We start from the raw sequence: 213846 nt of genomic DNA on the forward strand, positions 1-213846 counted from the left end.
GTAACGAGGTACATCTACACCACCGCCCGTTCCTGGGATCAAACTAGTAAATCGGAGAGCTGGATGACTACAGTACACTTCAGAATTGGGGAAGACTCTTGGCACTTGAATCACAGGTGCAGGTCCGTGCTGGATGACCAATCATATGCAGCTCGGTTGGACGTTTTGAGGAGACGAGGAGGGTGGAGATAAAGGGTCACACTGATGAGGGGGATTGGAAACAGTATCAAAAATGTCCCAAATCCTCTCAGATACAAACATGAATGTACTCTGTGCTGTTACTGCGAAGCCAGCACCAACCTAATACTGATTCACTGAACACTAGAGAAAGTTTGTCGTTGGAATCCGCTTCTTCTCAGACCACAGATTTGTTATTTAGACCAACCCAGTCCAAGCACGTTTTATTTTCAGACGCTAGACTTTAGGCAGGAGGAGAATGAGGTTCCACATGGACAATTGCAACCACATTTCCTGACAGTATAGTGCTGAATGCAATAAAAAGTCTTCATGATGCTTTAGAGCAGTGAGCATGTTTGTCTCTAGTTCCGAAGAAAGACATGGATTAATGTAAAGCACAAGGCTGGTAATAGCTTTTTTTTTTATTTTTAATTAATTAAATTAATTAATAATATTTTTTTTACTACTGTCAACAAATCCCATGAAAAGACCCAAACCATCAATAAATGTATCCTACTAACAAGTGTTGTGTGTGTAGCCTTATAGGTTATTCCTTGCCACTGAAGCAGTAATAACCTTAGCTTAAAGACAGAGAATCAAACCATTCTGTAAAATACTAATTTTAAGATACTAATTAAGGTACTTTTAAGAGAAATTACTCTAGTGTTACGACATTATCTAACAAATATAAAAAATATCAGAAAATTAAAAGTCTCTTTCAATACATCCAGGGAGAAGGGTGACATATTCCCACAAAAGAATAATTGTAAAATCAGGGGAAAACCTGCTGCTTTAATACTAAGAACAACATCAAGTGCATATTAATCCACCACTGAAAATAGTCCCCAATAAATTCACTATTTACTCTTGTTCATATTGCTTCAAAACTCAAGGGACCAGTTGTTTTAGTAAATTACTTAGCCTTTAATAAAATGCTGTTTTTGATACTCAGTTTTTCTTTAGTAGGAACCAATGGGCATGAGGCTGAGGCAACAGAGAATTGGAAAGGTTTGGTCTTTTCATTGGATTTGTGGACAATAACAAAAAAAAATCTAGAATAATGCCAGTCGTATTCTTCTTATTAAGGAATATCCACATTTAGATACAGGTAAATATACTCAATACATGTTACTTTCTTTCCATTCTCAAAGGTGTTTCTTAATCATGTGTCATTTTTCACTTTCTATACATTCTTTCTCTCAGCCTGTTGTGTCTACTTCTTACCAGCCACAACTCTATAATACTCAACTTATTAGAAAAATGTGTCCTTGAGTCAGTGTTTCTCAGCTCAGTGGCCTTTGAAACTTCAGCCAACTTTGCAGAAGCTAACCGAAACAGGGTTTTAGAAATACTGAGGTCAGGAGTCCAAATTCCCCTCCAGTGAAACTCAATCAATCTAAGAAATCTTTGACCAGCCACAAACTCTTCACAACATTTCTTTAAAGTTACGTTTAAAAGTTGTAAATTGCATTTCCTAACATAATGGTCTAGAAGCTGTTGGATAATACTAAATCCCTTTAAAACAGTTACTTTTAAGATATTAATTTAAATTAAAAAAAAATCAGCCTTAAAAACCTGACATGTCGTAATATGTGTTTTTATAATAGAATGTTAATTTATCCTCTGGACACCCCAAATTCCCAGAAATATTACCAAGCGGGCGCCTGGGTAGCTCACCTGGTGGAGCGTGCGCCCATATACAGAGGTTTACTCCTTGACGCAGCGGCAGTGAGTTCGACTCCGACCTGTGGCCCTTTACTGCATGTCATTCTCTCTCTCTCTCTCTCCCTTTTCATATCTTCAGCTGTCCTATAAATAAAGGCCTAAAATGCCCAAAAAATAATCTTTAAAAATAAAATATTATCAAAGCCATGACCTCAGCATCCCCAGTGGTAGCTATGTCCCTGAACAAAAACCATGGTACTACTAAATAGAGATGCACATGTTTTATATTAAAATAAGGAGTAAGGCCTGTGTGCTTTTGTCTTTACTGTTGTGCTCTGATGCTATGTGTCTTCTGTCTTGGAACAAGGATTAAACATGCATTAACCACTGACTAACATGCTCAGGAAAATTGGCTGCAATTCATCCAGAGTTTCTCGACAGTTTGGCCTCTCGTGGCGCCTCTGGCCCCCACCAACTCTGGTGAGGCTTTCACAGGCACCATGAAGGAAATCCTCCCAAAAAGTGCAACTAAGTACCTTGGGCTGTTACTGATAAAGGCAACATTTGTGTGGTAATGAACTCCTGGACATAAAGAAAACTGGGGGTAAAAACACACATGCTTGTTGTAGAAAACACTCATGAAAAGGTAGTTGGCACAGTCCATTTGGTCACTGAAAACTTTGTGGCTCCTCTGACAATGTTGTATGTAAATCCTGCACTCCTTGTGGCCTCCACTGGCATTGCATGGAATAATCTGTCAAACACTGAGAAAGCTGAAGCCTTCCAGACAAGCATCCAAAATGTTCGGTTCAGAGTTAGGAAAGGAGTGACACGTTAGAAAACTGAAGTATTGATAGAACCAGTGTTGTTTCAGAGTGTGTGAGTGTGTGTGTGTGTGTGTGTGTGTGTGTGTGTGTGTGTGTGTGTGTGTGTGTGTGTGTGTTTTAATTAGGGGTGCACCGATCCGATATTAAGATCGGATATCGGTCCCGATATTGACGATCCAGTTTTTTTCCCCTCTGTTGCACGTGTGTCGCATGCTGGAAGAGTTGAGTGTACAAATAAATAAGAATTAAATACATTACATCTATGTTATTTTGTCTTAGTTAGGAAAGTCTGGTGCCTTTAGTCTCTTCCACATGGTGGAAGGAAGGTATAAGGTGGAAGGTACAGTGTATTATTAATTCAACAATGGTATCGGATCGGTATCGGGTATTGACAGATACACAAAGCCCAGGCATCGGTACCGGGACTGAAAAAGTCGGATCGGTGCATCCCTAGTTTTAATGCACGCACACAACCTCTATAGGACTGGGGAGACTCAAGAATGTGTTCACAGTGTGATCAAACTCACAAGCATGCAGACAAATCCACATGTCTGTACGGACACCGTGGGCATTCCATGTGAAGGTAAATGTAAACAGATCGAGGCCGAGCTCCGGAGCCAGGCCGCTCTGGAGCTCGGCCACTCCGGAGCCAGGCCGCTCCAGAAGCACTTCTGGCACACTCCCAGGGCCTTCATCTGGGCAGGGAGGAGACCTGGACTCCCTGGACCTGCTCTGGATAGGTGAAGGCCTGGAAACACTCTCTGAGGGATGAGAGGAAGAGCTGAGTGTCCTGTAGTCAGACACTCTCCCTCTGCATCCTCCCATTCCTCCTTCTTCTCTTCCTCTATAGTCACTTGTTGTCCATCAGAGACTGGACTTTGTGCACCAGCTCACGCGCTATCTTCAAGATATGTTGGACATCATGACGCTCAGCCATCTCTGTGGATCAGACACACTATGAGAGAGGCAACTACAGAAATATTAAATACAGTTTACACATCACCTCAATTCAATTGAATTTTATTTAGAGTGTCAAATTATAACAGAGGTTATCTCAGGAAACTCAACAGATTAGGTCTAGACCACACTCTGCACACTATAATTTACAACTTCATGAACAACCACATCTTCAATATGGCCGCAGGCTTAACAGCCCAACTTCGAGTGTGGTTGTTTAGAACAGGTATAAACACTTTTGCCTTTAGACGGGGTCGGACGACACTTTGTATGAACTAGTTTGGTTGAAGCATACAGGTGCCTTTAGAATGATAGATGTTCAGATGTACACTCTGATGGGACTGAAGTCTGACTCATGACAGGATAGTGAGGAAATAAGTAATCCACAAACTGTAAATACAGCACACACTATACTGTGTGTGTGTGTGTGTGTGTGTGTGTGTGTATGTCTCTTACCATTGAAGAACTTAATGATGTCAGTGAAGTCCATGTTGTTGTCCACGATGATCTCACGGTAGACTGTGACCAGGGCCAAGGCCAGAAAGAGGACAAAGTGCTGCGAGGAAATCCTGGGAGCCACCCAGATCACCTCCCACACTGCAAACACATCCTCGTACAGGAGCTCTGCACACACACACACACACACACACACGCACACACACACACGCAAAACACATTTTCATCGTCAGCATATTTGACTCAATGTCTTGCCCCTTGCCATGTTCCCGTGGTCCTGATAAAAGGGTTTAGACGTTTTAGACAATGGTCATTTTTATCACCGAGATACCTGACTTTAAGGAATTCTTGCTTTTATCAGTAATAGTTTTTGAAATAGTTTAAGTTCTTTTTTTTTAAACTATTTATTACAACTCTGTTATTGTTGTTTTAGCTTTATTGTATTATTCTCCCTTTTTTATTCGTTGTGTAAGGAAGACTAGCAAAGCAAGCTTTTTATTGCATGGTGGGAGTTGTCTTTACTGTGCATTTGACAATAAACCTCTTGAATGGCTTGCATTTTGAATCAGAAAGATTAGATATGGTGCAGCTGAGAGGAAGAGAAATGAGAGGAAGAGACATGTCACAAAGGTGTTGAATCTGTAACATCATGAGGACATTGTTACCATGGTATAACCTCTGTTGAATGGTAGACTTCACGAGGATGTACATATATATACAGTATGTAGCAATTGACTCACTTCCTGAAATGGTAGTAATTACACGTCTTGCATTTATTCTACTCATGTTTGTAAGAGGTTTCCACCCGTTTACGCTGCAGATGGTTTTGCTGCTAAGCACTTCTTTTCTGCTGCTCAGTGGTAGAAGTTCTCAGGTCTTGTACTCAAGTACAAATAGCAATACAGCAGTGCAGAAATACTCTGTTACAAGTAAAAGTCCTGCATTTAAGAAAAAGTACAAAAGTATTAGAATCTAAATATACTTAAACTACCAAAAGTCATTATGCAGAATGGCCCATTTGAGCATAATAGATATTATATAATCATTTTATAATTATTGGTGCATTTATGTGTAAGGATCATTTTAATGTTGCAGCTGGTAAATGTGGGTCTAATTTTAACAAATGTACAAAGTATATACTGCCAGGTTGCTTAATCTATTATAACACATCATTATTCTCATTTAAATTTTATTTCGTATTACTTAATCTGAATCTGCAAAGTAACTAGTAACTACAGCTGTCAAATACATGTAGTGGAGTAAAAGTATAGTATAAGTAGCTCAAAATAGAAATACTCAAGTTAAGTACAAATACCTAAAACATGATACTTAAGTACAGTACTTCAGTAATGTTACTTTCTACCACTGCTCCTGCCAGTCATGAACTGAAGCTGAGAGCATGCCAGATGTTGTGACCCCCACTGTGCCGATGCCTCACCAACCACTAGGAGTGTGTGATCATGAGTCTTTCGGCCCCCCAGTGGTCAAAATGACTTAATGCAGCTTTAAAGCACACCAATCAATGAGTTGGGGATTACAGGTCAGTCATTGAGAGTAAAAAATATGCTGTTCACCTCTCTTGAAGTCCAGCAGGAACCAGCGGTAACAGAAGTAGAAGTGAGTGTAATCTCCATTCTGCTGCATCAGCTCAAACAGCTCAGAGTCCAGGATCTGACATCAGAGTAAGAGCAGAGGTAACGTCAATGGGTTTTAGTCACAGAGTAAAATGTGTAAAATATGGACAAAATCTCTGTGACGTCACCCATAGGTTTCTGAAGAGCTAAAATGCTATAGAGACCAACACTGTTTTTTGTACCAGGCTGTAAACATGTTTAATTCCGCTGTAAAATTGGGAATTTTGACATGGGGGTCTATGGGGATTGACTCCCTTTTAAAGCCAGCCTGAAGTGGGCATTTCCGGATTGGCTCCATTTTTTAGCACCAGAGATTGCCACTGAGTTTTAGTATAGGTGACACACTCTCTTATACACTCTCTCTCTCTCACACACACACACACACACACACACACACACACACACACACACACACACACACACACAGTAAGAGTTATTCGTCACCTGGATCAGTGACCTCATGTTGGCGAAGTGTGTGTCCATGGCTCCGCCATTAGGGAAGTTCTGACTCATCCTCTTCATTAGCTGAGTGAAACAGCTGTACGCCAGGCACTCTGACACAGACACACACACACACAAAGGAAGAACATAGGGTCATGTAACCAGGACAGCACTTAAATGCGCCCATCACATTCACAAATTTAAATGATAAATGAGTCTATTTGCTGCGACAAGGTTTGGGTAAAACAACCTTACAAAACAGATAGTTTCATGTCTACCATCACCAGACTGTTCAATTTAACTGAGCTGATCTACATACATTCTGTGTATGTAGATCCCCAGCGTGCAAGTGTTTATTTATTATTTCTATTATTAAATAAGGCAAATCGTAAGCATCAATTCTGTAACGGCAACTGGGGCTATTTTTCATTTGTGCTATTTCTAATTACAATCAGGAGATTTAAAGTATAAGATGAGTCTTTCTTCTCACCATCATCCAGGATGACCATGAGCGGCGCGAGCAGATCACACATGCCCTGAACATAGCCCATCTCTAAATGCTCCCACACATAGCTGCAGGCAAGAAGGAGACACCAAGACAAACGAGAGCAAACAAATCACATTCAACTCACCAGCTGTGATGTACATGTGCGTGTTTTACAGTGACTGGATGGAACTCTGTACATTTACTCGTCTTGTACTTAAGTGCAAATTTTAAGATACTTTTATTTGATAGTGTCCATTTTCTTCCACTTACTGTAATACATCTACTCCAGTACATTTCAAAGAAAAATGTCAGGTGAGTCGGGTGATATTTCTCTTTGGGTTTGTTACTACAAGCGACCTTTGAGATTACACAGTTATTTGATTTCATATAAAAAAAATATTGTATAGCAGCTTTAATTTGAAGGATCTAAATACTTCTTCTACATACCTGCACATGATGTTGCGTAGTTTCTCCAGGTTGGCTGTGGTGAAGTAATAATAGTTGCGGTCGCAGCGCTGCACATCTTTGTCTATCCTGTGGAGGTTGAGGGCGACTGTGTCCAACAGCTCGATCTGCACAAAGGAAACATTGTTGTTAACATTAGTAGGTGACTAAGTGTAAATTCAAGTTTTTTGGTTAGTCTTTTAAGCCTTTAAGTCATGATTTTGCCATTTGTTGCACAATTGCTCAGTCAGAGTTAATAATATATAACCAGATATATCCATATACTATACATACCGTATATGAGGAGAGTGAAGGTGATATCGCCTCCGCAGCTGCTCCATTGGTCACCAGTTTGTCCAGCTGACAGCACAGCCTGTCCTCAGTCAGAGAGTCCTGACGCCGCCCCAGCACACCCGAAGTCCTGCCCTCCTCCCCGCCCCCCCCTTCCTCCTCCGTGCTCTGACCGTCGTCTATGCTGGACAGGATCTGGGAATGAGCAGAGGTCACTGAGTAGTTTCTGGAGGAAGGGAGACCCGAGTCAGGGGAGTCAAACTCCACCAGAGGTCGATCCTCTGGGGGGAGGGCTGCAGGGGGAACCAGGGTGGTCATGGTGGGGGTACTGTCCTCTCCACTGGGGGTCTCCTGGCTCCCTGCATCCGGCTCATCCACCGACATAAACACCTGAAGAAGAATGGAACTTTATAAGTAATAGAGGCCAGCGAAGGGCAATGGTGCAGGGTGTGGGATCATAAGTCATATCATATGGATCATTATGATTTCATCACTGAAATCATGACTTTTGATTTCTCAGTCAGTGGTTCTGTCTTCTGCAAATGTTACTGGCCAACCGGACGAGACAGATGGCCGCCCGCCTATATAAACAGATTCTGTTTGAGGTTTCTTTCCTCGCACCGTCTTCCCAAATGCTTGCTCATGGGGGAATGTTGGGTCTCTGTAAACTGTAGAGTTATCTAGACCTGCTCTATATGAAAAGTCTCCTGAGATAACTTCTGTTATGGTAAGATTGTGAAGTTGTAATAATGTAGTATGGGTTATAGGCTAGTTGGTTGTTTGGTTGTTACGGCTATGTGAAATGTAAGGCACAGTGTGTAATGAAGACATGTATCAAGCAAAGATGCAGTTTTTAGAACAATGAAATATGCAAATGTTTAGAAATGCAATAGTATACAATTTATATCATGCATGCCTGAAAAAATGTTAATTACAGCATTGGGATCAGTTGATTATATTAGGCTGAGCGCCAGTCACAATCAGGACACTATACTGTAACAAATACTCTCTATATTGCTGAGTTTAACAAAGAATCCGATGTTCACCTCATTGCTGAGTGTGGAGTCTCTGTGAACGAGTCGCAGGACATGACTGTCAATGCTGCTGCCTGAGGAGAGCTTGGCAAAGATGGCCGACTGCATCTCCTTTTCCCTCTGCTTGACAATCACCTCACAGGCCTTCCACTCCCGCATCACTTGCTGGTAGCGCTCGCTGATCTTTGCATCGATCTTCACAGAAAAAAAAGACAATCACACACTGCAAAGAGACAAATTAAAACGGTGTGTGTGTGTGTGTGTGTGTGTGTGTGTGTGTGTGTGTGTGTGTGTGTGTGTGTGTGTGTGTGTGTGTGCGTGTGTGTTTGTGCAGTACCTGGCTCATGTCCTTTTTGCCCATGCCAAACTTGTAGTGCCCCAGCAGGAAAGGCCAGACCTCCTTCCTTATGTCATGCTGCACTCCACCATAATAAACCAGCCTTAGCAGCTCCAGCTCCTTATAGTTCTACACACACACACACACACACACACACACACACACACACAAAGGATAATAGGAATATAAACCAAAAGAAGAAGTTTGATGACAGGAAGAAGAAGCCTGGTGTGAGTGATGAGACGAACAAGAGGAGCCGGAAGTGCATCAATAATGAAAGGAGAGAAAGAGTGATTGCGACCCATTCAGAGGAAGACATAGATAAGTGCAGAAGATAAAGGACACAGATATGAATAGAGTGTAAATTAGTACTGATGACTTTGTTGGAGTTGATGAATGATTACAGTGGCTGCTTTAATAGCTACGATGGTATCATACTACACTCTGTAATGAAACTTCATTCCTCTGAAACTCATTAAATTTCCATTAGAGTGAAGGAGAGTGGAGAGGGGTGGAGACTGCAGGAGCAGTACATGATCCCTGACTTACAATTAATACACTCAACTACTGTAAAGGAGGATACAGTATATGTGAGGGGAGGACAGAATAATAGGAACACATTTAATTACGGTAAGAGGGAACTGAAGCTCAATTAGAGAGTTATAAAAAGTTATATTAAGTTTAACCACAATTATCAGTGTGGGGTTTAAAGACAATAAGCACATTCATATTCGCTCTCAGCCTCAAGCCTGGTTTTTACTGAAAACAATGTACATCTTTCAAAACAACAAATACAGTTTCATTTTCTAAAAAAAAGGCTCAGTGTCATGGTTAGCGAGGATGGTGGACCCAAATGCAGAGAGCAGGCGAAGGAGTAATGAGCACGAGGATTTATTAAACACAAAAACAGGAGCAAACCAAAGGCGGTCCAAAAATGGAGCAGGCAGAAAACAACAGAACAGGCTACAACGTGCTGACAGGACCAAAACCAGACACAAACAATGATCCGACCAGAGACAAGGGAAAACAGAGAGGCTAAATACACAAGGTAACGAGGGAACGAGAGGCAGGTGACACAACAGGTGGAACAAATCAAAAAAGGCGGGAAACAAACAAAGACAGGAAGAAAGCTAGACAAGACAAGGGAGACAAGATAGACTACAAAATAAAACAGGAAACAAGCACAATAGAGAACAGAAACCGACTACAAAAATAAGACACACCACAAAATACCAAAACCCTGACACTCAGTAATTTCCTAAAACAGCTGGACACTGTAGTTTTTAGCAAACGTCACTCAAACATTTCTTGGGGACTACTTTCAGTAGCGGATTACATATTTGGTGCTCTAGTATTTGGGGCAGCAAGACAGTGTGTATGTGGGATTGAGTGAAAATAAACTACAGTGTGTGTATTTATGGTAAGGAAGGAACATGTCACCCAATAAACAGCGCGGCTCATTGATGTTTATAATAGTTTTTGGACAACAATGGAGCTCTATGGCACAGAGGAATAAGATATTTACAATACTTTCAGTGTTGGTTTTGGTCATTTTATGGGATTTGTTGACAAAAAGAAAAATGTGGATATCACCAGACTTCTACTTTTCTTTTAATTCTTTAACTGTGGCAGGGGCTGTTGTTACAAAATGACAAACTATGCCAGCAAAGAGGAACAGAGTCACAAGTCAAAAACAACAGTGACAGGCAGTCAAGAGTTTACTGCATCATTGCTGTACGCCACTGTACACTAAAATGAACACTGTACATTTTACACAATTGACATGTGTAACAGGGGTGGCATTCAGAAACCCTTTGTAACCATAGCAACACATTCTGATGAAATTCAACATAGTATTACTGTGGTTCCCAACCTAAGGGGTGGTGATTCTTACATTGGTTTGCAAGAAAAGTCTGAGGAGTTGCAAAATGATTAACAGTAGAGGGATGTAGAAGAAGCATATATCTGCTACACAAAGTTAGCACTGGCACTTTGTTGATCTGAAATTATACATTTACTTTGGGGTTACAAGCCAAAAAGCTGCGTTTGTAGATAGATGATGCTGTACTACAGCACACCCACTGAGTTATTAGGTCTAATGGCTGCTGAATATGGTTTCATTGGGGTTAAAAAAAACAAGAGGTCATGTTTCATCACAGGGTGCATGATTCCTCATGATGCTGCCATATTTCAAGATGATGAAAAGGTGTCTGGCTCAACATTTACAAGCAGGACAGAAATATTTGCTCCTCATAATTCTCTCAAGGAACGTTACTCACAGGTTGTGTCAGCTTACAGTATCTTAATTTACAAAATATTACCGTGACTAAGACTTGCACAGCCCCTACACAGCACAAAATGACCATGATTTATCAATGGGGCTTAATCAATACCAATGACTCAATGATGACTTGGCAATCTGCTGTGATTTCTGGCTTTTAAATTCACTGGCCTGCAAGTGAAGGGTTGGAGGGGTATAGGGGAGCGTCAGATGGTCCAAGAAGAATATTAAGATTCTAGTTACGTTGTTGTAATTCTTGCTGCTTGCTGACAGAGGTCGATCACGTTGCTATATTTAATTTGTCTTTCAGCCTCACTGATTGCTCTGTACCCACCTTGCAGTCTTTCTGGTACTTGCTCCACACCTCCTTGCTGAGGCCCCCGGACGCCTCGCAGGGTCTGTCTGGAGGGACGATGTTGTGGTTGACCAGAGCTGACAGGTGAGTCCGCACAGTGGACAGGTGTCGACAGTAGGCCAGCCCTGATGGACAGGTGAGACACAGACAGACACACACAGCTGAGACCAAGCATCAACAAAGTCAAGTCAGTATGGAGATACACAAATTAGAATAGTAAGCCAATAAAGTACAAACCAAAATATCAAGTATAATGGGTAAAGGCAAAATGTGCATGCTTGTTTCCCTGATAGATGAAAATGACAAAGTAAACCAGTGCTTGTACCAACTATTAAGGTAATACATGTCTACTCATAATTACTTTATAATGTAAATGTCTTTCAAAATAACTAAAGTTGTATTTTGTATTGGTTTGTATTGTTATATTGAGGTGAATAAACTTACTGACTATTGGTAATACAATAAAGTCTTCAGACCGATGCTGTTATTAAAAACAGGTCTCCTTTAAAGAACAATATTTTAATAACGCAACAACACTATAAATGCATTATTTTACCCAGCAGTTTATTACAGCCTATATTACATGTTTGACTCATTCAGAGGGCTCATTCATTACAGTTTGCAAACTTACTACTTTATCATGCAGCAGTGGCTGCTACAATAAGCCATACACTATTTTCAAAATTACTTAAATTGATTTTAAAACCAATTGTGCTCTCAACTGGAAGCCAGCAATGCAGGCTGCAGGTGGAACAATAACCTCAAGCAAACCCATTGGGAATCGCTGTCATCTAGAAGAATACAATTCATCTCAATCAATCAAGCATGATCAAAAACAGCTATAATGTATAAAATAAATGTATGGATACTGTGCAGAGGTGACATGATGTACTTACATCCATAAAAGGCTCTGGAGACTATTTGCCTCTTCATGTTCTGGCAGAGCATCTTAAGAGGAATACTAGTGAAAAGAAAAGAAATCCACCATAATTATCAAGCCCCTGTTTGATTTGTAAAGGCTTATTCTTTAAATATTTGCCTTTAATGAAGAAACCTTCACCATGGCTAAAAGCTGAGGCAAGAACAAAGCGGAGACTTACAGTAGGTGCCTTAATGTGTTTTTCGAATGGACAGATACTAGACGCTGCCTCCGCAAAATCTCCTTAGAATTCCATTTCACAAAGTCAATAATTATTGCCACATTGCAGCAACACTCACAATAGTCTCCACAGCTATGGGGATTTCACATATTCTAATGTGTGTCTTGGTGGACTCTATCAATATAAAAATTAACAGCCTATCACAGTCAGCTTTTTTGCTTGTTTCTTGCTCATCCCTCATCACATCCACTATCCCCTTTGACCGAAGATTGATTTTCTGGCTCCATGCAGTGGCCAAGATGGTGGCAAGTGTTAAACCTAAGGTTTTAAAATGTCCTCAGCAAAGATTCAGTGCATCATAAAATCTAATTTAGCTCACAAGTCAGTTTAAATTTGCAACAACTCCGTAATTAGCAGTTCAGTTCATGGTAGGGATTACACATACTGAATCAGTACAGTTAGCTTTCCAAAATACCTTTATGTGCTCTTGGTGTTATTTATGACACTTCTTTTTATACGGTATTGAATGTAGATCAAAAGAAAGACTCATTGCAGCACAATAACAGGTTAAGTAAATGTATCTGGGAAGTTACGTGTGAATGTCTAGTGGGTCGTGTATGCAGGTACAGCCGGCCGGGTAGTCGAACGACACGTTGCTGCCAGCTGTGGAGCAAGACTGGCACTGCGATTCCAGAGTGGGTACTCCGGCCTGTTGCCACGACGACGGGCTGCCTCCGAAACCCTGCATCTCCATCATCTCCCCGTGGTCTAAACCAGAGAGAATGAAAGTGAGAAGACAGAGAAGTCTCAGTGTTCTAAGACAAAATGGATGCTGATGTTTTCATGTACTAGACTCTTTGTTATTTAAAAGTGTCAGTGCCTTTAGATCCACTATGTTCTATGCCTTACATATTATGACACAGGCCCCTCAGCTCAACCATATAAATACATCTTTCCATGTATTGTTCTTTGTTATTCATGACATCAAGAGATGAGAAGATGCATGAAAGTTTTACACTCATGTTACATGTGAGAGCTGGAAAAACAAGCGTATAGAGGAAACCAAAAGTGGAGGGGGACAGTTTAAGGAAGCAGGACCGGTGCTGTGGGAGAGACAGGCAGAGAGGATGCAGGGAAGCCATGCTGGTTGAGTTCATTCAGAGGGGAGCCAGAGGAGACAGCAGAGCTCAGGGACGCTCCAGACAAACAGGAGAGAGGAGGAAGTAGCAGAGGAAGTGAAGGAGCTGGTAGGAGAGGAGAAGACAGGGACGAGGCTGACCCTCAGGCCATGCAGGATGCATAAAGCCAGAACAAGACAAGAGACACCAAAAGAAATCTCATAAACAACAAAAACAAATGGACACCAGTAAAAGGGCACACAAAAGGGAAGAAAAAAAAAAATCATAAAAACTTCAACATTAAATAAATGCTCTTCACCTTAATTCTTCAGGTTGGAGCTGATGACCTGTCATAAATATGAAGCTGCGCTTTGGTCGTTCAATAACCCCAAAAAACAAATAATATTAAGAACGAAAAAAACGAACAGAAAAAATGCTGGAGCGAGACCGACATTTGGCTCTCCCCTCTTTACTTTAGGACTAGACGTCATCAACAACTGTTTTTGAACTCAGTAATGCAACCCCGCTCACACAAGGACTCCACGTCTCTACTACTGCGGAACCCCACAGGACCGTAATGAGAGGGGTGGAGGAGGGGGCGAGGGGACGGGGAGGGGGGTGGCGGGGTTAGTGAAGAATTACAGTGAACAGCATTGCAGCAAACAACTGCACAAACAACTGAGGAAGACAGAAGAGAGAGAGAGAAATCAAACAAACAGAGGAGACTGTGAGAGGATTTTCCATCACAAATACGTAGAAACACATAGTCGTACTTTAAAAAAAACAATGAAATGGGTGCATTTCCCCATGCAAAAATTGTTGCATGTTGCAAGTGAAAAATACAAGGACAAAAAGAAGGAAACAGACTTAAGTCAAATTAAAGGTGTGCAAAAAAAAACTAAGCAAATTATCAAAGCGATTCTTAGCCACGACAGTGTAAACCCAAGAGTGTTGAGGCATGCTTCCAGAGCTATACCCTCTCAAAACTCTAAGGCAGTCAGCGCTGCAAATCCCAGAATGCAAAGCAGCCGGAAAGGCCTTGACCTAGACAAGGAGACCTGGGGAAGTTTGAATCCGTGTTGTCTGTAATGAAACCAGGTGACAGACATGTGCAGTCACTGTGTTTGGCAGCATCTCTATAAAACAAGACTATTCATTTGACAGTGTGTGGTTCACAGGCTTGCTTAAGGATCCCTGCCAAGCCAGTGGATGTAACTGTGTCACTGAGCCGTGGGAAGAAAGAGAAGTGACAGAGAGAGACAGAGTGACATTTAGGAGAAAGGGTGTAAGGGCAGTGTGTCAGCAGCTGCTGTGGCATTATTCTGCATTGCCAGACCTAATGTGGCATTAACTGGATGTCTGATAATATCTAAAGACAGGATGTTATTGTGCCAGATTACGTTGTCCAGGAACTTTAGCCAAATTAAGCCAACAAAAAAAGCTGAAAATGTATTATATTGTTGAGTAAATGCTATGGAATGGTGGGATTTGGCTACCAGTGGCTGAGACTGTGTTTTTTGTTTGGCGCCTTGAGATGATCCAAAATCATCTGGTTGTTTACTGACAGGCTTTGTAACTGTCGCATCACAATGGTGTGCTCATTCCCTTAGACTGCCTCTCTTTTTGCGTGTGCTCCTCCTTTTCCTGTTCTCCTCCATCTGATACTCGGGACTTGCAGCTTCACTTACAATTCACTATGCAAGCATCGCACAAGATCTACATTATAGTTGATGTCACTGGAGTTACACATGCAGCACTAGAGACTGTGCTGACAGCTCAGTGCTACTTTCAATTTGACATTAGGGTTTGATGATTGATTTGATTTGATTTGATTTGATTTGATTGATTTGATGATGACAATATGAGCCTTTGATAATGCTGTACCTAAATTACATAGGCCTACTTGTTCTACACATTCATTTGTGTCTGAAGAGAGAGCGACAGAGAGGAGCAGGAAGACGCGCACACAAACACGGTGGTGTGCCGTTCATCTGCATGTAGCCTAATGTGCCCGTGCAATACGATTGAAATGGGTGGCGGCAGCAGCAACAACAACAACAACAACAACAACATCCACTGTGTACTGAGGAAATTAATCAGCTGATTGATGGGCGATAGCGGAGGTAAAGTCTGTGTTGGCCAATACAGTTTGAAAGGGCAATGACCAATGGGGAAACATCAACACTGACGTCATCTCACTCATTACGACCAATTGTAAAAATTCATCACTCAGTGACAGAGTGACTCAGTGACTCAGCGACAGAATTTCTAAATTCTCTGGCTGGTCCTAGCGTTTTAGTCAAAAAAATGTAGCAGATTTTTAATCTAATGGTACAAGTACAAGTTAGAGGCTGCCAATCGTATTAGCTATTGTTGGACTCTTTTGTATCCATTGGCCTACTATTGTCTCAGATTGAATGTGTTAATAATTTGTAAATGGTTATTTCATTGCCATCATTAGCATTTCTTTATAGCTCTTTCAATATGGCTAATATATGAAGTGCATAATTATGTCATCAAAAGCACCTCAAAGCAACTTTGCTTTTCAATTTGGTGTTGATCAGCCTGAACGTCCCCATGTACTTGTTAACACAGGCAACCCCAGCCTACTCCACACTGTTGGGCTCGGCCTCAGGAAGCGCACACACAGGCAGACGAAGCCGGGGGAGGTGAGGTCGGGAGGGGCGAGGGAGAAGGGCCTGAGGGGGCATGATGGGTGGGATGCAGGGAGGGACGTCTGAAGCCGGGGTGAGGTCTCAGGAGTGGGGGGCGGTGGGGTCGGGTGGGTGTGTTAAGGTGATAAAAACCTTTCATGACATTAGGGTCTGTGAGGTTCCGCGAGCAGATCATTGAGATCATAGCATGGAGCCTATCTTCCTCTTCCTCGTCGTCGTCCAGCGACGGAGCGCGGCTGCCCGTGGTGTGGTGGTAGTTTATAGTGACTGCTTGCACCAGTGGGACAACAGAGAACACAGTTAGAACAGTGCCACCCTACAGGCCTCGGGAAGAGCATTGTGGGAAAGACACCACACTACACTACTTTGTAAGCACATCATGGTAAAATAATCTTTAAACAGATATAAAGTACTTATTTTACAAAAGGCAAAAGCAATCACAGAGATGAGCGTTTAACATAAAAGGAAGATTACATTTTTGTTGTGTGCACCTGTGTGACTGACAACTGACTGTGCAAAAGTGTTACTTACTGGCGTCGTAGCTGTATCCAGGGTAGACGATGCGAAACACGTAGTCAGCAGCTGTAGGCTCCTCACCGTTCCTGTCCTGGTCGATGAGCCTGGCAGTACTGCTCCTCTTCTTCAGTTTAGGGAACACTTTTCCCTGCAGAACACAAACACATGTAATTAAGTTAACAAAAGGCCACAAAGCTTCCACTGTGTTTAACAAGCCAGATCAATTTGGAAATAACATCAAAAAGGCAACACTGCCTTGGATAAAAGTCAGTTTTATTTGGTATTTTCCTAGGCGAGTTGTTGCGGTTGAAAGATTGCTAGTTTGAATGTTTAGATTTTTTTCTTGGGGGGCGGGGGGGATTAAAAGTGCACTCAGTGAATTTTGACATCTTACCTGCAGTCAGTAGTCAGTAGACTGTAAAAAATAATGGACGTAGCATCAGTGATGTCACCCACTGGTTTGTCGACTACCGTTCTGATGCCGAGATTTTGGCATTTGGCCTTCGCTACCTTGTTTTTTTTGGAGCCAGAAGTTACCATATTTTGGAAAAAAGGCGGAGGTTGGGATGATGACCCGGCTAAGCCAGTGTTGTCTGGCGCTGCGCCTAGCTAAACGCTAAAGACTTCTATACAATCAGACTTCTTTTTGGAGCCAGTGAAGTCGCTCCCTGCTGGAAGTTAGATAGAATGCAGGTTTAAGCCACTTCAGCATTGGCTTTACTTTTTAGGCACAGAAGTTGCTGCTTCGACTGATCAGGCATTAATATAAATCTAACCTTATGTTTAGGTGTGAATACAACTCTAACGAGGTGACACACCTTGCCTTTCTGGGACCAGAGGGGGGGCTCCAGCTGACCCCGCGGTAAAAGGCCTGTTTCCAGACAGGCGAGGAAGGCCAGGAGGTGACCACCAGGGGGGAAGTGGAGAGGCGGCCGCTGGATTCCATCCTGACTAACCAGAACCAGTGTACCACCACAATCAGCTGGAATATGATGAACAAACATTAAACAAGGATGAGATAGGAAAATAATAAGAAAACCAGCATTGCCCATTAACAGCCAATTTACACTTTATCAAGACAAGCAATCAATATTTTGACATGACAACTTATGAAAACACTGTGCCTTCATGGCAATGCTTTTAATATAAGGTGATTGATGCAGTGTGATCTGACTGTGTGTGCAAAGATGACTAAATGTGGAGGTATTGAGGTAAAGTAGCAGTATACTCACGGCGTTGGTGACAGTGGATACAGACTATCTGGCGCAGCGGGACAGTCAGTGCATAGTCCCAGTAGATACTGGCAGAGAGGGTAAGACAAGGTGTAAAATGAAACTTCAGAGGCAGTTGCTCATTTCAAATCACTGCAAGTGTCAGTAAATGCACAATTCTTTCCAGACCGTCCTCACCCAGAAAATGACGGTATAGGCAGATTGTGCAAGCAGCTTATAACGATCCATATTTACGTTTGATGTTGGGCGACGACCTCAAGTGGCCGTAGTAATTATCGTGTGAGCAAATGAGGAAAATAGGTGACAAAGTATATGAGCGCCAAACTCTGCGTCACGAGGCAGGTTGGGGGGTGCATGGGTCAAACAAATAAATGTTGTACTCAGGAGACTGGACTTCGTGTCCCGTGTGAAACCAAAAGTCGAAAGGTCAGTTTTTTTTAAATTAACCAATTTTTACGGATGTAAGTCTGTGAGGTAGTTATGTACTCATTTTAGTAGTTTTACATGACTCTATTTAAGCCAATCCCTGATGTTTTCCTAACCCTAAGCATTTTAGTTGCCTAAATCTAACTAGTTCCATTTCACACGGTTAACTACGTGTTTAAAACGGCGGCCGTTACCTTAAATAGAACGGTCACGTGACTAAAACTGCCAGCGCAAACACATGTTGCGCTCATGTGTTTAAAACTCATTGTGTGGCCATGTCACGGTGTTAAATAGAACCACCATCAGGATCAGCACCGGCCACTTTATAAAAAGAAGACTTTGCCTGACATTTGCACTATTTAGAATTTATTACTGTATTGTACATATAACTAATCTTTTTTTAATTGTATATATAACTTATCTTTCTTCATCTTATTTGTACATATTTCTTATCTTTTTATTTTATACCTGTTGTACGTGTCCTTATTGCACCGTGGGTCGGAGAGAAACGTATTTTCAATTGCTCTGTATGTCTGGCACACATTGCAGAATTGACAACGAAGTTGACTTGACTAGACAATTTAAATATAATCTATACGTATATAGTAGGTGGGTTTTGGCCACCTCTTCTCCAGGTCACAGTCTCCCAGCGTGCCGTTGATGAGCTTGTTGGGTGTCCACTTGAGGGTGAGGTTATCGCCAGCCTGGTGGAGTGAGAAGTAGCCCCGCAACACCTCCATGTCCTTCTTCTACCGTGGGAGAAGGAAGAGGAAGCAGAAAGGAAATAATGTTAGAAGAAGCACAAGACAGAGAGCAGAACATTAAGGCTGCATCCTCGATTAAACCATTTTTATCTAAACAACAGTTTAACCACCTGAAAATTTGCTTTCAAATCTTAGTTCAACATTTTGGAAACTATGTTCATTAGCTTTCTTTTACAAAAACTATGAGATGATGCTTTTCATTCTCTGAAATGAGATTGATTTCAATCTTCTCCTAAAAGTAAAATAAGCACATTTCCCAACATTTTGAACTACTTCTAAAAGTACATATTTCTCTTAAACATTTTCATTATTTGTGGCTGAATAAACAACATTCAAAATTTAAGTTAGAAACATATTTACTAAGCTATACATTTATGAGAATTTAACACTCAAAAACTCATCTGCTTCATCAGGAATGTTTGATCGGATTGAAATAACAATGGTGTCTTCATGGCAGCACAAGCAAATAACCCTCAGATCAGGACATTAAAAACAAGCCTCAGGGCATCTGAGTGTGGTCTACTATACTCTAATATAGATTTATCATATTCAAACAGGATACGTTCTGAGATGCGGTTAAATATTGTGCATGCATTCTATATGTTACATTGTATATAATCAGAAACTATCTTATGATATGAGAAGCAGAGAGTACAATCATATACAGAACCATTTACAGTAGCATGCGCAGCGTGCAGTGAGTACTGGATTAATCTGTATGTGCACTCAGCCACAAGTGTTAGCGTGGCTCTGTCAAAGGCTGAGCTTTGTGGGAGGCAAATATGTGCTCATTATACATTACCAAGGCCAAACATGGTGAAGCTACTTGGCAGTGCAGAGCACATTACAGGCAGGAGAAAGACAGCTTTCATTTGAAAGATCACACATACAAAACGCAGTGTGTCTGTGTGTGTTCAGCACAATAATGGATGAAAATAACCATGATTTGCAATTCATCTGTACACCAGGTGAGTGGGTTCAAAGTGCTGTACTGTATGTACGTAGGCTTCCAAGATGGATTTCTGCCTTTATCCCAGAGCAACAGTAGCTTCAGGGCCTCCACAGCAGCACATCAACATCTGAATAGAATTTACATCAGAAAAAGTTATGCCACAAATTTACATAAAGTCAAGATGGACAGCTAGGAGCTAGGAGCTAGAAGCGCAGAGTGTAGCTGTAACCCACATTTAATCAGTGCGTGAATTTACAGATCCCTGTAAGCGATGTCACAGCGACAGTACATACACGTCTTATATGATCATACAGTTTAACTGCAGGATGTCACTGCTTTGATAGTTATCTTCTGATGGGTAAATGGCTGCTGAGTAACTTAACAGATTGGCTCAATAACACAACCGTCACATACAGTTAAAACTAAATAAACCTGCTACTTCACTGGTTTGAATTGTGCACACTGCTGGATTGACTCTGGTGTGCTGGATGTTACTTTACTGCTTGCACTTACTTTGGTAATATTGTGCTTTTACATTTTTAAGGTCTTGAAAAACATGATGGAACATTCAAAAATAAATACAAAATGTTGAATATTAAGTCAGAAAGTTGTGCAAGAATTTCTCTTCCTCATAAACATACATTAAAGAGTCGGTTCACCTAAATAATAAAAAAAAAAACATATACAAAATATGTTTTTTTTTGTTATTTAGGTGAACCGACTCTTTACTTTCTACCCATGCAGATAGTTTTAACTTAATTTGTCCAGATTTTGAGATATGTCTGTCAAATGTCAACCTATCTACAGACCCTTTGGCACAAATGTCAAATGCAGCACAGATATTCCAGGTGTATGCGTCAGGTGCTAGTTCGGTAGGATTACTGGGGAAATCCGGTTTGAAGTTTAGTTCTAGTAGATAGTCATAGACAGAATATTAAAAGGTACTGTATATAAAAGCTGGTCAAAAAGTGACAATGTGCAGTCGTACCGGTTGCACCAGGACGTTGTTTTTGCCGTAGAGAAGGTGTGTTCTGGAGTTTTGGTGAAGAGACTCCACATACTCCCTTGCTGATGCAGCAAACCTGTCATCTGACATGCTGCCACTGGACTGCCTCTTGCGGATCTAGAAGAGATAATATTTTTAACAACAAACTTGTCCAACTAATAACTTTTACAACAACTCCCATCCCACACAACCCCAGTGATCACGTCTTCCCACCACCATACACAAACACATCCTTAGGACTTAAGCAGCCGATCTAAAGCAGCCTCCACACTCACCCCCAGAGCAGGCCGGCGGCCGGCCGATGTGTCCTGGCCCCGGTGGGCCCCGTGGATACGGTGGCGCTGAACTAGCTCGTTGGCTGAAGGGTCAGTCCAGAAATGATCTGACGTCTTCAGTTTGGTGTATTCCAGAGCACAGGGCCCAACTGAGAACACAGCACACACACATGCACACATTAACAGATCCAATTAGCAGAAACTTTAATTTAAACCTTTTGAAAGTTTACTTCAGTGCTTAGCTGAGGTGAATTTATACTTAAGGTATTTCAAAAGGTAGAAGATCTCAGTCTTTTATAATGTAATGGAAATTCTGCCTTGATATAAGACTTGTAAACTTATAATGTATTTACACACAACCCCAGATAAAACCAGATCTGAGCAGAGAATTGTGTTGTTTGATAGCAAAGTAAGTTTACTAACTGGATCTTATCTGACTGACCAGGATCTACAGTAGTAGTGTTTTTGTCATTTCTGCTGTCCAAAATGACTGAATTGTAGTGTCTAAAACATGTTAAATTACCATGCAGTTTGCAGCCTATTGTTTATTATTATTGCTATTAAAGTATAAGCCTGCCATCATTTTTTTTTGTTTCTATTGTCAACTAATCCAATGAAAAGACGAAAACCAACTATACTCTCAATACTTTCTGACTTCCCGACACTGTCTGTGGCCCTCAGCCCCGAGCCCACTTGTTCCAACTGAGGACTTTAATCTTTACAAACAGCTCACAAATACATACATCCATTTAAAAATAGGCTCAGAAATTTCCTAAAACAGCCGGACAGTTTTTACCAAACGTTACTCAAACAGGAGAAAAAAGTGCATTTGCTGTGGGGACTATTTTCATCCATGGATTAATCCACATTTAGTGCACTACAGTGAGTATTTGGAGCAGCAGGATGGTCCATATGGGATGGAGTCAAAAATAAACAACAGTGTGGCTCAATGATGTGTTTTTAATAGTTTATGGGCAACAATGGAGCTCTACGGCCCAGAGGAATAAGATATATAAGGTTTGATACATAGACAACACTTGCTAGTAGATCAATTCATTGTTGGCTTGGGTCTTTTCATGAGATTTATTGACAATACAAAAATATATAAAATATCACCAGGCATATCCTTTAAGTTACAGGAAGTGCAAGTCAGTGGGAAAATAAATGTGACTGTAAAAAAAAGTTTAAAAAAATCACCAATAATCCTATATGTAATTCCAGTTTAAGTGCAGCTGGTGTTGTAATGTGCATGTCTGTCCCAACTGTTCCTCTGCTCTGCACACCTGTTGCGGATTCCCTCATCAGCCCTTGTTAGCTGTTATCTGCCTCCTCTGCACTTCGTTACCTCTTTAGTCAGTGTGGATATAGTGTTTATTTTGTCACACTGTTCGTGTTGTCTTCTGGTTTAGTCAGCTAAGCTCTTTGTTGTCTTTTCCTGGCTCACTGCATGTGTGTTTATGTTTCTCTGCTTAGTAAACGCTGCCTCAGCCTCCTGCCTGCTGCCAGCCTCCAGAGCTCCTGCTGCCACACTGTCAGTGGAGGTGGCTCGGACACGTCTGCTCTTACAAACAGCTCTTAGAAGGGTTGAATTTATGGTTTTTCATTTTTTTCAATTTGAAATACTTTCTAATTCTTAATCTATCTTGATTTTACATGAATACAGAAATCTTTGTTCTATGTGGTTTTGTACTTTATGTTACTGGCCTCTGGGACATTTTGCAACTAAAGCACAGTGTGATATACTCACCCAGTAGGACTGCCAAGATGGGCCCGAAGACTAAGTCATGCATCAGAGCTTCCCTCTCATAGTATTTACTGCAGGGATAAACACACAGAAAGAAATTAATCAAAGGAAAACATCAAATCTTCAGTAGGGACGTGACTTGGGAACCAGAGGGTGGCCGGTTCATGTCCAGCGGGCTGGTAGCTAGACAGGCGCGCTTGTGCAAGGCACCAAACGCCTAACTGCCCTTAATGCGGCAGCCCCATCACTCTGACATCTGTGTGGTCATGTGTGTGCGTGTGTGTATTTCCAGCCTATGTGCGTGTATGTGTGTGAAAATCTTTCCCCCCCCAAATATCTGCACATACTTAATTTCCCAGAAAGCCTTTCAATAATCTCCAAAGAAAAGGGCAGCATTAGCTTCTTTCCATAGCTTAAAACAAATATAATTTAGCTCTGGATGATAGATGTTTAGTATCATAATCAGCATCCCTTGCTCAAAACTAATTAGTGCATTGCATCCTGGGACCTGTGTCAAAGATTAGTTTGACCGAGTAGATCACCATGGCGCACGGCTGCACTCTGAGTAAAAAATTAGATTTAAAACAAACAGAAGAGATTGTATTTTACCCATTGACTGTAAAATTAATGGACAGAGCATCCGGTTCGGACCACACTAACAGCCTAAATAATTACTATTACAGCTGCAAATTATTAGCGCTAAGTTCATTTTAATTCCCGACAGGACTCCTGAGTGCAGTGCAGATGTTTTGCACTTTTATTCTATCACTGCAACTCTGGATGTAGCAACTTTGAGATTAATAATTATTTTAGACTGAATAAGGTTATAATAAGACATTTAAAGTAAACTACTCCCTATAGTTTACTATAGTTGTCCTTTCTGCTGTGGCACATATTATTTTTAACTGTTCATCAAAGCATCAAAATGTCACTACAGACAGCAACCGAGTTATCTGTGGATAATCCATTTATTTCTCATACTCCCACTAGACTAATGAACATCTTGAGCATTAACTCTAACATCTTGAATATAACCACATTAAAAAACGTGTAGTTTCACATCATCCAGCGGATCCTTGACACGTTTCGTGTCATTAGGTGGATCACCGTTGCTCAGGGCTCTGTGCACTGGTGCCACGAAGTGAAGCCAAACGCCGCTCATCTAAACACACTGCCCACACAAAGATGACACTCAACTGGTTTAAAATCAGCAAAGTATTACTTAAACTTCCGTAATCTGCTGCTACAGTAACCGAATTTCCTGCGGGTATCATCATTTCATCTCATACCATTTTCTTTCACTTATGCTTCTGATAATGTTGCATGTGACTGCCATGTAACTAAGAAGTCTTCCTCTTTCATTTGAATGCACATATAGCAGGATAGGAAAACCCAGAGTCAAAAGACTCAAAAGAAAAGAAGTTGATAATCATGATATTATTCGGATCACTAATGCTAGGCTCAGTGAAGCCATGTAACCCCATGAGAGCCAGACTTAGTTCAACTTGCTTCACAATTCAGGCTGCAGGTCTATTGAGGTTGCTGTTTGTTGAGAAATGTGCTGCTGTGTGACTGTTGAACACCTGCTCTTTGTTTCTGAGGGACTGACAGAGAACTTGACATTTACCATGGATGCTTCATCACGTTAGATGAACTACACTGCAATTGTCTGAACCTGATGTCTGAAACCACAACATCAAACAACATTACTCAAGTTTATAGGTGGATTTTTTTCTCCTTAATAAGTGTGAATCACATTGTCATATGTCTGTGAAGCTCATCATTGCACTTCGTGTTTGCGGCTTTGATCAGTGAAGTGCATCATTCCACTCTGGCTGACGCACTGAGTGTGGACAGCGTGTTGAAGCACACAGCGGAGAACACAGGAGAAGAATGAACACTAAATAGGTAATTCAAGGGACTGTTCATCATTCAGCTACGGCAAAGCCTGGAGCGGGGTGCTCTGAGTCACTGCTGGGAGCGAAGAATAAAACAAATCACCTGGAGTTGTCCACAATGTACTGAACTATCTTGTCCAGAACTTTCTCGAAGAGAGCCGTTCGGACCCAGATGTGTTTGATGGCCTGGGCAGAGAGAGGCTGAGGGGGGCGGCTGGTTGTGGAGGAGCCCTGTCTCCTCAGAGGTTCATGGCCCACACTCTGGCTTCTCCTGCAGGGCACAAAGCACACATCAATACTATTGACAACCACTACTACACAGAATAGTTCATGTCTGTATTGTGCAGAAAACAAATGATGTATCGATATTGTTAATAGTGTCCTATCAGCTTAGTGAAAACTTCATTAACTGTTAATGTCTCATGTAAGATGTCAATCATGGTCTAACATACGCAAACAAGAAAGGAATTAAGAGTATGATAAGAGTAATAGTCTACCTAAAACATACAACAACGTATAGCTGCAAATTTGAGACTTTTTTTTTTCAATTAACATATGTACAACTTACAAGTAAGCAATGCGAAGGTTAATAAATGAAAAGAAATTGGGTCTTTGACCATCAGGAGGCAGTATTTAACAGCCCAATGACTTGTTAGATGGTGTAGTTTATTACAACTCATTATCATTTATAACAGTTGATCACTGTTTGGTTTCCAATAAATCTGTACCATGTCAGACAGGAGGTGCCATCTTATGTTAGAAATCAGCTTTCTGAAGTATTTCATGAATATGGAGGCAGATGCATGATGTCAACCTATAGAGAGGAGCATCTTCATCTGAGACGGAGTTTGATCTCTAGAACTTCTACAGCAATCAGACAAAACCATTCACACACACCCACTTTAACAAGCTAATGAATGTGTGCGGGTGTCTGTGCTGACGAGGACTCGGCTGCCACAGTCACGATGCTAGTGTTTGTGTGTGTGTGTGTGTGTGTGTGTGTGTGTGTGTGCTAAGTCACGATTTTCGCAGTCCCCTACCATTTTGAAGAAGTGTGTCTCTGTCTGTCTGTGTGTGTGTGTGTGTGTGTGTGTGTGTGTGTGTGTGTGTGTGTGTGTGTGTGTGTGTGTGTGTGTGTGTGTGCAGTGACAGTACTCCAAGGGATGGGGGGAGCATCAGGATGATGTCAGAGATAAGACAGAATGCAAAAGAGACATGGTCTTCCTTTTCTAAATAAAAGCTGCAGTGTGTTGCAGTGTTCTTTTGACATGAAACATGAGCATTTCTTCCTGTATACTTCATTTATAACTTCTATTCAAGTTTCACCTCGAGGTATATGTTGCTTTTGTTGTTACTTAAATAATTGTTGTTACGTTAGCTGATGCTACTAAAGACAAATGCTGTCAATAGTTATAGAGATTATAAAATTGCTGCCTGCAATGGCAAGCCAAAAAGGGCTTTTTATTATTATAGCTGCTGGTTTTTAGCTGACTGAGCACAACAAATACATTCATTTCTCCTAAATGAAAATGAGGTTTGGAGATAAAAAGGTTGATCTTACACAGGAAGAACCTTCATGGTCAGTCTTAATTGATGCTGCTTCTCTGGATGAGTATTTTGATTTTGATTGACCTTTGATATCATATTTTTAAGTTAAATGTGCATATAACATTACACCGTTGTGCATACATCATTTACAAACTAACACAATAAACTATTATGCATTCCATGATGATCTATTTCCTCTAAGCATCTGTTTACATAAGTGTATAATCTCTTTGTAATTATAGAAGGCTTGATCAAATGTGTAAATCTCCTCTATGGAAACATCCCTCCCTACAGTGTTCTGTCTCTCCTTCTCAATACTGCGCTCTGTCATTTGTCATTACAAAAATGTGAAATGTCAACAAATGTCATAGCTAACTTAATTGATTACAATGATTACAACCCAATTGCATTTTGAGCTGACAAATGAAAATGAATGTGAAAAGGAATATGTCAGGGTGATTTATTAGGCCTCTGGAGTTGTACAATGTAAATTTCAGATTTGACATCTTTTACATCTTTTTTTTTACATCTGTTCCAATGGAGGAACTACCTGACATTTCCTGTGAGGAAGTAACAGCAAAGAACTAGTTCATACGAAGTGCTGTCCAAACACAGAAAAAGGCCTTTAGGTGGGGAAAATGAATCGTACAAAATGGTGCTAATGGGAAAATACTTGAACAGTCTTTACTCAAAGACATTCAAGGCATAGCACTTAGTTGTACACCCTAAACTGACAGAATTAGTTAATTAGTGCGAAGAGTAAAAAAGAGAGACAGAGAGGGAAGTTCAACCGTGCTTACATTTACACCTTCACACACCTGACTAATCGCTGTGTGAAGTGAATATGCAAACATTGTCGGATGTAGCCCCCCTAATTGCAAAAGTCAGAAACGTGTAGTGGGAGGGGTTTTAGACGCGGTGTGACATTGATTGGATAAGCTTGTCGTATACTTAGTCTCCCATTGCCAGACCATGGTCAGGCTGCACCCCTTATCTATTCTGGGATAGGGAAAAAAAAACTCTCCACCTGGACGGTGCTAATCCCTATATGCAGCAACGGTGCCCTTTCAAAAAGATAGCGAAAGGGGAGGGACATGTTAGGCTTTCTCCCAGTTGTGATTATGTGATTATGTTTTAGTCACTAAAGTAATTGCAGAGATCTTGGAACACAACAAAATTGCATTGATCAACATTAAAGGACACGCCCCCATCACCATCAATGGGACTAAGGTGGAGAGAGTCAGCAGCTTCAGGTTCCTCTGGGTTTCACATCAGCGAGGACCTGACCTAGACTCACCACACTGACACCATTACAAAGACTGCAGGACAGCGGTTCTTCTTCCTTCGCAGGCTGAGGAGGTTCAACATGGACTCCAGGCAACTTCTACTATAGGTTGTACCACTGAGAGAATGCAGACTGCATCACCGCCTGGTTCGGCAGCTGAACCTCCCTCAACCGTAAGGCTTCAACAGAGAGTGGTGAAAACCAGGACGCAACTACCATCTATGGAGGACCTCGATTATAAATTTTCAATATCTGTTTTACAGTTCTATTATTACTGAGTTCTCACTCAAATTCTTTAATGTGTAATTTTGTCACCAGCAGACGACTTCCAACTTTGACTGAAGAAATATCAGATAATGAAGAGGGTACAGCTTAATACTTTGTAGATTGCAACTAACAATTATTTTCATCCTCGACTATTATGTTCTTGATTAACCAGATAATCGTTTTGTCAATAAAATGACAAAAAAAGCTATAAGTAATTTCCAACAGCACAAGGCGATGTATTCAAATTGCTTGTTTTATTCAAACCTATTATTATAAGAAAAGTGACAAATCCTCATATATGCGAAGCTGGCATAAATTTTTTTAGTTTCAGCTCAACAAAAAAATGTCATTTCAGTAATCAATTCCTACAAAAATGTATTGATTCTAACGATTCCAACACATAAAACTATATTATCAAACCTCTAGACAGAGTAGTCTATATGATAACTGTAATAAAACCTCACACAGCAAACATTGGTCAACCGGCAGTAAACATGCTGGCAGATTAGCTTACTAGCATTAGTGCTGTCTCGGCTACTCCAGTCAGTCACAAACCCCAGCCTTGCAAGCTGTAGCCATCCGATGAGTCTCCCATATAATGTGTTGGGTGTTAATAACAGTTTGGGTGATTTTACCATTTCCCTAACCACTTGATCACCTGGCCCTTCATGTTTCTTGCCCCACTGGAAATGAATGATTTTGACACATATATAGAACCGATGGCCAAAACTATGAAAATAGGACCCCAGATCTAATAAAGTAGAATTATCCTTTAAAGTGTATGAGAGCTGTTGCCACAGCAGGTCTGCTGCTAGCACTGCAGGATAGGAAATGTATGCAGATGATATGCTTGTTTTGCTCTTTACCCAGTGTGTCAGGAAGAGAAGGACGGAAGGAAGTGGCGTGTTGGTAATTCGTCAATGTGCTGTCTTGGTAAGAAAAAGATTTAAAAAGTTAGAGAATGAAGGTTGTAAAGGATTCACAAGAGACAAGGAGACATGTCCACTGACAGCCAAACCCACACACACATATTCCAGTCCTGCTCTGCTGTAATTACCATTCACTTCACTGCAAACACTCTTTATTCCACTGATGATGTCTGGTCTCCCTGTCTCTTGTTTCCCATCATGCTCTCTGCCTCTTTCGCCGCCAGTTGCGCAAACCACGTTGCCATAGTAACCAGGGTAAATGAGAGATGGAGCCCTGAGGTGGGATGACAGGGAGAGGGGGCAGGGTGGGAGCATGTGTGTGTGTGTGTGTGTGTGCTTGTGTGTGTGTGTGTGTGTGTGTGTGTATGTGTGTGTGTGTGTGTGTGTGTGTGTGTGTGTCTTATGAGTGTGCATGAATGCATGTATGCATTCTGGTGGAAGGGTGTGACTTGTACAAACCAGATCCCTAATAAAGGCCATATGGGATGTGAAGATGAACGAGAGACGGTGGCTGATATGAAGACGGAGAGCTGAGTGCCCAACATACCCAAACACGTTTAACTCCTGATTTACATCCTATAACGCAGCCATGTTGCATTGACATCTCGCTACACATTCTGTCTGTGTTTTATTTTTCGTGCATCAGTGGTGTGTATATGTGTGTGTACTTGTTGCCCAACGCTTTCTCTCCTCCCCTTGGAAACCTCTTTCTGCAGCCCTGGAGAGACATGTTGTAGCCATGTGGCTCAGGCTAATGGACAATTAATGGGCTTGCAAACAGCTCGGCTAGTATCTAAGTGCCTGCAGATAAAGGAGTTTATCATTCTCTGTGTGTGTACATACACACAGAAAAACATATGCAAACACGTAAGCAAGTATACGCGCGCACACGCACACACACACACACACACACACACACACACACACACAAACACACACACACACACAGGCCTGAGGCTTATCACAGTGTGCACACAGATTGTTCAGCTTTAGTAAACACTCAACTGACCAGAGATTGTGTCTGACGGTGATGACGGAGTGTATCTGTAGCTGTGTGTTTTACATAGAGATAATGATCTGGTGTACAAGGAATGACAGAAAGTTGATAATGCCTAAATAAATCTATGTATATACATTCTGAAAATAGGCAGGAAATAATTGTTAAGGTAAAAGCAGTGTGCAACAGGTGGTCTCAGGTTGGTTTTGCCACCTGAAAATCTCCAAAATATATATTTTTAAATTCTTAAAAATTAAGCTAATTATTTTCTATCCATACTAGTCTATATTCATGACGTTCCACTTCTGGGATTGCTCTGGTGCTGCAGGAAATTCCGCTGGATGCATGTCTTTTCGCCGATGTCCTTTTCCTTCCTAAAACAACTTTTGAACTACACATGTTCCACCAACAAGTTCCTTCCCGAGGCTATCTTGCAGAGGCTCTGTGCGGAGCTTAGCGCTGCCCATGACGATTGTGATTAGTTTAAAGAAATGCCAATAAACCAGAACACGTTTTTCTCCCATCTCGGAATGCTGTGTGGACTAGCCAGACCCTCCTCCGCAGTGCTGTGGAGGAAGTCTGGCAATGCGAGACTAATTTATACTGAAAGGTGTATTGCATGTTGATAGCACAGGTGGTGAACAGGTGACTAATGTATATCTCACTGGTGCTGCATGGATAAAATACTAGAGCAGCCCTCATAAAATGAAACAACCAAATAAAATGAAAAAGAACAAACTCTACGCAGGCCTTTAGTCAGGAGATAATGTCAAAAAAAGCCCAGGTGTTGCTAATGACATTAATAATGACTTTCTTTCTTTATTTAGATCCCCATTAGCTACTACATTAAGCAGCAGCTATTCTTCCTGGGGTCTTAACAATTTTTACCAAAATATTAACATCAACGCTGTACAGCATTGAAGACAAATACAGAAGTGCACACATCTTCTAAATCATCCAACTAACAAACATACACACAACACAACATAACACATATACACTAAACATAAAAACATAACCATATAACAATATAAGCTCTTCTATGTACAAAATATTACCACTCTCTGGGTGTAATATAAAATAAAAATCACATTTCAATTGCCATAGCTCATTATACAGTCATTATTAATAACATAATTACAGTTACTCCAAAGTAAATAAATACAGTCTTAGTCTTTTGGAAAAACTAACATTGTGCCTTTCTGAAACCAAAAATAACGGGAGCGAGTTCCATGCCACCATTGCTCTATAACACGATGTTCTTTGAAGTTGATTTGTTCGACAGACAGGTAACAAGAAACGCCCTTCACTTGATTGGCGAGTGGAATGAGTATGAACGTCACTGAAGAAAGTCAATCTTTTATAAATAATTTCTGGTGCTTTTGTAATAATTATATTTTTTAAGAATTGAATAAGAGAATAATTAATTCTGCTTCTTACATGAAGCCATGTTAACTGATTGTGCATGTCCCTAATACTTGTTCTAAAAGAACAGTTTAGTACAAGCCGAGAAACTTTATTTTGTGCAATCTGTAGTCTGTTTAAATTATTCTCTGTAGTTGCAGCCCAAATGATGGAACAATAGTCCAGATGACACAAAACTATTGATTCCACCAAAATTTTCCGTATGCGAATCGGTATGCATTTCCTACAATGGCGAACTACAGCCATACTCCTACCAATTTTATTCAATATTAATTTTATCTGAGCGTTCCATGTCAACCTGCTGTCCACAATCACGCCGAGCAATTTTACCTCAGCCACTTGTTCAATGATCAAACCACCAACTGACAAGTTCAGAGCAGGGGAATCTTTTAAAAGATGATTAGATCCCAACATCATACATTTACTCTTCGCAACATTAATAATTAACTTATTTTCTCTGTTCCAATTTTCAATTAATTTTAATTCATTATTTAATACAGTATTGATTCTGGTAGAGTCATGATCAGACACAGAAATAGTCAAATCATCTGCATAAAGGGCAATAGTGGCACGCCCCAAAATAAAAGACAGATCATTAATGAAAATAGAAAATAACAATGGTCCAAGACAACTCCCTTGAGGCACCCCACAACGGAGAACCTTTGTCTCAGAATAACTACCATTAAACAGTACATTAAACTCCCTATTAGTTAGATAGCTATAGATCCATTGGATAGCACACTTTGGAAATCCATAACAACTTAATTTTTTCAGTAATAGATCATAATCAATTAAATCAAATGCTGCACTCAGATCTAACATTACAGTACCATTACATGTAGACTGCATTACATGTAGGTTTATTAGTTTCAAGGCCCTGGTTAAGGGCATTTTGCTTCAGTGGCATGGCTCCCTGGGACACTGTAAAATGAGTGGCGCTATCATTAATGTTATTAATTACACTGGTTCTTCATCTACTATGGCAAATCAAAATGTCTGCTGTGGAAAAAGGTCTATACTCTTTCACAAAGATTATTGGATTGAGGGTGGTCCTGTTATTGTGTCCATATCTTATAAAAACTGCCTCTATTCATTGCAGCTGATGTTAATTAGTTTATGTTCTGGTGCATAATTTAAGCTACACTATGAGTCTTATTATCCTCATCACAAAGTGGGCTGTAATGGAGAAGAGTGTCGCTTCCTCTCTAATTAGGATGGCAGATTCACTCAATTTGCACAAATTCAATTCTACATGTGGTGTCAGGTGTGGTCCCTGGTGGGAACACTCCAATCAGAAAAAGATTAATTGAAACTTAAAGGTGAACTCAAAACATCTCTTAAACAGCATTTACTGGCAAGATGAATTGGGTTTCGTTCGTTTTTTCAAACACTTGTTTGGAAAACTCGTTGGAAAGAACTGTGTGACCAACCTGGTGAGATCGGCCTGCTGCTGGAGTTGCTCTTGCACCTTACGGCAAACCTCGCCAGCAGTATCGTAGACTTTGCCGACTTTGGTGAAGAGGGCAGCGATCTTGTCGCTGCGGAGAAAACCAGCTGCCCGTCTCTTCAGCAGGTGACTCAGGCAGGCCTCGATAGCAGCTGGAGAGAGAGGAGAAGAGTTGGGATTGGTAAAATTGACAAGAGAGGAGAGCAGGGGAAAGATGAGAGATTATTAGCAAAAAGATGGAGGACAATAGAAATAATTGGTAAAATAAGTGTGAAACATTCACTGTGCTTATAAGCAAAGAAAGGAAGAGATGGGCATCTTCAATTTAAGCCCAGGCTTCGCAGGCTTCTGCATTTTTGGGTCCACGGAGCGTGTGCACTACAGCCCGAGACACTTCCTCGGCGGGGTTGACTGACTTCCTGCACAGCTGAATGACTTGAACTAACCAAGCAGTTCCTTTAGTAGTGAGTAGTTCAGAGATGTTCCTGGGAGCAAGCAATTTTCATGGCTTGTTGACAGAGGTTTACACTCAAACCACTCCAAATTATTTCAATTGAGTTAACCACTTTCACTTTGATAGGCCTATGACTGATTCTTGTATGATGATGCTTGTAGAATGTATCTTTTTTCAGTTAAATACCTATCAGTAACCATCAGGAGCATTTCATCTGCAGTGTCAAACGTTTGATGCACAGCGAGGAAATTTTACGCATGGCACACACAGGGTACCTTTAATTATCTAAATCCTCTGACACATGGTATCTCATGGTAATTGATATACTGTGCTTTTGTAGGAGCTGTTCCACATAAATTCAAGTAAGATGACTTGTACAGTGAAAGACTTTTTTTTTTTTTTTTTTTTTTAACTTCAAGTGAACCTCAAAAGAGGATTGGTGCGTTTTCAGATCGTGCCTTGGAGGCCACCTAGACCAGATCCAGAACTAGAATGAGCTCAGTCTGCTTGTTAGATTATAAGACACGTTTTGTGCAAAGCTGACATTACGGCCTACAATTGGGACTAAATGAAAGCTTGTGAAGTATCCAAAATTGAAAATGTTTATCCTCTGTTGAGCATGAATGGGAAATATGCCCATGAGATTTTACATGCAGATTTTTCTCAAAATAGAAATGTCTACAGCCAATGTCATGGCAATCTGTGCAGGTCATTGTTGAGCTACAATATCTTCCTCTGAACGAAATGTTTGGAAGGTGATGGATGTGCAAATTAGTAGGTAGACAATGAGACAATGTATGCAGTATGAAATGTGCAATTTATGTGCAAATGGACTGAGCACAAGAATATAAAGAGAACAATTACTGTATATGATCTTACAGCATACAATGTCCTCTGTATCTGCACAAATGTCAACATGTTGCTGCGACTCATATCTTCATTCCACCTTGAGGCATTCTCAGACTTTTACTAATGGACTTGTGTGTGGATATAATGCTATTAGTGAACACTTTCCTCTGTATCTCTTATTCTAGGGGAGAAATGACGGCTGCCTATTAAATTAGAAGCAACACAGTCACCTGAAATGTGATTTGCTGAAGTGAGGGACAATTTCTGGCCGCCTACAAGCTTTAAATATTTAGAAGGTTGGAGGTAGTAACCTATCCCTGAGCATGCCCTTTACACTGCGGGTACTTGTTGTTCGTTCATTACCGGTAAAGATAAGATCATATAGTAAACTGTAATATCTCTGTGGGGGGGAATTGGCTCTCGGCTGCAGAAAAGTTTTGATATAAATCTGCAAGAATAATGGGTGGGTTGAAAAAGTAGACTGCCTGACGATTTCTGTACAGCAACAGTGAGTGTAACTGTGAGACTAAAAAGTAACATGGAAATCTGCATTTAATAAGTGATAATGTGAGAAGGAACCATATACCAGTCTTTTGGGTCAAGTCCTTCAGTCTAATGTCTTTGAGACACGGATTGCAAATCGAAAAAGTATTTCAGGTCTGTCAATGCTAGTAGCTTTAATCACCAAATACTTCTTTTCAAATAGAAAATATGATGCAGAAAGGTATCCACTTCAGCCATCCCCTAATGGACTTTATGCCGTATATTTGTTAGAATCAGCACCGATCCTGGTTTGAATGTGGCTACTATCCTCTGCTATGCATCTCTCCTTGTCTGTATACAAGATTAACGTTCAATTGTGCACTGTCTAAATAAAAATACATTACATTACATTACATCAGCTCAGCAAAAGCTGTAATGATCAGGCAGCGTGGTTAGCGACTGCTTTACTAGGACTCTTAACTGGAAATCAAGCAGAACTGGCATCTCTCGTCAATATAACTAAGCAGCTGCTGCTGAACTAAACTGCTTTTGTTTGGCTGCTTATGTTTGTCATTTTTGTCATGTTATTAACATGACAAAGATTATTTTGATTGGTTGCTACTAGGGATGGGCTATATGGAGAAAATCAAATATCACAATATTCTTGACCAAATACCTCAATGTCGATATTGCGGTAATTTTGTTGGGTTGACATTTGGTGTTTTCATAAAATATTTTCACAATGACATTTTTGATAAATAATCATCAGTAATGTTGATTTAATGACTAAGTGGGTAAAGGCAAATAATAGAACAGCTAGAACAGTCTGGTAAGTTCAAAAAAATGACATCGCTTTACTGTAATGTAGCCTTTAAATTCAGGAAAAGACAACACTATATCACGATATCTAGTGTCATAAATCAACCAGCCCTAGTTGCTACATAGGCTTATGTTTTGTAAATCCCAAGCCCTTCTTTTTAAATGGTAATTGAAACTGGGCAGAGCATTAACGCCACCTATTGTCCCCCGCAAAAATAAGATCTGGCTTGTTTTCCCATATCTGACTACAGTGGTACTTCTAGAAAAACACACATGTATAACTTATATTTGTATAGTTCAGAGTTTGCAGTTTCAAGTTTGAAAATAAGTTGGTAGGTGGTGCCTGGATAGTTCAACTAGTAGAGCATGCACCCAAACTCTGACCTGCGGCCCTTTGCTGCATGTCATTCCCCCTCTCTCTCCCCTTTTACATCTTCAGCTGTCCTATATAATAAAGGCCTAAAATGCCCCCAAAAAATCTTTAAAAATTAAAAAGAAAATACGTTGGTGGTCCCGTAGCTTCCGCTCTGTAGCAAAGATAGGCCGAAACCCTAACCCTAACCCTGTAGCAAAAATGGCAACCGTTGTTGCTGGTGAATATTGTCCAGCGTTTTATATTCCATTTTTTGACTGTTATGAGTGCACCATCCAGGTACTCGTAGTGCACTGCATCTAGCTATACTTTGTCAGTGTGAATGAACTATGCACTAAACATAGCAAATGTAAGTACAGAAGTGTGCAAATTGAGACATAGCTCTGCCTTATACACAGATTGAAATTGACTATGCAACAGCACAAATGCACTTTTGTATACCAACAGGACGCTATTATATGAGATGTAGCAGAAAGACTGAACTGGGATGGACTGGCCCAGAGAAATACATAGACTCATATGCAGAAAATGAGAGAGAAACGGAGAGTCTCTGTCTAGCTGTGGCCCATCCATTAGCCGTCTCCCTCCCTCTGTAATTGCTGCATTAATGCTCAGCCATAATAAGCTTTTTAGGGCTGATGGTAAAAGCAACATCGTAATATGATTATTCAAATAAACGCAAACAGAGAATCTATCTCGTACTCATTTCGATGTATGTGGTTGGTGGTTTAATACGTTTTAATAATGTGCTGACTTTATTGGTAAACAAAAATTACATAAAGGGTTTCTGAAAAAGTACTGCATTCATGCAAATGGGTCTCTATGTAAACCTACAACAGCCACAGAGAATAGCTTCATTAGTTTTAGATATAAAAAGTCCATCTGCAGTATGAATTCATATCAGCTCTGAGCTTTTGCGGCTGTCTGCACATGTTTTTCCTCCACGAGGTGAATGGAGTGGATATTACAGTGGAATATAATGACCAACAACAATATAATTCTCTCTGATGCTGGGAAAACTAGTGCTTTATGAGTGTAATAGTCTGCTTTTATTGCTACTCTCAGAGCCATAGAAGGAGTGCTTAGAGGCTTTGAGGTTTTTGCTCAAAAAGCTCTTTGTACAGTACATTCACAGCAGCTTTATTCTGGAAGATTAACATGTTAACTTAAGGAAAATTAATGTTGGTATCCAAAGGGATAGCAGGGATTAGTTGCTGTAAAGTTTGAGCTGAAGTGTTGGTTTATGAGGAGCGTGTAATAGTCTTGTTGTGAACATTAATGCACGGTTGTTTCTGTGGAAACACAAAAATCGAGCAGAAGATGTGAGCGGCTCTCCCACGGGAGAGACCGCACCCGGCTCCACTCATTCTGCTGCTTTCTCTCACGACCAGCCTGCTAATTCACGTTTGGGTGTCTGTGGTTCATATTAATGATCAAATCCTTTCTATCATACATGCAGAAGTAAAGGCTTTCATTCTGACAAGAGCAGAGGGACAGTTAATCCCAGCACTGTTACAACACACTCACATTACAGAATGTTTTGTGCACATTTCTGTTGTATGTTTTTGTATAATTTGGATGATTGTGCTTCAAAAGCATTTCTGCTGACAACGAAAATATGTGGCAGGTGCCTCTGGAGCTGTCTCCACTGAGATCATTAGCAGATCTAATGAAGACAAAGCTAATTAAGCAGCACTGCACTTCTCCCTTCCTGTCTGTATCTGTTTGTCTCTGTCTGTCTCTGTCTGTCTGACAAATTCTATCTCAGGTTTCCTGTGTGTCTGCTGCTGCTGTCTCAGAGTGTCACCTCTCTCAACATGCCTCAAGTCTACGACAAAGTCTCAGTCTTCTGTCTAATGCATCACTACAGATAGCCTTCCTGTATGTCAGGCCCTTCAACACTCCGGTCTGACTCAAGATGTATGGCAAACGAAAGGTTAGGCCTTCAAAATCCCCCAAAAATCTCTCCCGAAAGTACCCAGTCAAATGGGAAAAACTGGCTACACTTACTGTACATGCAGGGGAACGAAGAAGACTAGAGAAGCATTGTGAATTTAACCTCATACACATGCTGGCACCCACCACAAAGACAAAGAGGCTCCAAAGAAATGTAACCTATAACCGATCAATAGAGCTTGTTTTAATTCCTACAGAAAATGGAACCACAGAGTTGTATGGCGTTCAATTACGTAGCAATTATTTTTAATTGTTGCATAGGACAGTGAGACAACATATATACAAAATTTTGCAATTTAGCATTGAGCATGTGTGAGAGCCTGAATCTTAACCACTGGGCTACCAGGCAACCCAAAAAAATGGGTGTTTTTTTATTTTGGTGTGAACTGTCCCTTTAAGGTGTTGTCTTGAGCAGTATTTTTAAGTCTAGATGGAAGGGATGTTAATGTCGTTATCAATCATGCCCATAGTTCTGTGTTACAGCCATTTCACCTTTGTAAAAACATTAAAGCACAAAGTAAAGCCAATGCAAGTGTTAAGGAAAAACTCAGGAGCGGCACAACTCATTTGAATGAATGTTCAGGAGACTTTGATGGCTTACACAGGAGCATTTCATTTTTAACACTCAATTGAGGAGACTATTAAGCAGGCAGTACAGTTTAACCACGATGTGTTATTGTGTAGTTCCTGTCTTCCTGAAGATGTATTTAAACTCATACTGGAAGCGTTGCGTTTAGCTGAACCTTTTAGGTAAACAAAGATATTGCAGGCGCCTAAACACGGATGCTAAAGCTTAGTTCAGCCTATCTCTCTCTCTCTGGGAAGTATGCTAAAGTGTGGCAGGCCCACCGACCTCCAAAAGGAGACAGTCCTAAAGCAAAACATTCCCTTATCATACAGCTGTCTACACTCCTTGAATCTGCAGAGAGACAAACCTAATTATACATGAACAGGTTTGGTTATTAGAGACTGGCCGAATATTCTCGTCCCCTGACCGGTGGCCTATGAATGACCTTATGTTGTCTAAGCTTTCCCTTAGTCCAGGGGTCTTCAACGTTTTTAAACCAAGGACCCCTTAACTAAAAGAGAGACGGAGCACGAACCCCTACTACATATATTGTACAAAATAAAGTTGCATATTAAACTGGGTCTACAATAACGTGTGGGCAGCCTAAAGCCTTTATACATACCTTTTTAGTACATGGAATACTAAGCTATTAAAATAATAATTGTTGCCATGATTTTATAAATCATGTTTTAATATTAAACATACATGTGGCACAGTGAATCCTTAGGGCTAACTGTAGCTGGCTACCTAAGTGACTACCTTACCTGTAGGCCAGTTAGCCTATCAATAAATTTTTTTTTAACACTAATAGGCTGATTTATGTTTGCTAATAATATGTTGGATTCATGTTAAGACGTTTTCATTTTTGGAAAAACTTAAAAAAATAAATGAATTGGCCAATAATAGGGGTCTTTGAATTATTAAGTAATGAGCTGTTATTTTGTTCATAAAAAAAGCCTTGTATCGAGTATTAACTATTTCACACTAGTTTCACTGTGTGAGCAGACAACAGGCTCGGATACATCATCTGATAGCAACAAAAGACATGACCGGGAATCTCTCTATTCATCATAACATCTCTGGGTAATATAAAGCTGCATGTATGTGCGAGCTGTGATTGATGACTTTAATAAACCTTGGTAACTTCAGGCCCTACACGTTGACAGACACACAGGGTGGTTGTGTACCGTTTGTGTGACATAATTGTGCATTACTGTTTCAATGTAACTGGTGGTGGATTGTCTCATGGTGGATTTGTAGCTCTCATACCCTCATGCCTTAAAGGAAAATTCCTGGGTGGTGAAAACAGTAGCAATGCAGCTCATACTTCTGGAGTATGTTCTTAGTTGTAAATCTTTCTTGTTCTGGTGGATGACTGGCCAATTGTAGACAGCATGAGATCACATTATTGTATGTATTTCCAGTACAGATAAGAAGACATCCATAATCGGACTTAGCTTTTAATAGCCCGTAACATAATGTACTGAACACACCCCTACACACACCTCTGAGTAAAGACCTCAGAGCTATAGAAGCTTTGCAAAGAAGGCGATCTTTTCAGGCCTTGAAGGAGAAACTCTTGGAAGTGATTAGTGCACCGAGTCTCCTCTCTGAACTGCAAAATCTCTTTGGGTTGTGAAATGGTATGATTTAGGCATAAAGCCTCTAAAACTGGATAGCTTTCAATTGCAGAGAGAGATTTCAGGTGGCCCCTCAGCCCCTGCAGCTAGATAATCTTACACCAGCTAATATAACCACGATATCAATATATTTCTCAATGTTCAACATGACAAACCATATATAATTAACATGATAGTGTAGTTAAATCATTTAAAATGTATTTCGTCTACTTTTTGGAGGGGCAGTCTCATAATTAGCCCTGGCATAAGGTCTTTGGTTAAGTAATTTCAAATATAGATTCATCACATCCTTTTTTCTGATATAAATCTACTCTGGACTATTTCTATTCCCTTCCGAGGACTATACCTGTCTAACTTTATGAGTCATGCTGCTACTCCTGAAATAGGTGCAGAAAAAGAAAAAGAGTGATAGTGGGAGACACTGGTGGAACGACGACAAGAGAGTCCTGAGACAGATGTAGGAGGTTGCAAGGGAGAAAATAACATGATGGAGAGATGAAAAACGGCAGAGAGTAATATTGATTTTAGCAGAGAGGATGGAAAACGCTCACTCTTTCCTACCACTTTCTCCTCGAGCTGCCCAACTCCCACAAGGGAATCACAAAGTATACTGCTAAACAAGGGACAAAGGCAGTGTTTATGCAGCATTTCTTCAGCAAGTGTTTGCAGCAGCTAAAGGATTTCAAATATAATTGCCTGATGTCTGTTATTGTTTAGCTCAAAGCAACACTATTACTTTGAAATAAAAGGACATAACCTATTCTTCCTCTTCCGAATAAAAAGTTGAATTCACAAGGATCTAAAACACGGTCGATTCAATACACGCAGAGATCAGGCGCTCCGTATAGAAGCCTTTCAATCCCGTATATGATGCCAAATGGAATAATGAATCCTCCCTACAATGTACTATGAAAAAAATCTGACTAGGTTAAAATTAAAGCTGCTCTAGGCAACTTTTTTTCTTTTTCTTTTTTTTTTTTACATCTGTGGCTCCATACTCCAGTGAGAGGAAAAAGAAAAAGAGAGGAAAAAGAAAAATCGCCATAGTGAGCAAGCTCATATGTATCAGCTTTGAGTTCTATTTCATTTAATCTCTTCATCACTGATCACACCATAAATCCATTTAGACAAATGGGGAACAGTTTGGCATTTCAATTATGGAAGTTGGGTTGCTCTTTGCTGTTGCAGCTCCGTCTTTGTGACTTCTTTCATAAATACCCATAGCAGATGTAATTACCAGTCTTGCCTGAGTCATAAAATGTGTCAGTGATTCTTCTCAATAGCAGCTTTAAAAAGGGGGACAGTTTCCAGTAGCCAGTGGCTGCTATTTATCAGCAAGAATCCTTCTGGTGGAAAGCTGGTGTGTCATTTATTTCTCCTGTATCGAGTTAAAGAAAGACTCACTGTACACATCAAGGAGTGACGTTTAGAAATGTCAAACACTGATATTTGCTTTTTGAAGATGAGTAGCAGGGATGCAAGTTTTAAACAATTTCTTTAATTGACAGTCGGCCGCCTTAACAATCGATTAATCATTAATAACTTATAGAATACGCTGGATTTTCCACTGACTTACCTATAGTTATTGAATAATAAATAACACAAAATAATGACTTTATTTCAAATTCCAGAGCTCCTTCCTGCTTACCTGATCTACATGATGGACTGTTGTGTTCACTGTAGCTAACATTAGCTCAGTTGGACGGATGTCCCGGGAACAAACAATACTGTTTGACTTTGACTCTGACTCTCTGACTTTATGTGTCCATTTAGGCTACTGCCACCGCTAAGACACATTTATACTCAGAGCAGGGGAGTGTTGCTGATACAGTTAATCCCTTTTGTGTTGATCTAGTTGGAGGCATGTGTAATTAGAGTCCTGCTGTCTGACACTCAGCTTTTAGGCTGCGTTCACCGAGCAGCTGTTCCTGTTCAAGATGCTAGTTTAGTGTAAGAGCCTCAGATCGCTAAAACCGCACCGACACCAAACAACTCTGTGGAATTTTCACAACTTTCTGCTTCAGAGTTTGTTACCAGGACTGCCTCAGTGAGCAAAGCGAGGCACGCTGCAACTCTTTTCTTGCTCGGAGGGAATAGAGGTGCTTTTCATTTAATGTTTGTGCCCCCCTTTGGGCGGTCACGAAACACAACTGTAACTCAATCTCATTAAAAAAGTAAGAGTCTCCACCTAGTGGCACAACCGCATACTACAACAAATCTACACATTTTCTGGCACGTCCCTCGTCTTCTTTATCAGTTAATATATTTTGAATAGGCTAAATTATATAGGTTGTTCTCATTAAACCATTTGTATATATAGCTACGAAAAGGAATGCACTGTCATTTGTATGTATTCCACATATTTATTACTGTATGTCCCATATTGACTGCCGATGTATAAGATTGCGAAGATCTGCATAGAGAGGAGGTCAGGGTGGATGTAGGCCTATGGATCATAAAACACAGGGGAGTTTATGTCCCGGAAAAAGTTAAAGGGAAAACGCAAGACTTTCACCCAGGAAACAGATGTCTGTGTCTCCTTAAAAAAACACAAAACACAAGACTTAGTCTATATCCACGACTTTGCACTTCCGGGACGGCTCCGTTGCCGGTGGCAAATTCCGCTGGATGTCCCTCTTTTCGGCTGGATGTCAGTTACCTTACGCTTTCTTTGTGTTGGAATTTTAAACTCCTGGTGGATCTATGAGGACTATGGTTGACTGCTCCTCAGATCTCTGCAGGGTAAATCCAGACAGCTAGCTAGACTATCTGTCCAATCTGAGTTTTCTGTTGCACGACTAAAACAACTTTTGAACGTACACATGTTCCACCAAAACAAGTTCAAGTTCAGGTTTATAGAAATGCCAATAAACCAGAGCATGATTTTCTCCCATCCCGGAATGCTCTGTGGACTAGCCAGACCCTCCTCTGAAGCACTGTGGAGGAAGGTCTGGCAAAGCGAGACTTATTTTAACTAGTCGTTTTGGTGCCTAAAGTTAACTTGAGGTCGCCGCATGACAGTCAACTTTTGTCAACTAAACTTACCTGTAACGACCGCTAAACTCAACTGTCATGTGACTGGTCGGCTGAACTTTAGTCACGACAACGGTCGGCTGTCGCTGTAATTTCGTAAAATGTCGTACAAGTTGTTGTGGATAGGTTTTTGTACGATATCATAGGAAGCTGTTCATGAGAATGCGTTGAATATTAATTGCGATTAACCGATAATCGAATAATCATTAACATCCATAGTGTTGAGAGTGTTGACAGTGTTGGGTACGTAGCACTATGGATGGAGTGTGTGTTTTGGCTAACCTGTGAGGAGGATCAGGGTCTTCTGAATCCTCTCGTGTAGATTTTGTGTGAATTGACTCACTCTCTCGAGGTTTTTGCCTCTCACGCCTTTTCCTGCTCTCTTGCGTGGGATGGCAGGATGTTGGATGAGAAAGAGGAAGGAGGGAGCAGAGACGGTCAAGGGGTCAGCCAGGTTGGCATGGCGACCGATCTGCATCTGCTTTCGGTTGCCATTGGAAATAAACTGTTGCGACAGCTGCTGTGTGCAGAGCTTCAGCCCTAGCAGGACCAATGTACCTTTGCCTTTCTGCAGCTTGCTGAGCTGCAACCTTGGCTGTTTGAGTCGGAGCTGCGGCGAAAGCTTTTCAGAGCGAGAGATGCAGCGTCTGCTATGACTAAGACTGCAGTCCTCGAGCCCAAGTCGAATGATACAGCGGATATAGGAGGGATTACTGGATTCAGGGCAGGGCTTAGTAAAATGTAATTATACCCGAGGTGAGTCGGAAAGGAAAAAAGGTGCAGGGAACGCAGGCAAAGAGAAAAGTCGAGCAGGATGTAAAATGGAGGAAAAGGAAGGCAGACACGTACAGAGACACCTGTGCTGATGCCTGAGATAAAAGTTCAGAGCCGGTGTAGTCGCTACATTCATTTATAACAAGTCAGATACACAAAGAAATACACTTAGCTGATAAAATAATCTCACAAATTCAGTCATTCACTCTGTCCATTTTCTTGTGTTCATCTGTTTTTAATGGATATCCACCGTTTCCACAGGAGAGATGAGCACTCATCTCATCCCCAGGCCTTTAATCTCTCAGACACACATAAACACACACGACACACACTCTAGTATGTGTGTGTGTTTCAACATTATCGCCTCGTGATTCACACCTTATCTTTGCACCTCTTCCTCCACTCTCTCACGCTTCCTCTGTTCACCTTGTGACTTCCAACACCTCCTCTCTCTGTCCGCACATTCACTTTTTCTGTTGTCACACAGTGCTTTTCGATTATTACTGATTGTTAGAGATTACAGTTAAAGTCCAGGCTGTGAAGCGATGAACAATGTGCGTGGTGTTTAGATTCTATAAGTGGTTTCAGATGCAAGATAAAGAAACCATACAGCATTCATTAATGCTGCACTAGACAAGAGTTGATGCTGTTTTCTAAAAAGGCCCTTTTATACCCCTTTTCCACCAAAATGAGCGTGTATATGCAGGTTTTTAGACCCAGGTCTGTACACTGACTTTGCTTTGTAAAATCAATATTGTTACATATTAGATGTGAGTTTTCAAACCATACTGTTATAGATTGTAAGCACTCGACAACTGGGTGGAAAATGAGGAAATAGCCCTACCAGATACATATATACATATAAATACATATATATCGGAAAACCTATTGCATTAGATTCTGTAAAATCCTTAATATACTAACTGAAGATAAGTGGACCAAGGACAGAACCCTGTGACCTTTCTGTTTTACTCACTATTCTCCATCAAGTCTGCAGTAAATATTAGCAAGTTGTTGGAGTTCTAAATCCAGATCTAGATCCATTGCGGGGTCTTCTGAGTGATCTGCTGTAAAGAGCCAAAAAGACAAAGCATCAGGGCCCATTCAGACCAAAATAGGCAATCCGGTGATTTGCCGCAGGGTTGTGCGGCGGTGTGGGAGTGTCAGTGAAACAGAACATTTGTGTGACGTCCTGTTGTGTTCTTTAACCCCCCAATGTAGCACAAGTAGACTTAATATTTCACAGTTACTGTTTTCCGTCAGATTGTTTATAGATCTCGACGTTTCCGACCGCACTTGAAGGCAGCTTCATTTCACGGAGAAAGAGAGAAAGAAAAGAGACGAGCGAGACAGATTGACTGCGCTTTGTTGTTTGTGTGATGTTCAGTGTTTGTGTTACATGATTGGCCACCGCAGTGTGACGTGGGGTTACATTTCTCCAAAAATTGAGTCAGTCTCAACTCTTCGCTGCAGGCCCCCTGCGTTTTTTTTGCGTGTCCCCCCTGCGACACCCCCCGCCACAGCCTAAAAGCAGTACTCCCATTCAAAATGAATGGAAAGATCTGCGTTTTTGCCGCAACGTCTGACGGCCGACGCAGGCTGTGTGAATGCCCACTCATGCTGGAGGAAGACAAACACTGGCCAAGAGAGATGTTTCAAGACCTGGCAATCCAAAAGTTGTTCTTATTACTCACTGTTCTATAAAGCATTAGTATATGATTTATTAACCCTACATAAAGCCATTACTTTACAACTTAGAAATTCTTTGCAAAGGATGCTTATTAGAAAGCAGTACCTCAGAGTTTAATGTAAAAATTAGCTCATCAACCATTTATGGAGGATCATCACATATGAAACACAGTTACACTGTGATGATCTATGAATTTATGTCATTAAGCGTGACTAAGAGTAAAAGTAAAAATACATATCCTCTGAAGCTGCTGTAATCTACCAGCTGTCACATGATTCTCCACCTGACATCCAGCATGAATAGCTTCCAGTGGTGCCACAGCAGCAGCAGCAGCCTGGAATTTTTCAAAGCAGTCCTCCTCTTAACTGGCATCGTGTCACATTACAGAGAATCAATGCTTTCACTGCGGGAGGAGTGGAGCACTAATCATGGTGATTGTCAGAGAGAGTTTGGGGCTGATTAAGCACTGGGGTTGTAACGACAGAGGCTGCTGTGTCTGTTTGCATGTGTCTTCACACCGGGGAGTACAGTGTAATAAAAACACCCAACAATACATGAATATCAAGTTTCTGCTGAGGATACTTGATATTCAGCTGTAGCTGTAGCTGTAGCTGTAGCTGTAGCTGTAGCTGTAGCTGTTGCTGTTGCTGTTGCTGCGCTGCATCCTGAGTGTTTGTGATATGTGAGATCTGATGGTTGGGACGTCACAGTGTGCTTCATGGAAGCAGCTGTGTACAGTGGTGTCTTTGCTCAGGTTTGTTGTGCTTTTCCCAATTACAGATGCAGTATTTCTAAGAAATAACCAAACAATCTCAGCTTTGTAAGTAGGATTAAGAATTTGGCTATAAAATGTCTAGCTACTACGTAACATACTTAAAGAGATTTTAACTTTAAATTTTTAAAATCAACATTTTCCTTTGATTGTCTGTAAAACAAAAACAAAAAGACACCCCCCCCCACACCCCCTTTCCAAACACAAATCAGCTGACAACAACATGATGCCAGGCTGAATGAATAAAGTGAAACAAGATTCAATTTAGTCTGATTATCATGCTAGTAATTGTGTCAACTGGATAAGAAATAATAAATAAAAATCTATGAAAAATCACATTGTCTTGTACACTGAACTCCACCATACATGAGTGAAATCACATCTCTGCTCCAACAGTCAGAACATATTAAACCGAATCCCTCCCACTCGCTTTTGTTTTCACTGTGTCACTAATCATAAATATAGTGCTAAACTACTGTAGTGAAGCTCAGTGAAAACAGTTCAGTGAAAATAGAGACACTGCTTTGTGGCCGAGGAGAAAGTTACACTGTGAAGTCTTGTACGCCATACACCACTGTTGACACTGACAACTAGGGGTGGGGGGAAAATACAGCATAGTATCGCAATACTGTATCGATACACAGACGCCAAGTATCAATCCATTATTATATATATATTGGTCAGTTTGTCTGCTTGACAATCCCATTTTGCAGCAATAAAATTGAAGTGAGATGAGCAAACAGAGAAATGTATCTTTTTAGATAAAACAGATATTGACATCATTTGAAATTGGGAAAAAATTGAATTTGGAAACAAAGGTAGTAAATTGCGATGTATAGCAGAATATTTTGCAATATGGTTAAAATCGTGATGATATCGTATTGTGGGGCCTCTGGTGATTCCCACCCCTACTGACAACCGCCACAAACCTAATATGAGCTCCTGACGGCAGGTGTGCACTGTATCTGATGTAGTAGGTAGGTACAAGTAGTTTCTGAATGGCAGCCCTGCCATAAATGCCAGCTTTGTAAAGCTGATGAAGTCTAGTTTGTTAAGCATCTGTCAATCGGTGCCAACCAGCAATGCTCTTTTCCCAAGCAGTATGTCTCAGTTTGACATATGCTGTCAGGATTTCTGAAACTGTGACTCAACCACTCATAATTCACCAATTACACTCTGTGTAGAAGTCTGTTAGATGACTCATGTTACTTTTAAAACCACACATACACACGGTGACTGCTAGACCTCTTTCAAAGCTTAAACACTTTAATCTCAATTCGTTGTAATTGTTTTTTTTTAGCTACTTCAACGTTCTAATCCTTTCTCATGTGGTGTTTCCATTACTGTGTCCACCCACTGCGGAAGGTAGAGAGTCCATGTTGTCTGCGTGGGAGTGAGAGAGGTTGCAACCGGCTGCCAGCAGCGAAGAAAGAATAGAGAGAGGGGTGGAGGGATTAAAACCAGCGAGGGAGAGGTGAGAGAGAGTATCGGTTCTCACAACCCCTCTCTCTCTCTGGGCCTCCTCCCTGATGCCTGCTGTATCTTAACAGGTGGTCAGGACTCCTGGTGCCAGTCTGCCTAGCATCATGGTTCTGAATAAAGTCTCAGCTGCTGAGAGCCGGATGCACAGCAACAAGAAGGAAATGTGACAAGAAGGAACACGAGAAATATGCAGTTTAAGTACAGATTCAGGGCTTTATCAGTTAAGTTAAATGGTTTAAAAAAAAGGCAGTCACATGCGCTCACGTTTTAGGGGAATTGCCTTTCACCCACGGAATTAGGTGTTCTACTTAAAATATGTCATCTGAGCTCTGTTCCAGGAAATGCTGTCAGTGCTCGATTGGTGCTTTGCTGTGCAGAGAGCGTGACTGAACGCTGGCGAGATGAAAGGAGACCGACTGGAACAGACTATTTTCTTTACAGCACAGAGGACAATGAACACCTTGCCACTCCATTAAAACAATATCGGATGCTAGTCATCGTCCTGCATACACGAACACACTCCTGTTGGTGTTGTGTTTGACAACGTTTTGAAAACATGCTAAAACACTGAATTGTCCTTTAATGGTTAGTTTGTCACCCCAAACCTAGTATGCCTCCTTACGTATTCCACAAACTGACGATTGTGTGTGATCACAGGCTTTAGTGTGTGTGTGTGTGTGTGTGTGTGTGTGTGTGTGTGTTTGTGTCCAACAGTCTGTGGCAGTGAGATAAAGTTCTCCTTTACATGAGCTGCAGTGCGCAGCCATTGATTTCCATTGGCAACAGGTTGTTTCAGCCCCTAAAGTCCCATCAGTGAAAGGAGATAAACCTCAGCATTGTTTTTTTTAACATTAGTTCTCTTATATATTTGATGAGCATGGGTGATGGGTGGACTGACTGAATCAATATTTAATCACCCTGTGTGCGGTGCTGACCTCAGACCAGAGAAAGTGGACATTAGAGGAAAAAAGCATGATGGGGGAGGATGAGTTTGTGGTATGACGAAACACTGTTGTTTGTCTGGAATTAGAATATTAGAAAAGGAGCCATTTCTGCTGTTCTGAGACTTGAACCATTAGGAAAATATCTTGCCATCTTGTTCCTGAATTTGTTGGCCGTAGTTGGTGATTTCCAACTTCAGAGAAACAAAATAATCCTCTTGGCTCTGCAAACCTTCTACAAGAATTTGCAAGAGTGAAATCAAGAAAAACACTCCAACACAGACGGCTGTTTTAGTGTCGGAAACACAGTTGATTGTTTCTGGTGCCAGAACAAAGTCCTTTAACGTTATTACACTACAACACGTAGCCTGATTAAATCTGCTTTAAAGCCCACAGATGAATAAAATGCAGGCACACACTGACACTGTGAGAAGTGTTCTTCATTAAGACTGTAATCAATATGAGCCTCACAGTCACCCATAGCACAAAGCTAACAACAAACTAGTTAAAATCTAAAGGCATAAATGCTAATGTCCCCTTGTTAGTTCAAGTCTATTTTCCAATATATCTTGAGGCTGTTTCAATAAAGAGTGAAGGTCAGTTTTCCTTTCAGTAGAATTAAGCACTGCACCACTGCTGCTATACACAATACTCTTTTCTATTACAAGTGGAGGCCAAATTAAAAAGACTATGGGAAATATCAACGTACAATAAAAGGGAAAAATGTGTTCTGGGACCCTTGAACACATCATGGTTTCAAACTCCCTCACAGGTTTTGGAGATTTAGTGCCTTGCTCAAGAACATTGACATATCGACAGGAACATCTAACTATAAATCCAGGAATCTCTATGCACGTCTCTGTGTGTGTGTGTGTCTCCCAGATGCAGAGTACAGCAGCGGGGGAGGGAGTTGCTACATCCCTAGACGGCTGACTACCAACAGAGAGCCTGCAAGCCTCTGTACAGCAGCGGGGGCGGGTTCAAAAAAAGTGACTAGCGACAAATCTAGTGACTTTCTGTAGAAGAGAGATATCAGTATTGTCCGGAGAGAGCAGCCGCCACAGTCACCTCTCTCGGTCACTTGTGTTCAGTGAGCAGCAGCGAGCCTACGGGGCGCCTCATGTAGTGTAGTGTATCGTGTAGTACTGCAGATAGGGGCTGTGCATTGTGCAGGAGGAAAAGTAAGAAAGACATCTATCGCTTCTAACTTTCTCTCTGTGGGACCATTTTATAAGTTAATACAGCCAACTCACAGCCAGTGTTGGTCAAGTTACTTGGAAATAGTAATTAGTTACTGATTACTGATTACTTCTCCAAGAAAGTAATCCAGTTACTTTACTGATTACTTATTTTCAAAAGTAATTAATATTTTCACCTGTTTAGCAGGAGAGGGGCCCTCGGAGGTTTGCCCGGTGGAATTGGATGTAGCCGCAGCGGTCATGCTCAGATTTGAGGTGGAAGTTTTCGCTGTAGATAAAAGTTTTCTTCCCACACAGAGTGTACAGCGGACGCTGATGTTTTTGTCACCTTTAACCGAGTCAAACTCAAAGTAATTTCGGTACTTCCAAGCATTAAACGCTGCATGGTCCTGCTCTCTCCCGCGCTCCATGTTGTCTCTTCTTCAACACTACACATGTCGGTGTTTACCACTGACGTCGCGGCAACAAAATCACAGTTAAGTAACGCAGTAATGCAGCCTGCTTACGGGGAAGTAACAGTAATCTAATTACTGTTTTTGCAATTGTAATCCCTTACTTTACTCGTTACTTGAAAAAAGTAATCGGATTACAGTAACGCGTTACTTCTAACGCGTTACTGCCCATCAGTGCTCACAGCACAGCTGTTGTCTTTAAAGGTGCTCTAAGCGATGTTGGGTGATGTCACTTCTTGTTGACGTTCGAAGTACTGTCAAACAAAACGGAGGCTAGCTCAACCCTCCCTCCTCCTCCTCCTCCTCCCGTTCCCTCGCCCTCCCTTCCGCGCACTAACCCCCCAACCCCCACCCCCAAATCCTTCTTGTCGGTTATTGGCTGGAACACAGTTTGTTATGTTTCGTGGTGCAGGTTGGCGCAGCTTTTGTTGCCGTTTGTAGAGCCTGAGCTGTCTACAGAGACCGCGTTTTTTTACAGTGTGTTCAGGGGACAGGCAGCTAGTGGATAGTGAGGAGATGTTTGCTGTATGTGACAAAAAAATGCTTAGAGCACTTTTAACTTATGTGTTTGGTGATTTTGTCAGATGATGTCTGATGATTATAAAATCATGATTTCAGCAGTGCAAAAAAAAAACAAAAAAACTTGCACCCAAGCAATGGGCCCCTTCCGAATAGGCACACGCTCCAAACGGGCACTGCACTAGTATGATTAATAACAGACCTGTACTGTATGTAAGAAATCACCAGCCAAGGTAAACAGATGTCAGTGGTGTGGAGACACTTTGGCTACAACATGAAACAAACTGTGATTTACAGTATATCATAAATTAGACAACAACCTGTGCCAACAAACACAGGAAAATTTACAAACTTAATTAATCACCTTAAGCATTGCCATCTAAAAGCACCCACTTATAGTCTCAAATGCAATACATACAATACAGCAATTACAAAACCCATCCCCTGGACACACCCAGTAACAAACTGTAATGTAACTATTGGAAATGAGGGATTCAAGCTGATGAAAGTACAGCAAATAACTCAGAATCTCTGCACTGTGATACCATCATTATCGCTGTATCGTTATAGTAACGTATCATAAATTACTCTGCGATTCCCACTCCTAATTAGCTGTCATCGCAGAGTAGAGTCTGTGCAAGCCTGTGGGGCCAGACAACTAATGTGAAGAGGAAGCAAACCAGGAAGGGACTTTTTTTTTTGGCGTATACGCTGGGTGAGTAACTTTCATTTGGATGACTGGCCGCTATCTCAAAACATGGTATCCAAGGTTTGGAACTCACCCATACACCCACTCAAACTTAATTTGATTTCAAAGTCAGTATCAGTTTGTTGCTGTGAAACTACTCTGTTAGGAGACATACAAGGACTGTTTGTTAATCAACTACTCACTGCCATCGTATCTATTAGATAAGAGCTTTGTTTGTTTTAAAAACTTACCATTAAATATGTGAATGTAATTTCAATTATTCAAATATTCAGATCCCACTTCAAAATGACAGAGCCCAATTACACAAAGCAATGTCTCACAGGCAGAAAGAAGGCATCTGCCATTTTCACACACTGGGAACGTTATGTATTTGCTCTGCTTAATCATGGCTCTAAATATCAAATCATTAATGCTGTAAGTAAATGATGCTTGAGTCATTATGCTTTTATCTGCAACCAAGCAAAGCTGCTACATTTTCTGACAACATAGATTTTTCTTTAAAAAAGCAGACAAATGTTTGGGCTTCAGATAATAACGCTTCTGATTTATACTGAAAATGATTACAAACTTAATTACCGCCTTTAAATGTTACAGTTGGCCTTTATACCCTCTGCTTCATAATCTCTCTATGGTATGGCTATGTTTGATAAATACCGGTACTGTGGTGTTTAGTTTCAGTAAGAACATGTAAAAGTGAACAAAAGCCACCACAAGACACACTCCCACAAGAGCTTTTTCCCAGCCACCGTCAGACTGTTCGCAAACGACATTAAGTGGACATTCACACCAAGAAAAGTGATCCGGTGATTTGCCGCAAAGTGGTGCGGCGGGGGCGGGGGGGGGAGTGTCAATGAAATGGCCCATTTGTGTGACGTCCTGTTGTGTTCTTAAACCCTCCCAACAAAGCACAAGTAGACTTTATATTTCACAATTACTGTTTTCCGTCAGATCGTTTACAGATCTAGACATTTCCGGCCGCACTTGGAGACAGCTTATTTCACAGAGGGAGAGAGAGAGACAGAAAAGCGACGAGCGAGACATAGTGAGTGCTTTGTTGTTGCAGGAAATATTCAGCTATTACACAAACTCCTGGGCAGTTCAGAGCGATTTTTTACCCTCATAGTGTGTTAAAACTCTCTTGTGGCAGCAATAAAGGCAGTGATGTTTCCTGTTTACTGTACAGGATTCTCACACCGCCTCAAACCATAGCTCAAAACAGAAACGGTTTAAAACCGAGACACCCCAACTCAGAGTAGTTTCCTGTATCTGTGTCATGTGGGCTCCGCTACTGCTTCGCCTCTTTAGGGGACTAGCAGCAGGTCCGAGTGTATTGATTCCAATGGGAGTTCAAGTGAACGTGAACACAGGTTTTGAGCGATCCTTTCGCCCCATAGTCACCAAAATATATATTGGTGACATTTCTCACAAGCCACATATCTCTAGAACATTCTGACACTAAAATGGCATTTTTCACACGGACACAAAAAATATGTTTGTTTGACCTGTTTCTGTCTCAGAACCAAACTGGTATGAGCTCTGGCAACACAGAGAAGCTAACGTCGGCGTTCGTGAACGCCCTAATAAAACGAATCTCCGTGATGCTAAAATATGTCTTTTAGCTGTGTAACTATCTAAGGTTAGTAAAAGAACATATTAATAAATAATTCAAATATAACTTTTCATCCATCCACATGACATTCACTACATGTTAAAACAAGGCCACACCCTTTTAGGAGACAGGAAGTGTGTACAATTTCATACCATTGGCGCTGCTTGAAATGCTCTATCTTTAGTATTAAGGATATTTGCTCAAAGTCTGATCGGGGGTTACATGATTGGCCTAGAGAGATGGAGCATGCACTGTCAGCGTGCTGGTCATGCGTAGGGTCTGTGCGGTCACAAATTTTGGACGGCACACACAAGGGTCCGCACGGACATGGCGGATGATGACATTTACGTCACGGCGACCAAAGCGCACACTTCACAGCACTCACACACCTTACAGACTGTGTTTCTGTATTTAACTACCTCACCCCCTCTCACACTCCAGGACTACCTTTACCTGTGTCATGCAGTCTTTCCACAGTCCATTGTTTTGTGCGATAATTAATTGTGTGTGTTTATAGAGTGTGAATGTTTTGTATATATGGTGTATTTTTTATTCTGCTCCTTTAATTGCCTTTTTTGCCTTTTTTATAATAAAGTTAACTCTGAGAGATACGTACAATGATCCCAATGTATCTGTGCTGTCCTGACCTGTACCTGTGCAAATGGCAAAAAATCTCTTTAACTTGAAAAGGATGCATTGCGTGCGTCAAAGCAGCAGTGTGGCTCTGACCTTTTCTTCGTGGATTCTTGACAGCAATAAGAGTGTATGACAGACAGCAGGTCAGTCCAACCTGCAGTGGAAAAAATGGTAGGAGTTCCTAAGAGCATGTGGCAAAAACATTGGTGGGGAAAAAATGATCTACTGGTATTATCCTTTGAGGCTATGAAATTCAACATTTACAGCTAATGTTTTGCAGTGCAGTGAGTTATATCACAGCCCCATCGGGCCATTTGCCAGCGCCATAGCGGATGGAACGTCTCCTCGAATGAACATCAAAAAGACCACAAGCAGAGACAAGATTCAAGCTTCCTATATGCAACTGTGAGTGTGAATATGTGTCTAAATGTGTCCATACCTCTGAGAGTTGTATTTTCTGTCCCAAGTTACAAATATTTATCTGAGAGTTGCCATGGAGACCGGCTCTAATCAGTGGAACACCTGACGCTCCACTACAGTCTCTCGTGGCTTCCGATTCCTGTCATTCTCAATTAACTCGGAGGGAGAGTGTAAAGGAGAGACACACAGAGAGAAAGCACCAAATAGACGCAGATAGTGAATGGAAAACATTTCAATGTCTAATCTGCATTCCCTTATGTGAAATGCAGAAATACAGAAACATTAATCATCTTGAGGCCATTTGCTTCTAGCATTTGCATTACAATTTCCTTGGTAGGTGGTCTAAAATTCAGGACTAAAACATTGGCTGAGAAAACCAACTGAAAAGCTTTGGCAGTGCAACAGTTGCTAAACCACGCTAGTTAGTTATTACTTGGATTTCAAGATTCAAGAACTTTATTGCCATTACGTAAGCACAACAGAATTGCAATTGTGTCCGCCTCAAATGGTGCATTATATTAACGACTTATATTTACAAAGAATAAAATAAGGCATGGATGAGATAAGATTGATAAATATCAGCGATAAAAAGTACAGAATCTAAGCAATGTAAGTACAAAACATAAGCAAAATGAGGTAAATTACAATAACGCTAAAATACAACTAACAAATGTGCAAAACATCAGCAGCAGCAGCAAAAAAATGCCAGTAAAGGAGCAAAATGAAGTATTGTGTATAGGGGTGTTGAATGACATCTGTCATGTTTCTATAGCTTATATTGCAAGGGTTGTCTGTATGACTGAATAAACCAGATGAGAAACCAAAAACCAGAGCTAGAAAAGCCTCATGGGTCATTTAGATCAGAGGTTCTCAAACTGTGAGGTGATAAAAGTACTTTAACAGTGTGTTTACACATACAGATACAGCAGTAGTAGGCTGTCAATGGCCTCTCATGAAGGCCAGTGGTGCTTCAATTACAGTAAAAGTTTGCAGTCGTTCTGACCAATGGAAACAGAAGAAGCAGGTGGTCTAACGTGCTAAAATGAATCCACGTTGTGAGCTCAACAGGGTCATGCATGATGATTGAGACAGAAGGTGTGTATTTAGTTTGGAACAGAGTGGGCACATGGGTGGACAGCAGAGAACTGGATTATTCTTCAGGAGTGCTTTGAGAAGTTATCATTGCTATTTTTATGCATTTTTTCCCCACTGTAAAAACCTTGCCTCTGTTTTCTGTAGGAGAAAACTAAAACAAAAACGCTTACAGCCACCTTTCAAGTCTACAGGGAGTGAGTGATAGCTATTGGGTAAAGTAATAATGTGAGACTAATGAGGCTGTAACTGTGTAATTTATCTTCTCAGGCATTGGTTGCTGCATTTCAGTTCATGCTTTTGTTCTCACATTTATCCATTAATATATTTGCTGCTATGGAAATGCCCCATGTTTGGGTTTTCAAGCCTACAATCATAAAGCTACACTGACAGGGTGAAACACACAGTTTAATCTACACTCTGTGTGTTTGTTTGTGTGTGTGTGTGTGTGTGTGTGTGTGTGTGTGTGTGTGTGTGTGTGTGTGTGTGTGTGTGTGAATGCACACATTACTCAATATGCTGCACTGTGGTTCGAGTCACGCTAAAAGCATTGTGTGGAGCGCCACTTCTCTAGTCACGACTCTGCTGTGGCTCTGATGTGCTGTCCAGGGCTGCCAACTTTTCAATTTAGTTTGGAGTGAGATTGGGTATCTGTGAAGTCAGTGCATTTAATGAGTAGGTGTTCTGTGCCCACCCTCAACACACCGCAGGGGTCCTCAACTCTCAGGAATTTTGTTTATAAAGATCAGCAGCCAAATTCAAAATGTTTAAGCGATTATAGATGAAAAGCCATGTCAATAAGCACGGTCAATGACGACTATGTATGGTTGATCAGCATACTGCCAACCTCCACACATTATAGCCCAAATGACGCTGATTAATCACCCTGAATTTACTTAAAAAGTCCTGAGAAGAGACAGGATAAGGAAGCCATCGCTCACACACAGACCTGATCTCCTTTCCACTTCCGCCTGCTAAATGGGCATCTGGCAAAATTGTCAATCAGCAAAGTTTTTTTTATTTCAAACATGAATTAGTTTGGTAATATGTATCAGTGTATTTCATCACATTGATTTATTTGTGGCGTTCAATCTGGAGTTTGCGATCATGAACGATCATGAACGCCTCTGCACGAATTTGTCCAAAACTTATGCATTCAAGTTAACTCTGATAAGTTAGTCTATGTTCTTAACACAACGTTGTCAAGACCCAACTCTTTAAATAAGTTATTAGCATGCTTGTAAGGAGCCTAGCTTGTAAGTATAGCTATAAGTTAACATACAGCTTATATACGGTATTATTTAATATGCCTCCTTTTGCGTGCATAAGAAAATTGAGAAAAATTGTGAATGCAACAAATTCTATTCAATCATCCATACGTGCCACTTAAATCTGTTCATACAAGTGTCTCTTGCAAGAGGCCCATTGTCCTTGATATGTATATCATACCATTAGCTAACAGTCATTATCTGCCAGTTCAACCATCACAACAACAGATCACAGTTTTGTATTACTTTTCTCAAGCTATGCATTCCAGTGTACATCATGCAGGCTCATTTATGATACAGTTTGGAAAACACAAAGATACTTCATGAAAAGAGGGCGAAAGTAATGTGTAAAGACAGTTTAGGTGATTTTCATTTCCCATTATATTTTAGAACTTAGTGTTAAGCATGTCTGTAAAAAGAACCCATTCTAATACACATGGTGCTTTCCCTGTTGGTAAACTATTGTATGCGTGACAGGACTATTTGTCCTCCACTGGAGTTGTTAAAGTATAATAATTATATCTCTGGTGCAACATTTGGAAATTAACTTTACGATCTGAAACACCCACCAACATTAATGCTGTGATTGTGTCTACAACTGATTGGTCTGGAAAAGAATAAACTTGTACTATAGGCTTTTGAAATACTTGTAACAGATGATGTGTGAGTGTGAGTATGCTCACCTCACAGTATAATTTAATGATGAGGAATATAAAATGAAAATGATGTTGTTTGAGCCACATATTTAGGCTTGAGATGTAACATCTACAGTATGAGTTCTATCATCCAATGCTAATTACTGTTACTGATAATCTGATTATCATTCTGATTAACAGCATTTTAATTACTTTCACGCTGAATAGGATAAGTTGTTACAGATAATGGATGGGTGGATGTACACTTTGACTTTTTCATAATACATATCCAATTAAATCTATCTGAAACCTAAGTGGGATGACGTGGACAACCTTGTTATATGCCCCTTCATTCTTTCCATTGGTTAAATATATCTCTTACTTCTCTATTACTGTCTTCCGCTATCTCTTTCCTATTTTTTCTTTCTATTTCTGTCTGTTCATCTGTCTGTAGTGCGTGGAGCCCCAGATGTCCATTCGGTGGCAGGTCATTACATGACCACGAGTTTCCTAATGAGCCCATTAGCTGCTTCAGGCCATCCCTTCCTCTTACTCACCAATCTTTCCTTTACTTCTGCTCTACTCCTCCACACTTTCCCAGTTAATCAAATCACATCCTTCTTCTAACCCCAAATCACTGAGATCAATTATCCCCCTTTCTTCATTTCACTTTCTGTCTCTTATTTCTGCTATGTAGAAATGTAACAGCTACGGTGGACTTTGATCTGCCATTTGTGCTGTTTAAAAGCCATTTTCTTTTTCATTTCTCACACATTGTATTTGTAAAAAAAAAAAAAAAACATTTTCAGAAGGTTCAGTAGGTAACTTTTTTATAAAAAATAACCTTTTGTCACATTTGCTGAAACTGTCACCATCACCTGACAGTGAGGCAGGTTATTTGGGAAAAAAATCATGTTCCTGGCAGCCACTGCTCGTGAACTCTGATCAAACTGTAAAAAAAAGGCAGCACTGATCAAATATGAATCAAGATTATGTCAGTGCATTGCCTATTTCTCACATGAAATGTTTCAGAAACATATTTTAGTGTACTGTTAAGTTGTAAAATGAGAAGGTTTGAAGGTTTGTGCATGTGGTGGAGATGTGTGAACATTCTGAGTTTAATTATTTATTTATTTTAAATTTGCAGAGAATCTGCCGAAAATTCTGCGTGTGGCCCTGCTGATTGGTTGTTTTTCCTCTGCTATTAGGAGCACCAGAAGGAGGCAGAGGATGTAATTTTTCTGATGATCCGATTTATGTAGTAAGACAGAGATCTTCAACAGGGGGTCCGGGACCCTTAGGGGGTCCTCAGAGTTACTGCAGGGGGGCCACCAAAATATTGTTACGTTTTTGAAAGTTTCCAAGAAAATTCAAATGTGTTAACATGAATCCAACATATTATTAGCAAACATGAATCAGCCTATTTGTGAAAAAAACTATTGATGATAAGCATACTGGCCTATAGGTAAGGTAGTCACTAAGGTAGCCATCCACAGATACATTTGATCCTGAGGATTCACTGTGCAACATGTATGTTTAACATTAAAACATGATTTATAAAATCATGCCAGCAATTTTTTTTAATAATAGCATAATATTCTATGCAAAAAAGGTATGTATTAAGACTTTAGGCCGCCCTACATGTTATTGTAAGCGCAGTTTAATATGCAACTTAATTTTTATAAAATTTAATCCAATTTTTGAGATGTAGTAGGGGGTCCCTGCTCCGTCTCTCTTTCAGTTAAGGGGTCCTTGGCTTAAAACGCGTTGAAGACCCCTGTAGTAAGAGATAGTGACAGTTCGAGCAAATATGACAAAAAAGTAATTTATGAACTGAAGTTTTAAAGCCAAAATTTGGATCAACAGAAAATGTTTGTTTACAGATGTTGTAGTCTATATTCTTGATGTTGCACTTCAAGGGATTGCTCCAGTGCCGCAGGAAATTCCGCTGGATGCATGTATTTTCACCGATGTCCGTTACCTTCCGCTTTCTTTGTGTTGGAATTTTAAACTCTGGTCGATTTTTGAGAACTATGGTTAACTGCTCCTCAGATCTCTGCATGATAAATTGAGACAGCTAGCTAGACTATCTGTCCAATGTCCATGCGGAGCTTAGCGCCACCCATGACGATTGTGATTGGTTTAAAGAAATGCCAATTAAGGTGCTGTAGGTAGGATTGCGAAGATCCAGGACTTTGAACATCAACAACTTCTCAGTCCCTCCCCCCTTTCTGCTAAAGCCCATAACGGTCTCCTAAACCCCTCCCCCCACAAGGGAGACTGAATGTGTGTGCATGAGCATTGATTGACATGCAGTTAGACACCCCCCCTGGCCCTGATTGGTGCATCTGAACAGGGAGTGGTGGATTTTTGCAAATCGTACTACAGGCTGTAGGTGGTGCCAGAGGAGTCAGATTTTTTTTTTAAATGACCTGTTTCATGTAGTTCTCCTCGAACATAGAGTCAGTTTCAGCAAATATGACAGAAAGTTAGTTTTATAAGTCTTACCTACTGCACCTTTAACCAGAGCAAGTTTTTTTTCCCATCCCGGAATGCTGTGTGGAGTAGCCACACCCTCCTCCACTCTGCAGCGTGTGGATGGTCTGGCAAACCCAAACTACAGATGTTGTTACACGCCAGTAAGCAGGAACAAAAGTGAGCCTGCCTCGATCATCCCCCAGTGCTGGAAGAAGTATTCAGATTTTACTTAGCAATACCAGTGTAGGAATAGCCGACTCTGTTACAAGTAAAAATCCTGCATTCAAAATGTTACTTAAGTAAAAGTACAAAAGTATTAGCATCAAAATGTAATTAAAGTAAAAGTACTCATGACGTAGAATAGCCCATTTTAGAATAAAGTATGCTATATTATTGGATTATAATTATAGATAGATTAATGTACGTATCACCTTGATGTTGCAGTTGATAAAGGTGGGGCTTATTTTAATCCCTTTATATACTGCTGTGTAGCTTAATCTGTAACAATATATGTTTCTTATTCACGGTGTAACGTTTTCTGATTTCTGAAGCTGGAGGCTGGTAAAGGGGTTGATTTATTAACACCAGACTTCCTCATCAGCCTAATGCTATGACCTAATGACAAATGAATAGGCTTTGGCATCATCTATAATTACCTATTAGTCTTTTAATTACAGACGGTGCAGTTAATTGAAGACTATGTATATTTTAAGGGCAGCGTTTCTACGCAGAAAAGTGTGGGTATGAGTGGAAATTACATGTAGATCGCTATTGTATTTCTACCAGAATATTTCAGTGTTTCTGTTTTCAGCCTGGGAAGTTTGATATTAAGGGAAAAAAGCCAGTCATGGTGATGGCAGCTCTTTAAAGGCAGTATTTTTGGGTGCTCTATTAATAGCACACGCCGGTGTTCATTTCAGCTGTGTATCTTTTTAGACACCATTTTATGCACCAAGATTTTCTTTTGTCTAGGTTTTATCACACTCACATAAGCAAGATAACATGTATGATACCATAACAAATGATGTCTGAAAAATCACACATAACACAACTTGACTACCCCATCCACGAGGCTAATGAGGGTGAGTTATGTGATCAATTGAAATGTTGTGGAGAAGTTTAGGACTCCTACACATAGATACAGTTATACAACAGCTAACTGCAACTACACAGAGAGATTGGCCAACAAACATCCTGCAGGTTTCTATCTATAACTGCAGTAAATACCCGGGGTGCCACCAGCTCCCACTAAAAATGTACTGGCCACCCCAGCCAACCTTTTTTAAGTTTATATGTTGCCATTAAATAATCAACAGCATCTTCTTAAACTTAAAGTGACTATATGCAACTTTTTAATTTTTCTGAAGCTCTGTCATTTTTCATACAATGGTCTTAAATGACCTGTAACAGCAAACGAGACTAATAGTGAATAGAACACCATTTTTATATAGTTTTAATTCATGCCTCTGCCCGGGTTGGATTTTTCCTGCGCAGGTAGACGACGCTACAGTAACACATTCTGATTTCTTTGTTATACTGAAAAAGCCTGTGTTACTATCCAGCCTTTTGATGCTCTATGGTGTTTTTTGCCTCCAACGGCGCCTTCCAGGCAGCTAACCCTAACCTTAACCCTAAACATAACCATTGCTGCGCTGCCTGGGAGGAGACGTTGGGGGCAAAAAACACCAAAGACCCCTTTTGACCCAGGTAAAAGGAAGCAGGAGATTTCTTTATATAGGCCTAATTGTATTTTAATGTTATTTTAGAAGTTATCTGTTGTAGTTATGGCTCATACTGGGCCATCACAGAAAAGAAGGAAATTAAACAAAGAACAACTAAAAGCTAAGCTAGCTAGGGGTGATAACATGAGTCAACTTCGGGAGGGCTATCAACAGATGGAGCCAATTAAGGGATTGTAAATGATTCAATGTGTGTGAATTACAAACATGATCAGGACCTATACATGCTAAACACACTAATGGAGAGATGTCAGAGTGAGGGGGCTGCTCCTTGGAGGAGCGCCCCGAGCAGTTGGGGGTTTGGTGCCTTGCTCAAGAGCACCTTGGCAGTGCCCAGGAGGTGAACTGGCATCTCTCCAGCTACCAGTCCACACTCCATACTTCACTCCGTACGGGGACTTGACCCAGCAACCCTCCGGTTCCTAACCCAACTCCCTATGGACTGAGCTACTGCCACCCCCCCTACCTGTGTACTCTACAATTAATTGTCTCAGAAATAATTGCGATTAACAATACAACTGTCTCTTGCAGTCCCATTTAAAAATGTTTATTCATTTATTACTTTTCCAAACAAAATAATTTAAATGAATTCCAGGATATGTATTTTGGTTACATCACTGTTATGTGACCCAGATAATGTGGCAACACAGCCTATGAAGTAAACCACGCCTCTTTATTATCATTAAAACATTGTATTTTTTTCTTAAATGAACATAAAATTGACAATAGTACAGTATTACATAGTTTTCCCGACCTTAGATTATGTAAGCAATTAATTGCGGCTAAACAAATTAACTGCAATTATGTCAAAAGATTGCGATTAGACAATTATATAATAATGGTTACAGGCCTAGTCGGCAGTGACTCATTCCTGCGCTGACATCATTGGATATTAGCATCTGGCTTTTTACCTTACACCTTTCCCAAGAGTCGCCCAGCTCATGAGGCTGATGATTAGCCTGCATTACAGTGATGTCATGGCTGGGTAAGCCTGCAGGACTGACGTGAAAGAGCCCCTACGTGTTCTGATCACATTTAGTCACATTTACATCTGGTTGGTCAACTACATACTGTATGTGGTATTTAGAAGCCTTGATCAAAATCCAGAATAGGATAAGATTAGATAAAACTACATATGATGAACGGCACATACAAATTTAATTTTATTAGAGTTATTAGAGTCTAGAGGTAGAGTCTGTTGAGTTAGAGATTAACGGACGATTGTATCCAAAATCTGTTACGCACAGCAGCTCATGTGTGTGTCCTTCTCTTGGTTGATTCAAAATCTTCCAGTTTTCTGAAAGAAGTTCTATCTTCAGCCCTTTATCTTAATGGTTGTGGTGCATGATTTATGTCTCACCTGATATCTCTACCTTGATTAAATCTGGCATAACCAGCATACGGCACAAGTACTCAAGTAAAGGTGTTTTTGTGAACATCATACTGGTTGGTTAAAAGGCAGGATTTCACACGGTTAACAGCTTTATACACCAATATTAGTATAGAAGCATAGTCAGTGACATCCTGTGGACAAACTAGTAAAATAGATCACACCTTGTGTCTCAGATCACTGGTCAACTGCAAACACCTGTAAGGACATCACTGGCTGGAAATAATTACGGAATAATTAGGAAGACAATAATTGTCACTTTCAATCAAACATTTTGAAACATATGCTTGTTTGGTGTCTTACTAACAGTCAGATGAGAATTATTAAGGCTGGAAGCAGGAGAGCCATGCACCCAAATGATCTCACTGCATAAAGTTGAAATATTTTGAAACAGCTCACCAGCATATAGAATGGTGCCATGTCTATAGATTGCAATGATAGAAGTATAGAAGTACTGCTCTACATCTAAAAAATGTACTGCAGATGCAACTGTAGTGTGTATGACATGTGTTTAACTGAAATTAAAACTTTGATTGAACTTTGAAATTGATTTAGGCCAATAAGTATGGTGGCCTTGAGATGCAAAACAACTGTTGTTTTAATGTTGTGTTCTTTTTTTTCTAAATGTTGTTTTGATTTTCATGTCATGTTGATCAGGTGAATTTTCCATCTGCAAGCAAATGACCTGAAGCATAAGATGATGACACTCTATGAGCTCTCTCTCTCTCTCTCTCTCTCTCTCTCTCTCACATTCTCACATTCTCACATTCACACACTTTGCACAAAGCACACAATAAAGGTTCAAGAGGGCTGCATTGCAATTTCCTTGAGGGGGTCATGTGGGCGTCCTGCAGGATTTGTACAATGGCTCACAGCTTTTTGTCTCATTAAAGTAACCGAATACAAACATCAGAGAGGAAACTATAGCTACAGTATAGCTCTATGTAATTAGAAAACAGCTTCACAGTCTGGGGGTGTGGATCCTGGTGGAATCACTTGACTGAGTAGAGATTTGTGATACTGATTTTTGATATGTTAATGTTTTGTGTTAATATTTGAGAATGTCGGCTGATTCTGATGACCTCAGACACTAAAGACTCCCGGGGCCAAAAGCAAAAATGTATTTTAGCCAACAAAATGCTCAGCCAGAAAAACCAATATCAGTGTGGCACCGTCCACAGCAGTACAATGCTTTGCTCCGTGTTGGTACTTCGGTCTGCTTATCCAAACTGGGGATGTGCCGACCGCCATCTACTGTAGGTAATACACTGATTATGGATAAGTACCTCATACAGCCCCACTTTAAAATATCCAAACTATCCCTTTAAGGAAGCACTGAGCAGAGGATTCATGTCTGTATGGCAGAGCTTCCTCACATATCTGTGAGTCTGCAGACTGGAAACCATTTTTTGGGATCTCCTACTCTTGTAAATTGAAAGCTTTTGGTAATATGAATTGGTTTTCCTTTACTTAGCACTTTCCCTACATGAAGCACAGTATACATACTGTACGTTATGAATGCACATTAACAGTTACTCCAGGCTGCTCCACCACGGTCTTATTTGTTTACCAAAGTCAGTGTTTCTTACAGGGTTTGATAGTGGAGGCGCCCCGCCTCATCTAAATACATTGATAATGAGATGAGATGCCTCAGGATCAGTCTCATGTTGGGAATAGCTCTAATTAAAACTAACACAGTTTCATTCCACACTGCCCTGTTACCAGGTCTAGTACTTTGACGGGGACGGCTGTGATTCTGTCTGTTCTAGAGAGAGACGATTGATCTACTGATGATGATAGATAATGAACTCTGCTCTCACAGCAGTCACTCTTTTATTGCATCGAATCACAGTGGCCCACAGGGTTCAATTCAATTTACATGGTCCTGTCTGTACACGAGGAAGGAAAGAACTGGCTGTTATAATCTTTGAATTTCAGCATATCTTTAGGAAAATGAACTAGTCCCAGTAGTTCTCACATCTTTCCACCTGTACAATGTGTGCTGTAATATCTCAACCTTGAAGTGGAAGCGTTAAGGGATCAGCCAGGATTAGTACGTGGGGACATCATGTAGCTTATAACTGATTTACCCTCGAACCTTTGCAGACTGTGAAATAATTTCACACAGGAAAATTAAATTGACTGAAATTACAGATGGCCCTGATCAAACTATATAAGGCCACTAATAAAATTCATCACTGGATGATGTAGCAAAGTGAAACTTTCAGAAAATGAATTCACAACCTTTTCCATAAATTCAAATACTTACACATACACATCAGGTCTAGAAGCAAATACAAAATGGCTGTAACACCTCAGTCTGATCAGAAAAAAAGCCTCTGAACCTCTGTATAAATGTTGGCATTTTAGTATCTTAGTGTATATATGCCTCCCACACAGACTATGTTAATACTTGTGAATACTTGTACCAAACCCACAATTCCATACCACACCATATCATATCATACCATAGCATACCATCGTACACAGAATCTCAAATCAAATTTTACTTTATCATCCAAAAGAGGAAATTCAGGAGCATAAAGGAGTGGAAACAAAAGGAACAGTACAGAAAATACACAGAATATACATACGGTAAAGCGATCTACCTCTCCATACTGTCCCATACCATACCGTAAAGTACCAAAACATAACATACCATACTATAGTATACCACACTATACTATATTATACTATACAATACCGTACCATACTGTACATACAAAATATACTATACTACACAAAAACTGTACCATAGAATTCCTCACTGTAGCAGTTTAAAAAAAAAAAAAAAAAAAACATTCCTCCTGGCAGTATTTAAAATTCACCTACTAACCAAATATTGCAGAGTATGTCCATATCTGGTTGATTAGACCTGTTTTGATTGAAGAATAGCACCGCTAATGAAGCTCTGCTAACTTGTGGACAAACGTGTTGCATTTCCTATTACTTTTTCATAATAAAAGCAAATCACACAAAAGAAAAAAACCTATTGCATAGTACAAGAATCTTAGGCAGGTCTCAATCTGTGAAAAATAATCCTTTCTTTAAATACCTCGGGAAAACGCCCTCCGACAAAGTGTTGTAACTGCAGTTATGGGACAGAGCAGTTAGTTGATTTGTGTATAATTTGGGTACAATCTGGTTCTCTGCGTAAAGCTTTTAATGTGAAGCAGCAGCAGGGAATGTTTGGTTTGTCACAGTATATGATATCATGATATTCAGCTGAGCTGAGAATAACCATAGATAAAATAACCAGATGGGAATATGTATTTTTGGCAACTTTCAAATTAAAAGCAACGTACTTCATCGCCAAACCTGTTAATCCAAACTGATAGTTAACTAATGTATATTGTCTCACAGTTTATATCAGCAAGTCACCCAACACAACTAACAAGATGCAGGGAGGGCTTCTTTCCAATGCCATCAACTGATGGTGGTGCAAATAAAAAAAATGTTAGACCAAAAAAAAAAAAAACATTGGAGTAACCAGGACCTATGAATTCTGGATGATGTGTTATTTAGGCATTAAAATGGCAGAGTAGGGATTTCCGGCACAACTTTACCTACTTCTAAGGTGCATTGAGAAGGGAAAAAGTCTGGCTTGTAGCCTTCCTGCTGATGACCCTGGTGAATTCTACAAGCCAAAACGCTTTGGTCTAACAATAACGTTGTTCTGTATACTACAAGTGTTTCTGGAGTTTCACCTCATCAGACATTACCATGGCAGTGTAGATGGAGGGATGCTGGCACAATGATCTGTGGGAGTGTCAGTGTCAGTGGATTTGGGGTAACTGCGGGACACAAGGCAGGTAGGGGCAAAAGGATGGGGGGTCTGTGTTTGGGTTTGAATACATCGTTTTAATACGTTGTCATTGTTCATGATAAAATGTGATGTAAAGTTTTTCTTTAATTAGCTTTTTGAATACACACAAGGCAGACTGTGTTACTCATGCAATATGGCCCAACCAATGGGCTGCATGCATACATGCATGTGTACAGAAATGCATGAAAGATTATAATCAAGATATCACTAAAAACTTGTTTATGTCTCAGCATCACATTTCTGAATACCACATAGCACTCATATGCCACATATTTACAAGTAATAAAAAAGTATCTATTTGAGATATCTAGTGTATTTGAGTTTTCCTGCAGCTATGTGTCTGAACCCCATAAAACAGACAAAACGCTTCTACTGTGTCATCGGTCATTTGGGGGTGCTGATCTGAGGCTTCAGCCAGTCAGCTGTATGACCAGCGTGGAAGCTGTGACTCACACACACACCCCTGCGGGCTTAACCATCCGGTCAGGAGGGGCAACCCCTCTATCTTTCTTTGGCCAACACACACACACACACACACACACACACACGTCCAGGGCTTAGAAAACCTGGGTTTTGTACAGCCTGTCTCTAAAATTGGTTTCCATTAGCTCCACTGTGATTATTAACTTTCCATTGATGCAGCAGCATAGTCAGAGGCACAGTGACGTCAAGCAGTGTCCTTGACGGAGAAGCAAAACCCAGTCACCTGCTGAGGAGTTCAACAGGTGTGTGTGTGTGTGTGTGTGTGTGTGTGTGTGTGTGTGTGTGTGTGTGTGTGTGTGTGTGTGTGCGCAAGACAGAGAGCGGAAGAGAAGGAGACAATGTGTGTGTGTGTGTGTGTGTGTGTGTCGAGATAAAAAGAGAAGAGCGTACTTACTGCACAGAGCAATGATGTGGCTGCTGTCTTCGTGGACAAATTTCTTAGTCACTGCTTCCTCCATAATCTGCTTCACCTGCACACAAAAGCAGAAAAGAGCCACAGTTTGTACGTGAAATAGTTGTCATCGTCGTCATTACATTAGCTGCCATTATTCCCTGTACAGAAAATGCTGTAGTCATCATCATTATCACAGTCAAGGTGATCTGCATCAGTCATACATCGGCCATAAGAAGATAAAAGGTGTCACAGAAAATCTGAAAACACAACTCATGAACTCTACATGATCACTACAGTAATAATCCGCACTTTTGCTCTTTACTTTGACACCAAATCCTCCGCCATCGTCTTGTCGGTCTCGTCTCGGTGATGAGTGAAAAGCAAAACGACGGTGGGGGCAGCATGTAATGTAATCGGAGTATGCCCAGACACCGTGTAACACCTGTAACACCGACTAGCGCAGCAAGCCTATCAGATAGCATTTGTTATTACTGTCAATAACCACAGCCGACAAAGCTACCAAATTATTTGTACTTGGTTATCTCCAACTACCCGATTACAAAAACATAACTCATATGTGCTCATATTATGCTTTTTAGCGTTTTCCCTTTCCTTTATTGTGTTATATATCTTTTTTGTGCATGTAATAGGCTTCCAAAGTGAAAAAGCCCAAAGTCCACCCCAAAGGGACTTACCATCTCCAACAGAAAACACTGTTCACAAACTGCTCCAAACAGCTCTATTGTAGTCCAGCCTTTACTTCAGCGACAAACGTGCATCACTTTGTAACACATGTTATAATGCTCGCCTAGCTGCTAGCATGGCACGCCCTCATACTCTGCTTCTGACTGGCTAGTAGTCCTTACCTAGGTACTGCGCATGTGTGACTCCCAACAAAGATGGAACAGAAGTGTGATGTCTCACTCTGTAGCTAAAACAGAGAGCTCAACACACAGGGTGAAAAGAGGAGCTGCAGCAATGTGCAGTACAACAAAAATATGGTGTTTATTTTGAAAATTAAACCATGTAAACCTATCCTGGTACAACCTCTAAATACAATTATGAACCTGAAAATGAGCATAATATGAGCACTTTAAAGAATTATGCAGTCTCCTCTTAACAGTGGGACAGCTACTAATACAGCTCTGGCAGTCTCGCCCAAACATTCGCACCACTGACTTCCAATTAATACCATGTCATCCCGGAAACATTCAAATGAGTCTTTTCTGCTGCTATCTATCGTGTCTCTGGGGAGGACAGCCTGAGTGAGTTCAACAACACTGAGTCAGTCTGGTGTTCGCTTGTCTAAGTTTGCTCTCTCCGTAGAATTAATTGTCGTCAGTAATTAATCCAGGACCTGTCTGACACCTCTGCCTTGTTTGGGTCTAATTGATAAACAGGAAGAATTTAATTGCTTGGTTGTGTGATAATAAAGCTCTAACTACGGTATCACTTGGTTCAAACTTTTCCCCTGTATTATGGAGGTGTGGGAGGTCATGTCTGAGGGATGGAGCTTCATCATCCTCACCACCAGGTTGAGATTCTGCCTTCATCAAGTCCACAATTCCTTTTTTTCCTTTTTTTTTTTTGAGGCCTGGGCCAAATCATCCATTTTGTACAGCTGGCGAAAGCACTGACAAATATAGACAACCATTTTGTCATAAAGAACGCTGGTGTTCACCTTGGTTTTCAGTGTTGAGCTTTTCTGTTTGCAAGTTGCTCACTGATTTCCTCCACTGCTGTTGTGACTGCAATCAATAAGTCTTCAAAGCTTAATGCCAACATTTGTAACCAAATAGTTTCAGGAGCTAGTCAACCACAGAAACTCACGCAGGAACTAAAATCACATTCCTGTTTGCATTTCCATCACATCTTACACAGCTGTGAACATGAAGGATGCAGTGATCCAGTTTTTTCTCCTTTTTTTGTCCATGGCATTGCTTTCCTTGACCTGGGACGCTACATGTTTTTTGGACATGTCTACCAGCCCTGCCTAACTATTTTGCATATTAAGAACAGATCACAATGCGGGCAGAATTTAGATACCGAGGACGCTCAGTAATGTCGGGTGTAAATGTATGTATGCCAGCTTTGACGACAGAAGCCCTGCTATGGTGTCCTTGAGCAAGACTGAATCCCTACCATCTCCATGTGGCTGTTATAATGCATATCTGGCCCTGACCTCTCATCTACCTTCAGAGGAGGGAATTTTACCTCATAGTGGGCTATTATAAAAGGCAATTGGATTTAAGTGGCTTGCTCTTTGTTATGCCTCCCTTTTTTGTATTCTGATTATTTATACAATGTCACACAACTAGCAACACTAAGTCTGTAGTATCTTAGTCTCGCATTGCCAGACCTTCCTCCATAGCGCTGCGGAGGAGGGTCTGGCTAGTCCACACAGCATTCCGGGATAGGAGAAAAAAACGTGCTTTGGTTTATTGGCATTTCTTTAAACCAAGCCTCACAATTCTTTCAATAGTAAAATCAAGGAGTAAGTAAAATCAAGGTGTTCAACTTGTTTAAAAAAACAAAAACATTTAAGTCAATACAATCAAGGTGGCTATGGTGAAAGTTATGTAGGGTATGCAAATCTAAACAGAAATAATCTAAATGTAAAACTACCACACACCAACCAATGTTAAATGCTTAATCTTAATTGCTCTAGTATTTCAATTTAATATCAATATGCAAAGAGACCTGGCCCCCCAACTACTACAAAGGTTTAATTAATGGAAGATGTACATATAACTATATAAATAAGTCATGATCCCATGCTAAACATCTGCTGGACAATCACCATCAGGTCAGAGTGAACTCTCTGGAGAACTGCTGCCTTTTAATGCCCTCATACAGAGCCTCTGACTGACCACATCGTCTGCTGAGATGTGCAAATAGATCCATATATTTACCTACAGCTATAGCTCTACCCAATGAATCAGAGTAAAGTGATAAACAGCGGTCGGTCAGAGTGGTCGATACCTTCACTTGGGTGTGAGTGACTGAAATGGAATCGATTGTGTTTGGTAATGAACCAGTTTTATTAGTGCTGGCTGTCAGGGATTACATTTGATTTCAAGTTTGGTATGCTCCTCAATACATGATTAAGTATATTAGGATGTATTATCATTAGAATCCATTTATTATAAGCTGTACACCGAAAGCAGCAGATACAGAAAGTCAAGTACTTCCTGGGGATTTATGCTATATTCATCTGAATGTGTTGGTACAAGGCATAATAAAGTACTACTGTAGTTTTAAACATTTAAACATTTTTAGGAGGTAGACCTCCTAAACACTAAACTTAGTGGACGGAATCTAAATTCCCATTGTTTCGAAGGGCTATTACATACTAAATGGAACCAAATGTTTCACTGAGAGATCATATCAGTTAAAGTTAGGGGCTAAATGCTTGTGACAGCATTAACCTATAGTGGATTGTTAGGTTTAGGCACGATTGGGTGGTTGGGTAGTTAAAGTTAAAATAAGGACCTAGACAAACAGTCACAAAGATTTCTGCTATCTTAGTATGTAATGGCTTTCATTTCATCATATTTGTCTCAGTAATCTCTCCCAGGTAAGAGAGCAACCCTGTCTTTTACATGATTAAATCTGCTTCAGCAAATTCATTTTTTAAAATGAAACATCTGAACATTTTGAACATTATGCCGTCCAGATTACATTTAATATCAACATACTAAAGTGTTTTATAGTGATGTATTGGCAGAGTCGCAAAATGTTCATACTAAACATGTATGCAAAACCTTCAGTGACAATGTATTTCCCTTTTTTGCTTGTATAATTAACATTGTTATTGCTATGTTTAGCGACTCAATGCATCTGCACTTGGTTAAGGAACTACAGTAGACTTTGTTATTTACCTCTATGGCTGCCGCCACTGAGGTTTGTAGGATTATTGAAGGATCCAGAGGACTGATCATTCAGGCACCGGAAAACAACATGGTGACAGCCACACACATACACACACTTGCATTTATTTACTTTTCCTTATAGAGGACTTTAATTAACAGCTGCAGCAAACCAAGCATCAAGTTCCAGAGATGACACTAAAATAACAAGATGTAGTTGGTCAAACAGCTAAGTGGAGCTGGCTAATGTTGAGAAACTTCTAAGAATCCTGAAGCTAATGGTTTCTGGGAGGAACAGAGGGAAGAGCTCATTAGCCAACTGGCAGTTACATAAGGACACATTTGCTTTTCCCTTCATCTCATGTTCATGACTGGGGGCAAACAACAGACCATCAACAGGGTGTTCTCTGTGGCCACAAAGGTGGACCGTTTTCCTAACAATAATAAGATGTACAATCTCCCTGGGAAAGAAAATACTGAAAATTGGAAATACGGGAAATGTGCAACAGACTGTTCACTAATTCAGACCGTTTGTCATTCGTCTAGGCCACTATTTAGGATTATGGGAGGGGATTACAATCAGGCCTGAGGTGAGTAATTCAATCTGAGCAACTTTAGAGAAAAGGGCTAGCCTGGGAAAACCCTGACGAACTTTCGGCAATTTTGAGATTTGCTCTGCAAGTCAGTCTGGCCAATTCAAGCCCATTTCCAATTTTTCCAAATCGAGGCACCAATCACAACCGTTGAGGCGGGCTTTACACGTTGACGATAGCACAGCGACGGCAAGCAGCTTTTTGTTTTGGTGTCGCTGCTACGTCACCCGGATCGTTGGTCTGATTGGTTGAAGGACTATCCAATTGCACCCAGAGGCATTTGAGTGGCGTCCGTTGGTGACGCCCCTTTGGAAATGGGCTGTGAATGAATGTTCCCCAGACCCACTCTCAGTTACAACTGAGAAGGGTCTGGTGTCAACCAGGCTAGAAAAGGGCACTAGCCTGTTTGGTTTGTGAAAAATGAAATCTTGCATTTCGAACTAATGCATTGCTTATATCTTTATTTTGTAGTTCCCCCTTTCAAGTACTTAAAAATACACTTTAACCCTCCTGTTTTCCTCGGGTCTAATTTGACCCATTTTCAAAAAGTTTCTATATCAGAAATTTGAGTTTCTTTCAAACAAATTGTCAAAAAAAATAACGTGGATGGTTCTGTACAACATTCTTCACGAGTAAAATAAATGATCAATTCACTAAATTTATTTAATTTGGGTGTTTTACTAAATTTTATGGCATTTGAAGAAAAAAATTGATAAAAGAACGTTGAAAAAAGTGACAAAAATGTCGGAAAAAACAACAAAAACATCCCAAAAAATAATGTATGTATAATGTCATTACGGACATTATGGAAAGGATTTTTAAGGAGGTCAACCTTTCTGTTAAAGAGTAAGATCCTTTTTTAAAACATAAGAACAGCCGCGAAATTACATTCGCTAAACCCACCAGACTGTCAGACTTTACTGACATCGTAAAATACACTTCATTCAAAATCGACAGAAACAAAATAAAACAATGAAAAGCCATTTTGGGTCGTCTTTCCACTTTTCCAACCATCACAACTCTAGTTTTGATTGAAATAAACACACAGTTTTCCGATTTACATGTGAAAATATGTTGGCTCTATACACACTAAAAGTCTTGCTTTTTTAAATGGAGTCTGGTGGGTTTAGCGCTAGCGACTTCAGAGCTGTTTCTGGTTAAACAGAAAGGTCTCAAAGAGGTTTTAAAGGTCTATCTCTGAAGGGATCCTTTCTATAGACGGGTTTCCTGTTTACAAACATTACAGGGTGCGTGCGCATACCAGGGGCAGAAAGCCAGACTGGTGAGCTAGTCCACTACTGCAACAACCTTAAGCTTTCCTTATTGTTTGTATATAGCTAACTGCTGACTCAATAAAACGTGATTTTAGTTGGATCTGTTTGTCTGTCTTTAATTTTGCAGTGTTACTGTGATATATATGTATGGCTATAATTATCATTTTAGGCTAATGTAATAGCCAATGTTAGCAGCAGGGTTACCCCTGAGTGTAGCTACCCCTATGGTTTGTTTATGCGTTAAAATAATGGCCAGGATTTCCGGGAAAAGGTACGATATGTGTGTCTCCATTTCAAAACATTACTGCAGGTTGACTTTAGGTTTTTAGCAGCAGAGGTTGATTGTGGGCGAGAGGGCAACAACACTGTCGTGGTTAGCTCGCTGAAACTCTACCGCAGCTGTCTCGGCAACGTTAGCTAATGTCCGCTAGCATATAGGCTAACTATAGCCAGTTAGCTTTGTGTGTAACGTAATAAAAACCCACCCATCTCGTAGGAGCGAAGCTTAATATTTTATTCAATAACATTATGGTACAAAAGGAGCACTAACGCCACAGGTATTATGTTGACAACGTGGACGCATATATAAGAAACTACGAAGGCAGTTGTAATATTTACCTACCTAGCAGGCTAGGCCAACGCTGTTGCGCTAACGTTAGCAAAACATCGGCGTAGCTTTAGCTAGCAGTCTAAACTTATCTCGAGTACTTTAACTATCTACGGTCCGGACTCAAGTACTACAGCCCTGACAGGTAGATATCACTTAGCTGAACAACTGAACAAGCTGCAACTTTTCTGATTGATACAGTGGGAGCCTGACTCTTACATATGACCCCAATCTGCCCTTCTTATGGCTTTAAGCCATAACCTCCGCCGGTTTTTTGGCAAAACCATGCTTCCCCCTAGGTATGTTAAATATCAGGCACCCATCACTGGCTCTGTTTGTACAATTTACCAGGCAACAACTCCTTGGCATTTTGACTTACGCTATGCTGCTAATACTACTAGCTACACGAAACACGTCTTCTTTCTGCCCCCCGGTTGCGTGCGCAAGCTAGGGATGGGCGTATCGATCCTGTGGTATCGATAGATCGATATACTCACGCTACTCATTTGGCATTGATTTCCTTAAAAGAATATCGATATAAACTAAAAAATAATAATTGGGGGTGTATGCATCACTTTCAGCTGTTTTAGATTACCTACTTAAATTACTATGTGCCGGGACACCCCTGTACCTGGCGGCGTATTGAGCTGGCCCATGTCACGTGACAGGAGACGAGCGAATGAGCGTCAACGTGCGACACAGCCGACAGTGACACAGCCAAGGGCCTGAAAATGTGTATGTTTTTGTTCATATTTAATTTATTTCATTCATATTTATGTTATTTATTTTAATTTTATTATGTATTGACCATAATACATTTTGTATAAATGGTCTGTATTTGTCTTGTGATTTGTCTTAAATATAATAATATTTTTACTGACAAAAATTGACAATAAGAAATTAACGGTATCGATATCGATATCGATGAAAATGCAAGAAAAAGTATCGGTATCGTATCGAATCCTAAAAGTGTGGTATCGCCCATCCCTAGCGCAAGCAGTGATGACGTTGCCGAGAAATCCATGTTGTCAGACACTTAGAATATTAATCTGAGCCTGTCAGTGGCAAAACAAGCACTTTTGTGAAGTTAACTACAAGCTAGACAATTGCCCTATTAACTTAGATTGTAGCTTGTTTTGCCGCTGCCGACTGCAGCGATCTTGCCTAATAGTCTTTAGGGTATTGTGTACCTGTCTCTGTGTGCTGAGGTGCCTTCCCTTCCTCTTAGTCTGAGGAACTGCAATATAATATGTTTCCACCCTAATCAGCTATAGTTAGGCCACAGCAGAGACACAGTCATTAATGAGGTAATTATTCATGCCCGAGTAGAGTTAGTGGATGAGGAGGGCTGCGACCAGCTGCAGTTTTCACACAAAAAGTGGATTTTCTAACATTTACAGATTACATACTGCAACCCTGCAATCATTTCCTCTCCTTAAACGGGGGCTGTAATAGAAATACTGAAAAAAACAGCAACACAGCTCTCAAAGACTCTTGTCAGATTACAACACACACAGAGGGAGTGTGACTTCATTCTCTGCTCAGAACGCCATTACTCCACTTTGTCTTTACATTAAAAAAAAACATTTGAGTGCATATATTAATGTTCTGAATGTGGAGTACAGCTTCTTTAAAAGTGCCATATCCTGCGTCAAATCAATTTATCCACTTTTCCGTTGGAGGAAAATAAAGCAAAAATTAAAGCTATAGTGCGTATCGGTCTCCCCCATGAGGAATGACTTATATATATATATATATATATATATACATACACACACACACACACACACACGTCATAGGTAATGACAACAATACTGTTGGGGCATCCACACGACAAGCCTTCTGTGATCGCACTTCATCCCCACCCCTCCTTCACACAGTTGCTATGTAGCCAAGGAGGATTAAAAAAAACATGATGAACTCTTCAGAAGAGGTCATTATCTTTACTCGAGTTTCTGTGCGAGAAAGTCGCCGGACGACACCATGTTCTAAACATAGCCGTGCTGAAAAATACACAGAGAGTTTTGTGAAGCTGATAGTCTTAATTAGCTTTGTATCAACTCATTTGGCAATGACTTGAATGTAACGGACGTTCATTAATATAAAAAAAGCTATGCACTAAAGCTTTAACATTTAACCTCAGAGTACAAAATATCAAGTGGATATCAATGCAGTTTAGAAAGATGGCTCTTGGTGCAGAAGTCATAAAATAAAATGGTGGCAGGAAGAAATGATTCTGTCCTGGAGGAGGTGTCAGGCTGAGGGAGAAGTTATCCAACACTCTGCTGCAAAACGACAGATTATTTCTTCAGGGAAGAGGCAACTTAATGCGGTTTAGCTGCGAGTTGCAATATGGCAACCAAGGCAGCTCACTGTAGTAAACAAAGGAAATAGTATTAGAAGCCTATGGCAGCGACTTCCAACACCCTGGTCAGAGTATTGATGTTGACTGGACCAGAATAGATTTACTGAGCTTCAAGTCTACTTTCTATTTCTCAGACCAGCTGTAAAATGGTTGCCTCAGATGTCCAGATATGTGCAGAGAATAACTTAAATTAAAACGCCTTACACAACAAACAAAGCGACATATTTTCCGCTCAATACTCACTAATGGGAAGAATATTATTACATTTGCATTAACACAGTCTACAGTAACAGTTTACTGATCCATTCCTCTGCTTAAAAAAACAACTATACAAGCCAATATGCTTCAAACTACTTGCTTGTTGTATTGTCTCTACAATTTTTGTAACTTTTCAAAACCAACAATCTGACAATCATGGCCACTTTACGCATCAATTGGCCAGGTGTGCCAAGGTGTGAAAAGGATGCAAAGTTTGAACTTTTCTCTCAAGTGTACAATCAAGTGCAACATCATGTGCCTTCACGAAGGCCATGGACAAATTATGAGCTATTGGGCCCCTGGGTCATTTGTAGTCATTTTATTTCTCTTAATGGTCATTTTGTGTCTCTTTGTGGTCGTTTTGTATCTCTTTGTAACTGTTTTCTGTCTCTTCGTGGTTGTTTTGCACCTCTCTGTAGTCATTTTGCTTCTATTTGTAATCGTTTTCTGACTCTTTGTGTTTGTTTTGCGCTTCTTTGTGGTCATTTGATTGACTATCCAATAAGAAAGCAGCAACAACTGAAGCATGTAGCTTTCCAGCTATGAGTATTCATTTAGAACGCTTCATCTGAACTATGCCTTTGAAAAACAATATGATTGAATGAATGAATTATTTTGCTATTCATTTAAAGGCTGTGCACGGAGAGTTGTGACACAAAGCAAGGGCAGTAAATACAACTTTCACTTCATCTTCACAGTCACCTTTTTTTCTACTGCCATTCAAAACAAATGGGATAGTGATTTTCAGGCACTATGAGCATGGCCTTGCATCACATTCAATTATATCCTGTCAGTTTTACATTCGGCAGTTTTGACACCACTCCCCTTGGTCCCTCCAGTCTCTCAATAATCTGTCATTATCACATCTGTCATAGAGCTTTGGGCATATGACGTATACACCTCTAAATATCACACTACTAGGTGCTTTCTTTTACACACTCTTGAATATGACAACTCAATTGTAGTACATTCAAGTCAAGAGGACTGAGGTGCAGCAATTCACATTGCTAAAGAACTTTGAAATAAAGATAATATTGGAAAAAAAGAGGTATGACTGACACAGAACATCATAAAACTGACAAAGGCCCGAGACTACTTTCATATCTTTAAAACCGCATTAAGCAACTCTTCTACTGGATGGAGAATGTGCTCTCCAATTTTACTTTTAAATGTTATTTGTTACTGCCTGCTGGATAATTCTTTTTGGGAAAATAAGTTGATTCTAGGGTTTTTTAATTTGTAGGACTGGGACAGTGTTATCCCTTGCAGGTTTTTTCAGAAAACACTTATTACAGTATTTCTTAGGAGATACTTCCACACGCATACAGAGTGAGATACGGGTTTCTGAATGTGTCCTGCCTTCAGTCTCTGGGTGAGCTGTTCAAAATCTGCACGGCTTTCTACGTCACTAGCCGAAATGAGGGTGCTAGGGGGCTAACCGTTAGCATGCTAGCGCTAGCTCGTTCTCTATGGCAAAACACTGCTACAACACACACAAACCGAAGTTGGAGAAACAGCTAGCTAGCAATTGTGAGCTTAGGACCACATGAGTAGCCCTCAGGCCTGTTCTAAAAATGAAAATTGAATATTGATATTATTTGTTTCCCACCTTGTTAAGTCATTGTTGATAATTATTGATAATGAGAAATCATAAACGTGATCAGTGTCTTCACATAGATGACTATCAATCATTAATAATCATATATAACTATGGGCAAACTAAGCAAATTAGTTATTTCAGAAGAGTGTATCAAACTGGTAGCCCTTCGTATGACTCAGTACCCATGAAGTAGCTCTCAGCATCAAAAAGGTTTGTGAGCCCTGCTCTAAATAGAGAACCCTATCTGCACAAAAACAAAAGGTACCTGATGGTAGCAGGTACAGAAAAGCACTTTTTGTTTCTGTACAAAAGACCACCTGACAGGGATGCCTCACTGCTGTGATATTAATCGCCAACTGATGCAATTTAACTTCTAAGGGAGCTGCTAAATCTTTCAGTTGCCAAGCAATACTGAGATAGCGGAGCGCTGCTTAAAGAGACAGGGAGCTTTAAACCAGGAGCAAGCGGGCTTTGTACAAACCAGTCTCTCTCAGCCCAGTTTGCTATGCTTTAAAAAGGCAGAAGGCATTGACCAGCATGCTTGGCCAATCACACCATTGATTCTTAGACTGGATACACACAGAGATTACAATAACTGTCTGCTATTGGCAAAATATTGCAATTTTGGACAACAAACTACATTTGCCAAAAACAACAGATCAACATGGTTTCTGAAGCAACAGCAATCCGTTCATGTTGGGGCTAATTGATCTTAGCCTAAAACCAAATTAGCTTCATTGGTTCTGGCCGTATCTGATGTAGTCATACGTCTGTCTCCAAAAAATACAATCTGAGCTCAACCAAGGCCGTTCTGAATAGAAAAAAAGGCAAAGTATGCTTGGATAAACACTGGCAATAACTGATAAGACTGGAAACATCAAACTCTGATGCTATCAGGTATCTAAATCTTTGGAACAATCGAGGTTGAGAAAACATGTTAAACTAATGGTAAAATTGTATCACACGATGGCAACCAACATGTAATGAGAATTTCCACGGGTACTTCAATAACCTTAAAGGGGCTTTACTCGAAATACGTAGAAAAACAGCCGGCTGGGATTGCCTCCTCACAACTTTCACAGACCGTATCCCAATACCTAAAATATATACATTTTGTCACGGCCACATGCATTAACATGCATGCAAAGCCGGAGGGTCAATCAAAACGAAGAACAAATAAGATTGGATTACAACACATAAAGAAGGAGTGTGGCTTTATTCTCTACTTAGAAGGATGCCATTTCCCCACTATATCTTTACATAAATAGAAAATAGTTGTTTTGCTGCAATTTAAGTTCTGAATACAGAGTACTCAGTTAAAGTGAAATACACAACTGCGGAGACCCTACAAAAACATCCAACTAACACACAAGTACTTTTCTTTAAATGTTAACAATCAGGAAACATTTATGCTACCGGAGGATAAACTCAAATGACCTGAGGTGTGTTTGAAGATGCAGCTCAAAGAGTCAGCCTCGAATGGCCTAGTGACCCAAGAATGCAATGTTCCTCCTTATTTCCCTGACGCTCTGAGTTTAGGAGACACAGATCTCCGCCGCCTGCAGACATCCTGAGAACTAAAGCTATTTTCGGCCTAACAGACGTTGTGATGATTCATTTGTTTAAGTCCCAAACCCGTGGGTGATTGTGGGATGATTGGAGGAGGACAGAAAAGTGTTTAGCCAAGATATGCAAACTGAATCCTCACAGTGAAGTAAGTTTTCTGCAGTTTTTTTTTGTAAATGAATATAGTGTTGGCTCTAAACATGACAGAAATGAATGAAAAACGTATTTAGGTGACTTTGAATCTCAGATTTGGAACGTCCTACAGACAGTCTTCTGTTAACTGCAGCTCTGAGGCAATAAATAGCTCTGGTATAAACCCTTGTCTTCTCTAACAAGTAAAATGGCTGTAATACTCAAGTCCAGTCTCAGTCTTAAGACATGTTTTATAATATCTCAGACTTGGGGAGGCTGTGAGGACTTTGGGCCAGCTGTGGCTCAGGAGGTAGAGCCGTCGCCTTTAATCACAAGTTTGGCGGTTCAATCTCCGGCTCCTCTTGCCTGTATGTCGACGTGCCTTTGAGCAAGACACTGAACTCCAAGTTGCCATGCAGGCCAGCGCCTTGCACAGCAGCACAGTGTATGAATGTGTGTGTGAATGAGAGGCAAAAGGTATAAAGGCGTTATGAGGTCCATCTACCATTGTCTCAGTAATGTGGGTCATAACATGGGACTTGTTTCAGTCCCATGTGTGTTTTGACTTGGACTTGTCTCGGTCCCGTTGGACTCGGCAAATTTTCTTATTTCCTGTTGCTTTTGCGTTTGAACTTTTTCGTAAATTTAAAAGACTACTGAGTAATTTAAGTTATACCATAGTCAACTCTGACTACGAAAAACAGTAAAACAACAGTACAGTATGACAAATAATGAATAGGCACTGATCATTGTTTTTGTTCCTGGCCTTGACTCAGACTCAACCCGCATTTGGACTCCGTCTTGACTTGGACTTGTCATTGACTCGACTTAAAGGGATATTTTGCCAATTTTAATCTAGCTCTGTGTCATCTTTGTCTGGGCAGTCTGTTTAGATGACCGTTTTTTGGCTTCCCTCCGTGAAATAGATTTCAGCGGACCTTCGTTACGCATCATCCGGCAGATCTTGGCAGACCTCTGCTGCTCTGCTCAGCTGGGAGCTTTGTGAGCTGCGGCCACGGAGGAAAGCCACACACCATTCCATCTGCACACACTGCCCAAGGTGCCATGACACAGAGCTGGATTAAGATCAGCGACTACAACTTTGTCAGCTATACAATCAGAGGGTTTGTATGTACTTTGGTCTATTTTGCCTACCTTTGAAGGTAGGCAAAATAGTAAAGACCAAAGTACATACAAAATCTGATTTTTACATTTTACTTTTGTAATCAGCTACAGTGGTTTCAGTTCACTAAACCACAAAATGTAAATGTGATGCTTTGTATATTATTGTAATGTTGAATGTCTTTTGTTGGGTTTTTTTTGCAGACCACAGGAAGAATAGTTGGTACTACGGTAACAACTAATGAGGATCCTAAATAAAATTAAGATTAAATAAAATCTTTTTTCAGTTTGACTGTCAGATAGATTTTGGCCTTGATATTTTTAGCTTGACCTTTCCTCGCCATTATAATGATGGAAACTACATATTCACTCTCACTCAGACTGAGGTATAGGCAGCGAGCCACACCTTGTCATTCAGTCTTTGAGTTACACTGACATTTCAGTGCAGGATAATCTTTCTAGTTGTAGCTTTCAGTGAGGGCAGCAGGCAGCATTCAATAGGAGTGGGTAGAGAGGTTAAAGGGTTAATGATTTATTCCTCACTGGAGAGATGTAAGGCATTCATCACCAGGAACAAAAAGCCTGAAGCACTGTTTGAGCTGTGGATGTTAGTGCTGCTGGTAGAGACAGACAGCAATACAACCTGTGCTAAAAAAATGCCTTCAGACAGAGGCTTTAACCAAGGATTTCCGAACAAAGGGTAATCAATGCTTGTACTTAAAAAAAAAAAAAAAAAAAAATTGTTGTATAATAAATCTGATTGGATATTGTGTAAATGTCCCAACATGCATAGGAAATAAATAAAACATGTGGGTGAGATATGGTCATTTTAAATGTTTGTAATGGATATTGTAGGAATATTATAAAGGCATTATAGCAATACATTACCTGATGAGGCAGGCAATGTTTTATATAAAATACCTAACACTCAATTTAGGTTATACTCATTGGAAAGCTCTGAAAATGAGATATGATTTCAATCCATGCAAAAATGTAGGAATACATTTTTAGGAATATCAGAATCAGAAGATATTACTGTAACGTTAGTCATTATAGGGAAATAATAGCAAAATACTAAACATTTCAGAAACAGAGATGTTAAGGGTACTAAAACGGAAAGCTGCTAGTTTAGCTACACTGTCCATTTATTAAGCATCAGTTTGGTAAACTTGCGCTTTAACTGAATAGAATTCAGTCTAACACAGTCGACTGAAATACGTCCGCGCAAAACAAGCTAAGTATTAATGCAACACTTCCAAGAATCCTGTCAGGATTTTGAAGTGAATAATTACATAAAATAATACAGTACACATACACATGTAAATGTAAAGCTCGGCGGGCCGTCAAAGGGCACCTACCTCGCGTTTAACGTTCCATAATAATTTCTCTTTGTAGTCTTCCTCCGTGGAGCCCTCCATGTCTGTCCGTCTGTCCGTCCGCGGTGTGCACGACACAGGTCTGTCTCCCTGACACTGTCCGTCCGCTCTCCCCAGCCCTTCAGACCCGCTTTCCTTTTTATTCCTTGTTTCCTTCTCCCTTCGCTCAGCTGGACTCTGACGCAGCCGAGCAGCTTCACGGCGACGTCAGAGGATCCGCCTTCCTCACCGTACTGATCAATGGAGGAGGGGGGAAAAAAAACATAATAATCACTGGAGCTCCCAGAGGCTCACAGCATCCAGCCCCGCCCCAACCTGCAGCCTCTCAGCATCCAACACACCAACCTGTAGAGCCCCAAGTTATTTTTAGCATCTTCTTTTCCCCATCCTGGGCAGGAAAGTTACAGCAGGAAAGCTGTTCTCCTATGAAAGGTGTGAAATGTTAATTGCAAATGGTTTTGGTTTGATGCTTGTAAATAATTCCCTCACTTCAAGTTTGCGACAGCTATCTGCTCCTCTACGCAAAGATTTGGGTCTCCAGTGGAGGAAACATGCAATGCATTAATGAGCTCATTAGAATGCGGCTTATTTAATGACTTCATTTAAAAGCCTGGCACAATAGAACACACACACACACACACACACACACACACACACACACACACACACACTTCTGAGTGCTGATGCCTTGGCCTGCTGCAAAATAAATGACGTCACAGCAACATGATAAAGAATGGCCTCCTCTGTTGGAGTCTGTCATTAAACCTCCTGCTTGTGCCTCCATGTGGGCTGAGGGTGCACCTGCAACCATCAGAAGCCATGTTATCTGAAAGCTTCCACTAACAACTCTGCATTATGCCTTGTGTTTCTGTTCCATGTTAAAGGGCAAGAAAACAGAGTTTTCAATCAGCTTCTCACTACGAACACATCATTTTCTGCCGAAGTTTGAACACTTTGTTATTTCATGAGATTTTCGTTCTGCACCGTTTCGTCTGAACTCTTCTTCACACTGGTTTGAAGGGCTCCACTGGAAAAAGATGTCTCATACTCCCATGCATCAATCAGGTCATGGCAAAATCTAAATCAAAATGTAATGACAGGAGGGGGGGGGGGGTTTGCTCATGTTGCCAGAACACTGTTAGTCAAATGTTAGTGTCTCATTGCCAGACCCCCCTCCGCAGTGCTGCAGAGGGGGGTCTGGCGAATCCACAAAGCATTCCTGGATGGGAGAAAAACGTGACCTGGTTAATTGGCATTTCTTTAAACCAATCACAATCGTCATGGGCAAAATAGCCTCTGGAAGGAACCCGTTTTGGTGAAACGTGTACATTCAAAAGTTGTTTTAGTCGTGCAACAGAAAACTCAGATTGGACAGATAGTCTAGCTAGCTGTCTGGATTTACCCTGCAGAGATCTGAGGAGCAGTTAACCATAGTCCTCATAAATCCACCAGAGTTTAAAAGGCAAACACAAAGAAAGCGGACGGTAGCGGATATCTGACCGTAATGAAAGATGTCTGGCGGCTGACTGACTTCCGGCGGCACCTGAACAATCCCGAAAGTGGAAGGTCTTGGATTAGACTAGTCAAATGTTAACAAACCACACCAACATAGTTCTGATGAAGCAGCAAGTCTGTGACTGGTAAACTCTCAACAGAAGAGTGAGGAGCAGCTACAGTGAGCTGTAAGATAAAGAGCTGCAGGACACAGGCTGCACCCCTCCAACTCCCCAGCAAGATAACCAACTCCTTTTACTATGTCCCGCTGTTGTGTGGAAAGCTACTTGCTTGGTGTGTAGCATGAAGTCAAACTGCTCATTGCATGATGGAAAAAGGCAGATTATTGCCTGACTCCTTTTATAAAACTACAGTATGTCAGTTGGCCTGACTCCTCTGTAAACACATACACGTTGCTCTTCTGTTGATTTCTGGAAAAGTAGCTGCCCAACATCCGTCTCCAGAATTCTGGCACCTGTAAATTGAACCGTGCTTGTAGTTACTACCTTTAACCAAGAGTGTCACTGTCAGCAAATCAACCAGGACTGAAATCTTAAGGATTACAATTACAACATGGGACGAGTCAGTCGTCCATGTTACCGGTTCTTTGAAGTGAGCAATAGCCAGGCTATTTAAGTGTACGTTCAACTGTAGATTTTTCTAATTATACCTGCCTACTAAAAACATAACAAAGACAACAAGTAGTTGAATAACAAGAATTTTTATCTTCACAGCTGGAAAAAGGCATTATGGTAAACTGCATTAAAACATGTTAAGGCACACTAATTCTGGAAAAATCTAAAACACATTCATCTTTGGAAAACAACAGGCTGTTGTAAATGTGTATATTAAAAATACAATCTATAAATATTAAACATGCTCTGCTGCTGATTCAGAGTCTAAGTGCTATGATTGGTACAATATTTCTACTAAGAAATAGTGCATATCTGTGATATTCCTCCACTACTAATCTACATTTAGTAAAAAAAAAAAAAAGAAAAAACCCTACAGTTCTCTAGTTTGTTTTAAAGTAGTTGCTCAGAATCCTCTGGTAATAATTCATAAATTATGATGGACAGAGCAGACAACAACGCAACTATCTAGAGTAAAAAGTCAGATGCAATTACATCAAGGCCACAGTTTGGACTTCTTTTAGTGGTAAAGAAGATAATAAAACTATTCAAAAGAGAAACGTATTAACAGATTTCATGTTTGAATGTTCATCATCAACGTGAAAAGCTGAAATCTGTCCAGCGGTCTGTGGTTTGAGTCTCACTGTCCCAGTGGCCGGTCGTCGTACGTGCTGTACCTCTTGACGTGGATTCGACGGACACGCTCGCGAAGCTCAGCTCCTCCGGGCCCCTCCTCTTCCTCACTGTGAGATCCGCAGTTGCTGTAGCTCCGACGCGTGGCCTCCAGCAAGGAGTTGTCAGGCAGCGGCATTGTCTCGTAAAGCAAGGTGTTCAGAGTCTCCTCGTAGATGCGAGCTTCAGGAAACTCCACCTGAAGTAGGAAGAGACAGACCCCAAATATTTCTATACAGTGAATACATGTATTTAACATAACAGGTCCAAATTTGGAGTTTTCCAGGCTTCATGCATGCCTGCAGGCCAAGCAAAAATAACTGGTGGCACAGAAGAATTGCAGTGCACGTGCTAGTGGACATAAATAAGACAGAAAAGCCAAATTCACATTGTCTGTTAGTACTGATTTGGTACAAATGACTGCACACAACCAAGTATCCAGCTTACAAAAGAGACCTTCAGGCTCTTTTCGGTTGCTAAGAGTAATTTTTGTGCCTCCGGCGTAGGCCTGCACGATTCAGGGAAAAATATGAATCACGATTTTTTTTAGCTTAGAATTGATATCACGATTCTCTGCCACGATTTTTTTCCTCACGAAGTGTAATGTTTATTGCACACATGAACCATGACAAAACAAAACAAATTGGCAGTACCAAACAGATTTTTTTGGCACCTGTAGCACATTGCGCATCACCACAAGCCTGTAAACATAGAGGCTTCAATGAATAAAGAAAATAAAGTACATACTGGCCATTTACGTACAGTAGGCTACCAAAAATAGTGACATATAACACATTAAACTAAATATGGCCCTGATACAGGCTCTATCTGAACTCCTTGAACATGTCTTTACATAATTAAAGTTAGTACATAATTAGTCTCTAGAGAAATGGAGTTTGTCAATTGCCAATTTAAGCACAGTATCAAAAACAGAATTATTTCTTAGCACACTCTTTAACTGCTTGCCTTTTATAGAATTAACATTCAACTGGCCATTCAAGTCACTGAAAAATAATCTTTAAAAAATCGAAGTCATTTAAAAATTAAATCGCGAACAGGGGTGAATTGAGATCGCGATTTTATAACGATTTATCGTACAGGCCTACTCCGGTGTGCAATTTCTCTTAAGTGTTGTGTGTCACATCTTGGTACTTGGTACACAGCTTACCATCTCCCCCTGACATGGGATGAAATGTAACACTATTGTTTCTGCAGAGTTATTTCTTTCCGTTAAAATATAGTGTTTATTGCTAAGTGATCTACTTAGTCATGTACGTGTTTATGTAGATGTTAAACAGATATCAAAAGATGATGTGGTCCGGTATGTTGCCCCTACCAGTTTAGATTCTTGGCATCCATCTTCATGTTTGACAACTTTAATTTCAGGAACTGTCCTATTAGCTGCACTATTGACTGCAATAACAGCTGCAATCAGTCTTTTAACTTTTTTGAATTCTGCTGCTGTTCTCTACAAGAGCAATATGTGTATACATATCATGTGTATGGTTAATTGTGGGATTGTAGTGCATGGGATATGAGGCTCCTCCATGTGAGCACATTTTCAAGTTGATTGCGATCTAGAAAAGAACAATGTTTGTGCAGTTCTATAACTTTGATTAATTTTTTGGCATATGCCATTTTTCGTATGTGCATGTAAACCTTTGGTATAGTATCAAGAAGTCCTGCCCTCAATTACGTGGAGCCATAAATACTTTTTTTTCCTCCTTTTAATATTTTCAAAAACAGCAGTAAGTCGGGATCCAGACCAAAAAAACAGCCCTGCGTTAAACAGCACACACAGGGAGCTGTGTTGCCGATACAATAAAATGGAAGTCCAGGAAGTCCAGTTGGAGTAACAGATTTATGCTTTTAAAGCCTTATCAGACGCCAAAACACTGCACAATGGGTTAATAAAGGATTTTATAACTCAGGAAAGTTATCATGGCGGCAAATATTCTATCTTTCGTCTAGATGATTGTGAGGTAAACAGTATAAATACAGCATTTATGCTACAAAGTAATCTATAAGGAATATATAATATGTGCTTGCATGTATTTAAATTGGCCAATGTGCGTTGCAACAAAAGTTGAGTCTTGTTCAACTTTTTCGCCAGATTACCCTTGCTGGAGTCTCTGCCGGGCACCCAAGCCAGACTCGTTTTTTTCATGCAGAGCACAAGTCGGTCTGAACAAGGCCTAACCCATCCTCACCTTGGTCTGCTTCTTCTCCGTGGCGTAGACGATGGAGGTGCAGCAGACCTCCGCCAGCTTGCGACCTTGACCGTAAAAAGACCAGCAGCAGATCTCATCTCCGATCACGTCTTTGATAAAGAGGACGCGGCCGTTGAAGCTGAGAGACAGCCTATCGAACAACTCAATGTTCTTCAACAGGTTGTCGTCCGAGTTACTGTCGAGACAAAAGCAAACTGGTGAAGGAGAAGGAGTGCTTCATCATTTACTTCGCTCTGTGTCCTGTGGCTTATTAGACTTTATTAGCAGGAAAAACAAATGAAACAAATCAGTGATCCTGGTAATGATGGAAGCAGTGGGACCTCTGGAGGAAGGCTTTCTTACCTGGTGTAAGAGTACTTGTTATTGCTTCTGTTGTACACCAGCTTCACCACAGGCTAACAGAGGGGGGAAAACAAATTAAACATCTGGATTTTATTGGTTTAATATCAAAATGTACCAACTGTTAAATCACTTTGAGTAGGCACCACCAATTTGGCAGTGCATGTTTGAATGAATATTTAAGTGCATTCACATGAAAAAATACAAATGTTTTCTTTATCTTTGAATAGCTACTAAATGAGATTAAAGGATATGGCTTTATCTGTTAATTATCAACAGCGAATCCCATGAAGAGACCAATCACAAGAGCATTTTGCTTGTTTTTCTGGCACTGGGGCAGGACCAAACTTGGGGAGAGGCTGTTAAAAAAATCTAAATTATTTCCAGCTTCTCTACAGTAATTCCAGATTCATAATAATGATCAGAACTGCAGCACGGTCTGATTTACCTTGGTAGAGGACTGGATGAGCCTCTCCTCTTCCTTACTGGAGGTGACCACAGGTATAACACACAGGGGTTGCTCTTTACTGTCCTGTCAATCACAAACCAACATACACTGGGAGTTAGAACATCATGGGTAGTTATTGTGTATTTGATACTCATAGTGTCTTTAGGCCAGGTATAACGTTTTGAAATGGGTAAAAGTAACATTTCAAATGAGACCATAAACATATTTAGAACATGGCCAAATGTTACTAACAAAAAGAGCATTAATCAGGTAGGTTTAAACCAGTCAAATACACAGAGAAACGAGGCAGAGTACCATGTATTGTAACACCCCTTGGTGCGGCTTGGTTCACCAATCTACCTATGCCTTTGCAAGAAAGGTAGGTATTTCATTTTGAGACAGAAACTGTCAAACTTAGCCTGCATAGGCTGTTGTCCTGTTCATTGAACAATGAAACAGCAAACTCATAAACGCACAGAAAAATAAGTGAGCTTCTTAATGAGCAACGTGACGTTACATTTAAGTTAGTAAATTACATGTACGGTCACTTTATTAGACTACCTAATGACTCTGGTCGCGTTTTACAGTGTTTATTGCAAAAGAAGTTGTTTTTGCACAGACAGACAGACAGACAGACAGACAGACAATCTAGTAATTCTGTCCACTTGATCCCCCCAAAAATCTCTGCCCCCCCCCCTCTCAATTTACAAGGCTACACATTTGGCAACTTAGTGTATGCACCATAGATGGATATATGCTTTTACAATCCCACATTTTATGCAGCCTTCCCGGCAGCATCCACTGGTGATTCACAGTTGTTAAGAGAAGCATACCCAAAAATAAGAATATAGAATACCCAATTTCAATACCTAAGGAGTAAATCTCATCAGCGTCAGTGAGCCAATAAGCATGCAGCATGCTTCTACCAAGATCTAATGTTTGTGATTGGCTGTCTAACGTTACACGTCGTAGAGACACGCAGGAAAAACTCTACTCTACGCACAGAGACGGGACTCACGTAGTAGGAGCTGAAAAATAAATAAAAAGATTTGTGCCGTAATGTGTAATGTTGTAATTTCCTTTTGTTTTATACATTTGGTATTGCAAAAAGTATTGTTTAGGAACCGGTATCGAAGTCACAGTATTGGTATCAACTAGGGCTGCACGATTATGGCCAAAATGATAATCATGATTATTTTGATCAATATTGAGATCACGATTAATTATCACGATTATTTGTTGATTTTAACCAAAACAAATTTTATTGTCACATAGGCTAATTATAACTGCTTCCACATCCATATTGTGCTACATTCCTCCTTTGTTGAAGGATACTATGAAGGAGTATGCCATTTCAGCTGTTGTGCAACCGCTTTCCACACATATATAGATATAGGCAACATTTTTTGAACAATACCCAGCCCTAAAGAGAAGTGACTTGGCAGCTGCTCATTTTGTTGTGTTGTTCTTTTAGCACAAGACATGCATAACATGTTAGTTGGTGTTAGTAGTGTGTTGATACAACCTGTGCTACACAAGAATATTGGAAACACCCTTTGTTCTGCATGCTGCTTACACAGAGTATGCAATGGACCTCAGGAGGCAGGTTGTGTGCCGTTCATTCATAAACTACTGGACATGATGATGAATGAATGACAGCAGGTGAGCTTAGAACTCAATGACTTGCTGCCTTGAAGTCTGTTCCCCTGGAAACCAAAGGATGTGTAAACCTTAGAAGCCCGGCAGACATTCTCGCAGACATTCTCGTGAACATCTGTCAGTATGATGCATAGGCACTGACACTTGTCTTCCACAGATGGTGCAGCAAACTAGCCTAGAGGCATAAACATACACTGCTGTCCACAGCCAATCAAATCTGTGCACCTGAAAAGGCTCTGTTGTGGAGCTTAATAGAACTCAGTTATGACAGTTACGGTCAAAAACTGAGAACCATAAACTTTAACTGAAGGAATTTTTTGATATTGCGAAAGGAAGTAAATAGCAAGTAGGGGAGAACAATATGGATAAAATCCTCTACCAGGGTATTTGGTATTGTATATCCTGATACCTTTATATATTGTGATAAGGTACTTTTTTTTTTTAAAGTAAACTAAGAAACCATTTATAGATCATTTAAGCCATACTAGCACGTTCACAGCAGTGCTTTGAGCGAAATGCTAACATCAGCATGCTAACATCCTTATGAGGACAATGCTAATTTGCAGGTGTTTACCATGGTCAGTCACCATCTTACTTTAGCAGGTTAGCATGCTAACATTTGCTAATTGGCACTACAACAGAGTTGAGGCTGATGGGAATAGAATTTTTATGGAATTTAAGTTGTATGAATTTTTTTTGTGTGATGTTGACATTTAAACAAAGTTGTGTGACAAACTTCTTAACCAGCCTAAAATAGAACAAATTAAAGAGAGACAAGGAAAAACTGATTTAATGAAGTTACATACATTGAAGAAAGCAACCCACTGACTGTGAAACCATGTGTCTCAAACAATGGTTCCTCAAATGTAGAAGAAAAATGAGCAAAAGCATCCAATTCTTGATTTAAAGCTATAATGCGTAGTTTCTGCCCCATGAGGAATTCTAAGTAATGACAACAACACTGTCGGCGCGTCCACATGATACAAGCCTTCCGTGATCGCGCACAAGCCCCCACCACCACCCCTCCTCGATGCAGTTGCTAGCAGGTAAGGAGGACAGGAGGATTAAAAAAACATGGACTCTTCAGAAGAGGTAATTATCTTCACTCGAGCTTCTGCATGGGAAAGTCACCGGACGCCACAATCTTCTGAACACAGCCATACTGAGAAATACAGACGCAGTTGTGCGGAGCTGATAGTCTTAATTAGCTTTTGTAGCAATGGCTTGAATGTAACAGACGTTAATTAATATCAAAAAGTTACGCACTAAAGCTTTAAATCTTGAGTTAAGTTTCTGGGACTATTTTTTCTTTTGCAGTCTAAACAGCATTCTGTAAAATATTAAAAGGCCAATTTATAGACTTAATTTTAAATTAGTTGAGTGAATTTCACCACTTTTTAATTTACATTCGAGCCATCATCAATGATCGTTCAATTTTATCCTGAGCACTTTGTAAAGTCTGTTTTAGCATTAGCACCATATGAATGAATAATTGATCATCCTTCTGACATTTAATAAGCATAGTGATTGAGAATTTAACGCAATGATGGTTTGCAGAAACGTATTGAATTAGTGCTACAGATATTAAAAATAGCCCCAGCGGTGCGTGACAGATCTAATGAGTGGTGGAGTATCGACGTGCAAATGGATGTTTAAGGCCGTTTCTCCATTTATGGCGAATAGTGGGAGTGGAATGAGGCTCATGCACGTGCGGCCATTTCCAGAATGATTGAGATTTATGAAACAGAATCAGCTGACGTGCAGCTTTACAAATCTGATAAAAAATAACGCGTACGCATATTTCTGTCTTTGTGGGTACACACAGCTTTAGTCGTGAATCTACACAGAGTTTAATGTATCTGGTCCCAGATGTTAAGACAGACAAGAATAAAAAATAATGTATAATGTGTAATAATTGTAAACGCAGTACTGTAGGTCATTTAACTTGAAATTTTACATTGAGTATCCAGAGATGCTCACTGACTAGGCTCAGTGCATTTTGTATAATGTTGAGAAAAAAATGACTAACCAGAACCAGAACTCTTCTGCTGATACACAAACTGTCCAGAGGCTTGATAACAATACATCCGCATTCTCTGTACTTCAAATATCAGTCAGTGTGAGTGTGACTGACCTGCAGGGTGTTTTGACAAAGCTCCACTAGGCCCTGAACAAGGTAATATTTTGCCTCAGCCATCAGCTCCTGGACAGCCTGACGCCCTTTGGGTAAGGTGACTGTGCTGTCACGTAGGTAGCACAGGATGCTGCCAAAGTGTTTCCCACTACGGTCAATCAGGATCCAACCTGAACAGAAACAACAGACCATGTTGAGAATATGTACATCTAAGCCACAGATGCACAATACTGTGACACGAAACAGAGTTTGCAGTTTTTCATTCAAACTAAACAATGCGTGATCAACATAACAGCAAATCCAACATCTTAAAAAAGGCAATGACACTAATTATGTGAGACTTTTTCTGGTGTTCTTTCAGTAGAATTAGTTCAATAATTCTTGGCTAGACCTGTTGTGATCATGATGAGCAACAAGTGTGGTTTACAATAGCAGTCGATAAAATATTTATGATCCATTTTCCCAAAATATGCCACAAATGTGTCGGTGAAGTCATGTTTTACGTAAAAGCATACATACAAATCAGCCATTATACTCTGAACAGTCGCTGTTAGAGGTTGTGTTGAATTTGAACCGCCAATGTCATGAAAACAGCACATTAAAATGGCAATACTAGTTTTCACATATGTGTTGTGGAAAGGTAACAGCATAGAATAGATTTTTTTTCACTGTGGACAACACCTTGATCTGCAGTTCAGAGATGACTTACCTTCTTTATCAGTGAACACTTCCTTCTTTCCACTGAACATAGCTTTCAGCATGGAGTTCTGCTTGGTCAGCACTTGCAGTGTGGTGTAAAACAGGGTCCCGCCAACATTGATGCGGACATACTTGTTGCCGAGGCCCACCGCTCCTCGATAACTGCAGGTCTTGGTCTTGGGACAGGTCAGAGGAGGGACTGAGGAGGTTGAGAGAGACTGGGTGTGATGCTGGGGCAGGCAGCTGTCCCCGGACATGTCCCTTTGGAGGAAGATGACCACCCTGCAGACGGAGGTCCTATGGTCCCCCGCCGTGGTGACAGCTACTGATGAGGCCGCCACAACCTCTCACTGCTCCAGATCATTCCTGGCAAAACACAGAGCCCTTAACTGGAGCCAAATATTTTCTATGAAGCTACCCAGGAAAAGACAATGTTGACAAAGAGTGTTAAAGCAGGACACCCAGTGGCTGAAAGCATGTATCACAATACAGAGTGGAAGCCACCTATAACACTGTTATATTTTCCTCAGTTCCCATTCCCATTAAATGGAATGTGACTCAGCAGGAAACTAGAGGAGTAGGGAGAGGGGCACATATCAACAACAATCAACTACATTTACAATAGCAGGCAGCTCACTTATCTTGAAATTAAATATAATTAGTAGCTGATATTCAATCTCTTTCAGATATTGGTAGTGGTCCCCCTTAGTGGAGCTTGCTCAGTTTAACAGGATACTGTTAAGTGTGGTGCGTTATGCACCACATTAAAACCTTGGATGGTTTTATTAACTGAGGTATAGCAGTGCTAGCAAATGAACATTGTGGATTTAAATTCAAATAGCTTCCTGCTTACGTTAACTGGTTAAAGTTATTTGCTAGCTTGTGTTAAACTCTAACAGTTACTAAATCTAAAACTTACACCAAAGTCTCCACAGATCCAGCCTATCACGGCTAAGTTAGCACACCACACACACACACACACACACACACACACACACAAAAACTTAATGTTACTTGGTAAACAGCTAGCTTAGTTAACAAACTATTAGGCTAGTTAAAAACTATACACCTCCTCCAGTTCAAATCCATTTTGCCGGTGAGAACAAATGCTGAATGTCTGTGTACATTATAATTCTTGCAAATTGAGAACTACTATTAACACTAAAAGTAATAACTCAATTAAGCGGGAAGCCAATGATGTGATATTATACTATGAAAATAAAACCCAGACAGTGCAGTTGATTGTTAACTTATTCTACTGGGAAGATTTCACATCCACAAAGCTAAGTTCTCAAAGTCTCAGCTGGCATTTGACCCTTTCAGAATTGAATTCAAGAAATGTTTTAAGTCTATCGAAATTGTAAACAAGAAAAGGGTTCATACAGTTGATATGCTATTTGACTTTTTTATGGTTTTACCTGCCTTTCAGTTAAGTGTTATTTATTTTTACTTCAGTTGTTTTTATTCATTTCATTATTATTTGTTCTTGATTTTTTACTACATCACGCATGTATCACCAAATTGACAGTGACGACAGGGCTGTCTTTTAAAGTATGAGAACCGTTTTATAATTTATGTTTTTGTCACGTTGTATGTTAGTTTACACAACAAAGAAAAAACTTTGTTAGTATGTCTTCGGTGTGTCAACCGGTGGTCTTAATATACATCCATGTAGTCAACAGCAAGCAGAGGGTTAGCTCGGCTGTCCTGTTCGGTCGTGTAGCGAAATGTTATAGACTGAACTCCCTTCAAAATTGTGCCCGTAGTAATACTTAGCTACTTGTTCGTCGGCAAAGGCCCTAACGTGGTATTACGCTACTTTAGTAATGTACATTCAAAACAGGTAATGTTATAGTATTCTTGTCAATGCTTTATTGGAACAAAATATTGTAGCGTTAACTTTAATGCTATATTCGCTTTGCGTCACTCCAATACTTCCTACGTGGGTGTGTTTTGCTAATGTTAGCTAGCTAATGTTGAACAGGGTGGGCGAATTTCCAATGCGATTGCGGGACAACCAGACAAACTAGCCAATCCTAAAAGTTACAAATGTATTGAAATCTGGGTTAATTTTTTAATTGAACCCACACCGAATTAGTTATAACGTAAAATGGCATTCGGGAAAGGTTTCAAATTCTCCAGATGTGTAACGTTATGTTCTACTAGCTAAAGTGCCAGATTTTTCAATGGTGTGCGTGACGTTATGTCCGCAGCTAACGACACCCAGCAGTGAACAACACGTAACGAGGCATCAGTTTACGAACGTTTACTTACCGACCTCTCAGTGCTGCTGTCCTTATGTATTGTTTGATAACCGCACACCGTCTGGCTAATTAAGCAGGCCTTTATCGCCGTGAGACGAAAATTCACAACAGTAACAAGATTTGAGTTGTAAAAAAACTGTAAAGTTAAACTCTCTCCTCTTCTTTCTTCTTCCTCGAAAGAGTTCACGGCAGGCTGTGCGTTGTGATATATAACGCTGCCCTCCACAGTCGGTAACATGACATGACGAGCATAGACTGTAAATATGAACAGTCTATGATTGCGAGCCGTTTTTATTCTGACCTATCCGGTCAGCAGCTATTATTATGGCTACGATCATAGTATTTCCATCCCCTGCATTTACTGTAGTTATGGTGTATTTATGTAGATTACATTCATATTTAATGTTGACATGGATTACTTTATAAAAAAATTAAAAAAAATACTAGACTATTTCTTTATACTTGCAAGGTCTGACACATAATGTACGAATGAATTAGTTAACTAGGCAAAGAAGTTATCTCTCATGCTTTAGTTAATTGAGTCTATACAGACTGAACATTTCAGCAGCTTGAATATTAAAGGTGCAGTAGGTAAGACTTATAAAACTAACTTTCTGTTATATTTGCTGAAACTGATGAAGCAGGTCATTTATTAAAAAATAAATAAAATCTGGCTCCTCTGGTACCACCTACAGCCTGTAGTGCGATTTGCAAAAATCCACCGCTCCCTGTTCAGATGCACCAATCAGGGCCAGGGGGGGTGTCTAACTGCATGTCAATCAATGCTCATGCACACACATTCAGTCTCCCTTGTGGGGGGAGGGGCTTAGGAGAACATTTTGGGCTTTAGCAGAAAGGGGGGAGGGACTGAGAAGTTGTTGATGTTCAAATTGTTTGGCTAAGTCCTGGATCTTCCCAATCCTACCTACAGCACCTTTAAACAACATCTGACTTTATCAGTTTTATACAGTCGTTTTGTTTTTAAACAGTCATTATAGTGCCTTCAACAGTGGCACTGTCTGGTTCCCAAACCTTTTCACGTCAAGGACCCCTAAATTGATACAAGTTATACCATGGACCCCCATTTCATAAGATATCATCCCAGGGAGCCCTATCTCATAGGATATTTGCTTTTAGATGTTTATTACAGAAAGTATATGAGACCCATGACCCAAACGGTCATTCATTTTGTCATTGGATTACTTATGGATGTAATTATACTGAAAATAAATGATTCCCCTTTTTGCTAAGGACCCTGTGGACCCCTGAGGGTCCCGAAAACCACGGGTCTGCATCACGGTAAGAAATCTCATTTCGTTTTACTTTCAAAGCATGGGTGAGAAAGCACAGGTCAAGTACTGTTAACGTTCTTAAGGGTTAAACATTGTATAGGGCTAACATTAGCCACTAGCCACTAGAGGTTGTAAAGAAAGTTAAATATCTGGGACATGTGATAAGAGATGACCTTTGTGATGATGATGATGTGCAGCGTCAGTGTGGAAAACTGTATGGGCAGGCAAATATGCTGGCACGTAAATTCCACATGTGCACTCCTGATGTTAAAATCTCACTCTTCAAAACCTATTGCACTCCACTGTATACTGCCCACCTGTGGTGTAATTTTAGTGAGTCGAAAATGAAAAAACTTCAAGTGGCTTATAATGATGCTCTGAAAATGTGCTTAAAATTCCTAGGTGGAGTAGTGCCAGTGAAATGTTTATGTCTAACAATGTGCCCACTTTTAATGCTGTTTTAAGAAATTTTATGTATAGATTCATGTGTAGACTGACAGGGTCTAAGAATATGATCATTGTGCCCATAGTTGATGTTTCTAAGAGTGACACAAGGTACACATCTTGCTTTTGGAAACATTGGACTCGAAGCCTGTATGTGTATATGTTCTTAATAATGATGCCTCACCGGCACCATTCTTAAATGTACTGTATTGTTTTTATATATATATCTGTATTGTGCTGTTTCTATGGACCTGTGTCTTGAATAAAGTTGATTAAATTAGGTCATAAAGCATGGAGGATATAGGCCTACCGCAGGTTAGGTGTGTGTGTGTGTGTGGGGGGGGGAGGTGGGGGTAATAGGGTATTTATTTGTTTGAAATATGTTTATTTATTTATTCTAAAGGGAATTAGATTGTAAGTCTACTGTCTGATCCACCCTTTCGGAGCAGAAGGTGGCGGTAATGCACCAATGAGCTGGATGCCAACCGCCGTATAATATACGAAGAAGATTTGGTTTCCTTGGCAGCGGGAGGAGGAGCTTTCTGCCTTGGGTTTGTTTGCTTGCTGTGCCACATCGCACAACACAGAGCCATCTGTGTGAACGGTGATAGCGGTTTAAACAGGTAAACTTTATTGTTTTCTGTCCCAAACATTGTATGATACGGTTCAATATAACGTTATCTAAGGAACTTAATTCGTTTTAACGAGGATAGTGCGTGTGCTTTAAGTCGTTGTCCAATTAGCTTTTGTGAGCAGGCTTAACGTTAGCTAACGTTAAGTAGCTGAATTAAGTTAGCCAATGTAACTTAATTTTAGGTTAGGTTTAGGTTAGACATTTCTACAGGGAAAACACCCAAAAGTATGTAAACCGTTATAGCTATTTCCACCTTTTGAAAGAGACTAAACTCATTTAATATTTTACATAATGCATGCAACAACAAAAAAAGCGCTGTTTCGTCCATTGCCAAATCTTTCATTGAAGGTCATAGTTCAACCACATGTTTGTTTTGCATCAACAAGAAGATCAGAGACTGTCTGCGACATACGGTAGATATTATCACTGTGCGATAGTCGGATAGCAAGCCGCTTGTCAGCATTATGTTATCAAGCTATAAAGCCTGTTGTATTCAGTGGAAATATACACTGCAGTTCAAAAGTTTGGACTCACCAGCCACAGAAGCTTGGTCGGGTACAATCAGCTGACTGAGACTACAACTCCATCTTTTTGAATGGTCTTTCATACTTTTAGGTTGTAGAAAGACATCTTTAGAAAAAAACTTGTATAACGTTTTTTTTTTTTTTTTTTAAGGAATGGTACATGGAGAACGAAACGCTGTACAATGGTTAAACCAGACCGACAATTGAAAGGCTAGAAGGGACGAAGATACCTCTGAGCAACAGTAAAGTAATTAGGGCTACACGATGTGAGGAAAATATGCGATAACGTTGTTGAATATCGCCATAAACGAGATTAATTGTGATTAAAAAAAACAACGATAAAGTGTACTCGGTTCTGCATTTCTACTGCTTCCAGTATTCTGCTAACATACAATAATTTGCTTGTTGTATTTAAAACAAATGAAAGAAAATCATTCCCAACGTTCTTTATTGAACAAATTGAACAGTGAATCGGATATAAAAGGCACCACCAAAAAATATATTGTGCAGCCCTAGTAAGAATAGAATAAATAGCATTGGTAGAAGAAACTGGAAGCTTAGCATTACAATGTGTGCACATTTAAATGGAAACATGTTCAGGTTTCAGTGTCAAGTGCGTAATAATGCAGCCTATAACAAGCTGGAACTAACAGGTGTGTTGCTTTAGCAGAGCTCTTCTTCAGACTTCCCAATAGAAATCTGAGGTTAGTCTAGGGTTAGCACTATTGGAACTGGATCAGGGAATAACAGCTGAACATACTAGATACTAGACTGACAAATCACAGTTTAAACATATTCAGTCTAACCACTGAGTAGTCTGCAGACGGCCTAAAGAAAAACAGCACCCCAAAATATTCAGAGCCCATTTGCACCGTTGTGGTTCACTAATGATCAAGGGTCACTTGCGCTTTTCTGGACTGGAAAACCAAATTGAAGGGTATTTGGGGAAAAAAATTGTTCCAACAGTATTCTCCAATGTTATACAACACTGTGGGGACATCGACTGAGTTTTAGTCATTCAATTCTTCTTTTGGGGTCAAAACTATTTCAAATGTATATAAAACATTTGGTGTCTGAATAGAGATTTATCTCTGTTAAAATAGCTATTATTGGGCGCCTGGATAGCTCAGTTGGTAGATCGGGCGCCCATATATAGAGGTTTACTCCTCGGACACAGCGGGCCTGGGTTCGACTCCGACCTGCGGCCCTTTGCTGCATGTCATTCTCCCGCTCTCTCCCCTTTAATGTCTTCAGCTGTCCTGTCAAAAATAAAGGCTGAAAAAAAAAAATATATAGCTATTATTTAAGGAAAGAAGAAAAACACCAACCTTTTGAACGACAATGTTTCTTGTTAAAGAGGGCTTCTCACTGGATAGCCTATACTTCAATTGTGTTTGCTTTCTCTGTTGTCCTGTTCTCCATCCCTCATTCTTTATGTCTCCTTTGGGACAGGCCCTGTGGCCATGGCTAAAGACCCGTTAGCCGAGGCAGGCTTTTATTTTGATGAACTCAACAAGCTACGGGTACTGGAGCCCGATGTCAGCCAGAAAACCTCAGAGCTCAAGGAAGAGTGTAAAGAATTTGTGGACAGTAAGCACTGAATATTTTGTCAAGTTCACTAAGCTGAGCCTGCGTATCCCCACCAACATCAACAGATCCTACAGGATGTACAAATGTGTTATCCTTTGCAGAAATTGGCCAGTTCCAGAAGATAGTGGGAGGTCTAATTGAGCTGGTGGATGAATTGGCGAAAGAAGCGGAGACAGAAAAGATGAAGGTAAGCTTAGCATTTAAAGCTGCTATTGCAGTAGATGTTGTAGTCCTCGTATGCAAAAGCTTTGCCAAAGTATGAACTTTTGATTGATCGTGAAAGCAACACATTATTATTATTATTATTATTATTATTATTAATCCTGTGTTCTTCTCCTTGAGGCAATTGGAGCCAGAAACCTGCTGAAGTCAGTGGCAAAGCAAAGAGAGGCTCAACAGCAGCAGCTTCAGGCTCTCATAGCCGAGAAGAAGATGCAACTTGAGAGGTAACCAGTGCGTGGGTGGATGCCATAACCTGGCAAACACAGTGCTGGTTTGTGCGGGATAGGTCATGGCTTCCTATCTTTTTTTAATTTTAAAGATTATTTTTTGGGGCTTTTTCCTTTATTACATAGAGACAGTGGATAGGCATGAAAGGGGGAGAGAGATGGGGGATGACACGCAGCAAAGGGCAGTGGGTCGGATTCGAACCCATCAATTTATGAGGACTATGGTTAACTGCTCCTCAGATCTCTGCAGGGTGAATCCAGACAGCTAGCTAGACTATCTGTCCAATCTGAGTGAAACAACCTTTGAACGTACACGTTCCACCAAAACAAGTTCCTTCCTGAGGCTATTTTGCAGCGGCGCTGACATTGATTGAGACAATAGACCTTTTTCACGGCAGACATGTTGACATGTCATAGTAGGAAAAGCACAGGTGTATTCAAAACCATCAATGATGGCTGCATTCCACTTAGGAGAGGCCCTGGTGTTGTGCATGCGGACTCACTGAAATAGCTTACTGGGACACTTGATGGAATTGAGCCATTGTTAAGATTATCAATTTCAGCTGTGCTTTTCCTACTATGACAAGTCTGCTGTGAAAAAGGTCCATTGTGATTGGTTTAAAGAAATGCCAATAAACCTGATCACGTTTTTCTCCCATCCAGATATGCTGTGTGAACTAGCCAGACCTTCCTCCGCAGCGCTGTGGAGGAAGGTCTGGCAATGCGAGACTGATCTATTTTAATTCAGCACACAAAAAAAAAAAAAAAAAAAAAAAGAGTACATTTCTCTTATGCCTGGATAAGTTTAAAGCTGTCTAAAGGTCAATTAAAAGAAGAAAAAATACATCAGCAGTCACATCAGTGTTTACTGTATCATATCTACTGTACTTGGCATTTCTAACATTTCATGTGTCATGCAATGGACTGTTATTTTTGCCTTATTGCATTTATTGGTGTACATTTAGGTTTCTGTTATGTTTCCTTCTTTCAGATATCGTATTGAGTATGAAGCCTTGTCCAAGGTGGAGTCAGAGCAGAACGAGTTTATCGACCAGTTCATTCTGCAGAAGTGAGGATGTGACTGAGACAGCAAAAAAAAAAAAAGTACGACATCTGTACGACCATTTCCAGAGTGCCTGTCCTGTTTTCTCTGAGCGATGCCCACTTCAGAGAAATACTTTGCTGCAACCGTTTTCCCGAAGCAATCCCAAAGCTCCAACATCATCCTAAAAAATATCCACCTCCTTTCTCCACCTTATTTCTGGTGTGTGTGTGTGTGTGTGTGTGTGTGTGTGTGTGTGTGTGTGTGTGTGTGTGTGTGTGTGTGTGTGTGTGTGTGTCAACAGCCGGCTGTTTACTGTAGTTGTTTTCCACCCTGGTCAGCAGGTGGGAGGATTTACAGTGCTGGAAGCTTGAATATATTTGAAATGTTAAGTCCTGTTCACACCAAATGTCTCAACATCAATATCTCAGACCAACATCAAAGCAGATGGAGCTATTTATACAAGTGAATGTTATTTATACTATTTATACTGAAAAAATTGACTCTGTATATCTAGTTTTATTACATTTTGTATCAATTTAAATACTGCATGTGCATGCATCTGTATATACATTTATAAGATAGAAGTTGATCCTGATTCGATCATCTGTGTTATGTTTGCTTATATTTCATTCTTCTGGTACAACCAGTCAGTGGGCACAGCACGTGAGGAATACATAGTCCTCTTTTTCTTCTTTCTGTATGTTATGTGTGTCATTGTCTTTTAATGTATGAATTAAAATGACAAATGGTTATACTTGAATAAATCCTGTATTGTATTGCACAATAAAGCGGGTCATTATTTTTTGCTGTCAAGATGTTAGAGAGGTGGATGAGCACATGTTTAACATTGTGCTATTATGTTCTGTTTCAATAAAATGATTTGATATCCATATATTTTGACACCGTTGGGTGGTCCTCGTGCACACAAGTAAAGGGTTCGCAGAGTTGAGAATAGCTAAACAAGCCTTATTGCGCAATTTTGGTCCGCAGTTTACAAACTTGCGTTGCAGTACCATTTAATTTTTCAAACTTTCAATCGTATCACATTAACTTCTTTAGCAGATGGAGTTTCTTTCTTCATGTTCTGTGTTGAATCATTCGGTTACTTTCCCCTTTCAATCTCAACATTTTACCACTTTAAAATGATATCTGCACTTCACTCATTGGCTGCAATTACCTTGAGCACACAAGCCACATAAAGCATTCCAATGTGAATATACTGGATGTAATGGGGCAGGGATTGTTTTATCAAATCTGATAATCAAAAGGGCTGGGGGTATTATTATTATTATTAATAGTATATTTGGAACCTTTACCCTCTCTAGACAATACTTTGAAACCAGTTTTAAAAGAGAAATGCCGGTGCTGTTAGCATAAAGACTGCAAATGGGAAAACATCACTTCACCCTCTATAGACCATCTTGTTGCTTTTAAGTGTGGTGATCTCAAAAAGTGAAGGCTAGCCTCTTTAAGTCACTTTGAACAGGACTATCGGTTCATGTATTTGAACACCCTGCTATTTTGCAAGTTCTCCCACTTAGAAATCATGGAGGGGTCTGAAATTGTCATCGTAGGTGCATGTCCACTGTGAGAGACATAATCTAAAAAAAAGAATCCAGAAATCACAATATATGATTTTTTAACTATTTATTTGTATGATACAGCTGCAAATAAGTATTTGAACACCTGTCTATCAGCTAGAATTCTGACCCTCAAAGACCTGTTAGTCTGCCTTTAAAATGTCCACCTCCACTCCATTTATTATCCTAAATTAGATGTACCTGTTTGAGGTCGTTAGCTGCATTAAGACACCTGTCCACCCCATACAATCAGTAAGAATCCAACTACTAACATGGCTAAGACCAAAGAGCTGTCCAAAGACACTAGAGACAAAATTGTACACCTCCACAAGGCTGGAAAGGGCTACGGGGAAATTGCCAAGCAGCTTGGTGAAAAAAGGTCCACTGTTGGAGCAATCATTAGAAAATGGAAGAAGCTAAACATGACTGTCAGTCTCCCTCGGACTGGGGCTCCATGCAAGATCTCACCTCGTGGGGTCTCAATGATCCTAAGAAAGGTGAGAAATCAGCCCAGAACTACACGGGAGGAGCTGGTCAATGACCTGAAAAGAGCTGGGACCACCGTTTCCAAGGTTACTGTTGGTAATACACTAAGACGTCATGGTTTGAAATCATGCATGGCACAGAAGGTTCCCCTGCTTAAACCAGCACATGTCAAGGCCTGTCTTAAGTTTGCCAATGACCATTTGGATGATCCAGAGGAGTCATGGGAGAAAGTCATGTGGTCAGATGAGACCAAAATAGAACTTTTTGGTCATAATTCCACTAACCGTGTTTGGAGGAAGAAGAATGATGAGTACCATCCCAAGAACACCATCCCTACTGTGAAGCATGGGGGTGGTAGCATCATGCTTTGGGGGTGTTTTTCTGCACATGGGACAGGGCGACTGCACTGTATTAAGGAGAGGATGACCGGGGCCATGTATTGCGAGATTTTGGGGAACAACCTCCTTCCCTCAGTTAGAGCATTGAAGATGGGTCGAGGCTGGGTCTTCCAACATGACAATGACCCGAAGCACACAGCCAGGATAACCAAGGAGTGGCTCTGTAAGAAGCATATCAAGGTTCTGGCGTGGCCTAGCCAGTCTCGGCACCTAAACCCAATAGAGAATCTTTGGAGGGAGCTCAAACTCCGTGTTTCTCAGCGACAGCCCAGAAACCTGACTGATCTAGAGAAGATCTGTGTGGAGGAGTGGGCCAAAATCCCTCCTGCAGTGTGTGCAAACCTGGTGAAAAACTACAGGAAACGTTTGACCTCTGTAATTGCAAACAAAGGCTACTGTACCAAATATTAACATTGATTTTCTCAGGTGTTCAAATACTTATTTGTAGCTGTATCATACAAATATAGTTAAAAAAAATCATACATTGTGATTTCTGGATTTTTGTTTTTAGATTATGTCTCTCACAGTGGACATGCACCTACGATGACAATTTCAGACCCCTCCATGATTTCTAAGTGGGAGAACTTGCAAAATAGCAGGGTGTTCAAATACTTATTTTCCTCACTGTGTGTGTGTGTGTATACACACACTGTTAAGACAACAAAGACAAATAAATATTGAGAATAATTTATTGAATTCAGTATCTTTGATTCTACCCTCTCCCTTGAGCCCCACATCCGTCATGTCATTAAAACCTCCTTTCACCTCCGCAACATCGCCAAAATCAGACCCTCTCTCACACCCCCCGCTGCTGAAAGACTCATTCACACCTTCATCTCCTCCCGACTGGACTACTGCAACTCACTTCTCCTCGGCATCAGCTCTACCAACATCAACTGACTCCAACTGGTCCAGAACTCAGCCGCCCGACTCATCACCCGCTCCAAATCCTGGCACCACATCACTCCAGTCCTAAAACAACTACACTGGCTTCCTATCTCCCACTGGATCACCTACAAAATCCTGGTCCTCAGCTACAAAGCCCTCCACCATCTGGCCCCCTCATACCTCACTGACCTCCTCTCCCCGTACCAACCATCACAGTCCCTCAGATCCACCTCAGCTGGTCTCCTCTGTATCCAAAAGTCCAACCTCTGCAGTTTTGGGGACAGAGCCTTCTCCAGGGCAGCTCCCAGGCTCTGGAACTCCCTCTCCCAAGAGATCTGCACCTCTGAGTCCCTCTCCATCTTCCAGTCCTGCCTCAAGACCCATCTCTTCACCTCTGCCTATCCGTAGCCCCCCGCCCCCCTCCCCTTTTCATCTGTGCCTGAATCTTGTTTTGTTTTGTTCTGTTTTTGTAATCTACCTCCCCTGTAAAGCGACTTTGAGTCTTTGAAAAGCGCTATATAAATTCAATTTATTATTATATAGTCAACTCATTTCAATCTAAGAACAGTATTTACACTTTTTATAGATAGTGAATATTATATTCAATTGAGCAGTCATTTCATACAGTATAGTCCTAACAGTCGATGACTCGTGAGGTCTTCCTCTCATCACGTTGCTTCATCATGGCTGTTCACATCCCCACAATGACGAGGCTAAATAACCCAATGAGCACTCAAAACTCAGACATAGAAACTGTACATCCACCACTACGATTCATGTCAGGTGCAGCTCTGCAAAATGCTACACCCGAGGGCATATCCATGGATTATGAACTTCACTTCTTCTTGGTATACTGTAAATCAAAAAGAGAATTAAGAATTAGTGTGAATTTATTTGCACATCAACTTGGAATTAAAAGGGCCTTCGTCCTTACTTTATCAAGAATCCAGTCTGCATCTGCAATAGCTCTTTGGATTATCATTTGTATCCTCTCTTGGTCGTCTTCATCGGAGTGACTGATGTAACCCTGGAAACCAAAAGCAAAGGATCAGGATAATGAATTGTTCATGTTTTTTTTAATGTTCACAATGGGGAATCATTTGGTAGAAAGTGCTTAATCTTTAGGCTAAAACCACACTTAGGTTTCACGATGACACATAAATGCCATAGGATTTATTGTTCTTGGTTATTTAGATCATAAATATATCAACAATATCTAGAAAAACAAAACAATGATAGTTTGGTAGAGTACGGAGGAAAGGCTAAAGTGGAATAGTGTGAAACCATCTGCATGAGAGCGGATCGCATCCCGTGCATGTGCATTCTTATCCTCGTGCATGAGACAAACAAATCCATGACCTTCCACTTCCGGGACTGCTCCGTTGCCGCTGGAAATTCCGGTGTATGTCCTTCTATTCGGCCGGATGTCCGTCACCTTCCGCTTTCTTTGTGTTGGAATTTTAAATCCCGGTTGATCTATGAGGACTATGGTTAACTGCTCCTCAGATCTCTGCAGGGTAAATCCAGACAGCTAGCTAGACTATCTGTCCAATCTGAGTTTTCTGTTGCACGACTGAAACAATCTTTGAACGAGAGCCATTGACAGCAGCCACAACTCTGGATCTTAGATCAATGTCTTGGTCAGGGACAATGGCAGTATGTCAACAACATTCACATGTTTTGGTGTGGACAGAAACCAGACGACTGAAGGTAGGCTACGTGAGTACAGGAAACATGCAAACTGCACAAAAAAGGCCTCATCAGATTCAAACCGAGGATCTTTTTACTGCGACAGACTGTAGGACTGTTTGAGATCTCACACTCTTAAAACTATCTTTTTTTTTTACTATTTCTAATTCTTGTCCACAAATTGTCCTTGTTCGTGGGCAGCTCTGCCATTTGAAAATTAAGTACTGCTTAATGTCTGGGCCCCAATACAAAAGCTTCAGATGGCTTACCAGGGTGTTCCATTTCATATATCTTCATTATTTCTTATGATTGTCCTTGACTTTAACTGTTTTGCCAAAAAAAAAAAAAGTATAACGCTGAATCGGGCACTGTGAGTAATAGCGTATATGTAACACATATAATATATATATATATATATATATATTATATATTATATATATATATATATATATATATATATATATATATATATATATATATATATATATATATATATCTCAACAGCAGCTCAGTCACTTGTTGTATACAAGTTGTTTGTCAGTAAAAATGTATATAAATACAATGTCCAAGATAATTTGAAAAACATTTAGCTTGTCAATAGTCGACCTCACCTGTCTTATGGCATGTCGATAATGCTTTTGCATTGCTGGGGTTGGTAACTGCCTGCAACATCTGAGGAGATGTCGATAGAGCTGCACTGGTGTCAACTCAGCTCCAACTAAAGGCAGCATGCCTTCCTCCTTTGGTTAAACTGCTGTTGGTAAAAATACAAATCAAATGTTATTCGGGTTAGTGACAATATTTATTTAGTAACCATAGAAAAATAAGTAGTGGTTTCCAATTCCATCCAAAGCATATGAATCACTGAAGAGATCCTTTTTTAGTGTGTTACATATACGCTATTACTCACAGTGCCCGATTCAGCTTTATACTTTTTTTTTTTTTGGCAAAACAGTTAAAGTCAAGGACAATCATAAGAAATAATGAAGATATATGAAATGGAACACCCTGGTAAGCCATCTGAAGCTTTTGTATTGGGGCCCAGACATTAAGCAGATTTTAAAGATATATTATAAATACACACACATTATCTAGATTAAAACAAAAATCAAGTGCATGCCTTCAACAGTAACATTTTCAACATAGAGAAAAACCTAAGAGCTAACTACCCTTAAATACTAAATGGTCCCAATATATTTATTATTCCATCAGTCTAACGCTGGATTTAGAAGTCCTCAGCCGTTTAGGCCATTCAAGATTGAACACATTAGTAGTAACCAGTAACTGCTGCCAGCAGTTTAGGCCACTGAACATATTTTTGTAGTAACTGCTGTCCTAAGCTCTTTTTGAAAGGTTTGTTTGAGTGGCATGTGTTTGTTTGTCTTGACATTATTTATACGGACAACTTGACAGACAAAGTTTGTAAAATTTGTAGCTAGCTAATCCAATTTGGTGATCATGTTGGCTTACGTGCAGTTTAGTGTGCAGTTTAGAGTGTCCCAAATGATGAGGGTCTTATTTGAGACAGGTTAAGGTTAGGGTTAAGGTTAGGGTAGAACAGGTGGTTTAGCAGGTTCATAATTAATTAAGGACAGTGTATGGGGAATGTGGGACACTAAACTGCACGTATACCGATGATGTTTAATTTCATCATTTAATTTCCAAGTGTTTTAAATATGCCGTAATCTTAATATGCTTTAAATTTTATACGCTGTGACGATTCATTTATTTATCCTTAGGTGACCAATAAGCTGCTAGCTAGGTACATGTAATGCTTTCTTTGACTAGCTAGACAGAGCTGGATGGAGGTAACGTTAAACATTCCGTAGAAAGAAAGCTAAATTAGCTAGCTAGCTAAGTTAGTTGACAGAAAGATGTAGCTTCCATAACACAGTGGCTACACTATCACTGCCAAACAAACTATAAGGTTAAGCTTACTGTGTCTCTGTCAACTTTAGGGAAGGCTGTCAGCAGGCGCTCAGCATCGTAAAAACCTCCTTGGAGTCATTACAAAACTAGCCCAGTAAGCACATAGACTGTATATAAGAAGCGTAAACGACACGAATGTGCCGCAAATTTGGGTTTTCCAAGGACGGCGAAGTCATGACCCACCTTACTCTGCCTCTGATTGGCTAAGTGCTCGTTGCCTGCGTTGGTGGGATTGGTTAGGTTTAGGCACGATGAGTGAGATTGGTTAGAGTTAAGGTGAAAATGTCAGGGTAAGCCAATCAGAGGTAGAGTAAGGCAGAATAGGGCGGGGTATGCCTTCGCAATCTTAGGAAACACAAAGTCGCTTCTTCTTCTTGTGTAGCACGGATCCTACATTGAATCACTGACTGTCGCCCTCTATTGCGTAGGCTATATATCTAAACTTAGCACAAAATATAAGAAAATTTGTGTTTTGGTAGATTATTTCTCTGTGGTAACAATACTTTTTGGCAATAAATCTTATACCGTTGGAAAGCCTGTTTAGTTCCCTTTCAAATGGTGCCCCATTTGTAAGGAACATGCATTTGTGGGATGAGCAGCAGCGCTGAGTATGTGGGTTGCGCCCATGAAAAATTTGCCAAATCTTCTCTGCCAATGCCAAACAGCTTATTATGCCATTGACTCGTTTGGTGTTTTGTGGATTGGATGATTGAAGTTTGAAGAAACAGACATATTGGCAATTTAACATTTTATTTATATTAATTATTTATTTAACAGGAGCCTCAGTAGCGTGTGGAAGAACCATACACAGCCACAACAGCCTGGCACCTCCTCCTCATGCTGGTCACCAGCCTGGTCACACACTGCTGTGGGGTGGCATCCCATTCTTCAACCAGCATTTGTCGCAAGTCAGCCAACGTGGTTGTATTGGTCACTCTGGCATGAACAGCACGCCCAAGCTGATCCCACAAGTGGTCAATGGGGTTGAGGTCAGGACTGCTGGCAGGCCATTCCATCCTCTCCACTCCCACATTCTGGAGGTAGTCTCTGATAAACCCCGCCCTGTGGGGGCGAACGTTGTCATCTTGGAGGATAGAGTTGGGTCCCAGACTGTGGAAATATGGGATTGCCATTGGTTGCAGAATCTCATCTCTATATCTCTCTGCATTGATATTGCCTCCAATGATGACAAGCCTCGTTTTTCCAGTGAGAAAGATGCCGCCCCACACCATCACACTGCCTCCACCAAAAGGTGTTACTCTATCGGTGCAGCAATCAGCATAGTGTTCTCCGCGTCTTCTCCACACTCCAGCATTAGGAGGAGGTGCACAAAATAACACCCCAAATCCAAGAAAAAAGTGATTTTTTCATAATATGGGCACTTTAAAGCTATAGCGCGTAGTTTCTGTCGCCCCCAATAGGAATTCTAAGTAATGACGCTGTCCACATGACGCAAACCTTCGGTAATCTCACACTACCCCCACTCGGCCCCAAGTTGCTGTTGCCAAACATGACTGACTCTTCAGAAGAGGTAATTATCTTGTAATTTTTATGTCCTCTTTGTCTCCAAAGCTGTAACGTAAAACGCATCACTCGAGCTTCTGCTTGTGCAAATCGCCGGACGGGACCATATTCTAAACATAGCCATACTGATAAATACAGGGAGAGTTTTGTGGAGCTGATCGTCTTAATTAGTTTTGTATCAACTCATCTGCCAATGGCTTGAATGTAACAGACTTTCATTAATATAAAATAGTTGCAACAGTATATATCTACTGGCAAGTGTAGATTGTGTGTTTTTTGAGTTAACTAATCAAGGCTTTTCTTTGATTTGCAGATTATAGAGTGAAGTGTGGCCACCCATTCGACCCCCAGGCTGTTCTGATAAGAATGAAATGTCAGAGCATCTTATGAAAGCTACAGTTCATGTCTTTTCTGTCAGTCCATGTCTGCGTGTGTACTCCAGGGACCTTTACAATAAAACGTAAAGAACTCCAGGCCAGCCTGACTTCAGCCAACCTCAATGATTGTTTCAGGATGAAGGCTTTCCATAAAGCTAACTTAGAGCTATTGCAAGCTTATTTTAGGATGATCCTAGCCTAGAAATCTAGACGCACCCTAGCTGCAGCAAATGTAACATCTTGATGTGGGTCTGGCTTGTCAGGCTAGGATGATCCCTTACCGTAGTCTCACTGCCCCCCTTGTGGCCATTAAAATAAAAGTAGGAGGAGACGATATAGCGTATTCACTGCACATTAACAAACTGAGATATTTAATTGAACTAGTTAGATCAGTGTTTATTGGAATGTCATATCAGACACTTTACATAGCTGTACATTACAGTTAAGCTGAAATATCTCCAATATATGTTTCAAAAAAGAACATTTCCCGAAACAACAACATTAAAAAAACAACAGAAAGATTCTCAATACATTGTAAATAAAATGTGAGCATACTTCCAGTTACAATAATTTTTCTTTGGGTGTTCTCAAAATGCTCAGTATTTTTGTAATGTGCAGTCCAGATGCATACTTTTCTATATATATACGTGTGTACACACACACACACACACACACACACACACACACACAAACACACACACACACACACACACACATATATATATATGTATATATATATATATATATATATATATACTCAGCAAAAAAAGAAACGTCCTCTCACTTTCAACTGCTTTTATTTTCAGCCAGCTTAACATGCGTAAAACTTTGTATGAACATAAAAAAATTCAACTACTAAGAACTAAACTGAACAACCTTTCACAGACATGTGACTAACAGAAATGGAAAAATGTGTCCCTGAACAAAGGATGGTCAAAATCAAAAGTTGCAGAACGTTACAGGGAAGACATCCTCCTCCCTCATGTGGTACCCTTCCTGCAGGCTCATCCTGACATGACCCTGCAGCATGATAATGCCACCAGCCATACCGCTCGTTCTGTGCGCGATTTCCTGCAGGACAGGAATGTTAGTGTTCTGCCATGGCCAGCGAAGAGCCTGGATCTCAATCCCATTGAGCACGTCTGGGACCTGTTGGATCGAAGGGTAAAGGCGAGGAACTTGCAGGTGCCTTGGTGGAAGAGTGGGGTAACATCTCACAGCAAGAACTGGCAAACCTGGTGCAGTCCATGAGGAGGAGATGCACTGCAGTACTTAAAGGAGAATTCCAGTCAATTTCAACCTGTAGCTCTGTTGTTTGGAAATTTGGAGTGCTGTCACTAGCAAGAAAAAATAAAACAATCCGTGCTGCCTACACCGTGTTATCCCCCTGCTAGCGTTAGCACCCAACAGGCTTAAACAGAGCAAGTTTTAAACGTGTGTTTAGCCTCTAAACATGCTCGAAATGTCATTACAAGTGCCTACCCATGTGCAGTGATTCCTTCCGAGGGAACACAGCAAAAACAGGAAATAAACAGAGGTATGTGCACTGGCTGGATTAACACAACTTTAATGCCTTTCTGTCACATGTACTGCAGTCAGTTTTGCTGTGTTCCCTCGGAAGGAATCACTGCACATGGGTAGGCACTTGTAATGACATTTCGAGCATGTTTAGAGGCTTAAAACACGTTTAAAACTTGCCCTGTTTAAGCCTGTTGGGTGCTAACGCTAGCAGGGGGATAACACGGTGTAGGCTGCACCGATTGCTTTCGTTTTTTTTGCTACTGACAGCACTCCAAATTTCCAAACAGAGCTACGTGTTGAAATTGACCAGAATTCTCCTTTAATGCAGCTGGTGGCCACACTAGATACTGACTGTGACTTTTGATTTTGACCATCCTTTGTTCAGGGACACATTTTTCTATTTCTGTTAGTCACATGTCTGTGAAACGTTCAGTTTAGTTCTTAGTAGTTGAATTTGTTTATGTTCATACAAAGTTTTACGCATGTTAAGCTGGCTGAAAATAAAAGCAGTTGAAAGTGAGAGGACGTTTCTTTGTTTGCTGAGTTTATATATATATATATATATATATATATATATATATATATATATATATATATATATGTAATTCAAATATAACATAAAACTTCAGATAGCACCAAACACGATTGCATGAGCATGTTGTGTCCTTGTGACATTACTGGATGTAGTGTGGACACAAAAAAATAAGGATACAGCAATTACGTAATCTATTTAGCTTATATACATCTATATAATCACATTTGCATATAATACAGTACTAAAGATAATACAGCATAGTATAAAATGATTAAGGCTGAACAATTCTGATTATAACTGAGATTTTAAAGATTTCAGATTATATTACGGAAGTACAAAAAATACCAAATCTCGATAGACAATCATGATAAAGCTTAATTTACAACTATCCACATGTTAAAAAACAATCTAGCTCAAACGTTGATTTTATTTTCATACACAGGAAGTAAATGTTTCGGGACTCCAAATTGTCACCCAAGTTCCATCATATGACAACTACCTCAAACAAACTGCTTTTCCCCCAGTGTTCATTCTTTCAGGCACAATACATCACACTTATTCTCCAGTGCAACCATTTATCTGTTTTTTTCTTCTTCTGACTAACAAAACAATGTAAACACTGTTTGTATTTGCTTTTCTCAAGGGGGAAGTTTTGTGGACCAAAGTCACAGCACACAGTGTAGAATAAACATGATTGCCCGCTCCATAGTACTACTATATCACATCCGCCTCGTTCTCAAAACATTTCTGTCTTGCAGGAATATGAAACGTACAATACATGCTGCTGAATGTGGCTCAGTCTCTTTGCCCTTCTCACTGCTGATCTGGCTTTGTGCACAGGAATTAAGTCCTGATGTCTGAGGTAAAACAGGTGTATGTAGATTTATAAGAGGATCTCTTCACTGCTCTGCATCATCAGTCACTGCACAGTTGTTGGCAGTAGAACAGATCAGAATTTATGTTCTGTCCTTTAAGCAGCAATGCGTACAATGAAACGAAACAAATTCCCACATGAGAGGTTGTTTTCTGTGCACAGAAAAGAGACCAGAGGTCTGGGATGACATTAGGGAGGGCCTTGAGATTTCGAAGGGGAGCCAAGCGAAACCTATCGCTCGGACTTTACCTTGTAGCGGAGGACAAGGTAGGTGGCCAGCCGTAGAATGATGAAGAAAATGCCCAGGACAATGAAATCTATGTAGAGCTTTGCGTCTTCCACATCCAATAACTGCAGAACCTCTTCGGGCTTTTGGAACTTACACACCTTTCCTGGACACTCCAGCTCTGAACGGTTCATCCCGTAGATGGACAGGATCACCCCTTCGAAGCCATACCTGTGGGAGAGATACAAACACTGAGACAAATTCATAATTGCAAATAGCCAAGTAAATCATCTCCCGAAACTAGGGCTGGGTATCGTTCAAAGATTTTCGATACCGGTACCGATACCAATACTGTGACTTTGATACCGGTTCCTGAACGATACTTTTTTCGATTCCAATTTTATAAAACAAAAAGATATTACATGTTACGGCACAAATCTTTTCATTTATTTTTCAGCTCGTCTATGTGAGCCCCGTCTCTGTGTAATGTAAAGTTTTTCCTGCGTGCCTCTACGACGACGTGTAACGCTAAACAGCCAATCACAGACATTATTATATATATTATATATATAAATTAGATCTTGGTAGATGCATGCTGCATGCTTTTTGGCTCATTGACCCTGATGAGATTTACTTCTTGAGGTATTGAAATTGGGTATTGAATGACGAGGCTTTTTTTGATACTCGATACTTTAGAGGCAATAAAAAGTATTGATTTTGGTACCCAGCCCAACCCGATACTGAGTCGAAATAGCTCAAAAGTTAAACAAGGCACAGTTCAGCTCTACTAATAGCTCTTTTACTACTACAATCGTCATAGCAGTGCACAACGTGTACGTTTTAAATGGAACAAACAACATACTGATGGTTTTGGTAATCCTATAGAGCCTTGTCGGTAAAGAGGTTAAAAATGCAACTTTGTCCTGTGTGTGGTGCTGAAGAGAAGTCACCCCAAAGTATTGAGTCCATGAGGTCAGTACAATTAGCCATTAGCTTTTGACAGAGATTTTATGGGCCACAATGTTTGTGAAGGGGAACATTTTGAAATGATAGTGGTTTCGGACGTGTTACAAAACTACTTAGAAATCAACCTCAGACAGTTGGAGCACTTACACGGTTGTTAACTGACAAGCTGTAAACATGATCCAAACTGCTTAATTGAGATTCAAAGTGAAAGACAGCCTTGCATAGCAATTTAGAGGTGTTGATCATGTTAATGATCAATTAACAGGCACCTCTGCATGAACAGGTGGCATTCATCAGGCTGAAACGAGCGATTTACAAAAGATTTGGGCAGTTAAGATAGTTTGGTGACTTAGAACTCTCGTAACTAAGATAAGAATATGAAAATGTTGCATGAGGCCCAATATTTATTTTGGTATAAAATGTGATTGAGTTTGCCGTAGCCACCCCTTGAACAATGAAGGATATTTTCTCAATTTGGAAAGACAGATCAAAGTGTGAACTGTTTCTAAAACTGAGAACTGCCAGTCTGCAATACTCCCTTGTTACATACAAGAACTGCTATAGTAAGTATGGTTAGATCAAAGTTCGTCCAGTAAGTTAGTCAAAGCACAGTTTAAGTAATAGTTTTGATGCTCATTTTCATTTTCTCCAAATAAACTAAGAATACTTTGTTCTAGGCTGACCTGGGAGTGAGGCTGAGTTATTTCTAGTGATGTTACTGCGTTCACAGACCTAAAATAATGACTTGGTGAGAATAGAAATTATGGCCAAATCTATGGAGATAAGACCCAGGTTGTAATAAATAGAAATTCTACATGATGTTTTGCTGTGGGCAGACTAAACGGCCAACATTGGAATTCCTAATCCCCCATGCTAACAAAAAATAGTGATTCTGGTACACACCTGACATAAGACACATAGGAACTCCACTGCAGATACTTGGGGATTGTGTCGAAGTTCACAAAGAACCCAGAGAAAAGCAGCACTGGGATAGCTGTGACAGGTCCGACAAATGTGGCTACCTAGGTATAAGGATGCAGAGGACATATTCTGTCTTATATTTATAACATGAGCAAAGAAATCCTATATTTAACAATGCAGACATGCAGTACCTGTAGTGAGCTGGAGGCAGCCCCAACCAGAAGGCCGAGGGACTGGGCTACCAGGGCGGTAGAGGTGGACAAGGCTATGAAGAGTAGGTAGCGGCTGGCCTCAGGAGGCTGCTCCGTCATCCAGTACACGATGCTGCAGTACATGATGGGGCAGATCACCTAAAATAACACCATTGTTTACTTTTATTTAGTGAAGGAACAATTTACCCCAAAATTAATCTTTTGTTTATCTAATGTACCTGTTGATACTGTACTGAAGCTGGCCACAGCTAAACACGCACAAGTTGTGTTAATGGCCTGCTTCTGATAAATTCCATTAAAGGAAAGATGTGAAATTTTTATTTTCTTCAAAATTAAAATCTGCTAATACAGTATGTATGGTGTACAAGGACAAACAAAACATGCCTTATTTTCATGTAACTAGGATTCAGAGAGCCAGATCACACATATATGATGTTGGTTAACACAGTGAAACTACTATCGGTTAACTATCCACTAACGATGGATAACATGGTCTTCTTCTTATGATCGTTGGGGGTTAACTGTTCCGTTAAGGTATGCAACAATAGGGTTTTTTAAGAAGTATAGACTACCATACAGTACACACAATCCAACTTGTTTGCCTGCGCATAGAAACATGATGCAACGCAATATTATATTAGTATATTTACAGAAAAAATATGTGTTTAGTTTTTTATGGAGCCAGCCTCTGAATAATGTAGGAATCTTTCCCTCTTTGTAAAGAAGAAAAAAAAGTGAACTACTTGAACTAACTGTCAGTCAACAGTGGTCAAAACCCTGCAGAAATGCTGGCCGAGTGTAATCCACTGCAACAACCAGGTAGTACCTTCAGCTAACACTGGAGTGCAGTGGGGCACTATGTAGGGTTTTCTTTTCCTGTGTGTAACAACAAGTTTGTCAGCACTCAGGTCCTCTGTGAGCCAACCCATCGCTCCAACCCCGACAGTGCCAGCTCACCTGGAATGGGATATCAGCCATGGTCTTGGCCAGGTAGTAGGCTTTCAGGCTGTACCAGTAGTTCAGATGTTCCCTCAGGAACACATTCATCTCCAGAGGAACTAACAAAACCATTCACATATTATGTCAATATCAATTCACAACATATAGGATTTTGAAATGGGGCCTTGTTGATTGGCACAACATAGAATTGGGTTTTAAATATGTTATATAATTCCCTCCCCTCCATCAGACTCACAGGTTAACACGGTTGGCATGAGCGCTCCAAACATGAGAAAGAGCATCGAGAAGAAGAGGAACCCAGTGTTGTTGAAGACCTTGCTGGCATCATTGCCGATGTTCAGATAGAGCAAGCCTATTAACACACCTATGGCGATGTGGGATATCAGTCTGAGGTGGGTCAAAACCTGAGAACAGAACAAAAGCATGAAAAAATAAACATGCAGTCTCAGACTTGGATGATTAACTGCCTGATTGTTTTAGGTAACGTCTCTTAATAACTTGTAACTTAATCTTATAGATAGGACAGGACTTTTTCCATGTGTTTGGAACCAGTGCACAGCTATAATATTTATACAATATTTCTGAACAAATGTTGTCACCCACCTGGTCTCGACATATAGTTATGAAGGTTCTCTTGAAGAGAATACATAACTGTGTTAGTGTGCTTGTGGCAAAAGTATGTCTCTCTATGTGTCCGGCATCCTGGGGGAAATAGAAGCAGATCATCTCATAACATTGAAAAAGGTGTCTATAATTATAGACAACATCACAAAAGTGCAGCACAACACAAACTTCTGCTGTCAGGGCTGGATTAACTGACTGTTGGGCAAAAATGTTGCTGCAGAAACCATGTGATAATTTGATGACAAGGAATATTTTTGGCAAATAATGCTAATTGGCTTTTTTTGCATTCTTTTTTTGTTAGATGACATGTTTGATACCACTCTCATGCCTGTACTGTTAATATGAAGCTACAACCAGGAAATGGTCAGTTAAGACTGAAAACAGTTCGAAGGTAACAAGATCCACCTACCATCTTCCTATGCAGCCCACGTGTTTTCCCCGTTCTGTATTCCCATTGAAAATGTTATTACTTAATCAATGTTATTTAACATAGAAATGCAGGGCTCTCCTGAAAGATGCAACAAGCGTATGAGTTTATGTTATGCTACGGAGAAGAAGCTGGTCAGAGTCACGAATCCTTTCCGGTACCACATTCAAAATGCTTTAGTTTTGAATTGCTGAACAAAAATGGTCATTATGCCTTTCCCAAATGTACTATTTTTAAAAGAATATGTATTGCGAGCATAATATCAACTGAATATGAAAAGGTATTAAAACTTGACTATGACACAGGGTCCCCTCCAATGAAGTGATAATCACAGCACAAATCTTTTCAGTTTATATTGTGTTCTTGTGGTGCATAACGCCAAACAAATGTGCAATGAATCAATTTACCAAAAAAGTATTTGCCACACAGTGAACTGCTAAGGCCCTAGGACAGTTTCCTGCTTTGCCCAGTTGGTAATCCAGCCTTGACCGCAGTACGGCAACACATCATCTACTACACACCATTGGGCACTTTGTTGCACAGACTGACTGGCCATTGTTATCACATTGGTTCTTCTTCTCCTCTAATGCACACATTCCACCTTGGACTGCCTCAAACAGCACAGGGTTTAAGTCTCCATACTCTCCTGATGCAACTTCAATGACTGAAGCAAAGGCAAAGGCAGAGAGAGAGATACAGATAATGAAGGAATTAGAAATGTTTCAGATCATTTTCAGCAAATAGTGTAGCAAATATATGAATAAATGTGAAGTGGACATACTGAAGTCTGCAGGGTTGTGGTAGGTTGGGCAATAAAGGCCCAGAGTCTTCAGATAGGGGATGAGGTATGGGACTGTGCCTTTGTAGATACACTGTCCCTGACTCAGAATGTAAAGCTGTGGAGGAACAAAATGATTCAAGGTTGACAAGTAAATTGACAAGTAAATTACTTTTCAAAACGTTTCCAACTGACAGAGGCCGTTTTTATTTAACAGCCGGTGCCTGTGTACAATGTTACAGTATTGGCATGCACCACAGCTTCTCATAACATAAATAGAAACTGGAATGTCCAGCCACCCATTCATTTACTCATATTGACAGACTTGTACCTTGTCAAACATCTCAAACAGTTTGGCACTAGGTTGGTGGATGGTGCAGATGATGGTCCGTCCTCCCAGCGCCAGAGAGCGCATTAGTGAGACCACCTGGTAGCATGACGCACTGTCTAAGCCACTGAGCAGAGAGAGAGAGAGAGACATGCAGGAAGGACAACATTAATGAGCAACTGGGAAGTAATCTGAGGCGAAGACATAAACGAGTAGTAGTTCTTATTGGGGTTTCCATGAGAGAAACTTAAGAATTATGTTGAGATGTTTTATTCATTCTGCTCTGCAAGAGCTCATTTGTCAGAGCTAGGATCTCAGAGCGCCTAGTCTAAATCCTTGACGTTCCACTTCCGGGATTGCTCCGTTGCCAACGGAAATTCCGCCGGATTTCATGAATTTAGGCCGGATATCCGTTGCCTTGGGCTTCCTTTGTGTTGGCATTTTAAACTCTGGTGGATTTATGAGGACTATGGTTAACTGCTCCTCAGATCTCTGCAGGGTAAATCCAGACAGCTAGCTAGACTATCTGTCCAATCTGAGTTTTCTGTTGCACGACTAAAACAACTTTTGAACGTACACGTTCCACCAAAACAAGTTCCTTCCCGAGGCTATTTTGCAGCGGCACCGTGGCTCTGTGGCTCACCGGAATGTTATGTGGCCTAGCCAGACCCTCCTCCGCAGCGCTGTGGAGGAAGGTCTGGCAAAATGAGACTACAGAGCGCCCAACCGCTCATACTTGCCAGATGGTATCACTGAGTATAATTGTTAGGGTTTTAAAAGTCAGTCAAACACCATATTTCCAACTGTCACAAGACTGCGGTCAGATGAGCTCGTTGGATTAACTAAAACAGCCTTTGGGTCGCCTACATTTTTGGCTGCAAAAGAAATTCAAATTTTCAGTCCCAATGTTCACATTGACAATTTCTCCATTAACCTTAATATTGTCAGTAGAAACGAGAAAAAAACAACCAAAATGAGTTTTATTTTGTATTCCGAACACTCTGTTTACTTTGAACACAACAGAAGTAGTCAATTGACTTGATTTGGTGATGGTCAACCTGTACTGTACATAGCATTTTCAATAACACACGTGTTTGATGGAAGCACATTTCAAACGAGTAAAATGTCATATGTTCGAAATTGTTTTTAAGTCTACATTTAACCATCACCAGCACATCCGCATATGTCCATCTCACCTGGTGGGCTCATCAAAGAACATGACTGGAGGATTGTTGACCAGTTCCAGGGCGATGGCCAGCCGTTTACACTGACCACCGGACAGCGAGCTGGTACGAGTGTGAGCACAGCCAAGGAGCCCTAATGCAGTCAGAATCTGATTCACCTGGACAGAGAAAGTCAGAGAGAGAGAAGGAGATTTACAACCTGCCAGTTTCACCAGGTCAGTTTGCAAAAACAAAACCTTTTATTTAATTTTTTTTTTTTTACATTTGTTCCCAAAAACTATGGCTTAAAAGCGATGTAGACATAAACAAAACATAAGGATGCCATTACGTCAGTTTTTATGATTGTGTTTCATTCAAAAATAAGTAATAGTATAGTAAGTATAGACTGCAAAGTGAATTTTGGAAGCTAGAAATATTTAATGCTTGATGACATAATCACTGAGTCATTGATAGTGAACAAGATAATACATCCACACAAATACATTATGGTCATTTGGAGCTACATAACAGAAAGAGTCAGAAAACAAATATTTATTATATTTTATCAGAGAGTTTTTCTCTGAAAACAGGTGCCTGTGACTAATAAAGATGTCCATAGTAATGACAGGGGCAGTCAATGTATGCATTTATGTTGTTGTAACTGGTGAAAAGCTTTTTATGCATGTCAGAATGTAAAGCCAACATGTCTTATCTGCTCTTGATTGATAGATTTATTTTGGAAATCAAAATACTTTTTACACCTGAGTGCTACTGCACGTCATGCTACCTACATACTGTATATGTACCTGAAAGGTTGGTCTTAATCCAAATTGAGTACATATGTATGCATGTCCACAGAGTGTTAAAAGAAAGTGGGCATTTCTCCATATTAACAGTGATTGGTAAAGGTTATATATAAATTATGTATGTTTAAGGTCAGTATTCAAGTGGAAGTGTTAACGTTATTACCTTTTTTCTGTGTATGTAGTAGATGTTATTTATTTAGCTCACCAGTTCTTTCTTCACATCCATAGTTTCATTCAGCTTTAAGTTGGCTGAAACCTGCAGCAAAGAGGAAAAAATGTTTCCTAATTATATAATGCAGTGGCAGTCTCAGGTGAGAAGCCAATCACTGCAGCACGGTGGCACAATAGCTCAGGGGCGTAGCACAAAATACTGGGCCCTGTGGAAAGGCATTCTTTATGGGCCCCTACCCACATCCACAGCTATTCATTCTAGCATCTTTTTGGGCCCTCCTCACGTGAGGGCCCTGAGTACTCAGTCCCCTTTCCACCCGAGTCCGACACCCCTGCAATAGCTTTCACTCATTTCCTTACAGGTTCAGACAGAATACAAAAATAAAATAATATCATCATTACCATAAAGCTTCAAAATAATAACCCACTCTGAGGATGAGTTTAAATGTTCCTGGCTGGAACAGCTTACCATCATGGCCTCTCGTGCAGTGAGGTGTGGCAGCAGCATGTCTTCCTGCATGATGTAGCAGGACATTTTCCTGAATTTCCTCAGGTCCCTGGGTTTCCCATTTACCAGGATTTGACCCTTCATTCCTGTTTCCCTGGGCGGCAGGACGGACAAACACACATACTGGACAGTTCAAAAAAGGAATAGACTGAACACATGATACACAAATCTATGCCATAAATTGCCTGTGATGAAAACTGTCATGATTGTGAGTTTCTGTTGTTAGTGTTTCCTGTTTTATTTTAAAGTCTCTATTTTTCTGCCTTGTCATGTCTTGTTTTACTTCCTGCTTTGTGTTTCCCGCCTTTGTGATTGTCTGCCCAGCCCTGATGTGTTACACCTGTTCCTTTCCCTTGTGTCACCTGTTCCTTGTTTAACCTTGTTACCTTGTGTATTTAGTCTCTGTTTCCTTGGTGTTTGGTCGGATCATTGTTCTGTATTGTGGAGTTCTGTCGTGCCGTGGTTTCGCATGTCTGTTGTGTTTTGTTGTTGGTGTTCCAGTTTGTTCTGTGTTTCCTGGTCTTTTGTAACCTCAGTGTTTTTTGGAAACATATTTGGCCTGTTGCTTCAGGACACTTTTTGTTGTACCTTTTGCTTAAATTAAATCTTTGAATGCTACTCTGCTCTGTCTTCACTGCATTTGGGTCCATGCTTCACCTGCTCCCTGACAAAAACTAATTTCTCCTAATTGTGCTGCTTTTGTCCACAAATGGCTTTTCTAGACAAGATATATATCGATATACGATCTAATATCGAGGCTGTGATATTGACAACGCTTTTACTTTAACTGGAGAGAAGAAGGGAATTTTGGCACTCTCACCTGTATCCAGCCAGAATGTTCATCAAGGTGGACTTTCCGGCTCCGGAGGGCCCCATGATTCCTATCAGCTCCCGACTGCAGAACTTTCCAGACAGGCACTTCAGCAAGGCTTTGAAACCTGCCAACAACAAACAGGGCATTTATGGCAATGGAAACATACACTTTGGAAATAATAAGATTCAAAATGATTAACACAAACAATTAGAATTATCTTTATTTATATCGCACTGTCAACCATTAATGGGCTTGAACAGTAAAAGGAAAGGCAGCATAATGATAATGTTAACATTATCTTTTCAGTACAAAAGTATCAAATGTAGTAGCAACTTCCTCTCGGTGAAACAGGAAAAGAACCAGTCCCTGACCCACCGCTTTAGTCTGTGAGTGTGGAGAGTGGAGACTCACACTGTACAGTATCAAATGCTGCACTTCAGTCTAACAGCATTAACACTGAGCACTCACCTGCGTCAGCTTTCAACAAGACATTGTTTACAACCTTTGAGAGGAGCAGTATCTGTACTATGCTGCAGAAAATACAACGGAAACAATTAGATTTTTGCTGTTGGAACTAGAAATCCAGGGGTTGTTCATGAACAACAGTCCTCCCTGTCCTAACTGTCAAAAATAAAGAGTTTTTAAAATAGGCCAAACAGGTGGTCATATCAAATAGATGTTTTTTAAGGCTAGAAGGGATACATTACGGTGTTTTGGCGTGACAAGTGGCGACAACAGTTAAGTTTAGGCACCAAAACGACGAGTTAGATTTAGGAAAAAGACCATGGTTTGGATTAAAACACTCTTGTTGAATGAACACGCGTTTCCTTGGTGAAAGTATTAAAATTATATTATTATTTTAGATTAGATCTTGCGAGTGTTGTTGTGTTCAAATCTGGTTTTCAAAAAAGAAATATATTTAACATGGATGAATGGGACTGAAGCAGCTGTCATATCCTGTCCTGCTCCTATGTTTTTCATTGTCATTTATTCTTTTATTACTCATCGTTTCCTGTTTTATTTTGAAATACTCACCTCTCCTTTGGTTTCAGATAATTCACTTCCTGCCCCTGTGTGTTCCTGCCATAGACTGTATATAGAATGGACCAACAGATCCCGTTGCTCTGGACGGAGACCAGTGAAGGCTGTTAGAAGCACTTTTCCGGTGAGCGTCGAGCGTTACTGTGCAGCCTCCAACTGAGAGAGACGACGTAAATGTGCCGTGAGCAACCTGTCTGAAAGTTGTAAGTCTTCTGGTAGCTGTGCCAAGAGAAATCTCAATCATTCCCAATCTTGCAGAGACGGAGAGCGTAGGTATATGTAAGGAGATAACATAGGCACAAGCTAATTATTGCAAACTAAAATGCTAGTTAACATCAGTAATTAAATTTAAACAGCTAATATAAGTCCAAACTGCCTGCGAGCTTCTCCTGTACTATACGGTAATTCCTCTACTATGCGACAGTAAGTCGCGTGGTTATGACACAATCGTTAGCCTATTTTTACAAAAACGTCTGCAACGGAACCATAACGTGAGATACAAGGTAATGGAGCCTTTTATACATTGTCGCGTTTCTTTAGAAATAAACAATGGACAAATAAAGTCTTTAAACGCTTCAGATGTAAAGTTATTCACTGTCAAAGTGACGTCAAAATGAATGGCAGTCAATGGAATGCTAACGGGGGGTGAGTGCTTATTAGCATCAAAATGGCACCATAGGAGGTTGTGAGGAGAAGCTTACCCCCTTGGTTCCCGCCTGTGTGATTGTCTGCCCCGGCCTGATAAGTTTCACCTGTCCCTCATTATCCTCTCTCCCTAGTGTATTTAGTCAGTTTGTTTCCCTCTCTCGGTGCCAGTTCGTCTTTGTACCCAGTGTCAAGTGTTCCAGCATTTTTATCTCTGCTTGTTTACCTGACCTCATCTTCTCCCTACCATATTTGTCTTCCTTTACCTCTGACTGATTACCTGTGTGCCAAACTTTTTTGTCAAGTAAAGTGAGTTGTGCTATTGATTTCTATTGCCTGTGGTTTCTCCAGCATGGTGCCAACACATAAGGTTTAAGCAAGAAAATGCACGGTTGTCAGTGAATGTTCAGTCTGTACAACTAACAACTCTCAGTGACTCTCACACGTCATCACGGCATAAATGAGGGACCACTACAATGTACAAAGTGAGGATCACATAAACAACAGAGGAAGGATAACATTCAGGCTGCGTTTCATGAGTTCCACTTCCCCTCGTTCACTTGCCCTCAGCACTTTGATTTTACCTATCGGCATATGCCGCATGGAGGCCACTTGGAGAGCAGAGTGATAGTGGACAGGGCAGGAGTGGGGGATTAAATAGAACACACCTGCCCTTGTTCACTTTCAGCGCAAACTATACGGATCGACCGCCAGTTATAGGTTTATCGCTACTGCTTCAAGTGTGTTTTATTTTCCATTAATTATGGCATTCTAACCCCGTTTTTATGTTATGTCTGTTCATGTCATGCACTTTTCCTTATTGTAAAGCACAACAAGTGCATAGCTGCAATGCATTGTGGGTGATATCCACCTCTGGAGTGACCATCGTTGTTCACTCACCCAAAGTCACGTTGAACCACCAATGAAACGCAGCCTCAGTTGTGCCAGCTCACCGTGCCTACAATTTCAGCGTCCCGGCATTGGGCGTTATATTGGGTGTACCCTAGTCTCGCTTTGCCAGACCCTCCACCCTGGCTAGTCCATACAGCATTCCGGGATGGGAGGAAAATGTGCTCTGGTTTACTGGCATTTCTTTAAACCAATCACAGACCGGGGAAAGCTGTGGTGCCACTGCAAAATAGCCTCGGGAAGGAACTTGTTTTGGTGGAACGTGTGTACCTTCAAAAGTTGTTTTAGTCGCGCAACAGAAAACTCTGATTGGAAAGATAGTCTAGCTAGCTGTCTGGATTTACCCTGCAGAGATCTGAGAAAAGGTTAACCATAGTCCTCATAAATCCACCAGAGTTTAAAATGCCAACACAAAGGAAGCCCAAGGCTACGGATATCCGGCCTAAATTCATGAAATCCGGCGGAATTTCCATCGGCAACGGAGCAATCCAGGAAGTGGAACGTCAAGGATATAGACTAGGTGTACCCTGACTCTTGCTCATTGCATACTGGGATAGGCTCCCGTCACCCTGAACAGGATATTAGATGTTCAATCACATTGTCACATGTTGGTTAAGTATAATTAACATTGAAGTCTGTTTGGTATGTCTTTAAACATTTAATTTTTAATCATTACAGTTGCTGCTCCTTTCAGTTTTTCCTCAAGGAATAAGATGTGTACTTCTAGCTAACAAGTGACACTGTGGTTTTTGTAAAACAGAAAGAGAATGCATTGGAGCCTGATAATATGAAAGTTGTACAGATTGTTGTTCTTATTTTATTCCATTAATGCTTTTGTACATAACAAATAATATCTCTATACATATACACATTCTCATGTCTATATCTAGTTAGCTGCAAGCCATACACCTTCTGCTGCCATCGCTCAGCTATGTTTTGGTGCTGTGATTTGTGTGAGAGAGAAGTTATATATAATATTTGTCACATTTCCAAGATATTACTTTGCTGCTGGGAGTGTTCAAACATGCCTTTATTGCACCTCAGAATATGTTTTGTATTTCCCAAAAGTGGGGCAGTTGAGTAATTTTAGATGATTGCTTTGTCTTAAAATAGATGCTATGCCAAATTTAGAAAATGCTATAATTTGGGCCAGATAACAACAGATGTCTTTTATTATTAACACGTATTATGTATTACCAAATACATAAGAGGTATGGAGAATGCATAAAATATAGTATAATGGCAAAACATATTGTCTGACTTACTTTCTCAGCTACTGCTGGTATATATTCAACAAATTGGATATATTAATTGATGATGGCTATCAGAACCCTTCAAAACCACAGACAGTACTATTGGAAAAAAACACTGAGAAACTAATTTACCAAGTGCTGTGACACGTTCTGTACTGTGGCTGTGCACACAGTCAAAGAGGTTTTTAGAGAGCAGTACTGTGGAACTATGAAAAAACAAGTTAAAGCATATAAAATAAAAAAAAGACTCAGCAATCACAAGTGAATATATTTGTTATTTATCTACAGTAAGTGTTTACTTGCAGTTTCTTTAAAGGTTGAAAGGAATTTAGATTAATGGATGCTGGCACACCCTTCTTTTCACCCTCCTCTCCTCTCCTCTCCTCTCTTATCCTCTCCTCTCCTCTCCATTCCTCTCCTCTCCTCTCCTCTCCTCTCCTCTCCTCTCCTCTCCTCTCCTCTCCTCTCCTCTCCATTCCTCTCCTCTCCTCTCCTCTCCTCTCCTCTCCTCTCCTCTCCTCTCCTCTCCATTCCTCTCCTCTCCTCTATCCTTTGGCTCACCAGATCCGCTACATTATTGATGACCTAAACTGTCTCAGACAATGCAGCACTTACTGGAAAACTTGGCTCAGACCTTAAACCCATCCTAGCTCACTTCATGTCACTTCACCTTCCCTGTTTCTTCTCTCCTCTCCTCTCCCCTCAGCTACATTATTGATGACCTAAACTGTCTCAGACAATGCAGCACTTACTGGAAACCTCAGAGGATGTACTCAAACACATGCACACAGTATTCACTAACATCAGACTCATGGATAGAGACCGGCTCGTTTACAGCATTCAACGGTCTCCACTCAGGTCTCCAAACACTCTCCCTTTTGGGAGAAGTGGGAAACATTACACTTCTCTCGTTATGACTGCTTTGAGTGAATGGTTTTACAAGAAAGGTGTTATACAGGTGAATATTACTGACTTAGTTTTACAATCACCAAAACACCAAAAGAGGGAATATTTTTTGGAAGAATGCTGTTCAGCCTTTTAGTTAAGTTTCACAGACTTGGAGAATTTGAGAAAGCTTGGTGCATGCTCGATCTTGTATCTACATTAAGTCATCTTCTTCGTCTTGGTAACAATTAGATGGTACCTAGTCTGGATCGGCGACAATTCATTTACCGGATAGTTCCAGTGTCCCTCACCTTGCGCTTTCTTTGTGTTTACGTTAAACTCCGGTTGCATCCAGGAATAACAACCGGAACCTCTGAGCAAGCAAGCTAACGTTACAAGGTGAAAATGGAAAGATGTGAAGACAATTTGGATTGTACATCAAGGCTGCTTGATTCTTTTGAAATATAATTGTAAAGATTTACAAGGAATATGTTTACAGCATATTTACTATCTAACTGGGACGTTTTGGGTCCTATTGGCGGGTATTCGCCATGGACAAAATACACACGGCGATTACAGCAGATTACACTTAACCATGTATCCAGCTAATTTATATAGCTCATGTTACTGTATTGTGTGAGCAGTTAACTTCATTTAATATTGTATGTGGCGTTTTCTTTTGGGTGCAAATGTTCCTTCCCGATTTTTGCAGAGCCACCGTTGCTGCGTCCGGAGCTTAGTGCTGCCCAAGATAATTGCGATTGGTGTAAAGAAATGCAAACAACCCCTGACCGTTTTTTCTCCAATCCAGGAGTGTATGTGTGGAAGGGCCAGACCTTCCTCCGCAGTGCTGTGGAGATAGGTCTGGCAATGCAAGACTAGATGGTACCTGGTGCATTCGTACAGCCTAGATCTTTACTCCTTTACAAACTGAAGAATGGATAGATGTGTGTTACCTCTTCTCCTCCAGCACGGCCCCTCCTGGATGGTGTAGGAAAGGTCGTTGAACTCCAGGTCCACGGCTGAGCGCTTGGGTAGGTGGGAGAAACGCTGTGCTTCAGTGATCTGGTTCTCAACCTTCTTCAGGTGGGTCAACATGGATGCTTCTTGCTGCTGCTGAGGCTGGCTGCCTCCATTACACATGATGGCCTCCTCCATGTGGACACTCACAGACTCAGGTTCCAACGCCTTATTGTCCATACCAGCTCTCTGTCTGTGGGTGGAGGGGTAGGGAAGAGGGAGAAGAAAGAAAAAGACGAAAGGTAGTAGAGGTAATAAAGGCAAAATCATAAAAATTACATAGCTCAGTCATGCTTCATTATATGCTGACATGTCTAATTTTACACCTGCAACCTGTGGTGGAATGTAACTACGTACATTTATTCAAGTACTGTACCTAAGTACAAATTTGAGGTATTTGTACTTTACTTGAGTCTTTTCTTTTCATGCCACTTTCTACTTCTACTCCACTATACATTTCAGAGAGAAACTTTGTACTTTTTACTCCACTACAATAATCTGACCGCTTACAAATTCAGATTTTTGAACAAAAAACACAGTTTATAAAATACGATGTTTTATTATAAATTAAACTACCCAACAATATATCAGCCTATAATTACATCTGAAATGATTAGCCCATTAAACACAGTTGATTGACAGAACTCTTTTGATTGTTTCTGGTTTCTAAAATGTGAGGATCTTTCCGCATTGAGTACTTTTACTTTTAATACTTTAAGTACATTTCCTGATGATACTTCATTTTTCGGTCCCCCTACAGGTTGTCTCATTGGAACTACAGCCGCGCAAGCTGTACTGTAGCATTTGTACAGAGAGTATGGCCACTCTCCATTGACAAGTGTTAACTTCCTTGAAGGCGGGTACTCTGTTGAAGTTTAAAACTATTGGATCTGCCCAGAGCCACTCTGGATCTGCCATAACCAATCGCTAACATTTGGTCGTGACTTATGTCATGCGCATGTGCAACAAGAGGGGAGACCAACAACTATCGGCTTATATTTAGCATTAGCATCGCTAGCGTTAGCCTTAGCCAACTCCTTCACCACTAACGGAGCGAGCTGAAAAATCTAACTTTTCCCGAACCCCGTGGGGAGGAGGGCCACAACATCATGGCCACCAACACAACTCAGCAAAGATTGTTCTTACTCGGGCTTTAACTTCTGGATATTCGGCAGTGTGTCTGAATAGAAAACCTATTGCTAGGTTAGCACAGACAGCTCAATATCACTTATGATGAAGACATCTGTAGTCAGGCCTCTTGTAGGGCTGAGCAAATCAACCATGTCTCATATGAAATAACAATTCCAGCTGCCTGGATTACACTCACTGGCAAGGTTTTTTCTTCTTCATTATAGGCATAGTGTGATGCTCTTATACTGCAGTGAAAAACATACAGAAGAGGTAGCAGCGGGTGTTTGGGCGTACAAGAACTTAAACAGCACAGAGACTAGTTTTGGCATTGTGTCTCCTACTTCAAGTCACCTTCAAGTCTTTCCTTTTAACCAAGAGCTTTGAGTTATCTAAACATGACCATAAAAACATGACTCATACCCTTAAATTACCAGGAGAGGATATTGAAATCAAACATTTTGCAAGTTTTGCATCTGCAGTTAATATCGTTCATATGTTCAAACTACATTTTGCACTGTAATAAAGGAAAATTATTGGTGGAAAATCACCAATCAATCAATTTGATGATTCAAATTGTTCAGTTTGGTTCATTTCAATGAAGCTCTGATGGAAGTTCTACAGTGTTCTGCCTTTATTCCTATTCCTGTTTTGCTATTTCTTCCTGTTCTATTCTTCTCTGTCACTTTATGTTGTCACTATTCTTCCATTTCCAGCCAATCATTTTTCAGTCCTTGGATTTTTCCCTTTAAATATTACATAATAGCAATACAGTATCGACTATCGATTATAAAATCTTAACATTTTTATGATTATAAAATGTTGAAAATAATAGTTGCACTGTTTACAAGGTTCAAACATACGTCAGGAGCCATCAATCTGCAACAGTTAGCACATAATGATTGTTTCTGTGGCTTTCTTGATCTTTCAGAAAGTTTTATCCCAGAATAAGGTACCACACATACCAGTTGAGCTGATAAGTATCATTTTCAGGGGATTTAAAAAGCAAAAAGCTACCAATGTAGTCAACGACACTGTGGATCAGTACAGTCAGTTCAGCTTGATGTTCATGGTGTTACACTTTTACTGGTGATCGTTCTTTATTAGTCCAGCTTCAGTGGAAATGTATATATGTTTCCTGGGAAAAGATAGCTTAGGTATGATCAACGTCAGACAAAATCCATTTCCATTGTCCTTTCAGGACTCTAAGCAGCAGAAATATGCAATCTCCCCTGTGATCGCGAGGTGATTACCAATCATCGAAATGGAGATACGTCTAATCTAATTTGTTCAGCGTAGACCACTGTAAAAACGGTTCTCAACTCTGAGGTGGTACAGTAATTTGTCCTTTTCGAGACAGAAGTCTTGTTTAATTACTCATGGGGTTCTTAATCCCCTTGGGGATTAAAATCAACTTTCTTTTCTACCCTTGATCTGCTCAGAGCAGGAGGGGCCTGGGAAAAAAATCTGCAGACTCAGGTACACTACCAAGCACCAAGCCAAGCTAATGTATGGGAATTGACTGCTCCTTCTCTTGCCCTCCAGATCACACCTCCACGCAGGCACATTTCACTGACAGCAAGGAGAGAGAAGCCAAAGAAAAGGCTTTTCTGGGTGTCAAATGGTCCTGATAAGAAGGAGGCAGGGAAACGGAGAGACATGTTATGCATGCCAACATGTCACGAGTCAACCTGGATGGGACTGCGCTGTTCTAGATGAGAGGTAAGGTCCAAAGAGGGGAGCGAGGAGAGGCAGAGAACTCAGTGACCTGGGATCTTATAAGCTACAGATTATCTACAGTACCACACTTGTATCTGAGTCCACGACTTGATGCCCCAAATACAGCTGGATTAAAGGCCCATTAGAATCAAATAAAGCGGCCCATTCCACGCAGCTAAATGGAGACATCAAGGGGATGATAAGGAATCATGCCAATTTCTGGTTTAACTGAAATGAACTCAGAACAGAAGTCTAATCTACAGTTAGTGCGCCATATGTCTCTCTGAAAACAAGACTAAAAACCACTGGTTTACAGCAAACATGCACCATCATTTAGGCTTTCCACACTTGCAACTCTTGAGCCCTGGTCTAATGCTAACCTTATGTTACAGAAAGCCCAAGGCTATTATCACCTCAGTCCAGCAGGTGATTACCTTAGCATAGCATAAGACTGGAAGCAAAGGAAAACAGCTAGCCTGGCTGACACCAGATTTAAAAAAAAATATGCCTACCTGCCCCTTTCTGGTGCTTAATCCATATAAAAACGGAAAATTGAAAACATGAGTTACATGCTGGTATTAATTCTTAGCTGGGAACAGAGATTTCCTTGAGTCTCCATTTTGTTTTCATGGTGACAAGACTGGCAAAAAAAGCGAACAACAAGTGTTTCTCCCAAAATGTCATGCTATTCCCTCAAGACTACCGTCACACTATGCCAGCTTAATCTAAAAATGCACATTTTTCTCAATGTATTGGCCACCCGTCCACACTAAGCCATCAAGTCATGTCAATGATCTGTATCTTTGCAATCACAAAATAGTGATTTGATTGATGTTTTAGTTCAGCAGTTCAGGAATTCTGTCACTGTCCAGGCCCTGGACATTTTTAAAAATGATGGTCCATCACCATTTTTACGAGGCTGAGAGGGAATATGATGAATATTTCATAGTTTGGCCATGACCTTTATTTACAGAGGTGATTTTAACCTTCTGTTTTTTGGGGATGTAAAATGTCATGGAAAGTGCTGCTCTGCATGAGCTTACACCCACTGGGGATATCCCATATACTACGTGGTAAGTGTGAAATGTCTAATAATCTAGGATCTGATTGTCTGTTATAACACTGTAAACTGTGGGAAAACTGGAGTCTTAGCATGGGGCTAAGAATTAGGTGAAGTTAGGTTTCTTCATCAGTACCCGAGGGTGAATTTGTTGTGCAGACAGGGTACAACAGTCCAAGTAAAAAACAACAACAAACAACAACATCAACATATTGAAAGGCCTAGCATGGCATTGTCTGGAACCTCTCAGTTCATTTTCAATTTCCAAGGGGTGTTATCAACGGCCTTTGGACACAATTGGATAGACATACAACCAATCAGAGCAACGAAACTTAACCTACAACCAATCAGAGCAACGAAACTTAACCTACAACCAATCAGAGCAACGAAACGTGGGACATAGCGCTGAGCAACACATGCAAGTTGGGGGAGTGCTTGGTCCGTTTTCAATTGGGAAAAAAATGGCCGGGTCACAAACCCTTTTTTAAATTACAGCTAAACAGTACAAACAAAAATGTGTTTCTGAAAACATTTGAGGCGAGAAATATGCAATACAGTAAGAGAATCTTGATTCATATTTGATCAGCCCTGCCTAGTAGTTTGACAGCTTGATCTAGGTGATACTACTGAGGTGATGAACAACCATAATTTTTGTCTTTTGATAATATTTGGATTCCATCTTTAACGGCATCTCTTCTTTGTGGGAAAACTCATTTGTTAAAAAAATCTGCAATTCAGTAATGACTCTTCCACAAAGAGTGTTTAAACCTTTTGTATTGTGGTCTGGTATAAAATGTGTATTCGTTCAGTAAGAACGGCTATGTGTGTCCTATAAAAGTGGCAAATAAGTTGTGTTTAACAATGCTACTTGAGACTCACAACCTCACAACTGTACATAAATGAGAACATGTACTTTCTGCGTAGGTTGAAGGTAGAGGTAGTGAGTACCTCTAAATATGCCGAAAGATGACTCACAGACTGCTGTGAGTCTTGTCTAAGTACTGTGTGCACTGCAAGAGGTAGCACTGTGTTGTCAACTGAACGCTAACTTTAAGATAAGAGGAAGACGTGGTTGCTGCAGCCTCTTCAACCCTCAGATACTGTCTGATTGTTCTGCCAGTGAACAGCAGCCTCCGAGTAATACTGGCTGTTCTTACATAACATGAGAGGGCTGAACATAAGGATATTAAGACTCTGGAAAGTTGGTTAACAGTGCTGGTCTCTCATGACTTTATAAGAATGAGAGCTAATTCACTGAAGAGGCTTTGACAGAAAAAAAACCTACAAGCTCACGTACATTCCTAGCAAGAGCTACAGCACAGAGGCAAACTATCGTAGCTGAACAGTTAATGAGTCATACATTTATACATAAACAGACTATATTATTGGCATATGTCAGCAGGTAAATGACAATTTAACTACAGATATGCCAAAAATATGTTTTAAAAGTGATTGTTAAAAAAGAAGCTAATTTAAGGGAGCCTTATCAAAAATGTTTATACATGGTAAGGGTTGTGTAAAGACTCTCAAACTAACTATTTTAATATTTTTGACTATTTTAAATGTTTCAAGAGCAAATTTTCTGCAATGAGAGTGATGACACGGCAAATAAAAGCTAATATGAAATGTAAAGTATTGTTTTCTTTCACTTAAGGGCCATGGAATGTTAATTGTATGAGTCTGACTATAAATTTAGTGCAGTGTATGAATGAACTATAATATAGCCTAGACAAAGATACTGAATCAGAGTTTCTTGTTTTACAAGTCAAAGTCATTTGGTGGACGGTAACTCTCGGTCAGTCAATCATTTATATTAGCCAAAATAAGACAAATTAAAAGATTTGTCAACAGTTTTTTTATAGGTAAACACGATTTCACAAACTTACTCTTACTCTTTAAAGTAATATTATAGACTGATATATAACCAGGGTTGGGTTGCAATGGATTACATGTAATCAGGATTACTTAATCAGATTACAGAAAATAAGTAACTATAATCAGCCCAGTTACATTTGAAAGGAAGGTGCTGTACTCGAAATACTGAAACAAAAGTGGTCTGGGGTTGTCTCCACATGGCTCTCAAAGAAACAGAACAGAAGAAGCTCAGATTACAACACACACAGAGGAGTGTAACTTCATTCTCTGCTCAGGACGCCATTACGCCACTATATCTTTACATAGCAAATATTTGTTTGCCGCTATATTAATGTTCTGAATGAGTACAGCCCCTTTAAAATGTATGAAACTTTACAGTACACCTGATGTTTATGGCAGCATGTTTTTGTAAGGGTAATTTGATTTGACCAATTCTAAATGCTGAATATGTTCTACTGTATATCAAAGTAAGTTACTCCTCTCAGGTTGCTAGTTTTGTTAAAAGTGACGTAACTTATATTTGTTTTTTTAATGATGATTTATGGATAATGGAGTTTTTATTCCTTTTGATTCACATTGAATATGGAAGATGGACATTTTGAGAAAGTGCTCCTCTTGTGTTATAAGAACAAAGTGCACGTGAAAAACAGCAGCAACAAAAACTTACAAAAAAAGAAACAGCATCCCACATGATGTAGAATACGCACAATGCAACTGCAGTTTGTGCCAATATGTTTTTGTAAGGGTCATTTGATTTGACCAACTGTAAATGCTGAATATGAAAATGTTTTGAGATGTTGAAAGAAAAAAAATATATATTTGTTAAACTCTTTTGTGTCCACTTTTTAGTAGCCTATAAAGTGCAATGTTTTATTTTGAAGTAATCTTAAAGTAAGCCCTGTAGGTATTCATTTTTTGTAATCCAATGGATTACTTTACTAATTACAAAAATTGCCATGTAACTGTATTAAGTGGCCTAACTGACTACATTTCAAAAATAATCTGACCCAACCCTTTTAACTATTCTACTGCAAAGCACACACGATGTTAAAATAAATGTCAGGTGTATTCTAATCGACTTTTACCCATGTTGATGCTCTTTACTTGACTTTAATACATTCCTGTAACAATTAGCATAGCTAGGCTAGCTACTTGTTCTGCTTTAAAAGCTTGTTAAAAGGACTGCGCAAACACACGTAACATTCCGATTAGATACATTTGTATGAGTGAGTAGGAGAACAACCTGGACGGTGACACATCCACTACAGGGAAAGATGAGTCATATAAGATAAGTATTACTTCTCTGAATATAATAAAACAAAGAGAGGAGCTGAATGAAGGGCTTACATTGACGGCTGTAGAATAAAGTAGCCTACCGTTGTCCTCCGCAGTGTCTGTCAGGCTGTTGTTATCCTCCTCGGCTGCTGCATCCAGTATATATCAAACAGTGTCGGTTCCGGTCTGCCGCATCTACAGCATCGCTCCACGCCGGAGCAGAGAGGGCGGATCGGGGCAGGAGGGGGTGGGGGGGCCGAGCAGGATGGATGGAGGAGGCTGAACTACTGTACAGACCCTACTGTACTGTCAGTGCCGGGTCACATGGAGGGGAGAATGACTCCTCTGTTTCGTAGAAATGCGTATTTTTGCTTTTATAATCTTCATCATTGGTGACAGGTGTAAGCTTATGTTCATATATATGTTCAATATTATCTTAAATTAGGTAATGTAAAGGTACCCTGTTATACAGTAAATGGACCAAGATGCAGTGTGTCAGGCTATTATTAGCCTATTAGTAGTCGTAGTAGTAATTATAGGCTCAATATAGGCTATTGAAATTTTGATTTAAATGTTTTCACCAATTTTGAATATTCACCGGTGAATATTCAAAATTGGTGAAAACATTTAAATCTGTGAAATGGCAGTTTTAATATCTCAGTGGAAATGTATTCTTGACGTTATAGGAGTAGTTTCACAATAAATAAATAAATAAATCTGATTTCTAGTTGCACTCGCCTCATTTTTCCAGAGCTTTCAATCCCGTCGCACGTTCTTCATCAGCAGATGGAGTTTGCTCGGTTTAAGTAGGCTATGCTCCGTTTGCTACGTTGATTTGTGCAAATTCCATCCACTGACAAAGATCATGCGATGTGGTTGAAGGCTCTGGAAAAAGTCCTGGAGTCATTTATTTACTTTTTTTTTTTGTTAGCATACAAAGACTTCAAAGACATCAAAACTGTTCACTATCTGGTGTTATCGATCCACAAATGCCTCAACAATTAAAAGAAATGAAAATGTCCCAATATTCATTGTAGTTATCTTTAAACACAATACCACCTATTGCCTTCTTGGAACTTGAATGGCATATTCAGTAGACCTATGTATGTTATGTTTGTTTGATGTACAGGCTGATCTGACACATCCTGTGGAAGCAGGAGGCACTGTTAAATTCCTCAGAGTCTTTGCGGATGTGACAAACATGGCAACAAGACGTGACTCGTCAACAAGGACTGCATATCTCAGAGACTGAATCTATGGCTAAACATGTACCGGACATGTTCAGACTTGAAAAAAATACCCACACCACACAATGTGCACATAGACCAAATATTCTCTCTGTTAGTCTCCCTCTCTTGTCTTTTCAACAACAGACAAAGCCAGAAATATTGGTGTAATTATGGACTCAGACTAGAGCTGGGCAATATATCAATGTTATATCGATATCGTGATATGAGACTAGATGTCGTCTTAGATTTTGGATATCGTAATATCGTGATATGACATAAGTGTTGACTTTTACTGGTTTTAAAGGCTGCATTACAGTAAAGTGATGTACTTTTCTGAACTGACCAGACTGTTGTAACTGTTCTATTATTTGCTTTTATTAATTCATGAGTAATATAATAGTATATAATACTAATAGTATAACAGTCACAGGGGATATTTTTCTGCATTGAGTACTTTTACGTCTTTTTTTACTTACTTTTTTCTTTGTGATTTTACCCACATACTTTTACCAAAGTAACATTTCAGTGCAGGACTTTTACTTCAAAGTATGTTTACAGTGTGGTATTAGTACTTTTACTCAAGTACAGTACTTTTACTCAAGTACAGTAAAGGATCTGAATACTGGTCAAGCCTACAATGTGACCACCAAACATTGTTTGGGGTTACTGTATTCTTACCAAAATCTACCACCTACAGTAGTGTGTAGGATATATTGGTTCCTTTGCTTCGGGTGGATATAACCTGGACTTGCAGGCTACAGTAAATTGCAAAATGTGTTAAACCTCTGTTGTTTCTGTGCACATTAAAGTTGTTAGCTACAGGTCTGTGTTGTGTATACTGTTGGTTTTTTTTGGACATTGTAACTGACACTTTTGTAATCAGGTTTAGGCAACAGATGGAGAAGACCTGATAACACACTGGATACATGATCAGTTACATTATTATGAAACTTCTTGCTGCATTACATCTCTCTCAAATGATCTCATTTTTCAACAGTCACTGAAAGCAACACCCAACTCTTTCAGCAGTAAGTGGGTGGAGTGTTTTTGTTTTTTTCAAAGAATGAGTTCCTAGTCTACGGTGAAAAATCTCCCTATTGTTCTGCCTGGAGAATAAAAGTCATTCTAATGTGGCCTGGAGGAAGTGGGCAGGCATGACCTAGTCCAGAAGGTAAGAAAGACCCAATCGGTCTGTAATTTATCCTTTTAAACAAACAGTTTGAGGAGGAAAACGGCACCTGGCTGCTGTCACATGCACATTCTCTGTCATACTCGAAACCAGGCTTGGATAAACAATCTCATCTTTGCTCAGCTGAGCTGATGCTGTCTTTTTGGAGGTGGGATGCTCTCAGTTACTACTCCCGTACTAATGACTGAGAGCCTCCAGAGTACAACCACACCACCAGAAATAATTGTACTGCTTGACAATGATCATGGTCCTGCAGTTTGCAATTTGGGTACTCTTAGAGTACTTTGAGTCCATCAGTGTTGAGTGCATTAGTAATATAAGCGGGAGGTCGTCATAGTTTGTGACATCTGAATGCTTCATTATTACAAATTCAGTTAATATTTGGTCGGTTTTCAGAGTCTATCAATATATTGTTCAGGTAAAATACGCTTCGCTTTTTGTCAGGCATTACTTGACGCAACCTAACATAGTTTCAGGAGCAGGGCCACACCTCAAACACGCCTCTTCCGGTATTCCTACAAATACCCACCTAACCCTCTCATCTCATTCGCTCCCACATTCTGCACCCCTCGCTCCCACCCTCTTTCTGTTCCTCTCCTTTCTCCTCTTCTTAAAGGCCCTGACCCACCAACCCGATAATCGGCCGTCGGACAGTCTGGCGAGGTCGGTGACTCGAGTCTGTTTGGTGTGTTCCGTGCCGTCATCCGTCGGAGGGGCCGTCGGGCAGTCGGACTCAATGACCAATCTGATTGGTGGAGTGCTAACCCGGAAATGGCGAGCCGGATGAGTGACGAACCCCTCTCAAAATCTGACGAAAATCTTTTAAACTGACCTTTGTCGATCTGAAATGAAGACAGATTCAGCAACTGCATGGCCTAGTTCTCGCTTAAAATGTTTTCAGAAACACGTTTCAGTGAACTATTTTTGTAAAATGTGAGATAGTATTTTGAACAAGCCTCCATTATCGGTCAGCTGGAGAAGCCAGACCCATGTGACGCATTTGTCATTTCCGGTTTTAATTTTTTGTATTACGTCTCCCGCACACACAGAACGTACGCTCAAGTCGGCGTCGATTTGGTGTGTTCCGAGGCACTTTTTGGACCTCGGGGAGCTGACTGATCAGTCCGACTGCCTTTTCTGCCAACGGTCAGCCATCGGGTGGGTGTGTCAGGGCCTTTAGGTCCTAAGGGGGTCCGTTGTGCCCGGGTGCGACGGCGGACCGAAGCCTCCCCACAACGCAGTCAATGTCAAATCAACCGATGACTACAAGCGACTTTAAGTCTCACATTCCAATCATCTTTCATTATTAAATTGTTCAAATTGTGTCTGCTTGATTGTCTGGTCCTTGCTAGTGAATATCCAATATAATATAAAAAGTAACGCACACCAAGGGTTGTAGTGAGGTGCTGATCCCTGGAGGTAGACTTGAAAATAAGAAAAAGTGTTGCACTCTCTGGCTCCATATGCATATCTCTGTTTATTCTTTTCGGCGCTCAGGCCTTCGTCAAACCAACAATGGTCGGTTGTTGATTTCAAGAAGGCCTGAGTCCCGAAACGTCGTCAGAATAAATAGAGATATGCATATGGACCCAGAGTGTGCGACACTTTTTTCTTATTTTCAAGTCTACCTCCAGGGATCAGCACCTCACTACAACCAATTATTATTATATGTGATAAATAAATAAACGGAGCCGTCTGGTTCTTATTCCAACATTATAACAACCGTAATAAATCACGATGGGATGTGGTGGAAGAGTATCTTAACACATGATGTAGTATAACTGAAGGTCATTGTTCATTGCACTGTTTACCAAATGTAGCAGTGCAAACATTATTTCATAACATAACCTCAAGTTGACATTTGAATTGGCCCAATAGAAAACGTTATCAGCTTTTTCAAACCAAGATAATCAAAGTTATCTCTGCTCCAGTATGTAAAGCGTGATGACTGGAATAAATCCCAGTCACTGTGGGAGTCCGGTGAAATTACAGTCAGCTAAGTCTCAGCCATGATAATGATGAGGATGGCCGCTCTGCTCTCTGCAGCCCTGCTGCTGCTGCTTCCTGGGGCTCTGACTCAAAGTAAGCTTCAGAATAATTCATACTTCATACACTTTATATCAAATGATTTTCTTTATTACTAGATCTCAAAAATCATATAATTTTCTCTGCTGTTTTTTTCCTCATCGATCATGCAGCGAGCGAACTAGTTCCCATTGATGTGTTGGTGGAGAACAGCTTGCTAGGCACCGCTCCTGTGACGTTCAGCACTCGTGTGGCTTACAGAGGGATCCTGCTGGGTGCACTGAAGAGACTCATGGACTCCAATGCAAACTTTAAGTAAGATCATCACATCAGTAACCTGATGAACTCATTCAAAACTTTATTTGTAAAAGAAAAAATTAGCAGGAGCACTTCTGGTATCCTTTTTAACCACCGGTGCTCATGGAAGGGAATGAGGTACATGGAAAGGAGGAAGAATTATGTCTAATAAAGTCATAAAAAACCATGTTCAGGCACTCAAGGTTTGGTTACAAAAAGTGATAAAAGGCCACCCTGAGGAAGGCTCAAACCGATATGCATTGGTGTATTTTTAATGTGCTTTTTAAAGGCCCTTTATCACTTTTTGTAACCAACTTTGAGTGCCTGTACATGTTTTTTTTATGACTTTATTAGTCATAATTCTTCCTCCTTTCTGTGTTATTTATTTGCGAGTAGATAAACCTGCTGATTGGTACTTTGAAAAAGTAATTCATAATCATCTCACAAAATACATTTCAATGTTGTTTTTTTCACATAATAGGCATTTTTACAGTGGGACCCCTCTTTCTCAAAACCCTCGAACAAATCAAACAGGAAGTGCTGAAATACATTTACACATATTTCTTTGTATTATTTTGTGAAATTAATAAGACAGCTAAGCTAAACTGTAACCAAACACTGAGCCAGTACGATGGATAACATTTATTTTTCTGTAAAATCTTTAAAACTACAACACTGATACACAGAGGGAACACATGATATTATATCCACACTCACAACCACCATCATCATCATTGTACTCATGTCTTTGTATGTTGTTTGAATGTGTTTCTTTTTTAGCTTGCACTCTTGACTGCTTATCAAGTTTCCCATTTGGGATAATAAAGTGACTGAACATTAATGGGTGTCAAGAGACAGCAGACCTTTATTTTTTCAGCCAGAGAGGGCAGTGAAACACTGCTTTTCACATTAGGTTACTCTTTAATGTGACACCGACACTGGCTCAATGGGAACTCTGAATCACAGCTGGTTGACGCTGAGTGGAGGATTTAGAATTTTTAATACTTAGCACACTCATTATATAATTATGGGCGCATTGGGCGGATATCATCCCAGATGCTGTCTATACAGTCTATACAGTCTTTATTGAAATAAGAAGTGCCGAGACTCACATCAGAAGAATAATACACTTTTACGAAACAAAGATAACTATTTTAAAAAATAGAAATTCTGCTGCAAATATCGCCAATTTCAAAAGTTTATCTGCTGGACACTGTCTCCCACTGATTGTATGCATGTGGATTGAAACTATAAAATTATTTCAAATTGGAAGAAGTTTATTAACAAAAGGTACAGTTGTTGCAGATAAGATTGTGTACCAAACACTAATCTTTGACTTAGCTTATCTCAAACACTACATCACTCACATAACTCATAACTATTGGTGCACAATGTAGACCAAAACTCAGATTGTAAGTCTGATGAAAAACATAGAAAGACCTTTGTGTCATTAGAAAACTAAGAACACAAGATTGTCCAACAGTGACTTGAAGGTCACATATGAACAGATGCAGTATATACTGATTAGCCTTGTTTGGTGCACAATATAACCCCAAATAACACCAGTACCAGTAACCCTGTGTTAATGCATGGACACACATACAATTACACTTATTGCATATATATGAATCTTTTGCTCCTGTGCATGCTGGGACACTTTCTAACACACCTACCCCATGTAAGTATAATCATATGATCAGCCAGTCATATAAATACTAGTCTATATCACTTCTGGGATTGCTCCGGTGCCGCAGGAAATTCCGCCAGATTCATGTCTTTTCGCCGATGTCCGTTTCCTTCCGCTTTCTTTGTGTTGGAATTTTAAACTCTGGTGCATTTATGAGGACTATGGATAACTGCTCCTCAGATCTCTGCAGGGTAAATTGAGACAGCTCAGAAGATCTTAGCGCCACCCATGACGATTGTGATTGGTTTAAAGAAATGCCAATAAACCAGAGCACGTTTATCTCCCATTCCAGAATGCTGTGTGGACTAGCCAGACCCTCCTCCGCAGCGCTGTGGAGGAGGGTCTGGCAAAGCGAGACTATATAAATACTGATCATGGTTTCATCTCTTTACTCTGTTGCCTTTATTTAAAAATTAGAGCGCACATTGTTCAAGATAACTTCACCTAAGATTAACAAATCAATTATTCTTCTGTTTGGCCCTGCAGGTTCACCTACACAGAGGATCCAAACTATGGCCCGTACCTGGAGAGTGTGAACGGAGTGGCTGGAAATGATAAAGACCATACATACTGGGAGCTGCTGGTTAAGACTCCAGATGGCAAAATCATAAGACCTGACGTTGGTAAGTCCACTATGCAAATGTATGTTGATCAGCCTTTCTTATAGTCATTTTACTGTATATCACATTATGGATGTTTTTGTGCAGGTATTGGATGCTACATTCCCAGTGCAAACGAGCAAATCATCCTGAAATTTACTAAGTGGTGAAGATTCAGCAGCCACAGCACATCAACATTAGATCAGAGCCGGTGTTGTTTGACAATGTATTTCATAAGTGAACAAACACACAACATGCATCTGTGTTTAATGTTGAGTGATAATATCATCTGAATAAAAGATATTCTTCCGTGTGTGGATTTTAAAGGGTTTCAAAGGTTAATTAACATTAGGGATAAACAGCTGACATTATGTTTGTGTTTTGAATATACACTATGATATCCAATGTGTTTCAGCAGTCTTGTGTGCAGTGTCCTGACAGGAGGCCAATCGGCGTTTTAAAAGTCACTTTTTAATGCTGTGAGCACCAGAAATTAAATTCTAGTGAAATGTCTCAAAACCTTAGATTAGATTGTTAGATTGTAATAAGAGACAAAATGTTTGTTTTGTAATCTGGGTAAACTGACTCCACCGACTCTTTACTGTGTTCACTGAGTGTGTGCAGATTTTGGCAGGTTGTTCATATTCGAATCACAAATCCATTAGAGCAAGAGTGAGACAAAGAGAATTACATATTATCTGAAGATCTTAAAAGGCCCCTCCACTGTTTAAATGTTTAAGCCAATGTAGTAGGTTGAAAAGGCTGTATGTTTAGTTTTTGTTTAAACAGACAACCCCCCAATTTTTGTTTAATATTTGAACCATTGTAGCTAATCCTTACAGACTTATTGAAGCTATTACGCTTCCACGTCAGTAGATGGCGCTATGGCGCTGCTGTGGATCCATTAGGGAGACCGTAGCTCTTAGCTCTGCTCATGCGCAGCTCAGAAATAAACAAGTTTTGCCGTGAGCAACACGTGCTCTCTGTTGATTCAAAGGTACTGAAAAACTCACTTTTTCATATGGTATTGTATATTGTATCCTCATACTGCTTGTATCAGCAGATTATCTAAATGTTATAGAAATCGTTGTGTGATGTTGTGAGCTGATTTTGAGGTGTTTGTTTTAGGAGTAGAAAGCGTAACTTTGAAGGTAGTTGTTCCGACCAGTGTCGGCAGGCTGAGTAGTTCGTATGAACTTCGGTTTTACAATGTAGTTTTTCATAGTAGTTTGTAAGTGTAAGTTACTGATATTAGCGTCCTGTAACATAAGAAAATATGTTCTATCTTTTGTTCAGAGTATTAGCCAGCCATCAGTGAGGAAATGGTGATGAGAAATACTGTTTCAAGCTAGTTTTACATTCCCGGTCATTCAGTAACATGGCGACGCCATCTTGTCAAGTGCTAATATTAAGTGCACGTGTATGAGAGAACATAATGTGTAAGAATGTTGTATGTATGGGTGTGTATTATGCTACGGTTAAATTTGTGTTAGCAGGATAGCATTGGTTATATGTCAAAGACTGTAGGTGTCCGAGTCCAGTGAATGTGAAGTGAATGTATGGGAACTGTATGCAATTGTTTCAGAAATAAACAAGTTTTGCCGTGAGCAACACGCTAACGTGCTCTCTGTTGATTCACAGTTTTCCTTAAGCTGCGCAGTGCTTCCTAGCCTGTGTAGCCATTGCTGCCGGTCCAGATTCCCCCTAGGTCTGGTGCCGGTAACACCAACAACTACGATCTAAGCAGCCTACACCTTCCATTAGTACCATATAGTATTCATTTACCAAAGCATACAGCCATATTTTAGCTTTTATAATATTGTCCTACAATGTATCGCTGTACAGTCTCAAGAGGGACTCCTTTAAAGACAAAATGGGCCACTTGGTTTGGCTGGTTGTAAAGTTACTTTGCTAAATACAGTGCTAAATATCAAGTTTCTACCTCCCCTGCATCATTGCAAGTGCTGTCAATCATGACTTAAAGTGCTCATGTTATGCTCATTTCCAGGTTCATAATTGTATTTAGAGGTTGTACCAGAATAGGTTTACGTGGTTTAATTTTCAGAAAACACCATATTTTTGTTGTACTGCACATTTCTGCAGCTCCTCTTTTCACCCTGTGTGTTGAGCTCTCTGTTTTAGCTACAGAGTGAGACATCTCACTTCTGTTCCATCTTTGTTGGGAGTCGCACATGCGCAGTACCTAGGTAAGGACTGCTAGCCAGTCAGAAGCAGAGTATGAGGGCGTGCCATGTTAGCAGCTAGGTGAGCATTATAACGTGTGTTACAAAGTGACACAAAATGAGGCGTGTTTGTCTCTGAAGTAAAGGCTGGACTACAATAGAGCTGTTTGGAGCAGTTTGTGAACAGTGTTTTCTGTTGGAGATGGTAAGTCCCTTTGAGGTGGACTCTTGGCTTTTTGACTTTGTAAACCTATAACATGCACAAAAAAGATATATAACAAAATGAAGGAAAGAGAAATAGCCAAAAAGCATAATATGAGCACTTTAAACCATTTCCCTTTCCAAGGATATATAACTCCACCCTTCAGGCCTGTGACTCTCTTTTCCCTCCAAACCAAACCACACCAGGCAGAACAAAGAGTGTATTGATGTGAGTTGAATGGACATTTTCACCTGTATTGTCATCATCATCATGAATGTTTTGCCTAATTTGTTATTATTAACTGTTTAACGCTATTCAGATCCGCAACATTTTCTTTAAATATTCATTTGTTTAGATGAAATCATCCATCCACCATCCACAAACCCACAACCAAGGGTAAACCATTTATCTGCATTGACGACAATAAAATGTTGGACCGGCACCACTGGATCCTGGATTTAAATGTGCAAACCACATCAGATGTTTAGTGAGCCAACGCCATCAACACAAAAGAGTTTGTTTTTTCTTACACAGATTTGATGCTGTAAAAGAGATTTTTATTTTTGTTTCTTGATTCATACAGACATTACATTCAGATTCACACAAAGCAGGTGTATAACAGTAGTATGTTATCCTAATCCCTCTTTAAAGAAGGAATGAGAAAGTATCTGGTTAACAAGCAGAACAATTTAAGGTGAAGGTAGGGATTCCATTGGGAAAATAAAGTCAGCTCTTTGCTGGTCAGTACTATTAACAGTACTGGTTTTCTTACTGTATTTAACACACTGTTTACATTAGCGGCCATTTATTACACCTTTATTTCTCGCTAAATAAGAAACACAAATTAATTTTTAGTTGAATCATAATCTGTGAAATACATAATCATACAGTTGAATCTGGCTTTGATCCCATGGTGATTTCCAGCAGCTGCTCGTCCTTTAGTACTTGGCATAGTTCAGGATGATTAGGTCATTCGGATTTGGGATGTAACATCCAATACCTGCAAACAAAATCAAGATGCAACAAGATTATACATTTTCATTAAGAACAAGATACTGTGGATGTTGACTGCATAAAGACAAAGGTGTTCTCTTGGTTGACTCACCAACATCAGGTCTGAATGTTTGGTTGTTCGCAGGCTTGACTAGCAGCTCCCAGTAGGTGCGTTTCTGTTGACTTCCAGCCAAACCGTTTACACTCTGTAGGAACGGGCCATAGTTTGGATCCTGTGTGTAGGTGAACCTGCAAGGACAACAGGAGATGGGATATTTGTGATTCATATAGGTGACTTTTACTTTAATGTTCCTTGTGGCTTTACTCAGACATGATAGCACATTTATAGAAAGAGCTTGGGGGTGGCAGCAGAGAGAGAGAACAGCGCGGAGTTAAACATGTTATGGTAGCAAGGAAGAAGAGGTTGCAACACTGATTTGAAAACCTTTTTTTACCGTTGAAGTCTTAGTTAATGACCAATGCCCCCCTCTTCTAACAGTGAGTCCACTGATAAACGTTCCCATCAAGTTCATAATTGGACATGATTTGATGGTGAATTCTGCAGCATTTGATTTTTGGATTCATAATAATTTATTTATTTTACAAAGATACTAAAAGACACTGCAATTCTATGATGGATTAAAAAAGCTTGCTTCTAAACAAAAAAAAGTAAGTCTCTACACTGTATTGATCTGGAGATATTAAATAAGATATATAAAGTGTTGTGAATGACGTGTTTTTCTGTCTGTGACAGCGCCGACCTAATAGGGTTAATGCGAACAGCTGATGTGATATTACCTAAAGCCTTTGTTTGACTTCTGCAGTCTCGTCAGTCCACCCAGCAAGATTCCTCTGTAAACCACAGAAGTGCTGTAGGTCTTATTGGGACTGTTGTTTACAGAGTTTTCCACCACAACACGGATGGGATATAGAGTGGGATCTGAAAAAAAGGAAGTCAAAGTTGGTTAAGAAAATACAATAACGAGGATAAACAATATCCTATAACTGCAATAATACAATTGAATTATTATCAATGGCCACAGCTGAGGAGATTTTTTTTTTAAATAATTTTCAGTAATAATAAAAACATTTGAAAAAAAATTCTGAAGCTATTCTGAGGCTTACCTGCAGATGGAACCCCAGGAAGAAGAAGCAGCAGCAGCAAGGCCACAGAGAGGAGAGCGGGAGTCATCATTCTGACTGCTGAACACCAGACTGAACCTGAACAGTTGTCTATAAAGACAAAGACATTATTAAAAAAAAAAAATCATCCTTAAAAAAATGCTGAAAAGATTTTTCACAAAAACAGTTAAATGTCACTTTAGCTTTGCACAAGTTTTGACAAGATTGTTTTTTTATAACCAGTTTTCAACTCAATAATTCCATTCATCTCTCAGTACAGAGCTCTAATCCTTCTGATGGAAGGCTCCTGTCTTTGAGACTTTTACACTGCTACCGCTTCAAAATGAAAATAATATGAAAATGTGTGAACTTAGGCTGCATGCAATAGTCAAAGTCATATACAGGCCGACTGTACCACCTCATGTAAAACGGTCAAAACTATTAGAAAGTCAAATCAGTAAATCAGCCAACACCATTTGAAATGATAATTAAAAAGGTGGTTACAGGATCTTATATCTCACTAACCTCTAACAGACCTGTAAGGGGAGATATGATGGGAAATCCTACCTGTTGTAATAGTAGTAGTAGTAGTAGTAGTAGCAGTAGCTCCTGGTCCTCGTTCTGTTGGAAGGACTCTTGCTCACTAACTTTTATAGCTCTCCTCCACATGTCATATCATTGTAAAACAACCAAACATCACACGTCAGGCTGAGATCCAGCTGTGTCACATTCCATTTAAAAGTTCCAACAGTCACAGGACAAAATGTTCAATCATGAACAATGAACAATAAACACAATAAGCTAAATTAACACACCATCCCCAAAAGAAGGAATGTCACTCTTAAACTAAAACATGTTGGTTAGGCCTCATGGATACACACAATGGGGCTGTTGCTCTGTCACTTAGCATTTGACTAGCTTAGCTGCAGTTTATATTATATATTATATTATTTACATTATTTTTCTGCACCTGCCTCCACCTGTCTACCACTATCTCCTGCTATACTCTTTCTACTCCTACCTCTGTCTGCCTAACAACCTTCACCTCTTCACACACACACACACACACACACACACACACACACACACACAAAGAAATGCACACAAACACATAAAACCTCTAAATTACATTTTAAAAAGTGCACAATACCAGCATCTGACAAGCACACCTCAGTGACTCACCCACTGCCACAACCAATGACGCAATGACAACCATTCAAGGATCACGCTGTCCAAATTGCTTTCTAAACTCCTCAAAACCCCACAAAGTCCCTATTTGCAAAATGAGAGAAAGAGTTGACAATCTAGTCTCATTTGGATGAATGAGTGTGCTGAATAGTGTAAGATAAATGTCTGTAGCCTTTGATATAAAACACGATTGGGATAGTAGATACTTTATCCCAAGTTAATCTGGGTGTATCACACGTTGCCACCGCTGACTGTATCTCCACTCTACTTTTGAGCTCAGACTGTATGTTTCCCTTATATGTTTGAAAGTCTAACAGTTGCCAAATAGACAACTTCAGATTAAGAATGACATACAAGAACATTTTGTAAAGTTTTTGAACACAGTGACCCACCTTATCACCTACCCTAGTCCTCGCTTTAAGCTTCCTGGAATTGTCACTTGTCAGTATACAGAATATAAGAGGTTGTGTTTACTTGCAGTGAAGGCTCTCTAAAGGCTCTTTTCAGTCTTGCTCTTTTTAAACACCGTCAATGTGTTTTAATGCAGATTAATTGACTATTTAGTTGTTTTCATGTACATCTTTTCTGATTATATTGACAGACAACTGAACAAGAATGACATTTGATTGTGGCTTATTAATACTGTGTTGACCAGCAGTCATTAGCAAGCTGCTGAGCTGCAGATAAAACCATTATTTCATGGTCATCTTCAGACAAAATAAACAAAAACACAATATTATGACAGCAGCTGTGTTGTGAGATTGGCTATGTTGACATTTGAAATGACAGTGGAGATGGTTGTGGACTTCAGAAAGAACCCAGCCTCACCTGCCCCCATCACCCTCTGTGGCTCCACAATTGACACTGTGGAGTCTTTCCGCTTCCTGGGAACTACCATCTCCCAGGACCTCAAGTGGGAGCTGAACATCAGCTCCCTTGTCAAGAAAGCTCAACAGAGGATGTACTTCCTGCGGCAGCTGAAGAAATTCAACCTGCCAAAGACAATGATGGTGCACTTTTACACAGCCATCATTGAGTCCATCCTCACATCCTCCATCACCATCTGGTACGCTGCTGCCACTGCCAAGGACAAGGGCAGGCTGCAGCGTGTCATTCGGTCAGCTGAGAAGGTGATTGGCTGCAATCTGCTGCCGCTCCAGGACCTATACGCCACCAGGACTCTGAAGCGTGCTGGTAAGATTGTGGCTGACCCCTCCCACCCCGGACACAAGCTCTTTGAGCCACTCCCCTCTGGCAGGAGGATGAGGTCCATTAGGACCAAAACCTCACGCCACATAAACAGTTTTTTCCCCTCCGCCACTAGCCTTCTAAACAAGGCCCGGAATCCATCCTGACTCTCTCCACACCCCACCTCTGGCTCCTCATGCCACTGTACCTACTCTGCTGTAGCGTCCCTTTTCACTACTGTTTAACTTATTTTACTATTTATTTAAATTTATTTTATCGTTATTAATACGTACTGTGTGTATATGTTTATACTTATATTGTTTATATCTTTTTATCCTTCTTATATTTGTATGTGTGACATGCTCCAACAACACCATGACAAATTCCTCGTATGTGCAACGTACTTGGCAATAAAGCCCTTTCTGATTCTGATTCTGATTCTGATGAGTGATGACAGAGAAGGTCAAAAGCAATAAAAGGTTGAAATATTCAGCTACATACAGATAATAAGTATATGTTACCATCTAAATGAGCTGTTGTATTTACTTGCAAAACACGAAAAATGTCAGCAAAACAAGTCTAAACTGTACTTTAAATGTGGCTGATAAAGAAACGTCAGAACCTCCTGCCCTGTTTGTAGCCTCTGAGGATGCCAACTCTCCACAATGGCTAGGAAACACCAACTATCAACTACACAAAGGCTCAGTTTATTCATGTTGTACAACTTCCGATAGAGCATGCCTATATACACTCAAGGTTTTCCCCCAAACCAGGGTGTGTTCCGCTCAAGGAATTAGAAATATTTTGCCACTTGCTTCCTTGTCTTACATCAACCATACAACACGACAACAATGCTACCAGAGTCAGGTCAGGTAAGGCAAATTACTGCTGAAATGTTTATTAGTGCAATATCAAATATTTATAAATGTGACTTGAAATTTTTCTATCCTCTGTTTTCAACAGGTAAACAATGTACTCCAATCCCCTTTAAACTGAACATTAAAGTGGCTATGAGGAACATTCAGTTTGTGTTGATTCTTGCGGCCCCTTTGGGCAAAAGCAGTTGTGTTTTTACCACACCTGCTGTCATAAAGGTCTTTTCAGTGTGCCAGCTGGTGCTGTATTACCCACTGTATTGCTGAGTTAGCGTCACCGGGTAAAATGAGAGATGAAAATCATTTGGTGACTTGGCAGGAACCGTGCAAAGGCATTAATAAAAACTATATGAAAAAGGCTTTCTTTTCACAGTTAGTCTTGTTTGCTGTTAGTGGTCATTTATGATCATCAGATGGAAAATTGAACATTTCAAGAAACATTTAAAAGGTCCCCATAGTTACTTTAAGAACACTGTGGAGACAAAGCCTGTTATACATTTCTCTGATAAGACAAAGGCTGGTCAGACCCTCCTTCAGACAATGACAGCGTATCAGCTAACCAATGGGTTTAAGCAATAATATTTATTTATTTTAAGATATATCAAATCAATCGACACGGTTTAAAGACTGTGTTTAAAGACATGATTGTCTTAGAGTCACGCCGTATGAAGAACTTCAGGTTTGTTCATTATCATCCTGTGTTTTAGTCTCTTATTATTATGTAGAGCAGGGGTCACCAACCTTTTAGAAACTGAGAGCTACTTCATGGGTACTGAGTCATACGAAGGGCTACCAGTTTGATACACTCTTCTGAAATGACAAATTTGCTCAGTTTGCCTTTAGTTATATATGATTATTAATGATTTGTGATAGTCATCTATGTGAAGACACTGATCACGTTAATGATTTCTCATTATCAATAATTATCAACAATGACTTAACAAGGTGGGAAACAGATATCAATATTCAATTTTCATTTTTAGAACAGGCCTGAACAGGCTACTCATGTGGTCCTTGGGGACTACCTGGTGCCCGCGGGCACCGTGTTGGTGACCCCTGATGCAGAGACTGTTTATAACTTAATAACTGAATTACAACAAAGTTGCAACCGAGTGAATTATACGTTAATGGATACTTCTCTAGTCTGTCGATGGTTTCAGCTCCCAGCAGTAAACATATAGCTGAAAAGACACATGCCTGGCTGTCAGCAACATTTCTGCAGCTTTTGTGAGACTGAGTTGTCTCTGCAGTTTTGAAACCCATGCAGTCCCCTGCAGTGGAAATGAAGAAGACTAGTTCTGGGAAACAATTCTCTACAATGGTTGTGGAGAAGTCCAACCTATTACAGTTTTTCTCAATTGTTTACACACAATTACTGGTACTTGAGACACAATGAGCACAACATGTAACTCATGCACCAAGCCCCTTAACCAATTCTGCTAAACTACAAGCACAATTCCTGCTTTACACTCAAATTGCAGTTCTAAAACACACTTTTTTCAAAACACTACACACAATTTCTCTGCATTTGGCACAATTTTCATGCAGAAAATCTCTTGTTTTCACAAGAAAACACACTGACATTCAAATATGAACACCCATCACACATTTTTACAATTAGCAATCAGAGCTTTAGCATAAAAGGGCAACAGGTGAGCTCTTCTGTTTCGGAGCAATGGATGCCAACATTGGAAACAGAGGCAGAGCCAGAGGAGTGAGAGTAAGAGGAGAAGGACGGGGAGGACGGGGAGGACGGGGAGGACAAGGACGAGGACGAGGAAGGGGAAGGGGAAGGCCAGGGACCGTAATCTCTGATGAGATCCGAGCCACTTTGGTTGATCATGTGGTCAACCATGGTCTAACAATGAGGGAAGCTGGGCAAAGAGTACAGCCAAATTTGAGCAGGTACACTGTAGCATCCATCATCCAGACTTTCCGAAATGAGAATAGGTAAGAAATACTCTCACTAGAAAATTGCAGTACTACATATCAATACAGTACTCAGTGAGTACAGTAGTACAGTATTGCCTGTGGACTGTTCTGTAGGACTGTAAAAATAAAGTATGTTTCAAGTATTTGGGAAATGTATTCCTACTTTCTATTTACAGTATTTTACTATTTGTTTGGCAGAACTGAAAGATTACCAACACAAGGTGGTCGGGAACGTCTTCTGTCTCCTGAACAGGAAACTGAAATAATCAACATGGTCCTAGAAAATAACGCCATAACATTACGGCAAATACAAAGAAAAATACTAGAAAACAATGAGATGTTTCAAAACATTGATAGGGTAAGCTTATCAACACTGGACCGTGTCTTGCGCAGAAATAATCTGAGGATGAAGCATGTCTGCAGGGTGCCATTTGAACGCAATTCAGAAAGAGTCAAAGAATTGCGACATAACTATGTGCAAGTGAGTCCTATACAATCCCACAATTGATGCATTTTTCAACACTGTATAAATTATACATATTTCAGTATTGTAATCATAATGATTGTGCTCCACAATAGTGACCACTCATGTCTATTTCTGATCTTGTTGTGTGTTTCAGAGAGTCCTCGAGCTAGAGGTGGCTGCAGTGGAGCACCAGTTCATCTTCATTGATGAGGTTGGATTCAACCTCACAAAAAGACGAAAGAGGGGAAGGAATATCATCGGCCAGCGTGCCATTGTTGAAGTCCCTGGCCAGCGCGGAGGGAACATCACAATGTGTGCAGCGATTACCCACCAAGGCGTCATCCTTCACCATGCTACCCTTGGCCCCTACAACACTGCCCATCTGATCACATTCCTGGACACCCTACACAACACACTCATTCCACCAGATCAGGTAGATGGCCCAGAGCAGCTCAGGTACGTTGTTATTTGGGACAATGTAAGTTTCCACAGGGCTGCTCTGGTTCATAACTGGTTCACTGCCCACCCACGCTTTTTAGTTGTTTATCTCCCTCCATATTCTCCATTCCTCAATCTTATTGAGGAATTTTTTTTCTGCCTGGAGATGGAAAGTGTATGGCAGAAATCTGTTCTTCTGTTGTTTTGTATGTAGACCACTGTATGTGCAACTTTGTGTTGGTTTGGAATGGGATGTACACGGTGTACATTGTTTTTGTGGGAAAAATAAAATATATTTGTTACCGTGTATTTGTGTTTTCTGAGTATAAGAACAATATTCTCAAATATTTAACAACACACTTATGTACTGTCTGTAGTAAGTGTAACACTGAACCAAAAAAAAGGCCTAAGTCATTATGATGAATGGAGAAGTGTTTTACATTGAGCACATCAGTGTTCAACTGGTTCTTATAAATGTCTGTTCATATGATGGTTTGTGTGTGTCATTTGAAAACAAAATACCATTTTGAGAAGAAATAACATTGTTTAGAATGTAAAGTTTCATTTTGCAGGAGAATTGAGGGGTTTTGCCCATTGTGTGTGTTTTTTGATTTGTGTGTAGAGTTCTGAGAACATGCTTTCAGAAAATGTGTGTAAACAATTGAGAAAAACTGTAGTAAGTTAAAAGCAAAACAGATTGAAGGATGTAGCCTTGCTTTGGAGGCAGAAATAATCTGAGCAACATCTCAGTAGGCAGCGTATAACCAAAGAACCAATTATACATTATACAACCTATACTGATGCAGGTGTACGGCCAAAGAGAAAGCCGATGAAGCCCTTGGCTCTTGCAACTATCTACATACCATACTAGATTATCTGGGTAAACTAGTAAACCTACAGTAGCTCAAACTCAACGTAATTGGTTTATACTGCACAGTCATGAAGTTTTGGAACCCTGATGGATTTTTTGTTATACTGGCTTGATACTCCAGCACATTGATTGTTGGTGTTTTAATTTACACCAGATGAATAGTGTAGAAATGATATCCCTTTTCATATAGTCTCCCCATTTTGAAGCTACAATAATCAATATCAATCATCAATAGCTGGTTTACCTCATCCTAGGTACTGCCCTTCTTTGTATTGTACTTATTTTTTATTTATTTTATTTGTCCCTTTCTCTTTTCTTTTTTTTTCTTAATTTGCTTTCTATCTTTCTAATGTAATATGATGATGTGTTGACCTGCCAAGGGACTACAGATGAAAATTAACCTTTTTGCTAACTCTGGCACATTTACATTTTGAGTGTAAACAAAAAATGTCAATTGATGTGCATTGTCCCTTTTAAATAAACAAATAAATACATTTGTTATATAAACAATGGATAGACGACTATGTGTAAGGTGGAAGGTGACGCACGTAGTGACACAGAGAACTAACTTGACTCTGCATTTCCCCTCAACGCTACAGTATATGCAGCGTTTTAGCATCTTTAAGCTCATTGTTTGGGTTTTATGGCCCAGACCTTTACAGTTTTGGTTGAGTCTCACATTTCTCATCAGTGTTGTTTTCAACTTCAGCAGGCAGCTGAGAAGTTAAAATAATCTGAAGAAAAGCATTAATATTTGGTGGCAAAGCAGAATTACTTCTTCAACCTTGCATTTATTATTTCATTTGAATTACATGTGCTGTACAGAGTGTCACCAACATCATTTCTATTGGAAATACAGTTCCTTCCAATAATAGTTTCCCTTTAGCTTACATTTGCTCAGCTTAATTCATACTCTGACCCTGGAGTACTGCCTCTGACAAATATCTGTGATAAAAAACTAGTTTACAAAGTGCATTTTCTAAAAGAAATTCTGTCTTGCATTTATGTCTTTGTGTTTCAAAAGATTAGCGTTATTAGAACTTGAAAAACAATTTTTCATCAAATTGAAATAATTGATTTGAACATTATAGATCCAAAATCAAACACTCAAACACACGTTTCCCAAAATGCCACACTGTGGCAGCAATAAACTGCATATATGGAGGCACAGCCTTCTCAAAAGGAAAAACTAGAAAACCCATCCTAAAATTAAGGCTTAGCTCCATTTGTAAATACAAAAAACTGTTGATAAAATATTAACTGTTTCTATCTCACTTATACAACCAATGTTAATTTCCATGTCTCTACTTGCCTTTGTAAGCTGTTTAAGTCAATGCATGAAGGGCCATGTGCTTAGCTGTTAATTAACAACAATTAACAATACCAACAAATAACAACAAACACCAAGGCATCTTTTTTTTTAATTAATAATTATGAAATATATAATGATACACTTGAATCTGGTCCAATTTTGATGTCCAGTTATCTTGTTTTTCAGTACTTGGTGTAGTTCAGGATGATTTCCTCGTTTGCACTGGGAATGTAACATCCAATGCCTGAAAGCAAGATCCACATTGTATTATAAGTCGATTCACAAGAGAGATGTTTGACTATGTATTAATGACAGATGACAGACAGATTAACGACTTCTTGGTTGACTTACCAACATCAAGTCTGATGATTTGGCCATTGGGTTTCTTGCCCAGGAGCTCCCAGTAGGTATGTTTCTCTGGATTTCCAGCCAAACCGTTCACACTCTGTAGGAACGGTCCATAGTTTGGATCCTCTGTGTAGGTGAACCTGCAGGACCAAACAGAAGATGGCTTGTCGAAAGACTTATAGATATGGGCTATTATTACCAGAACAGTGTCGTTCCCTTCTCATACTAAGTCATTCAATTATATTTGCATAGCAATTTTCAACACTAAGTTAAAAGGTGCTTTATGAAAAAACCAGCAGGCAAAAAAAATACAGAAGCACAGAAACACACATGCATGCACACACACACACACACACACACACACACACACACACACACACACACACACACACCACCTACTGATCTGAGGCTGCTCAAAAGACTCATATGGGTTTAACTGCAATTAATAAGACCTTAACGTTGTTGTTTTGTATTAGCAAAAGAACATACCGTTACCAAGTATAATTATGTGACATTGTATGATTATTATATCATTCTCTTGTATATCATCTGGTGTTTCCTGTGTTTCCCTGGAAGTTAGAGCAGCTAGAGGGGTTAAAGGTTGTATGATGCCATTGACTGGCGACCAAATGTAACGGACCGTTACAAAAAACTAATTTCTCTGAACATTGTTGGAAACATTTGGGATAAAGTACACAACTCAACAAGATATATAGCATAGGTTAAGTGATTTTTAGATTTTTATATGAGGAAATGTTACATGTTAAACCTTTAAAGAGAAGAATCAGTTGATGCAATGATCTCACATAAAGTCTTTGTCACAGTCCTGCAGTCTCCTCAATCCACCCAGTAAGATTCCTCTCTCAAGCACGTATGTGCTGTATGTCTTCGGATCGCAGGGCGTTACTGAGTTTGTCACCACGACACTGAAGGGGATATGAGTTTCCTCTGAAAAACAGAAAAGGAAAACTATTACACTCCTTTATTTGGGCCAGGATTTTTAGCATTCAGTAATAACATTGAAAGACATTGTTCTGAAATTTAAGCTTGCCTGCATCTGAGATTCCAGAAACCAGCAACACTTCCATTTCTGCTGCTGGGTATGAAGACACATTGTGAGCTACTGCCATTATTGAGTGGCTCCATAAATAATCATATGCATGCAGGGTAAATAGTGGAATGATGTCAAGGTATCATTTAAAGTATGGGCAAATCATTTTTTAATTATTTTAATTATTTGATTAGAGACTTTGTCTATACTGATCATATTTAACTTATATTTGTGACACCAAAATGCTATAAAACTTTATTTTTAAAGAGAGAATTCTTTATTTGACATGACATAGTAGGACTCACTGATGTATAGACATTAGCTCAGGATGGAATCTTTGAACCAATCTGAACCACTGCAGGTGAGTAACTCATACCAACTCATGTCAAACAACCCACAATATCTCTTAAAATTGCCCCAAATATGTAAATTGACAAGCAGCATTTAAATAAATAATAGAAAAAAACAAATAGGTCACAAAAATGTTTCAAACCTTTTTCAGCTACCGTTGAGGATTTGAATAGAGGATGCTTCCTATTCGAGTAGCTCCTGGTCCTGTTGGGAGGACTCCTGGTCAGAAACTTCTCTTATACAGTAGCGTATGACATCATTCTGAAACAACCAGTGACTGTAAAAAAAATAAAAACAACCAATAATTAAGTAATACTGTACATTCCAATAACAGGAAGTTACTTTCATTATGAAACTGCTACCGCCTGTTTGCTTGCGTGTTCTGTGTTACCAACACTTTTCTGTGGAATGACCACTTTCAGAATGAAAGTTTTGCATTCGTTAAGTTTTGGGGCTCCACCTGACAAAACGGGAATTAACTATATCAAATGAATCAGTCTCACAAACTGGAGTTCTTTTTGATACATTGACCTCTTTCCAGACAGACAGACTAGTAGCCCAAAGGTTGCCGGTTGAAATCACAGCTGGCCTATGATGTGGTAGGTTTCGTTTGGGGACACATATGAAGTGGGGGGGGGGTCTGGGGGTCCTCCCCCTGAACATTTTTGAGCATTAAACATTTAATTTACTGCATTCTTTCTGGTGAATTGTTCTACACCAATTTATGGTAAAAATGTCTTAATTTATGTAAAGGAAAACACAGGTGATAATTCAAAATATAAAAAACTTTATAAAAAATATAATGCAGTAAGGCTCCAAGGCATTCTGTATAGATTTCAAATATTTATTCTCCTGTAGATCAACTTTTCTTATTTAATGTTATCTCTGCTGATCAACATAATTTACTCTTCCTCCTCTTCTTTGTCTCTTGTTTGGGGGAAGTGACCTCTTTAAAAGTGCGCGTGACACCTGTTCCCGTCAATAATTTAATTCATTTATAAACCCCCTTAGTTGTTTTTGTTACTGCGAGTATTGTATGTGTTTGTGTGCATGTATGAAAGTGTGTCGTGTCGCACTTCACACAAATAAAATGTATGTTTTTTTAAAGATTTTTCATCCTTTTGCTAAATAAGAGAGTAACGTGTTAGGATCTATTTTTGTTGTTGTTGCTTTTAGAGGAAAGTGTTTTCTTTTGTTAGTTATTAAAAGCACAAGGTTGAGTCAGGATGCTAGTGGCAGTGATGATGTAGGCTATGGCTACCAGAAAAATGATTAGCAAATGCTAGCAGTAGTGGAGCTGAGGATGCTAAGGCATTAGCCTAACAGCATTATATATGTATACTTTTTTAGTTTTCACAAAACATATCATTTTATTCATTGGTTTGTTAAATACATATTTCTTAAGTTGAAAACTCAATGCACGTACGAATCAAAAGAAGTTCCAATCGTTTTTTCATGAGTAAAGAGGAATAAAAAAACACTACTGAGGTTGTCACACATTATGCATGAAAGGAGACTGTTTATTCTGTATGTCCCTTAAACACACACAACTGTGGTGTGGTAATTATTGGGTTGATGCCTGTGCAGTCGTTATTGGCCTTCAAGGGAGGCATCTAAAAAAGAAGATAGGACTTGACTCTTCTAGTCATCCTGTGTGAACCAAAGACTGTAGTGTGTACCTGATTGGCAAGAGAATTATGAATCTGTTGGACCAGCAGATGAAAGTTATAGCTATAAGGATCATTGAAAATACATCTAATGTTTAATAATACGATCCATAAATTGAATAAGTAAGTTAACATTCAAAAGTGAATTTTGCCCATGGTGGTACCCTCCTGATGGGAGTGATAACACACGATAAACAAACCGGACCTTGGTTCCTTGTGAAAAATCCAAAGCAATTATTGGAGAGCAGTGAATCTTTGCAATCTAATAGTGCTCTCAGTGTTCTTTTCGAGCTTTTAAACTAATTTGTGATCGATCGCTAATTATCGGTGACGGGGCCCCTGGGGACCGCCATGCCCCTCCTTCCTTTTCACTGCGTGAAAGCAGCTATAACTTTCAAACAGTCGACTCTGCGCCTTGTTCTGGCAGCTCAATAGTCTTCAAGAAGAAACATTTATCGTGGCCTTTTCCCCAATAAAGAAGGTGGAGCCTCCCAACAATAAAGCACTGGAACCAATATTACCTTGTGGATGGTGCAATAGTCTGGGCCACAGGTAAATAGTCTAATGATCATCTTTTGACTGCATTATCATTTTCAGAAATATGTCCATAGCAATCAGCTGTTGAACTTTAGTCCTCAAGACCAACATGAAATAAGTCCAGGTCTAGGCTACTTGTTCATGTTATTGACTGCACTGTTGAGTCAAAAACGGCGGATTGATAACCTTCTCAGCGTAATGACAGGAGTGTCTCTTAATAGTGCACCGATTGATGTTGGCTGTTTGGATGTGAATCACTCTTCTCTCTTCATCGATGGCAATGTATTTTTTTTTTTTTTCAAGGTCGGATCAATCGAGGGGCAGGTTTTGTCTTGGAAATCTATGCCTCCAATTTGCTGCAGGATCCAGACTATAAAAGTGGAGCTGTTGCTCAGAGCTGCTGTGATGGTCTAACCAGAGGAACTCCTGCTAAACTGCATGGAAACGGCCCAAGTTGAGCAGGTAGGTCATGACCGCTCTGACAAATAAATCCACTTAAGCTGTAAGAGTGTATTTATGATTAGAAGATTGTAGAACAATTTGCTGGTAATGATGAGAAGCAGTGAAAGCTCATTTAGATTGGCTGGAAGCTAATAAAAGTGCTTTGGTTCTCCAAGGCCAGTTAATATGAATATTAAACAACCTATTTCATTGATAATAGCTACTCAAGTAGAGCTGCTAAAATTAATCAGTTAGTTGATCCAAAGAAAATGCATTATGCACTATTTAGAAAACTGATAAATCGCTGTATAGTTTTCTAAAGTTGTACCACTCTTCAAATGCACTTCAGTATATACAACAGTAAGTGAACATATCACCCTTATATGAACGCAAAGTTAAGCTTTTGATGGTCTTTTAGTAAGCTTTTAAGCAGTTAGTGTCACACTATTAGCAAAAAGCTACTAATTCGGTCATTGTCAATATTCAGTATAGTCAGTTCAGTTTGAAGACTCAGTGTTAAAGATTTGTTTGCACATGTACTTAACACCTCTAATGCTGGCTCACTGGAATGGCTTACTGGGACTCTAAATAGAATTGAGCCATTGTTAATGTTATTAGTTATACCTGTGAAAATATGTGAAAACAGAGAAGCAGCATTCAGTTTTTATGCACCACATATCTGGAAACCTCTAACCCAAACTCACAGAAAAGTTGAAGTCTGTCAGTTCTTTTAAAACATTTCTGATTTCCACTTGATACAGTTTGGGACTATTTATTCATATGCACATTTATTATTCTGCTTTAGCTTATTTTTTTATATTCTATTTTATTTAGTTTTACCCTTTTAATCCTATTTATGTGTGTATATTTTATTCTATTGCCTTGTGTTTATTTTATATCTTGTCCTTGATAATGCCTTTATGTCTAATGTAAAGCACTTTAAATACAAATATACTTGCCTTGCCAATGCTTTTCCTGCCTTGACAAGTCAAAAGCTATGTCCCAATTCCATACTACATACTGATTGTATACAATATTTACTATATGCTATTAGTCACAGAATACTCGATTTGCATTGATGACCAAATTATCAATGTACTTTAATGTTTTCTATTCAACATAAATGCATGCAATACATCCACTGATATACAGCAATCAAACTTCACTCAAACTTCACAAAAACAAAGCTAAATGTTTTCCCCAAGATTTGATACATGTACTTTTTTTGTTTTGATTGTATTTCAAGAGATCTTCTCCGAGCTGTTTAAAAACAAAAAAAACAAAAACAAAAAAAAAACAAAAAAAAAGACAAGAAGACAAGAATTGTCAGGGACAGTGCATATTGATAAACATTTCTGTAAATATGCCAGAATTAGCCAAAAGGCTCATCTGCAGTCCCTGGCCAGATGTTACAATAGGCTCCCTTAAAAACAATGATAGGCATCCTAACATGAGCATGACATTAAATAAAAATATAAATACATGTGCACTAGATAAAATCACATTACATTCTTGTCTTTTCACCACCATCTGCAATTTGTTTTCTTCTTTTTTTCCGGCTGTAAACAGCTCTACACATTTCTTTTGCATTGTGGGAGAATAGTCTACATTAACTGCACTCAAACGTTAAATAAATAAAGTGTACTTCATTTCCCACGTTTCCACTATTAAAACACTATATACTTAAAACCTGCTTGGAATTTATATGTAGTATGGAGCTGGGACACAACTAAAATCCTCCCTGGAAAAAAAGCTCTACCATACACAGACACGTACATGAAGGATTTTGAAAGTGATTCTCTTGATAGCCTGATTGCAGTATGAGTTTAGTCCAAAGGGTGGTGCTAGAGCTCCATGTGTGGGTTTACTCTACACGTTCAGGCTGTTAAACAGCCACTGCAAAGCACAAGAGGAAAATGTCTCACACCATGTCTGACCTTCTGGTCTCAATAGTTCTCAATGTCTGCGGTTTTTATCTTGTTTTAAAACCCAAACATGCTTTATCTCCAATAGTTTGTAGTAGTAGTAGTAATAGTATAGTAGTTCAATGGGTGAAAGTGTTTCAGAGTATCTAATGTCATGTCCGCTCACAATTAGTCCAAATTGGACAATGTAACTACTCTTGTGTAAAGGCTGAAACTTATTTAGTTCTTCTCATATTCCTAAGCTAATTGATTTCATTTAAGAAACAGTACAATCAATTCAAATACATTTAACAATATATTTTATTTCAATGGGTGTGGTGATGGAGGTTTAAATGGATATCCTACTTTCCTAAAAGTGATCCAAAGGGCTTGAAGACATACTGTATGTATTGTACTATGTGTATGTGTATTTGTACTGTATGTAGAAATTGTCCTGTTACAACTTGAGGAGCTTCTTGGGAAACATGCAAGACTTAAAACAAAATTTATTTTCTATTAATTAAGGTAGCTACTGGTCGAAAATGTAAAACAATGTGATGATTGATCCTGGTTTTAGTAGCACTGTTATGATAACGGTAAAATATTTTAATTAATTTTGATTCCTTTGCATTTTCATATCCCTTATAAATGAGATCATACTGAGCTAACTCTCAACATTGTATTTGTAATTAATTTCTTATTTTTCACTCGTAAGACGGGATCAATACAAGGCAGCATCATACTTGAATACAGGCACCACACTGCTTAGCAAGTTCAACATGCCTGTGTGTTCTTTAGCTACTTGTTATTGGTTTATTGACTGAGAGAACGAGAAAACAAACAACTGCCTTGCCACCATTATTGCTTTCCAACCCCCCTTTCACTGCGCACTTAGGGTTGGCTTGCTGCACCAATATATCTCACACATCTGTGTTTGCACAGGAGCAGGTTGATGGACACTGTTCCTTTATGGCCTGTAAACAGCTTGTCACTCCCTGCCCTCTTCTGAGGGCGGGGGTGGCGGGCTGGTGGTCGTGGGGACGGGGGGTCAAAGTTGATGAACGGTGTGTTGTGTTTGTCTGACCCACTTCATTTCATCCCAGACAGGCTGCGGGGGCTGTAGGTTGTGTCCGAGGGGGCAGCTGAGCCACAGTTAATGACAGGGCTTTGTTCAGGGCTGGGGTTTTCGTCAAAATAGGCCCGAGCCAGACAAAAGCCGGGGTCACAGGTCCTCGGAGACCCAGGGTGAGAGGGCTAATGAGTCAGTGTTGAGCTAAGAGGAGCCGGCCAGTGTGGTCTGCAGCCGCAGGCTCAGATGGTTCTGACACAGCCAAGGCTAATTTGTCTGTTTTGTTCCTGACTGGAGACTGCAGAGCCGACATTACATACAGTTACTGTCTCATCAACAAACATTCGACAAGTAACACATTTTCTTAAAACGGTTTAGTTTTCAGGGGCTATTCTTCGTAGCTACCAAGAGTGAACAACTGAAGAGTTGTTTAGTCAGCACTCATAAAGCTGGATGGCTGTGTGAAGGCTGGAAATAGAGGTCCCTATAGCGAGAGGGTCCAATTTAAAAAGGACGTGTGCAAAACCCACCCAAATTCAAGATGTATCAATTCATTTTCAAAAACCAAATACCATCCTCGATACCGTCACGCCTGTTACAAAATATACAGCATCACTGGCAGCAGCAGGATGTGCCACCAATTAACAAGCATTCATGGTCAAAAAAAAAAAAAAAAAAAATTATCATGTTGTTATGGTCCGCTCAGCTCCACTAGGTTTTATGATAATACTGACACAGAGATGCAAGACACAATACCCTTCCCGACTGGATTAGACTGAATATAGTTTGGACCTAGCATGACTGGGGTCCTGTATCAAGTCTAGGTTACTTGAAGCCTAGTGGACCCATGAAGACCTTGTGCATGGTTGGAGATGTTAGTGTATATTTGAACAAATATTGGCTATAAAGCTAATCTATCCATTTTGAACCAAACTACTGAAAGGAAGTTGAATCACTGTGGTTGTTTGAAGTGCAGGGAACACGCAACATGTTAAGATTTGGGAAGTCTTTGCGTCAGTGTCCTTTTCTATTCTCTGCGACCTGTGGTTACCCATAACACTCCAGATGTACCGTAGAGCCACGAAGATATTGACATGTATCTTTGCAAAAGTATAAAGGCCTCAGTACGCTTCAAACTAAGTGCTTGTGGGATTGTCTAACAGTGTCTTGAAGTGTCATTCCTAACTACTTCCATCACTTTTACTTTGCGCAACCTCGGGTAACGCCATGAATGCCTTTGAAGACAGACTGTCCGAACGTGTGTCCCCTTATCCCCTTTTGCAGGATTCATCGTTTCAAGACTACAAAAGACAAACAAAAGACACAAAATTCTAGAGAGAGATCAGAGGAGGAGGAGGCCAGGAGGAGGTTATGACGTGCGTAGTAAATTCTGTGGACCTGGCATTTCTTCCATGTTTACACTCCCACAGTTAAATCAACACTGACAATATTTCTGTGCATGAAGCGCGACTGTGACTCCCTCAGGCTTGACTGGCCCCTCTCTTCCTTTTGTTTGGCTTTGGGCTTTGTAGCTTTTAATTTTGATCTCTTTACACTTTCGCCTCCGCTCCCCATCACTCTATCAACCACCTTCGACCCAGACACATGCAGCTCTGGCTCATCCAGCCGTGGCATTGACCTCTCATCTTCGGATTGGCCAGCAGTTTCCCATGACCTCTGACCTCTCGGGCTGAACCCTGCAGCCGTCTGGACCTCCTCCTCCTCCACCTGGCCCCTATCTCCACCCTTCAGATGGTCCAGATGGATTACTCTCTGCTCAAGATGTCTACCGGATTACATTGTTGCCTCAACAGAGGATCCACGAAGCCTCAGGTCTAAGCAGCAGCAGCTCATACTACAGAATTATATTTGTGATTATGTTGAAATATCTTCCATCAAGCCCTGAATTGGCAGACGTTATGCTATTCCAAAGCACTTCTTTGGATTTGTCCCTTGTCACTTTAGATAGCAGTTATTATGTGCTGTTTGCCTGAGTTGCACAATACAGATGCCGGAGGAACTTTCTCTGCGCCTCTCTCTCTCTCTCTCTCTCTCTCTCTCTCTCTCTCTCTCTCTCTCTCTCTCTCTCTATCGCTCTCTGAACTCGCTGTCCTCATTCCATAGCCTGGTTTTGATACACAGTGTTCTGATAGCTTGCCGGGGAGAATCTGGGTCAGCGTGGGGAGCCTGAGATAGCACTGGCACAAGGCTGACTTGCTAAAGAAATACGTCACTCATCGCAGTACAAGGACTAGAAAAAAACAGTACTGATCTCCTGCTTCAAAACAGCAAATTCCACATACCTAACATACCTGTCGGAAGAATCTGCTTGAGTTTTTTAGCAACATCACTATGTGTATTGTTGGGACCAGTAATAAGTCACAACAGAGCCCAGCCTATAAGCAGACTTTAAATAGGATGCCATCTAGGTCTAGATAATATTTTTTATCTTACTCAAGCAGAAGAGATGCACGAAATTGTTCACATGAGGACATTTTATTATCAAAATTGACTATGTGTAATTGCCTTGCCATTTTGAGTGACATGTCCATTAGTTTTGGGTTAGGTATTACATCACTGAAGTCTAGACAGACATCTAATGTGCGATTGAATTACATGGACTGGAAATGTGCAGCAAGCCAACAATATAATTAATTTGGACAACAGGGAATGTTTTTCATATTTTCAAAATGGAATATTTGTCTTGCTTTTCCTACACTCTGCTTTTCAGTCTATTGCGTTTAAAGTGTGAAATTGTTTTTTCATGCAAAGTGGGGCTTGCTCCGTGGACTTTGGTCCGAGCAGCATTCCTGATCCCTGCTGAACTGAAAACTATAGGGAGAGGAGAGGGAGGGGAGGGGAGAAAGAGCTGTGAGGGAGGAGGGGGAAGGCAAGCACAAGAGAGGAAGTGAGTGTTCATTACAAAGTGTGCCTCTCGGTTATGGGCATGCCCAGTAGAGTTAGCCTTGCAGCCTGAAATCCAGCCTCTAAATTTGAACAGGAGGGAGACGAGGTGACTGAACAGACTTTTGTTGCTCTCTCTCTCTCGCTCTCTCTGCCTCTCACTCTCTCTCTTCCTCTCGCTCTCGCAATGTTAATTCCTACTCCTCTCCCACTAGTGAGTGTGGAGAGATTTTCTTGCTCTGGAAGAGCAAGAGGAGGTGCAGATTTCATCTAGTGCAAACTAGAACAAGGGGGAAGTAAAGAAAATAAGAAGAGGAAAAAGAGAGAGAAAGACTTCACCCCCATCACACTCCCTCATTGCCTCCTCTGCCAACGACTTTCACCTCAGAAATAGCGGAGGGACCAACTTCAAAAGGAAGTCAGCAAGGAGCTGGAGTGTGAAATCTGAGAAGAGAAGCAAGATGAGAGGCTGACCGGCGCTGTGTTTGCTATGCTGTCCAGGTCAGTGCCCAGGAAAGACCAAACAACTGCTCACTCCTTTCCTTTACCTGCTTTTTCTGCTTCCAAACTCCTGTCTATTGAGTGTTCATTGTGCATATAGTGCTTTTACATGTGCTTGTACTCTGAATTTAGAAAAGAGTGGGTGTAGTGGTGAGGGGTTGTGTAACAAGACTGACTGACAGACTGATTGACAGACTGCGCACCATCCAACCGGTGTCACACACAGCCGAGTAAAAGTACTGAAACTCCAGCTGCTCCCTTCAGCGCTAGATGTGGGAACTGTGTAGTTGATCAACTCAGATGTTCACATGCATACACGTGTTGAAGGAGGACAAACTCGCTGAATGCGGCCACGTGGTTACGATAAGGGAGAAATCACGGAGACGCACCATAGGCTGGGTGCACACTCCCACTCACATGGGGGGCATTGCGGCAGAGGTACAAAGACATGATCACAGTTGCAGTAAGAGCAACTTCAAGTTTTGAGACTTTTGAATTCATTTGTGACCGAACTTCTTTTTAGGGATCTGTACATGCTTACAAATAGGCAGCAGATTGAATGAAGTGCTCTGCTTAGCGATATGAGGACAGCCAGGGGGGGAAACGTGTTTTCAGTTGTCAGCGTGTCAGGTATGGCTGCTCAGTTTCTACCTTTTTTAAAATTTAAATTTTTAACTTTAACAGTGAGGATGTCCCCTGATTAAGTTTCATACATGCATTTCACTGAGAACCCACATATCTCATATATCACAAGTTAATTAACAATGTCTCGTTATTAAATTTATTCCCTGTAATTGAGTGCCTTGGCCTTACCTTAAATCCCCCCAATCAAACAATATTACTGGATGTAATCAGAGTGGATTTGCAATTATGCAGTAATAACATGAAGTCAGTGGGGTTTTTACAGCAGAGATCAGTGATTTGTGATTTTAAGTCAACAAAGGCTGAGAGGTTATTATCGATGACTATTTATTTCATATGGGAGCTGTCAGACAGCTCACCTGTCTGGGCCTGTCCTCTGTCCAAGGCACCCCTGAGGGCCTGTCCCATTAGCTATCCCAGCATGCCTTGCCACTGACAACGAAGTGTCAGCAGTGGCCTCCCAGGAGACTGTTGTTGACAGGTTTATTATTCCTAGGCTGGGGAAGCGGGGCACTACTTTGGACTTTTATATTTACAGTTATAATTATAAGTATTGGTCTTATTACATTCCGGCAGTAATCAAATTTCTTTGTGTCATGGCTTTACTATTTAACCTAGAGTATATTTTCATTTTTGACAAAATGCTCCTCCTGATTATTTTCTCAGTTAATTAATTCATTGTTTTATTTTTTTTTAAATGTCCAATTGTAATTTCCCAGAGCCCAAGGTGACATTCAGTAGAGCCCAGCAACTCAAAAACCACATCTTTGTCAGATAAGACAAAAGCATCAAATCATCGCATTTGAGGTGCTGGAACTAATGACGAAAAAAGACAATTAATTGATAACCTTAATTCAGTTAACTTTATACATACTTTAATGTACAATATACACTGTGACCACTAACCATTTTCAAACAGTATGGTGGCTGACAAGTAATACTCCATGTGAATAGTTTTTCCGTCATTCCTCAGAGTTATTGTTGAATTTGTGTTGATAGAAGTGATTCATGTTTTGTCAGTATTAGTCTCCTTCTCAGTGATAAGCAGTACTTTCATATGTTTACAGTAGTAGTGGCTGTTAACGTCATCTCTAGCATACCAGACATTCTGTAGCTGGCCCTCTCTGCTCACTTCTCATGCCTGTAATGGTTACAATGGGTGTTTCCCTCAATATCTCAGTTTCGTACGTACTAGTGCTCACAAAATCTGTACATGGAAATAGGCATGGGCCGGTATATGATTCTGACGGGATGATAACCTTCAGCATAAATATCACGGTTTCACGGTATTGCAATTACAGCTTTAAAATGTATTTTTTTTTTTAAATGTCTGGGTAAAAAACAATTTTTTTCCCCCCATTGAACACAATGTGTTTTATTTTTAAACACTCCCACTGGCAGGGAGACGGATTACTAAACTGCAGTTTCTCTCCTTGACCACTCCTCATACCTTATGAACGGTATAACAGAAAATATTAGTGGTTTTGAAACCTTGACTTTTTCAAACCGCGATATACCTTGAAACCGGTAACCGGCCCATACCTACATGGCAACATTTAAAGGATTGATTATTGGTATCATTGTTAATACTTTCATTTCATCATTATAGACCCTACTACTACTCTTAAGGTCTCTCTGAAGGGAAAGGCTTTGTTTGTTTATGTGATTTAGGTGAGATTTAAGAACAGTGAATGGTCATTGTGTGACCATTTAAGGTCTAGAATTGTTTTTGTAAAATGTGTTTAATTTCTAATTAGGTTTTTAGGCCAGATGATTAAAAAAACGGGAGCAGATTGTGGCAGATTTCTTTTGCCTAGCTTGGGACAGAAGACAAAGTTCTTTGTTGGCAGTTTTTTAAAATTTGACTCATAAATGTTCCTCTACTGAAACGGTAATTTTGATATCTTGTGCACTACACATTACCCACACGTAACATAACTAACTACTAGAATGGACATTTTTAAATTCTTATCTACTTACATACGTACTTGATCGAAAATGTTCGATGGAGACAATATTTAAATGTGATTCAAGCGTGGAAGTTCATTCTTGGCCTTGAAAAAAGTAGATTTACAAGAAAATCCCAACCCAAGCTTTGGTCAAACTGCTGAACAAAGCTAATTCAATTTTCTTTCGTTAATATTAGTTTCAAAGATTAAAATTTCGACTTACTTTTCTAAAGAATAATTTCTTTTTAATCTAGTTTCTGACTAACTGAAGCAAACGCATCACAACTAGACTTCTGCAATAAACAACAGTTTCCCCCCACATTTTTCAACTTGCAGATTTTCCACATAAAGGGCAGTTCTTCATGGTTAGAACTACTGAGCCTTTTAAAAACAGTTTTCTGTTTCTGTTGTCTTATGTCTTCTGTGGCTGTGGAGGAGCTTTGAAAGTTAACGTTTTGACAGAAAATGGGGCTACAAATGGGTGGAATGAAGTTTCATGAAATATTCTGTTGACTGACATTATGGGAAATGTAGCATTTTGTTAAAACTTGACTCATACTAGTGACTAAAAGTCAGAATGTCTGAACCTCCACTTGAGAGAAGTTGGAGGGAAGTGCTACATACATACTACATTGCTGGAGTACCCCTTTCAGCCTCCACTAATCTGGTTTTCCCCTTTTTAAATAAAGGATCTGTTCTGCCAGCTGTAGTCGGGGTTCACTAGCATGAGATCTTCACAATTTTTGTTTATTTCCAACTCAACTGCATTCATTTGCAAGCATCATTCATTAAATTTTTTTCTTTTTCTGCCCCATATATTTAAGAACAAATACATTCAAATGAACTGAATCAGTCAATCCTTGTGGTGTGCATAGAGGTTGTCAGAAGCATCAGTCTTGTCTTTTCTTAGCAGCAGTATTGTATTGCTCCATATGGGGCAACTCAGAAAGCTGTTGTTGCTGCTTGTATCAGAACCGTCAGGAGTTCATTTATTTAACTCTCAGGATGACTCCCTTCTTCCTGGGAGACTGGGTTCCCAAGCGTTCCTCCACGGGTCCCACCCCTGATGGCCTATCTAAGGCTGCATGATCCATCACACAGCAGGCGGCCATGTTTTCTGAAAGGGCCGTGAACTTGTTACCTCCCTCAGCCCGCCTGCCTGAATGTCAAACCCATTTTTCTTTTCTTGTGTCCCCTTTCTCTGGTCTTCCCCTTTCCAGAATTGCTGGTTTATTGAAATAATTGGGATGCATTCAGTGCGACCAGGTTGCCAGTGCAGCTTTTGAATTGAGATATCAAGTCTGGTGCTGCGATTTCCCTCTGACCTTCCTTTCAGAGCTCCTTCCTCCGCCTCTGCCTGCCTCGCTCTGAGGCCGTGATGGGTCACCATCATAACTCCAGCCTCTCGGTACAATGACACGACATCCATGGTACATTATCTACAGTGGGTCAGCTGGCCTGGAGCTCTGTCTATAGACTATTCTTCACTGCTGCGTTGTCTCGGTGATCTCTGGATCCAGCCTGTTCAACATGGCACACATTCAACATGGCAACCTCAAGGGGCGTTTTATTCTTCCAGCAGAATTAAATCACTTTTCTCTCTCCTCTTTCTGCCTCTCCGCTGAGTTATTCAGAGTTTAATGAGGAAGGAAGATAAAGGGAAGCTTATGGTTTGCCGGATGATGGAGAGGCTGCCTTTTTGTTTCTGTTGGAGGAGCCACACAGGAAGCGTTCAAGTGAATTGAGTTTTTTTTTTTTTTTTTTTTTTTTACCAGAGGGGAAGGTGATTGAGATGTCTGAGAACGAGCCAGGGAGTCTGGAGAGGCAGGGGTCATTAAAGTGTCAGAGGAGCTGCAGTTTATCAAATATTCTTCTGCATTTTAGAGACAGCCTATGGAGATATAATCTGTTGCGAGGTGTTAGGATTATCGAACATTAATGCACTGATTTTGCCATAGGCATCAAATAGTTATGTGCCTCTATACCTCCAGTGCCGTGCATCATTTTAATGACTGCACAGGATTATCCCCTTACATAAGCGAGTGTAGGCGGTTTGGAGACGGCTCCTGACAGTGTGGGAGGGCATCAGACCGGAGGAAGCGCCAAGCTGACGCTGTTGTTGTGAGGTTCAGCGCGGGTCAAAGTCCATACTACGCATCAGCTGTCGGAGAGTGTGTTTGGTTTACCGGCTGCATGGGCGTCAGCAGCAACGCAGGGTTCTTCTGCCTGACATCAGAAAAGACACTCAGAGTGAGAGTTTAGTTGGTTTACACACTACGTCCATCTCTCCCTCTCTCTGTCTCGCTCTTACACACGCACACACACACACACGCACGCACGCACACACACACACACACACACACACACACACACACACACACACACACACACACACACACACACACACACACACACAAAGACTCTGTCACTGAGGTCAGCGCTGGTCTATCTCTCTGGAGCTGTTTGTTACTGTTCCCCTCAGCAGTTGTACCAGCCAGCTGCTGTGGACATGCAGTTCCTAGAAAAAAAGACCTGTTCACAGTATACAAGGACAGTTTTAGTACAAAATTTACAGGGATTTTGACAGATGAGGCAGTTTTTTTTGGGGGGGTGTGGGCACAGATAATAATCACAAGGGATGTAACAATACACTCAACTCACGATTCGATATGATTCACGGTTTTAAGTTTATGATACGATTTTCTCACAGTTGTTTTTAAGAGAATGAAATGACTGAAAAAATATTTATTATTTAATTTAATTAATATTTATTTATATAAACTATGCAAAACAGCAGATGTCTGCTCTTATCAAAAGTGCAATAGTATTTTATCCTAAATAAGAAAAAAAAATAATCAAAGATTAAAGAATGGCTTGTGTATTGCTTAGGCCAAATGGTCATATTGTAATGATGTATTTAAAATGCAATAACAACTTATAACAACTTTTTTCACCAGTCATTTGCTGTTAAACAACAAAAAGAAGAAACACTAGATGGCAAAAGGGTATTTTACAACAACATCAAACGCACCACTGAGTCCCGTCTCTGTTGTTTCTCCGGCAGTGTCCATGCTGTCTCAAAGTGCAGCTGGTCTCCTCTGTGTCTTCAGCTGCAGACTGTTGTAACGTTACATCTCGGTGTTGGAATCCTTTTCAGTGGAATACACACTTTACACTGTTTAGCTGTCAGCATTTTAACCATGTTTAAGCCAGGCTAACGTGACTAGCTAACGTTAGGCTAACATTACCTGCTGTATGTATGTAACTAGAGTCACGCCCTGGGCTGTTTAAAAATTGCATCGCGATTCATTTTTTATCTCAACCGGTTGTAACATTTAAATCGATTTTTAACTGATTCACATCCGTAATAATCACACCTCACTATATCACTCTACAGGACATCTTTTTAGCAGTTGAGATTAGGCGGAATGGGCCTTGCAGCAGAAAATGGGAATAAAAAAAACTCATAAAGATGCCGCAGAATTGCTATATGCAGGGCTGACCCAAGAGCAGAACTCCAACCCCCCTCTACACTACCCTGCATCCCAGCATCATACTTGATAGGCCTGATCATACTCATTGATGACTCAGTAATGTGCATTGTATAGTCATAACATAGTCACCTGTAGTCTATATAAAACAATTAAGAGGGTGCTGTAAATTATTGCTGCAGAAGGATTGTTAATGTGAGCAATAGAGACAAATGTGATCAGGGATTATGCTGTTCTGAAAAGGAACAAGTTATTTTATAATAAGTTATACAGTTTTAATACAGGCACATGTTGTGGGGGTGCAGAAGGTCATGGGCTGAGTGCTGCATTTGTTTTCTGAATGAAGCGATGCAGACCATTACATTTTATAAATTGTCTCTGCAAATGTATAATTTGCACCCTCAAATGACTTTGCTTTGCCACTGTCCCTTGCAAAATATGTAGCCCAACAGATTGTGCGTGTTTCAGTGTAGTTTTACAGTTAAATCATTTTACGGTTAAATCATTTTGTTATCCCATAAAATACTTTTTAGAGAAGATTAACAGCATTGTATTTAGCAGCCAAAACCTGATTTACATCTACATGTTACAAATTTATCATTTGCTTTTATAAGTGATTTAACTAGTGATTTATCAAAAAACGTACCCTTCTGACACATATGTGGCACTGAACAAAGTAGTTGTGATATCTCAACATACCACACTCACCTGTCAATCGCAGTGTGTGTCCAGTAGTTTCTCCTTTTTTTTTCTAGGTGACGCTCCAATCTTTGTTCGGTTATGGGGGTTGTTACTGCTTATTCAAAATACTCAATTCTTGTTCTGTTTCTTATAAACAAAAGCAGAAATGTAGAACCCGTCATTTCCTTTACACAAGTGGATTTCATGCCAGGAAAGGCCTCTGAGCAGCAAATGTAAATACTCTTCATGAAATGTCTACTGGTTGACTCAGGTTACATCAGTGATAGAGAGGAGAAATAAAACGGACAGCAATTTGAAAATGTCAGACATTGTTTCTTTAAGTGCTGAAAGCTTTTATTTGGAAGATGGTTATTCTCAAACTGACCTCCGTGACTCTTTCGTTTCCACACTCAAGACCTCTAAGCAGAATATAATGCTCACACTGAAGCCGTGTGGTGTATGTGGGAGTGTGTGTGTGTGTGTGTGTGTGTGTGTGGGTGGTGGCGGTGGGTGTGCGTCTAACCGACTCCTGCCCTCTCTCTTTGTAACTCTCTTCATCTCGGTCTCTCTCTCTCCCCAGCCTCGATCCACTGTTTTTCATACCCCTCCGTTCTCGCCTCGGCGGGGGTGAGAGTCACAGGTTGACAGTCTCGCAGGTCTCCTCATTACGCCGTGTCTGAGCCAGCAGAGATTTATAGAGATGATAAAAGCAGTCTGGAGGGTGATAATGACCACGGGCTGTGATGCAGGAGGAGGAGTAGGGGAGAGGCAGGGCTCTGTCTGGCTGCTCGCTCTGCCTCTTATCACTCACTGTGCTGCCCAAATGACTCGTACGGAATAAAACAGCAGAAGAAGTTACCTTCAGTCGACTGCTGAATATATTCAAATCTATATGTTATCATATCTTTTCATGTCTGTTATTCCAAATCTCCCTCTGGTTCCTGTGTGACCTATAGGCGGTCGCCGGCATGAGGCAAACTACCAGATTTCATTCACATTTTCATAAAAATATAATTCCATGCATTATTTCCTTCTTTATACTGTAACTTTGCTTACTCTGTGCTACTTACTTTGAAATGATGCATTCATTTCAGATATACAGTACAGTCTGCAAGCCTATTAAAGCAAGATATATGATTGAATATAGGTTTAGATTTCACAGTAAATATATAGTTATTCGTACAAAAATTAAACGCTGCAGTTTTGCCAATACGTGTATGAACATTTTTGGACTTGGGCAATCATTTTTCAAATTAAAGTTAGTGAATTGCTGACCAAAACCTAAAGCTGGCCCATAGCCCAAAAAACGTAATGTCATAAGTGTGGCAACAATTCGTCATTATTTCACAAAAACGTAAGTTACGAAAAAAGGGTATTTTTTCAAATTTGTGGTTTGTGAGGGATATTTGTGAGCTGAAAAGAAAATATGTTGCCTCATCAGTCTTATACTTCACACTTTAAATGAAAGAGCATTTATTTCAGCCTTCAGATGAGAAGTGAAAGGGTGATCTTTTGTGGTTTTACTCCTACGACGTCTCTGTATCTATATGAAAAGAACATAGTGTGTTCACAGTGTAAATGACGCTGTTCCCATCAGTTTCTGCCGCTTATCTTTTTTATCAGTTATAGATCAAGTGTCCTTCTCTAGCTGTTACATTTCACTTGTGGCCTCGCACTGAAGGACAAAGAAAAGTTCTTTCTATAATGGTTTCAACATGAGACTAAGAGCTTGGGCTTTTATTGAAAATCATTAAATATGTACTGTATATATTGTAATTAAGGCACTAGTCAGGCAATATTATTATGTACTCATCATTATTTTTATTAGTAAGATTTTTTTCTGGCATGGTCAAATTAAAGATTACTTAATATATTCCCCAATTTTGTTGTAGTTGTAATTTAAAAAAGACATTGGCATTGCCCTTTATAACCCGTAATTCATGGTCAAAACCCCTGGCGGGGACAACAAACTGTTCATTTCACTTCAGTTTATGTCAACGTCAACTTTATTTGTATGGCACCTTTTTATTACATGCAAACCCAAAGTGCTATACATTAAAAACAGCATACACATTTAAAAACAAAGCATGAATAGAAATTGGAATACGTAGGGTTTATTTGCACATGTATGGCCTAATCCATTTTTATCTTCATTACCTTGTCCTATTTCTAATTTTGCACTTACTGTGACCGTGTGCCCCCTCATGCTACCACTAACCTCTCTAACCACTACGCTAAAAGAAAATATTGCATTATGTAGGTTTTCATTGCTCAGAGTAGAAGCTAATTCGGGGAAAAAAATGTTTTTTCAGCCTTTTAAAATACGCCATTTTACAAATATTCAGACTTACTGTATATTTTTGTCTTGTATAAAACGTGTGAGGGGCCATTTCATGCTCGGAAGGAGCTGTTGGAGTTTTCCCTGTAGTTTCCCTTTGATTGGGTCACAAGTGTTTTTGTTATAAGGTATGGCAGAGGATGCTCAGAATGCTCAGCCTAGGGGTAAGTGAGACTTCCCTGGTTTCAAAGCTACCAGACATTGAACAGCTATAGTATCCTCTTTAGGTGGCATCTGTACATGTATGTCTGTCCTAGAGCGACGTGAAGAGAAGAGACAAATTCCTACTCTCAGTGAGCGGGAAAGGTAAACCAAGCGCTCCGAAAATAAGCCATTTTGCCTGGACTCACTCACTCCTGTGTGTCTCTCTCTCTCTCTCTCTCTCTTTGCTCCCAGTTCCATTTTCTGGCCCATTCATATGGTAATAGGGGTCAGGAGATGAGGGGGTTCTCACGTTCAATGTGAAACTTGGCCTTTTGTGTTGCCTCGGCTCAAGCTGCCGCGACAGAGGCCAGAGGTGAAATTGAATTCAGATGAAATTCCCCAGTGCGTCTGGCCTTGGGCTGGACTGTGCTAGACTGGACTGGTCTTGGTGCAGGGTGCATGTCACGGCTCTCTGTTTGGCCAGGGCGTCAGAGGATGTTGGCTCGGTAAACCTGAGGCTGAGCCAGGGCTGAAGGGATCTCTGCCATCTCTAGGTTGTCATTAAGGTTTGATTGGCATGTTTAAGAATACCACAAAGATTTATGGATTTTAAGCTATACCAGTGCTTGCTATTTTGCACCAATATCAGTGTCTTTGATTTAGAACTTGTAGTACCCAAAACTCAATAATTGTCAGATTATTTGTTTATGCCAGAATGATCTTCAGTGAAGTGGTGAAAAAAAGCCTCTGAGACTGATTTTAGACTATCAAAAAGGAAACTAAAGCAGTCAACTGAAAACAACCCTATTGCTAGACAGCACATTGATATTAGACAATTCTGCAAAACCCTAGATTATGTTCAATAACTACATTTCTTTTAATCTCATTTCCTACAATATCTAGAAATGGCAACTACGTTATGGTTCAGGTTAAGGATAGATCGTGGTTATGGCAAATACAATTTGGTTAAGATTAGTGAAGGATCATGGTTAGGGTTAGGCTAGACTAAGATTCACAGCCAAAGTACAGCTGAGGATGAAGTCATTAGTTGTTTTTTATTAGGAATTTGGTCATAAATCAAAGTATTGGACACATTTTGACCTGTTGATGGCATTTTATGAAAAGTTGGGATCACAGAAATACAAATCATCATGAGGGTATCATGAATATGTAATTGTGAGAATGTTCTCCCATGTCTGTAAAAGACAAATTACATGTGGAATATCAAGCCAAGTCATTAGCAGGAGTAATCAGATACTGAAGGTGGATAACTTAAAGGTAATTTTGGGAATTACTTTGTTAAGGAAGTGGTACATTTTATTTTATTTATATGGACAACACACATTAATCAACATTTCTGTAAATGTGCCACACTCTAAGAAATATCTGCGTATTAGCAGTTGTATGTCTCTATATTTTAACAGAAATTGTCCATAGAACGTGATTAACAGTCAACAATTTACATTTTGAATTGCATAATTTGTGCCCCGACAACTTTTGTCGGCCAAGGGGGGTTTTGGGAGATTGAATAAGTCCACGTTGTGACACTCTCTACGACACATTTGTTGCTTTTTTCTGCATTTTTTTCACATTTTCAAAAGTTTAATAACTGCTTTGTATGAAAGAATTTTATATAGGCCTTACAAAATGTTCTGTATTTTAACAGTAGCTACACACATATTTTCCGTTTTTTAATTACGGGACAAAGTCCGAGACATGAGCTGCCAGAACTTTTTCTGTTATTTTATGGATTTATTTTTTAGATTAGCCAACCGGCTAATTTTCAAGATAGACTATGAACGGACTCCATTTTGTGTGTGTAACCTTGAGTAGCAGTGGGAACATTTACTTTTCAGAGAAGTAAGGTCAACCTTTTGTCATCCTCCCTCAAAGCATTTATTTTATTTTATTTGTGTCCTTGGGGCCTACAAGCATGAGCTGGTCTTGTCTCAATCACACACATTCTCTCAATAAAACACCTTGGGTTTCTGAAATGTAGAGTGGTGAAGGGATGAGGGTTTTAAATGGAATGATTAAGGGCGCACAGGAAAACAAAGGTGTCCAATGATAACAAAATGTCACTACTTTTTTATTAGCAGTGAATGTTTCAAGCCCTAACTGAGGTGTACACATTTCACAAGCAGTTACTCTACTTAACTATGCCACATTTCCCCTTTCAGTGTCCTGTTTCAGGAAAGACAAAGAAATGAGAGGTGCTATTTTTCAAACTGCTTTCAACATCCACCCAGGGCGGTAATTCTGGGAAATAGGAGACGGCTATTTCCAGCCAAACTAATGTTGTTGAGGGCCTCAGAGAGAGCAGCAACATGCCCTCAGATAAAAAAAGACACAAGACCAAAGTGTCTTGGGAAATTTATAGGGGCCTTACATCATAATTTAATCATATTTGTTTATTTCCTAGTAAAGGGAGTTATGATCTGGGTAAAATCCACCAAGCCTCTCAAAGTATGTGTGTGACACACACGGCGGGTGCATTGGGTTCAAAGAAAAATCCTGTTTACAGTAGGAGCCTGTGTTCTCTAGCGGAGGAGCCTGCGCTACCTGCCATTCTAACATATTTACACTTGTACATTGCAGGGGGAGTACGGAAGCAATTACAAGGCGGTCACATTTGGCTCTGGGTGGAAAGAAAAATAAGCTGGGGAGGCCCAAGGCTAGATCCCATGAGGTCCGAACCGCTACCCTGCCACCTGCATGTGGTTTGATCTACGTTTGTATATTTGTTTTTGAAAACGGCTGTTTTTGGATATTTTATAGATTATATGAATAAAAAAGCATCCTGGGATGCCTGGGTAGCTCACCTGGTTAAGTGTGCATCCCATGTACAGAGGCTCAGTCTTTATTACAGTGGCTGCGGGTTCTATTCCAACCTGCGGCCCTTTCCTGCATTTCAATCTCCCTCTCTCATCCCTTTCATGACTTCAGCTGTCCTCTCAAATAAAGGCCTAAAACGCCCAGAAATAAAAGCATCCTGAAAATTATTAATGGCCATTACTTGGCCACTTTGGAGCAGTGCATTTATTTATTTAACCTTTATTTAACCAGGTATGCCGACTGAGAACAAATTCTCATTTGCAACAACGACCTGGGTAAGACAAGGCATAAACATGCGAGACAACATATAGTTACACAGGACATTTTGCAAAATATAAACATACAAAATACTGCATATAACCGCAGTACAAACTTGTCACAGTGACCATGTTAGCAAACAATGGTAAATGGACTACATTTATAAAGCACTTTTCTAGTCTTAGCTACCACTCAACAGGCTTTACAACAAGCCAGCATTCACACACACACTCATTCACTGGTGGCAGAGGCTACAGGGGCGATAACCATTCACACGCACACTCAAACACACACAGAGATGGCTGTGCCTGAGCAATTCGGGGTTCAGTATCTTCGACGTGTAGAGTGCAGGGGCCCAGGGGCGCCGTATAGGGGGGAAAAGTTAGGACAATTCCAAGGGCCCATGACTGACAGGGGCCCCAAAAAATAGGTAAAAACTAATATAAAATGATTAAACCATTATCATTCAGTATATATATTTCAAATATAATAATAAAATGAATGATCTCTTTGTTTCTACTTGTTTTTGGCAATAAAAGTTAAATATCCCCAATGACCAAAAAGTAAACATCCATATTGACCGACCACCCTCTGACGGTGTTTAGTTGCAGTCAGTAGATGCGCCAGAAGTACAGTGACCACAGTGTTGCCAAGTAACGTTAAATCAAAATCTGGTTTTCAAAAAAGGAAAGAGAGAAAAGAGAGAGAGGAAAGACAAAGGAAAGGCTGTCAAACTGTAACCCAGTTTTTCACCAAGAACGGTGGGTAGCCTATAGTCTGTGAGTGGTATTAACTTGTTGGCTTAATGTCCATAGTGAAATAAGCTAGCTAGCTACAGACTAGTGTTAGCCTACATTTAATCACCATTTAATCAGTGCAGGGAAACGTTTAGCAATATATTTCATATTAAATCATTGTCCCTGCCCCTTTTAGCAGACTTAACAACAGATGAGTCAGCAGCACCCCAGTCTCCCCATAACTGTGCCCCTCCCTGTCCCAGTGAAGAAGGTCAGCAACATTGTGTTCAATGACATGCCAGTTAGCATCATAGCAGGGAGTCTGTGGGGATTTCTCTGTCTCTTTTGCTCTTTTTACCATTACAAAAAAGAAAATGAAATATTTGTTAATGACAGAAATTCAAACACATTAATAACAATTATTTTCTCACATAATGATCATTATGAAATAAAATAAAAAAAAACAACAACCTACTGTCTGTACTGGATACTGGACAGTTGGAAACAGTGAGTAGGTTACCTGAGCCTGCATGTAAGATACAGACAATATTAAAAAAAAAAAAATATTCCAGTTTGATACGTTCATTTAGATTGAATTATGGAATGACATCTATAGATACAGACTTATTCCCATCATGAAGGGCAATTTATATGAGAAGCTTGCACACACACACACACACACACACACACACACACACACACACACACACACACACACACACACACACACACACACAAACACAAAAAAATATATTGTATCTAATGTATGTAATCAAGTGGTGGTGATACAGAACTGTAGGTAATTTGGGTCAATGTTCTGCTGCTTTCATTGTTTTGAGAGGATGTTAATTTATTTTAATTGAAAAGTTAATATATATTTAAGTTTGTTCGTTTTTCTTTTTAAAAAATCTTTCATTAATAATAATAATAATAATAATAATAATAATAATAATTTTGTTAAGAGAATTTTCCATTTTGTCAAATTTTACAATAAAAATACATTGAGACTGTAAAAGATATCCTTCAGCACATTTTTTATGGTTGCTTTTAATGTTGCATCCAATAGTGAACTGCATTCTAGACTTGCATGCATGTACAAATCACCAGCAGTAAATATTGTGCTAGTACTAGTATTGAACTACAAGAAGCAAGACAGTTGCAAGCCTTTAATTAGAGTTATGTAAAGCTTTTGATGGGACAGTTAGGTCCTAGAGATGTGGTGACAACAGCTGCGCAGAGGGGGCCCAATTCGATTTTTTGTCATGGGGCCCAAAATTCCTGGCGGCGCCCCTGCAGGGGCCAGGGATCAAACCACCGACCTTTTAATTAATGGACGACCGCTTTACCTCCTGAGTACAAGTAAAGTTGCGGGCCGTAAAAGAAAAAAATAAGCTAAAAGACGGTAAAGAGCTCCCTCTGGGAACTGCAGACTGGGTGATAAATATTGGTGGGTTCGTCACTACGAGTGAGGAGAACAGTTAAGCTAGTTAGCTATTTTAGTTTCTTCTTTATGTTGATTTGTTATGTACTGTTATGAGCTCCTAGGTTTTGTTGACATGCTCGACCCGAGGCAAAAGCTCTATTTTTGAAGTGGATTTGTAAAAATGCCTTGTTTGTTTGTATATCTGTATTCTGAATAAATAAAAAAATAAAAAAGTTAAGCTAGTTAGCAACTAGTGTTAGCCTCCTCAACCCTAGTAAAAATACTCTAACCCCCTACCTCTAACCTTATCCTTCTAACACTAACATTCCCCTCAGTCAAAAATCGTAACTTAAATCTACTTTAAATCACACCACAAGCCTTGATTAATACATTCCCACGCCAAGTTGTCAGGGTCCAGCTAGAGACATAAAAACTGTCTAACCCTAACCCTGAATATAGAGTGTACACATGTATGGCAACAACAACAATATAATGGACGTTGGGTACTTACTGTATGTGGTGTTTGATTAGAATTGACTTCATTTTAAGGGCTTCCCAAATGCAACTCTTCCATTGAAGGCCCCAATACCTGCTCGGTTCTGTTGTAAATACACTATTTTCATCTGAGGTGAGGTGAGCTGTGTGATGTTTATTAAAAGTGTTCGTGCTGAGTGAAACTTTACTAATAGATGTGACGGTCCTGCGGAGCAGTGTGACATGGGCTGATGAAGAGAGATAGATTTATTCTTTTTTTCTGGCTGTTTCACCTTGAATGCTGGCATGGGGCCAAGCACCACAGGTAGTGTTTATTTTGTCATGAGGCGTGTGAGAGGTGCATGCAAGCTGAAATGAATGTTCTTTGCCTTTGTCCTCTGCCACTGCTCCATCCCTTCATCCTCCAGTCCATCCGTCAGCAGGGCTTTGACAGGTCTGAATGCTCAGGAAGGCTGCTTTCCATTTGGGATATTTTGTCTAAAGAAAATGTCTCGATTTTTGAATAGTAGGATTTTGCAGTTTGATAATAGGAGTTTTGGGCTGCACAGTATTAAAGCTTATATTTGTGCAAGTCATTACTATCTTTAATTTAAATTTTTTTTTTTTTTAAACATACCATTTTTTTATGTGAATCCAAGAATTCCAAGAAGAACCGGTTACGTCAGCTAACAACAGCATCTTGCATTTCAGATGCTGCTTTAGAGCAACAGGCCAAGCAGCGAAAGGCTAGGCTACTAAGTTAATTTGTCCATCTGTCTTTCACATTTTCATTATTTATAATTAGAAGTTGCAATACATTTCATCATATGTTTTTGTTTTGGAAGTTAACTTTTTGTTTTAGACTTGTTTTTGTCATCTCTTTAATACCATAGTGATTGGATGAAGTTGCACCGCTACTTCTGATAGTGAGGTTGTTCATGCATGTATGCACACATAAAATGTGACATAAGTCAGGCTCATTGACAACCAGTATCCATCAATTATATTATACAATTATACAAAATAAAGTCTAACTCTCTTCCAAAGATAGAAGTGGAAGTATGAGGTTTGTTTCACAATACACACAAGTCTAGAAGCAGTCAATCCATTTTGTGTCTTATTTTGTGTCTTGTTCATCATACTTCTAGCCTGTAGTTGCTGAAGTGTTTCGTGTGTAAGCCTACCTAGCCGGACAGATGATTGACATCTGGTAATACATTGTGGAGAAATGTGAGAGACCAGCACAGCAAGAGGAAGTGCAATGAGGGAAGATTGGTGAACAAGAGTGCAGTAAATTAAAATAGAGCTAGAGAGGGGGAATAAGAAGACTACTTTATTTCATGCTGCTTCTCGCCACAAACTATCACCCTCGTGTGACAGGTAATTATTTTGGCGGCCAGCAGACCTCCCCAAAGCCTCCCTGCCAACCCGGTATCTACACTTCTCTCAGGGGGCCATCTGTGCTCAGCTACCCCAGATAAGTGAAAGAAATGTGGGGCAGCCATGCTGTGATGTGATAGGCTTGTCTGGAGCTTAGGTGTGCGTGCGTGCATGCGTGTGTGCGTGCATGCGTGTGTGCGTGCATGCGTGGGGAAGGGCGGGTTCAGTCAATACAGTCAACAGACATCTGCACCCGCTTTGACATGCAGATTTGTGTTGCAGAAAGATTTCATGAAGATGATGTTTTTCCACCACATAGGCATTACCTAACAATAGCACGAGTTGGTCAGACCTTCATATTAGAGGGATCGCTACCACTTATGTTAAGGCAAGTAACTTTTGGGTATAATCTTAAGAGCTAAATCTCCAAAGTAAATGATTTTGTTATGTTCAGGATTTTTTTTCTGAATTTTAGATTTCAAAAATCTGACATGCGATTGTTTTTTGTGTGTCACTCTGCCAATGAGCCTAATTAGGGCCTAATAACACTTACACACAATATTTTATGCAGGGTTAAGTGTGAAATCCATAAAAATTAATTTGTTAGTAGGCATGCATTTGTATGTAGGCAGTGTTGGGAAGGATACTTTCAAAACGTATTCCAATACAGAATACATGCCCACAAATGTAATTTGTAACGTATTCTGAATACTTGGATTACTTCCACATTGAATTGCATTTTATAAGTGTAGGAATGCAGCCATCACATACAGCTTACTAAACAGGCCTATTCTGGTGTGTTTTTCTGTTCCAACTGGCTGAATGTGTACCTGAACAAGCAGATAGATTTTTGTATTGTAGTCCCGAACTGCATACCACAAAAATCTAACCGCAGTCTAAGCTACCACGAGCTAATTTTAGCTAACATTAGCTAGCATGTCAAACGTGGCTAGTCAGTCTTTCAACGGCTCTGGGGCTAGTAAATCAGCACATAGGAGAATGTAAAGTCGCACGTCAACTATAAAATAGCAAGGTGACCAGTAAAACTACAGCAGACGACTACCCCTGGCTAATTAAAAAAATAACTTAATTTGAGATGCTTCTTCAGGTTAGAGGTGGAGTAATTTGGACGCTGAAAGGAGGTTGGTTGCTGGCAAGCAGAGGTTGCACTGTACAGTTATATTTCATTCTTCCTGTTTGTTCTTTAATGTGAAATGATGATGATGATGTTTGAATTTCCAAGATAGATACACATTCCTGCCCTGGCTCTGTTGTGCCGGTTCTGACTCCATTGTGACTGATCACACAAATAGCTAATTTTTTAGTTTTCATATTGGGGCTTCTGGGAAATGCATGGAGTTGCCTTAATTTATTCAGAGAGTGATGGAATAAACTCGTGAAACAGAGAAGTATCGTCACGTAATCCATTGATTTCAACAATGTAACTGTATTCTAACTACCAACTGTAACGGAATACAGTTACTCATAATTTGTATTCTGAGTACGTAACGCTGGTACATGTATTCCGTTACTCCCCAGCACTGTATGTAGGATGTTTTTTTGTATGCATTTGGCATGTTAACCAATCACAAATGATTGTAAATGCTGCCTTTGATCATAGATCTCATTTTAATGCAGCAAATTTGATGATGAAGAAGAAGACACTTTGCCAACTACATTAGCTCCACTCGTTTGGTAAAAATGAAAGGAAATTTAATATAAAAAGTTATAATGCAGAAACCTCTATTTATTTGACAATCTGGAAACATAACAGCTAAGCTAAAATATAAAGGTTAGGTTTTCAAGATTGACACACAGGGTGGATAAGGACATGCTTCAACACCTGCAGATGGCCTCTGTATTTTTATTTTATAGTTTGCTTGTTTGGCACAGCTAGCAGGTCAACACTGCATGGAATCAGCACTCGATGGCCACTTCAGTGGTTTGTCATGCTAATTATTGCAGTGCTTTAGTCACCTTGCTACATGACAACAGCGTGCCGGTTTTTGATGAACAGCATAGAGCTGGGCTGAATTTTAATGGTCCAAGTGCAAAAATCAGGCTTTGAAAGACATGTGGCTTGCTTTCCGCAACGCAAAATGAATGACGGTGTGAATCTGTAGGCATACTGAAAATAACTAATTTGCAAGATAGTAAGATAAAGTCAAATGTTTTGACACTAGTACTGTATATTAGCCTGACAAGCCAGACCCACATCAAGATGTTGGGTCTGGGAACTCACCATTGTCTTTCACATTCCCTCTGCACGCAATAGGATAGCGCTACAACCAGGCAGAGCAACAAAGAAGGTAGCGAAGCTAGTTGATAGATTAAACTTTTGCTGTATCCGGTCGGCAAAACTCTGAACACATCTTCCTTTTTTAAGAATGATTTCAGTGCTGTTCTTTTCTCGAAGAAAAGCTTAACTCCAAGTCTTCCAGAAGACCGCTGTTCCCAGCAGCAGCAGCCATAAGGCCGCCTACCGACTCTATACACAATGTGATTGGCCTGACCAGAGTTTGGTTTTTCCAGCTCGCAAGCCAACGGAGAGTGCCTAGACCCCTCTGGCTGCAAAATAAATTTGCTGCTGCTAGGGTGCGTCTAGATTTCTAGGCTAACTGTATATGAGAGACAGTCATCCTTTCCATATTTGGGACAAAAGGTGAAGTAGTTACTCTATTGTAAATTTGTATGAAGTTCTATTTGTGCTAAAATAGTGTTCCAGTTTTTGTGTTTATAGCATACTGTCTTTGCATCTGTCTGATGTCCTCACTACACAAAGAACGCCTGTTCTTTCAGTTGGCATAAAGTTATGTATGAATGCAAATTATTTAACTGAACTGATGTGCAAAGTCAAACAACAGAGCCGATCGACAAAGTCAAACAAGAAAAACACCACACAATCAAACACAAGACATGCACAAAGTCAAGTCAAAGAACAACAAGAAGAATATGTGTAAACAAAGATGAAACGTGACCGTGATACATGCACATTTTTAATTCCACCACCCGGTTAACAGCCTTTTCTCCCTGTTGAGGTCAGGAAGAAGGTAGTGGATACACCAGGCCAGCACTCAGAGGCTCAGAAGGAGCTTCTACCCTCAGGTCAGTAGGATCCTATATGAGGACACTGCCTAAAGCGGGATTTATGCCTCTGCAGAGGCTCCACACGGAGCTTTCACCGTAGCCTATGAAAGTGGCCTGAAGTTTATACTTGTGTGTTGGTGTGTGCGTCAATCTCTTTAAGAGAATAGCAGGGCCAGCATGTGTGTGTGCATGGAGAATGTGGTAGAGCGAGTGAGAAATTAACAGTGATAAGCTTTGGAGCGAGTACCGACGCTTTCTGACCACGGTTGGAAATCTGTAGCAGGAAAAGTTAACCCTCTCCTTGATTTCATGTTGTTTATGGAGGAGAACAAGTAAATGAGTCGGGGCCACTGCCAAGCGGACCAATCACAGTTGTAGTGATCTGTGTCTCCGTGATGTGTAGTTACACTTTTTAAGAGGTGCATGTCAGGCTACGGCATAGGGTTCGTATCTCCACGTACCTACGTATGTACCCACGGCGTCGTTTTAACGCAGAAGCATAAATTGGCCTTAAATTTAAATTATTTATTTAAAATGTAATAACAATAACTTATTATTATTATTATTATTATTATTATGCTGTTAAACGACAAAACGAAGAAACGCTAGTATAGTACAGAAGGGTATTTTACAACAACATTGAACGCAACACAAGCGTATGGAGCCGGACCCAAACGCAACACTCCCGTCATTGTTGTTTATCCGACAGCGGGAGTATCCATGCTGTCTTAAATTACAGCTGGTCTCCTCTGTGTCTTCAGCTGCAGACTGTTGTACGTCCGGGTGTTGAATCCTTTCCAGTGAAATACAGTCACACTTTACACCGTTTAGCTGTCAGCATTTGTGTTTAAGCAAGCTAACGTTACTAGCTATATAGGCTAACGTTACCTACATCAACACCATAATGAACGATCACTAGGCAGCATAGCGCGGTCTGGTTAGAATCAGGAAAAAGAGGGAGTCAAGGTGGCATCGGTAGGTGCCATTTTAAAGTAGGCGCCATTAGTCTACCGGTCCACCACGTGCAACACAGTATACTGAGAAAACACAGATATCAGGGTGAACAGCACCACTCTCTGGCAGGGAGGGAAACAGCACACATTCAAATACAAAAAAAACATTATGACTCAGGGTCATAACATCCCCCCCTACACCTAAGATCAAACATTTCTTTCCCCAAAGGACCGCGGTTGAGGCTGAACCAACATAAACCTGACAATGCTGCAAAGAAGAGCCTTGGCAGGATCAAATGAGTCCTGACAAACAGCAATCCAGACAAATTGTCTGAAAGCGCTTACCAAGCTAGTGAGGGGCACAACTACACTATTACAATTCTTACAGAACCCATGATAACAGCCACACATTCCCAGAACCACGTTTCGGGCATAGGATAGTCCAGAATATGTGTCAGGGTCATAACAAAGGTGCATGATGAAAATATAATATGCTGAAAGGACACAGATGCAGAACTTGATAAAGAAAGAGTTGTTTGTTAACCTCCGGTGTCTACAGTATATGATTGACAGAGAGCCTCAGAAGCAAACAAACTGGCAGACAGGTGTTCTTACACCAACTTGCTATCATGCATCACACATCAGTCAGTCAGTCAGTCAGTCAGTCAGCTATCAGGTCATCCATCCAGTCAGTCAGTGTTTCATCTGTTCTGTCAGTAAGTTCATGATTCAGCCAAGCAAGCAGCCAGTCAGTCTGGCAGAGAGCAGCAAAGGAACACATAAATAAAACATACTGTAGTGAAGGCTTTAGAAGTATCGAGCTCTTCAGTTCCTCTGGGCAACAGACATCTCATTTTCTCTCTCTCTTTCTCTCAATTTTTCTTATTTAAGACAACTTACTCTCACTGCATTACTTTATCTTTGCTCCCCCTTTCTCTCCTTTGTCTCCTTAGTCGGTTAGTCTGCATCTTATGTGCAGTGTCTTGGGCAGGTTAAAATTAGATAGTATAATATTTATTCTGTTGAATTCTGTTAATTTAGCCATCAGTCTCAGATCTTGCATTCCAGATCACATACTGGAAACAGCCATTTTCCATTTGAAGTTCATTGGGTTCATTGTGTCACGGTACTCCATTTTCTCCTCGGCTGCCATCTCTATTTATTTTACCGCCTTCAGTGGAAAACGTCCTCTCTTGTCCATGTGCCTGTTTCACACACACTTCCTCTCGGCTTCCTCTCTCTGCTGAGCCGTTAAAAAAACACTAACTGTGCCCCTCTATATGTGCAGTATACTGTGGCGACTATAGCGACTTATGAGTTATAGCCCTGCAAGAGACCCTGGAGCTGGAACACACTTAAAGGAAGGGGAGGGGTGAGTGTCTTCCGTTAGTGGTGTACTAGAGGAGGTAACACTGCATTGTGTGTGTGTGTGTGTGTGTGTGTGTGTGTGTGTGTGTGTGTGTGAGAGTGTGTGTACAGTAGGTACAGGGTGTAACATTACCCTGTTAACCCAATGTGTCTGTCTTCTAGTTTCCCATGCTCAATAAGACAGTGCTGATTGATTTAAGAAAGTTAATCAAAAGGTGAAAACATGTCTTGTCATGCCTCAAGTCTTTGAGACGTGACATGCAAGTCAAAAAGCAAGTTTGTCTGGTCCATCAATGCATAGTGTAAAAATGACAATAGTGCAATGACCAACAGCATTCTAACATGTGTTCCTCTGGTCCAGGTAAGCAAATTGTAGTGGGTCCAGAGATTTTGACTAACCGCTTAAAGCACTTTCCTGATGGTGGAGGTAGTTTTTCAGCCAGAGGGCTTTAGTCTTTTTGGGGACAGGGACAATGGTGGTCTTCTTGAAACACCAACATACCGCCAGTTGGTTTGCACACAACTTGAGAGCTCGGCCAAGGATGCCATCAGGTCCAGGTGCCTTTGCGTTGATTAATCCTTTTGAGGGATCAGCACACATCTGCCCTGGGTATTACTAGTGGACATCTGTCCTGGGCCTATTGTACCTCCTCAGACGGGGAGTTTTTTCTCAAAGCATGTATAGAAAGTTCTTGTGAAGTTGTTCATCCAAATCACCCAAGTTGTGCTTTAAGCTTGGCACAGACTTCCCCGTTAACCCAGTGCTTCTGATTTGGGAATGTCCCTATAGTAGTACTACTATACTCAGTACAATGTCATTGATGCATTTGCAGATGTAAATTATATTTTTGTCCTTTCGATAACTCCATACAGCTCGTCCAGTGTTTGGGTGGTGTCATCATGTGGTGGGATGTACACCTGTGTGAGAACGACCGAGGTAAACTCCCTTGGGAGATGATAAGGGTGGCATTGGATAATGAGGTGCTCTAAGTTAGGAGAACAGCCCGTAGAAATGATCTCCACATTACCACTGGTTGTTGATGAAGCAGACGCCTCCCCCCTTGCTCTTCCCCGATGCGATTGTCCGGTCTTGGCAGTGAATGGAGAGTCCCTCTGGAACAATGTCTGACTCTGGGATCGAAAGGTTTAGCCAAGTCTCTGTAAAAAAAATATAACGTTGCATTCCTAGTGTTCTGTTGAAAATTCATACTGCTCCTGAATTCATCCAGCTTATTATCCAGTGACTGGACATTTGCTAGAACAATACTCGGTAGAGGAGGCCAGTTTTCATGTTTCCTCTGCCTGACCAGGACGCCGGCCTGCGACCCTCATTTCCTTTGTGTCCTCCATATTCTAGGTCTATTGCCTATTGTTTGTTGGTCGTGGTGAAAGGTGCTGTCCACCAATGATCTAATGACCACAACAAACCAATATTCACTTTACCTTTAGCTCTGTTTTGGTCTCCACCATCTCCTGAATAAAGTATTTATGTCTTTAGATGTTCGACTTTTTTTCTTTTGCTAACATTAGCTGTGTTTATCTACCTGGTGGTGCTGAACAGGTTACGTATGGTGGGTTATCTTGGCAGCTGAAGACAATGGGCTAGAGGAGGCGTGCGCTATATCTGGGTGATATATCTTTTTAGGTTTATTACTATGACGGATCCTTTGCAGAGTAATTTAATTCATTGTTAATGTAAAAAATATTGATTATTAACAAGTAAAGTGTTAGTGATTGTAACATTTTCTAACAAGAAAAGTAAAATATTTAACTGAAAAAGTAAAAAGTTTTTTTGTAGACGCCTACAAAAAAAAATGGCTAGACTTGTGACCTATGACTAAGAGACTTTTATATTTTTTTGACGCACTCTAAAGTGTTGTACTGTGGAAGTAAAAGTACACAAAACAGGAAGATAGGAGCGAGGGAACTTTTGGTGCTGTAACTGGGTGGTAAAGTAGAAGAAGAGCACTGAAACCCACAACTAAACAATATCACCTGACTCCTCTTCTCTTCTCTCCTCTCCTCTCCTCTCCTCTCCTCTCCTCTCCTCTCCTCTCCTCTCTTGCTGTTCTTAATGCCATTACCAACCAGTACTGTGGACCGCACTGGACAAAGAAGACAGCATTGAGGAGGAGGGGGGAAAGAAAAACACCTGGCAGTTGTGGCGCAAACTCGACCGAATAATGAAAATACAAAATGAATGATCACCACGCTCTGGGCGTTCGCATCCCTCACTCAAAAAAAGAATGAAAAAAAACTTTGTTGCTGGATTACTGTGCAAAAAATCGGAAAATGAATGACATACACACATTCAAAGACAGGGAGAGGGAGAATGTGGCGGACAAAAGGTGAGCACGGTTTGCCGATCTTACCCCTTCCATTCATCTATCCCTCCCTTTATCACCCCCTTCCACCTTCCCCTCTGTCCGCTCTGTCATTCTCTCTGTCCCCTCTGTGCTCTTGCCTTTGTCTGGGTCCGGCCAGAGTCTGGCGGACCCAGACAAAAGAATTCTGCCTGTCATGGAGAAAGAGCAAAGGTCTTTGCTCTCCGGGGGGTGGGGGTGGAGGGGTGGCTGGGTGTCAGGGTTGGAAAGGCATTGTCAAAGCCGTGGCTATCCATTGTTGTTTCTGATCTGACGCCTACCTCGCCCATCTCTTCTGTCTCAGATTTCCTTGTCTGTCCACCTTTTCCCTGGGCCTCTGTCTTTTTCGGGAGCGAGGGATGGGAATATGGAAAAAGGGAAATGCGGCAGATGTCTGGCATGAAGCTGTTTGCCTGTCTAGTGCTGTGGCTGCTTCAAGCTTGGTGGCGTTCCGCGCAGTGTGCTCCTCCTCCTGTGGCGCTGGTTGTTAATACCCCAGGGGAGGTGCTGTTGCCTCCAGTGATGGTGCAAACTTTGGAGTATGTGTCTTTGTCTTTGAGTGATGTAACATTGCGCCATTTTGTAAAAGGTAACTTAAGTTAAGGTTAGTTAAGTTAACTTAAGTACATTAACTCAGGTATTATGGGTGCAGCGGATCACAAAACACACGGTTTGGATCGTATCACGGTTTTGAGTCACGGATCGGATACATTTTCGGATCAGCACAAAAAAGGGTCTGTACCCGGCTCTAAGCCCCTATTCTCGGGTAACTCAACTACCAACTGATACGATGGAGCTCTGTAGCCAGCGTCTGTACCCAGCAATAAGTCCCCTATTCTTGGGTAACTCAACTACCAACTGATACGATGGAGCTCTGTACCCGGCTCTAAGCCCCCGGCTCTCGGGTAACTCAACTACCAACTGATACGATGGAGCTCTGTACCCGGCTCTAAGCTCCCGGCTCTCGGGTAACTCAACTACCAACTGATACGATGGATTTCTGTAGCCTGAGTCTGTACCCGGCAATAAGCCCTCTATTCTCAGGTAACTCAACCACCAACTGATACGATGGAGCTCTGTAGCCGGCGTCTGTACCCGGCTCGTAGCTCCCTATTCTCGGGTAACTCAATTAGCTACTGCCGTTGATACGATGAAGCTTTAGCTGGCGTCACGGCTTTTCGAGTTCTTCCACTCGTCCAGTAGACATTACCGCCTCTATTAACTGCTTTTAACATGCTCTGTTCACGTGACCATACAATAGATTTGAATATGAGCTGTTTACATGAACAGAAAATTTAATTTAATTTTTTTTTTTATTATTATGGTTAAACTTTGCAATTAATCCGCGGCTCACATGCTTTCCCGAATCGTGAGTGTTGAGCCATATGGACCACGAATATGGTCCATTACACCACTATCAGGTATTGTACTTAGTAGTAGTACTTAGTAGTACAATATTGAGGTACTTCAGTATTTCCATTGTATGTTATTTTATACTTCTACTCCACTCTATTTCAGAGTGAACTGTTGTCCTTTCAACATCACTACATTTATTTGACAGCTATAGTTTTTTATTAGATTACGTTTTTTAAAACATTTAATAAGCGTAATAGAATACATTGTTAAAGATTAAGCCAGTGTTTTCCAACCTTTTTAGCCTGTGACCCATCCCATAAATACTAGTTGGAGCCCTCTCTAAACTTCTCAGATTTTGCATTTGAATAACTTCTTGAGCTAAAGTTTTCCAAATAATATAGAATTCTTTTTATAGAATATGGAAAAGTATGGGTATAAATTTGGGTTGCAGAACTTTTTCTTCTTTCTTATTCCATTAATTATCTCAAAACCCCTCACATTTATCTTGTGACCCTTTGCAGGGACCAGACCCCTCGGATGGGAACCACAGGACTAAACTACTTAATTGTATATAAAACCTCAACCAGCTGCAACAGTAAAATGCTGCTTATGCATTGATCCTTCAGTGACATCTATATTGCAATATATGATAAAATATCAGTTTTTCTGCATGTCGAGATCTTTTACATTTTGATACTTTAAGTACATATTGTTGCTAATACTGCTAATACTTTGCTGCTTTACTTTTACTTAAGAAGGGTTTTGAATGCCGGACTTTTACTTGTAATATCATTTTGTATGAGTTACTTTTACTTAAGTAAAGAATCTGAATACCACCAACCAGTCATAGATTTATTTAAAAAACAAAAATTACAACATTTTTATTTATTCATTTAACTGTCCACTTAATTTCTCTGGGGCTTTCAGCCACGTCAGAGTTAAGATCATTTTTATCTACCTACTGTACATTATATTCTGATACCAGGTATGTAAAGTACTTTTTGGTGGATACTGCAAAATTCCTTTTATTGTATTTGTATATTTTTCTCTCTCTAAAACAGTCACTTTTATTACAAACAGTTATCAGAAAGAACCTTAAAAAAACACATGTCAATACTGTATGTGTGTATTTGTATTTCTTTATAATATTGCAGGGGACATGGCCGTCATGTCCTCAATGGTAGCTATAGCTCTTTTAAGTATAAAGAACATTTTAATCCATAACCGCAGATAACCGCCCCATGATCTTTTAAAAATATACTAGATGTCCCTTTGCTTTGACAAGGTTACAGTAACATGACTTCCTGCTGTCAGCATGCATTTGTGCAACAGTCTTTCCATTTGAAAGGTTTGGGGAAATCTTGGTCAAATGTCAGTCAGTCTGTTGTCAAATGACAGTCAGCTCTCAGAGACAAACGTTCAAACTATGACTCAGCCTCTCTGTGATTTTACTGGAGAGTACAAACCAGAGCTGACAACTGCTCACTGTGTTGAATGATTAGTTGAATATTGATGCTGAAGCTGTTTACCATATATTGATGATATTCAGAAATATAACCCGTGCTGTGTCATGATTACGCTCAAACACATGGAATGGAGGACAAATGTGTCCGATTTTAATGTAGTTAAAGATTCTCACATCCCTAAACCTTTATTCTGGTGTTGTTGCCTCTGCATATTTCCCTCTTTTGCGACGATTGTTGCTATGCAGCAGTCTGGGGACAAATTGATTATTCAGTCCGGAGCCCAGACAGCCAATTGTCTCCTGTACGGCTTTGATTTGCTGAAATGTCATTCTGACTGATGCCAGTGGGGATAATTTTCTCAATGTCACAGTAAACAATAAATATTTACTGAGTGTGAATTGTCAGCGGCTAAATCTGATTCAAATGGTAATATTTGTATCAAAGTGGTCTGGAAAATAACCAGCCGGAACGTTATATAAAAATGGAAAAAAAAACCTTTTCTATGTTTAGTAGTTTCTTAATCTCATATGGATGGGTCTGTTTTCTGTATTTTTAAACTGACAGAATAGTGAGTTTGATGACACAGGTTTGTAGAGACACTACATTTATTTTCTGTATTGTTACAAATTATAACTTTTGACAAAATTGCACAATTTTCTTATTATGAACCTTAATATGCAGTGTTAAAACAAACCAGTTATTGTATAACAGGTACCAAATTTCCCACTTTCATTAAACATTATAGGTATATGGCATACATACTTAAGAGCTGATGAAGTGACTTTCAGTGATTTCTAAATGTCTCATAGCTCTGTCTGTCTGTCTGTCTGTCTGTCTGTCTGTCTGTCTGTCTGTCAGCATGAAGTCTGTGCAGTCCTTGGCTGTACTGTAGTTTCTCTTTTGTACCAGCAGATGGGGAAAGGAAACATCTTAATGGGATGAGTGTAAGTATGTACAGGAGCATATGGGAGATGATTGTAGGGCTCACAGTGTCTCCTGTGACTGCTCGCCGGTTTGCTGTTGTTTTATGAGACAAAACTTGTGGCGGTATGGTTGATGGCAAAATCGAGGATATTTGAATAAAAAAAAAAAAAAAAAAATGCTTAAGTTCTTAAGTGATTTTTCTGTTTTTAGAATTAAACTGATGTTGCAGATTACTTGTTAATGTTCTCAGGAAAGAAAAAAGTATAAAATTGATATATATATAATTCAACTTTGTTGTAGGCAGTAAAATGTATACATTTTCACGTTGAATTATTGTTTTGTAAATGTTCATGATAAAAACTTTCTTGCAAACAGTTTCAGTACAAACCATTCTTGATTTTTAAAAGTTAAGAAACGTTTTTTTCTTCTTGTTGACTTCTATCTTTATGGCATATGAATCAAGTAAAATCTTTCAAACTTACTTATTTAAATTATAATTGACTGCAATCTGAAAAGGTTTGTTAGCTTCTCTCTAAACAATTTAAGAAACAGCATTTACTTTAAAATGGCAACACAAGAACTGCATGTTATTTAGCATGAAATATTAACGTTATATATATATATAACCATTTTGTAATTGTCATATATCTACTATTGTCCTTAACTAAATCAAAAAGTAAAGTATTGTTATATTATTATTTGATTGAAATCTTATATTGATCATCATTTCTGTCTTTTTCCTTTAATTTGAAAGCACCAGACCCCAAATGCCCTCTACAAAAACTTTTATTTTTATTTAAGATTTATTAAACCCCCTCCATATTTTCAAAAGTTTGGAAATTACATACATTATCAATGCAGGTCAAATCCCATCCAGAATGATGCAAACACTTTCAAATTTCATCTTAAATCCTTTGATTTCAATAATGGACGTGCCACACGGTTGATGAAGTTTATGGTTGATTTAAATAGCGTTGGAAAGAGGAGGGGGAGATGGGGGGGGGGGGGGGGATCACGTTACTCCGGTGCTTTAGAAGCGCACTATACAGCTACAAGATAAGCGACACACACACTCTCCCTCACTCTACACACACACACTCCCTCCCTGAAACGAGTGTCTCTGGGAGATGATTTCCTTCCCTGCGCGTCGTCCCCCTCGCGCACCCCCTTTCTCTGGGCCCCCGCCCCCCTCCTCTCTGCTACGCAGTGTAAACACAGTGTTCCAGAGGAATGTTGGACTCCTTGACCTCCACTGCAGTTCACTCGGTTCAGCCTGGCCGCGCTGTGCTCCAGCATCAGCAGCAGCAGCCCCCACCTCCCCTCCCCATCTCCCCATTACCTCCCCCTCCAGAGCCCCTTCACTTCACTCTCTCTATTTTTCCCCGCCTTGCCTTGCTCCTTCTCCTTGTCTCGACTCTCCTCCTTTCTCCTCATTTTTTCTTACCCCCTCTTTTTTCTTCCTCTCCTTGTCCATCACCTCCCCCCCCGCCCCCCACCCTCTCTTTTCCTTTCCCTTGTTCTCTCCCTATTTCCACTTGTTTCGTTTAAATCGCAGTCATTTCGTAGCATAGCGGTGGATGGTGTCTCTTTTTTTCCTCTTTCTGGTTTAGTTCACATACTTGATTGGCACATCACAATCCAAACTGAGAAAACCTGCAGCTGTAGTGAAACCACCATGTAAAAGATTGAGAACATGTAGTCGGTGTAGTAACTATATTCTACACGGAAATGTGACAAATGCACTCAAATACACACACCTTGCTTAGATGCAGCATCCCCCCCCCCAACCCTCTTCCACCTCAGCCCATAGTGGACTGCGGTTCCTAGAAACAGGAACCGAGAGCCAGAGGCTTTAGTGTCCCTGCACCGCGAGGTGTCTGAGGGAACAGAAAGCAAAGGGTTACAAGTGCATCTGGCCGCTCGTTGGTTTCATTACCACGGTGACAAGATGGCCAGAGCAGACATGCTGCTCGCAGTTTTCCCTGACTGTGCCATTTTCAACGGTTCAGGGGGTTTAATTGCTGCAGGATAGAGCAGATTATAAATACATGCAGCCGGTCATCGCAGGTCGTGCTGAATGAGAACGTCTGAGGGAATCAGAGACTGTTTGTATATTTGTAATAGATGCTGCTAGTGCTGCAGGGGCTGCACGGGGCTGCACGGGGCAACCGTGTCCCAGCCGGCAAATCAGGCAATCAGTTTTATTGCTGTCTGTCTGTCTGTCTGTCTGTCTGTCTGTCTGTCTGTCTGTCTGTCTGTCTCTCAGCCTGCCAGCTAATCTGACCTGCAGGGTCAGCAGCCAGCCAGCCAGCAGATAAACATGGCTAGTACGAATATAGATACATCAGAGGAGAGAGCATTTGTGTATGTGTGTGTGTGTGTGTGTGTGTGTGTGTGTGTGTGTGTTTGTGTGTGTGTGTGTGTGTGTGTGTGTGGGGGGGGGGGGGGGCTCTTTCAGATCATTTTTTGCATGCAAATCCGCTCAAACACAAAAGCATTGGAGCAAATTCATGCATTTACATTTGAATAGACAGTTTTACATCTTTATATTAATTTGACACAGCGAGGTGCAGACCAGTGTCAGCCTGAATTCAAGCAATGCTACACGTTTTTTTTAATCTATTGCTTAAAAAAAGTAGCAATACCACAGTGTAGAAATGTTCTGGTATAAGCTGAAGTGCAGCATTCCAAATTTTACTTAAGTAAAAGTACACAAAATGCACTTTGTGTAAACAGTTAACCCATAATTGGGTTGGTGCTATATTGAATTGGGTCAGTTTTGACACAGTGACTTTTAGTAGTGTGCTTTAATATGTATATATCTTATATATAAAAGTATATATTATATGTATATATAGTATATAAGAGATGGAATCATTCTGAGAATACTGTTTTGAAAAATGAGTTAGAAAGTATACAGAATTCATTGCTTTTTATTGAAAAAATGGATACTTATACTTCATAATCATAGATGGGTAAACATGAAAGACTGTATTTTATTCTAAAAAAAATGGTTGTAATATTGCATGTTTTGTGTTTTATGGTCATTTATGGAATATATCTCTAGTACAGTTGTTATCCACTGAGAGTAAATATGGTATTTATAATTTAAAGGATGATGATAATATTGTTTTGTATACTTGGTAATCATGTTGAACTATAGGTCACATGACTGATCACTTTACTGGATATCAAGGACCCTATACATATTTTCTACTTTACTTTTTATTCTTTTATGGGTTCCTTGCTGTACATAAATAAACAAACTCAAATGGAATTGCATTTGACTCGTAGAAAATGAGCACTGATTTCAAAACCTGAAGGGTTAAAAACACACTCAACCAAAACTCATTAAAACAGATTTTATTTTCTGCACACTAAATACACACTTCAGTTTATATTGTCTGGTCATTTATGGTTCAAAAACATCCTGTTTCTGTGGTTCAAAAACTGCACACAAATCCGAGGTATTGAGTCAGTTTTCTTCCTCCTCATCGTCTTCTGCATCATCAGCCTGACTTAATTCTGTCTTGTGATCCTCTCTCCATTACCATTAACCTTAACTGGAGCTTTTCCCTATCTTTCTTTCTGCTGGGCCGGCGGCTCTTCCTTCCTGCTTTCTCCTCAGTGATTTGAGACCGTCCTTGTGTTCGCCCCGACTCCTTTTATTTGCCTACATAAATCCCAAACGCCATGTGATCAACCAGTTGCTATATATGTAACAGTTATGTATTAATCTTCTCTTAGATTGTGATCCTTGTACTGTAGCTGGGAGCATAAGAGGATCGTCAATTACTCGGGTGGCGTAATTGTTGCACATAGATAATAAAAAACAATGCTGGTGGAGGAACATGTGGTTGCTTGCTCATTATGCTGACAGGAAAGAGGAACTTGGCTGACCTCTGCTGGGCTCTGACAGGCAGTGTTGCAGATGTTGATTACGGTTTATGATTTGATCCAGGATGTATATTAATTCTCGAGCTTCCCCTGACTTCTATTAAACGCACAATGGCTACGGGGATCATTAGAGAGTCTGTGCATCCTGCTGTTAACCCAGCAAAGAGCATCAGTTTACCAGCAGTAAATATGGAGTAATTTTTGTAATAAAACAGCAGGCTTCTTGAATATAATAATGTACATGCAAAAAATATACATTATGCAGGATTTCTAATTGGGAGTTTGCATGTGGAACGCCATCATTGATCACATACACAAGAAAGAGAGCAGAATCCGAGAGACTTTACTGAAAAGTGAAAAGAAGAATGATGGAGGGAGAGCAAGCAACACAGTGAGTGAGTGAGTGAGAAAGAGAGAGAGAGGGAAGCAGATGGCTGGAAATATAGCCTGCTAAATTATTCATCTAGGCTGGAGTCTGGAGATAGATAGATGGATAGGAGCTGGCATGGACACCTTTATTAGGATTCCAAGAGCTGGGAGGAGAGTGGTTCAAAATACTGTGATTGCCTTTTGAGACTAAGAAAAGTAAATGCATCAGGCCTGGGAGCAGCTATTTGCCGGAGGAATTAAACATCTTGTATTAAATGAAACTGCGAAATAAGAACTGATATGTTCATATACCGAACTTGTGAAGCCTAAAAATAAGTTTTAGCCAGTCATAGAAGTGAGTTGTTTCAACTGCAGTAATGTTTTCCTAAAGCCAATGCATGTATAGTGTAACAATTAAGAAACAAACTGAGGGAAAATCTTTTACAAATGCCTGTAGTCGACTCCATATGAGGTGATCCAGGATGCTGCGTGTCTGGAAAAACGCTGGGACGCTCAAAAGTCCCAGCTGCCCCTGACAGTTTGGGTTTCAGAACAAGTTGTCTCAACAGTGAGGTAGAATAAAAATGAAAAATGGCGAAGAGGGGAAACAACCCGGTTCGTAAAATAAGATTTGTGGTATGCGTCTGTGGTGAACGTCTAATGCAAGTCCGGGAGTCCTTGACTGGGTTTTTTAGGGTGTCCGATTTTACTGAGGAATGGATGAAGTTCCAGACTATAATTCATCAGAATGTCTTCCTCTGACGAGGATATCTAATTTGAATCTTGTAATTGTAGTAATTTCCAATCTTAACACTGTACCATGTATCTAAAATGTTTGCATCGAAAACCTTTATTTACCTTGAGATAGCTGTTGTTTGCTTCATTTCCCCCTCAGTTCAACATATGGAAACAGTAAATATGCTCCCTCCATGTTCTATTTTTCCTCTTCGCTTTGTGCATCATGTGCATCATATATGACTCTCCCAGATTCATAGACACACACAGACACAGATGCACACACACTCCTGAGTGGAGGGCTGCGGGGAAATAGAGCAGAGAGGAAGCTACGTGCCTTCGCCAAGCAAGGGCTGTCTGGTGTCATGGCAACCGGTGCAGATTACCCCACCCTCCATCAGTCAGAGAGAGAGGAGAGGAGAGAGGAGAGAGGGATGGGCACACACATGTATACAGTACACACATACGGGAATGTATGGAGACACACATCAAATTGTTACACAACATCCAAAATGCTTTTACAGGGTTTTCAATTATTTGACATTTTAAATAATCAGTTTCAATGTATAAACTGGTGCTTGTCAGCTTTTAAAATGTTTTCTGCATTAGCGATATTGTCTCCAACCATAGCAGTAAACACAAAAAACCCCTATTCGACAGGCGAGCACAAGGAGACAGCAGAGGTAGCAAGGAAGCGAGAAAGAAAATGAGCAGGGAGGGAATTTAAAAGGTGAGCGATGATGAGAGTGGTGCAGGGAGAGGTTGAGATGTGTGAAGGGGCCATAAACATATAGTAGAGCTAAATACGTCTGGGGGATATACTGTTATTAAAAGTAGTTAGGTTATCCAATAAACAGCTTTACTGTGGGGGTGGACAGTTTGCAACGTGTTAACGCGTTTCACGCCACCAGAGTCCTACTGAAGGGAATATAGCGGGACATATTATTCTCTAAGTGTGTATGTGTGTAGGTCAGTGCTGCAGCCTGAGAGGAGAGGAGGGATGCTGGGCAGGAGGAGAGCAGAGGCAGTGATACATGCACGAGCTGACATCAAGAGAGGGGGGAAGAAAAGGGGAAGAAGAGGAGAGAAGATATTAGAGTCTGCATGAGGCAAAAACAGGGTAGTTGGAGATTTTTTAGGCAAAAAAGCAAGAAAGATAGGGTGTGGAGGAGATAAATGGCACTAGCATGAAGAGAGGAAAAAAGGGATGGGGGGTGGGAGAAAAAGAAGGGAGGCAGAGACAGAAAAGGAAGGAGGAGGGGGGAGGGAGCTGAGGCCATTTGAGGATATTGACTGCGGCACAGGCTTAGCCATCGTCCACAGTTACATCACAGCTGAGCTCAAACTCAGGATGAACCACTCCTCTCTCTCTCTCTCTCTCTCTCTCTCTCTGTCACTGTCTCTTTCTTTGTTTCTGCCAACCTTAAAGCGCTTCAAAGCCAACTTTTGACCGTATGGCAATCAAGCAATGTAGACTGAGCATGTGCAATAGGATCTATCATTATTTTAATGGAATACACCAGGACGGGATCCAGAGCAGTCGTTTTCTCGTTGGCTTCCTTTGTCTTTGTGCTGCAGTCATCATCGGTAGCAGCAACATGGTTGTAATCAGCCTCATTAAGACTCTTGTACACATTGTAAACAAGGCGCCGCACTCATTTGATAGGATGTGTCCTCCACAGAGGAGCAGTCAGTGATTAGAAATCAATTAGCATTACCGCCATGACCATGGTACTGCACATAAAGTAAATCTGTCTTTAATGAAATAGCCACTCAGCGTCAGCAGGCCTATGACTTTGAAAAGATGAGCATTAAGAATATTAATTTGTTTACAACTTTTATTTATGCAGTGAAATCTGACTTAATGTTTTGCTCTTTTACAGCATCATTCTGCCTCAAACCTTTATAGTTGCACGCAGTCTATACCAGCTCTGCAGGAGCAGTCAGGGGTTCAGAACCCTGCTGCAGGGCACCCTGATATTATGTCAGTGTATGGAATGGTACTAATTTACCTTCCTTTCTCTAACTTGTGGATAATTTGGGAATTTGAGGCAATGTCACTTCCCATTTTCCACTGTGCTGCGTTCCGGCTGCACAGCGGTTTTATCTCGTCCTCCGCCATGCGCCATACCACACCGGGAGCGTCTCAGAAGCGGAGCGTCTTGCCTGCCCGACTCACAGATTTGGTCTCTACAAGTACTTGAAAGAACAATCACATGTTTATTAGCTAGCATCTACCTTCCACTCCAAGCACTTAAAATCCATGCCTTATGATTTCTAAAGTTGTCCTTATAAAAAGGATGTGTGATGTCTATTATGTTTTTCCACCTCCAAAATGAATCTCTCATCATCAGTGGTGTTGTAGAGGAGATGTATGTGATATTGGGGGTGTGTTTTGGTAAATTGACTGGATGCTCTACCTGTTTCACTTCCTGCTGTCCAAACGGCCCCTGGCTTGCATGAAAATAGACCTGTCGCGTATCTTTAGTGGAGCGGACAGCCGCTTCACACGCGCTTCTGTGATGCGCCGTGTTGCAGGTGGTGGAATATCAAGCATGGACTTGAATGGCCTCGAGACGGTCATTGCGCCTCTGGAACGCAACGCAGACGCAACCGGTGGAAAATAGTGTTAAGTCCCACTAGGCTCTACCTGTAACCTGCAAATAATTCCACATGAAGCATTATTTTCCTTCAAAGGTTGGCTCACTTTTCTTTCATTTTCAAGGTCTGCGGTTCATTTGTCATTGTACAACACAGGCCTTCATAAAATCTAAACAAAACCAGTAGTGCATTTCTCTAGTGCATTTTTAAAATTTGCATCAGGAGAAATGTAAACAGCAGCAACAGAAACACTGTTGGTAAGTGTATCTCAGAAATAAAATGGATAGAAAGGCCATTTCAATTTAAATCAACGTAGCAGAATGTTCAGAGCAGCAGCCATTTTATTTGTACCATAGCCATGGTACTTCCATATAAGCCAAACTTCCGGCAAGTCGTGGAGGTGAGGTTTTGCAGTAACGGACAAACAAGCCGTGGAGTAGTAACATTACGAGGCAGAGAGCCAGCCGCCAAATGAGTCAAATTAACTTAATACTTTATCCGCACAAAGCACATTGCTTCCTCACATGAGTGACAGCTTTATTTGACTCGTTTTCTGTGAACGATGTGGCAAAGGGGTAAGGTGGAGTTAGCAAGCTAACGTTAGCCAACTAACAGGTCGTCCAGTGGCTGGCTGGCTAACTGGTTCCACCGTGCTTTTATGCTGCATTAGTTACAGAGAATGAGATAACAACAAATTAAAACAAAAATGTAGCGAAGCTCATGGGAGCTACTGGTCGCCACATCTGCATGCACTGTTGTAATTGCCAGGAAGCAGCAGAGAATGTCTTGCTCTGGCTTTACCTTCAATAAGAAAGCTTAATTTGTAAGGATGTACTGTTGTGACTTTCTCTCTCCAGTTGCCAATACTTCAACTCAGGGTATCTTCTCATACCTATCACCGATCCAATACCACTGCTCTTTTTTTCCCCAAATTTAAAATCTACACCACACTGTGTGGAACTCAATGGAATTTTTTTTTTTTAAATTTACGAAGAAGGCAATGCAATTGGAATGTGACACATAATACATATGGAGATGGCTTGGCTCACGTGATCAGATCTCAGTCAGGTTTAAATGCTGTCTGTACAATTGGCCACATTCTTCCAAAAAACGTCTACCACCCAAAGGTCACCCAACTCCCAGGGCCAGACTAATCTTGCCCAGACAATTAGTTACTTAGGAATTATTCCTTCCTCCCACTATTGGTGCAAACTGTACAGCGTTCTATGCTAGAATATATCTAGCCACAGATTTTCTGTGTGGTAACATTCATTCGGGAATATGCCACATACATAAACAAAACTGAAAAAAGGAGGGTCTTAACTAGACTAGATAACTAGATTTGGACACACTTAAACCCTTTTTAGTCATAAGACACAGGCAGGTCAGGTTATCAGTTAAAGGTGCTCTAAGCGATGTCACGCGTTTTTTAGGCTAAAACATTTTTTGTCACATACAGCAAACATCTCCTCACTATCCGTGAGCTGCCTGTCCCCTGAACAAACGCTGTCTCTGTAGACAGCCCAGGCTCCACAAACGGCAACAAAAACAATCTGTGCCAACTTGCACCACACAACATATTAAACAGTCTTCCAGCGTTCCAGCCAATAACCGACAAGAAGGATTTGGGGATGGGGGGTGGGGGGTTAGTGCACGGAAGCATGGAAGGGAGGGAGAGGGGACGGGATGAGGAGGAGGGAGGGGCGAGCTAGCCTTGTTTTGTTTGAAAATACTTTGAACGTCAACAAGAAGTAACGTCACCCAACATCGCTTAGAGCACCTTTAATCAGTCCCTCCAGAAAAACGTGATTATGCGATCGCAAAATTCAATGCATAATCAGCCAAAGTCCACATATTTATGCGGGGGCTGCATTTTTTCAAATATGCCGCACTTTCGCCGCATAAATTGTCGATTTCTGCGCAAAATATGCGGGGCTTGCATGATTTCATAATTCTCGCATTTTTGTTGCAAAAAAGTCACATATATCTTACTTCACACAAGAGCAGCCATTTTCCCCTGTTGCCATGGGAACGTTATGAAGTGACGTAATTACGCGACGTGAACATCATCGAAAAGCTGCAAACCCCGCAATGAAGCCATGATGAAACCGCAGTTTTTGCAAGTTCCCGCAATTTCATCGCATAAAATTGCATAAATATCCTGCATATTCCATCGCATTTTTTAAGAAAACGTGCCGCATAATCAAGGATTTTTGCCCGCAACAATCACAAAAAAACTCCGCATTTTTCTGGAAGGACTGTTTAATGGTTGAAATTCAACATTTTACCTTCATCCACTTAAGTACTAACCATCAGAATAATCCTCCCAGTTGGCTAAATTATAGTGTCTCTGATTATGTAGGTATTAACTTGTCTCATCTATTTCTCTCCTCAGGAGCTGCCAGGACAGCAGACTGAAACCTACAGGTGTCACCTGTAGTGATATGTAAGTACTCATGTGTCATATACCTTATACAGGTATAGTTGAGCAGATGAAAGCAAGTGTGTTGGAGAGAGTTTTGAAGTTTTGGGATGACAGACTGGTAGTGGTCTGTGTTCCAGTGTGAGGTGTGTTATTGAGACCATTATCACTATAAGGTAGTAACACAGCATGTGAGAACAGAGACAACACAGATTCAAAACAGTACGATTCAGAATCTTGCCTACACCTTATACTTGGTTACACATACTGTACTCGAGCTAATGTTTACTTTGATACAGTGCTTATTTTTGTGCATTCACTTTATTTTTTCATTTTCACACACTGGTTGTAATCCATACAACATTTTTGCTACTGCTCTACTAACATGCCCATGTCCAAACTCATGGGGGAATGAAGCATACTGTACATGGCAGGGAAATCTACAGTATTTCACAATTAACGCTCCATTCAGAATCAGCTGCATCTACCGTGTATCACTCCAAGCAGTGACATTTTCCTTTTTTTCAAATGTTTTATTTGCAACTGCCACTTTATCTTCCTCAGTGCTTCAGTGGACATGTCCCAAAAGTCTCCCCTGCATTCTCTGCCCTTGATGTGCCAACAAGAGGATGTTTGAAATACTGTGCATACACATAGTTTGCGCAGGTTCTACAGTAATTTGAAATACTGGCAGAACTGAAGAGACGAGTGTTGAACATGTCAGGTTCCTGTGTCCTCTCTGTCTCACTTTTTGTCTCTGTCCCTGTGCGATGCAGCTGTTAGCGTTCTGTATTCATCACCCTATAAATACAGCAGCTGACTGATGGACCCTGCAGCAGCTGTCTGCTGTCCAATAGAACATGGACACACAATGTACACACAGATACAAATACAAATGTGCAGAAACACATATGTTGTGTTTGTTGTTGTAAAAGAATTTCATGGACTCCTTCTAGTGGGAGGAAAGCCAACATTAGTCCAACACCAGCATCATTTCTTTCTTTCATCTGTCTTTTTACAGAATTCCTGTATTACAATTTGTTCACCAAGCAAAGTATTACTTGTTTTATCATTGGCTACATTTCACTAGATTCATGAGTCAAACGAATTATGGCATTGCTCGGGCTAGTATGATTTTTAAAAAATCCATCACCCTCATTTAATTAATAGAAAGTCGCTTATCTGTTAGGATTATGGCTGTTCAATTCTATGATTTTTGATTGTTTAATTTATATTTATATTTATAATTAATTTTTATTCTATGTATGACTGTTTTCATTTCAAAAATATCTTAAATATCCCTCAGAACTTGTGTTGTTTTTTCATGGTGGAAAGTGATAAAATAACAATTTACTGCAAGAAATTGTGGAAATCTCCACTATAAACTACAAATAATAATGACACACTATGATACCCAACATATCAAGGGTGAAGCTGATATATACTGTATATCAGCTTAAGCCATTTAACAACATTTAAAAATGAAATGAATGTGGATGGAAAAACCCAATGGGAGTGTTTCCCTCCTCTGTCTACCACACCTGACAGCAGAGAGTGGCAGTGAAACAATGATGCGGATGTTGAGGATCCCACATTTATCCTCACTATTCAGCACTGCAGCAGCTGCACAGACATAAGGAGAGGCATCATTACAGCGGACCATGGTCTGTTAATAGGCTCGCGACGTGGGGGGCCTGCCGGCTCTGCACGGGGCTCATGAGAGAGGAGAGGAGGGCAGGGAGAGCAAGGGGAGGGCAGGGGTTAGGGAGGAGGACTAGATCTGGAATAAGTGTTTAAGACAGGACGAGCAGGGCTGGAAGGGTGAGAGGGAGAAGGAGTGAAAAGGAGTTTGTAGTATAGGGTGTATTTTTATCTTTCCAGAATGAAATTGCATCAATGGATCTGGTATTGCTTGCCAATTTCTGCTGCGAAATGGCTGTAACCCAGCACGCATTTAGATGATGAATCAGCGTTGATATGATGGCAGCTGTTTTGAAAACCTGCGAAAATGAAAGCTGAGTTATCTGCAACCATCCATAGCTACTAATCAAAATATTTTATCCTAATTTTAGAAGCTGTACAGTAACTGATATTTTCTAATAACAAAGTATCAAATTACAATGTTGAATGAAAGGGGTCGCTTGTTGTGATGAATTTACAGAGAAGTATCAGATTAATCTACAGCTTTCTTTGGCTTTAGTTTTAAAGTGAGTTTCAGCTTATTGTTATCCGTCCCGCAGCAGTTTTACTGTTTTGGTTCACTCTCACCGCCCTCATTGCGTTGTTTTCGTGTGCAGCAGGCAGCGGTTTTCAAAGAAAAAGCTCTTTAAACCCACTGTACACTACCTGCTCAGCACCAAACAGAACACAGACACAGTTACATAGTGACTAGCTGATGAACACAGTGGAGCAATTTGCAGCTGAAGAGTCAGATGTTTTTCTCTCTATTTTTCTATCTCTATTTTTTGTCTGATGGAGACCAAAAATAAAGCTAAAAGAACAGTGAATATTGGACCTATATTCACCAGATGGACATACAATATTACTCAGGTATGTAATCTGTTATAGTTCTTAAACTTTGCCACATCCCTTCTGGAATTGTAGTTCAACTTTCTTCCTGTGGTCCATTTTTTGCCTCCTTAATTTCTCTTTTTTTTACATTGTAGGCTGCTGCTTCCTAATTGTCCATATTTCCAGGCTGCAGTGTGTGTTTCTGGCCTCCCGGATGGTTCTGGTAATCCATGGTTTCTGGTTGTGGAATGAGTTTTGGATACAGTTGCTTCTGTTGTTTTTCAAATTAAAACTACCACAGACTCAGTGAATCCACGGATGTCATTGATGACGTCGACAATGGTAGTCTGGAACGTGCTCCAGACTGCGTTGAGCAGTGCAGACTGTAGGGCGGCTTCTGATTGGCCTGACCATGTTCTCAGCCACTGGGGGCATGCGCCGTTGTTTGTTTACATACTTTGACCTCAGCAAGATGCCGGCATGGTCGCTCTTCAAGAACGCAGCTAGCGATTCCGCTCTGTAGCCATTTTGAGTGGCATGTAGTAGTGATCCAGAGTGTTTATTCCCCTTGTGGCTCAGTCAATATGTTGATGGAAGTCAGGCATAACTTCTTATGGTTCAGGTCTTTTTAGTTCCCAAAGATCAGACAGGGCAGCCTCTGTACTCATCTGTGGTGGAATGTAGATCACTGGTATGATTACTTTCATGCTAGTCTCGAATTGCGAGACCTATCTCCATAGCGCTGCGGAGGATGGTCTGGCTAGTCAACACAACATTCCGGGATAGGAGAAAAACTTGCTCTAGTTTATTGGCATTTCTTTAAACCAATCAGAATCGTCTTTGGCGGTGCTAGGCATCAGATGCAGGTATGGTGCCTCTGCAAAATAGTTGCGGGAAGGAACTTGTTTTGGTGGAACATGTGCACATAGGGAAGCGAGCTCTGGAATTAAAATGGCTGAATGAAGAAAACTTAAAAACCAGATGATTCTCGGGAAGTTCTGGAGTTTTAATGAGCAACTTTTTTTCTGTAATTTCTAAGCAGATTGATGGACATCAGAGATAATGATATCCTCTGTTCCATGCATCTGGCAGCCTCTCCAGTTTGTTTGTTGTTGTGTGTGTGTGCATGTGTTGTCTGAGCCTCTTTTTGACCTTCAGAAAGTACTGCCATGCACTCTTGCCACGCTCCCAGTCACTCTCCCATTGTGAGAAGTTGAGCGTTCGCCTGCGGGAAAGAAAAGGTGCGGACATTTTAGGAAAGAACGTAATTTGCAGGCTTTTCTTTGTGTGTGTTTGTGTGTGTGTGTGCGTGTGTGTCTTTCTCCTGCTGTTCCCGGCCGTCTGAAGGGCATGCCATCCCCATGCTCAGCTTCATGGAGAGTTGCCAATGCTGACGGCTGCGGCTGCTGCTGCACTGTGTCTGCTCATGCTTCCCCCACTGCAGGGCATTGATTAAGTGTCACAGCTATGCCTCACCTGCTGGAACCAGCCAATACCAATACAGCTGATGCTCCAGCCAGCCAATACCAAAGCAGGGAAAGGTTTGGAAAGGCTGGAGACAAACCGGCAGCCAGCAGACCAGTGTTGTTGTTTTTTTCCCCTGGTGAAAAAAAAAGAGAAAGTATCATGGAGGAGGAGTAGAAGAAAGATGGAGGGTGAAGGAAGGCGGGGAGGGGTAGAAATGTAGAGAAATTGATAGGAAGGGTAAAAGGTAATGAAGCACGGTGAGATGGATGACGGAGGAGAAAGGGACAATGGCTGGGAAGGAGGGAGCTATTGAAAGAGAGATAGGAAGAAAGACGAGACAAAAAAGAAAAAAACTGCTTTTGAAATAGCCATAGGGATGAGCAGATTTTAGGGAAATGGGCAAGGAGACTGTATTCGTGATCACACACATACCGACACACACACATACATATTTTGAGCTTTTTCACAGTGCTTTAATGAAGCTGTCAAAATGAAAAATGAGCTAGTCACATCTAATAACTCGAGAAGTTAAGAAGCAAACTTTTCATGCAGAACTGTGGAGGAAAGTGGATTCTGTGCTGTTGAGCGCGAGCAGAGCAGACGTACAGTATTTGTCAACGTTGAAACATTGATCGTATTGCTTCAGTGCAGCAGAAGTATGAAAGGGATTCACCATAGCATGGATTGATTTGCGGTCTAAAGTATTAGACACAGTTTGAAAGAGAGTAATTAACTGATACACTGAATGAGTTTGTGTTTCTTGTCACCTGGCGAATGTAAATCCAATATTTACTCTCTTTTAGCTCTATCTTTGGTCTCTACCAACTCCTGAGAAAAATATCTGGCTCTACAGCTGTTAAATGCTCCACTATATTCACCAGCTAGTCGCTAGCTTCTTTATGTCTGCTGTTTGGATAGAGCACATTACATCATTATTTTCATTGAAAAACATATTGAAATGATTATGTTGTGATTTTTGCGGGGATCTGTACCAAACAAAGATGTTTACTTAAGTCAGTAGAATATTATGTGTAGGCTAGGACGTCTCTGCAGACATTTTTGAATTTAAAATTTTTTTTTGACAGCATTACAATATTCTGTTTGCAAATAAAATGCATGCATGCACCAGCTTTGTCTTGTGCATCATGTCTAGTACGTGTTTGCATCATTTCCTGTGAATCTCTTGTGCAAAGGCACGCTCTGCTAGTAATGACAACTACTCTAGATATTACAGAACGCAAATCCATTAAATAGCTATTGCTGAAAAATGCCAGCCATAAATGGTATCAAAAAGGGTTTAACTTAAACATTAGAGCATGCATATAAACACATTATAATTGCCAGTACAATTTAAACAGTGAGTCTTAATTAGTGACAAAATTGAGCTGTTTAATTTTAGTGGCCTGTCTCTGTCTGTCTGACCTTCTCTATGACCGTCTTTCTTACGTCTCATACACTGGAGCTAGCTGCTGAGGGTGGATGCAGAGGTGTGTGTGTGTGTGTGTGTGTGTGTGTGCGCCTTTGGTTTGAAGCATATGGGTTTGTTGTTTGTGTGGGGGCAGGTGCGAATGCATGGAAGCAAATGCCATCTACTGAGTGTCAAATAAGGTAATTACAGACTGAGAAAAGCTGCCCAGAGCCCAGATTTATTGTGTGTGTCATGTTAGACTATTTTTTATTAATCTGGGTACATCCATAAACATGCATACATGTGTATTATATAGTTTTCTTGGGTTTTTACTTGAAAAAGAAAGAGAGATTGTGTTTGAACGGGGTGGGGCAGGCAGCAAAAGAAAAATAAGACAGAGGACCAGACAGAGTCAGACAGACAGTCAGACAGAGAGGCGTTACCTCACACTCTTGTTGTAAATGGTCTTTTTTTGATTGTCAGTAATGTATTCCCAGATGTATTTTACCATCTATATTATTAGCACAGCCGCGCTCGTGCTATTTTGATTCGCCAACAGGGAATAAAAGCTCCAGTGATTGGATTTGTGTCTCTTTTTAAAGTGCTGATATTGCTTGTGCATAGACAGTATGTTTGAATAGGGGTCCAGTGGTTTGAAGCTGCACATAGACAAAATGTATTGTCAATAGTTTGTGACTGTATAGAGCATTAAAAAACTTCTATGGCAAAATATTTTGTTCTTGTTAGAGAGGAAAAATCTGTCTTTCGACATCAAATCTTTCCATTAAAAGCCAGATGAATTATATTCTTTTTGATTTAGTAGGCTACTCAACAAGATAATGAGGCACATGGTCTGCTGACAGTCGGAAGACCTCTGCAATATACAATATTAGTTCTTAATGAGTACTGTGATTATAAAAGACCTTGGCTTAGCATATATTAAGGACAATACCTGTTTTCAGTTTTTCCTAAAAGCCATTTATTAAATGCAACTTTCAGTTTGTGTTGATTGTAGCGGCCGCTTTGGACCAAAGTGGTAGTGTTTTTACCACACCTGCTGTCGTAAAGGTCTTTTCTGTATGGTGCTGTATTGCCCAGTGTGTAATACTGAGTTAGTGTTACCAGGAGGTCATATAGTTGCGACAAATGTTTTGCTCAGACAGAAAATTATTAATTTCCAATAAGAGAATAAGTTACAGATGCACCGTTGCATTTCAAGTGTTGCATACGGTAACCTAGCCTACTTTGGATGTCTCATGAGATAAACCGGGTAACACTGTCACTGTCACGAGCCAAAGCAATAAGAAGTTGTTGTAGCAACCAACGTAATAATAACTTAGATTAATACAGCACATTTCATGAAACCCACGGACACTTTACACAAGTACAGGGGGACAAGGGAAATAAAAAATAGTAGGCCAACACAAACAAGGACTGAAAATAAATAAAACCGGGCGCTAAATGGAAGGGGGACGTATTATAATGTCTGCTACTGATGTATAACCACACTGCACGTTGTAAGGTTATTTTATGAATGAAATAAACATATTACATACCTAAGGGCATACATATTGACCGTCGTCTGTACTTTCCCTTTTAGCTTTTAGTAGTATGTTTAATTTCCTTCTTTTCTGTGATGATCCTGCCCCAGTATCACCCATAACTACAACAGATCATTTCTAAAATAAAATTAAAATACAATTAGGCCTGTATAAAGAAATTTCCTGCTACCTTTGACCTGGCTGCATAGGCTTTTCCGGTGTTACAAAGAAATCTGTGACCCGTCAGAATGTGTTACTGTAGAGTCGTTCTACCTGCCCTAAATCATTTTGTGATTTGCAGAAAAAGTCGGACCTGGGCAAAGGCATGAATAAAAACTATATAAAAATAGCGTTCTTTTCACTGTTAGTCTCGTTTGCTGTTACAGGTCCTTTATGGTCATTAGATGGAAAAATTACACAGTTTCAGAAACATTACAAAGTTACATATAGTAACTTTAAAGTCCAAATACAGATTTGGTAAAATGGAATTTCCACAGTCAGTCCTTTCGTCAGTGCTTCTGTCCTTGTACTGACTAATGCTCAACATGGATCTGGAATCAATATATTTATTCCATCAACACGAAAAATGCTGCTAATCCTAGCTGATTATACAACTCTCACAAATCCTGATGAAGCAGATTTGCTGAATGTTTGACCTAAGAATGTGTTTGTATCAAATATCAACTTTGACTGTTGCTTAATCTGTCATGGATATTCAATGTAATAGAAAAATACTTCATGAAGTTCAGTTTTTCAATGCTTTAAGTTTGTGCTCTGTGCTCTGACAACATTCAATTCCTGTTTTGCGCTTGAAAGCAATTTGGCAGATTTCCCTGCAAATACAACTCACACAAAGTAAAATGCACTGCAGTGGCTCATAGACTCTGCCAATCTACTCAATGAAGATCTTGTTTTCTTAATCGATTAATTATATGCTGCAAAATTTAATGACAGATTTTTGTTGTAAGTTAGTAATTTACATTTTGATACACTGTATATATGGAGGAAATATTTATTCATAATTCAAATTGAAAGTCCAAAGAGAAAACGAAGTGAGATCAAATTAAAAATATTATTATTTTACTACTCTACTAGGAAAAATCATGCCATAATTAAATTTAGAAAAGAAAATGGAAACTGAAAAAGCAAAGTTGAAATGTAAAATGATAATTTGAAAATGTAAAGTTCAATGTAAAAAGTCAAATTTAAAATGCAAAGATTAAATATAAATGCTTAAACTGAAATCTTTGAAATCTTTTATTGAATGACAGAAACATCAAATATGAAACTCAAAATGTGAAATGGAAAAGCTTAAATAGAAATACTTAAATTAAAATCTCAAATAGAAAAAAATAATGAATAATTTTCAATTTGAAGTTTTATCTTTTGAATTTTACATTTGGTAATTGCCTTTTGACATTTTAAGATTCACCATTGCTATTTCTATTTAACATTAAGGCTTTTCATTTTGAAGTGACACTTGTCAATTCAAATGAGGAGGCGTGGCCTAACGGCTGGTGGGAGGGTTGAGAGACTTCCAGCGGAGACAGCGGAGTCTCTGAGCTTCATTGGCCGGCCGGCCGCAACTAGCTGGCTTGTCATGTTAGACTAGAGGGTCCCGAGTCCGACAATTTTCGTCCGTTATTTCACCACTAAATTCACTTCTGAGAACGTTTTAGGCGAGAAATGAACTGTTTTGATTTCGAATATAGTCTTGCGCAAATCGTTGCCGAATTGACAATTTACTTCAAAGTTTTCGGAGTTGAGAAGCTCCATAAAGTGACGTGACAGTCAGCTGGCGCCTGCCGGGGCCGCTACCTCGTTGCTCGGAGACCCCGCTGTAAACTGGAGGTCCATCATGTCCATCATAAGATGGACGGGAACCTGTGGTTCATTGCATTTTCGGAGTTAAACTCACTCTCTCTCTCACACACACACACACACACACACACACACACACACACACACACACAGCTTTTGGAACTTTTTGGAAGTCTCTCAACCCTCCCACCAGCCGTTAGGCCACGCCTCCTCATTTGAATTGACAAGTGTCACTTCAAAATGAAAAGCCTTAATGTTAAATAGAAATAGCAATGGTGAATCTTAAAATGTCAAAAGGCAATTACCAAATGTAAAATTCAAAAGATAAAACTTCAAATTGAAAATTATTCATTATTTTTTTCTATTTGAGATTTTAATTTAAGTATTTCTATTTAAGCTTTTCCATTTCACATTTTGAGTTTCATATTTGATGTTTCTGTCATTCAATAAAAGATTTCAAAGATTTCAGTTTAAGCATTTATATTTAAGCTTTGCATTTTAAATTTGACTTTTTACATTGAACTTTACATTTTCAAATTATCATTTTACATTTCAACTTTGCTTTTTTAGTAATATATATATATATATATATATATATATATATATATATATATATATATGCATACATACATACACTGTATACTGTTACATTCCTGCATATTTCTAGGATATCTCCATGTTTGCACAGAGACATCAACATACAATGGAGTGTATGTATAGAAATGTAGGGCGGCACAGAGGAGGAGGGGGGAGGCTGGCAGACTGATATGCTGACACAGAGAGACATTTCGCTCCCAACAGTTCATCTTCACCACCTGACAGAACCTGCTGTAAGGTGACCCGAGTAACGTACATCATGCACTCACAATCACTTTGTCTAGTGTACACACACACACACACACACACACACACACACACTTACACACTTACACACACACACACACACACACACACACACACACACACACACACACACACACACACACACTCTAACATGAAACAATAGATGCATGTACAGGATGATATGCAGTGTAGCTGCACTCCAGTAAGTATGAGATAGATGTAAATTTCAGACTTCCAACAGTCCCAGACAGCCTTGTACCTGCAGCCTCTTTCTGCTCTGCCTGGTATGCATGGACAACTCATGTTATTTGGTGTATGTGTACGGTTTTGTGTGTTTACACTGTGTGTGTGTGTGTGTGTGTGTGTGTGTGTGTGTGTGTGTGTGTGTGTGTGTGTGTGTGTGTGTGTGTGTTGCAGTAACAGAACAAAGGATCCTTTTGTACAACAGACCTGTGGCTTCAATGTCTCCTCAACAAACACTTTGGGTGCTGCATGTATTTTCATGTATGCTCATCTGTGCTGCCAACATGTGTGTGTTTTCTCACTCATTGTTTATCAGAAGAGACTTGAGCTTGAATTCAGTGTATTTTTGTCCCTGTGGAGTGCAGCCCCAGGGCCGGGCTGACTTTAGGCCTCCTGCTTTTTGTCAGACCCCGCTCGCAGTTCTCTCCTTAAAACAGCTACACCACTGTTGTCGTGAAGGCAACATTTCAATTTGATATGATAGTCAAAGAAAGTATTGTTACAAGCTGACAGATCAAACGTTGAGTGAAAAATATAGACTCTCTCTTGAACAACAATGAAAAACATCAGTAATGAGTAGGGCTGTCTCTAACGATTACTTTTGTCATCGATTAATCTAACGATTCTTTTTTGGATTAATTTGCATATTATTGTAAAGATTTTTGAACTGAACTTTGGAGAATCAGTATTTTTACCGGTGCCGCAGGAAATTCCACCGGATGCATGTCTTTTCCATTTCCTTCCGCTTTCTTTGTGTGGATTTATGAGGACTATTGTTAACTGCTCCTCAGATCTCTGCATGGCAATTTGAGACAGCTAGCTAGACTATCTGTCTAATCTGAGTTTTCTCATGCACGACAATTTGCTGTGTGGACTAGCGAGTACTAGTAAAGCGAGACTAGGGAAATGCAACGCTGCCAAGCCGCAGCCGAGCAACGTGCGGTGCTGTGACGTGTAGTTACATTTTTCAAGAGGTGCACGTCAGGCTACGGTGTAGGGTCCGTGTCTCCACGTACCTACGTACATAGCCACGGCGTAGATTTAATGCAG

General features: G+C 40.2%; 6 protein-coding genes and 2 long non-coding RNA genes across 37 annotated transcripts in view; 3 read left to right on the forward strand and 5 right to left on the reverse strand.

The window, feature by feature from the left end:
- Positions 1 to 3160: 3160 nt before the first annotated feature.
- Positions 3161 to 82673, reverse strand: sgsm2 (small G protein signaling modulator 2). 3 transcript variants are annotated; one of them, XM_031285678.2, is made up of 24 exons: positions 82418 to 82673; positions 67674 to 67749; positions 32974 to 33142; positions 25196 to 25363; positions 23198 to 23265; positions 21451 to 21599; positions 21158 to 21292; positions 19078 to 19202; positions 18028 to 18095; positions 17614 to 17777; positions 16811 to 16943; positions 16412 to 16546; positions 13080 to 13254; positions 12283 to 12347; positions 11366 to 11511; positions 8751 to 8879; positions 8426 to 8608; positions 7383 to 7769; positions 7092 to 7216; positions 6648 to 6730; positions 6161 to 6270; positions 5657 to 5753; positions 4083 to 4250; positions 3161 to 3608 (listed from the first exon to the last, which is right to left on the reverse strand). In XM_031285678.2, exons 1-24 carry the CDS (start codon positions 82475 to 82477, stop codon positions 3520 to 3522), a joined length of 3207 nt encoding a protein of 1068 aa, XP_031141538.1. In that variant the 5' UTR covers positions 82478 to 82673; the 3' UTR covers positions 3161 to 3519. The 3 variants fall into 3 exon arrangements, with proteins under 3 accessions (XP_031141538.1, XP_031141531.1, XP_031141539.1); XM_031285671.2 differs by having other exon boundaries at positions 16412 to 16549; XM_031285679.2 differs by lacking the exon at positions 16412 to 16546 and having other exon boundaries at positions 82418 to 82672.
- Positions 82674 to 84631: 1958 nt separating this feature from the next.
- On the reverse strand, positions 84632 to 95239 carry tnfaip1 (tumor necrosis factor, alpha-induced protein 1 (endothelial)). Of its 2 annotated transcripts, none has more exons than XM_031285686.2 (7): positions 95018 to 95239; positions 92754 to 93109; positions 92045 to 92214; positions 88252 to 88335; positions 87807 to 87859; positions 87444 to 87639; positions 84632 to 85432 (listed from the first exon to the last, which is right to left on the reverse strand). In XM_031285686.2, exons 2-7 carry the CDS (start codon positions 92998 to 93000, stop codon positions 85202 to 85204), a joined length of 981 nt encoding a protein of 326 aa, XP_031141546.1. In that variant the 5' UTR covers positions 93001 to 93109; positions 95018 to 95239; the 3' UTR covers positions 84632 to 85201. The 2 variants fall into 2 exon arrangements, with proteins under 2 accessions (XP_031141546.1, XP_031141550.1); XM_031285690.2 differs by having other exon boundaries at positions 95022 to 95200.
- On the forward strand, positions 94019 to 104848 carry LOC116040423. Its single transcript, XR_004102662.1, has 3 exons — positions 94019 to 94030; positions 97155 to 97157; positions 104562 to 104848. It is a non-coding gene; the product is annotated as an uncharacterized LOC116040423 (long non-coding RNA).
- Positions 97163 to 101769, forward strand: ift20 (intraflagellar transport 20 homolog (Chlamydomonas)). The gene is made up of 7 exons (XM_031285700.2): positions 97163 to 97366; positions 99354 to 99491; positions 99593 to 99678; positions 99834 to 99937; positions 100932 to 101173; positions 101205 to 101235; positions 101410 to 101769. Exons 2-5 carry the CDS (start codon positions 99365 to 99367, stop codon positions 101011 to 101013), a joined length of 399 nt encoding a protein of 132 aa, XP_031141560.1. The 5' UTR covers positions 97163 to 97366; positions 99354 to 99364; the 3' UTR covers positions 101014 to 101173; positions 101205 to 101235; positions 101410 to 101769.
- A 66-nt stretch (positions 104849 to 104914) lies between the features above and the next one.
- Positions 104915 to 108111, reverse strand: lyrm9 (LYR motif containing 9). 2 transcript variants are annotated; one of them, XM_036001288.1, is made up of 6 exons: positions 108092 to 108111; positions 107965 to 108044; positions 106638 to 106780; positions 105272 to 105364; positions 105171 to 105190; positions 104915 to 105104 (listed from the first exon to the last, which is right to left on the reverse strand). In XM_036001288.1, exons 3-5 carry the CDS (start codon positions 106755 to 106757, stop codon positions 105173 to 105175), a joined length of 231 nt encoding a protein of 76 aa, XP_035857181.1. In that variant the 5' UTR covers positions 106758 to 106780; positions 107965 to 108044; positions 108092 to 108111; the 3' UTR covers positions 104915 to 105104; positions 105171 to 105172. The 2 variants fall into 2 exon arrangements, with proteins under 2 accessions (XP_035857181.1, XP_031141584.1); XM_031285724.2 differs by lacking the exon at positions 108092 to 108111 and having other exon boundaries at positions 104915 to 105190; positions 106638 to 106777; positions 107965 to 108050.
- Positions 108112 to 111964: 3853 nt separating this feature from the next.
- On the reverse strand, positions 111965 to 134767 carry LOC116040428 (ATP-binding cassette sub-family G member 4-like). Of its 2 annotated transcripts, none has more exons than XM_031285743.2 (15): positions 134602 to 134767; positions 127380 to 127636; positions 121697 to 121814; positions 120838 to 120970; positions 120403 to 120453; positions 119425 to 119570; positions 118232 to 118355; positions 117904 to 118018; positions 117644 to 117786; positions 116675 to 116773; positions 116307 to 116475; positions 116069 to 116169; positions 115091 to 115249; positions 114882 to 115000; positions 111965 to 113243 (listed from the first exon to the last, which is right to left on the reverse strand). In XM_031285743.2, exons 2-15 carry the CDS (start codon positions 127621 to 127623, stop codon positions 113018 to 113020), a joined length of 1947 nt encoding a protein of 648 aa, XP_031141603.1. In that variant the 5' UTR covers positions 127624 to 127636; positions 134602 to 134767; the 3' UTR covers positions 111965 to 113017. The 2 variants fall into 2 exon arrangements, with proteins under 2 accessions (XP_031141603.1, XP_035857462.1); XM_036001569.1 differs by having other exon boundaries at positions 134573 to 134767.
- A 19640-nt stretch (positions 134768 to 154407) lies between these two features.
- Positions 154408 to 156326, reverse strand: LOC116040447 (transcobalamin-1-like). 3 transcript variants are annotated; one of them, XM_031285789.2, is made up of 5 exons: positions 156189 to 156326; positions 155696 to 155740; positions 155451 to 155592; positions 154648 to 154784; positions 154408 to 154540 (listed from the first exon to the last, which is right to left on the reverse strand). In XM_031285789.2, the coding sequence occupies exons 2-5, from the start codon at positions 155730 to 155732 to the stop codon at positions 154479 to 154481; spliced, it is 378 nt and encodes a 125-aa protein (XP_031141649.1). In that variant the 5' UTR covers positions 155733 to 155740; positions 156189 to 156326; the 3' UTR covers positions 154408 to 154478. The 3 variants fall into 3 exon arrangements, with proteins under 3 accessions (XP_031141649.1, XP_031141658.1, XP_031141667.1); XM_031285798.2 differs by having other exon boundaries at positions 155696 to 155737; positions 156189 to 156321; XM_031285807.2 differs by lacking the exon at positions 156189 to 156326 and adding an exon at positions 156001 to 156162.
- A 2220-nt stretch (positions 156327 to 158546) lies between these two features.
- LOC116040461 overlaps positions 158547 to 213846 on the forward strand; it is a 103183-nt gene continuing 47883 nt past the window's right edge. For 2 of the 23 annotated variants that reach the window (XR_004102688.2, XR_004897348.1), the window contains exons 1-3: positions 164569 to 165069; positions 202936 to 202986; positions 212439 to 212545. This is a non-coding gene — a long non-coding RNA (uncharacterized LOC116040461). The other 21 variants (XR_004102684.2, XR_004897346.1, XR_004102689.2 and 18 more) reach the window with 16 other exon arrangements.

Source organism: Sander lucioperca, chromosome 5, assembly GCF_008315115.2.
Source record: "Sander lucioperca isolate FBNREF2018 chromosome 5, SLUC_FBN_1.2, whole genome shotgun sequence".
In the NCBI taxonomy this organism is placed as follows: domain Eukaryota; kingdom Metazoa; phylum Chordata; class Actinopteri; order Perciformes; family Percidae; genus Sander; species Sander lucioperca.

What these genes read in the sequence shown, in the direction of transcription:
- sgsm2 (XM_031285671.2), bottom strand. Translation starts at nt 82,477, where the DNA reads ATGGAGGGCTCCACGGAGGAAGACTACAAAGAGAAATTATTATGGAAC. An exon ending in TATCCACTGTCACCAACGCC is followed by an intron (nt 17,778 to 18,027) that starts GTGAGTATACTG and finishes ATCATATTCCAG; the next exon opens with CTGATTGTGGTGGTACACTG. An exon ending in CTTCACTCTCCTCATATACG is followed by an intron (nt 7,217 to 7,382) that starts GTATGTATAGTA and finishes TCCTTTGTGCAG; the next exon opens with ATCGAGCTGTTGGACACAGT.
- tnfaip1 (XM_031285686.2), bottom strand. Translation starts at nt 93,000, where the DNA reads ATGTCCGGGGACAGCTGCCTGCCCCAGCATCACACCCAGTCTCTCTCA. An exon ending in TTTGTCAAAACACCCTGCAG is followed by an intron (nt 88,336 to 92,044) that starts GTCAGTCACACT and finishes TGTGATTGACAG; the next exon opens with GACAGTAAAGAGCAACCCCT. An exon ending in CGGAGAAGAAGCAGACCAAG is followed by an intron (nt 85,433 to 87,443) that starts GTGAGGATGGGT and finishes TTCCTACTTCAG; the next exon opens with GTGGAGTTTCCTGAAGCTCG.
- ift20 (XM_031285700.2), top strand. Translation starts at nt 99,365, where the DNA reads ATGGCTAAAGACCCGTTAGCCGAGGCAGGCTTTTATTTTGATGAACTC. An exon ending in GTGTAAAGAATTTGTGGACA is followed by an intron (nt 99,492 to 99,592) that starts GTAAGCACTGAA and finishes TATCCTTTGCAG; the next exon opens with AAATTGGCCAGTTCCAGAAG. An exon ending in AAGAAGATGCAACTTGAGAG is followed by an intron (nt 99,938 to 100,931) that starts GTAACCAGTGCG and finishes TCCTTCTTTCAG; the next exon opens with ATATCGTATTGAGTATGAAG.
- lyrm9 (XM_036001288.1), bottom strand. Translation starts at nt 106,757, where the DNA reads ATGCTGCCTTTAGTTGGAGCTGAGTTGACACCAGTGCAGCTCTATCGA. An exon ending in ATCGACATGCCATAAGACAG is followed by an intron (nt 105,365 to 106,637) that starts GTGAGGTCGACT and finishes TTTGGTTTCCAG; the next exon opens with GGTTACATCAGTCACTCCGA.
- LOC116040428 (XM_031285743.2), bottom strand. Translation starts at nt 127,623, where the DNA reads ATGGACAATAAGGCGTTGGAACCTGAGTCTGTGAGTGTCCACATGGAG. An exon ending in CTGCACGAGAGGCCATGATG is followed by an intron (nt 120,454 to 120,837) that starts GTAAGCTGTTCC and finishes TCTTTGCTGCAG; the next exon opens with GTTTCAGCCAACTTAAAGCT. An exon ending in CTGCCTCCAGCTCACTACAG is followed by an intron (nt 115,001 to 115,090) that starts GTACTGCATGTC and finishes CCTTATACCTAG; the next exon opens with GTAGCCACATTTGTCGGACC.
- LOC116040447 (XM_031285789.2), bottom strand. Translation starts at nt 155,732, where the DNA reads ATGGAAGTGTTGCTGGTTTCTGGAATCTCAGATGCAG. An exon ending in TTCTGGAATCTCAGATGCAG is followed by an intron (nt 155,593 to 155,695) that starts GCAAGCTTAAAT and finishes TCTGTTTTTCAG; the next exon opens with AGGAAACTCATATCCCCTTC. An exon ending in AATCATCAGACTTGATGTTG is followed by an intron (nt 154,541 to 154,647) that starts GTAAGTCAACCA and finishes TCTTGCTTTCAG; the next exon opens with GCATTGGATGTTACATTCCC.